The sequence below is a fragment of the Pristiophorus japonicus genome, chromosome 1 (genome assembly GCF_044704955.1).
Source record: "Pristiophorus japonicus isolate sPriJap1 chromosome 1, sPriJap1.hap1, whole genome shotgun sequence".
In the NCBI taxonomy this organism is placed as follows: domain Eukaryota; kingdom Metazoa; phylum Chordata; class Chondrichthyes; family Pristiophoridae; genus Pristiophorus; species Pristiophorus japonicus.
The window spans coordinates 95,116,414-95,404,771 of NC_091977.1; the positions used below are offsets into that span (position 1 = coordinate 95,116,414).

The 288,358-nt window shown below is 45.4% G+C and overlaps 1 protein-coding gene and 1 pseudogene across 2 annotated transcripts; both read right to left on the reverse strand.

Moving 5' to 3' along the window:
* Positions 1 to 4,693: 4,693 nt before the first annotated feature.
* Positions 4,694 to 234,745, reverse strand: syk (spleen tyrosine kinase). 2 transcript variants are annotated; one of them, XM_070881762.1, is made up of 14 exons: positions 234,486 to 234,745; positions 135,064 to 135,530; positions 108,146 to 108,306; positions 87,503 to 87,641; positions 61,096 to 61,177; positions 59,774 to 59,823; positions 43,935 to 44,003; positions 33,027 to 33,117; positions 27,691 to 27,868; positions 22,430 to 22,633; positions 19,962 to 20,151; positions 19,312 to 19,452; positions 8,527 to 8,639; positions 4,694 to 5,922 (listed from the first exon to the last, which is right to left on the reverse strand). In XM_070881762.1, exons 2-14 carry the CDS (start codon positions 135,463 to 135,465, stop codon positions 5,847 to 5,849), a joined length of 1,896 nt encoding a protein of 631 aa, XP_070737863.1. In that variant the 5' UTR covers positions 135,466 to 135,530; positions 234,486 to 234,745; the 3' UTR covers positions 4,694 to 5,846. The 2 variants fall into 2 exon arrangements, with proteins under 2 accessions (XP_070737863.1, XP_070737873.1); XM_070881772.1 differs by lacking the exon at positions 43,935 to 44,003.
* A 43,836-nt stretch (positions 234,746 to 278,581) lies between these two features.
* On the reverse strand, positions 278,582 to 278,820 carry LOC139279370 (U2 spliceosomal RNA; annotated as a pseudogene).
* Positions 278,821 to 288,358: the final 9,538 nt, after the last annotated feature.

Genomic DNA, 288,358 nt, shown 5'->3' on the forward strand with positions numbered 1-288,358 from the left:
CCCTTGATACCTTTACCTAACAAAAATCGATCGATCTCAGTCTTGAAAATTTCAATTAACCCAGCCGTCACCACCAGATGAAATAGCTTCCCTGTATCTACTCTTATCAAATCCTGACTTCATTTTAAACATCTCAATTAGATCATACCGCAACCTTCTAAACAAAAGCAAAATACTGTGGATGCTGGAATCCGGAATAAAAACAGAAAATGCTGGAAATCTCAGCAGGTCAGGCAGCATCTGTGGAGAGGAAGCAGAGTTAACATTTCGGGTCGATGACCCTTCGACAGAACTGGAGAGTGTTCGAAAAGAACAGATTCTTAACAAGCACTGAAAGGGGGCGGGGAAGAAAGAACAAAAGGGAAGGTCTGTGATGGGTTGGAAGATAGGAGAGATTAGAGAGACAAAAGGGATGACGGCCCAAATTCAAATGGTAATGCCAGGAGTTAGAAAAACATTAGTCGAGATAGGGTGTGAATGGCGGGATAATGACCAGCTGCCATTAGAGACAAGGAGAAAAAAAGAAACAGGCTGGGGTGGGGCAGGGGTTCACCAAACCGTCTTCCTCTTTGCTCACTATTTGCCTCTATATTTTACTCACTATCTTTTTGTATTTCTTCTCATTGTCCCTTTCTTTATAGATGTTTGACATCAATCATTGTTCTCTCTATTTTGCTTCACTGTGTCTTCTCTATGGTTTAGGCTTTCCACACCACCCCCCCACCCAATAGATTTTTTGGAGTAACTGGGGTGGACAGAAGTGGAGAGGTAATTGGGGATATCGCCTTGCATTCCCCCACCCCACCATATATTTCCCGATGCCTCGGCCTGATAGTAGAGTATATATCCATTCATAATTGGGTGGATATATGCCAATGTTTTACAAATTTCAGAAATATGTCCTTCATCAATGCGTTTCCCATGATTTGTGTTCTTAGAATGTTAGATGGAGGGTCCACCTGTTAGTCCGAGGTATCCAGCATTCACCTAAAGCTGGTATGGCTCTGAGATTTCTTTTTGGAATTTGGGCCTAAATGTTCGGAGATTGTCCATACCCATTTTTGCATATGTTGGATTTTTCATTCTGAATAGAAGCATTAATAGGATGCAATATTGACTGAGTGATATTATAAGTCACATTTTTCATCATAATCCCCCTAGTGGTACCGGACGTTAGAAATGGCAGAACCTCACAGGCATTCAGGATTGTTAGGCAAGACACAGTGCATAGGCCAAGAGGCAGCTCCATAATTATGTTTAAAATGCATGTTGTGGAAGGTAGCAAAGGGAGTGCCTGCATCCCCATACCATCCATATTGGCAGGACTCCATGGCTAAAGGCTTACTTTTTCCTCTCTATCTCTTTCTGCCTCTTTTATTCTCATCAACTCTGTTTTTTCTCATCTTTTTTTCTTTCCATTTTACCCTAGCTAACTGCTTGATCTGGTATCTTCACGTTAAAATGTCTGTCGATCCCTGAGAACACACGAGGCAGGATTTTTCTGGTCTGTTTCTCTGTATTTTCTGGTGGAGCTAGGGCACAAACGGCTGAAAATGGGATAGAGGTGCATTATACTGGATCCATACCCATTTTTGCATATGTTGGATTTTTCATTCTGAATAGAAGCATTAATAGGATGCAATATTGACTGAGTGATATTATAAGTCACATTTTTCATCATAATCCCCCTAAGCGGCACTGGACGTTAGAAATTACAGAACCTCACAGGCATTCAGAATTATTAGGCAAGACACAATGGGTACAAAAATGTAAATGCCCACAGCAATCAGTGCAATCAATGCAGAGGCAAATGCTTCCATCTTAATCAGAGGATTTGGATTCCCTCTCGTCTTCGGGGCTCCCTGTCCCTTTAAGCCGCTGGAGACATTAGAATCCTGCAGCTGTGGCCATTTTCCTCCATTGCTGAGTTCCCAATCGCAAGCAGAAATCCTGCTGGGATCACGCCCAAAAATTTAAATATGGCTGACCCTGGGAACATTGCTGCAGACCAGTGTCAGGTTAGCTGGGTGGGGGTCAAGTGATTTGGCACTGAAGCACACACCACTACTCTAATGCTGCAGATCATGCTGCAGAGGAAAACCCTACCCTTAAGAAAAATTATTTGAGAATCTGGGTGGGCTTTTTAAAACTGATTACAAACTTTTTGAAACTGGCAATGGAAAGTGCAGTTTGTTTTTTTATTTCCCTCCCATCTATAGGGCCGTTGTGGACCTGATTTTTCCATTGCCTTTGGCAGTGCTACAAAATTTGTAATTCCAGCCTTAAAAAGGCACAACCTTAATGAAAAATGCTCCGTAAACCTTTTCAATTTGTTTAGAGGCACACATCACAAAGACATAGGCCTGCATTTTAATCGGGAGGCGAGTTGGGAGCGGGGGAGGTGTGGGGGGGGGGGGGTCTTGGAAGTTGCCAGGAAACCCAGGAGAACAGGTTTCCCGCAGGCCCTGTTTAATTGAATGGCAGAGAGGGAAGCAGGGGAGGGAGAGAATCATCGCCGGCCTGGAGGTGGTGTGAGGTGGAGGGAGAGAATCATTGGGGGCCGGGGTGATCAGTGGGGGTGGAAGGGATGGAACGGGGCCAGCCAAGAAAACAATCAGGTGGGCGGAGGGGGCTAGGAAGGCGATCGAGGGCCTCGGGAATGGGGTGGGGGGGGGAACGGAGGCTTGGGGAGGGGGTATCGTGGGGGTCTCCGATCGCAGTGGGTGGGTTAAGAAAGGACGTTGGATCCAGAAGGTAAGTGTAAAGGCACTTACCTCCTGGATCCAGCAGTTCTCGCCTTCCATTAGCTGCTGGGTTTCCCGAGGCCTGTGAAACCCGATCAGCCAGGATTAAATTTAAAATGCAGAGAAAGCCTGAGGCATGCCAGCCTCATTGCAATATTTAAATGTGGGACCAGCCATCTACTGGGAGCGGGTTGGCTGCCCGCCTCCCCCCCACCCACCATCCCGCCTCTGTTAAATCCAGAAGTGGGCAAGTTGGAGGCGGATTCTGGTCGGGATTCAGATTTTTAACACTTTAACTTCCCTCCTGACGCCAACCCACCTGTTTTTTGGGTTAAAAGTCCCCCCGTAAATTGTATGGAGGTGCACAATTGGGTTACTTTCACATAACATCATTGCAATTAAATATTTCAGCGACTGAATCTGGACCGATTCCTGACAGCGGCAGAGGTTGCATCATATAGAAGGTAAGAGTCTTTATAACTAACACTTGATCCATGTGATCTCCTGGACTGCTTTCGATCACCTGAGATGGTTGGAGATGAATTTTCAAGTGTATGCTTTCATTTATTGAACCTTGAGTTTTTTTCTCAGCTTTTTTTGTCGCTCCTGTGAGATTACATGGCTGCGGATAGCGGGGAGAATTTGTTTAGTCATGATGCTTTGGCCATCATGAGGGGGGCAGGCTTGTTGGACCAGCTGCTCCTTTCCTGCCCATCAATATTGTCTGTTCGTATGACTCAGCGATTAACCAAATACTAAGAAGACAGTCCCTCTTTGAGAAAGTAAAATAAACAATGAAAAACAAATGTTATAAAAAGAATAATTTTTGAAGGGCTATGTAAAGTCTTGAAAATTGCACATAACTCAATTTGGAACTAAAAACCACAATTAGATGGCCCTCAGTGAAGTATACTTTAGAACTGCCCACAAGTAAAAACAAATATTCATCAACGATTCCTTGCAAAAGTACTTTAAGTTTTAAATATTTCCTGCCATTTCATCTTAAAATGTTTGATCAACATTTACGGTACTGAAAGCATAATCTCAGCAACTGAATTGGTGAATTAATGGCTCCCATCAGATATTTAAAAAAATTCTCAGTGCTTCAAACAATACAAATTAATAAATGATATCAAAATATCACAAGACAATGATAGCCACATGCAATATGCCAGGAGGCTGCAGGAAGAATCTTAGGCTCTGTTGTCATTTTGCTGTAGTCAGACGAATTGGATCTTCCAGTTAAACATCAACTAAACATCTGGAAGTTAAAAAGATGATCAGTGTGTTTGCTTTGTCTATTATGAGCACATTTTGTGTGTATCCCAGCCAATATTGCTAGATTATGTGTCTACTCTAGATGAAACATCTAGCCCAAAAATAACCAGACAAAATGCTAAAATATAACTTTTTGAATATTAATGCCTGAACATTTGACCAACATTTGACTGCCAATGTAACTGCTTGTAATTTTCTTTCAATCAAAAAGTCGTATTTTTTTCAATTAAGCACTACTTTGTAGTATTTGGGAGGAATTTTAATCCCCAAAACAGGCGGGTTTGGGTCGGGTGGGAGCTTAAAGTGGTAGAAATCTGAATCCCGAACACAACCTGCTTTAACGGAGGCAGAATGGGGGGGGGGGGGGGCGGGTGGCGAACCCATGCCCGGGAGAGGGGTTGGCACTTTAAATATTATAATGAGGCTGCGTGCCTCATTTTGAAACTCTACCTTAAATTTAACTCTGGGAGGCTGGGTTTCACAGGCCTCAGAGAACCCGGTATCTAAAGGAAGGCGAGGACAGCTGGATCCAGGAAGTAAGTGCCTTTCCACTTACCTGCTGGATCAGCGTCCCTGCCTTGCCAGCCCCTCACGATCGTACCTCCCCCCAAGACCTCCAATCTGCCCCCACAAGGCCTCCCATGCACCCCCCACCCCCAATAGGCCTCCAATCTTGCCTCAGATCGTCCGATCTCCGGCCCTCGACCCCCCTGATTAACAGAAAAAAAATGTTAATCAGGTCCTGCTGTTAAATTTGACAGGGCCTGAGGCCCGACTGCAATCCGACCCTCCCGCTCCCTAGCTGCCTCCAAGTTAAAATCCTGCCCAAAAACTCCAGTCGCATAGCTCTTGACCACGTCTCTCAGAAAGATCTCAAAGCACTTTATATACAATGAATTACTTTGAGCTGTAATGGCTGCTGTTATGTAGGAAAAGTAGCAATCAATTTGCACATAGCAAGATCCCACAAACAACAATGAGATTAATCTATTTTTGCCAGTGTTAATCAAGGAAAGAGTGTTAGCCAACACACTGGGAAAACTCCCTCCTTCTCTTCAAATGGTGCCATGGAATTTTTAATGTCCATCTGAACCACTGGTACCAACAGCAGAGCTTCAGTTTAACAATTGACCCAAAAGACGGCATCTCCAATAATAAAGGATTCTCTCACTACTGTAATGGCGTATCAAACTAGATTACCTGTTCAAGTCCTGGAGTGGGACTTGAACACACAGCCTTCTGACTCAGAAATGAAGGTGCTTTTGGATGCTTTGTACCATGATAAATTAAAATATAAAGACCATCCCACTAAAGATAATAGCATCCTGGGGGTCACTTAGCCAGCACAAGTGCGGCAGAATGGAACCACCCTAGTCCCAAGCCGGAGACCCTGTCCCAAATCCCACTTTTCTTTCCCTAGCAAAGGTTTTGACCTCAAGATCCGAAGCTGGCAGGAGATCCACGGAGGACATAAAGGGCCAAATTCCCTCAATAATGTGAAAACTACCCAACCCCAGATACATTGCCTCAAGTTGGATGGAAGATCACTATCCCACCTACTGGAATTAAAAGGACAACAGCAAATAGGCAAAATCCTGGAATAATCAGTTTGCACCCCAAATTCCTGGTCTCCCAGGTGTAAACAGGGCTTTTCACTCTTTCCAGGCCCTACAATTTTTGGCATTTTTTTTAATATATATATATATAATGTAATGAGGCAGCTTCATGTTGATCAATGAGTATAACTTGTATATCAATAGCGTGAAAAATCTGAATCTTTTTAAGTACTGTCTAAAAGTATCTGAGAGATTATTATTAAGCATCCTATTCCTTTGAAACAGTGTAGTAGTAGTCACGCAGTCTGTGTTCCACTGTGACAAATCCTGGCCGTTCATTAGCTCTGGAGAGACAAAAGAGAAAATGCACAATAACTATACTTTGCAGTAAGTTAACCTAACAGCAGATTTGTCACTTCATTTACACAAAGTCTTCCCCAACTGCAGGTTCTGTCTCCTGCTATTGGCAGATTGAACAGATGACATCAAATTACAATAGCGCTAGATTTTTGGACCGATGGTAGTAAGTAGTCACTCACGGCGATTTTCTTCACTCCATCATTGGGGGCCATGCCTTCAACTGCCTAGGCCCTAAGCTCTGGAATTCCCTCCCAAAACCTCCCTGCCTCTCCATTTCTCTCTTCTCCTTTAAGAAGCTCCATAAAACCTACTTCTTTGACCAAGCTTTTGGTCAAATTTTGTCTGCTAATTGTTCCTGTGTCGCGCCTTGGGACGTATTAAAGGTGCTGTATAAATGCAAGTTGTTGTTGCTGTAAGACATATGGTATGTGTCCAATTGGCCCTGAATTTGCGGTCGGAAGCTTCTCGGAGAGGGAGTGGGGAGGGGGAGAAAATGCCTCCAATCCACAAATAAAATGCTCGCATACCTTGTGGTCCAGGAGATATGGAGATTAAATGTCCTCGGCCTCTCCGAGTACCCAAGGGTAGAAGCCCTCATATGCCAGGAGCGTATGTGGTTCACAAGTTCCCCATGGGCCAAAAGAAGGGGACCCTCATTCATGCTTATGGGGATTCCGTATGTACTAAAAACCCCATAAGCATGAATGCGAAAACTCCCAAAAATACATCTACACATAAAATTAAAAAAAAACATTACATATTTAAAATTAATTAAAATGCTATGTAAATATTTAAAACAAAAATGTATTTTTTGAAAAATAAATGTAAATGTTTTAAAGGGGCTAAAAATAAACTTACCATATTGTACAGGTTTGATAAAAATGTATTTTTATGTTTTTTTAAACTCTTACGCTATATGCCTGCTTTCACCAGGCAGGCGTAAGAATTTCACCGGCATTCGCTGGGCAGATGTTGGGCAAATAGCCCAACTCTCCTCCTGCGAATGTCCTTTTCCTGGGGATGCGTTAGATCTTTCAAGAAAATTCTTGATTGATCGCAAGTTCCGGGTTCTCACGCATGCACTTCACGCGTGAAAACCCAGAACTTGCGTGGCCCTACAGGCGCATGCGTACCTCATATGCACCCATCGGGGCTGCAAATTATCACCCATTATTTATGTGCTTTATTACCTGTGAAAATTGTCATGGATAATGCTTGCCAGAGGATCTTCACTGCAACTGCTGTAACAGCAGTTGATGCTTAAACAGCTGACTCAAAACTCCCCTGCAACCCACTTGCGACTGCAGCTGTTGGACCCAAAAGACATGGCCAAATAGCTCTCCCAATTACAACAAGATACCAAGTTGAAAATTACCCCATCGAGTTTGAGGTGAAGTTTTGTGGAAACCCCGGAAAGGCAACTTAAACAGCATCTACAATGAATTTCCGGTCTTTTCCACCTGAGTTAAAGTCTGATGAGCGGGAAAGCCCCTGAGGAAATTCATCCCTTCAAAGTCTTCAAAAGAATCCTTAAAGTCTACTTCTTTGTACCTATAGTTTGTTCATCTAACATCTTTCCTATGTCCACTGCTCTCCCTGTAAAGTGGCTTAGGCTGCTTTGTTACAGAAAAGGTGCCTTGCAAAGGTGTTGAATGGAACCTTGGTTGATGCAGGATTACGAGAGATGGGTTCATGCTGCCTTACTTCTGTGCTTGTGGACTGGCAGGGGAGCATTTGTGACTGACTCTCTTAGGACTAGTGTCGGCAGCCATGGGTGGGCACACCAGGAAACTTCGAGCTGATACAACAGTTAATCTATTAGTGGTCTAACAGCAGCTGATCTAGTTGGCAGGAGCTGAGTAACCCAGTAGAGCCCTACTAAGCCATCTTAATTATCCACCAATTTCACTGTGTACTATGGATCCGCGCCCACTAGGAACTAGTTTGAGATTTCACGAAGAAATTTACAGCCAACAAAGGAAACTTTCCATCCATTTTTTCCATGGAAAAATCCCAGTGGCAGCTAAGTGTACAATTTCTTCATTTTCCTGGGTTTTTTTTTTAAGTGAGTTTTGTTTCCTGTGCATTGGAGGCCTAAGATTAGGCTAGACTTGACTTTCGATACCCAGTGGGATAGAGATTCCTCTCTTCATAATTAACACATTCAGGTGAAACTTGTCTTTTTTAAAAAGTCAGCAACTTGTTTATTTCAAATGCATTATTGACTTTATAACAGCAGAGGACTTTCACTGAAAACCTTAACCATTGTTCCAAATATCTAACAGAAGAAAATGTGTAACTATTAGTAAACCCTTTGAGTGATTAACTTCCTCTGTAACCCTCAGAATATGCTTAAGTTTTGTACCATGCAACTACTGTAGAAACAATAATTTCCTATAAATTAAATCAGAGGATAATGGAGAACCACTTCATACTTCGTAATCAGCAATATCTAGAATAACCTAAAAAAGCAGAGAATAATAACCCACCAAAGGTCTATATAACATTGCTTAAAAAAAGTCACCCGTACACAGCTTATGATTTACGTTACATTAAAAATGTAACTGAAAGAAGGGGAAAGGACTCACTTGAACGTCCAACATTCTCGCATCAATTCATACATTTCAGCAGGACATTGGGCTGGAGCATCCAGTCGTCCACCCAATTCGATCATTTGTAATACTTCTTGGCCTTTCATTCCCTATACAGACAAATCAAAAACATGCACAAGCTCTTAAGACATGTTGCAAACAAATATAATGAACAACTGGATAGGAGTTATAGGACTAAAAATTGGATATAGCCATGAAATATGGGCAGTGTTAAGACGAAATGAGGTTAAGCTGTGTTTCCTGAAAATGGTCTAGGTAGTAAGAAGAAAGACTTGCATTTATTTAGCACCTTTCACGGCCACCAGACATCTCAAAGCGCTTTATAGCTAATGAAGTACTTTTGGAGTGTAGTCACTGTTGTAATGTGGGAAACATGACAGCCAATTTGCATACACCAAGCTCCCATAACAGCAATGTGATAATGGTCAGATAATCTTTTTTTTTGTTATGTTGATTGAGGGATATGTATTGGCCTGGTGCAACCGTACACTTTTGTGCAGGGCTCATCAGTGTTTGCAGCACCTCAATGCTGCAGAACACTGACAGCACAACTGTCAAAATGATGTAGGTATGGAGTGCAGCAGCATTGAGTGGCATTCATGAGTTTGGTAAGTGGGTGAGTTCGGGCAAGTGGGGGTGGCAGGTGCTGTTTTGTCTTGTTTTTCCTACCAGTGCTGACACTAGAGCAGCTGATAAGGAGTGCGAGAGTAGGAGACGGAGGCCCAGAGACCAGCCCAACCAGCTGCAGACAAAGATAGAGGGGTGCGAAATCAAGAGGTGACGTCACAGCCAAGCTGGTAAGTGGTTGGCTATTCAACTGGTAAGTATAACTCTCTTTTAGACTGACTTTTAGATTGGTTTAATTGGCAGCGAACTACTAAGTAGCTGATTGGTGTTTAAGTAAATTTTAGTAAGTAAATTAATTTAAGGGTTAAGTCATGACAGGAGAGCTCGGACCTGTGTCATGCTCCTCCTGTGCTATGTGGGAAATCAGGGACACTTCCAGTGTCCCTGACTACTATGTGTGCGGGAAGTGTATCCAGCTGCAGCTCCTGACAGACCGCATGATGGCACTGGAGCTGTGGATGGACTCACTCTGGAGCATGCACGATGCTGAGAATGTTGTGGATAGCACATTTAGTGAGTTGGTCACACCGTAGGTAAAGGTTAGGACAGATAGTGAATGGGTGACCAAGAGACAAGGCAAGAGCAGGAAGGTAGTGCAGGAGTCCCTTGCGGTCATCTCCCTCCAAAACAGATATACCATTTTGGATACTGTTGCAGGAGATGACTTAACAGGGGAAGGAACCAGCAGCCAGGTTCATGGCACCATGGGTGGCTCTGCTGCACAGAAGGGTGGGAAAAAGAGTGGGAGAGCTATAGTGATAGGGGACTCTATTGTAAGGGGAATAGATAGGAGTTTCTGCGGCTGCAACCGAGACTCCAGGATGGTATGTTGCCTCCCTGGTGCAAGGGTCAAGGATGTCTCGGAGCAGCTGCAGAGCATTCTGGAGAGGGAGGGTGAACAGTCAGTTGTCGTGGTACATATAGGTACCAACGATATAGGTAAGAAGCGGGAAGAGGTCCTACAAGCTGCTTTTAGGGAGCTAGGAGTTAAATTAAAAAGTAGGACCTCAAAGGTAGTAATCTCTGGATTGCTACCAGTGCCACGTGCTAATCAGAGTAGAGGGAGCAGGATAGTTAGAATAAATACGTGGCTTGAGCAGTGGTGCAAGAGGGAGGGATTCAAATTCCTGGGACATTGAAACTAGTTCTGGGGAAAGTGGGACCTATACAAAAGGGACGGTTTGCACTTGGGCAGGACTGGAACTCATGTCCTGGGGGTAACATTTGCTAATGCATTTCGGGAATGTTTAAACTAATATGGCAGAGGGATGGGAACCTATGCAGCGAGACAGGGAGAAGTAATATGGAGTCAGAAACAGATAGTAGAAAGGTAAAAAGCAATAGTAGAAGGCCGAGTAAACAAAGGCAAGAAACAAAAAGGGCCACACTACATCATAATTCTAAAAGGACAAAGGGTGTTAAAAAAACAAGCCTGAAGGCTTTGTGTCTTAATGTAAGGCGTATCCGTAATAAAGTGGATGAATTAACTGTGCAAATAGATGTTAACAGATATGATGTGATTGAGATTACAGAGACAAAGCTCCAGGATGATCAGAGTTGGGAACTCAACATCCAAGGGTATTCGACATTCAGGAAGGATAGAATAAAAGGAAAAGGAGGTGGGGTAGCATTGCTGGTTAAAGAGGAGATTAATGGAATAGTTAGGAAGGACATTAGCTTGGATGATGTGGAATCTATATCGGTAGAGCTGCAGAACACCAAAAGGTAAAAAACGTTAGTGGGAGTTGTGTACAGACCTCCAAACAGTAGTAGTGATGTTGGGGAGGGCATCAAACAGGAAATTATGGGTGCATGCAATAAAGGTGCAGCAGTTACCATGGGTGACTTTAATATGCATATAGATTGGGCTGACCAAACTGGAAGCAATACGGTGGAGGAGGATTTCCTGGAGTGCATAAGGGATGGTTTTCTAGACCAATATGTCAAGGAACCAACTGGCGGGGAGGACATCTTAGACTGGGTGTTGTGTAATGAGAGAGGATTAATTAGCAATCTCATTGTGCAAGACCCCTTGGGGAAGAGTGACCATAATATGGTGGAATTCTACATTAGGATGGAGAATAAAACAGTTAATTCAGAGACCATGGTCCAGAACTTAAAGAAGGGTAACTTTGAAGTTATGAGGCGTGAATTGGCTAGGATAGATTGGCGAATGATACTTAAGGGGTTGACAGTGGATGGGCAATGGCAGACATTTAGAGACCACATGGATGAACTACAACAATTGTACATCCCTGTCTGGCGTAAAAATAAAAAACACAAGTGGCTCAACTGTGGCAATGAAAGGAAATCACGGATATTATTAAAGCCAAGGAAGTGGCATACAAATTGGCCAGAAATAGCAGCGAACCCGGGGACTGGGAGAAATTTAGAACTCAGCAGAGGAGGACAAAGGGTTTGATTAGGGCAGGGAAAATAGAGTGTGAGAGGAAGCTTGCAGGGAACATTAAGACAGACTGCAAAAGCTTCTATAGATATGTAAAGAGAAAAAGGTTAGTAAAGACAAACATAGGTCCCCTGCAGTCAGAATCAGGGGAAGTCATAACGGGGAACAAAGAAATGGCAGACCAATTGAACAAGTACTTTGGTTCGGTATTCACTAAGGAGGACAGAAACAACCTTCCGGCTATAAAAGGGGTCAGAGGGTCGAGTAAGAAGGAGGAACTGATGGAAATTCTTATTAGTCGGGAAATTGTGTTGGGGAAATTGATGGGATTGAAGGCCGATAAATCCCCAGGGCCTGATGGACTGCATCCCAGAGTACTTAAGGAGGTGGCCTTGGAAATAGCGGATGCATTGACAGTCATTTTCCAACATTCTATAGAATCTGGATCAGTTCCTATGGAGTGGAGGGTAGCCAATGTAACCACACTTTTTAAAAATGGAGGGAGAGAAAACAGGGAATTATAGACCGGTCAGCCTGACATCAGTAGTGGGTAAAATGATGGAATCAATTATTAAGGATTTCATAGCAGCGCATTTGGAAAGAGGTGACATGATAGGTCCAAGTCAAAATGGATTTGTGAAAGGGAAATCATGCTTGACAAATCTTCTGGAATTTTTTGAGGATGTTTCCAGTAGAGTGGACAAGGGAGAACCAGTTGATGTGGTGAATTTGGACTTTCAGAAGGCTTTCGACAAGGTCCCACACAAGAGATTAATGTGCAAAGTTAAAGCACATGGGATTGGGGGTAGTGTGCTGACGTGGATTGAGAACTGGTTGTCAGACAGGAAGCAAAGAGTAGGAGTGAATGGGTACTTTTCAGAATGGCAGGCAGTGACTACTGGTGTACCGCAAGGTTCTGTGCTGGGGCCCCAGCTGTTTATATTGCACATTAATGATTTAGACGAGGGGATTAAATGTAGTATCTCCAAATTTGAGGATGACACTAAGTTGGGTGGCAGTGTGAGCTGCGAGGAGGATGCTTTGAGGCTGCAGAGTGACTTGGATAGGTTAGGTGAGTGGGCAAATGCATGGCAGATGAAGTATAATGTGGATAAATGTGAGGTTATCCACTTTGGTGGTAAAACAGAGAGACAGACTATTATCTGAATGGTGACAGATTCAGAAATGGGGAGGTGCATCGAGACCTGGGTGTCATGGTACATCAGGCATTGAAGGTTAGCATGCAGGTACAGCAGGCGGTTAAGAAAGCAAATGGCATGTTGGCCTTCATAGCGAGGGGATTTGAGTACAGGGGCAGGGAGGTGTTACTACAGTTGTACAGGGCCTTGGTGAGGCCACACCTTGAGTATTGTGTACAGTTTTGGTCTCCTTACTTGAGGAAGGACATTCTTGCCATTGAGGAAGTGCAGCGAAGGTTCACCAGACTGATTCCCGGGATGGCGGGACTGACATATCAAGAAAGACTGGATCAATTGGGCTTGTATTCACTGGAGTTCAGAAGAATGAGAGGGGATCTCATAGAAATGTTTAAAATTCTGATGGGTTTATACAGATTAGATGCAGGAAGAATGTTCCCAATGTTGGGGAAGTCCAGAACCAGGGGTCACAGTCTAAGGATAAGGGGTAAGCCATTTAGGACTGAGATGAGGAGAAACCTCTTCACCCAGAGAGTGGTGAACCTGTGGAATTCTCTACCACAGGAAGTTGTTGAGGCCAATTCACTAAATATATTCAAAAAGGAGTTAGATGTAATCTTTACTACCAGGGGGAATCAAGGGGTATGGCGAGAAAGCAGGAATGGGGTACTGAAGTTGCATGTTCAGCCATGAACTCATTGAATGGCGGTGCAGGCTCGAAGGGCCGAATGGCCTACTCGTGCACTTATTTTCTATGTTTCTATGTTTCTATGATCCCTTTCAGGAAACCGGCTGATGATGTGTCATCAGATGACACCATCAGACCTACTTCCTTTTAATTGACCAGGATCCTCACAGGGCAGCTTAACAAACCCATCATCATAAAATCATGTCGGAGGCCCGAATCAACACAGCTGTGGGGTCAGGACTCGCCAAGGACGTCGCCCGCCCCAGGCCGGCCGAGGTTGTTAAAATCCAGCCCTAAGTTTCACCCTCCATCTGAGTTGCACATCAAAAGCGCCAGCACAGTATTTTGCAGCCTCCTGGGGTAAGCAGACATCCAAGAAGCATTGCTAATGATGCGAGCTGCTGAGTGATCCGTTATGAAACCTACCACTAAAACAAGTTATTTATCAATTCTGCTCGAGGCATTGCTAACAGATTATTTATAAAACAACATTTCCGTGTTTTCACTATTTATATTTTTACTACAGTCTTGCATTGTGTGGAAAAGAAACGCAACAGAACAATCTTAAGAAAAGGAAGTATATCATTAATACTTTGACATCATCTGATGCTTAATATTTTATATATTTTGACAGAAAGTAAATGTCAGTTGGGTTTATGTGAAAATGATGCCAATCCGTTTTCTAAAGAAGTGCTTTTTACTTTTATCAGTGCCAACAGGCAACTTTGTCTAAACTATAGCATCAGAAGACGACTATGTTGGAGACTGTGCAGTGAATATGACAAAACAAACATTTTGACAAAAATGCTCGGCTTTTCAGGTACATTTCTGCCATGAGAGTATGGCAAAAGAGCCTCAAACAAGGCCCAGGAATTTCCTTTGGCTTATGTTTGGGATGTGGGTGGAAACTCCATTCACCCAAATAAGGCCATTGATGTAGAGGTTGTGGCCTTGTAGCCTCAGCCTGGCAAACGCTGGTCAGGGGATTGGTGACTGATATGCCCAGAAGGATGAAACGTACTGGTTTCAGGAGTGATGGGCCCACATAGGATAGCTGGACCCTGCAGACGTGAATAAAATTTTTTTTGGGGGGGGCCCTCTTGGCAAAGGAACATAGGAGGCACAGCCTGAAGATTTCTGAGTTGAAAGGGCCAAACACCACCCCACCTCAGCCCAGCCACCAACACCATATTTTGTGGCCCGCTCGGGCAGGACAGCACCCAAAATGTATTCCTTGTGGTGTGGGTGCCCACTGGTCATTTTTAAGTTGGATGAACTCTCCCTGGCCCAGGATACTTTGAGGAGAGTCAGTGGCAGAGGTCACTGGCGGGACTGTTGGAATCACTGGCCCATCTGTAAATGAGAGGAAAAGGTGAATCGTCCTAATTATTTCATATAAAACATATAATTTACTGAAGTCATGGAAAATAGCCTGTAATTTAGGAGAATGTATGTATTCTCATTTTCACATGTAAAAGTTGACAATTTATTGAATATAACAGATATTAGCAATGAATTGCAGGCACATAATAGATCCTCATCACAGGGAGACTGCAGTATGATGGAGAATGCTTAAATTGATGTCTTGTGCCTTTGGCTAATGGCCTTTTACAGTTGCATTCATAACTTATTGTCAACATATCCTTCTACAAAAGCAAAATACTGCGGATGCTGGAATCTGGAATAAAAACAGAAAATGCTGGAAATCTCAGCAGGTCAGGCAGCATCTGTGGAGAGGAAGCAGAGTTAACATTTTGGGTCGATGACCCTCTTCTATTCCTTTGTGTGGTTTAACAAAATTTGCAGATGACACAAAGATTAGTGGGAAAGCAGGTTGTGTGGAGGACACAGGGAGGCTGCAAAGAGATTTAGATAGGTTAAGCGAATGGGCTAAGGTTTGGCAGATGGAATATAATGTCGGAAAATGTGAGGTCATCCACCTTGGAAAAAAAAACAGTAAAAGGGAATATTATTTGAATGGGGAGAAATTACAACATGCTGCGGTGCAGAGGGACCTGGGGGTCCTTGTGCATGAATCCCAAAAAGTTAGTTTGCAGGTGCAGCAGGTAATCAGGAAGGCGAATGGAATGTTGGCCTTCATTGCGAGAGGGATGGAGTACAAAAGCAGGGAGGTCCTGCTGCAACTGTACAGGGTATTGGTGAGGCCGCACCTGGAGTACTGCGTGCAGTTTTGGTCACCTTACTTAAGGAAGGATATACTAGCTTTGGAGGGGGTACAGAGAAGATTCACTAGGCTGATTCCGGAGATGAGGGGGTTACCTTATGATGATAGATTGAGTAGACTGGGTCTTTACTCGTTAGAGTTCAGAAGGATGAGGAGTGACCTTATAGAAACATTTACAATAATGAAAGGGATAGACAAGATAGAGGCAGAGAGGTTGTTTCCACTGGTCGGGGAGACTAGAAATAGGGGGCACAGCCTCAAAATACAGGGGAGCCAATTTAAAACTGAGTTGAGAAGGAATTTCTTCTCCCAGAGGGTTGTGAATCTGTGGAATTCTCTGCCCAAGGAAGCAGTTGAGGCTAGCTCATTGAATGTATTCAAATCACAGATAGTTAAATTTTTAACCAATAAGGGAATTAAAGGTTACGGGGAGCAGGCGGGTAAGTGGAGCTGAGTCCACGGCCAGATCAGCCATGATCTTGTTGAATGGCGGAGCAGGCTCGAGGGGCTAGATGGCCTACTCATGTTCCTAATTCTTATGTTCTTATGTTCTTTATCCCTCATGTGATAATCTAGCTTCTCCTTAAATGCATCTATGTTAGTCGCCTCAAATATTCCCTATGGTAGCGTATTCCACATTCTAACCACTTTCTGGGTAAAATAATTTCTCCTGAATTGACTTTTTGATTTATTAGTGACTATCTTATATTAATGACCCCTAGTTCTGGTCTTGTCCACAAGTAGAAACATCTTCTCCACGTCTATCCTATGAAACCCTTTCCTAATCTTAAAGACCTCTATCAGGTCACCTCTCAGTCTTTTCTTTTCTTGGGAGAAAAGAGGCCCAACCTGTTAAAATTTTTCCTGATAGGTATAACTCTCAGTTCTGGCATAATTCTAGTAAATAATTTTTCCATCCAGACCGGATTTTTAAAAAATTGAATTCAAATTCTCAAACAGGCACAGTGGGATTTGAACTTGCGTTCTCTGGATTACTCGTCTAGTAACAGAACCACTACATATATTGAAGGAATAAAAACAGAAAATGCTGGAGACACTCAGCAGGTCAGACAGCATCTGTGGACAGACACAGGTCAGTTGATGTTTCAAGTACAATCCGTTCCTCACAGTTGGAAGATATTACAGACCAACAGCATTTCAGAAGGAAATAAACAAGGGAATGGGGGAACAAATTTGAAGAAGTTCGTGGCTTACATTTCTATGTAAGGCATGCTGACTGCCGCAAACACAGGCCATTCCCAGAGAACTAGTTCCTGTACAGGAACCGGTGACCCGGGTCAATTTCAGTTCCCAGATCCTTACGTTTTTCTTTTTTTTCCTGACATCAGTGATTAAAATTATGCAAGAGTGAAAGGCAGATGCTGAGTTCACCAACATAAACTCACAGAAATTTGCAGCAAGGAAGGAGGCCATTTTGGCCCATCGTGTCTGTGCCGGTCGAAAAAGAGCTATCCAGCCTAATCCCACTTTCCAGCTCTTGGTCCGCAGCCCTGTAAGTTACGGCATTTCAAGTGCATACCCAAGTACTTTTTAAATGTGGTGAGGGTTTCGGCCTCTACCACCCTTTCAGGCACTGGGTGAAGAAATGTTTCCTCATCTCCCCTCTAATCCTTCCACCAATTACTTTAAATTTATGTCCCCTGGTTATTGACCCTTCTGCTAAGGGAAATAGGTCCTTTTTATCCACTCTATCTTGGCCCCTCATAATTTTATACACCTCAATTCAATCTCCCCTCAGCGTCCTCTGTTCCAAGAAAAACAACCTCAGCCTATCCAATCTTTCATCATAGCTAAAGTTTTCCAGTCCTGGCAACATCCTCATAAATCTCCTCTGCACCCTCTCCAGTGCAATTACATTCTTCCTGTAATGTGGTGACCAGAACTGTACGCAGTACTCAAGCTGTGGCCTAACTAGTGTTGTATACTGTTCAGTCACCCTTTTCACAGCCGTTGCTCTCCAGCACGTGCTGTACATTAAAGTGGTGTGCTCCTTTGAAGACCGGATTGGACGTCACCAAAATCCAGGTCGCTGATTGGAGCGTGGGCAGGTACAGCAGGAGTGGCGATGTTGAGGTGCTGGAGTAGCGAGTGATCGTGGAGCGATGTGATCGGGATCCAGGAGAGGTGTGAGTTCGGGGCCCAGAAGACGCGGGGGCCAGGGGCAGCACGGGCCAGCCCACACTGCACTATGTGTGCGCACTAGGTCCGTGCAGCACAGTTGGTCTCCAGTCGTCTTGGTTAATCCTTGCCACTGGACCAAGACCGAGCTCTGTCAAGCCCGTGTGGTGGCTGGTGTGCAACGGCCACCACACATTCAAAAAATCCATGCATAGGCATCTTCCACCCTTGAATATGTAGTTCTGGACCTGGAATATTAGGTCCTTCATTGAAACATCTGTGAACTCATCCCTTTTTGGCGTGGAAGCAAGTCATCCTTGATAGGGTCCGCCTATGATGTGATCTTTTTTATAATATGGAGATCAGAACTGTCCATAGTACTCCAAGTGTGGTGTAGCCAAAGTTCTATACAAGTTTAGCATAACTTCTCTGCTTTTCAGTTCTATCCCTCTCGAAATGAACATCAGTGCTATGTTTGCTTTTTTATGGCCTTATTAACCTGTGTTGCTACTTTTACTGATTTGTGCATCTGTACCCCCAGATCCCTCTGCTCCTGTATACCATTTCGATGCTTATTTTCCAAGGAGTACGTGGCCTCCTTATTTACCACCTCTATATTGAAGTTTGTTTGCCAATTACATGCCCATTCTGCAAGCTTATTAATATCTTCCTGTATTTTTTCGTAGTCCTCCTTTGTATTAACTACACCTCCAAATTTGGTCCTGTCTGCAAATTTTGAAATTGTATGACAATTCCCGAGTCCAAATCGTTTATGTAAATAGTGAACAATAGTGTTCATTGCTGGGCACCGCACCGCAGCTTGGAAAGGACATTCTGTCCTTGGAAGAAGTGAAGTGCAGATTCACCAGACTTTAACCAGAGCTCCAAGGGTTAGATAATGAGGAGAGCTTATATAAACTAGGATTTTATTTCCTCGAATATAGAAGGTTAATGGGTTGATTGAGGTTTTTATGATTTTGAAAGGAATTGGTAGGGTAGATAGGGAGAAACTTTTTCTGCTGGTGGGGGTGGGGGGGTGGGGGCGTGGGGAGGTCTAGGACAAGGGAACATAACCTTAAAATCAGAGCCAGGCCATTCAGGAGAGAAGTTAGGAAACACTTCTTCACCCAAAGTGTGCAACTCTCTCCCACAAAAAGCAGTAGATTTTAGCTCAATTAATAAATTTAAGTCCGAGATTGACAGATTTTTGCTCGACAAGGGCATTAAGGGATATGGAGCCAAGACGGGTGAATGGAGTTAAGATACAGATCAGCATGATGCATGATACAGATCAGCATTGGATGGTGGAACAGGCTCGAGGGGTTGAATGACCTACTCCTGTTCCTATGTTCCTACACTGTTCATGTTTTTGGGCCTCACAAAAAAAGGCTAAATAGTACAACACAGTCTCAATTTGTTACATTATTCATTATAAATTGCAGCATTGATTTCAATAGCACTGTGACAACCCAGTAATCTATGATACATTTGATTTCAGGACAACACTGTAGTTGGGGCAGGGGCCCGTAACAAAAGCAACATTATTAAGAAAACTTACTTTGTATGGCTTCAGACCATAGGAAAATGCTTCCCACATCATCACACCAAAGCTCCAGACATCACTTTTGTTGGAAAACTTGTAGAAGTTAATGGATTCTGGTGCATACCACTTTATTGGCCATTTGCCTGTACTTCTGGCCTAAAATAAATTTAAAAGAAAAAAAAACTATTGATTTTGTAACATTCAGCATCCTTACAAAAAATAGGATGTAGTGTCATAATATTCATTATTTGTGCATGCTGCATTTCAGCACTAACATTTATCCCGAGTTCTAGTTATTTTGAACAGGATGTAATTAAAGCTGCTGTTTAACCTGAGAAATGAAGATGATGGCAGTGAATGCTGAGACTGGGCCGATTTGGAATAAAATTATCATTAACCCATATGAGGCATGTTAGTGACCAGATGAATTCTTAATCCAATGTGACTTCATCAGAAACTCAAGAGAGCACTCGCCTTATGCACTACACTAAAATGAGTAATTTTATTTTCTATATTGGCTTTTCTTGTGGCCTCTCTCAATCTCGTGTCCATTAGTGCCCATTTTTACACTCTGAAGAGATTTGAGCTTGAAATCAATGAAATGAGGAATCATCAATGATACTTAGGAATGGCTGAAATTATAAAAGGACTTGCTTACAACTTACTTTGTAATAATTCTCCTCGGAGTTTATGGCCTTTGACAGGCCAAAGTCGCTGATTTTAGCATAATGCTGAGTTACGAGGAGAACATTCCTTGCAGCCAAATCCCTGTGAACATAGTTTTTCTCTTCCAAGTACTTCATGCCCATGGACACTTGATGTACTAATTCAACTACATTGTTTATGCTAACATCTCTGAAAATGTAAGACATTTTTATTAAAATATTGTTTGAGGAGAAGCAAAAGCAAAATAGCTTCATTATCAATGAATTACATATATTACAAAGAATTGCAGCATGCAGATCCTAATGGCAGATTTTTCCTACTCATACTCCTCAGATTTTGTATTTTTATATCTAGTTTCTTGATGTATTACTTTGCTTTTGTGCAGGACAATAAGGACTGGGATGATAGGTGAGCAGAGTTTTGGATATGGTGATGTTTTATGAAAAATATGAGGCTGGAGAGCAGAGCTTTGGAATAGTCGAGTAGGGAGGTGACAAAGGCAGGGATGAGGCAAAGGCAGGGACCGAGGTGAACGATGTTACAAAAGCGGAGTGGGCACAGTATATGGGGTCAGGCGCTCAGCTCTGAGTTGAATAGGATGCCGAGACTACAAAGTATTTTTTAGCCTGAGACAATAACCAGGCCAGGCGATGGAATCGGTGGCTAGGGAACAGAGTTTGTAGCGGGGTCCAAAGATTATGGCTTACGTCTTCCCAATGTTTAATTGGAGGAATCTGCGGCTCAACCAAGACTGCATATTGGACAAAACAGTGCCAAATATCACAGTAAAAGGATAATTGTTAATCATGTGACTCGCTACTCCCAATCAAGGCACACATAAGGATGCAGGTTCCAAATTGTGGCAGGTGCAGGTTTGCCTATGGAAACTGCCATTTGCTTTGAACACAAATGAGGAGAGTTGGGAGAGAGTCTGAACTTGTTTTTAAAAACGCAGGGTCTGAGCCCACAATGTAGTCTTGCAACAGTTAATCAAAGTGTTGGTAAGCGGGACCTGCATTAATGAATGTAAAAACAAAAACAAAAACGTGTATTTATATAGTACCTTTAACGTAGTAAAACGTATGAAGATGCTTCACAGGAGCATTATAAAACAAAATTTGATACCAAGCCACATAAGGAGATATTAGGGCAAAGAGGTCGGTTTTAAGGAACGTCTTAAAGGAGGAAAGAGACGTGGAGAGGCGGAGGGGTTTAGGGAGGGAATTCCAGAGCTTAAGGCCATGGTACCTGAAGGCACAGCCACCAATGGTGGAGCGACTGAAATCTGGGATGCTCAAGAGGCCAGAATTAGAGGAGTGTAGACAACTGAGGGTTGTGGGACAGGAGAAGATTACAGAGATAGGGAGGAGAGAGACCGTGGAAGGATTTGAAAACAAGGATGCAAATTTTTAAATCGATGCATTGCTTAACTGGGAACCAATGTAGGTCAGCGAGTACAGGGATCTTGGTGCGAGTTAGGACACGGGCAGCAGAGTTTTGTATGACCTCAAGTTTACAGAGGGTAGAAAGTGGGAAGCCGGCCAGGAGTGCATTGGAATAGTTAAGTCTAGAGGTAACAAAGACACGGATGAGGGTTTCAGCAGCAGATGAGCTGAGTTAGGAATGGAGTCGGGTGATGTTACGGAGGTGGAAATGGGCGGTCTTCGTGATGGCGAGGATATGTGGTTGGAAGCTCAACTCGCAGTCAAACAGCCTTAGACAGTTGCCAGGAAGAGGGATGGAGTTGGTGGTTTGGGAACGGAGTTGGTGGTGGGGACCAAAGACAAACCAGTTACTGTGATCTGTTCTTGTATGTTCTTCTGCTTGGCACTTTAAACAGCTGAGCAGTGCATTAGGAGGAAACTGCAGAGAGGACTTGTGAAAATGCCTGATTTTTCAAACATATCAGTTTAGCATAGTGCTTGATGCTATTTCTAATTCAGACAGTAGTCTGCTGGGTCAGTAATTGTCCAGTTTACTGTTACCTGGTTATTAAATAGCAACATTCCTATAAGGAACACATACAATGGAGTTTGGAACTTATTTTATTCAGATTCAGAAGCAAAGTAATCCAAATTAACAATATAAAAATAACTACAGTTTAGGTTTGTAATATAAAATCACAACAGAAAATGCTGGAAATACTCAGCAGGTTAGGCAGCATCTGTGGAGAGAGAAACAGAGTTAGCGTTTCAGTTCAATGACCTTTCATCAGAACTCATCAGTGCCTGACCTGCTGAGTATTTCCAGCATTTTCTGTTTTTATTTCAGATTTCCAGCATCCACAGTATTTTGCTTGTTATTAGGTTCATAATATGTTACAGATACCCAGGCATACAGATCAACTGACCTAATTATACTTGAATATGTGATTGAAACCTTTCATACTGACAAACCTACAGGCAACTATTTGAGTGATTTGTTATAAACTGCAACATCAAAACATGCAAAGAAAAATTGGACTCACTTGTGAGCCGATAGAAATTTGTTCATCTGGCCTTGCTCTGCGAGTTCCATCACCAGCATCAAACACTCCCGCTCACAGATGCCAATCATGCGGACAATGTAAGGATTATCAAGCTGATGCATGAATTGCGCCTCCTTCATCAGCTCATCTTTTACTGCAGGATCATTACTCTTCAACACTTTTACTGCTACACTAATATCTTTCCTGTTAAAAAAAAATCCAACAACAATGAATCTGAGCGTTGATCCATTCTTAAAAAAAGGGCACATCAAAAAAGTATCAAGTGATAACTTCGGTTTTTTCCTCCCAATGCAAGATGCAAATTTGAAACCTTGATCTTTGGACCAAGTGTTTGTGTAAAGATTTATCAGTATCTTCCTGGTTAAAATTCTAGGTAAATTGATTATCAATGTCTTTATTGTTGATTATGTTGTTTTGACAAGTTATTATATGAACACATCCCCCGCCAGCATCCCTGTTTAAAATGGTTCTGTGTTTTTTAATTATTATTGGACAATAACCTGCTCGCGTTCGAGTTTACAATGATGTGCCGTCAGATTATAATAGGGGTACATGATCTGTTTATGATGGCATGCTGTCAGGTTATTGTAGAGCTGGCCCACGGCAGGATCTGGTTCTGTAATGTTTAGGGTTCCTCATTTTCAGCCATTATTTTTTTCTAAAACAAATCCAGGTGAAAATAAGTTAACATTTATAATCTGATTTTATTTTATTTAAAATATATTATAATTATTACGTGTGTGATCCAGGTGCTTTGCTGCCAATGTTCTTCCCTTTTCTGGAAATACTCAGCAGGTCAGGCATCAACTGTGGAGAGAGAAACGGAGTTAACTCTGTTTCTCTCTCCACAGATGCTGCCTGACCTGCTGAGTATTTCCAGCATTTTCTGTTTTTCTTTCAGATTTCCAGCATCTGCAGTAATTTTGCTTTTGTTCTTCCCTTTTCTTCCTGATCACCTGAAGATACTGACCCCGCCTGGGGTACGTCCAAGTTTGGAGCCAAGTCCACCAGGAGTGCATATTGGGAAATTGTGCACCTGCAATCCATGATTTTCCGGTGTGGTCTGTGATACTTTTTCTCATCTGCCCACTAGTATACCATCAAAAGCTAAGTTATTTTAAGGTAGGTTAGCCTTATATCCTATTCTTAATCACTATCTACTGACACCTCCTGGAAAATACTCATATACAAAGGTCGGCTGAGACAAGATTGAGCCCACTGGTGATGCTTTCCATAGCTAAATAGCCTGCTGATCCTTACCGTCAAAAGTTGATGTTTCAAGATTGACCACTTGAATGAGATACTAAAGTGCTGCTGGTACACAGAAAATCATGGGCTGTGGCTGCACAAATTTCGAATATACATTCCCAGCTGACACAATTCTAAACTGAGAGCACTAAAACAGTAAATTATCCCTACTGCCCCTACGTGCAGCCGAGGGAGATGTGCAGAGCCAAATGACGTTGAACACAAAAACAGTGAGAATTTATGGGATATGTTTTGGGAAGTGCACAATTTTTGGGGGTGCAATTAAGTTAATTCTATCAGTATAAGCTGAAAACAAATATATTTATTAATGATCAAGGCCAACAGTTTGCGATGCTCACAGTAAAATGAATGAAATTGTTTACATGCAATCCCCAAAACAACCGTAAAATCCTGGAAAACAATGACAATGGATTTTGCCCTATTGATCATCATAAACCAGTGCCCTTAATAATGACATATAATCAGGTTAGCTGACATAGTTAACGGTTTGCTCTCCTTGGGTACTGTCCCCCTCTCCCTCAAATCTGCTGTCATCACCCCCTCCTCAAAAAAACAACCCGATCCCTCCATCCTTGCAAACTACCGTCCCATCTCCAACCTCCCTTTCCTCTCCAAAGCCCTTGAATGTGCTATCACCTCCCAAATCCATGCCCATCTTTGCCACAATTCCACGTTTGAATCCCTCCAATCAAGTTTCCACACCTGCCACAGTACCGAAACAGCTCTCATCACTGTCACAAATGACATCCTTTGTGATTGTGACAAAGGCAAACTATCCCTCCTCGTCCTCTTGACTTGTCTTCAGCCTTTGACACAGTTGACCACTCTATCCAGTTATAAAAGGGGTCAGAGGGTCTAGTAAGAAGGAGGAACTGAGGGAAATTCTTATTAGTCGGGAAATTGTGTTGGGGAAATTGATGGGATTGAAGGCCGATAAATCCCCAGGGCCTGATGGACTGCATCCCAAAGTACTTAAGGAGGTGGCCTTGGAAATAGTGGATGCATTGACAGTCATTTTCCAACATTCCATAGACTCTGGATCAGTTCCTATCGAGTGGAGGGTAGCCAATGTAATTCCACTTTTTAAAAAAGGAGGGAGAGAGAAAACAGGGAATTATAGACCGGTCAGCCTGACATCAATAGTGGGTAAAATGATGGAATCAATTATTAAGGATGTCATAGCAGCGCATTTGGAAAGAGGTGACATGATAGGTCCAAGTCAGCATGGATTTGTGAAAGGGAAATCATGCTTGACAATTCTTCTGGAATTTTTTGAGGATGTTTCCAGTCAAGTGGACAAGAGAGAACCAGTTGATGTGGTATATTTGGACTTTCAGAAGGCTTTCGACAAGGTCCCACACAAGAGATTAATGTGCAAAGTTAAAGCACATGGGATTGGGGGTAGTGTGCTGACGTGGATTGAGAACTGGTTGTCAGACAGGAAGCAAAGAGTAGGAGTAAATGGGGACTTTTCAGAATGGCAGGCAGTGACTAGTGGGGTACCGCAAGGTTCTGTGCTGGGGCCCCAGCTGTTTACATTGTACATTAATGATTTGGACGAGGGGATTAAATGTAGTATCTCCAAATTTGCGGATGACACTAAGTTGGGTGGCAGTGTGAGCTGCGAGGAGGATGCTATGAGGCTGCAGAGTGACTTGGATAGGTTAGGTGAGTGGGCAAATGCATGGCAGATGAAGTATAATGTGGATAAATGTGAGGTTATCCACTTTGGTAGTAAAAACAGAGAGTCAGACTATTTTCTGAATGGTGGCAGATTAGGAAAAGGGGAGGTGCAACGAGACCTGGGTGTCATGGTACATCAGTCATTGAAGGTTGGCATGCAGGTACAGCAGGTGGTTAAGAAAGCAAATGGCATGTTGGCCTTCATAGCGAGGGGATTTGAGTACAGGGGCAGGGAGGTATTGCTACAGTTGTACAGGGCCTTGGTGAGGCCACATCTGGAGTATTGTCTACAGTTTTGGTCTCTTAACTTGAGGAAGGACATTCTTGCTATTGAGGGAGTGCAGCGAAAGTTCACCAGACTGATTCCCGGGATGGCAGGATTGACATATCAAGAAAGACTGGATCAACTGGGCTTGTATTCACTGGAGTTCAGAAGAATGAGAGGGGATCTCATAGAAACATTTAAAATTCTGACGGGTTTAGACAGGTTAGATGCAGGAAGGATGTTCCCAATGTTGGGAAAGTCCAGAACCAGGGGTCACAGTCTAAGGATAAGGGGTCAGCCATTTAGGACTGAGATGAGGAGAAACTTCTTCACCCAGAGAGTGGTGAACCTGTGGAATTCTCTACCACAGAAAGTTGTTGAGGCCAATTCACTAAATATATTCAAAAAGGAGTAAGATATAGTCCTTACTACTAGGGGGATCAAGGGGTATGGCGAGAAAGCAGGAATGGGGTACTGAAGTTGCATGTTCAGCCATGAACTCATTGAATGGCGGTGCAGGCTCGAAGGGCCGAATGGCCTACTCCTGCACCTATTTTCTATGTTTCTATCCTTCTCCAAAGCTGCTCCACTGTTGTCCAGCTGGGTGGGACTGCACGTGCCTGGTTCCTTTCTTATCTATCTAATTGTAGTCAGAGAATCACCTTTAACGGCTTCTCTTCCCATCCCCGCATCGTTACCTCTGGTGTCCCCCAAGGATCTATCTTTGGCCCCCTCCTATTTCTCATCTACATGTTGCCCTTTGGCGACATCATCCAGAAACACAGTGCCAATTTCCACATGTATGCTGATGACACTCAGCTGTACTTCACTACCACTTCTCTCAACCCCCTCCACGGTCTCTAAATTGTTAGACTGCTTGTCCGACGAGCAGAAACTTTCTCCAACTGAATAGTGAGAAGACTGAAGCCATTGTTTTCGGTCCCCGCCACAAACTCCGTTCCCTAGAAATTGGCTCCGTCCCTCTCTCCAACTCCTGTCTGAGGCTGAACCAGACTGTTCGCAACCTTGGTGTCATTTTTGACCCTGAAATTAGCTTTCGACCACATATCTGCAGCATAACTAAGACTGCCTATTTCCACCTCCATAACATCACCCATCTCGGCCCTTGCCTCAGCTCATCCGCTGCTGAAGCCCTCATCCATCCTTTGTTATCTCTAGACTTTACTATTCCATCGCACTCCTGGCTGGTCTCCCACATTATACCCTACGTAAACTAGAGGTGATCCAAAACTCGGCTTCCTGTGTCCTAACTCACACCAAGTCCCACTCACCCATCACCCCTGTGCTTGCTGACCTACATTGGCTTCCAGTTAAGCAAAGCCTCGATTTCAAAATTCTCATTCTTATTTTCAAATCCTCCATGACCTCGCCCCTCCCTATCTCTGTAATCTCCTCCAGCCCCACAACCACCTCCGCCCGCCCCCCCCCGCCACTGAGATGTCTGTACTCTTCTAATTCTGCCCTCCTGAGCATCCCTGGTTATAATCGCTCAGCCATTGGTGGCCGTGCCTTCTGTTGTCTCGATCCCAAGTTCTGGAACTCCCTGCCTAAACCTCTCCACTCGTGGCTCGGTGCCAAATTTTTATCTCATAATACTTCTGTGAAGCGCCTTGGTACGTTTCACTATGTTAAAGGCGCTACATAAATACAAGTTGTTGTTGTTGTTAATATAATGCTTCTATTTTCCTCACCCCATAACTTGGCCAGAAGAGATAGAATTGAAGCAATGCTGAATTTTCCTTCACAATTATGAAAATATAATATAAAATAGTTCATTACCTATTGTAATAAATTGTTGGATTAAACTCTAGTTATTGCTTATTCGCTTTATTGGTTAGTTTAATTTAGAGAGGAGGCATCTGACAGACCTTTGAGGATGAAGTTGGTCTAGTGATGGTCCTTGAACTATCTAAAACATAACCATTAAGGAGCTGGAGATACTGTTTATATTGTCTTCTTTGCATTTTGTGTCATGTCAGTTTGTTCCATCTAATACACTTACTTCCTCATTTTGTAGACTCCCTTCTTTACTGTACCAAAGTTACCAGACCCAAGTTCTTTTTCTTCCAATGTGAGGCAATCATTTTTCAAGTAGAGAGTCTTATCCTGCAGCTCATCAGGGTCGGCATATGGACTTTCATAGACGTTGGTATCCATGGGCATGGCATCTCTTTGAGTATCTGCAGTATGGCAGAGAAGTGTTCAGTGATGACCTTAATTATGTTAACCCAGTCCCTTTATACTTCAGTTATTGGTTTGGCACTAACAGCATCTTTACAGTATGGTAATTTGGCAGCACCAAGTTATACTGATCATGCCTTTGCGTATGCACGTGCCATGCTTTACTTACTGTTTTTTTTGACAACAAGTGGAATTTCTAACATTAGAAAAGGGCTAACTAGATAGTTGGCTGTGAGAGATAATTTCTGCAGGGGTTCTCCAAGTTGTCTGCCGTGACTTCAGTAGAGAAACCGGGCCTCCGTGGGTCTTCTGCTGAAGCTGTGACAGACAATCGAGGGAACTGCATGGAAATTCAGCCATGTTTAATGTTAGATATTTAATGCTGGCTCGAGCTTTACATCTGCTTGAACCACAATTTTTGAGGGTAAAACAGAAACCTTACTAGCTGATAACTGTACCTTCTTCTCCCTTACTTAATTTTAAACTATTTAGCTGGTGAGCATAAAATGATGGCATGGAGTGCAGGGTGTCATTTATGCTCATAATTATCCATTCAGCAAATGCTTAATATCAGGCAGCCCAGTTAGTAGAGGCACAGACTAGAGAAGAGGCCCTCCCCATGGTTGCGTGGGGGGTGGGGGGTGGGGGGGGGGCGGGGGGTGGGGGGGGGGCGGGGGGCAGGGGTGCAGGGGGAAGAAAAAACAATGGGTGTTTCACTCAAACTAATGAGTGGTACTGACAGAGCATGTCTCCAATTCCCCTTCTGTTCATGTGCTACAGAGAGACAAAGAAAGGAGAGAGCTTTACATTTAAATTAGAATGATTTTGTAAATCAAAAAAGTACATTATATGTTCCCTGTGTTGCCAAGAATGGTGATATAATCCATGCAATAGAACACTGGAATCAAGTCGATATCATGTAGCAGACACAGTAATCTGACACCTGAGTCCAGCAGGATACAAGATTCTAGGACACGACTATGATTGACCAGCCAACCCGGCTCATTCATAGGATCTGTATAGGGCCCAAGTTTCGGGTGGAGGTGCTCCAATTTTTTTTGAGCAACTAATTTAGTTTGGAGTATCTTAGAAATTGCAATTCTTGGCACTTAGTTTGCTCCAGTTCTAGTGAGTTAGTTTAGGTTCGTTTTAGTTCAGGTATTTTTTTTCAAAAGGGGGTGTGTCCAGCCACTTAGGCCTGTTTAGCAAGTTTCGGCAGTGAAAATTTACTCCAAACTAACTTAGAATGGAGCAAGTGTCCACTTTTGTAAGTTCTGAAAAACCTTACCTAGAGTTAAGTTCAGTGCAGGCACAGCCAGAGATGGGGGGTGGGAAGCATTAAACACAAAGGACTAAAGCATTAAACACATCACTTAAAATGGCCTAAAAGCTCTTGCGATGATATTTTGCCTTTTATCTGCTGAATGAGGACAGTTGTTTCTTTTTTTTATAAATAAGCAAGTGTCGGCTCCTGGCTGAGGCAGACACATCAACACTTAATTATGGCTAATTTGATCCTTTGGAAATCATCATACCCCATTAGTCCAATCTATTACTTGAATGACTTACCTCGGACTAGATTATCTCTCATTTGTTTGGCATTGTGCCTCTGTCAGGGACTGACTGTTGGAGTAACGTGTTGTAACCCACCCTAACCCACCACTGTCTCCCACACCCCCAACAGCACTCTTCCCCCATCACCCACCTCCCAACCCTTCGCTCCGTGTGTCCCTCCTCACTCCTACACTCCCAACACCACTCTTTCCCCCCCGCCCCCCCCACCGCCCCCAACCCAACCCCTCGCAGCCAGCAGCAGATCTGTGCATCTCAGATACTGTAGGGCAATCAGTCGCTGGCTTCCTCGGCTCACGAACACCCATCCCACTGCAGCAGGAGAGATCTCCGAGCCACGACATGCCACACCAGCACGCCCCTCGGTCATGGCTAGGTGCGGGAGGCAGGCATGACATTTTGGGTGAGACATGTCTAACATTTGCAGGTGTTCCTAAATGTTGTGTGTTGATATGATAATGGACCATGATTCAGTTTTAATGTTAAATAATAAACTTTATTGAAATGTTTGCAATGTACTTTACTTTAGCGCAATAATAAAAAGCATTCTTGTCATGATTCAGTTTCAGTGTATAATATATTTCATTGAAATCTTTACAATGTACTTTACTTTAGTGCAATAAAATCATTCTTGTATCAAATTTGATATGACTCTTTCTGATCACTTAAAAACTCCAAATACTTATAAAGTTTTAAATTTAGAAAACTTAGCAAACAATTTCAATTTGTGAACAAGATCACTGAAAAACCTTAAGATAACTTTTAACGCTGTCAATTTAAACAACTTATTAAATGTGAGAACATTTACACTTTAAGATCACTTAAAAACTCTAAGATCACTCATATACTTGTAAAGTTACAAAACTTAGTACACAATTTCAATTTGAAAACAGTTACAACAGTGGCACAACAACACCAGCAGCAAAGAAAGGCTGCACCCAGCTCTCATCCACATCTCAGTGCATGTGCACTGCCTTATGGGGGTGGATGGGGTGGAGAGGGGTGGGGTAGAAGAGAGCGGGTTGGGGGGAGAGAGAGCGGGGGGGCCAGCTTGGGTCTCTACAGAGGCTGATACTCGGATTGCAGTGGGATTGGCATTTGATTGGCCGGGAGGTGTGCGCTTATTACAGCAGCTAACTGCCTGATGGCCTCTGCCAGCACTTGCGCTGCTCCAGAGATTCCCACACTCAGTTCACGTGACATAACTGCTATTTGTCCAGACAGTGCTGTTAACTCATCACCAACCCCTCTGATGGTGCCCTCGAGTGAACGGGTAAGGTCACTGCCCTCCACACCCAATGCAATAATGTCAAGTGCATTTGTTGAACACTGCATCTCAGGAGAGTATACTCGGGTTCTCCTTCCTCTTGCCCCGGCTCTGCCTCGCGGCACCCCTCCAGTGCGAGGCGAGGGTGGGAGGGTGGGGCCCTGGGTGTTCCACACTGCATTCCACCACCACCACTGGGATCCTCTACCTCTGACAGTGGGGCCCTGGATGTTACAAGCTGCATTCCACCACCACCAACACTGAGACCCTCTAACCTCGGAAGATGTGAAACCATGGAACGTCTTACCAGAACTTACATCACTAAGCGCGGATGGGTACATGAGGAGACGATGGCATGCCGCATCAGAACTTAACACCACGCAAGAATGCGGGGTGGATGAAAGAGTGGAATGTTGGACAAGAACTCATGGTATTGTCTGGGAGAGTGAGGCCCTGCACTATGGACTGATCCATATTACGATCAACATTCTCCCCTGAACACATATCCATGCCCCCCTCCTCCCCCCCACCGCCTTGGTCTTGATTGCACACATCTGAATCTTCTTCTGAATCTTCTGGATTGGCATCATGTTCTGCAAAATATAACCGAACAGTCAAATGGTTAGCAGCACAGGCGTGGGCAGGATGGGTGACATGAGTAGTCTCGCACATAGCAGGCTAGGCAGCAGGTTGATTTGAAGGGTCTCGATGCATTTTCAGGACTTACCCTCTCCCAAGAGTGTGGGCCCAGCTTGTGCATCACTGATTGCCCTTCTCTAGGCATGACTCATCAGGGCAGCGACCCTCTGTTCCAAGGATGTCAGTGGGTGCAGATTTGGCGGGCCTCCTCCTGTTCGTGTTCTTTCCCTTTTGTTGTGAGCCAATTTCTTCTGCAAAGATAAAAATATAACTTTTTAGAGAGGGTGTCTTTCTGCTGGGTGGGACATATACAGTTGGTCACATTTACAATTGCAATTCCATTGAGAAAAGGAAGACATTACTTACACTAACGACTTGACCAAGGTCCTGTCATTTCTTTTTACACTGGGTCCCAGATCTCCTGGTATTCACTCCGCAGTCTTCGGCAGCAATTAGGTCCCAGCGTTTCTTGATTTCTTTGGGTGCCACTTTTGTGCGGCCTCTGTTGCTGGTGTCCAGCTCCTGCCATCTCCCCTCAATGACATTAACTAGTGTCTTCACTTCATGCAAGAAGTTCTTCATTCTTGCTGCATGTTCTTGCATTGCTGTACTGGATTTGCACTCAGGTGATTTTTAAAAACACAGTCCTTTCCTTGCATGCACGTGTGCAGCACTCCTTTGCACTCCAAGAATCACTTAAAGACTTTTCACTCCTTCCCTTCCTACACCCAAAAATCACACAGCTCGCTTCAATAGAGTGCCATGTTCTCCCTTTAAATGACCTTGCATGCACCTATGCAGCACCTTTGAAACACTCCTTTGCACTCCAAGAATCAGTTAAATACTTTAAATTCCTTTTCCTACCTACAACCAAAAGTTCCAGCTCGCTTTAAATGAGTGCCTGCCATGTACTCCCTTTAAATGGCTGATTGCCAAGGTTGAAGACCCATTGCACATGCGCGCATGCTGTAATGCGCGTGCGCAAGGATGCCAACAGAGAAAAAGATGCAGGACCCTAACCTCACCTCCCCTACTGGTTGCAAAATGACTTGATCTGCCCCCTCAGACTCCGCTGTGCCACGCCACGTTCCAGGACGACCCAAGAATTCCCAGGTAGGATTTGGGCGCACTTTTTATCCCAAACAGCTTACTTAAGTCACGGAGGTGCGCCGAAAAGAGCAGCATTCGAAACTTGGGCCCTATGTTCTCTGGGTTGAGGTTAGTGAGCCATGGTCCCTACAGGAGAAAATATGTTCTCCATATCAGGCAAATATTCTCTTGTATGGATTTCTCAGTACTGCAGTTTGGTGACTCTTAAGCAGAGTGATGGGTTTCCACATATGTTTGACCAAAAAATAATAGGATTTATACAAACAGTTTTCTGCTTCTGATTAGATAAAAGAGCCATTGATAGGTCACCCAGTACATAGTTACAAGAACAAATATTGGATTACTTGTCCCTTCTGATTCGATATATGCACTGCTGCAGCCTGGGACATCTTTTCTGAATACCTTTGATGATAGGCACTGTCGGACCAGCCAAGGAGATAAAAATAGTTTAGCCACATTCATATCTTTTGCAATTGTAACATTTGTATTTTTGTTTCACAGTGAAGATTTCAATCATTTACTTTTTACTGTAGCAAATTCAATAGTTGTAACTGTTAATAATGGCTCACCTGAGTCTGCTCCTCCATGCGGTCTATTGGGCCTGGACATGTATGGATTAAGAGTTACAGCACTAACAGAGCGATCGGCCATAGATGACTTCTAAACAAATATAAATCAACATTAATAAGGAGGGCATATTTTAATTTCTTTATTTGTTTGGGAGAGCTTTATTTTTGTATACTGTTAAAACAGAGGAAAGAAAAATGTTAATTCTCAAAAGACCATTCCACTCTAAGGATGTAAATAAAGCATGTACCACAATTCTTGTCAGTGCCTGATATGCCAGCTCAGTGTAGCGAAGTGGATGAAAGCAGTGAAGAGGAATAACTAGAGGTGTAGGAGCCATTGATAGGTCATCCAGCACATAGTTAAAAGATCAAAGTTAAAAGAACAAATATTAGATTACTTGTCTCTGTGAGAAGAGTTTGAGTATAATATAGTTTATTTCTATTTTGATCTACTGGTCTGATATGTAAAATCAGAAAATCAGGTTCAAAATAATATAAATAGAGAAGTCTTGACAGTCTAGTGAGCACCAAGGTTGCACCTGAATTCATTGGTGGACTACTGAAGGTTGGTGGGGATATAGAATCATAGAATGGTTACAGAACGGAAGGCAGCCATTCGGCCCGGCGAGATCGCGCCGACTCTCAGTCGCACTCCCCTGCCCTTTCCCTGTAGCCCGGCAATTTCTTTCCTTCAGATACTTATCCAACTCCCTTTTGAAAGGTAAAATTGAGTCTGGCTCCACCGCCCTCTCAGGCAGTACATTCCAGATCTTAACCACTTGCTGCTGAAAAAAGTTTTTTCTCACATCACCTTTGGTTCTTTTGACAATCACCTTAAATCTGTGACCTCTGGTTCTCAACCCTTCTGCCAATGGAAATAGTTTCTCCCTATCTACTCTGTACAGACCTCTCATGATTTTGAACACCTCTATCAAATCTCCTCACAATCTTCACTGCTCCATAGAAGCACTCTTCATCCTAATAAAGAATTCTACCATGTTATGGTCATTCTTCCCCAAGGGGTCTCGCACAACAAGATTGCTAATTAGTCCTTTCTCATTACACATCACCCAGTCTAGGGTGGCCAGCTCCCTGGTTGGTTCCTCAACATATTGGTCTAGAAAACCATCCCTAATACACTCCAGAAAATCCTCCTCCACCGCATTGCTACCAGTTTGGTTAGCCCAATCAATATGTGGATTAAAGTCACCCATGATAACTGCTGTACCTTTATTGCACGCATCCCTAATTTCTTGTTTGATGCTGTCCCCAACCTTACTACTACTGTTTGGTGGTCTGTACACAACTCCCACTAGCGTTTTCTGCCCCTTGGTAGTCTGCAGCTCCACTCATATCGATTGCACATCATCCAGGCTAATGTCCCTCCTTACTATTGCATTAATTTCCTCTTTAACCAGCAATGCCACCCCGCCTCCTTTTCCTTTCTGTCTATCCTCCCTGAATGATCAATACCCCTGGATGTTGAGTTCCCAGCCTTGGTCACCCTGGAGCCATGTCTCCGTGATGCCAATTACATCATACCTGTTAACTGCTCCCTGTGCAGTTAATTCGTCCACCTTATTCCGAATACTCCTCGCATTGAGGCACAGAGCCTTCAGGCTTGTCTTTCTAACACACTGTGCCCCTTTAGAATTTTGCTGTAATGTGGCCTCTTTTTGCTTTTTGCCTTAGGTTTCTCTGCCCTCCACTTTTACTTTTCTTCTTTCTATCTTTTGCTTCTGCCCCCATTCTACTTCCCTCTGTCTCCCTGCATAGGTTCCCATCCCCCTGCCATATTAGTTTAACTCCTCCCCAACAGCACTAGCAAACACTCCCCCTAGGACATTGGTTCTGGTCCTGCCCAGGTGCAGACCGTCCGGTTTGTACTGGTCCCACCTCCCCCAGAACCAGTTCCAATGTCCCAGGAATTTGAATCCCTCCCTGCTGCACCACTCCTCAAGCCATGTATTCATCTGAGCTAGCTTGCGATTCCTACTCTGCCAAGCACGTGGCACTGGTAGCAATCCTGAGATTACTACTTTTGAGGTCTTCCTTTTTAAGTTAGCTCCTAGCTCCCTCAATTCGTCTTGTAGGACCTCATCCCTTTTTTTTTACCTATATCGTTGGTACCTATAAGCACCACGACAACTGGCTGTTCACCCTCCCCTTTCAGAATGCCCTGCACCCGCTCCGAGACATCCTTGACCCTTGTACCAGGGAGGCAACATGCCATCCTGGAGTCTCGGTTGCGGCCGCAAAAACGTCTCTCTATTCCCCTTACAATTGAATCCCCTATCACTATAGCTCTCCCACTCTTTTTCCTGTCCTCCTGTGCAGCAGAGCCACCCACGGTGCCATGAACTTGGCTGCTGCTGCCCTCCCTTGGTGAGTCATCCCCCCCAACAGTACCCAAAATGGTGTATCTGTTTTGCAGGGGGATGACCGCAGGGGACCCCTTCCTTGCACTGCTATTCTTGTTGGTCATCCATTCCCTATCTGGCTGCGTACCCTTTTTCTGCGGTAAGACCAACTCATTAAACGTGAACAACTCCAGCTTCTCCAGTCTATCAACGTAACAGAAGTCCCTCATTCCTGGAATCATTCTTGTAAATCTTTTCTGCACCCTCCTTGCTGAGTTTCGATGCCCAGAATTGGACACAATACTCCAGTTGAGGCCGAACCAGTGTTTTACACAGGTTCATCATAATTTCCACACTTTTGTACTCTATACTTCTATTTATGAAGCCCAGGGTCCCGTAAGCCTTTTTAACTGCTTTCTCAACCTGCCCTGCCACCTCCAATGATTTATGCACACATACCTCCAGGTCTCTCTGTTCATGCACACCCTTTAGGATTGTACCATTTAGTTTATATTTCTTCTCTTCTTTCTTTCTACCAAAATGCATCACTTCACAATTTTCTGCATTAAATTTCATTTGCCACATGTCCACCCATTTCACCAGCAGTCTACGTCTTCCTGAAGTCTATCATTATCCTCCTCACTATTCACTATACTTACAAGTTTTGTGTCATCTGCAAATTTTGAAATTGTGCTTTATACACCCATGTCCAAGTCATTAATATATATAAAAAAAAAGCAGTGATTCTAGAACTGACCCCTGGGGAACACCACGGTATACCTTCCTCCAGTTCGAAAAACAACCGTTCAACATTACTCTCTGCTTCCTGTCACTTAGACAATTCCATATCCAGGCTGCCGCTGTCCCTTTTATTCGATGGGATTCAATTTTGCTGGCTCATCTATTATGTGGCACTCTGTCGAATGCCTTTTAGAAATCCATGTACACTACATCAACCACATTACCTTCATCAACCCTCTCTGTTACCTCATCAAAAAACTCGATCAAGTTGGTTAAACACGATTTGCCTTTAACAAATCTGTGTTGGCTTTCCTTAATTAATTCACCCCTATCCAAGTGACTGTTAATTTTGTCCCTGATTACTGTTTCTAAAAGCTTCCCCACTACCGAGGTTAAACTGACTGGCCTGTAGTTGCTGGCTTTATCCTTACACTCTTTTTTCAACAATGGTGTAACATTTGCAATTCTCCAGTCCTCTGACACCATCCCCGTATCTATGGAGGATTGGACTATTATGGTCAGTACCTCTGCAATTTCTGCCCTCAATTCCCTCAGCATCCTAGGACGCATCCCATCTGCTCCTGGTGATTTAGCTACTTTATATACAGCCAGCCTTTCTAATACCTCTTCTTTATCAATGTTTATCCTAGCAAGTGCCTCCACTACCCCCTGCTTCACTATGTCTATGGCAGCATCCACTTCCTTGGTGAAGACAGATGCAAAGTATTCATTTACCCTCTGCCTCCATGCATAGGTCTCCTTTTTGGTCCCTAATTGACCCCATCCCTCCTTATACTACCTGTTTACTATTTATATGCCTATTGAAGACTTTTGGATTACCTTTTAAGTTGGATGTCATTCTATTCTCATACCCTCTGTTTGCCCTCTTATTTTCTTTTTCACTTCTTCTCTGACCTATAGCTTGATTTGCAGATGTATTCTCAACCTGACATCTGTCATACGCACTCTTTTTCTGCTTCATCATATTCTCTATTTGTTTTGTCATCCAGGGAGCTCTGACTTTCGTTGCCCTAACTTACCCCCTCGTGGGAATGCACCTCGAATGTAGCCAAACTATTTCCACAACAGTTTTGCCTGCCAATCTTTGATTCCAGTTTACCCGGGCCAGATCCATTCTCATCCCACTGAAATTGGCCTTCCCCCAGTTAAACATTTTTATTCTAGATTGCTCCCTATTCTTTTCCATATATAATCTAAACCTTATGATACTATGATCACTGTTCCCTAAATGTTCACCTACTGACACTTCTCCACTTGACTACCTCATTCCCCAGCACCAGATCCAGCAATGCCTCCTCCCTCGTTGGGCCGGAAACATACTGATCAAGAAAGTTCTGCTGAACACACCTCAGAAATTTGTCCCGTTCTCTGCCCTTTACACTATTACAGTCCCAGTCTATATTAGAATAGCTGAAGTCCCCCATTTTTATGACTCTATAGTTCTTGCACCTCCCTGTAATTTCTCTGCAAATTTGCTCCTCCATATCTTTACCACTATTTGGTGGTCCATAGAATACACCTAGTAGTGTAATGACACCTCTATTAACTCTAGCCATATAGATTCTGTTCTTGACCCCTCTCCTTCATTAATACTGCCACACCACCTCCTATCTTTCCTTCCTTATCTTTCATGAACACCTTATAACCAGGAATATTTAATACCCAACCCTGCCCTTTTTTGAGTTAGGTCTCAGTTATTGCTGCAACATCATATTCCCATGTGGCTATTTGTGCCTGCAGTTCACTTACCTTGTTTACTGTGCTTCATGTGTTCATATTCATACACTTTGAACCCATCTTGGGCCTCTTAGGTAATATCTTTTAGTATTCTTAATAATCTTAAGTATTCTCTCCAAGTTGGACCCCACTTAATAACTTACTATTTCTTACTTTCGTGCTCTCTGCCTCTCCCAATCCCTTGAGCACCTTATTTTCCCTTTCTAATGTTATATCCTGGTGCTTACCCCCCTGCCAAATTAGTTTAAACCCTCCCCAACAAAACTAGCAAACCTCCACGCGAGGATATTGGTTCCGGTCCTGTTGAGGTGCAACCTGTTCGGCCTGTACAGGTCCCACCTCCCCAGAACTGGTCCAATGCCCCAGGAATCTGAAACCCTCCCTCCTGCACCATCTCTCCAGCCACGCAGTCATCTGCTCTCTCTTTCTATTTCTATACTGGGAGTAATTCGGAGATTACTTCCTTCGAGGTCCTGCTTTTTAATTTCTTTCTTAGCACACTTAAATTTGCCTGGAGGACCTCATTCCTCTTTCTACCTATGTGGTTGGTACCAATATAGACCATGACCTCTGACTCCAGGGTGACTAAGGCTGGGAACTCAACATCCAGGTGTATTCAACATTCAGGAAGAATAGTGATAAAGAAAAAGGAGCTGGGGTAGTGTTGCTGGTTAAAGAGGAAATTAACGCAATAGTAAGGAAGGACATTAGCTTGGATGATGTGGAATCTGTATGGGTGGAGCTGCGGAATACCAAAGGGCAGAAAACGCTAGTGGGAGTTGTGTACAGACCACCAAACAGTAGTAGTGAGGTTGGGGACAGCATCAAACAAGAAATTAGGGATGCGTGCAATAAAGGTACAGCAGTTATCATGGGTGACTTTAATCTACATATAGATTGGACTAACCAAACTGGTAGCAAAAGGTGGAGGAGGATTTCCTGGAGTGTATAAGGAATGGTTTTCTAGACCAATATGGGAACCAACATTGAAGAAGGCAAATGGTATGTTGGCCTTCATAGCTAGGGGATTTGAGTATAAGAGCAGGGAGATCTTACTGCAATTGTACAATGCCTTGGTGAGGCCTCACCTGAAATATTGTGTTCAGTTTTGTTCTCCTAATCTGAGGAAGGACATTCTTGCTACTGAGGGAGTACAGCAAAGGTTCACCAGACTGATTCCCGGGATGGCAGGACTGACATATGAGGAGAGACTGGATCGACTGGGCCTGTATTCACTGGAATTTAGAAGGATGTGAGGGGATCTCATAGAAACATATAAAATTCTGACAGGACTGGACAGGTTAGATGCAGGAAGAATGTTCCCAATGTTGGGGAAGTCCAGAACCAGAGGACACAGGGGGGTACTGAAGTTGCATGTTCAGCCATGAACTCATTGAATGGCGGTGCAGGCTAGAAGGGCTGAATGGCCTACTCCTGCACCTATTTTCTATGTTTCTATTTTCTATGTAAGGATAAGGGGTAAGCCATTTAGGACTGAGATGAGGAGAAACTTCTTCACTCAGAGAGTTGTTAACATGTGGAATTCCCTACCAAAGAGAGTTGTTGATGCCAATTCATTGGATATTTTCAAGAGGGAGTTAGATATGGCCCTTACAGCTAAAGGGATCAAGGGGTATGGAGAGAAAGCAGGAAAGGGGTACTGAGGTGAATGATCAGCCATTATCTGATTGAATGGTGGTGCAGGCTCAAAGGGCCGAATGGCCTACTCCTGCACCTTTTTTCTATCTTTCTATGTTCACCCTCCCCCCTCAGAATGTTCTGTAGCCGCTCAGTGACATCCTTGACCCTGGCACCAGGGAAGTAACATACCATCCTGGAGTCATGTCTGCGGCCACAGAAATGTTTGTCTGCTCCCCTAACTATTGAATCCTCTGTTGCTCTCCCACCTTTCCTCCTCCCCCCCGTACAGCTGAGTCACCCAAGGGTGCTGTGGTCTTGGCTCTGGCTGTACTCCCCAGAGGAACCATCGTCTTCACCAGTACTCAGAACCGAATACTGGTTAGAGAGCGAGATGCACTCAGGGGTCTCCTGCACTACCTGCACTCCTTTTCTGTCTGGCAGCCACCCATTCCCTCTCTGCTTGTGCACTCCCTATCTGTGGGGTGACCACCTCCTGAAACGTGCTATCCACAAAACTCTCAACCTCGCGGATGTACTGCGGTGACCCCAGTTGCTGCTCAAGCTCGAGCTTCTCCAGCTGACAACACTTCCTGCACATGTTTTTGTCCAGGACACGAGAAGCGTGCTGGATTTCTCACATGGCACAGGATGTGCATTCTATGGGACTGAGCTGCCCTGCCATGCTTTTATTTATTCAACAATTAACTACTTTACAGAAACTTAAGACTAGGATGTATCTAATTCATGTTATTAATATATATTATTAACAGTTACAATTTAATATAATATTAACTGTCACTACTCTTCTAGCTCCTGCTTTTTCCCTAATCAGCTATTTAACCCTGGCCTCTAACATGAATAGAAAAAAAACATTGTGACCTTTACTAACTGATCAGTTACCAACAATCCTGTGATGTCACGCCTGGAATTTTTTTTCTCTCGACGCTGCTCTGTTTATATTCTGCTGCCTCCTCGCCATCTCCTCCTCCTGTAGCGCTCGACCTCCATTATATCACAGCAAGGAATGGATCTTCCTAGCCTTCTTCTCAACTCACCCCCACCCTGTGTACTCTGCAGTTTTGGATTCGTTGAAATTTCCTACACCTTAATATTGGCAAAACTATCTTGTTCGGCTCCCAACAACACGTGTGTGTTTCAGCCACCAAATTCATAACTCTTCTGGGTACTCGCTCAGCTTGCAACATGTGGTGTACAACCTCAATTCTCTTGTACTCAGAGCTGAGATTCCTAACCCACATCTGGGTCATCACCACGATTGCTTTCTTCCACCTCCAGAAAATTGCCACTCACTTCTTTACCTCACATTTTTGCTGCTGAAATCTTCATCCATGTGATCATCATCCACAGGGTTAATTTCTCAAATGTTTTAGTCAGCAGTTTCCCCACCTTCACCCGTCACAACATTCAGCTAATCCAGAACACTACAGTCCCAGTACTCTCCCCCCATACCCATTGCTTCTGCCTGTGACTAACTCCACTTGCTCCCCAGTAAACCAACATCAAGATCCTTGTCTTTATTTTCAAACCCTTCGCAGTCTTGCCCCACTCTATTTGGGAAATTGTCTCTAGGCATGCATCATAGTACACATTTGCTATTCTTCTGCTTGTCTTCCTCATTCCACATTGGAGGCTGATAGTTTATAGCCTTTGTACCTATTTTTTCTCATTGAGGGCTCAGACATTCTTCTACATGAGGATTGTTGTTCAAATGCAAGCTCTTGTTCTCTATTAGGCTTGTGGAACTCATCTTGTTTTCTCAGTAATTTGGAATTAGACCATGTGAATTTTAATGTAGGGGAACTGTTTGAATCTGGATCTTATCTAAATTCATCCTTAGCACCATGTTTATCATATTAGAGTTGGTAGCAAAGTAACTTCTTCCCTCTCCCAATGGTCATTTCTTTCCTCATCTATCTTATTTTCACGAGACAAAAAGTGCAAGTGAATTACTTGTGGCAGGTCAGGATATATCATAGAATAGGATTTTACTGACTTTCAGCTTTCTGTTCAATGCCCAAGCAAGTCCAGTAGTCCCGCATTGTGCTGTAACACTTTGCAATTGTGCATGGAATGAGTATAATAGCATCACTTATGTTGATAAGCAGAAAGACTGTTTTTGGATTAAAAAGATAAATATCCAAACCAGATGAGTTTAATGCAGTATCTTTAACATCTGCAACAACAGAGGGCAGTACACAACCAGTTTCTTTTGAGTCGTCCTTTTTATCTAACCACCAGGGAGCTCCCTCTTCTTACTAATGACTACACTGAAGGCTGCACCTATCTCAGAGGTGTCTCTGCATAATTTTCATGCTTATCAAATAAAAGTAGATTGAGATGAGTGTTATTAACCAAAAGTGCTGTCAAAAATCAATCAGTAATAAAATAAACAAACAGTGCTGCCATTTCTCTCAGCAGCGGCCCACATAGCTATGTTGGTGCCTCCTACTCCTAGCAGTGCTCCCCTCCTCCTCAAATTGCACTGCTCAGCCTGATTACAGCAGCAATAATCTCTGCTAAAGAAGCCCTGAGAGGTTCACATTGGATTGCCGAGTCTAAGTGCGCTAGCATTCCTGCTCTGCCCAACCCACAGACTGCATCCCCATAGAAGGCTACCAGCCAGGAGTAATCATATCCTTTCCCACAAAAACATTAAAGCAATTTGAGGGAGGTAAGGGACAAGTAGAGAGTAAACGATCCAAGGAAAAGATTAAAACAGTTGACTGTGCACTTTGCACTCCCATTAGGTGATGCTTCATGTTGGAATGTAAGCTTGTAATATTACGCCTATTGTGTACTCCATTAAATTCTCCCTCCTTATATTTCTGGGTGTTTTGATTCTATGTTCATCACTTACCAGTTTTAGTGAAATTGTTAGCGACTGTTCACGATTATTACTGTGATTCCATGGCTTGGAAATTTCTAGTCTCACCCCTACCACACCCACCAAAATTTACCATAACAAAATCACGGTCCTAAATACACTTTACAGCTGTCTATAGCTAACTTTCCATCTGCAACGTCCCATAGTTGTTGCAACTAACAGTCTTTCTTTCATAAATGTTGTCACTAAACAAATCTACTTGCCCCCAGGGATCTCCCAACACTGTTCTCAATGAGCCAAGAATTAGGAGCAGTCTATGCAGGACTGTCAACACTGGAGAAAGGTTCGCAGTGAGATTTATCATCAAAAAGAATGAAGCCGATTGCAAACCCATTTAAACAAATGAACTGGCTATTTTTATGAGAGTGACATGTCAAATTAATCACAGTTTAAAAACAAACATAGTGAGCCTCACTCCAAAAAAGAGTTAATAGTTCTGGATCGGTGGGGGTAATTTTAACTTTTGCTGGTGACTATACTGGACATAAATAACAAGGACCAGAAAACCTGTGGGCCAGCGAACCTGGCATCTGTGTGGAGATCCCGCCCACCGGTAACCTCATCGCTGACCCGATAGCTGTCAGACACTATTAGCATACCATGGGCTGTTGAGAATAAGTGTATCAACTGGCAAATGGTGGAAGCAGGGCACACCTGAGGGTTCAGGCCACAATACAGGTCTGGATCCACAAACAGGAAAAAAGATTTGGGCAATGTTTAGTGACCTCATTATAACTAGATAAGTACTTTCTCTGGGTGGCGTTGGACCGGCAGCTTTTGCCAGCTTTCTCAGTAGCTTGGGGCGGGCAGGTGCCTGAGATGTGCCTCTAGTAGCATAGGTTACTCTAATGTTATAATCTGGCTCCTCAATGCTTTGATCTCTTTCAATTGTTATAACGTTGTTGCTTACCTCGACAAATGGTCTTTAGCAACAAAAAAAGACACTGCATAAAAGAGCATTTTAGCAACTCATTGACAACTTTCTAAATTTGTATTTTATAGCTTGTTTCTTTGGACGTAAGACCACAGTAAGGTCCAGACGTTTGTCACAGAAATACACATCACTGACCTAAAATGGTAACCCGAGTGGCATTTATCGCTCCACTGCATTGGTTGTCGAGCTGATAGTGAACACAGGAATATTTCACACTAGCTCAGCAAGCTCTCCATCATTAAATACCCAGGCACTTGATTTCTTTTTAAAAATGAGACTAAAATCAGTAAGTATAAGAGCAAATAGTAATGCTTAAAAGGAATGAAGGTCACATGATCATGCTTATTAATTATGCTTATTAATTCATAGCAGAGAGGAATGTGTTTGCATGCTTTAATTTCTGCACGTTCTTAAAAATGGTTAGTATTGAGTGCAGAGAGAAAGCGACCTCCAAGATTTTATTAGTAGCTGTAACCAAACATTAGTTGAGGTCATGCACAAATCATGTTAGGGTTCAACAGCCTACCAAATCTTTGGAAAATTGTGCAATAGTTACACGAGTCAAGCACCTTTTTGGAACCGGACTTTGGAAAGGATGAGGATTTGATCCTTGAGAATATTCCACCTCCGCGCTCTTGCTGGAAACCACAATTTCAAAGAGGAAAGTTTAATTTCTGTTCAAATTACCAGAGTTAACCTTTCTATATTATAAAATATTCTTCAAAGAAGGACTTTAATGTCCAATGTTGCAGCTCTTAGGCCATTCCAAAAACTTCATCTGCCACAATTCTTCTTTAAATGGAAGTAAAACTGATGGAGAATTGCCAATGAGTAGAGTGGCACAGCATGACAAGGTATATCATAGAGAGAGATCCTAACTAGTCAGTCATGGGGTGAAATTCCAGGAATGCACATCACCTTAGTTCTCCTTCTACGTTTGGAATGGTAACATTGATGAACCTGGTTTGATGTGTAAGGAATGTATACACTGCTCAGTCCAAAGAACGTAAGAACATAAGAATTAGGAGCAGGAGTAGGACATTTGTCCCCTCAAGCCTGCTCCGCCATTCAATGAGATCATGGCTGATCTTCTACCTCAACTCCAATTTCATGCACTATCCCCATATCCCTTGATTCCCTTAATATGCAACACAGCTTACTTCCTTAGCAAAGATTTTATGAAGGTGCAAACAGTAGATATAGAACCTAGTAATGTGTGTGCCTGTGCACAAATGAACAGATCTCACTGGATGGTCGGCTATTGCATAATTTTGTGGTGCTTCAGGCATGTCCCTCATGATGTGCTTGGGATACCAAAGCCACAGTACTGGGTAGCAGCAGCCAGCGAAGAGCTGCTCGCTGTCTGCGGCGCACTGGGTAACTGTCGGGCAAAAAGGAAGAGCAGCAGCCAAATTGTGGGGGAAGGGGAGCTACTAGAGGGGGCTGTGGTGGCAAGGGACAGCGGTGTCCACAGTTTGTTTTGCGTTTTTTAAAGGCTGGCTTCATTTTGGTGCTAGTTCCAAACAGTGCTGTGTAGCTGGAGCACTGCTCAGGTACACTAGCCAAATTATCAGTGGCTGCCTAATTTAAATGGAACTCGAGAGCCTAATGACCTTAGGCACCCAGACCTCTTTACACTTATCAGCTGCACGGAGGTGCACTGGATCTCAGACCTCTGTGTCTTATTTTCAGCTATAGTATTATTGGTTCATGTTAAAACAGAAAATATAAGGCCACAAGTTATCTTTAACTTTACTGCAGCCTTTAGATGTTTCACCATTATCTCCATGTATCACCTCCTGTAATCTCTACATTGGTGGTCTAAACTGCTTTTATAAAATTGTTGATAAAAGGAGGAAGTTGCGTTCATTTTTTCTTTCACTTTCTTTCTGTTTCTCCGTGTTCAAATATTCCAAGAGGTGCTCAACACAGCATTCTTACCATAAGCAGAGAGAAGTCATCTCAACTTTATAAGGAGGACTAAAGTGACAAGATACCCCTGGCATTCAATTCCATGACCGGCTGTTATAACAAGCCAGTTTTTACCTTATTGTCATTTTCCATTAGCTTCACTTACATTTAAAGGAGAATTGTTGTAATTTGGAGGAAGCTTAGGGCAGAATTTGTTCCTGAGACAGTCCAAGCTATTACATTAGGCATCTGAGAAAATTTGCATTGCAGAAGATACATCTGCCACAAAATCAATGGTTGCTTTCAACAAGCTTTTACATTTTTTTTTTCAATTAACTAACAAATATAAGTATTAGTAGTAAACGTGATTATGTCGCTACATTAACAATTCTCCCATTATGCTTACAGACTTGTTAAAACAACAGACAAGTCTCTTTACCAAGACACCAATAACACTTTAATTGTACCTTCAAGGTGTTTGTAGATACATCAATTAAAATACTCTAAGAATTTTTGTGAGAATAATGATTAGCTGTCTATAGATGTTTTTCTGATTAATATTTACTTATGCTACATACAACAACCATAAGAACATAAGAACATAAGAAATAGGAACAGGAGTAGGCCAGACGGCCCCTCGAGCCTGCTCCACCATTTAATATGATCATGACTGATCCAATTATGGACTCAGGTCCACTTCCCTGCCCGTTCCCCATAACCCCTTAATCCCTTATCGGTTAAGAAGCTGTCTATCTCTGTCTTAAATTTATTCAATGTCCCGGCTTCCACAGCTCTCCGAGGCAGCGAATTCCACAGATTTACAACCCTCTGAGAGAAAAAAATTCCTCCTCATCTCAGTTTTAAATGGGCGGCCCCTTACTCTAAGATTATGCCCCCTAGTTCTAGTCTCCCCTATCAGTGGAAACATTCTCTCTGCATCCCCCTTGTCAAGCCCCCTCATAATCTTGGAACTGCAGTTATGAACTCAAACTAAACTGATTGTCATACTGAGCAGCATGCGACTTCATTCATAGTTTCACAGCATGGTTTGTGAGGTAGTGGAAGTACTTTTATACAGGAGAAATGCCTAAGTTTAAAAACAGGTTCTAAATTCTTAAACAGGTCACAAGAAAGCTGAGCAAACAGTATCCTATTATTTCAATGTTTCTAGCTATAAACAGAAAGAAGAACAAAAGTTACATTTAGAAATGAGAAAACCTCCATCTTAATGAGAAAAGGAGAACCAATTTTGTTTGCAAAAATCAAGCAACAAAATGGATGAAATAGTTATTTAGCTAATGATCAGAAAAGGGATGGGGGTGGGTGGGGTGAAGAGTTATTGTGAAAAAATATCTTTGAAACTGTCATCCAAGTGGATGTCTGCAAAATAATTGTATAAGAAGAGTAGAATGGAATATAAATAAAACGGATGATATTGTTGTTATAGAATTGAGACCTCATCTGGAATATCATGTGCAATTCTGGTCACTGTACCATAAAATACACAGGTGGGCCACCCCAACCTGTGTGAGAACACCACCGCAGGTCGGGGCTATAAATAGAGCTGGAGCGTCGGGCCCTGGAACATGGTGGGCGAATGAGGATACGGGGCCCAGAACAGCTGAGGGCCCAGAGGCAGCACGGGCCTGCCCACACTGCGTTATGTGTGCGCACCAAGGTCCGTGCAGCAGAGCAGGTCTCCAGTCGTCCTGGTTCAACCCTTGCCACTGGATAATGGCCTAGCTCTGTTAAGCCCGTGTGGTGGCTGATGTGCAACGGTCACCACACGTTAAAAAAATCCACGCATAGGCATTTTCCACCCCTTCAATTGGAGTTCAGGACCGGAACATCGGTTCCTTCATTGAAACATCTGTGAACTCTTGTGGAAACAAGTCATCCTCATTCGAGGGACCGCCTATGATGATGATGACCATAAAAGTGGTCCTTGCTGGGTTCAGCAACCAGGATGGGACTATGTCTGAGGACTTTAAGCTATGAAGATAAGTTAAAGAAGTTGGGCTTATTCTTATTGGAAAAGATGAAAACTTTAATTATGTCACCTCAAGGATTCCTAGTTATGAAGAGAATTGATAAAATTAATCAAGGAAAATTGTCCACACTGGCAAAGGCTTCAGAAATGAGGGAACATGATTAAAATGCAGAAATTAGGAGTAAATAAGGATTTCAAGCAGAAAAATTTAGTATAGAAGATAAAAGGCTAGATTTTGCTGGAAAAATAATGATGAGGCTCTCAGTGCTCCCCGTAATTTATTGTGTAAGTCGGAGAGGTACTTCTGATGACCACACATGTACAGTTACACGCGGAAATCAGGAAGTTGCTGTCGCAGATGCAACATTCCTTCAAAAGCTTCCAAAAATGGCATCTCGCCATCTGATTCACCATTCAAATATATTGAAAAGCGTGAAGTTCCTGTACTTATCTCATAGATACAGACTAAAGTTGCCACAGAAAGTTAGGGCGTTTAGCACCCTTTTAACAGCGTGGTATATCTTAATTAGTGCCAAACAACCTCTCTGATACTGAAAATTAATGTTTACAACATTACATTACATTACAACAATGACTAGACTTCAAAAAGTACTTTGTTGGCTATAAAACACTTTGGGACATCCGGTGGTCATGAAAGGCGCTCTATGAATGCAAGTCTTTCTTTTCTATTTTGGAATCTCATTCCTCAAGCTTTTAATTATTGTTGGAGATTTTAAAAAAATATACTTTTTAAAAACTTTTTCATTGTCTTTTTTTCTCTCTCTCTTAATCCCATCTTTCTGTCCATCACTTTATTTTGCTTTCTATACCTGATTTGATATTTAATTGAATATTCTAACTGATACTTCCTGATTCAGACTGTGCGCTGCTTATGAACAACTCTTCAATCTGATTGGTTTAGGAGATACACAGTTGCTTGCCTTGTTTACACAGGTCCCAGATACCTGTAGAGGGCGCTGCGTTTTTTTGATGTTTGTCTGTCAGGAGCTTGCCGTGCAAAACCCCATGGAAAGTCTGTGGGCAAGTGCAAGTCCAATGAATGACTGGTGCCATTTGTTTGCAACTCAGAGCAAAATACAGCCCTATACACATATGGAATGAGTTACTAGGGAAGGTCATTTAAACAAATAGTGAAATGCTTTCAAAAGAAAATTAAAACTGTTTCTTTACAAATCATAGAAATCATAGAAATTTACAGCACAGAAGGAGGCCAGTTGGCTCATCGTGTCCGTGCCGGCCGACAAAGAGCTATCTAGCTTAATCTCACTTTCCAGCTCTTGTTCCGTAGCCTTGTAGGTTACGGCGCTTCAAGTGCATATCCAAGTACTTTTTAAATGCTATGAGGGTTTCTATCTCTACCTCACCCTTTCAGGCAGTGAGTTCCAGTCCCCCACCATACTCTGGGTGAATAGATTTTTCTTCAAAACTCCTCTAAACCTCCTACCGCTTACTTTAAATCTATGCTCCCTGGTTATTGATCCCTCTGTTAAATGGAATAGGTCCTTCCTATCCAGTCTAACTAAGCCCCTCATAATTTTATACACCTCAGTTAGGTCTCCCCTCAGCCTCCTCTGTTCCAAAGAAAATAACCCCAGCCTATTCAATCTTTCCTCATAGCTAAAATTATCCAGTCCGGCCAACATCCTTGTAAATCTCCTCTGTACCCTCTCTAGTGCAATCACATCCTTCCTGTAATGTGGTGACTGTATGCAATACTCTAACTGTGGCCTAACGAGTGTTCTACACAGTTCAAATATAACCTCAAAAAAGAGGGGATGTGGGAATATGGTGAGAATAAGAATGAGAACAGGTGGGATTAAAGATGGCAGGATAAATGGCATTTTGTTTTTCCGAGAATGTTCTGTTTCCTGTGATTTTGGTAGAAATCTTCGCCGATGGTTAGAAATCCCTTTTGAATTGTGTCCATAACAGCTGAAAGAGCTTCAGATTGTATTTCATTCCTATTGCTTAGTTAGCTTACTTAGAAAACGCTATAGTATATGAGTGAGTGAGTTACTGGCCAGAGTTTTAAAGCCCAATGGACCGAAATTGCCCCTCTCCTTAAGGCCCATTACCATCTCGAAGAGGCGGTAATGGAGCAGAAAAGGCTTCATCAACCAGGGACAGACACATGGGCCGACGCAGCTGAAAGTACCCCCGGGCCGCGAGTGGCAGGAACGGGTTTCCATGCTGCCCATCGGGCATGCGTAGACCTCCTTCCGACAGACTGTGACCCCTTTCCGCCCCGCGCGGGAAATTGCACCACAGGAGTGAAGCTGCCGCTGGTCGGTCTCACTGACAGCCTCTCCCAGTCGGGAAGCTGTGTGTGGCAGAGTGGCACGTCCACCCTTAAAGGGGAGGATGCGCTGTCGTGGTCGCCATGTTATTTACATTGTCAGCCAACTGCGAGGTTGGCCCGACAATGGTGACCACGGGTTCGACTGGGCCACCAACAGGCAGCCCGGCACCCCCTCTTGGATACTGGGTTGCTGGCCCGGCCGAAACCCTCCCTGGTGGCCCAACTAAACTAATTGCAGAGTTCGCAATTTACCCTTTTAACTGAAGGAGAGGGACGTTGTGATGCATCAGCGCGACTCATGTCCGCGGCGCTGATGACTCACAGCGACGGCCGACCCGCTCCAAGGACACTGCCGCCCCTCAACACCACCCCGACTGGAAATAAAAGCCAAAGAGCTGAATATCGGTCCAATCTCCGCCCCATGGATTGGGTGGAGAAAACACTACTGAATCAGTAAGTGCGTCTACATTTTGGTCGGGGGGCAATTTCGGCCCCCAAAATTTCAGTTCGTTTTAAAGTGCAGAGGGGTGGGACTACCGTCTGAGAAAAGAGAAAAAGGTTAGTAAAGCCAAACGTAGGTCCCCTGCAGTCAGAATCAGGGGAAGTCATAACGGGGAACAAAGAAATGGCGAACCAATTGAACAAGTACTTTGGTTCGGTATTCACTAAGGAGGACACAAACAACCTTCCGGATATAAAAGGGGTCAGAGGGTCTAGTAAGGAGGAGGAACTGAGGAAAATCCTTATTAGTCGGGAAATTGTGTTGGGGAAATTGATGGGATTGAAGGCCGATAAATCCCCAGGGCCTGATGAACTGCATCCCAGAGTACTTAAGGAGGTGGCCTTGGAAATAGCGGATGCATTGACAGTCATTTTCCAACATTCCATTGACTCTGGATCAGTTCCTATCGAGTGGAGGATAGCCAATGTAACTCCACTTTTTAAAAAAGGAGGGAGAGAGAAAACAGGGAATTATAGACCAGTCAGCCTGACATCGGTAGTGGGTAAAATGATGGAATCAATTATTAAGGATTTCATAGCAGCGCATTTGGAAAGAGGTGACATGATAGGTCCAAGTCAGCATGGATTTGTGAAAGGGAAATCATGCTTGACAAATCTTCTGGAATTTTTTGAGGATGTTTCCAGTAGAGTGGACAAGGGAGAACCAGTTGATGTGGTATATTTGGACTTTCAGAAGGCTTTCGACAAGGTCCCACACAAGAGATTAATGTGCAAAGTTAAAGCACATGGGAATGGGGGTAGTGTGCTGACATGGATTGAGAACTGGTTGTCAAGACAGGAAGCAAAGAGTAGGAGTAAATGGGGACTTTTCAAAATGGCAGGCAGTGACTAGTGGGGTACCGCAAGGTTCTGTGCTGGGGCCCCAGCTGTTTACACTGTACATCAATGATTTAGACGAGGGGATTAAATGTAGTATCTCCAAATTTGCGGATGACACTAAGTTGGGTGGCAGTGTGAGCTGCGAGGAGGATGCTATGAGGCTGCAGAGTGAATTGGATAGGTTAGGTGAGTGGGCAAATGCATGGCAGATGAAGTATAATGTGGATACATGTGAGGTTATCCACTTTGGTGGTAAAAACAGAGAGACAGACTATTATCTGAATGGTGACAGATTAGGAAAAGGGGAGGTGCAACGAGACCTGGGTGTCATGGTACATCAGTCATTGAAGGTTGGCATGCAGGTACAGCAGGCGGTTAAGAAAGCAATGGCATGTTGGCCTTCATAGCGCGGGGATTTGAGTACTGCGGCAGGGAGGTGTTGCTACAGTTGTACAGGGCCTTGGTGAGGCCACACCTGGAGTATTGTGTACAGTTTTGGTCTCCTAACCTGAGGAAGGACATTCTTGCTATCGAGGGAGTGCAGCGAAGGTTCATCAGACTGATTTCCGGGATGGCAGGGCTGACCTATCAAGAAAGACTGGATCAACTGGGCTTGTATTCACTGGAGTTCAGAAGAATGAGAGGGGACCTCATAGAAACGTTTAAAATTCTGATGGGTTTAGACAGGTTAGATGCAGGAAGAATGTTCCCAATGCTGGGGAAGTGCAGAACTAGGGGTCACAGTCTAAGGATAAGGGGTAAGCCATTTAGGACCGAGATGAGGAGAAACTTCTTCACCCAGAGAGTGGTGAACCTGTGGAATTCTCTACCACAGAAAGTTGTTGAGGCCAATTCACTAAATATATTCAAAAAGGAGTTAGATGAAGTCCTTACTACTAGGGGGATCAAGGGGTATGGCGAGAAAGCAGGAATGGGGTACTGAAGTTGCATGTTCAGCCATGATCTCATTGAATGGCGGTGCAGGCTAGAAGGGCCGAATGGCCTACTCCTGCACCTATTTTCTATGTTTCTATGTTTCTATGTCTGCTGCTCTGCACAACTGTTGACCCTATCACCAATTTCAGGCAAAGTGTCATTTACATAGGATGGGGCTGCTGGCCCATGCCTGAATGGCACAACAGAGGTGTCTACTCTGGTGGTGCCAGAACTTGGAGTGGTTCCCCTTATCTCCTTATCGGATCACAGACTTAATCAGGTATATATTACTTTATTCCCTTCGAGGAACATCTGGACAGCAGGCCTAAAGCGATAAATCATTCAGGAATCAATTATCTTTGATTTCATTATTGTTAGGGACTTCAGGAGGCCCAAAATGGAATTCATGCCGGCTGAGCTGGTCATGTGGCGAATTGGGTAGAATTCACTGGATAGTCAAAGAACACTTTCCACACATGATCCCAAAGTGCTCCATGGGTTTAATGGGGAGGTCCTAAGAAGTAATTGGCATGAGCAGGCAGCCCTTAAATTTTGTGAGATGAGGCAAAAGAGGATGTTGACCAGAGAGAGCAGGATGGTAGCCTAACAAAGCAAGAGTCCTTTTTAACTTCTTTTTGGTTTCCCCATTTAAACTAATTTATTAACATGCAGGCACATCTACTCACTACCAACATGGCACCCAATGTATTGGCATTGGTATGGTGTGCCCAATTATTTCATGCAGCCTCCATGGTAACATATGTTGCTTTTTGATTTGCATGGGGACCTCCTAAGATGACGCACCTGCCACCAGAGAGGAGCAGGAAGCTGTCCAAAGTCTTGGGCCTGCTTACATTCCTGAGCATGGTGGCACCAGCTCAGATACATCCAAATCAGGGAAAATTAGGTAGGGAGGGTAAGAAGAAAAATCCAGCACAAGTAAAAATTCAGTACGAGGAATAACAAGTGGAAGTGGCTGCAGAGAAGTAGAAAAAACTGAACTAATGGCTTAGCGCAGCTTGCTACAGGCCTGAGAGATTCTTATCTTTTGGTGAGAGCTCATTAGTAGAAGCACTTCATACAGCCCTTTGAGAATATTCAGTGCCTGGTGTGTTTAAACCTCTGCAGAAATCCTGTTTTGACATCCATGCAGGCATGAGAGAGAGAATGGGAAACCTGCAGTCCACCATGAAGCCAACATGAATTCTTGGGGCATCTGCAGGTGAACCACTGTGTGGCCCTATGTGCAAATGGTTAGTTGATAGGCATGTATGGTAGTAGAGGCAGTGTTGATGAGTGGACCACCATATTGTGCTCAAGACAATAGGACTGGTCATGCACCAGTATGTTGACACAGCTAAATTAAAAGTCCTGTCAATCAATGATTGATGTGCCTGTCTTCTTGACTGCAAGTTGCCCTCAAGCATATTTTTTCTCCTCCTCTTCTGCCAAATCTTCAAACTGCTTCTGAATCTTGCATGGTTACCCCTACTTGATGGTGAAGTTATGCAATGTACAGCTGATGTTTATTTGATGGTTATTTGTCAGGGCGACAGAGCAGGATCCCTGCTACACCTTCAAATAGGCAGAGTGGACTGGCAAAGTATGAAGGCACTGTAGCTGTGCCCAGATGTGTTCTACCAATGAGGCCCGAGGTTTGTGGAAAGCCTGCCACCTGGGAAAAGCATTGCACCCTCTCATGTTACTACATCCCTGCCATGGAGAATGATAAAAGTGCTGGCAGGCAAACAAGGCTATTATTGCTTGCTTTATGTATTGGTAGGTTGAAGACTGACTGATGTGGCAAATGGTACCAGTTGTGGCTCGGCAGAATCCAGTTACATAATCTTCACAGCCACAGACAGATGGGAGATCTTTGGGTGGAATCTCCGCAGCAGTTCTCTGGCGCAACCTCCGGAGGAATGGTGTCAATTATGACAGTATGACCAGGAGAACCTTGTTGAGATTCAGGGCTTTTTTCTGCAGATTTTGGTCAAGGAGACAACAAAACTCCATGATTCTGTCTGTTATGAAGCTTGGACGATGAAAGCAGGTTGCTTCAGACATCCCAAGTAGGTATGCCCAGGTCTGAAGATTTGGTTCCTAAGAGAAACCATTTTGCAGCTGTCTTTCCACCCACTGCATGAACTCCTCTTCTTCCTCCAAATCCACCATTGGGACACCAAATGGAATTCACATAGTGAACATTGTGGTTGCTGTTAATGAAGCAGCAACCATCAGGAACAGTGCTGTGGAAGGGAAAAGGAGTCCTGCATTTCATAACTGCAGCAGTAAACACCACCAGAAAGAAATGCATCAAGAATAATGCAGGTACACCTCGGTGAAAAGAAAAGAAAATCCCAGGAATATAACTAAACTGTTAATCACATCTTTAAGAATCAAACTTCTAAAGACCATAGCAGGAAATCCCAGCAGTGCATGTTTTCTCAGTGTGAGCAGTGCTGAAAGAGTGAACAGGTGAAAAAGGTTACTGAATTTGGGATGGGTCTAATTTACGTAGGATTGCCTAAAATTATTATGTGTAAATGGACTGGAGGGTAGCTAATGTAACACCACTTTTTAAAACGGGAGCAGAGAGAAAGCGGGTAATTATAGACCGGTTAGCCTGACATTGGTGGTGGGGAAAATGTTGGAATCAATTATTAAGGATGAAATAGCAGCGCATTTGGAAAGCAGTGATAGGATCGGTCCAACTCAGCATGGATTTATGAAAGGGAAATCATGTTTGACAAATCTTCTGGAATTTTTTGAGGATGTAACTAGTAGAGTGGACGAGGGAGAACCAGTGGATGTGGTGTATTTGGACTTTCAAAAGGCTTTTGACAAGGTCCCGCACAAGAGATTGGTGTGCAAAATCAAAGCACATGGTATTGGGGGTAATATACTGACGTGGATAGAGAATTGATTGGCAGACAGAAAGCAGAGAGTCGGTATAAACGGGTCCTTTTCAGAATGGCAGGCAGTGACTCGTGGAGTGCCGCAGGGCTCAGTGCTGGGATCCTAGCTCTTTATAATATACATCAATGATTTGGATGAAGGAATTGAGTGTAATATCTCCAAGTTTGCAGATGACACTAAACTGAGTGGCGGTGTGAGCTGTGAGGGGGATGCTAAGAGGCTGCAGGGTGACTTAAGACAGGTTAGGTGAGTGGGCAAATGCATGGCAGATGCAGTATAATGTGGATAAATGTGATATTATCCACTTTGGGGGCAAAAACGTGAAGACAGAATATTATCTGAATGGTGGCAGATTAAGAAAAGGGAGGTGCAATGAGACCTGGGTGTCATGGTTCATCAGTCATTGAAAGTTGGCATACAGGTGCAGCAGGCGGTAAAGAAGGCAAATGGTATGTTGGCCTTCGTAGCTAGGGGATTTGAGTATAGGAGCAGGGAGGTCTTACTGCAGTTGTACAGAGCCTTGGTGAGGCCTCACCTGGAATATTGTGTTCAATTTTGTACTCCTAATCTGAGGAAGGACGTTCTTGCTATTGAGGGAGTGCAACGAAGGCTCACCAGACTGATTCCCGGGATGGCCGGACTGACATATGAGGAGAGACTGGATCAACTGGGCCTTTCTACATTGGAGTTTAGAAGGATGTGAGGGGATCTCATAGGAACATACAAGATTCTGACGGGACGGGACAGGTTAGATGCGGGGGTAGATTATTCCCGATGTTGGAGAAGTCCAGAACCAGGGGACACAGTCTTTAGATAAGGGGTGGGCCATTTAGGACTGAGATGAGGAGAAACTTCTTCACTCAGAGAGTTGTTAACCTGTGGAATTCTCTGTCACAAAGAGTTGTTGATGCCAGTTCATTGGATATATTCAAGAGGGAGTTCGATATGGCCCTTACGGCTAAGGGGATCAAGGGGTATGGAGAGAAAGTAGGAAAGGGGTACTGAGGGAATGATCTTATTGAATGGTGGTGCAGGCTTGAAGGGCCGAATGGCCTACTCCTGCACCTATTTTCTATGTTTGTATGTTTCTATGTTAATAAGGCTCCCACAAAATTTGTGCAAAGCCCGCAAAAATTAGCAGTTCACTGAAATGATCTCCCAGTAAAGAATTTGGACAGGTTTCCCAGATTCAGTGAGGCAAGCTTCCCGAATGCCCTTAGATGTTGAGTAATTAAACTTTTTGAAACAGTAGGTTTTATCTCAACAGTTTTTAAAAACTGTGAAAAGTACCGGAATTCAACTGAGATGTTGCTGCAAGCTGTGAAACTCTTGCACACAAAGGGTTGGTAACAGTCTAGATGATGTGTGTTTTAAAATCTGTAGCAACAGGGCAGTGCGTCCTAAACAAAACAATATTTTTTTTTTTTTTTTTGTTCAATATAATTATCCATTTATCATTTTAAACATTATGCTGTGGCATGCCGTAATTAAAATAGAAAACTCAAAATGGACAAGTGTATAATATCTATTTATATTTCACTGAGAGACAGCCAGCCATTCACGACTTCCCATAAATTTTTTGAAGTACTTAACACTATATATGCAAAGTAAGCTCTATTGACTTTCTAAGATCTTATGTCCTCTATAACTGCTTATGTTTAAAATGTCTTTCTCCACACTCCAACCATTGAAAATAATTGAGCTGCTAAGATCTGGATGGAGTATAAGAAAGTGTGAGGACTGTGCAGTAAAAGAGTATAGAATGGATCAGAGAAATACCAGTCTACATTCAGTTTTGTTCAGTTTAATAGCAAATTCTTCTGTAATTCAGTAGCCAAAACAATCTGATGTATTGAAAAATCATGCAACATGGGGCCTGCTCTTAAATCCGAATGTGTTTTGGCTGGGTGGGTGCAGAGGCGAGGTGGAATTCACTCACTGCAGAAATCAGGCTATTTACTGGGCCTCGCTAATATCCTGCCAATCCAGATGTGGAGAAATGGGTCTGGGAGGGATTCATGAGTAGGAATATGGGACGGGAAGGGGAGATCTCTGTGACAGGGAAGCCCTAAACTTTGTTAGTTGGGCCCATAGGAGCTCTCATTTTCCTCCTGGTCCCAGAAAAGGAAAGTAAAAAAGTAACCTGTTTGGGTCTCTTCATCTTCCCGGCAAGTTCTGACCAATGTTCCCTCTAAGCTGTGCGGCCATGCAGCTCTCTGCCGATTCCGTGCTGCCTGGGATTGGTTTTTCAATGTTAAATTTCGCGCATGCACGAAACTGTGACTGGGCCGTGCACCCAAAAAAAAGATTAGAAGGAACATTAGTCCTGACTCTGTTCAGCCTGATGTAAATCCACAATGGGTACCCCACTCAGACTGAGTTAACATTGCATCAAGGCTTGATGATGTCATTGGACTCTGATCTGCATATTTAAAGAAAGGCTTTGAGCTAGAAATTGCCCCTCGCCCTGATTGGGGGCGGTAACCTTCTGCGGCCGGGTCTTCCTGCAAACTGGGAGATGTTGGAGATGTCTCCTGTTGCACACTAGAAGGATCCACTGGCATAGAAATTGAGCATGACAGTGACCTTGACTGCCACTGAGAGAGCCGTCCTCACCCTGGTCTGAGGCTCGAGATCTGGTTGCAGGAAATGGAAGAGTTCTGTGACCGCACCCTTGCTGAAGCGCAGTCATCGAACACACTGCTCCTCAGTGAAACTGATGTAGGAGAACTGCTGTCAGAATACCCTGGGAGGGTAAGGCCTCCTGTTGCCAGCCCTGTTGCACCTTCTCCCTCTGGCCACATCTTGCTGATGTTGTACCTGTCTTTCTCCCTCTCTTTCCCTTTGTCTTTCTCTCTCTCTGCGCCTTACTCCCTGCCTTTCTCTGTCTTTCTCCCTCTCTCCCTCTGTGCCTTTCTCTCTCTCTCTGCCTTTCTCCCTCTCTCTCTGTGCCTTTCTCCCAGTCTTTCTCGAGAGTGAGGTGCTACAGGCAGGAGCAGAGCGGTACCTGGTAGCGCCTCCAAAAAAAAACCCGAGGCCAATTTTCCTGGAGCGATCGCATGGGCGAAAACGGATTTGTGCCCCATTAGTTCCCCCTGGAGGCACTAGCAGAAGGCACAGATGAGGACAATTTTGCCCCCACCCCCTCCCCCCTCGCCCCCAAGATTTTACTGCACATTCTAAAAATAAACTATCCAAACTCAACAAGGCAAATTTCTTTCAAACGAGTTACTTCTATGAATTGTTCTCCACCCATTATTGTTCTTGTTGCAAACAAATATTGTTACTTACAACACCTATTAATGGAAAGAAAGGAAAGTCTTGCATTTATATCGCATCTTTCATGACCACTGGACATCTCAAAGCGCTTTACAGCCAATGAAGTACTTTTGGAGTGTAGTCACTGTTGTAATGTGAGAAACACGGCAGCCAATTTGCACACAGCAAGCTCCCTCAAACAGCAATGTGATAATGACCAGATAATCTGTTTTTTTTTATGCTGATTGAGGGATAAGTATTGCTCAGGATACCGGGGATAATTCCCCTGCCCTTCTCCAAAATAGTGCCATGGGATCTTTTATGTCCAACTGAGAGAGTAGACAGGGCCTCAGTTTAAATCTCATCCCAATGACGACACCTCTGACAGTGCAGCACTCCCTCAGCACTTCACTGGAGTGTCAATCTAGACTTATGTGTTCAAGACCCTGGAGTGGGACTCGAACCCACAACCTTCTGAATCAGAGCTGATGTGTGCTACCCACTGAGCCATAGCTGAAAAAGAGAAAGGCACAGAGAGAAAGTTTGCAGGTGCAGGGTAAGGAATCTGTTGTGAAAACCCAAACTGAAGCTGAATCCGTGAAAGCAGTAGTTGGACTAGCTTAATAGATCAGGAAAATCTAAGTGCTATGGAATTATAGTGCTCTGATAGCCCAGCACATTTAGCCCAGTAATGCACCCTGCAGTTCCCCATGCAGTAAATTTCAGGTGTCATCAAGATATTTGTGGGAAGAGGCAAGAAAAGACGAGACTCTTCCCCAGAGAGAGGGTAAAAAAAAATCAGTAGGCAAGTGACCCTGCACAACATCAACAACTTATATTTCTAAAAACGTAGCAAAACGTCTCAAGGCGCTTAATAAGAGCGATATCAATAAAAACATTTTTGGCACCGAGCCACAGAAAGAAATATCAGGACAGTTGGTCAAAGAGGTAGGTTTAAAGGAGCACTTTAAAGGAGGATAGGGAGAGAGGCGGATAGGTTTAGGGAGGGAATTTCAGAGCTTAGGGCCTAAGCAGCCGAAGGCATGGTCACCAATCGTGAAGCGATTAAAATCGGGGATGCACAAGAGGTCAGAATTGGAGGAGCGCAGAGATCTCGAAGGCTTGCAGGGCTGGAGGAGGTTATAGAGATAGGGAGGGACAAGACCATGGAGAGATTTGAAAACAAGGATGAGGATTTTAAAATAGAGGTGTTGTCGGAGCAGGAGTCAGTGAAGATCGACGAGCACAGGGGTGATGGGTAAACGAGAGTTGGAGTGAGTTAAGATACAGGCAACAGAGTTTTGGATGAGCACAAGTTTATGCAGGGGGGAAGATGGGAAGCTGGCCAAGAGAGTATTGGAATAGTTAACTCTAGAGGTAACAAAGACATGGATGAGGCTTTCAACAGAAGGTAAGCTGAGGCATAAAATAAAATAAAATGTTTTTGTTGCACCATTGTATCACCAAAGGAGCTGTGAAAAGCAGAAAATAACTTGGAAATATTAGAGATTTGAATAACATGCATGTTAAACTAAAATTTTAATTTACACAGGTATGTACCGCTGCTTTGTACTGCATATTATTTTACTGGGAATTTTATTTCCAGTAATCCTAATGAGTTAATACAACATCTTTCAAGGTTTATCAGGGTCAGGTATGTTCTGGTAACTTAATGAGAACTGGAGTTGTTTTAATTGAGTCTGTAAGCAACTCAGCCCTTAGCACATTCTTACCCGAGGATGGTTACTTGGAACTGATGGCGCTGGGGTTAATCCAAAGGAATCTAGAAAACAAAACCGCAGTAAGAATATCTATGGGACACAATTACAAATCATAAAACCTGTACATTAAGTAGTTTTTTTATGTTGAATTTCAACACTTTTGAATAAAGGCTACTAATAATTCAAATAGAGTGCAATATTGCTTTATTTGAAATGATGGGCTTGATTTTCAAAATGGTTCACACTTACGGCATTACTTTCGAATGAACAGTTGCAGGCATGTTATTTTCAGCAAACTTGTGACGTAAATGTGTAAATGACAGGCTGAAAGTTTACTGCATAACTTGCAAATGTCACAGGAATTAACAGTTTTGCCAGTGCCACAGCACACTGCAAAATTCAGAAGGAAGGAGGGTAGGTGAAAGAGTGCTCAATATACCAGGACTGAAGAAATCCTTTCCTCCTCTAAATTCTTGCAGCCCCCCTTGTAACAGCATTCACAAATGGTTTGAAAATAGTCTGAATGTAATATTGTTGCAATTGACCCTGTACACAATTAAATCCCACTTATCAATCCAAAATGCAAAATTCCATATAGCTCTTCAAAAGACATATATTTTTACCTTTACTTCAAGTGGCTATTGAGGGGTTGGAAACTATTCATATATTGTAAAAAGTGCTGCCAATTATGTTCATTGACATCATATCAGCCTTGCAGCACTATTACTATTATCAGCATCATGTCAAAGGCTGTGCAGTGATGGCAGTACAAGCATTCTTAAAAACTAGCCTGTGTGGTATTAGGTCAAACAAATCAGAATATCCCAGATGTAATTCCAGTCTACGCTGAGTTAATGGATCTGTCAGTCCCTTTGAACTATGAGCGGACAAAAAAAACAGCCAGGCTTCCTTCTCCTGATGGATATCAAGTGGCTTTCGCTGAAAATTGCACGTCTGCATCTATCAGGTGGGTACAGGAACAGGCTAAGCTGTGATGTCCCTCATACCTCATAGATCAATAGCATGCTGAAATCATTGTCTGAGCTATACACATGAAGAAAGACCATGTGGTGTCCATAAGTTTGTACCCCAAGAGGAGTCAACACTTTCAGGTGAGATGTGGAAATACTGGGAATAGAAAGAAAATTTTTAAACCCTATTAAGGCAACTTTCTTGGTAAATTTCCTCGAGAAGAACATTTCGTGTATGTTGAAATTTGAACTCTCATGGTTCATTGCATGCTTTGTTTGTGTCATCCCTAATGTTAGCTCCCCTGCTGCCTCCTCCTCCTGCCCTCTACAATAATGAGTAGCAGCACAAGAGTGGTAACGTACCAACTGGGTGATCAGGATTTGGGCACGGTTCAGTGAGAACGCGAAGAAGTCCGTCTGACTTGTAACAGTAATGGTCGACCATCTAGAGAGAACATTTTCCATAAAATTAATAATACACGCAACAGTTTTAGATCGAAACATTTGTCAGATTTCATCTCAACATCTCGTTACTCCATTTCTAAGACATAACCACTTATTGCTGAAAAGTTCTTTATCTGTTATAAGTAATGAACTATCATTTGAGTTTAATTTCCTCTGCTTTATTTCAATCTGTAAATGAGTTGACAAGTGCACAGAGCAATTTTAAGTAAACAAGTTAATCAGTGTGCTACGAAAAGAAATGAAATCCTTTTCATCTCTTTTTCTATAATGATGTTGTTGTGTGTGCGATAACTGTTAGACTGAGTACTGTTTAACTCCAAGAGGTATGACCTTGTCTCTGCTTTATTAAGGCCCAAAGTGACTAATATACAAAATGGCTGGCCCTTTATACTTGGGCTGCACACATGTGCATGCAGCCCAATGGCCTCCAATAATGACGGCATCTAGTGACTAGTGATCCCAAAAGTACATACATGACAGATGTCTTTGCTTGCCTCCTGCTGTCTACGTTTTTCTGATTTCCTTTCCCTTTCTGCTGCTATGCTGGAGATGCTGGCTGGCTGTGGGCAGGTAGGCTTGTGGCACTAGGCCACACAGAAGAGGGAGAGGGTTATCAGGTGGGTGCTGCAGCTAGCCTCCGGAGGACTGGGAGAGGTGGGTGGTGGAGGTGAAGGTGATCGTGGCCGTCGAGGGATCAGGGCGGGGAGGTGAGGACAATTGCAGTCGTGCCACCAGAGGATCCTAGCCGGCCATTATTGCTGAAAAGTTCTTTATCTGTTATAAGTAATGAACTATCATTTGAGTTTAATTTCCTCTGCTTTATTTCAATCTGTAAATGAGTTGACAAGTGCACAGAGCAATTTTAAGTAAACAAGTTAATCAGTGTGCTACGAAAAGAAATGAAATCCTTTTCATCTCTTTTTCTATAATGATGTTGTTGTGTGTGCGATAACTGTTAGACTGAGTACCTCTCCCAGTCCTCCGGAGGCTAGCTGCAGCACCCACCTGATAACCCTCTCCCTCTTCTGTGTGGCCTAGTGCCACAAGCCTACCTGCCCACAGCCAGCCAGCATCTCCAGCATAGCAGCAGAAAGGGAAAGGAAATCAGAAAAACGTAGACAGCAGGAGGCAAGCAAAGACATCTGTCATGTATGTACTTTTGGGATCACTAGTCACTAGATGCCGTCATTGGGGGGTTGGGAGGAGCATCAGATCGGGGCCGGCCAGCAGAGGATCGTAGCCTGCTATCATCTGGGGGGGGGGGGTGGGGGGTGGGAGGAAACGGACAGAATATCAGATTGGGGCTGGCCACCAGAGGATCGTGGCCAGCCTCAGGGTAATCATCGATGGGGATGTGGGAAGGTTCTGGAAGTCTCGTGGGGGCTCTCCAATAGTGGGGAATGGGCTCGGCAGTGACCCTGGATCCAGGAGGTAAGTGTAATGGCACTTACCTCCTGGATGCAGCAGCCCTTGCCTTGCTGTAACTGCCGGGTTTTATGAAGTGTGTAAAACCAGACCGATAGAGTTATAAACAAAATGGTGGTTAAGGTAGCGGCTTCCAGCCTTATTATAATATTTAACTTGACGTCCCACCTCCTGGCAGCGGGTTGGCTGCCCAGAGTCGTCCTAACCCCGTCCCATCTCCGTTAAAACCGGAAGTGGAAAAGTTAGAGGCGAGTTCAGGCCGGGATTCTGATTTTTAACAATTTAACTACCCATGCTCCAAACGTACCTGTTTTTTCAGGTAAAAATTTCCCCCAGACGCACACACAGATAAACGCACACAAACACGATTGCACTCATACTGAGGGCTAAACTTTCCTTTCATTTTCACCGGGTTCTCGGCGATTTTCTCGGCTGTACAGCTGTTTTCTACCCGGCGAAAGTTTCCTCCTTCGTTTTTTTTAATGGTATTGCCCAAATCTGAAAACGCATGCCGGGGCCAAATCGCCGATGTGCACCGCCGAGAAAATCGCCAGGGCGTAAGCTTGGCCTCAAAGGAAGCCCGTCCAGATCGCCGAGGCAACCGCTCTGTGAAAGCTGCTTAAACAGGGCGGTAGGTGAGTACTCGGCAAAGAAAGGTAAGTTAAAGGTTTTTTATATTTTTTTATTTTAAAATGGTGATTATGTGTAAAAGTGTCTTGGGAATGTTTCTTAACTTTTTATTTTTTTTAGTGACTATTTTTTTAAGGATTTCCCGCCTTCCTAGGTCCAACCACAGCCTCGGACTAAATTTTTTTTAAAAACGCCCATTTTACTTAGTTTCACCTTAACCGGCGAGAAAAACGCCGAGAATAATGGTGTAAGATCCATTTTCTCGCCGGGCGATTCGTTTTGATTAGTTTTAACTTAAAACTGGAAATTTCCGCCAGCGTTACTTACCAAATGTTAGTGTTTTTTTCTGGGCGGGCAATTGGGCGTTGAGGGGCTCTCGGGAAAGTCTAGCGCTTGAGGTTTTTTCAAGATTTTGGAGTAGAGTTTCTGCTTTGGGCATAATCGACAATCCGGGCGCATATTGTGCTCAAAATTGTGCTAGTTTTCTGAATTGAATTTGTGCTTAAGTTTCTGCTCAAATGCATTTGCATATCATCGAACATAAAATCTTCCATGAACCAGCACAATTGGGCAGCGCTTTAGAATGTAATTGTTTATTTTTGTTACCTTAAATTTAAAAATATTCCTCTATATATTTAAGAGTGATAACCTGATGGCATTTTATTAATACAGCTGAAAATGGGTTTATCACAGAAAATAAGCATGTGTAGTTCACCATCTGTGAGTAATCTGATTTTCAATAACTGAAAATGGCTTTAAAAAATTACACAGAACCATTTACTCCTTTCATTGGTGTAGAGTAGTCAGTTTCTTTTTAATATCTAAATAGTTTTAAAAGGTACCTATCAGTGTCATTGCGGCAAAATAAAACATCTTAATTTTAAGACTCTCCTCGAATGGCCCAAATGGGCGCAGTTAGTGAAAACTCGCTGTGTTGATTAATTCGATCTGGGGGCATGGCCGGTTTTGTGGGCGGGGTTGGCTTCCAGCTCAATGTTTTTTATACCAACATAAAACCTCGCAGAAATTTGATTTGCGCTGGACTTAAAATTCTGCGATCTTTTGCACTGGTTTGGCCAATTTTGGGCGAATTACACTGAAAAAAACAGCGCAACCAAACAGGAACTCTGACCAGTGTGCCAATCGATCTTGGTTTGATTAGACAGGACGGATTGGGTGGAGTTGGACAGGGCAGAGAGGTGGGCATAGGGTCAGTTCCGGTCAAGTAGAGAAGTTTGGTTGTATGTAGATGTTGAGCATGCAGTCAGAAAGGAGGGAAGATTTGGGTCAAGCAGAGCAGAGAGGCAGAGTAGGTGATTACCTGACCTCAAGGGAGAAAAAAAAATGTAAAAAGGGAAGCTAAAAGATAATTAAAAACTGAAAGCTAAAATTCAAGGACATTTCATTAAAAAAAATTACTGCCTTATGTGCTCCTGTGGTGATCTGACTGGTTTGTGATGCCATGTGGTTAGTGGAGATAACGGTATTGATCTGACTGGTGTCATTTAGCTATCATACATGAAACAACAACAGTTTTAATATTACATTCTTACAATATCATAGACATACAATATTACATTACAAACATGAAACTTTTAATGTAGAGATAAATAGGTGGATAAAAGAGCAACTGGCCAGGCCATTGCCGCTGTTCAAAAATTCAATAAAGCACTGAACAACAGATGAAATCTGAGAATACATGGAATTTTCTGATAATTGATCATAAAGAACATAAGAACATAACAATTAGGAACAGGAGGAGGCCATCTAGCCCCTCGAGCCTGCTCCGCCATTCAACAAGATCATGGCTGATCTGGCCGTGGACTCAGCTCCACTTACCCGCCCGCTCCCCATAACTCTTAATTCCCTTATTGGTTAAAAATCTATCTATCTGTGATTTGAATACATTCAATGAGCTTGCCTCAACTGCTTCCTTGGGCAGAGAATTCCACAGATTCACAACCCTCTGGGAGAAGAAATTCCTTCTCAACTCGGTTTTAAATTGGCTCCCCCATATTTTGAGGCTGTGCCCCTTAGTTCTAGTCTCCCCGACCAGTGGAAACAACCTCTCTGCCTCTATCTTGTCTATCCCTTTCATTATTTTTAATGTTTCTATAAGATCACCCCCCATCCTTCTGAACTCCAACGAGTAAGGACCCAGTCTACTCAATCTATCATCATAAGGTAAACCCCTCATCTCCGGAATCAGCCTAGTGAATCGTCTCTGTACCCCCTCCAAAGCCAGTATATCCTTCCTTAAGTAAGGTGACCAAAACTGCACGCAGTACTCCAGGTGCTCACCAATACCCTGTACATTTGCAGCAGGGCCTCCCTACTTTTGTATTGCATCCCTCTCGCAATGAAGGCCAACATTCCATTCGCCTTCCTGATTACCTGCTGCATCTGCATACTAACTTTTTGGGATTCATGCACAAGGACCCCCAGGTCCCTCTGCACCGCAGCATGTTGTAATTTCTTCCCATTCAAATAATATTCCCTTTTCCTGTTTTTCTTTCCAAGGTGGATGACCTCACATTTTCCGACATTGTATTCCATCTGCCAAACCTTAGCCCATTCGCTTAACCTATCTAAATCTCTTTACAGCTTCTCTGTGTCCTCTGCACAACCCGCTTTCCCACTAATCTTTGTGTCATCTGCAAATTTTGTTACACTACACTCTGTCCCCTCTTCCAGGTCATCTATGTATATTGTAAACAGTTGTGGTCCCAACACTGATCCCTGTGGCACACCACTAACCACCAATTTCCAACCCGAAAAGGACCCATTTATCCCGACTCTCTGCTTTCTGTTCGGCAGCCAATTCTCTATCCATGCTAATACATTTCCTCTGACTCCACGTACCTTTATCTTCTGCAGTAACCTTTTGTGTGGCACCTTATCGAATGCCTTTTGGAAATCCAAATACAGCACATCCATCGGTGGGGAATGAACTAGAGCAGATAAGATATGGCCCTTTTGACTAAGGGGATCAAGGGGTATGGAGAGAAAGCAGGAAAGGGGTACTGAGGGAATGATCAGCCATGATCTTATTGAATGGCGATGCAGGCTCGAAGGACCAAATGGCCTACTCCTGCACCTATTTTCTATGTTTCTATGTAAGAGAAGTAAAAGCAGGGAAACATCTAGGCAATAGTGACCATAATATAATATGCTTTACAAAAGCAACTTGTATTTATGTAGCGCCTTTAACGTAGTAAAACATCCCAAGCCGCTTCGCATGAGTGTTGTAAGACAAAAATTTGACACCGAGACACATAAGAAATTAAGGCAGATGATAGTAGGTTTTAAGGAGTGTCTTAAAGGAGGAAAGAGAGGTCGAGAGGCAGAGAGGTTTAGGGAGGGAGTTCCAGAGTTTAGGACCAATGCAGCTGAAGGCACGGCCGCCAATGGTTGAACGATTATAATCAGGGATGCTCAAGAGGGCAAATTTGAGGAGCACAGACATCTCAGGGGGTTGTGAGGCTGAAAGAGATTACAGAAATAGGGAGGGGTGAGGCCATGGAGGGGTTTGTAAACAAGGATGAAATCGAGGCATTGCTTAACTGGGAGCCAATGTAGGTCAGCGAGCACAGGGGTGATGGGTGAATGAGACTTTGTGCGAGTTAGAACACGGGCTGCCATGTTTTGGATGTCCTCAAGTTTACGTAGGGTAGAATATGGGAGGACAGCCAAGAGTGCGTTGGAGTAGTCAAGTCTAGAGGTAACAAAGGCATGGATGAGGGTTTCAGCAGCAGATCAGCTGAGGTGGGGTGGAGACTTGCAAAGAGGTGGAAATTAGCAGTTTTATTTATGCCACGGATATGTGATTGGAACCTCATTTCAGGGTCAAATATGACAGCAAGGTTGCGAACAGTCTGGTTCAGCCTCAGACAGATGCTAAGGAGAGGGATGCAGTTGGTGGCTAGAGAACAGAGCATGTGGCGAGGATCAAAGACAATGGCATCCGTCTTCCCAATATTTAATTTGAGAAAATTTCTGCTCATCCAGTACTGGATATCAGACAAGCAGTCTGAGGGTGGAGACTTCGAAGCTCTCCATGGTCTTTAAGATAATAATTGAGGTGGTCATAAGTATGATGAAGACAACAACAACTTGTATTTATATAGTGCTTTTAATGTAGTAAAACATCCCAAGATGCTCACAGGAGTAATATAAAACAAAACATTTGACACTAAGCCACATAAGGAGAAATTAGGGCAGGTGACCAAAAGCTTGGTCAAAGAGGTACGTTTTAAGGAGCGTCTTAAAGGAGGATAGAGAGGTAGAGAGTTGGAGTGGTTTAGGAAGGGAATTCCAGAGCTTAGGGCCTAGGTAACAGAAGACCAGGATAATATATTGAAGAAAAGCTAATTTTAAGGGACTGAGAATAGAACTTAGAAAAATAAAATTGGCAACAATATTGACGATCAATAATGCAGAACAGCAATGAAAAACATTTAAAACGGTGATCAACAGAGTCCAGGAAAAATATATTCCGCTTAAAAAAAAGGAACAAACTAAACACTAACAAGACACCATGGATGAATAAAGCCATAAGAGAGAAATTGAGGATAAGGAAATAGGCATACAATAAGTACATGGACAGCACGGGAGAGCATGATAAGGGAGACTACGAAGAGAAGTCAAAAAAACAATTAGGAAGGCAAAAAGGAACTATGAAATTAAATTATCAAGGAACATAAAACAAAGTAGTAAAATATTTTACAGGTACATAAATTTTTAAAAGAGTCCGGGACGGCAATATGGTCACTTAACGGATGGACAGGATAGTATCACAGGCAGTGATCGAGAGATGGCAGAAATATTAAATAATTATTTTGCTTCAGCATTTACCAGGGAGGCAGAACAGGTGGACATGACACTGGATGATGAGATTAGTGATGAGATAACTGCATTTAAAATAAAATGAGGAGAAATATTAAATAAACGAATCAAACTCAAAGAGGATAAAACCCACGGTCGGGATGGATTACATCCGTGCATTTTAAAAGAATCCAGGGAAGAGATAGCAGAGGCATTACTATACATATTTAATAGAAAAAGGTGTGGTGCCAGAGGACTGGCGGATAGATAATGAAATACCTATATTTAAGAAGGGAGATAGAACATGTCCAGGGAACTATGAACCAGTCAGCTTAACATCAGTGGTAGGAAAAATAATGGAGTTCCTACTAAAGAAGAAAATAGAAGAATATCTAGAACCTAAAAATATAATAATGAATAGTCAGCGTGGATTTCAAATTGAATTTTGAATTTTTTGCTGAGGTAACAGAGAGAATAGATAAGGATAATGCAGTAGATGTAAGTTAACCAATTATAGGAGGACAGTAATAAACTTGCAGATGGGTTTATAATTGTCAAATGAATTTCGACACAGATAAATGTGAGGTATTACATTTTGGTTGGAAGAATAGGGAGGTCACTTATTACTTATGAGTCTGGGTGGGGTAGAGGAGCAAAGGGATCTCGGTGTACAAATATCCAAATCACTAAAAGTAGCAACACAGGTTAACAAGGCCATAAAAAAAGCAAACCAAGCACTAGGGTTTATTTCTAGAGGGCTAGAATTGAAATGTTTAGAAGTTATGCTAAGCTTGTACTGTACCTTGGTTCGACCACACTGGAGTACTGTGTAAAATTCTGGTTGCCATATTATAAATCGGATATAGAGGCACTGCAGAGAATATTTACAAAGATGATACCAGAAATATGAGGGTATACCTATCAGGAAGGCTGAGGGTGATCTAATAGTAGATACAGAGATAGTGTTTCCACTTATGGGGAAGAGCACAAATAGATGACATCAATATAAGATAGTCACCAAGAAATCAAATAGGGAATTCAAAAGAATCTTCTTTACCCAAAGAGTGATGAGAATGTGGAACTCACTACCACAGGGAGTGGTTGAAATGAATAGTAGATGTGATGTATGTAGCACTCAAATCACTGACTCCACACAGTCTGGTGTTGTAGTAACTGCTGTGACCTTGGTCCTTTATTGTGTAACTCCAGAGTGACCCTCAGGTGTGATGGGCAGCCTTTTATACTCTGTCTCGCAGGTACTTTCGGGTCTCCCACCACAGTGCCCCTTGTGGCGCACCATTGTAACTTTACATTTAATGTACATGGACAATACATAACATCTCACTTCCCCCCCCGCAGTTCCAAAAGCAAATTGCTGGTAACCTCAGCCTTGTTCGTCCTGGTTGATTTGTGAGTGTGAGTCCATGACCATCCACTTCCCTCTTCCCCCCCATGTAGAGATTATGCTTGCGATCCGCTGCAAGCAAGTGGTATTTGCAGTCCTTACATGGGTGATATAAGTACACATAATCTCCAGTAGAAAGCAGGTACACATAGACAGTACATTTGTATGATACATATAGATGCGTTGAAGAGTTATATCAAAAGATTGCAAGTACACTGAACAGTTATTAAATCCCAGCTCCACTGGGTGAGGTGTGGTGGCAGCATACCCCCTTTTTGCCCGAGGTAATGGGCTGCGCTGAGACAGGATATGGCAACTAGTGCGTTGCCTCTGTTCTCAGAAAATAGTTGCCTTTGTGGCTTGTCTGCAGCCGCCGAACAATTTCATAAATCACATAAAATCAGAAATTGCATTAATCCATTCGTCATGTTAGTCACAGATCCATTAATCCTTTTAACTGTGCATTGTGATACTAACTCTTTTCACTAATCATATCAATCATTTTAATCACAGTAATCATTTTAGCATCAAAATATTAACTCATCATAAATCACGTCATCATACAAATCACAGTAATCATTTTGACTCACTCTTGCCCTTACAAAAGTCTCTTTGTGGGGACCGCCAATGGTGTAAGGTCCCTTTAAGACTCCCGGGTACATTTACCTTTTAAGACACCATTTTGTTTTTCCCACGAGGTTTCTACTGGGCATCGCCATTTTAGGTGCTCTGCTGGTGCCTGCCTGCCTCTCTCTGCAGAACTCTGCTGCCATGAGGCTCGCTGCCATTTTGAACTCGCTGTGCTGCTGCCTCTCTCTCTCTCTCTCTCTCTCTCTCTCGAGAGAGAGAGAGAGAGAGAGAGAGAGCCGCCACATCTGAACGCACCCGGGAGCCGCAAGGCACCGGCCCCTGCACCGCCGCATCCTCCGGAGCACCCCATGCAGCTGACCTTTTTGCCCGGGAGCCACCACACACACACACGTCCTCCGGAGCCGACCTCCTCACTGCCGCAGCCGATCCTGGATGAGCCCCGCTCCTCGGAGCACCGGCCCTCACGACGTCGCCGAGCGAGTCCCGCTCCCAAAACTGCCGATTCACTGCTTCTCCCGCTGCAAGCCCCACGAACGGCCGCCTCTGCCTGCGGGCCGACAGTACCTGCTGGAGTAGCCCATTGAAGCCCTCCAGCTCGGTCGGCGCTGCTGCTGGTTCCAGCGCCTCTTTCTCACTCTCAGACTTTGTAGGGGAGAGTTGACGGCAGCCACTGCTCTGCCCAACCCCACACACGCTTCCTTCGCTGCCATCCGACCCGCAGGTGGAGGCCTGCTCTGCCTGTGAACATGGGGGACAGCGGTCTGTGGAGGAATGAAGTCTTCCCAGCTCCCATGGACCTTCCCCATCCATCTCCTGCTGAGTAGCGTCGGCCCATCGCCTGCAATGACCCACAAAGGTAAACCGTGCATCTCGCCCCCGTGAGATACCTGCACACCCGCTCTGCCAAGAACAGGTATCAGTTCCTTGGTGTAGGTGCGCAGCTTCGCCGTGACCGGGACCAGCTTGGGTCGTGCAGCTGGGTTGATCCACAGTTTATCAAAAGTTTCCTGACTCATGAACGACTGACCCGACCCCGTGTCCACTTCCATACTCACTGGGACTCCGTTAATCTTGACTTCCATAATCACTGGGGCTGAATCGTCAGTACACGTATACAGTCCAAACGCCTCATCTTCTTCTACCTGGGGCTGGGATGCCCGTCGAGCCAAACCGCAATGCTTCTCGCTGGATAGCAGATCATCTACCATCTCCTCAGCCACACAGTGAGTCGTGTTTCTTTTGCACGTACGCTGAAGATGGCCTTTCGTGTGGCAGGTATTGCACGTATACTCCGCAAACCTGCACCGGTGAGCCCCATGGCTTCCGCCGCAGAGCCAGCATGGTGCTACTCGATTAGCCCCCCTCGGCGGACTCTGAGTTCCAGGACCCTGAGGTCCGTGCTCTCTGCCCTGGGCAGTGTCAAGTTCTGCAGTTTTGTCCGTGATGGGCGTTATCCTGTGAATATTACCTGCTGGGTTCGAGACCGTGTGGATCATCTGCTTGGTGCTGCAAGTCGAGGTCATAAATGCCCAGCTGATGTTGATGGCTTGCTAAAGGCTGACTGTAGGTTCAGTAGATAGCAGCTTGTGAAGGAGCCCCCCATGGCCAATCCTCATAACAAAGATGTCTCGCAACGCCTCGTCAAGGTGTGTGCCAAAATCGCACGACGCCGCAAGTCTCCTGATGTCCGCAGCATATTTTGTGACATCCTGGCCCTCAGGTCTGCAGTGGTGGTAGAATTTGTGCCTGGGCGTGAGGATGCTCTCCTTCAGTTTCAATTGGATACGAATGAGTTCAATCAGCTGCTCATATGACTTGTCCTTGGCGCTCGCGGGTGCCAGCAAATCCCTGACGAGACAGTAAACCTCATCACCACAACTGGACAGCAATATCGCCTTACGCTTCTCTATCAGTTCGTTTGTGTTCCCTGTCAGGTTGTTTGCTATAAAATAGTACTTGAGGCATTCCAGTCATTACCCTCTGTGAAATCCTTTAGCGTGCCCGAAGTAGCCATGGTTGCGTGAAGAGCTCGTCCGTGTCCTCGTCGCCAATTTGTGATGTATGTAACATTCAAATCACTGACTCCACACAGTCTGGTGTTGTAGTAACTGCTGTGACCTTGGTCCTTTATTGTGTAACTCCAGAGTGCCCCTCAGGTGTGGTGGGCAGCCTTTTATACTCTGTCTCGCAGGTACTTTCGGGTCTCCCACCACAGTGCCCCTTGTGGCACACCATTGTAACTATACATTTAATGTACATGGGCAATACATAACAGTAGAGATGCATTTAATGGGTGGCTTAATAAGCATATGAGGGAGAAGGGAATATGCTGATAGAGTTAGATGAGGAAAGACGGAAGGAGGCTCGAGTGGAGCATAAACGCTGGCATATACTGCTTGGGCTGAATGGCCTGTTTCTGTGCTATATATCCTATGTAATCCTAATAACATTGAGATGATTCTGAGGGATGTCACAAGGCTCGAAATAAATGAAGGTCTTTCTGTCTCAAACTAGAATTCCTGGCATCACCAAATTTCATGCAATTCCAATGTTTGCTGATATTCCAACATCTTTGTTGGAATTTGGCGAAACATAAGTTGGGAATTTACTCGGAGGTTCTCCTAATCGGCCGCTGTAAATTCTCCGGAAGCCCTGTTCGCATATCCAGAGTTTCTGATGAAGTTACGGTGGTGGATTCAGAGAACTCCCCAGGACATTCTCGATCACAGTACGTGTCTTATGGCATCTCTCGGAATCATCTCGAAGCGCTTTTCATTCAATCAATTACTTTGAAGTTATTGATGGGCAAGATATTACAGGAAGAAAAGAATTACAGCATCCATCATGTTGAAATGAAGTGGAAATGAATTGTCTACAGCAAAGATGTTACGTGTATTTCTGCTTCTCCTGTGCAGTCAATCAGTCATATCTCATCCACTGCACATCTGTTACACTGAGCAGTCTTGTTTTTTTAATAATATTAGCGACATAGCCAACATTTTGTGCCTCAGGGCCATCTCACTTTTAAAATAGTGCCTGTACTCTGAAAGCTAAATGGCATGTCACACCCTATCAGCAATATTGTATTTCTCATACATTTGAAATGTGAGTATTTTAAAATTTTATTTTTATCTTTTCACCTACCACATCCCATTGACAGTGTGCCAGCCAGCAGAATCAAGGACCTAAATTCAATCAAGCATCAAACCTATTGAGAATTACACAAGTCTCTGTTTAATGCTGAGAAGCCAACCTCTTTCCAATCATTTTGTTGTCTCTAAAGTGAAATTCTGAAGAGGCACAATGTTGAGTATATGAAGGGAAGTTTAAGCCTAAATTTGTGAATGTGGCATTGAAAGGGCATGTTCCAATCTTCAAATGGTGAATTCCCTTTTTCCAATTCCCACAACAACCGACCTCATGACTTCTTTGAATAAATTGCCAATTTAGTAACAACTTGTGCTGAATTAAAGACAGTTCAGTGTTGTAACCTGTACCTACTAGAAACTAATTTCAGACTACCCAAAACAAATTCCCTATGGACGCGTACAACTAACAGAATTAGAAGACTCATTCCATCAGCTTGAGTTAGACTTGGCTCACCCATAATACCATTATTTTATTTTATCCCCAATTCCCTTTTTCTTGGTCTACCTGTGTAATATGTCAAATTCGAGATTAGGATGTCCGTGTGAAGGGAATGTTGGCAATATGTAATGTCCTGTAATTACATTTTTAAAAGAAGTAATCTTTTTTCAAATGTTTTTGCATTTAAAAGTGTAATATTTACTATCCTAAAGTTGCACTACTTTGATGGAATTTGGTATCTTAAAGGGCTGCATTTATTTGCACCACAAGTGTGTTGTACCAGATTTCTGATTGGTGCCCTTGGAGGACAAGGCAACCCCAACAGTTTGTCTGGAATGTTTAATTTGATCCTGCCTGCTAGAAAGTAATTCAAAGTCTCTGCGATGTGTAATTTGATCCAGTCATTGTCAGGGGCAGGCTCCCCAAGCCAAGCTCCTCCAATGTAGCCAGCATTATCAACCTCCTTCCAGTCATCAGTTGCGTGATATAACATAAAATGCTGGAAATGCTCAGCAAGTCAGGCAGCATCCGTGGAGAGAGAAGCAGAGTTAACGTTTCAGGCCAATGATCTTTCATCAGAACGTGAAACGTTAACTCTGTTTCTCTTTCCATAAATGCTGCCTGATTTGCTGAGTGCTTCCAGCAATTTATATTAGATTTCCAAAATCTGCAGTATTTTGTTGTTGAATCAGCAAGGTGATTGTAGGAATTAGCAATGGCGCCATCAGGCAACACCTGCACACCGCTGAGCTGGTCATCAATGCTCAGTTCGAGTTGACTTGTGGGCCCCTTCAAAAATGGGACCACATGAACGGGCGATGCAAGATCATGCGAGATGTTGTAAGCTGTTTTTCTGAGGTTGAATTTGACAAATCCACAGCATTGACTATTTTACATATATTTTGAGCTGCAAGGTTGGTTTTGTGAGGCAGATTTAATTCAATGAGAACAGGTGAACACTAGCAGAACTGTAGATTTTTTAGCATGTGCTGAGAATGACATCATCAAGTGGTCCAGCTCATGCACAGGATGACATTATGGGTCAACCAAAAACCGAAGTACCCACACTGTCGTGAATCACTCCATCAAACTAAACATTCTGGGTGAGAGCTGTGGTGACTGATGGGGCATTGTGTGTGGGTCACAGATTGTTAACAGGTTTATTGGGTACAAATTGAATACTGACAATGTCATGACTTCCAGATTTCGTCCAGTCCAACTGCTCCTGGGCACGGCCAAGGGTGCCATCAGCCGGTCCAGGCAGCGGGCGGTCGAGGGGGTCGTTCAACCTGACTGCCTGCCTCTCTTCCGCTCTTACATCCGGTCCAGGGTGTCCTTGGAGATGGAGCACGCGGTGTCCACCGGTACGCTCGCGGCCTTCCGCGAGAGGTGGGCACCAGAGGGACTGGAGTACATCATCAGGCCCGGCAACCAAATTTTAATTTGATTTTACGTTTTAAAGTTTAATTTGTTTTAAATGCCAGTGCTTTTAGTGTCCCCTTCCCTTTTATAGGGGGCACTGGAAAATTGTGATTTTAGTGCCCAAAAAAAAAACAAAAAAAAAACAAAAACTCAAAAAAAAAGGAAAAAAAGGGCCTTGTAAATGTCTGGTGTGTCACCCAGGTCGGGTGGCACGATTTAATGTTTTATGTTTTTGCAGGTAGACTCTAAAAGAGTTTCGTCCAGTCCAATGATGCCACTTGCCGCATGCACATTTCCGACAAATAAATTCACTGTCGTTCATGGTCAAGGTGTGATCAGGGAGGAGAAGGAGAACGTGGTGCTGGCATAAACGGAATGGGGTTGAAAAAATGTGATCCACGTCTAACAGAGGAGGGAGAAGGTGACCCGTCTTCGCATCTGGAAAATGTTCTCGCTCACATTTACCCCCCTTTAGACCTGAATCACGTTCTTGCCCCATCCCCACTGTACTCTCCATGCTTTGTCCATGAGTTTCTGACCTCTTTCCCCCGAGCTCCTGACCTTCTCTCCCCAACGAGCTCCTGACCTTCTCTCCCCCTGAGCTCCTGACCTTCTCTCCCCTCGAGCTCCTGACCTTCTGTCCCCCCGAGATACTGACCTTCTTTCCCCCCGAGCTCCTGACCTTCTCTCCCCCTGAGCTCCAGACCTTCTCTCCCCTCGAGATACTGACCTTCTTTCCCCCGAGCTCCTGACCTTCTCTCCCCCCGAGCTCCTGACCTTCTCTCCCCCCTGAGCTCCTGACCTTCTCTCCCCCCGAGCTCCTGACCTTCTCTCCCCCCGAGCTCCTGACCTTCTCTCGCCTCGAGCTCCTAACCTTCTCTCCCCCCGAGCTCCTGCCCTTCTCTCCCCCCGAGCTCCTGACCTTCTTTCCCCTCGAGCTCCTGACCTTCTCTCCCCCCGAGCTCCTGACCTTCTCTCCCCCCGAGCTCCTGACCTTCTCTACCCCTGAGCTCGTGACCTTCTCTCCCCCCGAGCTCCTGACCTTCTCTCCCCTCGAGCTCCTGACCTTCTCTCCCCCCGAGCTCCTGACCTTCACTCCTCCCCAAGCTCCTGACCTTCTCTCCCCTTGAGCTCCTGACCTTCTCTCCCCTCGAGCTCCTGACCTTCTCTCCCCCGGAGTTCTGACCTTCTCTCCCCCCCGAGCTCCTGACATTCTCTCCCCCCGAGCTCCTGACCTTCTCTCCCCCTGAGCTCCTGACCTTCTCTCCCCTCGACCTCCTGACCTTCTCTCCCCCCCGAGCTCCTGACCTTCTCTCCCCCCGAGCTCCTGACCTTCTCTCCCCCCGAGCTCCTGACCTTCTCTCCCCGCCAAGCTCCTGACCTTCTGTTCCCCCCCGAGATACTGACCTTCTCTCCCCCCGAGCTCCTGACCTTCTCTCCCCCCGAGCTCCTGACCTTCTCTCCCCCCGAGCTCCTGACCTTCTCTCCCCCCGAGCTCCTGACCTTCTCTCCCCCCGAGCTCCTGACCTTCTCTCCCCCCGAGCTCCTGACCTTCTCTCCCCCGAGCTCCTGACCTTCTCTCCCCTCGAGATACTGACCTTCTTTCCCCTCGAGCTCCTGACCTCTCCCCCCTAGCTCCTGACCTTCTCTCCCCCCCGAGCTCCTGACCTTCTCTCCCCCTGAGCTCCTGACCTTCTCTCCCTCTGAGCTCCTGACCTTCTCTCCCCCTGAGCTCCTGACCTTCTCTCCCCCCGAGCTCCTGACCTTCTCTCCCCTCGAGCTCCTAACCTTCTCTCCCACCGAGCTCCTGACCTTCTCTCCCCCGAGCTCCTGACCTTCTCTCCCCTCGAGATACTGACCTTCTTTCCCCTCGAGCTCCTGACCTTCTCTCCCCCCGAGCTCCTGACCTTCTCTCCCCCCCGAGCTCCTGACCTTCTCTCCCCCTGAGCTCCTGACCTTCTCTCCCCCTGAGCTCCTGACCTTCTCTCCCCCTGAGCTCCTGACCTTCTCTCCCCCCGAGCTCCTGACCTTCTCTCCCCCCGAGCTCCTGACTTTCTCTCCCCTCGAGCTCCTGACCTTCTCTCCCCGTGAGCTCCTGACCTTCTCTCCCCCCGAGCTCCTGACCTTCTCTCCCCCTGAGCTCCTGACCTTCTCTCCCCCCGAGCTCCTGACCTTCTCTCCCCCTGAGCTCCTGACCTTCTCTCCCCCCGAGCTCCTGACCTTCTCTCCCCTCGAGATACTGACCTTCTCTCCCCTCGAGCTCCTAACCTTCTCTCCCCCCGAGCCCCTGACATTCTCTCCCCTCGAGATACTGACCTTCTTTCCCCTCGAGCTCCTGACCTTCTCTTCCCCCGAGCTCCTGACCTTCTCTCCCCCCCGAGCTCCTGACATTCTCTCCCCCCGAGCTCCTGACCTTCTCTACCCCCGAGCTCCTGACCTTCTGTCCCCCCGAGATAATGACCTTCTTTCCCCCCGAGCTCCTGACCTTCTCTTCCCCCGAGCTCCTGACCTTCTCTCCCCCCCTAGCTCCTGACCTTCTCTACCCCCGAGCTCCTGACCTTCTCTCCCCTCGAGATACTGACCTTCTTTCCCCTCGAGCTCCTGACCTTCTCTCCCCCCGAGCTCCTGACCTTCTCTCCCCCCCGAGCTCCTGACCTTCTCTCCCCCTGAGCTCCTGACCTTCTTTCCCCCTGAGCTCCTGACCTTCTCTCCCCCTGAGCTCCTGACCTTCTCTCCCCCCGAGCTCCTGACCTTCTCTCCCCTCGAGCTCCTAACCTTCTCTCCCCCCGAGCTCCTGACCTTCTCTCCCCCGAGCTCCTGACCTTCTCTCCCCTCGAGATACTGACCTTCTTTCCCCTCGAGCTCCTGACCTTCTCTCCCCCGAGCTCCTGACCTTCTCTCCCCCCGAGCTCCTGACCTTCTCTCCCCTCGAGATACTGACCTTCTTTCCCCTCGAGCTCCTGACCTTCTCTCCCCCCTAGCTCCTGACCTTCTCTCCCCCCCGAGCTCCTGACCTTCTCTCCCCCTGAGCTCCTGATCTTCTCTCCCCCTGAGCTCCTGACCTTCTCTCCCCCTGAGCTCCTGACCTTCTCTCCCCCCGAGCTCCTGACCTTCTCTCCCCTCGAGCTCCTAACCTTCTCTCCCCCCGAGCTCCTGACCTTCTCTCCCCCCGAGCTCCTGAACTTCTTTCCCCTCGAGCTCCTGACCTTCTCTCCCGCCGAGCTCCTGACCTTCTCTCCCCCCGAGTTCCTGACCTTCTCTCCCCCCGAGCTCCTGACCTTCTTTCCCCTCGAGCTCCTGACCTTCTCTCCCGCCGAGCTCCTGACCTTCTCTCCCCCCGAGCTCCTGACCTTCTTTCCCCTCGAGCTCCTGACCTTCTCTCCCCCCGAGCTCCAGACCTTCTCTCCCCTCGAGCTCCTGACCTTCTCTCCCCCCCGAGCTCCTGACCTTCTCTCCCCCCGAGCTCCTGACCTTCTCTCCCCCCGAGCTCCTGACCTTCTCTCCCCCTGAGCTCCTGACCTTCTCTCCCCCCGAGCTCCTGACCTTCTCTCCCCTCGAGCTCCTAACCTTCTCTCCCCCCGAGCTCCTGACCTTCTCTCCCCCCGAGCTCCTGACCTTCTTTCCCCTCGAGCTCCTGACCTTCTCTCCCGCCGAGCTCCTGACCTTCTCTCCCCCCGAGCTCCTGACCTTCTCTCCCCTCGAGCTCCTGACCTTCTGTCCCCCCCGAGCTCCTGACCTTCTGTCCCCCCCGAGCTCCTGACCTTCTCTCCCCCCGAGCTCTTGACCTTCTCTCCCCCAGAGCTCCTGACCTTCTCTCCCCCCGAGCTCCTGACCTTCTATCCCCCCGAGCTCCTGACCTTCTCTCCCCCCCAAGCTCCTGACCTTCTCTCCCCTCGAGCTCCTGACCTTCTGTCCCCCCCCAAGCTCCTGCCCTTCTCTCCCCGCTGTGCTCCTGACCTTCTCTCCACCCTGAGCTCCTGACCTTCTTTCCCCCCAAGCTCCTGATCTTCTCTCCCCCCCAAGATCCTGACCTTCTCTCCCCCCGAGCTCCTCACCTTCTCTCCCCCCCAAGCTCCTGACCTTCTCTCCCCCCGAGATCCTGACCTTCTGTCCCCCCTGAGCTCCTGACCTTCTCTCCCCCCGAGCTCCTGACCTTCTCTCCCCCCGAGCTCCTGACCTTCTCTCGCCTCGAGCTCCTAACCTTCTCTCCCCCCGAGCTCCTGCCCTTCTCTCCCCCCGAGCTCCTGACCTTCTTTCCCCTCGAGCTCCTGACCTTCTCTCCCCCCGAGCTCCTGACCTTCTCTCCCCCCGAGCTCCTGACCTTCTCTACCCCTGAGCTCGTGACCTTCTCTCCCCCCGAGCTCCTGACCTTCTCTCCCCTCGAGCTCCTGACCTTCTCTCCCCCCGAGCTCCTGACCTTCACTCCTCCCCAAGCTCCTGACCTTCTCTCCCCTTGAGCTCCTGACCTTCTCTCCCCTCGAGCTCCTGACCTTCTCTCCCCCGGAGTTCTGACCTTCTCTCCCCCCCGAGCTCCTGACATTCTCTCCCCCCGAGCTCCTGACCTTCTCTCCCCCTGAGCTCCTGACCTTCTCTCCCCTCGACCTCCTGACCTTCTCTCCCCCCCGAGCTCCTGACCTTCTCTCCCCCCGAGCTCCTGACCTTCTCTCCCCCCGAGCTCCTGACCTTCTCTCCCCGCCAAGCTCCTGACCTTCTGTTCCCCCCCGAGATACTGACCTTCTCTCCCCCCGAGCTCCTGACCTTCTCTCCCCCCGAGCTCCTGACCTTCTCTCCCCCCGAGCTCCTGACCTTCTCTCCCCCCGAGCTCCTGACCTTCTCTCCCCCCGAGCTCCTGACCTTCTCTCCCCCCGAGCTCCTGACCTTCTCTCCCCCGAGCTCCTGACCTTCTCTCCCCTCGAGATACTGACCTTCTTTCCCCTCGAGCTCCTGACCTCTCCCCCCTAGCTCCTGACCTTCTCTCCCCCCCGAGCTCCTGACCTTCTCTCCCCCTGAGCTCCTGACCTTCTCTCCCTCTGAGCTCCTGACCTTCTCTCCCCCTGAGCTCCTGACCTTCTCTCCCCCCGAGCTCCTGACCTTCTCTCCCCTCGAGCTCCTAACCTTCTCTCCCACCGAGCTCCTGACCTTCTCTCCCCCGAGCTCCTGACCTTCTCTCCCCTCGAGATACTGACCTTCTTTCCCCTCGAGCTCCTGACCTTCTCTCCCCCCGAGCTCCTGACCTTCTCTCCCCCCCGAGCTCCTGACCTTCTCTCCCCCTGAGCTCCTGACCTTCTCTCCCCCTGAGCTCCTGACCTTCTCTCCCCCTGAGCTCCTGACCTTCTCTCCCCCCGAGCTCCTGACCTTCTCTCCCCCCGAGCTCCTGACTTTCTCTCCCCTCGAGCTCCTGACCTTCTCTCCCCGTGAGCTCCTGACCTTCTCTCCCCCCGAGCTCCTGACCTTCTCTCCCCCTGAGCTCCTGACCTTCTCTCCCCCCGAGCTCCTGACCTTCTCTCCCCCTGAGCTCCTGACCTTCTCTCCCCCCGAGCTCCTGACCTTCTCTCCCCTCGAGATACTGACCTTCTCTCCCCTCGAGCTCCTAACCTTCTCTCCCCCCGAGCCCCTGACATTCTCTCCCCTCGAGATACTGACCTTCTTTCCCCTCGAGCTCCTGACCTTCTCTTCCCCCGAGCTCCTGACCTTCTCTCCCCCCCGAGCTCCTGACATTCTCTCCCCCCGAGCTCCTGACCTTCTCTACCCCCGAGCTCCTGACCTTCTGTCCCCCCGAGATAATGACCTTCTTTCCCCCCGAGCTCCTGACCTTCTCTTCCCCCGAGCTCCTGACCTTCTCTCCCCCCCTAGCTCCTGACCTTCTCTACCCCCGAGCTCCTGACCTTCTCTCCCCTCGAGATACTGACCTTCTTTCCCCTCGAGCTCCTGACCTTCTCTCCCCCCGAGCTCCTGACCTTCTCTCCCCCCCGAGCTCCTGACCTTCTCTCCCCCTGAGCTCCTGACCTTCTTTCCCCCTGAGCTCCTGACCTTCTCTCCCCCTGAGCTCCTGACCTTCTCTCCCCCCGAGCTCCTGACCTTCTCTCCCCTCGAGCTCCTAACCTTCTCTCCCCCCGAGCTCCTGACCTTCTCTCCCCCGAGCTCCTGACCTTCTCTCCCCTCGAGATACTGACCTTCTTTCCCCTCGAGCTCCTGACCTTCTCTCCCCCGAGCTCCTGACCTTCTCTCCCCCCGAGCTCCTGACCTTCTCTCCCCTCGAGATACTGACCTTCTTTCCCCTCGAGCTCCTGACCTTCTCTCCCCCCTAGCTCCTGACCTTCTCTCCCCCCCGAGCTCCTGACCTTCTCTCCCCCTGAGCTCCTGATCTTCTCTCCCCCTGAGCTCCTGACCTTCTCTCCCCCTGAGCTCCTGACCTTCTCTCCCCCCGAGCTCCTGACCTTCTCTCCCCTCGAGCTCCTAACCTTCTCTCCCCCCGAGCTCCTGACCTTCTCTCCCCCCGAGCTCCTGAACTTCTTTCCCCTCGAGCTCCTGACCTTCTCTCCCGCCGAGCTCCTGACCTTCTCTCCCCCCGAGTTCCTGACCTTCTCTCCCCCCGAGCTCCTGACCTTCTTTCCCCTCGAGCTCCTGACCTTCTCTCCCGCCGAGCTCCTGACCTTCTCTCCCCCCGAGCTCCTGACCTTCTTTCCCCTCGAGCTCCTGACCTTCTCTCCCCCCGAGCTCCAGACCTTCTCTCCCCTCGAGCTCCTGACCTTCTCTCCCCCCCGAGCTCCTGACCTTCTCTCCCCCCGAGCTCCTGACCTTCTCTCCCCCCGAGCTCCTGACCTTCTCTCCCCCTGAGCTCCTGACCTTCTCTCCCCCCGAGCTCCTGACCTTCTCTCCCCTCGAGCTCCTAACCTTCTCTCCCCCCGAGCTCCTGACCTTCTCTCCCCCCGAGCTCCTGACCTTCTTTCCCCTCGAGCTCCTGACCTTCTCTCCCGCCGAGCTCCTGACCTTCTCTCCCCCCGAGCTCCTGACCTTCTCTCCCCTCGAGCTCCTGACCTTCTGTCCCCCCCGAGCTCCTGACCTTCTGTCCCCCCCGAGCTCCTGACCTTCTCTCCCCCCGAGCTCTTGACCTTCTCTCCCCCAGAGCTCCTGACCTTCTCTCCCCCCGAGCTCCTGACCTTCTATCCCCCCGAGCTCCTGACCTTCTCTCCCCCCCAAGCTCCTGACCTTCTCTCCCCTCGAGCTCCTGACCTTCTGTCCCCCCCCAAGCTCCTGCCCTTCTCTCCCCGCTGTGCTCCTGACCTTCTCTCCACCCTGAGCTCCTGACCTTCTTTCCCCCCAAGCTCCTGATCTTCTCTCCCCCCCAAGATCCTGACCTTCTCTCCCCCCGAGCTCCTCACCTTCTCTCCCCCCCAAGCTCCTGACCTTCTCTCCCCCCGAGCTCCTGACCTTCTGTCCCCCCGAGCTCCTGACCTTCTCTCCCCCCGGAGCTCCTGACCTTCTCTCCCCCCCGGAGCTCCTGACCTTCTCTCCCCCCGAGCTCCTGACCTTCTCTCCCCCTGAGCTCCTGACCTTCTCTCCCCCCGAGCTCCTCACCTTCTCTCCCCCCCAAGCACCTGACCATCTCTCCCTTCGAGCTCCTGACCTTCTCTCCCCCCGAGCTCCTGACCTTCTCTCCCCCCAGAGTTCCTGACCTTCTCTCCCCCCGAACTCCTGACCTTCTCTCCCCCCCAAGCTCCTGACCTTCTCTCCCTCCCAAGCTCCTGACCTTCTCTCCCCTCGAGCTCCTGACCTTCTTTCCCCTCGAGCTCCTGACCTTCTCTCCCGCCGAGCTCCTGACCTTCTCTCCCCCCGAGCTCCTGACCTTCTCTCCCCTCGAGCTCCTGACCTTCTCTCCCCTCGAGCTCCTGACCTTCTGTCCCCACCGAGCTCCTGACCTTCTCTCCCCCCGAGCTCCTGACCTTCTCTCCCCCCGAGCTCTTGACGTTCTCTCCCCCCCGAGCTCCTGACCTTCTCTCCCCTCGAGCTCCTGACCTTCTGTCCCCACCGAGCTCCTGACCTTCTCTCCCCCCGAGCTCCTGACCTTCTCTCCCCTCGAGCTCCTGACCTTCTGCCCCCACCAAGCTCCTGACCTTCTCTCCCCCCGAGCTCCTGACCTTCTCTCCCCCCGAGCTCCTGACCTTCTCTCCCCCCCGAGCTCCTGACCTTCTCTCCCCCCGAGCTCGTGACCTTCTCTCCCCCCGAGCTCGTGACCTTCTCTCCCCGCAAGCTCCTGACCTTCTCTCCCCCCGAGCTCCTGACCTTCTCTCCCCCCAGAGTTCCTGACCTTCTCTCCCCCCAGAGTTCCTGACCTTCTCTCCCCCCAGAGTTCCTGACCTTCTCTACCTCCGAGCTGCTGACCTTCTCTCCCCTCGGAGCTCCTGACCTTCTCTCCCCTCGAGCTCCTAACCTTCTCTCCCCCCGAGCTCCTGACCTTCTCTCCCCCGAGCTCCTGACCTTCTCTCCCCTCGAGATACTGACCTTCTTTCCCCTCGAGCTCCTGACCTTCTCTCCCCCGAGCTCCTGACCTTCTCTCCCCCCGAGCTCCTGACCTTCTCTCCCCTCGAGATACTGACCTTCTTTCCCCTCGAGCTCCTGACCTTCTCTCCCCCCTAGCTCCTGACCTTCTCTCCCCCCCGAGCTCCTGACCTTCTCTCCCCCTGAGCTCCTGATCTTCTCTCCCCCTGAGCTCCTGACCTTCTCTCCCCCTGAGCTCCTGACCTTCTCTCCCCCCGAGCTCCTGACCTTCTCTCCCCTCGAGCTCCTAACCTTCTCTCCCCCCGAGCTCCTGACCTTCTTTCCCCTCGAGCTCCTGACCTTCTCTCCCCCCGAGCTCCTGACCTTCTCTCCCCTCGAGCTCCTGACCTTCTCTCCCCCCCGAGCTCCTGACCTTCTCTCCCCCCGAGCTCCTGACCTTCTCTCCCCCCGAGCTCCTGACCTTCTCTCCCCCTGAGCTCCTGACCTTCTCTCCCCCCGAGCTCCTGACCTTCTCTCCCCTCGAGCTCCTAACCTTCTCTCCCCCCGAGCTCCTGACCTTCTCTCCCCCCGAGCTCCTGACCTTCTTTCCCCTCGAGCTCCTGACCTTCTCTCCCGCCGAGCTCCTGACCTTCTCTCCCCCCGAGCTCCTGACCTTCTCTCCCCTCGAGCTCCTGACCTTCTGTCCCCCCCGAGCTCCTGACCTTCTGTCCCCCCCGAGCTCCTGACCTTCTCTCCCCCCGAGCTCTTGACCTTCTCTCCCCCAGAGCTCCTGACCTTCTCTCCCCCCGAGCTCCTGACCTTCTATCCCCCCGAGCTCCTGACCTTCTCTCCCCCCCAAGCTCCTGACCTTCTCTCCCCTCGAGCTCCTGACCTTCTGTCCCCCCCCAAGCTCCTGCCCTTCTCTCCCCGCTGTGCTCCTGACCTTCTCTCCACCCTGAGCTCCTGACCTTCTTTCCCCCCAAGCTCCTGACCTTCTCTCCCCTCCAAGATCCTGACCTTCTCTCCCCCCGAGCTCCTCACCTTCTCTCCCCCCCAAGCTCCTGACCTTCTCTCCCCCCGAGCTCCTGACCTTCTGTCCCCCCGAGCTCCTGACCTTCTCTCCCCCCGGAGCTCCTGACCTTCTCTCCCCCCCGGAGCTCCTGACCTTCTCTCCCCCCGAGCTCCTGACCTTCTCTCCCCCTGAGCTCCTGACCTTCTCTCCCCCCGAGCTCCTCACCTTCTCTCCCCCCCAAGCACCTGACCATCTCTCCCTTCGAGCTCCTGACCTTCTCTCCCCCCGAGCTCCTGACCTTCTCTCCCCCCAGAGTTCCTGACCTTCTCTCCCCCCGAACTCCTGACCTTCTCTCCCCCCCAAGCTCCTGACCTTCTCTCCCCCCCAAGCTCCTGACCTTCTCTCCCCTCGAGCTCCTGACCTTCTTTCCCCTCGAGCTCCTGACCTTCTCTCCCGCCGAGCTCCTGACCTTCTCTCCCCCCGAGCTCCTGACCTTCTCTCCCCTCGAGCTCCTGACCTTCTCTCCCCTCGAGCTCCTGACCTTCTGTCCCCACCGAGCTCCTGACCTTCTCTCCCCCCGAGCTCCTGACCTTCTCTCCCCCCGAGCTCTTGACGTTCTCTCCCCCCCGAGCTCCTGACCTTCTCTCCCCTCGAGCTCCTGACCTTCTGTCCCCACCGAGCTCCTGACCTTCTCTCCCCCCGAGCTCCTGACCTTCTCTCCCCTCGAGCTCCTGACCTTCTGTCCCCACCAAGCTCCTGACCTTCTCTCCCCCCGAGCTCCTGACCTTCTCTCCCCCCGAGCTCCTGACCTTCTCTCCCCCCCGAGCTCCTGACCTTCTCTCCCCCCGAGCTCGTGACCTTCTCTCCCCCCGAGCTCGTGACCTTCTCTCCCCGCAAGCTCCTGACCTTCTCTCCCCCCGAGCTCCTGACCTTCTCTCCCCCCAGAGTTCCTGACCTTCTCTCCCCCCAGAGTTCCTGACCTTCTCTCCCCCCAGAGTTCCTGACCTTCTCTACCTCCGAGCTGCTGACCTTCTCTCCCCTCGGAGCTCCTGACCTTCTCTCCCCCCGAGCTCCTGACCTTCTCTCCCCCCGAGCTCCTGACCTTCTCTCCCCCCGAGCTCCTGACCTTCTCTCCCCCCCGAGCTCCTGACCTTCTCTCCCCTTGAGCTCCTGACCTTCTCTCCCCCCTGAGCTCCTGACCTTCTCTTCCCGCCGAGCTCCTGACCTTCTCTCCCCCCGATCTCCTGACCTTCTCTCCCCCCGGAGCTCCTGACCTTCTCTCCCCCCGAGCTCCTGACCTTCTATCCCCCCGAGCTCCTGACCTTCTCTCCCCCCCAAGCTCCTGACCTTCTCTCCCCTCGAGCTCCTGACCTTCTGTCCCCCCCCAAGCTCCTGACCTTCTCTCCCCGCTGTGCTCCTGACCTTCTCTCCACCCTGAGCTCCTGACCTTCTTTCCCCCCGAGCTCCTGACCTTCTCTCCCCCCCAAGATCCTGACCTTCTCTCCCCCCGAGCTCCTGACCTTCTTTCCCCTCGAGCTCCTGACCTTCTCTCCCCCCCAAGATCCTGACCTTCTCTCCCCCCCGGAGCTCCTGACCTTCTCTCCCCCCGAGCTCCTGACCTTCTCTCCCCCTGAGCTCCTGACCTTCTCTCCCCCTGAGCTCCTCACCTTCTCTCCCCCCCAAGCACCTGACCATCTCTCCCTTCGAGCTCCTGACCTTCTCTCCCCCAGAGCTCCTGACCTTCTCTCCCCCCAGAGTTCCTGACCTTCTCTCCCCCCAGAGTTCCTGACCTTTTCTCCCCCCGAACTCCTGACCTTCTCTCCCCCCAGAGTTCCTGACCTTCTCTCCCCCCAAGCTCCTGACCTTCTCTCCCCCCCGAGCTCCTGACCTTCTCTCCCCCCAGAGCTCCTGACCTTCTGTCCCCCCCAAGCTCCTGACCTTCTCTTATAGAGCGAGTGGACCTATTAATAGAATCCAGATGCAGGTCATATTCTTGCCCTATTAACCAAGTAATAGTGTGTAACATAAAATGATAGGGAAGGTTAATTTAAATTTAAGCATAATGGCGTAGCTGGCAAACACACCTCCTGGTCTGATACTGAGCTATATAGACCAGGAAATGCTAAAGTTAATCCCTAACAGGGGATGTGAGCTGTCAGAATAGTGGTAGAGATTCATGAATGGCTTCAGACTCCCTAGACTTGACAAGATTAAAATTAGCTGCAGTTCCAATCCCAATCACTAGCTATAATCGTTGCTGAAAAGTGTACAATGTGAATATTGTATAAGGACATGATAGAGTTCATCTGGGAAACTCCCCATGGTCACATAATCTGATCACATCCAATGCCTAAGATCATAGAAAAAGAAAGGCTCCTGCTGCTGGTACCTGTGGAACTGTGTCCTGACATAAATCACTGTCTTCAGGATAGGAGGATGGAAAATTAGAAGAGAAGAAAAATGTAATTAAAAAATGAACAATGTAGTCAGTGAGAGTTAAGCTATGTTTAGGCATTAAATTATGACAAAGCATGGCTATCTAATACTTTAACCAAGAGAACTGTGGCATGCCGAAGGATTGAATTTTGTCTATCTGCTTTTTTTAGTACACTGGTTGACACATTCATGTTAACTTGCGATGTTAATTTAAATAGGTTATTACATTAAAACAGGACAGATAGAAATTTAGTGCAAATGTGTTAACCACTGTGTTAAAAATAGAGCCCAGAGGAAATTATATCCCTTTGTAAATAAAACAGGACAAAACCTGATACTAAGGCTTAAGTATAGCAAGTATAAAATTCTGTAAAATAAGCAATTTTATTAGCCAAATCAATTAAAAGGACATTTTATATATTTTGGGTAAAAAAGCAGCATCGTGAAATATATTCAACTGATCAAGAAACCCTTTGATCAGTGGATTACTTTACCTGCCAAAGCGTGTCAAACTTTTTTCCATCTGGAATGGACAGCTTGCCTGTTTTGTCTCTGTCAACTCGATAATGATATATTTTACCCTCGTGCATCAAGCAGAGAGCATACGATCCCTTGTTATCCCGCTCTCTTATTCTGTAAAGAAGAAGAATTGCAGTGATTATTTATGTAAAGTCACTATATCTATATGCTATGGCTTTTTCTCAGGCTGGTTCCATTAACAACTTCAATTACATCAGTTCTCTGTTGGACCCTAGTGGACTCAGAAGCAGCAGTGTCATCCAAAACTATTTATGGGATAACTATTTTGAGATCGTGGTCCAGGTATGTTATTTGATATACCATGCAATGCGACAAGTCTGATACGGCCACTGCCCGAAATAGCTGGCCACTTAATGTGTTATAATCGGTGCCTTTGTAATTGACGAGGGTTCTAAAAGAGGTGGCTGCAGAAATAGTGGATGCATTGGTTGCAATGTTCCAAAATTTCCTAGATTCTAGAAAGATCCCAGTGGATTGGAAGGTAGAAAATGTAACCCCGTTATACAAGAAAGGAGGGAGAGAAAAAACAGGGAACTAGAGACCAATTAACCTAACATCAGTCTTCGGGAAAATGCTGGAAACCAGTATTAAAGAAGTGGTATCAGAGCACTTAGGAAATCATAAAGAAAGAAAGACTTGCATTTATATTGCGCTTTTCACAACCACTGGACATCTCAAAGCACTTTACTGCCAATAAAGTACTTTTGGAGTGTAGTCATTGTTGTAATGTGGGAAACGCGGCAGCTAATTTGTGAACAGCAAACTCCCACAAACAGCAATGTGATGACGACCAGATAATCTGTTTTTGTTATGTTGATTGAGGGATAAATATTGGCTCGGACACCAGGGATAACTCCCCTGTTCTTCTTCGAAATAGTGCCATGGGATCTTTACGCCCACCTGAGAGGACAGACAGGGCCTCGGTTTAACGTCTCATCCAAAAGACAGTACTACCAACAGTGCAGCACTCTTTCAGCACTGCATGGAGTGTCAGCCTAAATTTAAGTGCTCAAGTCCCTGGATTGGGACTCAAACCCACAACCTTCTGACTCAGAGGCAAGTGTGCTACCCACTGAGCCACAACTGACACATAATATCATTAGGCAGAGTCAAAATGCTTTTATGAAGGGGAAATCATGTTTAACAAATTTATGAGAGTTTTTTGAGGATATAACTAGCAGGGTAGATAAAGGGGAACCAGTGGATTTCCAAATGGCATTTGAGAAGGTGCCACATAAAAGGTTGCTACGAAAGATAAGGGCTCATGGTGTTGGGGATAATATATTAGCATGGATAGAGGATTGGTTAATGTACAAAAAACAGAGACTATTTTCAGGTTGGCAGGCTGTAAATAGTGGGATGCCGCAAGGATCAGTGCTTGGGCCTCAGCTATTTACAATCAATATTAATGATTTAGATAAAGGGACCGAGTGCAACGTATCCAGGTTTGCTGATGATATAAAACTAGGTGGGAAAGTAAACTGAGGAGGGCACAAAAGGATTTAGACAGGTTAAGTGAATGGGCGGGCACTAGGAGTCAGGTGGAGTATAATGTGGGGAAATGTGAGGTTATTCACTTTGGTGGGAAGAATAGAAAAACAGAATATTTTTTAAATGGTGAGAAATTATACAACATTATGTGAGAAACTATTCCTACATTACAACAGTGACTGCACTCCAAAAGTACTTAATTGGCTGTAAGGCACATTGAAATGTCCAGTGGTTCTGAAAGGCGCGATATAAATCCAAGTATTTCTCTCTTTCTTTAAATGTAGGTGTTCAGAGAGATTTAGGTGGCCTCATACAGGAAACACAAAGTTAGTATGCAGATACAGTTAGCAATTAGGAAGGCAAATGGCATGTTGGCCTTTATTGCAAGGCTGTTAGAGTTCAAGAGTAAGGAAGTCTTGCTACAATTGTACAGGGCTTTGGTGAGACCATACCTGGCGTACTTTGCACAGTTTTGGTCTCTTTATCTGATGGACATAGAAAAATAGAAATATAGAAAATAGGTGAAGGAGTAGGCCATTTGGCCCTTCGAGCCTGCACCACCATTCAATGAGTTCATGGCTGAACATGCAACTTCAGTAACCCATTCCTGCTTTCTCGCCATGCCCCTTGATCCCCCTAGTAGTAAGGACTTCATCTAACTCCTTTTTGAATATATTTAGTGAATTGGCCTCAACAACTTTCTGTGGTAGAGAATTCCACAGGTTCACCACTCTCTGGGTGAAGAAGTTTCTCCTCATCTCTGTCCTAAATGGCTTACCCCTTATCCTTACACTGTGACCCCTGGTTCTGGACTTCCCCAACATTGGGAACATTCTTCCTGCATCTAACCTGTCTAAACCCGTCAGAATTTTAAACGTTTCTATGCGATCCCCTCTCATTCTTCTGAACTCCAGTGAAAACAAGCCCAGTTGATCCAGTCTTTCTTGATATGTCAGTCCCGCCATCCCAGGAATCAGTCTGCACTCCCTCAATAGCAAGAACGTCCTTCCTCAAGTAAGGAGACCAAAACTGTACACAATACTCCAGGTGTGGCCTCACCAAGGCCCTGTACAACTGTAGCAACACCTCCCTGCTCCTGTACTCAAATCCCCTCGCTATGAAGGCCAACATGCCATTTGCTTTCTTAACCGCCTGCTGTACCTGCATGCCAACCTTCAATGACTGATGTACCATGACACCCAGGTCTCGTTGCACCTCCCCTTTTCCTAATCTGTCACCATTCAGATAATAGTCTGTCTCTCTGTTTTTACCACCAAAGTGGATAACCTCACATGTATCCACATTATACTTCATCTGCCATGCATTTGCCCACTCACCTAACCTATCCAAGTCACTCTGCAGCTCATAGCATCCTCCTCGCAGCTCACACTGCCACCCAACTTAGTGTCATCCGCAAATTTGGAGATATGCTCAATGACTCAGCATTCACAGCCCTTTCGGGAAGAGAATTCCAAAGATTCACAACTCTCTGAGTGAAGAAATTCTTCCTCATCTCAGTCGTAAATGGCCGACCCCTTATCCTGAGACTATGACCGCAAATTCTAGACTCTCCAGCCAGGGGAAACAACCTCTCCGCATCTACCCTGTCAATCCTCCTCAAAATCTTATATGTTTCAATGAGATCACCTCTCCTTCTTCTAAATTCCAGAGAGTATAGGCCCATTCTACACAATCTTTCCTCAGAGGACAATCCTCTCATCCGAGGGATCAATCTAGTGAAACTTTGTTGCACAGCCCCTAAGGCATGTCGAGGAGGAGGCGACAGTCCGGGGTCGGAGGCCTATAAAAAGGCCGCGAGTGCAGGAGTTCGGGCAGCGTCGGCGAGAGGCTTGTGCAGCTTTATTGCCAATTTAAAAATTCTAATATAGTTCTGTGTAGGTTGTTGACTATTAGCATATATGATAGTTTGTATTAGATGGGCAAAACCAATGCCCAATAATTCCTAGGTTTCTGTTCATGCCACCTACACTGAGTGCAACCTCAATAGTCACAGAGGTACACAAATGTTCAAGGCTTTGGGCCCAAGTTTGCCCCACCCTCCTGCTTAGAATGGTGCACCTCCGTGAGGTGCGCCGACTTTGTAGAAGAAAAATTGCACCTCAAACTTACCTCGGTATTCTCCCCGCTGCGGGAAGATTGCAGGCCATTGGTGTAATGCAGCAGAAGCAGTGGGGGGGGGGCGCGGGGGGGGGGCGAGGCTAGGGCCAGCGTGTTTGTGAGTGCCAGCAGCGTTGCGCATGTGCGTTGGAGCGTGCGCACATGCGCATTGGGTCAGAAACATCCCAGCCCCACTTTAAATTACGTCCTGCAGCCTAGCCTGCTGCTTCTTGTGTGCTTCCTGGCTGAAGAGATTGCCGGTGCGGCGTGTCGTGCCCCGAAGGGTTCTCCTCCTCCTGCTGCTGCTTGCCTGCCTCCTGCCCGCCCCTAGCCCTGGCCGAAGAGCTTGCCTACCGGTGCGGCGTGTCGTCCCCGAATGGCTCTCCTCCTGCTGCATTTGCCTGCTTCCCACCCACCCCTAGCCCTGGCCGAAGGGCTTTCCTGCCAATGAGGCATGTCGTCCCCGAAGGGCTCTCCTGCTGCTTCTTGTGCGTGCTGCAATCGGCGAAGTAGGACTTTTTATTTTTTAGAAATGTATTTATTTTTCATTTATTATTGATGATGGTTTTTATGCTTCTTTAATGTTGTTATGAAGGTGTTTAGTGCTTTGCAAGGTCCTCTGACTTCCCTTTCCCCCCTCCCCCCCCACCCCCCCCCCATCTCTGGCTATCTGCGCTGATTTCTTAGCGCACTGCAAGGTTTTTCTGTGTGGACACAAGTGGCCACATACGCTGGCCTAAATTAGTTTGGAGTAACTTTTAGCTGTCCAGACTTGCTTAAATGGCCAAACAGTAAGTCGCTGGTAATGCCCCCTTTTGAAAAAAAAACTAAACTAAAAAAAAAACCTAACTAACTCACTTACACTGGAGCAAATTAAATGGGCAGAATTGCGATATTTAAGATACTCCAAAAAAATCTAGTTGCTCCAAAAAAAATGGAGCAACTCCTGGGCAAACTTGGGCCCAAAATCTCCTCATGTCATATGATTGATTAATGATGTATATAGGAATCTTGAGTGGCTCAATGCCCCTCAAGACAGTAATAGGTTTTTCATTAATATAATTAATTGGTAACCAAACAAAAAGGTTTCACACTTCCCTGCAGATCAAAACCTGTTTTCATACACAATATCACAATACCATATGGCTGACAAGCAGACAAATTGAAACATGCCAAAGAGGCTTCATGCACCCATTAACTCATTTAAATTAAATCATAACATGTTTCTAACAGCGGAACTGTAATGGGGTATAATGGGGGGGAAATTGCCCTCCGGGGATAAATTAACGCCCGGCAGGAGTCAGAGGGAAGAGATGGAGAATTCGGCTCTTTAACACTGACACCGCCTCCCAGTGCTTTGGGACGCTGTTTGAGGTAGTGTAGGGGCAGGTTTGTGAGGGAGCGGGGCGGTGTCCATCAGTTAATGGGGAAGGATGCTACGAGGCTTAGTGAGGCTCTGTGGCACCAAGGAACTGGGTCAACAAGGAAAGGTTTGGCCGAACCCACGGCTGTCATTGCCGGCTGAAAGTAGAGTCGGCCGACAATGAAAAGAAAATGCTGGCTAAGGCGGTGCGCCCTCCCCTTTAAGGGCCCAAATTTCCCCAGCCGCCTAGAGCGGCGTAGTTAGGGATGGTACGCCGACTTTGTGAGCCAAAAAAAGCGCCAAAAACTTGCCTTCCACTTTGGCCGCTCCCTTGTTGTCCGGATCCATTTGCGTGGCGCTGCAGAGCCTGGGGGGTGCAGAGCTACGGCCGCGCTTGCTCAGCACGGCCAGCAGGGGGGCGGGGCTTGGGCCCAGCATCTTGTGGAGTGCCGGCAGGGGGACGCATGACCGTTTGAGTGTGCGCGCATGTGCAATGGGCGGTTCAGCTTGCGCACATGCGCAGTGCAACAGGAAGCTTGGCAATCGGCCAATTAAAGCGTCCTCAGTATCATTGGTAATGGAACATATATAAAGGTAAGGTTTAAATATTGATTTTTGTGTGGAAGAGGGAGTGGAAAGGAGTGCTGGATAGATGGAAGAAAAGTGAGAAGTGTGATTTTTGAACATCACCTGAGTGTGAGTCCAATAGACGAATGGTGCAAGAGCGTGCAAGATGAACAAAGAATTTCCTCCATGAGGAAGTGGAGAAACTAGTGACTGTAATTGAGGAGAAATGGCTGGAGCTGGATATCAGCAAGAGTGGTCCGTCAAAAGTTTCACCCAAGGAAATGAGAAAAAGATGGAACCTAGTTGCAGAAGAATACTCCGCAAGGGTCAATACCGCAAGATCTGGAAGCCAGTGCGAGAAGAAATGGCAGGACTTTGGTCAAGTAGTGAGTATAAGTAATATCTTCATCTTTAAATTGAATTGCAATGGAAAATGTGACCATCTGTATGTGTCCCACCCATCAGAAGCGCACCATGTCTGAAAATTAATATTTTCATCTTTGCAGAAGAAATTGGCCCATAACAAAAGGGAAAGACTTAGACTAGGAGGAGGTCCACCAAATCTGCACCAACTGTCACTCCTGGAACAGAGGGTTGCTGCCTTGCTGAGTCGCACCGGCAGAAAAAGAATCAGCTCTGCACAAGCTGGACCCACACGCGAAGGTGAGGGTGAGTCATTAAAATACATAGTCGCCCTTCAAATCAACCTGCTGACTGGCCTGCTACACATCAGACTACTCATGTCACCCATCCTGCCCCCTCCTGTGTTGCTAATCATTTGACTGTTCTGTTGTATTTTGCAGAAGAAGAAGACACTCCTCAACATCCTGAAGATCTACCAGAGGATCCAGATGCGCGCGCTCCAGACCAAGGCGGGTGGGGGGAGGAGGGGTCCATGGAAATGTGTGCACGGGAGAATGCTGACTGTGATATGGATCAGGCCATAGTACAGGGCATCACACTGCCAGAAACCTCCATGAGCTCCTCGGCAACATTCCATAGGTTCACACCTTCCGAGGTCGCGGGTCCCAGTGGCGGTTGTGAAATGCATCTTGGGACACTCAGTCCCCCACTGTCCCAGCCTGCACCTCACACTGTAGGGGTGCCACGAGGCAGACTCACGGCGAGGGGAAGGAGAAGCCGACCAGTCTCTCCTGAGATGCAGCCCTCAGCAGAGGTTAATCAGGTTGAGGAGACCAATGCCCTCACAAGGTCACTCGTGGCGACCATCCTGTGTGTGATGAGGTAGCGACACTGTTGGGTGAAATCTCAGCACTGAGACGGGAAGTGAGGGCGGACATTTCAGAGGGTGTGCAAACAATGGCAGATGCCATGAGCTTCTGCAATAAGGGCAAAAAGGTCGGATACTCAAATGCCACTCCCACTTTAATCCACCCACCAGCCACCGGTCAGACGCAAGCCGGGCCCCCAACCCCCTCTCCCCATCACCGACCCTATGAGGAAGTGCACTTTTCCTGAGATGTGGGTGAGGGATGGGTGCAGCCTTTCTTTGCTGTTGTTGCTGTTGTTGTTGAAGTGCACTGTAAAATATCCAATAAAAGATATTTTGCATTAATACTGAATCATGCTCCATTAGGACCATGCAACATTTAGCGACAACTGTAAAAAGTAAAAATCCCTTAACCCTGCCGCCCCTAGCCTTGGCGGGAGGGCTAGCCGATGCACTGTGCAGTCGACAACGTAGGACTGCACTATTTTCAGTAGCTGATTTATCTTTCATTTATTTTTCTTGATGTTGTGCAGCTGTTGTGCTGATGTTATGAAGGTCTTTAGTGCTTTAGAATCCTCTAACTCACCCACCCCACCCCCCCCCCCCCCACCCAACCCCATTTTCTATGGAACCATTGATTGGCACAATAGTTTTTAATATTAGCCAGCCAAACACTTCCCCCACAATGAAAAATGTTGACATATAGGAAAGAGCCCAAGATAATAACCTGTTAAAACAACCCCTTCCTGCTCTATTTATTCTAAAGATAATTAAGATTTTTCCACTTGGGTCAATTTTTGAAGCCTATATTTTGTCTACTGATGTTACTGACATCTGTTTTTCACCCGAGTTCCTGCCGACCACAGAACCAGAAGCCAGGTGCAAAAGGCGAAAGCGAGAGATGTAAATACACAAACCGCAGGTTGTTGAAATTGTTCTCCACTTTAAAAAAGTGAAGTACCTTCATTGAGAGTAAGTAGCACTAGAAGAAAAATTGCTGACAGGTATGCAGTTTATCTCTTATGTGACAATGTTCCCAGTATTGGAGGACAACTCACATCAACCAAAAAAGTGAAGGGACAGAACTATAAGGCAAGATGTGCAACTCAAATAAGGATTTCAATTATCCTTAATTGCATATAATGAGGCAAACTAACCACCCTGTACATATTAATCAAATGTGGCCCAAGCTACCACAATAAGTTGGTGTTGATATAGCCAGTTCCATATCTAGTTACTCCACTATTGCTTCCCCAGTACTAAAAACTCTAGAGCAAACTGTAAAAATACATTGATATCCTTTATGTAAAATATGATATTAATGCAAGTGAGCCATACCCGAAACGGGCTGCCAGACTGTCAAATGCAGCTGTGGTAACCCTTCTCACACACATTCTATATTGTATTGTCTACAATTCATTTTTGCTTGTTATATATGTAAACCTGTAAATACCATGTTTAACCACCAGAGGGCTCATCCCCTGAAGTCCCAAGGAATCCCACAATCCCTTGGGAGCACCTGTACATAAGGAGGCCTCACAGACTGGAGAGACACTCTGAGACCTGTAATACTTTGAGTTTGCAGTATCTGGTCTGACTCTTTATTCAAGACATAATAACTGGCGACGAGATACAAATGAGGAATCCCACCGCAACAATGCAGAGAACCATGAGCATCCTGGAGAAATTTTCAGAGAGAGCTGATTGGGAAACTTTCGTGGAGCGACTCGACCAATACTTCTTGGCCAACGAGTTGGAAGGAGAAGCGAACGCTGCTAAACGAAGGGCGAACCTCCTCACCATTTGCGGGGCACCAACGTACGGCCTCATGAAAAATCTGCTCGCTCCAGCGAAACCCACAGAGAAGTCGTACGATGATTTGTGCACACTGGTCCGGGAGCATCTAAACCTGAAGGAAAGCATTCTGATGGCGAGGTATCGGTTCTACACGTACAAGAGGTCTGAGGCCAGGAAGTGGCGAGCTACGTCGCCGAGCTAAGGTGCCTTGCAGGACATTGCGAATTTGAAGGAAACTTGGAGCACATGCTCAAGGACTTCTTTGTACTTGGCATTGGCCATGAAGTAGTACTTCGCAAACTTTTGACCGTAGAGACCCCAACCCTGAGTAAAGCCATATCGATAGCCCAGGCGTTTATCGCCGCCATGACAATACCAAACAAATCTCTCAGCACACGAGTGCTGCTGCAAGTACTGTGAACAAAGTATGTTGTTTTCGAATCGTAATGTACAGGGCAGAACTTACATGCCTGCAGCTGCACGTCCGTAGGTGACTCAGAGCCCACCATCAAGGGTAGTGAATGCAAGGCCATTAAAACCTTGTTGGCGCTGCGAGGATGATCATCGTTTCCATTCATGCCGCTTCAAAGGATACATTTGCAAGGGCTGTGGAACAATGGGACATCTCCAAGTATGTGTTGGCGAGCTGCTAATCCTGCTAATCCTGCAAACCACCATGTTGCAGAGGAGAACAGATCCATGGTGGATCACGACGAACTAGATCCTCAGATCGAGGAGGCAGAGGTATAAGGGGTGCACACATTTACCACAAAGTGTTCCCGATAATGCTGAAGGTTTTATTAAATGGATTCCCAGTGTCAATGGAGCTGGACATGGGTGCGAGCCAGTCCATAATGAGCAAAAAGACTTTCGATAAATTGTGATGCAGCAAGGCTTCAAGGCCAGTCCTGACCCCTATTCGTGCTAAACTGAGAACGTACACAAAGGAACTGATACCCATAATCGGCAGTGCTACCGTAAAGGTCTCCTACGATGGAGCGGTGCACAATTTACCACTCTGGGTGGTACCGGGCGATGGCCCCACGCTGTTTGGCAGGAGCTGGCTGGGAAAGATACGCTGAAACTGTGACAACATCCGAGCACTCTTGTCTGTCGACGACACTTCATGTGCCCAGGTCCTGTACAAGTTCCCCTCACTGTTCGAACCGGGCATCGGGAAGTTCCAAGGAGCAAGAGTGCAGATCCACTTCATTCCGGGGGCGTGATCCATCCATCACAACACGAGAGCGGTACCGTACATGATGAGAGAGAGGGTGGAGATCGAGCCGGACAGGTTGCAATGAGAGGGCATCATTTCGCCGATCGAATTCAACAAGTGGGCCAGTCCGATTGTTCCAGTCCTCAAGGAAGACAGCACCGTCAGAATCTGTGGTGATTACAAAGTAACTATCAATCATTTCTCCCTGCAGGATCAATACGCGCTACCAAAGGCAGACGACCTATTTGCGATGCTGGCGGGAGGAAAAATGTTCACGAAGCTGGACTTGACCTCGGCTTACATGATGCAGGAGCTGGAGGAATCATCGAAGGGCCTCATCTGCATCAACATGCACAAAGGTCTCTTCACTTACAACAGATGCCCGTTTGGGATTCGATCGACCGCGGCGATATTCCAGAGGAACATGGAAAGCTTGCTGAAGTCGCTCCCACGCACCGTGGTCTTCCAGGACGACATCTTGGTTACAGGTCGGGACACCGTCAAGCACCTGCAGAACCTGGAGGAGGTTCTTAGTCGGCTTCATCGTGTGGGGCTCAGGTTAAAACGCTCGAAGTGCGTTTTCCTGACGCCTGAAGTGGAGTTCCTGGGGAGACGAATCGCAGCGGACGGCATCAGGCCCACCGATTCGAAGACAGAGGCAATCAAGAACAGACCGAGACCACAGAACGTGACGGAGCTGCGGTCGTTTCTCGGACTCCTGAACTACTTTGGTAACGTCTTACTGGGTCTTAGCACATTGTTAGAACCACTGCACTCTTTACAGCATAAAGGAGATGAATGGGTATGGAGTAAAAGCCAAGTAAATGCCTTTGAGAAAGCTAGGAAACTGTTATGCTCAAACAAATTGCTTGTGCTGTACGATCCATGTAAGTGTTTGGTACTAGCATGTGATGCGTCGTCATATGGTGTCGGGTGGGTATTGCAACAAGCTAATGAATTTTGGAAATTGCAACCTGTTCCTTATGCATCCAGAAGTCTGTCTAAGGCTGAGAGGGTCTACAGCATAATCAAAAAAGAAGCGTTAGCGTGTGTTTATGGGGTAAAGAAAATGCATCAATATCTGTTTGGGCTCAAATTTGAATTGGAAACTGACCATAAGCCTCGTTTCTGAAAGTAAGGATAAATACAAATGCATCGGCCCACATCCAGAGATGGGCGCTCACGTTGTCCACACACAACTAAGCTATCCGCTACAGGCCAGGCACAGAAAACTGTGCCGATTCTCTCAGTAGGCTGCCATTGCCCACCACAGGGGTTGAGATGGCACAGCCCGCAGATTTAGTTTTGGTAATGGAAGCATTCGAGAATGAGCAATCACCTGTTACCGCCCGACAGATTAGAACCTGGACGAGCCAGGACCCCTTACTGTCTTTCGTAAAAAACTGTGTGCTCCACGAGAGTTGGTCCAGTGTCCCGTAAGAAATGCAGGAAGAAATAAAGCCGTACCAGAGGCGCAGAGATGAAATGTCTATACAGGCAGACTACCTCCTCTGGGGTAATCGGGTACTGGTGCCAAAAAAGGACAGGGACACCTTCATTATTGGCCTCCACAGTACCCACCCAGGCATCGTAATGATGAAAGCGATAGTCAGATCCCACGTGTGGTGGCCCGGTATTGATGCAGACTTAGAGTCCTGCGTGCACAAATGTAATACATGTTCACGGTTAAGCAATGCACCCAGGGAGGCGCCACTACGTTTATGATCCTGGCCCTCCAAACCGTGGTCCAGGGTCCATGTCGACTATGCAGGCCCATTCTTGGGAAAAATGTTCCTAGTGGTTGTAGATGTGTGCTCCAAATGGATTGAACGTGTGATAATGTCGGCAAGCACGTCCGCTGTCACCATTGAAAGCCTGCGGGCCATGTTTGCCATGCACGGCCTGCCTGTCGTCCTTGTGAGTGACAATGGGTCGTGCTTCACCAGTGCCGAGTTCTGAGAGTTCATGACCCACAACGGGATCAAACATGTCACATCTGCCCCGTTTAAGCCAGCGTCCAATGGTCAGGCAGAGCGAGCAGTGCAAACAATCAAGCAGAGCTTGAAGAGGCTAACTGAAGGCTCACTGCAGACTCGCCTATCCCAAGTCCTGCTTAGTTGCCGCACAAGACCCCACTCGCTCACTGGGGTTCCCCCCGCTGAACTGCTCATGAAAAGGGCACTTAAGACAAGGATCTCATTAGTCCACCCTGATCTGCACGAACAGGTAAAGAGCAGGCGGCTTGAATAGAATACATATCATGATCGTGCAAATGCGTCACGCGAAATTGAGATTAATGGTCCTATATTTGTGTTGAACTATGGACAAGGTCCCAAGTGGCTTTCCGGCACTGTCGTGGCCAAAGAGGGGAGTAGGGTGTTTCAGGTTAAACTTTCAAATGGACTCACCTGCAGGAAACACTTGGACCAACCAAACTCAGATTTACCGACTATCCAGAACAACCCACAATAGACTCTCTCTTTTTCTTTTTCGACCCTCCAACACATACACAAGTGGCGACCGACCCAGCGGTTGACCACGAAGCAGAACCCATCACCTGCAGCAGCCCAGCAGGACTCACCACACCCAGCAGCCCAGCAAGGCCAGCTGCGCAGCAGCCCAGCGAGGGCCCAACAAATGACTCACCAAAACCAGCATTTGCACCGAGACGATCAACCAGGAAAAGGAAGGCCCCAGATCGACTCACTTTGTAAATAGTTACACTATTGACTTTGGGGGGGAGAGTTGTATTATATGTAAACTTGTAAATACCATGTTTAACCACCAGAGGGCTCATCCCCTGGGTCCCAAGGGATTCCACAATCTCTTGGGAGCACCTATACATAAGGAGGCCTCACAGGCTGGAGAGGCACTCTGAGATCTGTAATAAAGGACTACGGTCACACCTTACTTTGAGCTTGCAGTATCTGGTCTGACTCTTTTTTCAAGACATAACAAAAACAACCAAAACAACCAAAGTCTAATCAAATGTCCCTACATTGTCGTTAGGGTCCAGGTAGCATTCCTGTTGCAGCCCCTTGATAGGGAACTGGTTCTACTATGACTGCTATTTTAGAAAACGTGCTTATTATTTTGCAATCAAAGTTCATCTGTTAATCACTGAATATCTGCTGTCCTTATTTATGCAGGAGAGTTGTGAAAAGTGGGGGTAATTATGCACAGCTTTGGAATTATGTGATATTGGGGGAGAAATTTGACTTCGCCCAAAGCGTGCAGCAAGTTGGCAGAGCAATTGATCTCCATGTTGGTCTGTACAACCAAACGGGCACCCTGATGCAGCCTGCCAGCAAGGGCCTGACAAATTCCAGTCGGCTCCAATTTCAAGCCGGTGATATCTTCACAGAGTACAGCACACACAGCTTCCTAAAATGCAGGCTGCTCTCTCGGAACTCTCTGGAAAGCTGCCTGTTGTTTAATGATTAACTATGCAGCTGCAGTACACAATACGTCCACATCCACAGTGTGGAGCTACAAGCATTACAAGCTTATCTTACTTCAATCCAGCTTCAGTGAGCTCAACCAATTTCTTCCTAGTAAAGCAGTCTTGTCTCCTTTCACTTTTATCAGAGGCAAGTTCTGAAATTGATCTTTATATTTCACCGGTACGGTGTTATAGCCTACTACAGGAATTTTCTCTCCTGAGTAGCCTCGCAGCTCTATCTTGGATTTCTCCAGTTGATAATCACGCAATTTGTCGCGGTACAGTGACTCCGGTACTACACTCACGGAGGCACCCGTGTCAATTTCCATTGGTATCTTGAATCCCGCAACATCTATGTGGATTTTGATGCTTTCCGAATCACTGTCCGCTAACCTCGTGCTCCTGATGACGTGTAATTCTAACATCTCCTCGTCCTGTTGTTGTTTTTCCATGCTATGAAGTCTCTTTGGATTTCGACTCATAGCTTTAAAAACTGGTTTACCCTTCAGTCGGCATGCCTTCGCAAGATGCCCAGTCTTCCTGCAGACGAAACACTCTGCCGTCACATATGGACAACTTTGAGCAATGTGTTGTCCCAGGCACCTATAGCATGACTTTGACGCTCTGGTAGAATTTCCAGTTTCTGAGACTTTCGGCCTTGGCCGTCTTTTACTTTGAACCTGCAGATGATTTACCTCGGTTGACTGACGACCGTAATCATTATTTAATTCTCGGGAATATTGTTCAGCCATGCTCATCGACCTCGCTGTCTGACAAGCAATCTCAAAAGTTAAGTCATCTGTCGTCAACAACTTCCTTCTGATCGCATCATTTTTCACCCCACAAACAAAATGATCCCGTAATGCTCGGTTTTTAAAGTTTCCAAAATTACAGTGCATCGATAGCTTTTTTAATGCTATGATGTAATCAGCGATACTTTCATCCGCCTTTTGATTCCGAATCCCGAAACAATAGCTTTCAGCAATTTCTAACAGTTTGGGGTTATAGTGCTGCTCCAGCTTCATTAAAATCTCTTTAAGTGTTGTGTCCTTTGGCTCGTCAGGCACAAGCAGATTTACAAGGGTTTCGTACAATGCCGGACCTGCCACTGATAAGAAAATCAGTTTCTTACGTTCCAAAACAGCCTGGTTCTGGCCTGCATTTTCTGGAACTTCGATTATGTTATTTGCAGTGAAATACATTTCTAGTCGATCCACATACGCTTTAAAACGTTCCTGGTCGTGTCTATATTCACCCAAATATCCGATTACACTTGCCATTTTTAATCTCTAGCTGTTCACACCGTGTGCTGTTTTTTTTTTACCTCGGATTTTGTAGCTTTTTTTTTCAAAGACAGAAACTTTCAAAGTCTTCTGTTGGCTGGCTGAATCCTTCACCAGCAAAATTTAAGCTTTAAACATCCGAAAAATCTCATCCTCGGTTGCCAAATGTGATATCGTCACAGAGCACAGCATACACAGCTTCCTAACATGCAGGCTGCTCTCTTGCAACTCTCGGGAAAGCTGCCTGTTGGTTAATGATTAACTATACAGCTGCAGTACACAATATGTCCACATCCACAGTGTGGAGCTATATGCATTACAAGCTTACAGACATTACAAAGCCGACATGAAGGTAGGTTCAAGTAGGGGCAGGCAAAGCCAAGGGGGCGAGCCTGGGCCATCAGCGGCTGCAGTATTTTTGTGGAGCCAAGAGTGTTCTTTCTAGCACCCCAAAAATATAACTTGGAAAAAGTTTTGTGACTGTTTTGAAGCAATCTCTAGTGGTTCCTTTAAGTACCACTGGTTAGGCCACTCAAGACCTGGGAGAACTAGGTGATGCAAGCTTCACCGATTTGTATCTGAATTTTGCATTGGGGTCCAACAACTAGCGAAGGACCCAATCTGCATAGTAAAACTTTAGGTGGACGGGCAGGCTGCTTCTTCATTTACAGGCCTGCCTCAATATGGCAACATGCACGACTTGGGCACCAATGGAGGGGCTGAGATGTGTCTCCACTCCCCAGCCCTCACCCCGATTTTTAATTCCTGTCCACCCATTTCACATCACCCATCCTCCGCCTCTTCCACGACGACGTGCAGGCTGTGATCTTTACCAAGGGATCCATTACAGAACCAATCCACGTCCGGACCGGGGTCAAACAGGGCTGCGTCATCGCCCCAACCCTCTTCTCAATCTTCCTCGCTGCCATGCTCCACCTCACAGTCGAAAAGCTCTCCGCTGGAGTGGAATGAAACTTCAGAACCAGTGGGAAACTGTTCAACCTACGCTGTCTCCAGGCCACGTCCAAGACCACCCCAACCTCTGTCGTCGAGCTATAATACGAGGACGACGCCTGCGTCTGCGCACATACAGAGGCTGAACTCCAGGACATAGTCGATTATTTACTGAGGCATTCGAAAGCATGGGCTTTACGCTAAACATCAGCAAGACAAAGGTCCTCCACCAGCCTGTCCTTATCGCACAGCACTGTCCTGCAGTCATCAAGATCCATGGCGGAGCCCTGGACAACGTGGACCACTTCCCATATCTCGGGAGCCTGCTATCAACAAGAGCGGGCATTGACCATGAGATCCAACACTGCCTCCAGTGCGCCAGTGCAGCCTTCGGCCGCCTGAGGAAAGGAGTGTTTGAAGACCAGGCCCTCAAAACTGCCACCAAGCTCATGGTCTACAGGACTGTAGAAATACCCGCCCCCTGTATGGCTCAGAAACATGGACCATTTACAGTAGACACCTCAAGTCACTGGAGAAATACCACCAACGATGTCTTCGCAAGATCCTTCAAATCCCCTGGGAGGACAGACACACCAACATTTGCGTCCTCGACCAGGCCAACAGGCCCAGCATCGAAGCACTGACCACACTTGATCAGCTCCGCTGGGCAGGCCACATAGTTTGCATGCCAGACACGAGACTCCCAGAGCAAGCGCTCTACTCGGAACTCCTTCACGGCAAACGAGCCAAAGGTGTGCAGTGGAAACGTTACAAGGACACCCTCAAAGCCTCCCTGATAAAGTGCAACATCCCCACTGACACCTGGGAGACTCTGGCCAAAGACCGCCCTAAGTGGTGGAAGCGCAACCGGGAGGGTGCTGAGCATCTCAAGTCTCGTTGCCGAGAGTGTGCAGAAATCAAGCGCAGGCAGCGGAAACATAGAAACATAGAAACATAGAAAATATGTGCAGGAGGAAGCCATTCGGCCCTTCGAGCCTGCACCACCATTCAATAAAATCATGGCTGATCATCACCTCAGTACCCCTTTCCTGCTTTCTCTCCATACCCCTTGATCCTTTTAGCCGTAACTCCCTCTTGAATATATCCAATGAACTGGCATCAACAACTCTCTGCGGTAGGGAATTCCACAGGTTAACAACTCTCTGAGTGAAGAAGTTTCTCCTCATCTCGGTCCTAAATAGCTTACCCCTTATTCTTAGACTGTGTCCCCTGGTTCTGGACTTCCCCAACATCGCGAACATTCTTCCTGCATCTAACCTGTCCAGTCCCGTCAGTATTTCATATGTTTCTTTGAGATCCCCTCTCATTCTTCTACACTCCAGTCGATCCAGTCTCTCCTCATATGTCAGTCCTGCCAACCCGGAAATCAGTCTGGTGAACCTTCACTGCACTCCCTCAATAGCAAGAATGTCCTTCTTCAAATTAGGAGACCAAAACTGAACACAATATTCCAGGTGAGGCCTCACCAAGGCCCTGTACAACTGCAGTAAGACCTCCCTGCTTCTATACTCAAATCCCCTAGCTATGAAGGCCAACATGCCATTTGCCTTCTTCACCGCCTGCTGTACCTGCATGCCAACTTTCAATGACTGATGTCCCATGACACCCAGGTCTCGTTGCACCTCCCCTTTACCTAATCTGTCGCCATTCAGATAATATTCTGCCCTCGTGTTTTTGCCACCAAAGTGGATAACCTCACATTTATCCACATTATACTGCATCTGCCATGCATTTGCCCACTCATCTAACCTGTCCAAGTCACCCTGCAGCCTCTTAGCATCCTCCTCACAGCTCACACCGCCACCTAACTTAGTGTTATCTGCAAACTTGGTGATATTACACTCAATTCTTTCATCTAAATCATTGATGTATATTGTAAATAGCTTGGGTCCCAGCACTGAGCCCTGCGGCACCCCACTAGTCACTGCTTGCCCTTCTGAAAAAGACCCGTTTATTCCGACTCTCAGCTTCCTGTCTGCCAACCAGTTCTCTATCCACGTCAATACATTACCCCCAATACCATGTGCTTTAATTTTGCACACCAATCTCTTGTGTGGGACCTTTTCAAAAGCCTTTTGAAAGTCCAAATACACCACATTCACTGGTTGTCCCCTGTCCACCCTACTAGTTACATCCTCAAAAAATTCTAGAAGATTTATCAAGCATGATTTCCCTTTCATAAATCTATGCTGACTTGGACCGATCCTGTCACTGCTTTCCAAATGCGCTGTGATTTCATCTTTAATAATTGATTCCAACATTTTCCCCCCAGCTGATGTCAGGCTAACTGGTCTATAATTTCCTGTTTTCTCTCTCCCTCCTTTCTTAAAAAGTGGTGTTACATTAACTACCCTCCAGTCCATAGGAACTGATCCAGAGTCGATAGACTGCTGGAAAATGATCAGCAATGCATCCACTATTTCTAGGTCCACTTCCTTAGGTACGCTGGGATGCAGACTATCAGGCCCCGGGGATTTATCGGCCTTCAATCCCATCAATTTCCCTAACACAATTTCCTGACTAATAAGGATTTCCTTCGGTTCCTCCTTCTCACTAGACCCTCTGTCCGCTAGTAGTTCCGGAAGGTTATTTCCGGAAAGAGCGTGCGGCAAACCAGTTCTGCCCAACCCTTCCCTCAACGACTATCTGCCCCACCTGTGACAGAGACTGTGGTTCTCGTATTGGACTGTACAGCCACCTAAGAACTCATGTTAAGAGTGGAAGCAAGTCTTCCTCGATTCCGAGGCACTGCCTATGATGATGACTCATTTCACAAGTGCAAATTTCTCCCCCATATGGGCAGAGATTCATTTGGGCAGAGGGTTTAATGGATGGCCGTAAAAGATCAAGGAGGCTTAGGCATATTGTAGCATTGTGGGTAACTCACTTACGCCAAAATTCAGCAATCTTTTAAGTGCGTAATTGGTTTGAGCTCAGCTTACATGTGTATTTGGGTGCAAATGCAGAGGAAACTCCAGGGCAGCATCTTTTTAAGGCTACACTTGGGAAAATGAGTGAACCCAGACCTGATTGATAGAATTTACCTTATAAACTTAAGAACAGCTTCGTTCTGTTTAGTGGTATAGGGTATCGTTTCATTGTTCATAGAATCATAGAATAGTACAGCATAGAAGGAGACCATTTGGCCCAACGAGTCTGCACTGGCTCTTTTGAATAGCAATCCCGTTAGTCCCACTCCACTGATCTCTCCCCATGTTCCTTCAATTTTTTCTCTTTCAAGTATTATCCAATTCCCTTTTGAAAGCTACTATTTAACCTATATCCACCACTCTATCAGACAGTGCATTCCAAATCCTGACCACTTGTTGTGTTTTTCCTCATGTCGCCTCTGGTTCTTTTGCTAATCACTTTAAATCTATGCCCTATGGTTATCAAACCTTCAGCCATTGGAAACAGTTCCTTTTTACTTGCTCTATCTAAACCCTTTGTGATTTTAAACCATTAATGGTTAATTATTAATTTGTTTGGAAATCTGGTCCCAGTATGTGTAAAGCCTTCCAAGTCGTCCCATGCAAATCTGTATCTAATTCACCAGAGGTTTAATGTCAATCAGGATCTGATTCCTTAATGTTTGGTGACAGTCTGATGTCTGGTATTGGTGGAGTGGGGGTGGAAGTAGGCCTCTAACCAAAGGGGTCGAGGAAGGCTTTCTCTTGCAATTTTTTTTCACATGTGAGTTCATATAAAGTGAACTCACGTGAGGCTCTGCAAGAACTCCTTTGAGAACCATTGCTACACTGTTATTGTCAGCATCTGCCTGCCACTTAACCACAGGTCAGTGCAGGAAGTACATGCACACATTTTTTTTCATTCAGCTATGAAACCACAAGCTTCCAGTAAATATCTTGACAACAATTTGAGTGCAACTGAAGTTTTTTTTAAAAAGCTACTTGCGTCTTTTTTAATCTTCTCTCCACCATTGGGCTGAAACTCAGTATCATTTGTAGGGACTGACCCAGTGACCGTTTCTTTCGTTTTCTGACCAACAGACAGCTAAGCATTAGAAATGTTTACTACCGGAGACTGTAGGGTAGATTTTACAAATTCATGTTCTCAGTGCAGAACTTTGCACTCCAGGAGCACATGTTGGAAGTTCACGTGCAGAAGTCAGTGAGCTCCCCATTAAATTAAAATTAATGCGTAGGAGATTTTACACGGCTGGCTGATCTCGTTGTTCGATTGTCCAATATGCATTCTCAAGGGTGCAAACTTCTGCACCAGGAGATAGATTTATAAAATCTACCCTTATAAATCATTTGAGAAGGCTAAAATGTGGCACACCTGTCTGAAACTGTACCAGTAACAGTCAAGCTATTGCTTCAAACTTGCATGACTACAGGACTCTCAGGCTGCACTTCGCTTCGATCTAGGGCACCCACATATTCCCTGCCTGTTTCTGTGACTACATGAAGGTCAAGGCATGCTAATTAACTGGATCTCGCCTTCCCCGGCACTCATCACGCCCCCCACCCCTTCCTCACAGAGAAACCTGAACATGGAATGGATGGTTTCCCTGGGGGGGAGAATATCAGGGAAACCTGTCCCAATATTCATACTTTTTATGACCTATGGCCGGTGTTTTACCTTTTAAATCAGCCCCTCATCAAGTAATCCAGTTTAATATACCTCTTAACAATGCAATGTATAGTAGATCACAACTAACATTTTTCTTTAAATTTGCATAATTGAATTAAGATGGTTTCCACAAATGAAAATCTAGTAACTACCTAGCCCTCACATTGCACCCCATACTCAAAAGATACAAGGTAATTTATCAGGGTTCCAGCATTTTGAAAGTGCTCTTTTGGGAAGCTTCAAATCTAAACTGAGTCACAATATAACACTATCAAAACATTTGGAGCAGTAACTGAAATTTATTATGGATCTTTCCATTGATCAAGTATGACATGATTCCGAAATACTGAGCTCCTGTTGGCTAACATCACTTGAAAAATCAATTTGAATGGAATTAATTAATTTACTTCAAAACATTGGTAAAAGGTTAGTGAACATTTAGAGAAACTGATTGAAATTGCCAACAGATGAGATTGAGAATAGCATTTTTTTTTAAAGTGCACTTTGTTACTCACAAAAATTTGCCATTATTCCGTGAGCCTCTGAGAATGCACCGCTCAGCATCATCTCGAGATTTGTTCCCATGGAACCAAGGCATTCGCTCATGGGCTGTTGTTGCAATTAATTTCTCCAGCTGTGGCTTTTGACTAATGATCGCCTGTTCAAGAGCATCCCCCTACACACAAAAATGAGAATAGGGATAAAAAGAGGAACATAGAAACATAGAAGCATAGAAAATAGGTGCAGGAGTAGGCCATTCGGCCCTTCGAGCCTGCACCGCCATTCAATGAGTTCATGGCTGATGCGGTAATGTATTTTTATCTAAGCTGATACCACACGGTATTTTTGTGCCCTTTGCAATATATAACAAAATGGAGTCCTGGTCCTTCCAGAAATTTCTGCATAAAGCAGTTGGCTTGCATAAACAGCTAAACCTGGCTTGAAATGGCTGATAGCCACCAGACAGCTAGGAGGCAAGTCCTGCTGAGACAAGTACCCCCACCCCCCCATGGTGCTCCCCTATTGTCTATACGACACCAGTTCCACTCCACCCCACCCTTTTCGAAGTACTCAAACCACCAGCCATTATCTCTTGTAGAGACCTCATCCATTTGATGTAAAAAGATAACTGACTAGGAAACTGGACAATCCTAACACAATGCAAGGCAGGTAATAGCTCATTACCACACTCTCATCGAGTAATGGCCGGCTGGCCAACTAATAACCCTGACAAAAGGAAATATCTGGAAACCACTTCAGGACAAGGATGTAATAATTAACTCTTTATCTGTATTCACTGACTGCGAGACAGAGACAGGGAGAAGCCATAACTTGGGTTTTACTGTATAAATATCTCGTGAAACCAGCATTTCGGAGGTGTTCACTTAGCCATTGACTGAGTGTGACCTTTCCCTTGCTAGCAAGTAAATTAAAGAAACTTCTGCCGGAGCTGAAGGTGTCTGAGTCATTTATCGGAGGGCGCGATTTCGACACTGAACATGCAACTTCAGTACCCCATTCCTGCTTTCTCGCCATACCCCTTGATCCCCCTTGTAGTAAGGACTTCATCTAACTCCCTTTTGAATATATTTAGTGAATTGGCCTCAACTACTTTCTGTGGTAGAGAATTCCACAGGTTCACCACTCTCTGGGTGAAGAAGTTTCTCCTCATCTCGGTCCTAAATGGCTTATCCCTTATCCTTAGACTGTGACCCCTGTTTCTGGACTTCCCTAATATTGGGAACATTCTTCCTGCATCTAACCTGTCTAAACCCGTCAGAATTCTAAACGTTTCTATGAGATCCCCTCTCATTCTTCTGAACTCCAGTGAATACAAGCCCAGTTGATCCAATCTTTCTTGATATGTCAGTCCCGCCATTCCGGGAATCAGTCTGGTGAACCTTCGCTGTACTCCCTCAATAGCAAAAATGTCCTTCCTCAAGTTAGGAGACCAAAACTGTACACAATATTCCAGGTGTGGCCTCACCAAGGTCCTGTACAACTGTAGTAACACCTCCCTGCCCCTGTACTCAAATCCCCTCGCTATGAAGGCCAACATACCATTTGCTTTCTTAACCGCCTGCTGTACCTGCATGCCAACCTTCAATGACTGATGAACCATGACACCCAGGTCTCGTTGCACCTCCCCTTTTCCTAATCTGTCACCATTCAGATAATAGTCTATCTCTCTGTTTTTACCACCAAAGTGGATAACCACACATTTATCCACATTATACTTCATCTGCCATGCATTTGCCCACTCACCTAACCTATCCAAGTCACTCTGCAGCCTCATAGCATCCTCCTCGCAGCTCACACTGCCACCCAACTTAGTGTCATCCGCAAATTTGGAGATACTACATTTAATCCCCTCATCTAAATCATTAATGTACAATGTAAACTGTTGGGGCCCCAGCACAGAACCTTGCGGTACCCCACTAGTCACTGCCTGCCATTCTGAAAAGTACCCATTTACTCCTACTCTTTGCTTCCTGTCTGCCAACCATTTCTCAATCCACATCAGCACACTACCCCCAATCCCATGTGCTTTAACTTTGCACATTAATCTCTTGTGTGGGACCTTGTCGAAAGCCTTCTGAAAGTCCAAATACACCACATCAACTGGTTCTCCCTTGTCCACTCTACCGGAAACATCCTCAAAAAATTCCAGAAGATTTGTCAAGCATGATTTCCCTTTCACAAATCCATGCTGACTTGGACCTATCATGTCACCTCTTTCCAAATGCGCTGCTATGACATCCTTAATAATTGATTCCATCGTTTTACCCACGACTGATGTCAGGCTGACCGGTCTCCCTCCTTTCTCTCTCCCTCCTTTTTTAAAAAAGTGGGGTTACATTGGCTACCTTCCACTCCATAGGAACAGATCCAGAGTCTATGGAATGTTGGAAAATGACTGTCAATGCATCAGCTATTTCCAAGGCCACCTCCTTAAGTACTCTGGGATGCAGTCCATCAGGCCCTGGGGATTTATCGTCCTTCAATCCCATTCATTTCCCCAACACAATTTCCCGACTAATAAGGATTTTTCTCAGTTCCTTCTTCTTACTAGACCCTCTGACCCCTTTAGATCCGGAAGGTTGTTTGTGTCCTCCTTAGTGAATACCGAACCAAAGTACTTGTTCAATTGGTCTGCCATTTCTTTAATCCCCATTATGACTTCCCCTGATTCTGACTGCCGGGGACCTACGTTTGTCTTTACTAATCTTTTTCTCTTTACATATCAATAGAAACTTTTGCAGTCCGTCTTAATGTTCCCTGCAAGCTTACTCTCGTACTCTATTTTCCCTGCCCTAATTAAACCCTTTGTCCTCCTCTGCTGAGTTCTAAATTTCTCCCAGTCCCAGGGTTTGCTGCTATTTCTGGCCAATTTGTATGCCACTTCCTTGGCTTTAATACTATCCCTGATTTCCTTTGAATGCACATCAGATCCATCAGCATCAGTCCAAAGAAAAGCCAGCTTAATATTTTGGGTACAAGAACCTTCATTGGAAACTTAAAGATATGTCAGCTCCTAAATGGAACTGAAGAAAATAATAAAACATCAATAACAAAAGAAAAATCAGGATAGAGATACACAAAATAGCTCACAGGTAATGACAGCGAAATGGCAGAAATATTAAATAATTATTTTTCCTCGGAATTTACCAGGGAAACTAACATGGTGGACATGACATGAGACAAAGAGATCAAAAAAGATCTAAAGGGGGTGAATTCCATAGTCCACACCCATTGAAAGGACCTCAGGCAGCACATCAAATTCATGCTGCCTGCTAATGATCATGAATGTAGCACGCACCCCATCGCTGAACACGCTATTAACAGGCAGGGGGCTCAAGTTCTCGTTTTTTGCGTGAGGCTAGCTTTACTTAATTACTTTACTTAAAGCTAGCCTTTACTGAAAGTTAGCCTGTGTCTCTTAAAGCTAGTCTGCACCTCTTAAAGATGAGCTGTTTCTGCTGATCAAAAATGTTAAAAGCGCTTCAGCACAAATCCAAATGGCTCGACAGGCCCAGGGAAAGGGAACTCAGAGTTTGATAGGATAGACGTAGAGAAGATGTTTTCACTTGTGGCAGACTCCAAAATTAGGGGCTAGATAGTCACTAATAAATCCAATAAGGAATTCAGGAGAAACTTTTTTACCCAGAATGGTTAGAATGTGGAACTTGCAAGAAGTAGTTGAGGTAACTTGTATAGATGCATTTAAGGGGAAGCTAGATAAACACATGAGGGAAAAGGGGATAGAAGGCTATGTTGATGGGGTTAGATGAAGAAGGGAGGAGGCTTGTGGAGAGCATAGACACTAGCATGGACCTGATAGGCCGAATACCCTGTTTCTGTGCTGTAAATACTATGTAATATTTTATAAAATGAAAAAGGAGTAGATGGGAGGGAACAAGTAGATGTGGAGATACATGATCTTCCAACAGTGCAGAAATATGATGCCGTGCCCAAGCAAGCAAAATAGTTCATTTTCTCATCAACTTTTGAGAAAATGACTTTCAATTAGAAATAGGTTGTGTAATAATAAATATAAAAACAAATGTGAAACTAGGCAGCAATGTCTCAGAGTATTGATACTCTAACACACTGCACTGATACAGGACCCTCTTCCACAGTTCCCTGCATGGCAAGCTTCTGATCTTGACCATGCACCAAAGGGGAGAGACCAAGGCAACGAGCAGCAACGAGATGCTTACCCCTCAAACTCTCTTTGCTTCAGTCACTCTTCTATACTTTCTGGCAGCTGGTTTAAGATCAGGGTTGCAAAAAGCTTTTAGAAAGTTGTGGTGCATTTCTGATGGGGGAGGAAGGGAGCAGTTTGGGGACATGCATCCTGGAAAAGTTTAACATTTTGCATTAAAAATGGTGTAAACTGGTTAATTTTTATTTCACAATTGGTAGATTTTTAATTTAAAAAAAAGGAAAACAAAGTGAGACCACAAATTTGAGACCAACTAGAACATCACTTCCCCAAATGTTAGCTCTACACTCACCCTCCTATGTCCAATCTCCTCCTTCCCCCACAACCCCAGCTCAGAGGCTTTGCCTCCTCTGGAACCAGTTCCTCCATCATCCTAAAGCACCACTCCCAGCTTCTTCCCTCTAAAGCACTGCTTTCAGTTTATTCCTTCTCCCCTCCCAAAGAGCCACTCCTGGCTTCTTACTTAAGGAAGGATATACTAGCTTTGGAGGGGGTACAGAGACGATTCACTGGGCTGATTCCGGAGATGAGGGGGTTACCTTATGATGATAGATTGAGTAGACTGGGTCTTTACTCGTTGGAGTTCAGAAGGATGAGGGGTGATCTTATAGAAACATTTAAAATAATGAAAGGGATAGACAAGATAGAGGAAGAGAGGTTGTTTCCACTGGTCGGGGAGACTAGAACGCGGGGGCACAGCCTCAAAATACGGGGGAGCCAATTTAAAACCAGTTGAGAAGGAATTTCTTCTCCCAGAGGGTTGTGAATCTGTGGAATTCTCTGCCCAGGAAAGCAGTTGAGGCTAGCTCATTGAATGTATTCAAATCACAGATAGATAGATTTTTAACCAATAAGGGAATTAAGGGTTACGGGGAGCGGGCGGGTAAGTGGAGCTGAGTCCACGGCCAGATCAGCCATGATCTTGTTGAATGGCGGAGCAGGCTCGAGGGGCTAGATGGCCTACTCCTGTTCCTAATTCTTATGTTCTCAATGCCTCCCGCCCCAAATTACTTCCTTCTTCTTCCTTTTCCCCCTTCAATTTAATTGCTTCACTTTCTTCCCCTCCCCTCCTGGAACATTACGTCAAATTAAATCATGACAACAGTACAAGGCGACATGGGTTTAAACTAATATAAGGCAAACGTATGACTGTCAGCAGGAAGCTCTTCTTCGCACAATGAGTGGTCGATACATTGAATGAGCTTTCAGAGTGTGTCGGATCGTGAAGGTAAAAACAAGGATCACTTAAGGAAACAGCTGGATGCCATGATCGGGCAACCATGTCCGTCTGTACCTCTGTCCATCCATCTATCTATCCATCTATAAAACAGCAGTTAAATTGGCTGCCTGTAATGGCTAGTAGCTATCTTAGCACCTTTTCTTTGTGTTGGCTTTTTGCTATTCCAACCTACGAACCAGCTGCCTGATATAGGCCAGCAGCTTTTCAATCACATCATCTACAGAAGTTTATAAAATAGTTCTCAATTGAAATGCTGAGGATGATGGGGCTATCTAAATGCAGGAAGCATTCGCACAGTCACACAGCTGGCAGTCACACAGCTACATCAATAAAAATAGAATCCCATGGGGAGTTAAGTAACATTATTTTTCTTCTGACAAGTGAACTGAATCATTTATGACTGATGTATGACTAGCTTTTTAGAATGACTTTTAACCCCAATTATTCCCCTTCTGTCATGAAGGCACTGAGTTATCCTCACTCCACTAGTGGCAGCCACCCCCTGGTACTGTGGTATAATTTGATTGACTGAGTAGTAAGTCACAGTTCTCGTACACAGTGATGGTGAGTGATAAAATTTACATTCCATTGACATGTGCAGGGCAGTCAGCACCATAAGTTTGATACAGATGATAAGCTATAGCTCATCATGTATTCTCTTCATATCATAGTTCATACGTAAATAAGATTACCGTCTTCTCAGAGCAGACATCTATGTTTGATTCATATCCAAATGGATGAGATCAAAGTCTCCCCTCTCTGCTGGTCTTGTGGATCACATGTGAAGTAAATTGGGGAATTTTTAAATCAATTCTTATGCCTGTTTATATGTATGGGGATTCTGCCAATGGGAAGAGCTTCATTATCAGCAACCTTGTAGTATAAACAACCATCAGACGCAGCAACAACATCCTAGAATTCGCTGCCTTTGACCCAAACTGGCACCAGTGGTAAATACAAACCGTGCACACCAGCAGCATGTAGATCGCATCTGCCAATTTGGGGTCGGTCAGACCTGAATCGGCATCGCAGGCTTTTACAATCCTTATCCAACATTGGGAAAAGTCCACTATCCCCAGTACAACGTTGCACATATCCAAGATTCACCCTTTGGAACAAGGTCTGTTAGATTGATAATGTAACCAAAAAAACGACGTTTCAAATTTATTACTGGGCATTACAAAGAAATAGAAAGTCTTTTTTTATTCATTCTTGGGTTGTGGTCATCACTGGCAAGTTCACCATCTATTGCCCATCCTGAGTTGCCCCGAGAAGGTGCTGGTAACTGAGTGGCTTGTTCGGCCATTTCAGAGGGCAATTAAGAGTTAACAATATTTGGTAAGGACAACAGATTTCTTTCCCTAAAAGGACATTAGTGAACCCATTGTGTTTTTATGACAATCTGATAACTTGGTACAGGTTGAACCTCCTTTATCCGGCACCCTCGGGACCTGCCTGTGCCGAATAAGGGATTTTGCTGGATGGGGGAGGTCAGCGGCCCGAGCTCAGGGAGGGGTGGGGGTGGGGGGGTGGTGGGAAGTGGAGGATGTCGGCGCCCCGGACAGTCCCGAAGACTCGGTGGGCCCTCGTCAGGCCGCGAAGTGTCAGCGGGCTGTGAAGGAAGTATCGGCAGGCCGGGTGTCGGAGCGGCCCCAGTGGGCCGGGTGTCGGCGTGACCCCAACGAGTGTTGGCACGGCCCCATCGGGCCGAGTGTCCGAAGAGCCCCAGTGGGCTGAGTGTTGGCACGGCCATATAGTCGGGGTGGAGGTCGGCTGCATTCTGCGCATGGCCCCTGGCCGCCAGAATCATGTCGGACAAGGGGTGGTGCCGGATAAGGGAGTCACAGATAAGTGACCTGTAGTCACTTTTATTAATACCAGCTTTTTAAAACTGAATTCAAATTCTCAAATTCTCATGATGGACATGCCATATTAGTCCAGTCCTCTATTTACTAGTCCAGAAAATTAACCACTACCTGAACCTGAAGAAGTAGTGTGAATAGCTTATATCCTGGCCAACATTTATCCCTCAACCAACACATAAAAGGTTACTGCACGTTAAAAGTTCACGGGGTTGGGGGTAATATATTAGCATGGATAGAGGATTGGCTAACTAACTGAAAACAGAGAGTCGGGATAAATAGTTCATTCTCAGGTTGGCAATCAGTAACTAGTGGGGTACCGCAGGGATCACCCCAACTATTTGCAATCTATATTAACGACTTGGAAGAAGGGACTGAGTGTAACGTAGTCAAGTTTGCTGACGATACAAAGATGGGAGGAAAAGCAATGTGTGAAGAGGACCACAAAAACTCTGCAAAAGGACATAGACAGGCTAAGTGAGTGGGCAAAAATTTGGCATGGAGTATAATGTTGGAAAGTGAAGTGAGGTCATGCACTTTGGCAGAAAAAAAATCAAAGAGCAAGTTATTATTTAAATGGAGAAAGATTGCAAAGTGCTGCAGTACAGCGGGACCTGGGGGTACTTGTGCATGAAACACAAAAGGATAGTATGCAGGTACATCAAGTGATCAGGAAGGCCAATGGAATCTTGGCCTTTATTGCAAAGGGGATGGAGTATAAAAGCAGGGAAGTCTTGCTACAGCTATACAAGGAATACTGCGTGCAGTTTTGGTTTCCATATTTATGAAAGGATATACTTGCTTTGGAGTCAGTTCAAAGAAGGTTCACTAGGTTGATTCCGGAGATGAGGGGGTTGACTTATGAGGAAAGGTTGAGTAGGTTGGGCCTCTACTCATTGGAATTCAGAAGAATGAGAGGTGATCTTATCGAAACGTATAAGATTATGAGGGGGCTTGACAGGGTGGATGCAGAGAGGATGTTTCCACTGATAGGGGAGACAAGAACTAGAGGGCATGATCTTAGAATAAGGGGCCGCCCATTTAAAACAGAGATGAGGAGAAATTTCTTCTCTCAGAGGGTTGTAAATCTGTGGAATTCTCTGCCTCAGAGAGCTGTGGAAGCTGGGACATTGAATAAATTTAAGACAGAAATAGACAGTTTCTTAAATGATAAGGGGATAAGGGGTTATGGGGAGCGGGCAGGGAAGTGGAGCTGAGTCCATGATCAGATCAGTGATGATCTTATTAAATGGCGGAGCAGGCTCGAGGGGCCGTGTGGCCTACTCCTGCTCCTATGTTCTTATGCTCTAACACCTAAAACAGATGATCTGAGCATTTAAGCATTGCTGTTTGTGGGAGCTTGTTGTGTGCAAATTGGTTGCCGCGTTGCAAACATTACAAAGTACCTACACGTCAGAAGTACTTAATTGCTTTTAAAGCTCTTTGGGACATCCTGAGATCATGAAAGGAGCTATATAAATGCAAGTCTTTCTTTATTTTCTTTAACTGTATGTAATTCATGGCATGACATAAGTGTAGAAATTATCCCATCAAAAATGTAGAAAATACCAGTCTTAAAATGTTGTACATAGAGGCAATGAGCCCTCTAATTTTTGGGGGTTGTGTGGCCCTTTTAACTGGCTGACTGGCCCATTCAAATTTTTGCCCATGCATGTTTTTTTCCATTAAAAGCCGAGGAGTGGCCTGCATGGGACCTCCAGACTGCTGCATAGCCGCGCAGCTTAACTGAAACATTGCATAGAGGATACATCATTTCAGTATATCCACAAATAAGGACAACTGGATAAACCTGGTCCTCATGTGAAAATATCTATTTAACTCTCATTGCTAATCATGATATTTATGGAACTTCTGCAGGACTTCTTCCAATGTGCCACTGTAACTTTGGTGGAAGATTGGTGCAAACCCTGGAGAAATGGCGTAAATGGCCTTTCACATCGCTTCTGCAGGTTTTCTGCCAATCTTCCACTGATGTTATGTCAGGAGTTTGGGACACCTCTGGGGGAATTTCACCCCTTTATTTCTAATTTTGAACATTTCCTGTATGTTCTCACTGGAAAACAAAATGTATTGAGCCCAGATTTTGCTGGAGCAAGTCATCTCACAGCATGCCCTGTTGGTTAGAATTGTGCATTTAGGTTTTAAAAAATTTTCAAAGTTGAAGGAAGTGCGAGCGGAGTGAGAGCGGGAGAGACTGACAGTTCAAGAGAGTCTGAGAGCGGGAGAGTCCATAAGTTCGGAATGTCAGGAGTCCGAGGAGCAGGAGGACTGGAGGTCGGCGAGGAGTTCACTCGGGCTGGCAGGACTGACATATGAGGAGAGACTGGATCAACTGGGCCTTTATATATTGGAATTTAGAAGGATGAGGGAGGATCCCATAGAAAAATATTAAGATTCTGACGGGACGGGACAGGTTAGATGCGGGTAGAATGTTCCCGATGTTGGGGAAGTACAGAACCAGGGCACAGTCTTAGGATAAGGGGTAGGCCATTTAGGACTGAGATGAGGAGAAACTTCTTCACTCAGAGAGTTGTTAACCTGTGGAATTCCCTGCCGTAGAGAGTTGTTGATGCCAGTTCATTGGATATATTCAAGAGAGAGTTAGATATGGCCCTTACGGCTAAGGGGATCAAGGGGTATGGAGAGAAAGTAGGAAAGGGGTACTGAGGGAATGATCAACCATGATCTTATTGAATGGTGGTGCAGGCTCGAAGGGCTGAATGACCTACTCCTGCACCTATTTTCTATGTTTCTATGTTTCTGAGGAGGCTCTCACAGCCCTTCGTCTGGACAGGTAAGAGGTTGGCTGTTTGATTGGTAATTATCTCTCTTTTTCTCTTTAATTCATTTTTAATTAGATAAGTCTAATTAGAGGGATGGCAGAGGAGTTCAGTTCTGTGGATTACACATCCTGCAGCAAGTGCTAGTCCTGGACTCTTTGGGCGGCCTAGACAACCATGTGTGCAGGAGGTGTCTCCAGCTTCAACTACTCGAGCTCTGCATTTCAGAGCGTGAGCAGCGGTTGGAGTCAATACGGTGCATCTGCGAGGCTGAGAGCTGCATGGATAGCATGTTTCAAGAGGTGGTCATCCTGCAGCTTAAAAGTGTGCAGGCAGAGGGGAAGTGGGTGACCACCAGACATAGTAAGAATGCTAGACAGGTAGTGCAGGAATCCCCCCATGAGTCCATCTCACTTTCAAACCGATATTCACTTCTGAGCATTGGTGAGGGCAATGGTGCCTCTGGGGAATGCAGCCAGAGCCAATTCCAAGACACCACTGGTGGCTCAGCTGCACAAGGGGGAGGGACGAAGAATAAAAGAGCTCTAGTGATAGGGGATTCTGTATTTAGGGGAACAGTGAGGCGTTTCTGCGGCTGCAGACGTGACTCCAGAATAGTATGGTGCCTCCCTGGTACCAGGGTCAAGGATGTCACGAGCGGACGCAGGGCACTCTGGGAAGAGACAGCTGGAGGTCGCGGTCCATATCGGGACCAACGACATGGGTAGAAAAAGGGATGAGGTCCTACAGGCAGAATTTAGGGAGCTAGGAAGAAAATTAAAGGGTAGGACCTCAAAAGGTAGTACTACTGGCGCAACGTGCTAACGAGTACAAGAATAGAAGGATAGAGAGGAAGAACACGTGACTGGAGAGTTGGTATATGAGGGAGGGCTTTAAATTCTTGGGGCATTGGGACTGCTTCTGGGGGAGATGGGACCTGTACAAACCAGACGGGTTGCACCTCAACAGCGCCAGGACCAATATCCTCGTGGGGAGTTTTGCTAGTGCTGTTGGGGAGAGTTTAAACTGGCTTGGCAGGGGGAAGGGAACTTGAGAACAAATTCAATAGGGAAGGAAGTAAAGCAGAAATTGGATAGCAAGAATTTAGAAAGCAAATCTGTAAGTCCAAGGAAACAAGGGTTAGTAAGTAGTAATCAAGGAGGACTTCCTGTGTTAAATGGTATATACATTAATGCAAGGAGTATAGCGAATAAGGTGGATCAGCTAAGAGCACAGGTAGATACTTGGGAGTATGACGTTATAGCCATTACAGAGACATGGCTGAAAAAGAGGCAGGTTTGGCAGCTCAATATTCCTGCTTCCAGGATTTTTAGGCAAGACAGAGAGGGGGGTAAAAAGAAGCAGGGGGGGGTTTGCGGTATTGATTAAAGAAACTATTACAGCGGTGAGGAGGGATGATATGTTAGAGAGATCATCAAATGAGGCCATTTGGGTCGAATTGAAAAATAAAAATTGGACAATCACACTTCTGGGCGTGTATTATAGACCGCCAAACAGTGGGAGGGAGATAGAGGAGCAAATATGTAGGCAAATTGCTGTGAAGTCCAAAAACCATAGGGTAGTAAGAGTAGAGGATTTTAACTATCCAAATATTGATTGGGACAAATTTAGTGTGAAGGGTATAGAGGGTGCGGAATTCTTAAAATGCATTCAAGAAGAACTTTTTTAGTCAGTATGTAGCAAGCCCAACACGAGAGGGGGCGGTCTTGGATTTAGTTTTGGGGAATGAAGCTGGGCAGGTTGAAGGGGTATTAGTGGGAGAGCACTTGGGTGCCAGTGACCATAATTCAGTCAGATTCAAGTTAGTTATGGATAACGACAAGGATAGGCCTGGAATAAAAGCCCTCAATTCGGGAAAAGCTAACTTTGCTCAGTTGAGGAGTGATTTGGCTACAGTGGACTGGAAACAGCTACTTGTAGGTAAATCAGTAACGGAACAATGGGAGGCATTCAAGGCAGAGTTCCGGAAAGCTCAGGCCAAACATGTGCCCTTAAAGAAAAAGGGTGGTAATAAAAATTCTAGAGCCCCCTGGATGTCTAGGGACTTACAGGAGAGGATAAAGAAAAAAAGGGAAGCTTATGACATATACCAACGGCTAAATACTATAGAATCTTTGGAGGAATATAGAAAGTTAAGAGATAAAATTAAAAAGGATATGAGGAATGCTAAGTGAGAGCATGAAAAATCCTTGGCTAATAAAATTAAGGAAAACCTAAAGATGTTCTACAAATATATTAAGAGCAAGAGCATAACTAAAGAAAGGGTAGGGCCTATTAGAGACCATGAGGGTAATCTATGTGGAGGCGGAAGATGTTTGTATGGTTTTTAATGAATACTTTGCATCTGTTTTCACAAAGGAAAGCGGCAATGCAGATATTGCTATCGAGGAGGAGTGTGGAATTCTGGATGAAATAAACATAGTGAGAGAGGAGGTATTAATGGGTTTAACAGCTTTGAAACTAGATAAGTCCCCAGGCCCGGATGAAATCATCCAGGCTGTTGAGTGAAGTAAAAGAGGAAATAGCAGAGACCTTGACCATCATTTTCCCATTCTCTTTGTATTTGGGCATGGTGCCGGAGGACTGGAGAACTGCTAATGTGGTACACTTGTTTAAGAAGGGAGAAAGGGATAGGCCGAGTAATTACAGGTCTGTCAGCCTAACCTCAGTGGTGGGAAAAAAACCTGAAAGACTGGATAAATCTACATTTGGAAAGGCAAGGATTAATCAGGGACAGTCAGCACGGATTTGTTAAGGGAAGATCGTGTTTGACTAACCGGATTGAATTTTTTGAGGAGGTAACCAAGAGGGCCGATGAAGCTAGTGTGTACTATGCAGTGTATATGGACTTTAGCAAAGCTTTTGATAAGATCCCACAAGATAAACTGGTCACGAAGGTTAAAGCCCATGGGATCCAGGGCAAAGGAGCTAGTTGGATCCAAAATTGGCTAAGAGGTAGTAAGCAAAGGGTAATGGTTGATGGATGTTTTTCTGACTGGAAGGTTGTTTCCAGTGGGGTTCCACAGGGCTCAGTACTGGGTCCCTTGCTTTCTGTGATACATATCAATAATTTAGATTTGAATATAGGGAGTATGATTAAGAAGTTTGCAGATGACATTAAAATTGACTATGTGGTTGAAAATGAAGAGGAAAGTCAGGGACGGCAGGAGGATATCAATCTACTGGTCAGGTGGGCAGAGCAGTGGCAAATGGAATTTATTTCAGAGAAGTGTGAGGTAACGCACTTTGGGACGGCTAATAAGGAAAGGGTATACACATTAAGCGGAAGGTCACTTAATAATGTAGATGAACAAAGGGACCTTGGAGTGTTTGTCCACAGATCCATGAAAGTAGCAGGCTAGGTGGATAAGGTGGTTAGGAAGACATACAGAATGCTTCCCTTTATTGGCCAAGGCATAGAATACAAGAGTAGGGAGGTAATGCTTAAATTGGTTAGGTCACAGCTGGAGTACTGCGTGCAGTTCTGGTCACTGTATTATAGGAAGGACGTGCTTGCACTGGACAGAATGCAGAGGAGATTTACTAGGATGCTGCCTGGAATGGAGAATCTTAGCTATGAGGACAGATTGGATAGGCTGGATTTGTTCTCATTGGAACAGAAGAGGAGACATAGAAACATAGAAAATAGGTGAAGGAGTAGGCTATTCGGCCCTTCGAGTCTGCACCGCCATTCAATAAGATCATGGCTGATCATTCCCTCAGTACCCCTTTCCTGCTTTCTCTCCATACCCCTTGATCCCCTTAGCCATAAGGGCCATATCTAACTCCCTCTTGAATATATCCAATGAACTGGCATCAACAACTCTCTGCGGCAGGGAATTCCATAGGTTAACAACTCTCTGAGTGAAGAAGCTTCTCTTCATCTCAGTCCAAAATGTCCTACTCCTTATCCTAAGACTATGTCCCCTGGTTCTGGACTTCCCCAACATTGGGAACATTCTTCCCGCATCTAACCTGTCCAGTCCCTTCAGAATCTTATACGTTTCTATGAGATCCTCTCTCATCCTTCTAAACTCCAGTGAATAAAGGCCCAGTTGATCCAGTCTCTCCTCATGACAGTCCAGCCATCCCTGGAATCAGTCTGGTGAACCTTCGCTGCACTCCCTCAATAGCAAGAACGTCCTCCCTCAGATTAGGAGACCAAAACTGAACATAATATTCCAGATGAGACTTCACTAAGGCTCTGTACAACTGCAGTAAGACCTCCCTGCTGCTATACTCAAATCCTCTAGCTATGAAGGCCAACATACCATTTGCCTTCTTCACCGCCTGCTGTACCTGCATGCCCACTTTCAGTGACTGATGAACCATGACACCCAGGTCTCGTTGCACCTCCCCTTTTCCTAATCTGTCGCCATTCAGATAATATTCTGCCTTCGTGTTTTTGCCCCCACAATGGATAATCTCACATTTATCCACATTATACTGCATCTGCCATGCATTTGCCCAATCACCTAACCTGTCCAAGTCACCCTGCAGCCTCTTAGCGTCCCTCTCACAGCTCACACCGCCACCCAGTTTAGTGCCATCTGCAAACTTGGAGATATTACACTCAATTCCTTCGTCTAAATCGTTAATGTATATTGTAAAGAGCTGGGGTCCCAGCACTGAGCCCTGCGGCACTCCACTAGTCACTGCCTGCCATTCTGAAAAGGACCCGTTTATCCCGACACTCTGCTTCCTGTCTGCCAAACAGTTCTCTATCCACGTCAGTACATTACCCCCAATACCATGCGCTTTGATTTTGCACACCAACCGCTTGTGCGGGACCTTGTCAAAAGCCTTTTGAAAGTCTAAATACACCACATCACTGGTTCTCCCTTGTCCACTCTGCTAGTTACATCCTCAAAAAGTTCCAGAAGATTTGTCAAGCATGATTTCCCTTTCATAAATCCATGCTGACTTGGTCCAATCCTGTCACTGCTTTCCAAATGCGCTGCTATTATATCTTTAATAATTGATGACAAAATTTTCCCCACTAATGATGTCAGACTAACCAGTCTATAATTACCCGTTTTCTCTCTCCCTCATTTTTTAAACAGTGGTGTTACATTAGCTACCCTCCAGTCCACAGGAACTGATCCAGAGTCGATAGACTGTTGGAAAATGATCACCAATGCATCCACTATTTCAAGGGCCGCTTCCTTAAGTACTCTGGGATGCAGACTATCAGGCCCCGGGGATTTATCGGCCTTCAATCCCATCAATTTCCCTAATACAATTTCCTGCCTAATAAGGATATCCTTCAGTTCCTCCTTTCGGAAGGTTATTTGTGTCTTCCTTCGTGAAGACAGAACCGAAGTATTTGTTCAATTGATCTGCCATTTCTTTGTTCCCCATTATAAATTTACCTGAATCCGACTGCAAGGTACCTATGTTTGTCTTCACTAATCTTTTTCTCCTCACATATTTATAGAAGCTTTTGCAGTCAGTTTTTATGTTCCCTGCAAGCTTCCTCTCGCACTCTATTTTCCCCCTCTTAATTAAACCCTTAGTCCTCCTCTGTTGATTTCTAAATTTCTCCCAGTCCTCAGGTTTGTTGCTTTTTCTAGCCAATTTATATGCCTCTTCCTTGGATTTAACACTATCCTTCAGTTCCTTTGTTAGCCATGGTTGAGCCACCTTCCCCGTTTTATTTTTACTCCAGACAGGGATGTACAATTGTTGAAGTTCATCCATGTGATCTTTAAATGTTTGCCATTGCTTATCCACCGTCAACCCTTTAAGTATTATTTGCCAGTCTATTCCAGCTAATTCACACCTCATACCGTCGAAGTTACCTTTCCTTAAGTTCAGGACTCTAGTTTCTGAATAAACTGTGTCACCCTCCATCTTTATAAAGAATTCTACCATATTATGGTCACTCTTCCCCAAGGGGCCTCGCACAACAAGATTGCTAATTAGTCCCTTCTCATTCCACATCACCCAGTCTAGGATGGCCAGCTCTCTCGTTGGTTCCTCGACATATTGGTCTGGAAAACCATCCCTAATACACTCCAGGAAATCCTCCTCCACCGCATTGTTAATCAGTTTGGTTAGCCCAATCAATATGTAGATTAAAGTCGCCCATGATAACTGCTGTACCTTTATTGCACACATCCCTTTTTTCTTGTTTGATGTTGTCCCCAACCTCACTGCTACTGTTTGGTGGTCTGTACACAACTTCCACTAACGTTTTCTGCCCTTTGGAATTCCGCAGCTCCACCTATACTGATTCCACATCATCCAGGCTAATGTCCCTCCTTACTATTGCATTCATTTCCTCTTTAACCAGCAACGCCACCCCACCTCCTTTTCCTCTCTGCCTATCCTTCCTAAATGTTGAATACCCCTGGATGTTGAGTTCCCAGCCTTGGTCATTCTGGAGCCATGTCTCCATGATGCGAATTACATCATATTCGTTAATAGCTGCCTGCGCAGTTAATTCATCCACCTTATTACGAATACTCCTCGCATTGAGGCACAGAGCCTTCAGGCTTGTCTTTTTAACACACTTTGCCCCGTTAGAATTTTTCTGTAATGTGGCCCTTTTTGTTTTTTGCCTTGGATTTCTCTGCCCTCCGCTTTTACTATTCCCCTTTCTATCTTTTGCCTCAGCCTCCATTTTATTTCCCTCTGTCTCCCTGCATAGGTTCCCATCCCCCTGCCATGTTAGTTTAACTCCTCCCCAACAGCACTAGCAAACACTCCCCCTTGGACATTGGTTCCGGTCCTGCCCAGATGCAGACCGTCTGGTTTGTACTGGTCCCACCTCTCCCAGAACCAGTTCCAATGTCCCAGGAATTTGAATCCCTCCCTCTTGCACCACCCCTGAAGCCACGTATTCATCCGAGCTATCCTGTGATTCCTACTCTAACTAGCACATGGCACTGGTAGCAATCCTGAGATTACTACCTTTGAGGTCCTACTTTTTAGTTTAGCTCCTAGCTCCCTAAATTCATCTCATAGGACCTCATCCCGTTTTTCACCGATATCGTTGGTACCTATATGCACCACGACAACTGGCTGTTCACCCTCCCTTTTCAGAATGTCCTGCACCTGCTCCGAGACATCCTTGACCCTTGCACCAGGTAGGCAATATACCATCCTGGAGTCTCGGTTGCGACCGCAGAAACGTCTATCTATTTCCCTTACAATCGAATCTCCTATCACTATAGTTCTCCCACTTTTTTTCCTGCCCTCATGTGCAGCAGAGCCACCCACGGTGCCATGAACTTGGCTGCTGATGCTCCCCGCTGATGAGTCATCCCCCTCAACAGTACCCAAAGCGGCGTATTTGTTTTGCAGGGGGATGACCACAGGGGACCCCTGCACTACCTTCCTTGCACTGCTCTTCCTGTTGGTCACCCATTTGCTATCTGGCTGTGTACCCTTTACCTGCGGTGAGACCAACTCGCTAAACGTGCTATTCACGTCATTCTCAGCATCGTGGATGCTCCAGAGTGAATCCACCTGCAGCTTCAGTGCCGCAATGCAGTCCGTCAGGAGCTGGAGGGGGATACACTTCCTGCACACGTAGTTGTCAGGGACACCGGAAGTGTCCCTGACTTCCCACATAGTACAGGAGGAGCATAACATGTCCTGCCATGACTTAACCCTTAGATAAACTTAATTTGGCAACAACAATGCTAAAGGTTACTTACTGATAGAGAAAAGAAAAAAGAAAAAAGAAAAGCTACTTACCAATCACCAGCCAATCACTTACCCCCTTGGCTGTGATGTCACCTTTCGATGTCCCTCTACTTCTTTTTTGCCTTCTCTCCCTGCTGCAGCTGCACAAGCATGCCTCTCGCCGAACTCACCACACTGGGCCTTTTTATAGGCCTCCCCACGCTGCCTCACCGATGCTGCTCGATCTCCCGCTGCCTCTCGCCGAGCTCACCAAGCTGAGCCTTTTTATAGGCCTCCCCACGCTGCCTCACCGATGCTGCTCGATCTCCCGCTGCCTCTCGCCGAGCTCACCAAGCTGAGCCTTTTTATAGGCCTCCCCACGCTGCCTCACCAACGCTGCTCGATCTCCCGCTGCCTCTCCTCGTTGAGGTGTACAAAATTTTGAGGGGCCTGGATATAGTTGATAGCAAGTGCCTATTTCGAGTTTTAAGGTGGTTGGTGGAAGGTACAGAGAGGATTTGAGGGGGTCTTCTTCACGCAAAGGGATGTGGGGGTCTGGAACTCACTGCCTGGAAGGCTAGTGGCTGCTGAAAGCCTCACCACATTTAAAAGGTGCTTGAATGGGCACTTTGTTATATATGTGGACTTGTATTTATTCTGTACAACCACCAGAGGGCTCATCCCCTGGAGTCCCAAGGGATCCCATAATCCCTTGGGAGCACAGGTATTTAAAGAGGCTTCACAGGTTTAAGAGGCACTCTGGAGACCTGCAATAAAAGACTACGGTCACACTTTACTTTGAGCTCACAGTGTTCAGTCTGACTCTTTTTCCATACACAACACACTTGAAGTGCCGTAACCTGCAGGGTTACGGACCTAGAGCTGGTAATTGGGATTAGACTGGATAACCTCTTGTTGGCTGGCGCAGACATGATGGGCCGAAATGGCCTCCTTCTGCGCTATAAATTTCTATGTTTCTATAATGGTGCAGCGAGGGCAACAGGGCATCTGGGACCTTGGTGAACAACAGGACAAACAGTGCATCTCGCTAACGAACAAAGTCTCCCTGAAAAAGTGCAACATCCTCACTGACACCTGGGAATCCCTGACCAAAGACTGCCCTAAGTAGAGGAAGTGCATCTGGGAGGGCGCTGAGCTCTTCGAGTTTCATCGCCGAGAGCATGCAGAAATCATGCGCAGGCAGCGGAAAAAGCGTGCGGAAAACCAGTCCCACCCACCCCTTCCCTCAACGACTATCTGTCCCACCTGTGACAGGGACTGAGGTTCTCGTATTGGAATGTACAGCCACCTAAGGACTCATTTTAAGAGTGGAAGCAAGTCTTCCTCGATTCTGATGGACTGCCTATGATGATTGAGAAATAAACAGAGGAAGGACTGAGAAGGAGGGTGAATAGAGTGTGTGAATTCAATGTCAAATCAGGTACAGAAAGAGAAATAAAGAGAGGAAAAGAAGGATTGGATTCAGAGAAAAAAAGGCAGAAAGGAAAAGAATACATTCAAATATTTAAAATTTGACATTTTTGAAATCTCTAACAACAAGCACTGAGGGAGTGCTGCACTGTCAGAGGTGCCATCTTTTGGATGAGATGTAAAATCAAGGCCCCCCTCTGCCCTCTTAGTTGGATGTAATGGTGAAGTGTCAGCCTAGATTTTGTGCTCAAATCCTTGGAATAGAACTTGAACCCACAATCTACTGTCTCAGAGGTGAGAATGCTATCACTGAGCCATGGCTGTACATTTCAAATGATCACAACGAAAACTGTCTAAAATAATTGACATATAGTTAGCCAATGACAAGTGTAGCAAAGGAAGTGTGATCCTCACATGGCAGGAAGTGCAAGCAGACATACCATTTTTAATATTGCTCCAGGTACTAGCTTACTACCCATGGCAATGCCCAGGTAGTCTGGGTCAGAGTGTGCTAACAACAATGAGAAGAAAGCTAATCATTATGGATCCCTAGCCCATGTTGAGAGATTTCATATCCAACATGGTAGGTCTTCAGTGGGGTCCAAAAATTTTCTTTTTAACTGCAAGGAATATATGATCAACCCCACATATAACAAACATAATTCATTATATGTATGCCTAATAATTCAGAGAATGTAATTTCTAATCGAATCATTTTATGAATTTGAATTCAATTTTAAGCTGCTGTTGGAGTGTATCAAACCGCGAAGAAGGCCCCTCTCAGAACAATTAGAGACGTGCAATAAATATGCCCGCAATACCCACATCCTGAGAATGAATTAAAGTAAAAAACAGCACAGCTCCATGGCGAGTGTGGTCTCCATTCTAAACCCAGAACATGCTTCTCATCAACTCCATCAGCCCTGTTTAAAGATGCCATTTTGATGAGGTTTGTGGGGGAAGCAGAAGGCGATGGTGACAATCTACAAATAGTGAGCCAGAATGATCCAGATCATGTAGTGCAAAGTATTACAAAGTATTTACAGCACAGAAACAGGCCAATTGGCCCAACAGATCTATGCCGGTGTTTATGCTCCACACGAGCCTCCTCTCACCCCTCGTCATCTAACCCCATCATCATATCCTTCTATTCCTTTCTCCCTCATGTGCTTATCCAGCTTCCCCTTGAAAGCAACTATGCTATTCACCTCAACTACTCCCTGTGGTAGCGAGTTCCATATTCTAACCACTCTCTGGGTAAAGAAGTTTCTCCTGAATTCCCTATTAGATTTATTAGTACAGGTTGAACCTCGCTTATCCGGGCTCCCTTAAACCGGCAACACCCCTCGTCCGGGACCATTCCATTGGTGCATGCGCAGAATCCTACTCACCAATATAATCTTTCTCCTCAATCGGCTCCCTCCTCCTTGTAGCCCTGCTGTAACTCCTGCAGCCACAGTCCTCGGGCCGGCCGCTCCTTCCCACAGCACTCCCTGCGGGGGGTCGGGCCGACTCTTCTGGGCCCGCCAGCTCTTCGGGGCCCGCTGCACACTGATTGATTGGACCGACTGTCAGTCAGTCAGCCAATCAGCGCACACACATACTTACCCCAACAACAGCACTTAAATCCCTCGTTCGGGACAGGCCAGGTCCCGAGGGTGCCGGATAAGGGAGGTTCAACCTGAAACTATCTTATATTTATGGCCTCTCGTTCTGGTCTCGCCCAAAAGTGGAAACATCTTTTCTACGTCTATCCTATCAAACCCTTTCATAATCTTGAAGGCCTCTATCAGGTCACCCCTCAGTCTCCTCTTTTATAGAGAAAAGAGACCCAGCTTGTTCAATATTTCAATATTTATCCCTCAATCAACACAACAAAAAAGATTATCTGGTCATTATCACATTACTGTTTGTGGGAGTTTGCTGTGTGCAAATTGGCTACCGCATTTCCCTCATTACAACTGTGACGACACTGCAAAAGTACTTCGTTAGCTGTAAAGCGCTTTGCGACGTCCAATGGTCATGAAAGAAGCTATATAAATGCAAGTCATTCTTTTCTTTCTTTATAGGTATAAGCACTCAGTTCTGGCATCATTTTAGTAAATGTTTTCTCCCCCCCTTTACTAGTGCCTTGATATTCTTTTTATAATATGGAGACCAGGGGCCCAAAATTCAGTACTGTAGGAAAGCTGGTGCTCCCCCCACCTTTTTGGGGCCACGAGCGCTGAAATTTCTTTGTGGCTGGGCCACCCCATATTCAGCTCCAAAAGTGGAAAAATGGGTTCCAGTACTAATGAACCCTTCCAAAGTAGATTTTTCAGTGGTGTGGCTGACTTAATTTGAGCATTATCACCACTGAGCAATTCATCATGCAGGTAAGGGTTTCTAATGAGCCAGCTGCTCCCTGTTTGCAGCAAGGCCCTGATGGGCGGGATGGGGCAGGGAGGAAAGAGATTGGAAGGATGGCTGGTGTAAGAGGTGCAAGGAGAGCCAACAGGTTCACTGATATGGAGCTGGAGACACTGATGGACAGTGTGGAGGACAGAAGAAGAATGAGAGGGGACCTCATAGAAACATATAAAATTCTGACGGGGTTAGACAGGTTAGATGCAGGAAGAATGTTCCCAATGTTGGGGAAGTCCAGAACCAGGGGTCACAGTCTAAGGATAAGGGGTAAGCCATTTAGGACCGAGATGCGGAGGAACTTCTTCACCCAGAGAGTGGTGAACCTGTGGAATTCTCTACCACAGAAAGTTGTTGAGGCCAATTCACTAAATATATTCAAAAAGGAGTTAGATGAGGTCCTTACTGCTAGGGGGATCAAGGGGTATGGCGAGAAAGCAGGAATGGGGTACTGAAGTTGAATGTTCAGCCATGAACTCATTGAATGGCGGTGCAGGCTAGAAGGGCCGAATGGCCTACTCCTGCACCTATTTTCTATGTTTCTATGTTTCTACTGTTTCCTGACGTGGGGAGACCTGGCAGACAGGCAGTACATAATGCATGGAGGGAGATTGCAGGGGAGGTGTTAGGCACCTCCATATATGTGAGGACGCGGCCTCCCAGGAGGGTGCTGGCTATTCTGTACGCGGCCCTTCCAGGGTGGCGATGGGTCAATGCCTCCTAGCTCTGGGGCGACGGGGATCCTCCTCCTCCTTCTCCTCTTCCTCCTTCTGCTGCGCCTCCTCCTCCCTCCTGTGGTTCTGCTGGCTTGACCTCCAGCAGTTGTCCCCTCATGATAGCCAGTTTGTGCAGCATGCAGCAGACCATGACGATTATGGAGACCCGTGAGGTGAGTACTGCAAGGTATCACCAGAGCGGTCCGAGCGTCAGTGTATGCATGCTCTGGCACTGTCCTGGGTTCCACATTGGAGTGACCAGCCAAGTGGACAGGGGATATCCCTTGTCCCCAAGCAGCCAACAGCAATCCTGATTCGGGCCGGTGAAGACGGTGGGCACACTGGTCTGGTGCAGAATGAACGAATCATGGCTGCTGCCTCCCTTGCCTGCTGCCTCTCTGCACGGTGCTGATGGTGATGCCTTTTCCTACATGTCGCCCTGCTTCTGACCAGGTGTACCAGGTGTCGCCCTCCCAATACTCCTCCCATCCTCAGGGTGGACCCCACCAAGCAGGTCTCTGCAGCCCACAGGCCTCCACTAAAGAGTCAGACCCGAAAGTTCGGTGAAGTGCGCACCGTTCAAATTCCCCCTGCCCCCACCAAGCTGAATATGGCTCGGGGAGGGAAAAACACCTGACCGCGACGTCCGATCGATTTTTTTGATCAGCCGCTCAAACCCCACGTTAGCTGTCCCTTCGGGGACGGTGAATTTCGGCCCTCAGAACTGTTCACAATACTCCAAGTCTGGTCTAACTATACATGTTTAACATAACATCTCTGCTTTTCAGTGCTGCCCTTTTAGAATTGAACCTCAGTGCTTTTTTATGGCCTTATTACCCTACATCACTAATTTTAGTGATCTGTGTATCTCTACCCTCAGATCTCTCTGTTTCTCTACCTCATTTAGACATGTCTAAGGGGTATGTGGCCTCCTTATTCTGCCTACCAGAATATATTACCCCACACTTATCTATATTGAAGTTTTTTTTGCCAATTTATTAATATCTTCCTCTATTTTGTCACAGGCCTCCTCTGTATTAACCACACCCCCCATTTCGGTGTCATCTGCAAATTTTGAAATTGTACTTCTGATTCACAAGTCCAAATCGTCTAAGTAAATTGTGAACAACAGTGGTCCCAGCATCAATCCTTGTGGAATACCACTTATCACCATTTGCCAATCTGAATAACTGCTTTTAACCCATACAATCCTCCAGCTTGGTTTTCTTTTATTTGTCTTTGACCTCTTTCCTTTATATGTAAAAAAAAATTGCTGGGTCAATTGAAATTTTCAAGACTGTGATCGAGGCAAGTGTTTGCAGGTGTGGATATCTGAACGGAATATATGGAATTAAGGACAGTAAAGTAAACGGGATATATGAAAATGTATAAGCCATGGAAGAATAGCTGGGAGAATGTCAGATTGCAAATAGTGCAACATCAGCATAGCTAACAGTTTGTCTCAAGGTTTCAAGTCACTACTCCTGCCAATGACATCTAATTGTAACATGAAATAAATCTGCAGAATTGCAAGGTCTCAGTTAATAGTCACACCATTAGATTGAAACATTTAGAGGCAATGCTTGAGCTTTCAAGAAGAACATCTCATATAGATTGACTAATGAGTGGCTGAGTTAGACTGTCAATCCATTTGTATTTTGTTATCTGATTTCAAAACTGTATAACTGTTGACGTTTTACGATGTAACTTCACCTATCCGTAGGGAGTGTGTACGCTCTATCCAGAGAGTATATCTTCTGTCTGATAGGTCTTACTGGCCGGTAATAAAGACTGCTTTGTTCAAAGCACAAGAGGTATTCGACTCAGTAATTTTACTGAACCAGATTGAGGTAAAAGAATCCAGGAATTTACACAGGTATATAGTGCAACGGTGGATAAATGGAGTTGAGGTACAGATAAGCCATGAATGAATTGAATGGCAGCACAGACTCAAGGAGCTGAATGACCTACTCCTGTGCCTGTGTTCTTTCTTATTTTCTTTATTTTTCTTTCCTTGCGAGTCACTTAACTATTCTTCATCCAGATGGGAGGGTGGGATGAACTGAACATTACCCTCTCACTGTAAATGCTGTAATATGATTGGCCTATGGAAATTACAGGTCAAGTGTAGCAGATCAGATGATGCCAGCTTATTAATTGATCTCCATAGCTTACACTCCATCTATGTAACTTGTGAGTAACTCAGGAGACTCACACAGCCAATGAATTGTGCTGGGATTCCTACTTCTGTACATAACATAGAAACATAGAAAACTGAAAATAGGTGCTGGAGTAGGCCATTCGGCCCTTCGAGCCTGCACCACCATTCAATATGATCATGGCTGATCATGCAACTTCAGTACCCCATTCCTGCTTTCTCTCCACACCCCTTGATCCCTTTAGCCGTAAGGTCCACATCTAACTCCCTTTTGAATATATCTAATGAACTGGCCTCAACAACTTTCTGTGGTAGAGAATTCCACAGGTTCACAATTCTCTGAGTGAAGAAGTTTCTCCTCATCTCGATCCTAAATGGCTTACCCCTTATCGTTAGACTGTGACCCCTGGTTCTGGACTTCCCCAACATTGGGAACATTCTTCCTGCATCTAACCTGTCCAAACCCATCAGAATTTTATGTTTCTATGAGATCCCCTCTCATTCTGCTAAATTCCAGTGAATATAAGACGACTCGATCCAGTCTTTCTTCGTATGTCAGTCCTGCCATCCCGGGAATCAGTCTGGTGAACCTTCGCTGCACTCCCTCAATAGCAAGAACCTCCTTCCTCAGATTAGGAGACCCAAACTTACACAATATTCAAGGTGTGGCCTCATCAAGACCCTGTACAACTGTAGTAAGAACTCCCTGCTCCTATACTCAAATCCCCTTGCTATGAAGGCCAACATGCCATTTGCCTTCTTCACCGCCTGCTGTACGTGCATGCCAACTTTCAATGACTGATGTCTCATGACACCCAGGTATCATTGCACCTCCCCTTTTCCTAATCTGTCACCATTCAGATAATATTCTGCCTCCCAGTTTTTGCCACCAAAGTGGATAACCTCACATTTATCTACATTATACTGCATCTGCCATGCATTTTCCCACTCACCTAACCTGTCCAAGTCACCCTGCAGCCTCTTAGCATCCTCCTCACAGCTCACTGCCACCCAGCTTCGTATCATCTGCAAACTTGGAGATATCACATTCAATTCCTTCGTCCAAATCATTAATGTATATTGTAAATAGCTGGGGGCCCAGCACTGAACCTTGCGGTCCCCACTAGTCACTGCCTGCCATTCTGAAAAGGACTCTTTTATTCCTACTCTTTGCTTCCTGTCTGCCAACCAAATCTCTGTTCACATCAATACATTACCCCCAATACCTGTGCTTTAATTTTGCACACTAATCTCTTGTGTGGGACCTTGTCAAAAGCCTTTTGAAAGTTCAAATACACCACATCCACTGGTTCTCCCTTGTCCACTCTACTAGTTACATCCTCAAAAAATTCTAGAAGACCTGTGAAGCATGATTTCCCTTTCATAAATTCATGCTGACTGGACCGATCCTGTCACTGCTTTCCAAATGCGCTGCTATTATATCTTTAATAATTGATTACAACATTTTCCCCACTACCAATGTCGGGCTAACCGGTCTATAATTCCCTGTTTTCTCGCTCCCTCCTTTTTTAAAAAGTGGGGTTACATTAGCTACCCTCCAATCCATAGGAACCGATCTAGAGTCTATAGAATGTTGAAAAATTACCACCAATGTGTCCACTATTTCTCGGGCCACTTCCTTAAGTACTCTGGGATGCAGACTATCAGGCCCTGGGGATTTATCGGCCTTCAATCCCATCAATTTCCCGAACACAATTTCCTGACCAATAAGGATTTCCTTCAGTTCCTCCTTTTCGCAAGACGCTTGGTCCCCTAGTATTTCCGGAAGGTTATTTGTGTCTGCCTCAGTGAAGACAGAAACAAAGTATTTGTTCAATTGGTCTGCCATTTCTTTGGTCCCCATTATAAATTAACCTGATTCTGACTGCAAGGGACCTACGTTTGTCTTCACTAATCTTTTTCTCTTCACATATCTATAGAAGCTTTAGCCGTCAGTTTTAATGTTCCCTGCAAGCTTACTCTCATACTCTATTTTTCCCCTCCTAATTAAACCCTTTGTCCTCCTCTGCTGAATTCTAAATTTCTCCCAGTCCTCAGGTTTGCTGATTTTTCTGGCCAATTTATATGCCTTTTTGCTTGGATTTATCTCTAATTTCCCTTGTTAGCCACGGTTGAGCCACCTTCCCTATTTTATTTTTATGCCAGACAGAGATGTACAATTGTTGAAGTTCATCCATGTGATCTTTAAATGTCTGCCATTGCCGATCCACCGTCAACCCTTTAAGTCTATCCTAGCCAATTCACGTCTCATACCATCGAAGTTACCTTTCTTTTAGTTCAGGACCCTAGTCTCTGAATTAACTGTGTCACTCTCCATCTTAATGAAGAATTCTACCATATTATGGTCACTCTTACCCAAGGGGCCTCGCACAACACATATACATCTGTTTATAAAAAGAAGCCAACAAAAAGTTTTTGCTACCTGTAAGTTCCATGTCTGTCGAACATATTCCCTGATCAGGTGGTCCTTCAGATCTTCAAACGGCCCAATTTTTGGTTCGATTCCCTTTGGTCGGCTGCATGGTTTTTTCAGTAGACATACAAGACCATCAGTCTCTTCAGTATGGTACTCGCAAACATCTACAGGACTCTGGTGGGACTTTCCTCCGGCTATGACATAACTTCCACTTAATACTCTTTCAATTGTATAGTGATAACATCTTTTACCATATGCCACTGACAAAGCAAAGCTCCCAAGATAGTTACGACTCTGGCGTAAAAGGTAGAGGCCATCAGCCATTCCAGCCTGCTTCAGAAAGTCCTCCGCTTCATCTCGTGTGATGCTGCCATAGAAGTAGGGTAGATGATTTACCCGGTCAACCATTTTATTTCTTGAAATTTATATCTGGCACAAGTGTTCCTTTGGTCTTCTCAACTTCTGACTTTTTCCTTGAAAGAAGAGCAAGAATAGCTAATTATGATTAGTGGTCATTGTCATCTTAAAAACTGAAGCACTGAAACTTTTATGTTTAAATTCCAATGATCCCATTCCTTGAAAAATATTTTGATGTAAAAAAAGACAGAAATAATTAAACCACGTATATAATGAAATGTTTTGTTCAAGATGTTTTGCTTAGAATGTGCAGCACGTTGTTTTATATACAATCAGTTAGGATGGTCAAAAATGTTGCTTACTATTTTGCAACTAACTACACTGGTTGTACCAGTAATTAGGGGCCAAAATTTGCTTTATAAAGCTGCCCATTAGCACTGGTGCTAGGCGACTAATGGGCAGCAAAGGCCTACCTTCGACGGTAAGCGGCGTCGATGCTTCGTCCTAAATTGAGTCGGCTCTTTGGCAGAGGCGCCAAGAGGCAATGCTGCGCCAGCTAACTCCACCCACGTGGTAATGACATCCAGCGTACAATGCCTCTTTGATGATCTTGTCGCGATATTTGCTTTGTACAGCTGCCGTACAGCTTGGAAAATGTGATCGTAAAAGAACGGATCTCAGGCGGAATCGCCCAGAAAGGTAGATAAGTTTTTCTCTTTATTTATTTCTGCATGTTTTCATTAGTTTTAAGAGAGGGGAAGTGTGTGTGTGGAACGGAGAAGTTTTTTTTCTAGCATGGAGGCAGCCTCCCGATGGAAATTCAGTAGGTCTCCTGAGGTGCTGCCCGAGGATGAGTGTGCAATGCCACGTTTTAACGCTGCTCTTTCATCTTTGGGTGTGAAAACTGAATTTAGGACTTTGAGGCTGCATCTGACATCCAGCACTAAAGTCAGCTCTCAGGCTGTGACACCGCCTAAAAAACAGCCATAGTGAATTTCTCCCCCTTAATATATAAGGAGTAAAACTGTTGGCATTGTAACATAACAGGGTGTTGCTACAAATACATACATCAGGCCCAAATTTCAGGTATGCATGACATTGAAATATCTGCTGCCATTTTGAGTTGCATTCCAAAAATCATTTGATGCCTCACTACTTTGAGCCCACTGGGTACCTCCTACACCTCAAGACATCTCACACACCTATCACTACTGTCAGCTCAGTTTCCACCTTTACTGGTAGGCTGTCAAGGATTGAACAGAAACTAGCACAAGATTGCATTCCCTTCTAGAACACAAGGTATTAAACATGTTCCTTACCAGGTGCTGAAGGTCTATACTAATCCATTGTCATGTACACATATGGGCAGTTTGTGCTTTTAGTATGCATTCACATCATCATTTAATACAGTTTATTCCTGTTAATTCAATGTTGCTTAATTGAATTACCTGTTCATTTGATTTTTTTACGTGCATTAAAAGTCTCCTTATTTAAATTATTAATTCGAATTACTGGATACTTCAATTTCTTTCAGACCCAAATGATTTCAAATTAACAGGAGTACATTGTATGGAGCTGAAATTCCATGACAGGTCTGCGGAATATCGGCCCCATTATGTGTCTCGCTTCATTGTAAGGACATAAGAGAAGTCAGGCATGAGAACAGTGCATTTGGCCCATCAACGGTAATCCCTCGAGTATTCTAGTTTTCTCATTAAAACATGAGATTAAACTATCAGTTGAACTCTTGATTCATGACTAACCATATATACTTTAGGAGCAATTATTTTTTACTGAACATATGCCCAGCTAGTGTTCAAACAGCAAAATTGTGCAAGTTCCAATGAGCAAATTCCACTGCAGATGGCCAAGCATCTGACTGCAAACCCTGTAGCTTGTAAGCATATAATGTATGCAAGCAGCACATAAGCTTTGAGCAGAGATGAAAGAAACGGCTGTAAAAATCTCCTCGGTCTCACGCTGCAGAGGATCGGATGGATTGCCACGGCTCCCACTTGCATGTGACCCAGCTGGGTGTTAAAATTGGGGCTAAGGTACTGAACAGAAAGTTCTAGGAGATAAAGAAAAATTTACCTACTAGAAAGAAATAAAGACTTGCACTTTCAAGACCTCAGGAAGTCCAAAAGCACTTTACAGCCAATGAAGTACTTTTGACGTGTAGTCGCTGTTGTAATATAGGAATATAGGTAACATAGCAGCAAATTTGCGAACAGCAAGGTACCATAAGCAGCAGTGGGATAAATGACCAGATAATCTGTTTTAGTGATGTTGGTTAAGCAATAAATATTGATCAGGACACCGGGGAGAATGCCACTGCTCTTCTTTGAATAGTTTCATGGGATCTTTTACATCCACTTGAGATCCGAAAGATGGTACGTCAGACAGTGCAATACTTCCTCAGTACAACGACGCACTTTAATTTAGATTTAAAAAATTTTGTTTTTCTTTTTATCACTAATCAGCATGGATAGTTTCAGAACAATATGCAATAGTGCTCCCCCCGCCCACTGATTGGATGAGCATTCATATTGGAATTCCTCTTGTCCTCTGGGAGCTAGAGGTGTAAGATAGCCAAAACACCTATACATGCTTCAGGACAATGAGACAGTTGAGCGACAAATCCAACAAGGAGGAAACACTCATGATGGAAGACAGTGTATAATGCAGGCCAGCATCTGGGGGACTGCTTGTTTCCTGAATCTTTAATTGTCGCTCAGATTGTGGTACAGCTTCAACAGATTTCACAGCTAACATAGTCCTATGAGTGAACTGGCAATTTCTCTTTGCAATTACTAATGTTAGATATTTGCATTGATCAAAACATGCATGAAAATGGATTAAAAAAAATATATTTAAAACTGCATCTCTAAATCACCCAGCCTGAATATGGGAAAGATTGAAAGAAAAACACCATCAGTGAAAATGGTGATTAAAAACCTTTACCTACCCATAGAACAAATTAAAAGATGCAAAGAACATCTTAAAATTATGCACAGCAGCTCGAATGTCATTATTTCAGTCCAGTTTCTAATCCATAAATAACTGTTAGATATCCTCGTTAACAATTAGGTGATAAAAGATTACTGCACAAGATAAAAGTTCATGGGGTTGGGGATAATATATTAGCATGGATAGAGGATTGGCTAACTAACAGAAAACAGAGAGTTGGGATAAATGGTTCATTCTCTGGTTGGCAATCAGCAACTAGTGGGGTGCTGCAGGGATCAGTGCTGGGACCCCAACTATTTACAATCTCTATTAACTTGGATGAAGGGACTGAGTGTAACGTAGCCAAGTTTTCTGACAATACAAAGATGGGAGGAAAAGCAATGTGTGAGGAGGACCACAAAAAATCTGCAAAAGGACATAGACAGGCTAAGTGAGTGGGCAAAAATTTGGCAGATGGAGTATAATGTTGGAAAGTGTGAGGTCATGCACTTTGGCAGGAAAAAAAATCAAAGAGCAAGTTATTATTTAAATGGAGAAAAATTGCAAAGTGCTGCAGTAAAGCGGGACCTGGGGGTACGTGCATGAAACACAAAAGGTAATTATGCAGGTACAGCAAGTGATCAAGAAGGCCAATAGAATCTTCGACTTTATTGCAAAGGGGAGAGTATAAAAGCAGGGAAGTCTTGCGACAGTTGACAGGGTATTGATGAGGCCACACCTGAAATACTGCGTGCAGTTTTGGTTTCCATATTTAAGAAAGGATATGCTTGCTTTGGAGTCAGTTCAGAGAAGGTTCACCAGGTTGATTCTGGAGATGAGGGGGTTGATTTATGAGGAAAGCTTGAGTAGGTTGGGCCTCTACTCATTGGAATTCAGAAGAATGAGAGGTGATCTTATCTGTCATGTATTCAACCAGCATTGTAACCCATGTATAAACTGACCTAAGTTGTACACTGTGAGAACACTGACCACTAGGTGGGAGACACTCCTAACCTGGACCTTCAGGTATAAAAGGGGAAGCTCCACCCACCTTCATCACTTGAGTGCTAAGGAATAAAGGACAGGTCACAGACTGACCTTCTCTCAAGCATGGGCCTCGTGTGCATTTATACTGTGTAGTAAGGACGTATCAATAGCGACAAGAAACTGGGATTTAAACCACGCGAGCATGGCCACTAGCAGAACAGACGAGAGGTACTATGTTAAGGAATGGTTGGGACAGAGATTCAACATTGTTAAAGCAGCACACAGTTTTCCAGGCAGACAAGGGCAGTCAGGCATGCCCCAACATGTAGTCGAACCCAGAGGGGGAGTTCGACAGAGACAATGGCAAGCTGAACAGCGATTCACGCCATTGCAAGGGACAATGCGGCCAGTAATGGGGCCATCAACACCTGTTAATGGTGCACTCAAGGACAATAACAGGGGCAGTCAGGGACGATCGACTGGCAAGGGACCTTTTGTTTCAAACCGCAACTCATGCTGGAGGCGTGGAGGCATACATTCAGCCGGAGTTTGCAGAGATGAGCAAAATATCTGCAGAAATGGACACTGGGGGACATGCTCCTACGCAAAGGTTGCGAATGGGTCTGGGGGGGACAGCCAGGAAAGGGCTTTTAATAGAGCACACAATTTGTTATGTTCCAACAATCTGTTGACGCTATATGACCCATGTAAGAAACTTGTGTTAATGTGCGATGCGTCGTCCTATGGTGTCGGGTGTGTGTTGCAGCATGTCAATGCCAAGGGTCAGTTACAGCCAGTAGCTTATGCCTCCAGAAGTCTGTCCCAGGCAGAAAGGGGCTACGGGATGGTAGAAAAGGAGGCGCTCGCATGTGTATATGCGGTAAAGAAAATGCACCAGTAGCTGTTTGGCAGGAAATTTGAGCTGGAGACAGATCACAAACCCCTAACGTCCCTTTTGGCCGACAACAAGGCCATAAATGCAAACGCATCGGCCTGCATACAGAGGTGGGCACTCACGTTAGCTGTCTATGACTACACAATTCGGCACAGACCGGGCACCGAAAACTGCGCCGTTGCACTCAGCAGGCTCCCACTAGCCACCACTGAGGGGGCTACCGAGCATGGTGCTGAGATGGTCATGGCTGTTGAAGCTTTCGGAAGCGAAGGCTCACCCGTGACAGCCCGTCAGATTAAAGTCTGGACAAATACAGACCCGCTATTATCTCTAGTCAAGAAATGTGTCCTGAATGGGGACTGGGCAGCCACGTACAGGGCATGCCCTGAGAAATTTAAACCATTTCACAGGCGCAAGGATGAACTCTCGATTCAGGCTGATTGCCTACTGTGGGGAAACCGCGTAGTCATGCCCCAGATGGGCAGAGAGGTGTTCATCAGAGAACTCCACAATGGGCACCCGGGCATTGTCACAATGAAGGCAATTGCCAGGTCACACGTTTGGTGGCCAGGGATAGATGCAGATCTGGAACTTTGTGTTCGCAGGTGCAACACGTGTGCCCAGCTGGGCCATGCGCCCAGGGAAGCCCCCCTTAGCCCCTGGCCATGGCCCGCCAAGCCTTGGTCACGCATCCATGTGGACTACGCAGGTCCTTTCATGGGGAAAATGTTTTTGGTTGTAGTAGACACCTATTCCAAATGGATCGAATGTGACATTTTAAATTCAAGCACATCCTCTGCCACGGTAGAAAGTCGACGGGAATGTTCACCGCCCACAGTCTACCGGACAGCTTGGTCAGCGACAATGGCCCGTGCTTCACAAGCACTGAATTCCAGGACTTCATGGCAGGCAATGGACAAATCTGCCGCAAACATGTGGATCAAACAAAAAGGAGGTTCAGCAACCCCATAGAAGAAGCAGAGGAAGAACACGATATAGAGTTCACTCCACCACAGGTGACCGAACACCAGAACCAAAGGGAGGAGAGCTCAGTCACTGTGGGCAGTCTGGACAGGCCTGAGGCACTGCAAACAGCAGACACTCAGGCCAGCGCTCAACAACCAGAGTCCCAACTCAGGCGCTCTACAAGGGAGCGTAAACCACCAGAGAGACTCAACCTATGATCCCAATAAGACTTTGAGGGGGGAGGTGATGTCATGTATTCAACCAGCATTGTAACCCATGTATAAACTGACCTAAGTTGTACACCGTGAGAACACTGACCACTAGGTGGGAGACACTCCTAACCTGGACCTTCAGGTATAAAAGAGGAAGCTCCACCTACCTTCATCACTTGAGTGCTAAGGAATAAAGGACAGGTCACAGACTGACCTTCTCTCAAGCATGGGCCTCGTGTGCATTTATACTGTGTAGTAAGGACGTATCATTATCGAAACGTATAAGATTATGAGGGGGCTTGACAAGGTGGATGCAGAGAGGATGTTTCCACTGATAGGAGAGACTAGAACTAGGGGGCATAATCTTAGAACAAGGGGCCGCCCATTTTAAACTGAGATGAGGAGGAATTTCTTCTCTCAGAGTGTTGTAAATCTGTGGAATTCGCTGCCTCAGAGAGCTGTAGAAGCTAGGGCATTGAATAAATTTAAGACAGACAGTTTCTTAACCATTAAGGGAATAAGGGATTATGGGGAGCGGGTGGGGAAGTGGACCTGAGTCCATGATCGGATCAGCCATGATCGTATTAAATGGCGGAGCAGGCTCGAGGGGCCTTATGGCCTACTCCTGCTCCTATTTCTTATGTTCTTATTGAAGCTATACAGTGGAGCCAATCAGGATGTATATGATACCTCGTTAAGTGTCCGATGGCCTTAACTGTTAGATGGCCTTAACTTCATTAACTGTTCTTCTTAAGCAGTCCCTCGGAGTTGAGGGTGACTTTCTTCCACACTAAAAATGAGTTCTTTGGTGATTGAAGAATCTGATGCGGGACCTACAGGCGGACGTTGGTTGAAGGAACGGGGTGCTTGGGTTGTCGAGTGCTCCTTTTGCTGTTTGCGCTTGGCATCCACTTGCTCCCAGCGAAGAAACACGAGATGTTTGGCATCTTTCCAGATGCTTATCTTCCACTTTGAACGGTCTTGGGCCAGGGATTCCCAGACGTCAGTAGGGATGTTGCACTTTTTCAAGGAAGCTTTGAGAGTGTCCTTGAAGCGTTTCCTCTGCCCACCTAGGGCTCACTTGCCGTGTCAGAGCTCAGAGTACAGTGCTTGTTTTAGGAGTCTCGTATCGGGCATGCGGATGATGTGGCCCATCGGAGCTGATTGAGCGTTGTCAACACTTCGATGCTGGGGATGTTGGTCTGAGCGAAAACACTGATGTTGGTGCGTCTGTCCTGTCAATGGATTTGCAGGATCTTGCGGAGGCAGCGCTGGTGGTACTTCTCCAGTGCTTTGAGGTGCCTGCTGTACATAGTCCATGTCTCTGAAGCATTGAGGAGGGCAGGTATCACTACTGCTCTGTAGACCAGGAGCTTGGTGCTGGGTTTGAGGTCCTGGTCTTCAAACACTCTCTTCCTCAGACGACCAAAGGCTGCACTGGCACACTGAAGGTGGTGTTGGACTTCATCACCGACAATAGACTCTCGAGGTACGGTCATCAGTGCATGCGCCCCAACACTGGAAGTTACAGACGAGGCCAAAGAGAAATTCTACTCCAGCCTCGAACATTCCCTGTCCCGAGTACCAACCGGCGACAAGCTGACCCTCCTTGGCGACTTCAATGCCAGAGTCGGAAAGGACACAGATCTCTAGGGAGATGTAATTGGCAGAGAGGGGGTAGGGAAAACCAACTCCAACGATACCCTCCTCCTGACAAAATACTTAGAACATGGCCTTGTTCCGTCAGAGACAAGTACAAGGCATCATGGCAACACCTGCGCTCCAAGCAGTGGCATCTGCTCGACTACGTCATTAACTGTTAACAACTTATTAATTGAACGCTTTGACAGTTGACTAGAGGGAAAGTCACTCCTAATTCTGCACAAACAAGGACACAGTAGTCTGTGTAAGGTAATGGCTGGCTGAAGCTAGACAGATTGGAGCCAATTAGGATGTATATGATACTTCATTAACTGTTAGATGACCTTAACCTCATTAACTGTTAACAATTGCTATAAATGTATGCTTTGGCAGTTGATTGGAGGGAGGTCACAGTAGTCTGTCTAAGATAATGGCTGGTTGAAACTAGACAGAGTGGAGCCAATGCGTTTTGGTTGATGGAAGGGCATGTGCACACAACAAAGCCAATAAGGCAAGGGGTATAAATAAAAGAGCATGAACAGAATGAAACAGAGCAGATTTGAACAAGAACTACAATGCTGCGCTACTGTCCAGACTTGAACCCAGTAATAACAACCTTGATTCTGTTAATTATTGTTTGAATACCATGTGTATGACTGATTCTGCTAATGCCTTGTGAACTAATCAATCCAATTGAGATTGCCAAACTGAATCATTGACAGGATAACCTAGGGCCGAGCACACTTGACATGATGGGACCCTGCAACAGAGGACAAAGAGTATTTACAGAGGAATTGTCTACTTCTAGCTGAACGGGGTTACCCGGACTCACCATTACCCATGTAGGGAAGTCCAACAACAACTTTCATTTATATAGCATCTTTAATGTAGTAAAATGTCCCAAGGCACTTCACAGGAGCTTTATCAAACAAAATTTGACATCAAGCCACATAAGGAGATACTAGGACAGATGGAGGTAGGTTTTAAGGCGTGTCTAAAAAAAGGAGAGAGGTTTAGAGAGGGAATTCTAGAGATTAGGGCCTCTAACTGAAAACACGGCCACCAATGATGAAGCTATTAAAATCAAAGATGCACAACAGGCCAGAATTGGAGGAGCGCAGATATCTCGGAGAGTTGTCCAGAAGCACAACAGAGTTCCTTGGGCATCTATGCTTAACGAGGGATGCTTTTTCTGCAGGTTGTATTTGTGACCTCAAGCTGCCATCTGGTTGCAGCAGCAGAAAAATCATCTTGAGAAATTAGAAGTTGAAAGAGCACATGCACAGTGACAAACATATACGTAATCTGTATGTTAATCTGGGTGTTAATGAGACATATACACAATCTATGACAAAAGGTCATCGACCCAAAACGTTAACTCGGCTTCCTCGCCACAGATGCTGCTTGACCTGCTGAGATTTTCAGTATTTTCTGTTTTTATTCCGGATTCTAGCATATGCAGTATTTTGCTTTTATATACACAATCTATGTCAATCTGGGTGTTCGTTAGTGACTATGCATAATGCAGCTAGGTTATTTTAAAATAAATTGAGGTGTTATGGCTTTGAAAGGTGCAACAATGGCAAAGCCTTTGATTCTACATTACATCTTGGAGGTGTGCCCTCATAAGTATGCATGAGGTGCTAAGAATATGGGCCAATTTTAAGGGCGCCTACCTAGTGGAAACATGGCAATAGCAACCTGAAAATGGTGTCTGGTCACTTATTGCCCCATTTACACTGTCTGTCCTCCAGCTGCCATCTTGAGTTGGGTTTTGAGATAGGCGGCCAGACCACTCCCCTGTTTTAGGAGGCAGGCCACTTGTAATATGCAAATTGGGGTTCAGATGGGCAGAGCGTGGGCTGAGCATACTCCACCCATTTGTATCAACATTGAGTGGCCTAACCAGAGGTCCTTAAAGCCACCTCCCGCCAAGGATCGCCTGGTTCCTTCCCAAACTTTGACTGGGAGTTGGCCGATTTCCCACCTTCCCAAACCGGCGAGCTGCCTCGGAGCACCCATAGCTCACCGGCTGCATGTAAAGCCTAAGCTTCACAGTGATAACAACAGATGGATGGTGGGTGCACTTTGCCCGCCCATTGTGCTCCTCAAGTTAAAATCGCCCCCAATGAGTTGTAAATTTGTGTGAGGTTTTGACATTGATGTGGAGTACATCTGGAAAAGCTAACACTTTGCAGCGAGCAATCTTTGGGCCATCATGAGATACATAGTCCAACTGTATACTGTTGCCTTGCCAGATTCCTTTAAGTCTACTGCCTTCTTCTCCGTCTGCTCCCAGGTCCTGCAGATAGTGAATACAACTTTGAACCTGCTTATCACCTGCTGTCATGAATAGTGAACTATTGTCCTCTGTGGAGGGTACCCTGAAGGGATAAAGTGAGCTACAATTCTTGCACCTGCATGACTATTTAGCCATGCACCAAGCAGGGGTCAGTGCTGTACCACCACATTACTTGCCCACAGAATCAGTTTGTTGCCTCAAAATTGGGTTTTCTTTCTATTCATTTATGTCTGCCACTTCGCTTCAGTCTTACTCAAGATTGACAAATATATGAAGTAGATTTTAAAAGGTTATTAAGGCGGAAATAAATATTTGTCCCCATTAGCAGGAGTATGCCCATTCCTTTAATTTGGACATGCTGGCCAAAATTTCTACTTCAGGCATTTCTTTGCCCATTGAGAGTGTCTGGTGATTTTCCCTTTAAATACAAAATGCCTCAATACACTCTGTTCACAACTTTGTGATTTATCACCCTTTAATGTAGGTAAAATTGTGCACTCGTATTCTTTGTTTATGCAACTATACAGATTTATTCCCTACTAATTAAAGCTTAAACACTTCTTGATAAGAGAAACAGGTTTACATATAAATTCTTGTCTGTGCTGTAAATACATCCATCTAAGTCAAAATGACACACCATTTCTCTGCCCTATAACAATCAGTAAGCCAAATTATTTAGTTGCCTTTTACTTCCATTTAGAATACAAAAATCCAATCAGTATTTGTTCCCCAGCTGTTAAACTTCAACATCTATTGTGTTAACTGGCAGCACAGAATGAGGGGGATGGGAAATAAAAAATAGTTTTCACTTTTCTGCTGCAGCTCTTTAACATAGAAACATAGAAACATAGAAACATAGAAAATAGGTGCAGGAGCAGGCCATTCAGCCCTTCTAGCCTGCACTGCCATTCAATGAGTTCATGGCTGAACATGAAACTTCAGTACCCCCTTCCTGCTTTCTCGCCATAACCCTTGATCCCCCGAGTAGTAAAGACTTCATCTAACTCCCTTTTGAATATATTTAGTGAATTGGCCTCAACTACTTTCTGTGGTAGAGAATTCCACAGGTTCACCACTCTCTGGGTGAAGAAGTTTCTCCTCATCTCGGTCCTAAATGGCTTACCCCTTATCCTCAGACTGTGACCCCTGGTTCTGGACTTCCCCAACATTGGGAACATTCTTTCTGCATCTAACCTGTCTAAACCCGTCAGAATCTTAAACGTTTCTATGAGGTCCCCTCTCATTCTTCTGAACTCCAGTGAATACAAGCCCAGTTGATCCAATCTTTCTTGATAGGTCAGTCCCGCCATCCCGGGAATCAGTCTGGTGAACCTTCGCTGCACTCCCTCAATAGCAAGAATGTCCTTCCTCAAGTTAGGAGACCAAAACTGTACACAATACTCCAGGTGTGGCCTCACCAAGGCCCTGTACAACTGTAGCAACACCTCCCTGCCCCTGTATTCAAATCCCCTCGCTATGAAGGCCAACATGCCATTTGCTTTCTTAACCGCCTGCTGTACCTGCATGCTAACCTTCAATGACTGATGTACCATGACACCCAGGTCTCGTTGCACCTTCCCTTTTCCTAATCTGTCACCATTCAGATAATAGTCTGTCTCTCTGTTTTTACCACCAAAGTGGATAACCTCACATTTATCCACATTATACTTCATCTGCCATGCATTTGCCCACTCACCTAACCTATCCAAGTCACTCTGCAGCCTAATAGCATCCTCCTCGCAGCTCACACTGCCACCCAACTTAGTATCATCCGCAAATTTGGAGATACTGCATTTAATCCCCTCGTCTAAATCATTAATGTACAATGTAAACAGCTGGGGCCCCAGCACAGAACCTTGCGGCACTCCACTAGTCACTGCCTGCCATTCTGAAAAGTACCCGTTTACTCCTACTCTTTGCTTCCTGTCTGACAACCAGTTCTCAATCCACGTCAGCACACTACCCCCAATCCCATGTGCTTTAACTTTGCACATTAATCTCTTGTGTGGGACCTTGTCGAAAGCCTTCTGAAAGTCCAAATATACCACATCAACTGGTTCTCCTTTGTCCACTTTACTGGAAACATCCTCAAAAAATTCCAGAAGATTTGTCAAGCATGATTTCCCTTTCACAAATCCATGCTGACTTGGACCTATCATGTCACCATTTTCCAGATGCACTGCTATGACATCCTTAATAATTGATTCCATCATTTTACCCACTACTGAGGTCAGGCTGACCGGTCTATAATTCCCTGTTTTCTCTCTCCCTCCTTTTTTAAAAAGTGGGGTTACATTGGCTACCCTCCACTCCATAGGAACTGATCCAGAGTCAATGGAATGTTGGAAAATGACTGTCAATGCATCCGCTATTTCCAAGGCCACCTCCTTAAGTACTCTAGGATGCAGTCCATCAGGCTCTGGGGATTTATCGGCCTTCAATCCCATCAATTTCCCCAACACAATTTCCCGACTAATAAAGATTTCCCTCAGTTCCCCCTCCTTACTAGACCCTCTGACCCCTTTTATATCCGGAAGGTTGTTTGTATCCTCCTCAGTGAATACCGAACCAAAGTACTTGTTCAATTGGTCTGCCATTTCTTTGTTCCCCGTTATGACTTCCCCTGATTCTGACTTCAGGGGACCTACGTTTGTCTTCACCAACCTTTTTCTCTTTACATACCTATAGAAACTTTTGCAATCCGCCTTAATGTTCCCTGCAAGCTTCTTCTCGTACTCCATTTTCCCTGCCCTAATCAAACCCTTTGTCCTCCTCTGCTGAGTTCTAAATTTCTCCCAGTCCCCAGGTTCGCTGCTATTTCTGGCCAATTTGTATGCCACTTCCTTGGCTTTAATACTATCCCTGATTTCCCTAGATAGCCACGGTTGAGCCACCTTCCCTTTTTTATTTTTACGCCAGACAGGAATGTACAATTGTTGTAATTCATCCATGCGGTCTCTAAATGTCTGCCATTGCCCATCCACAGTCAACCCCCTAAGTATCATTCGCCAATCTATCCTAGCCAATTCACGCCTCATACCTTCAAAGTTACCCTTCTTTAAGTTCTGGACCATGGTCTCTGAAATTGCTGCAGCTGCATCAGAAATCTTGCCTCCCTGTTGCATAGCAGAGCTCTGCCCTGTTGCAGAGCTATGAAAGGCAGCCTGCTGCACAGGCAGAAGCATGAACAGAATTCCATATTGGACAAAACCTAGAAATACAGTTGGAACAACCATGTGCAATACAATGAGCTTTTCGCACATTATTCCTATCCTATGTTCATCCATTTCAAAAATTCTATCCATTTCTCTGGCCGTAGAATTTTCTTCCCTGCAGTGTTGCTGCCTGGGACCCTGTTGCTTGTGCACAGTGGTTGAAATGCAGTTATTTAGCATTTGTATGCCAGCACGCCACCAAATCATCATCATCATCATCATCATCAAGCTGCAAGGCGGCCTCACCCCATTAGCCTTATTTCATGCACAAGACTGGTGTTTGTATGAACACATCATCACAATGAAGCAACAAACCCCCACCAGCATAGAGCACCAGGAGTCAGCTCGTCATTCTCAGTATGACTAAATGGATTCAAAGAAGGTAGATGCATTCTCTAATCCAACATTATCACTGCGGACCAGGCGCTATTCTGTTAATGTGCAATGAATTGGATGAGACCCTATATCTCAGCCAAATGAATAACTTGCTTCTTCTACAGACAGGGAAAAGAGATCTTCTCGTTTCTGCTGTGTTCATAACATGTATTCTCTCAACAAGTACTACCAAGGTGAGAAAAATGCTGCGACATTGGTAAATTTATTACGATACTGGCATTTTTAAAGTGACAGACAAAAATTAACTTTTCAAATTCAGGAATTCATCAAACTAATAAAGCAGCTGAATTTGTGTCATACCTGGTTCTAATTTTTATTTGCTGCTTTACTCTATATCATACCAATTAAACATGGTGCATTAGGGAAAACACAAATTTGCACCTCCTGCAAATGATACAATAACATTGCCAGTTAACACTTTCAGCATTTCCAAACAAGTACTAAGATGACATCTCTTGAATGGAAGAAAGGAAATTGGCATTTATTAGAGGTGTGGAAATCCTGGGTCTGACATTCCACGACTAGTGCAATTGAGATTGTTGTGCTGCATTGTTGACTCAATGCCAGTGGACAGTCAACTGCTTTGAATATTCTGCTTCAATTCATTTGAATAATTATTCATAGCTGTCACTACAGCTTTGCCTCTGTTTTTCTACTCCCATAATACTTTTCCTTTGAACTATCTGGGCTAATTTACAAAAATCTTGGCGAATACTTGAACGCCCTCAGCTTTGTCCGAAGAGTGCCTTCTGCAGATGCTCGCTCATGTGCCAGAAATGAGCCAGATCTATTCTCACTGATGGGGGAGCGATCAAATAAATCATGGCTTACTTGCTTTGATTTTTTAATTTTGGTGCCAGTCTTTCACGATATAAGTGAAACATCAAATGACAATCCTGTAGGTTTTGTACAAATCAACAACCTAGGGGTTTAATATCTTCTGCACGCTATTTATAGAGTACTGATTGGTGTTAAATTCCTGTCTGGGGTATTTCTATGCAGTTGTTATTCTGTTTACAATAAATGGGTTAACTATTGTTTTAAATTGCACAGACATAATTTTAATGTAACACTTAAAACAGTGCACTAAAAATAGAACATAGAAGAAGAACATAGAAATTTACAGCGCAGAAGGAGGCCATTTTGGCCCATCGTGTCCACGCCAGCTAACAAAGAGTCGCATGGCCCTCAGTCAGCAGCCCTGAAGGTTACATATAAACCTATGAACAATGAACAATGGCGGAAAGGTAAAGAGCACCCAGCCCAACCAGTCTGCCTCACACAACTGTGACACCCTTTACACTGAAACATTCTACACTCTACTTAAAACAAATATTAAACCTGCTTAAATCAATCACGGGCTGCTGAAATTTGCATTTGTTTGCAAAATATCAAAGGAAACACAAAATTAATTGCGGATACAGACAGCATTTGAAAGAATAATCCAATCGGGAAAGAGAGCAGCAAACACATGGTCACATAAACATATTTTGCTGGAGAGGAAAACCACGGGGTCAATTTTAATCTGCCAAGATTGGTGTTAACAAGGCGGTAACAGACTCAAAGTGGGGGCAGTAGACTTAGCCCAGAGGATCGGCCTGTTGCAACTTTCAGAGGCCTACTGCTAGGCGACTGAAGCAGCTGCCTTTTTCAAATTGGGTCCTATGACACAGGATCCCAATTGCCATTTTAGAATAGAACTGGTTAGAGCATGCGCTGTGCCAGCTTCGACTAGCTTCACTGGCATTAGAACCAAAGATGCCCTGGAAAGGCAAGTGTTAAGTTATTTTTGTGGGGCCAGAATGAGCAGGACAGCTCCAGAAAAATACTGCGGCCTCTGCCGACCCGGGCTTACGCCACACACTCGCCTTTCTTTTCCCCTTCCCCTGCTTCCCCCCACCCCCAGACCCAGGATCTAGCTGGCCGACATCCCTGTGGCACAAAACAGGCGAGCTGCTTCAGGATATTCGTTTGGTGCTTGCAGGATTCAAATTAAGCCCAGGCCTCAAAATCATGGCGGCCTCTCCATCGCCGGAGCGGTCAACTAATTGGCGCGCTCTGCAGGTCGGCCGTTCAAAAGTCAAAGTCTGTGCCAAAAGTCTAAATTCAGTCCACAATCATTTCAGCTAATTCTGGTAGAATTCCCTTTCACATTTTACTGAGTTTGATCACACGATCAGAAACTCAAACATTTCTTGTTTCTTTTAAAGCATCATATACCGACGTAAAAATTGGCGTCGTTGTGGACTTTGTATTTATAGAGGTGTACATTGATACAAGAATGTCAATTAAATACAAACTTCATTCCATTATTCCAATTAAGACAACAGGGTAGATTTTGAAATGGTCACCTGGGCATAACACTTGTGTTGCCGTCAGCCCAGGTATGTCCTGTCCACAAAAATCCAATCCGGCCAATTACCGCCCCATCAAGCTACTCTTAGTCATCAGCAAAGTGTTGGAAGGGGTTGTCAACAGTGCTATCAAGCGGCACTTAAAAGTTACTATTGTTTCAAATTTTAGTTCATAATTTTATGGGTGCTTTTTGACACTAAGGTAAGCAAATGCAGGAAATACCCAGCATATCACAACTTAACACAAAATATTGGCCTGGATTTTGTGGTCAGCGGTAAAGTGACATGCGCGACGCTGATCTCAAAGAAAGCTGCCCATGAAGGTCTAGCAATCTCTGTGGCTTAGATTTCAATTTTCCCGATGTTAATTTCATTTTGGTGTCACTTGTAGTGGATCTCCAGCGTCCAGCAACAGTGATGTCATCAAGTAGACTTAGCAGTCATCACATTCTCACAGACTGCAAACCGGGAAGGAAAATGCACTGATTACCTTTCCCTGTTTAGTCATTTTACAGAGAGCAAAATAGAGACTGGGACATACACTTGGGATTACGATACAAGCTGAAATATCAAACAAAATTTTTAATAAATTATATTAAAAACTTATTGAATTTTTAATCATGATGTAGGAATTTGGCATTCCACAAATATAAAATTAGCTTTTCAGGGCCGGAGAGGTTGTTCAGCAGCAGTCATCACGTAATAAGCCGTTAAATTGTGGCCAATTATCACCCAATCAGTCTAGTCTCAAATCGTCAGAAAAGTGATGGAAGGTATCATTGACACTGCTATCATAAGAACATAAGAACATAAGAATTAGGAACAGGAGTAGGCCATTTAGCCCCTCGAGCCAGCTCTGCTATTCAACAAGATCATGGCTGATCTGGCTGTGGATTCAGCTCCACTTACCCGCCCGCTCCCCATAACCCTTAATTCCCTTATTGGTTAAAAATCTATCTATCTGTGATTTGAATACATTCAATGAGCTAGCCTCAACTGCTTCCTTGGGCAGAGGGATTCACAACCCTCTGGGAGAAGAAATTCCTTCTCAACTCGGTTTTAAATTGGCTCCCCCGTATTTTGAGGCTGTGCCCCCTAGTTCTAGTCTCCCCGACCAGTGGAAACAACCTCTCTGCCTCTATCTTGTCTATCCCTTTTATTATCTTAAATGTTTCTATAAGATCACCCCTCATCCTTCTGAACTCCAACGAGTAAAGACCCAGTCTACTCAATCTATCATCATAAGGTAACCCCCTCATCTCCGGAATCAGCCTAGTGAATTGTCTCTGTACCCCCTCCAAAGCTAGTATATCCTTCCTTAAGTAAGGTGACCAAAACTGCACACAGTACTCCAGGTGCGACCTCACCAATACCCTGTACAGTTGCAGCAGGACCTCCCTGCTTTTGTACTCCATCCCTCTCGCAATGAAGGCCAACATTCCATTTGCCTTCCTGATTACCTGCTGCACCTGCAAACTAACTTTTTGGGATTCATGCACAAGGACCCCCAGGTCCCTCTGCACCGCAGCATGTTGTAATTTCTCTCCATTTAAATAATATTCCCTTTTTTTTTCTAAGGTGGAATTCGCTTAACCTATCTCAATCTCTTTGCAGCCTCTCTGTGCCCTCTACACAACCCGCTTTCCCACTAATCTTTGTGTCATCTGCAAATTTTGTTACACTACATTCTGTCCCCTCTTCCAGGTCATCTATGTATATTGTAAACAGTTGTGGTCCCAGCACCGATCCCTGTGGCACACCACCAACCACCGATTTCCAAGCCGAAAAGGACCCATTTATCCCGACTCTCTGCTTTCTGTTCGCCAGCCAATTCTCTATCCATGCTAATACATTTCCTCTGACTCCGCGTACCTTTATCTTCTGCAGTAACCTTTTGTGTGGCACCTTATAGAATGCCTTTTGGAAATCTAAATACACCACATCCATCGGTACACCTCTATCCACCATGCTCGTTATATCGTCAAAGAATTCCAGTAAATTATTTAAACATGATTTCTCCTTCATGAATCCATGTTGCGTCTGCTTGATTGCACTATTCCTATCCAAATGTCCCGCTATTTCTTCCTTAATGATAGCTTCAAGCATTTTCCCCACTACAGATGTTAAACTAACTGGCCTATCAAGTGACACACTCACCACAAACCTGCTCACCTATTCTCAGTTTGGGTTCTGCCACTCAGCTTCAGACTTCATTACAACCTTGGACCAAACATGGACAAAGCAGCTGAATTCTAGCGGTTAGGTGTCTGCCCATGACATCAAGGCAGCATTTGACCGAGTGTGTCATCAAGGAGCCCTAGCAAAATTAAAGTCAATGGGAATCAGGGGGAAACCTCTCCACTGGCTGGAGTCATAACTAGCACAAAGGGAAGATGGTTGTATTGTTGGGAGGCCAATCATTTCAGCCCCAGGACATTGCTGCAGGAGTTCCTCAAGGCAGTGTCCTAGGCCCAACCACCTTCAGCTGCTTCATCAATGACTTTCCTTCCATAATAAGGTCAGAAGTGGGGATGTTCGCTGATGAGTGTTCAGTTCCATTTGCAACTCCTCAGATACTGAAGCAGTCCATGCCCGCATGCAGCAAGACCTGGATAACATTCAGGTTTGAGCTGTTAAGTGGCAAGTAACATTCGCATCACACAAGTGCCAGGCATGACCATCTCTAACAAGAGAAAGTCTAACTATCACCCCTTGACATTCAATGGCATTACCATCATCGAAACCCGCACCATCAACATCCTGGGGATCATCGTTGACCAGAAACTTAACTGGACGAACAAAAATACTGTGGCTATAAGAACACGTCAGAGGCTGGTTATTCTGCGGCGAGTGACTCACCTGCTGACTCCCCAAAGCCATTCCACCATATACAAGGCACAAGTCCAGTGGGCTTCTGCACGGCTCAATACTATGTCCTTTGCTTTTTGTGGTAAATATCAATCATTTAGACTTCAATGTAGGGGGCACGATTAAGAAGTTTACAGATGATACAAAAATTGGCCGTGTGGTTGATAGGAAGAAAGCGGTAGACTGCAGGAAGATATCAATGGACTGATCAGGTGGGCAGAAAAACAGCAAATGGAATTCAATCTGGAGAAGTGTGAGGTAATGCATTTGAGAAGGGCTAACAAGACAAGGGAGTAGACAATAAATGGTAGGATACTGAGAGGATAGAGGAACAGAGGGACCTTGGAGTGCATGTCCACAGATCCCCGAAAGTTGCATGGCAGGTAGATAAGGTGGTTAAGAAGGCATAGGGGATACTTTCCTTTATTAGTCGAGGCAGAGCACAGAGGTTGTGCTTGTACATAAGAAATAAGAGCAGGAGTAGGCCATTTGGCCCCTCGACACTGCTCTGCCATTCAATAAATTCATGGCTGACCTGATCTTAGCCTCAACTCCACTTCCCTGCCTGCTCCCCATAACCTTTGACTCCCTTATCATTCAAAAATCTGTCTATCTCCACCTTAAATATATTCAATTAATTGAACGGTATAAAGTACTAGTTCGGCCACAGCCAGAGTACTGTATACAGTTCTGGTCACATTACAGGAGAGATGTGATTGCACTAGAGAGGGCACAGAGGAGATTTACGAGGATGTTGCCTGGACTGGAGAATTTTAACTATGAGGAAAGATTGGATAGACTGGGGTTGTTTTCTTTGGAACAGAGGTGTATAAAGTTATTGAGAGGACCAAGATAGAACGGATAGGAAGGGCCTATTTCCCCTTACCAGAGAGGTCAACAACCAGGGGGCACAGATTTAAAGTAATTGGTAGAAGGATTAGAGGGGAGTCGAGGAGAACTTTTTTCACTCAGAGGGTGGTGGGGGTCTGGAACTCACTGCTGAAAGGGTGGTAGAGGCAGAAACCCTCATCGCATTTAAAAGGTACTTGGATATGTACTTGAAGTGCCGTAACCTACAGAGCTACAGACCAAGAGATGGAAAGTGGGATTAGGTTGGATAGCTCTTTTTCAGCCGGCACAGTCACAATGGGCCGAATTGCCTCCTTCTGTGCTGTAAATTTCTATGATGCTATGATTCTAAGTCAGGAGTGTGATAGAATATTCTCCACTTGCCTCAATGAGTACAGCTCCAACAACAATCATGAAGCTCAACACCATCCAGAACAAAGCTGTTCGCATGATTGGCATCCCATTCGTCAATTTAAGCAGTCACTCCCTCCACCGCCGGTGCAACGTAGCTGCAGTGTGTACCATCTACAAGCTGTACTGCAGCAATTCACCAAGGTTTCTTCGATAGCACCTCCCAAAACCGTGATCTTTACCAACTAGAAGGACAAGGGCAGTAGGTGCAGGGGAAAACCACCACCTCCAAATTCTCCTCCAAGGTACACACCATCCTGACTGATATATCTTGCTATTCCTTCATCGTCAATATCCTGGAACTCCCTACCTAACAGAACTGTGGGAGTACCTTTACTCCATAGACTGCAGCATTTCAAGGAAGTGGCTCACCACCATGAAGGGCAATTAATGCTGACTTTGCCGGCGATGCCCACATCCTGTGAATGAATTTATTTTTAAAGTTACACCTCATTCAACAAGACTTAACTTTTTGGGGGGGTTTTACAATCAGATTAGAGTGTAAAAAATGGAAGTTTACATCAATTAAACTGATTTCTAAAGATATCTGTCTGCGGGGATTCAACAGAGCACCCTGTGGAGGAGCAGGGAATCATTGACAGCAACATTTGGATTTTCACATTTAACTATGCATGTGCAGACTCCAGAAGTTGCTGTCAGTTTCACAGAATAATGACAGTGAATGCTGACAGTTTTGCTGTGATTACAACTGTGATATATTCGTTACAAAATGGCTCCAATACATAATGTGACTTTTATTATATTTACAGCAGCAGTTGCATTATCACAGTAGTCCACTAGCTGGAGCTATATTATAATTACTTCTTCATTAAGGAGGGATAAGTGTAACAAAATAATTAGACATTACTTGCATAGTTATACACAAAAGATATGGACTTATTTTGCCATATTTACAAATCAAATATAACCATTGGTTTTCTGTTTCGAAGAAGATATCCGCTCTTAAACAGAACTCTCCAAAATTAGTGTCGAACTTACTCATTCTAGGCCAAGCCTGAGGAGAGTTTTGCTCCAAGGGTAACCCTTGATCTACATTTTGACTCTCTACAACTTCAGACTGTTTGTCTGCCCGACTTGGACTCAGACTTAAATTCTGACTTTCTCTTGGACTTGTTTCTAGTACATCTGACGTCGGATTGGCTACTGGTAATCTACTTGAAACAAGACAATCTGTCACATTAGAAATAATAATCATTCCAACTTTCAATTCCTTCCACATCTATAGGTAAAATATGATCAATGTGAACAAACCTAACCTGTCCATGATCAAACATCTTGACCAAATATGTGCGAGGGCCACATATCTTTACTACTCTTCCTGGTAACCACTTTAACCAGTTATGATGATGGTTCTTCACTCTAACCTTCTGATTTAATTTCACACTTCTCTCTTACTCTACCTCTATCATGATTCTCTTTCTGTCTTAAGTATTTCTCTTGTACTGACTGTGCCAAGTTTGGCTTTAGCAACGAGAACCTGGTTCGTGGCAGTCATTTGGGAAACAACTCTGGTGATGTTCTTCCAGTAGTTCCATAAGGAATATTACGATAAGTAATCAGAAAATTTGTCAATTTGTGGTCCAACGACAACTGTCGTTTCTTTGGATTTAGATCTGACATATTACAACAACCGCAACGTCTGGGCCAATATCTTGCTAATAAAATGGCAAGCCTAACATTAATTTGAGAAGCTGTCAGCACTTTTATTATCTGTGAACTTTTGTGATTAAGGTGAGTGATGTCAATAATTTGTACAGTAGAACACATTTTGTGACTCAATGTCAACATCAACCACTTCCAGGTCAGGCATTACACAGTGCTGGGACCCCAACTATTTACAATCTGTATTAACGACTTGGAAGAAGGGACTGAGTGTAACGTAGCCAAGTTTGCTGTCGACACAAAGATGGGGGAAAAGCAATGTGTGAGGAGGACGCAAAAAATCTGCCAAAGGACATAGACAGGCTAAGTGAGTGGGCAAGAATTTGGCAGATGGAGTATAATGTTGGAAAATGTGAGGTCATGCACTTTGGCAGAAAAAATTAAAGAGCAAGTTATTATTTAAATGGATAAAGATTGCAAAGTGCCGCAGTACAGCGGGACCTGGGGGTACTTGTGCATGAAACACAAAAGGATAGTATGCAGATACAGCAAGTGATCAGGAAGGCCAATGGTATCTTGGTCTTTATTGCAAAGGGGATGGAGTATAAAAGCAAGGAAGTCTTACTACAGTTATACAGGGTATTGGTGAGGCCACACCTGGAATACTGCATGCAGTTTTGGTTTCCATATTTACAAAATGATATGCTTGCTTTGGAGGCAGCGCAGAGAAGGTGCACTAGGTTGATTCCGGGGATGAGGGGGTTGACTTATGAGGAAAGATTGAGTAGGTTGGGCCTCTGCTCATTAGAATTCAGAAGAATGAGAGGTGATCTTATCTAAACATATAAGATTATGAGAGGGCTTGACAAGGTGGATGCAGATAGGATGGTTCCATTGATGGGGGAGACTAGAACTAGAGGGCATGATCTTAGAATAAGGGGCCGGCCATTTAAAACTGAGATGAAGAGAAATTTCTTCTGAGGGTTGTAAATCTGTGGAATTCGCTGCCTCAGAAAGCTATGGAAACTGGGACATTGAATAAATTAAGACAGAAATAGACAGTTTGTTAAACAATAAGGGGATAAGGGGTTATGGGGAGCAGGTGGGGAAGTGGAGCTGAGTCCATGATCAGATCAGCCATGATCTTATTGAATGGCGGAGCAGGCTCGAGGGGGCGTATGGCCTACTCCTGCTCCTATTTCTTACGTTCTTATGTTATCAGATGCAAAACAAAGCACCGTTTACCTTAATACAAAAATAACCCCACTTTCAGCAGACCACTTCCTACTGCACCAATGTGATACCTTTTATTCTCCACATGAGCAATCCTCTCTCGCGTGAGATAGCCAATTTAATGATCAGTTTTGCGAGGCTGCACTCCTGGCATGAAGTCGCAATTAGCAGGGACATGGATCTCTCTGGATGGATGGTAGAGGCACATAATGACCCAAAGAAGAAATAGAAAAAATTTGCAACAGCTATACAAAGCATTCTGCGAGGTATAGCTAGAAGTGTGGTGAGATTCCCTCGGCACATCTGTACAGTCATGTTTGAAGGCCTCTCTGACCTGCTGCCTACCATGGACCATGTGACAACTCAAGAGTATTTGCAGCAACAGAAATTGTAAATTCAGCCTATTTCCCGTGAATCTTCCCACTGCTTCTCCATATGCCTTGGGCATGAATAAAAATCTACAAGCAGCTACTTTGTCTAGCATCAATTTGCTGAGGGATTGGATGAAGAAAGCCAACATAAGAACAAAAGAACATAAAAAATAGGAGCAGAAGTAGGCCATATGGGCCTTCATGCCTGCGTCGCCATTCTATAAGATCCAATCTCAACTTTACCTTCCTGTACTATCCCCATATCCCTTGGTTCCCTTTGTATCCAAAATTCACTGATCTCTGTCTTGAATATACTGAACAACTGAGCATACACAGCTCTCTGGGGTAGAAAATTCCAAAGATTCACAACCCTTTGAGTGAAGAAATTTCTCCTCATCTCAGTCCTAAATGGCCGTCCCCTTATTATCAAACTCTGACCTCTATTTCTAGACTCCCCAGCCAGGGGAAAACAGCTTCTGAGCATCTATTCTGTCAAGCCCCTTAAGAATTTTATGGGCTAAAAATTGGAGAGTGCTAAAAACCTGCCGGTGCCACTGTGGGCTGGAGTTAATGGCCGCCGAAATTAATAGCGCTGGCAAGATCAGGATATTGGTCCTGGTTGCTAATTAACATTAGCCCAGCACTAAACACAACACAGTGCAAGACCGTTTTCATGGCAGTAGTCCCAGCAGGAAGCCCAGTGTAACATGGCCATAGCGTCATTGCAGCAGAAACAGCCTTCTCTTAAAGCCAGTCTGTATTTTTAGAAAGCAGTGTGGTCCCTTAAAGGGAACTGCCTTCTAAAATAAAAAAATAAAAATGATTTAAAAATAAGCAGCTTTCAGTCCTTACAGCTTAACTGCCTTCTGAAAAAAATTAACATTAAAAAGAATTCCCAAATGGGAGTCTGCAGCTCCTAAAGCTGAATTGCCTTCCGCATCTCAAAAAATAGGAAAAGTGCTTCAGCATTAACACAAATTACTCAGCAAGCCAGGGAAAGGACACCCAGGGTCCCAAATGCAGCACTCCAGCTTTGTGCAAGGTGTCAACACTGCAAGAGAGGTCCTCTACACATAGGACTCTCCAGAAAGAAGGATGTGCGGCATCACCAACACTGCCAGCAGTATCACCCCCCCCCACCACCTGGCTCCAGTGCCCAAAGAAGCTTCATGACCTCAGACCAGAGGTCAAGGTCAGTGAATGCATCTTCAAAAGCCGTCTCCTACCAACTGCACCATTGGCCTCACACACTTCTCAATGCACAACTCCCCACCCCGAAATCACTCACCTATCAACAATCTGTACCAAACACGAGGCACACCTCCCATATCTAGCCTCATGTTGACTCCTTGGAGGTGACGGTGCTGGCCATTCTTGGCAGGGACATTGTTAAGCCCTTGGCCAATGGTGGTACTGAAAGGATACAAGATGCTGGTATGTTCATATTTATCCTCCTTCTCACATGCACCTCTTGCTTTCCCGCCGTTCCCTCACCACAACTCCACCCTCGAGCCTTCCTCATTTGTGCCAGTTGTGGCTCAGTGTGTATCACACTCGCCTCAGTCAGAAGGTTGTGGGTTCAAGTCCCCTCCAGGAACTTGAGCACATAAATCCAGATTGACACTCCAGTGCAATGCTGAGAGAGTGCTGCACTGTTAGAGGTGCCGTCTTTCAGATGAGACGTTAAACCAAGTCTACTCTCTCAGGTGGACGTAAAAGATTCCATGGCACTATTTTGAAGAAGAGCAGGGGGTTTATCTCCGGTATCTTGGCCAATATTTATACTTCAAACATCATAGGAAAAACAGATTATCTGGTCATTATCACATTGTTGTTTGTGGGAGCTACTGCCTTTCCCACATTGCAATAGTGACCACACTCCAAAAGTACTTCTGATAGAGAATTCAAACAGGCCGCATTTAGACAGGTTGAGAAAACACAGACGCCCATGTCTACATGCAGTTCAGCATGTTGCATTAAGTCATCAATCAACTTGACATTTTAGGACTTTGGGTAGCGAGCCAATTAAAAGGTTAAAAGACTATTAATTGAGCCAATAAGGTCAAAGAAGGCGAGTTCTTTTCTATAAATTGATCCAGGTATAAGTACAGCCATTTTGACCATGTGGTCTCAGAAGGACAAAGACCTGGCTTAAAGCCAAGAGCTTGTTGCTGTCTGCCAAAATAAAGTGACATTAAAACTACAATCGGAGTTCGTATTTCATTGGAAATTAAGAGATCTAACAACTTCATTGGCTGTAAAGCGCTTTGAGACGTACAGTGGTCTTATAAATGCAAGTCTTTCTTTTTTTCATTTCACACACCCAAGAAATGCAGCCTGCTCAGCTAGTGATTGACCAAGAAGAGGGAGAGGAGAGTGAAGAAAAAGAAAAAATAGTCAATCGATTTCACACTCTCAGCCACCAGCTTCTCAAAATCGACCAGCAAGTCCCATCTGCAGTGTCTCCCACTGAAAGTAAGCAGCCTGCCACTAGCCATTCTGCAGCCATTGCGGTAGCACTGCGTGACATCAGTAGGATAGGTAAAGGTACCCACAAGGCAGTCACTATAGCAATGCATAAGGGTGATTAGTTGATTTCTTGATGTCATATTAGATGTATAAAGTTGGATTGGAAAGTTTGCCTTATGGTGGCTTTTATTTCAGCATCATGGCCAAGAGGATGCTGTGATAGTCAATGATAGAGAGAAGATAAGGTGTGGGACAAATGTTGAAAGGGGAATTGGGGTTGTAGTCACTGGTACCAGAGGCAGATCATTGCACCCAACATATCCCGGAAGAAACGGAATGTCTGGGTTGCATCCTTCCTTCTGCTTACTCCTCTTCTGCATCTTCCTCTTCTGTATCTTCCCTTTCTGTTTCCCCTTCCCTTTAGAAACATAGAAACATAGAAAATAAGTGCAGGAGTAGGCCATTCGGCCATTCGAGCCTGCACCGCCATTCAATGAGTTCATGGCTGAACATGCAACTTCAGTACCCCATTCCTGATTTCTTGCCATACCCCTTGATCCCCCTAGTAGTAAGGACTATATCTAACTCCTTTTTGAATATATTTAGTGAATTGGCCTCAACAACTTTGTGAGTGGATGCTGTAAATCTGAAATTACAGCGTAAAATGCTGGAAATACTCAACAGGTCAGGCAGCATCTTAAGCTGAGATATGAACTGTTTCTATCTCCACGGATGCTTCCATGAAGGGGAAAGCAAAAAAAAACTGTAATCATTTACGCATAGCATAAAGGAGGAAATTAAATTGGTTGCACTTTTACGACCTTTTTCCTGAGGCTTTTTTGTGATGATGCAGAATAAGATAGCAGCTCAGTAACCAATTGGCATAGATATTAGTTGAGGGACTGCTAAGCATAACATTGGGGATAGTATATTGGGTCACTTGGCTGAGACCATATGGACAGGAGGGTTGCTATCGGGTGGCTCAGTTACTAAGCTGAATGCGTCCTGTATGGTGTAGTAGTCATCCTGTCTGCAAAGGTGTTTCTGCGGTGACAGTTTTTGTCTCCTGGATTGGCCATGACTGTAGCTGGGCCTCCTGCTCCTCCTCCTCCACCTCCATATGATTATGTATTGGAAGTATAATGCAGCAGATGTCAATTATCTTGAAGATTCTGCTCGAAACATAGAAAATGGAGGGCTGCACAGCAATACTCTCAGTTACATCCATTGGGAATGAATGATGAAGTTCTTGCACATTCTAAGAGCTGTAAATGGAAACTGGAATGGTTTGGTGTGAATTACGAGTGGGGACCTTGCGAATTTCAGTAAATTATAATTATCCAGTCCCTGCTCGCATGATTAACTATCTGCAGAACCAGTTCTGCCTAATAGGATTTTTGCTCATGCAGTGAAATGCTTGTGTCATAAGCGTGAAGATCTTTGAGGCCAAAGATTTCCATTCAGTTTGGCCTTTTGTGAGCTATTTTTGTGAGCTATATTTTATCAGTGCGATACCTTAAGGGCAGACTGCCCAAATTAAGGAACACTTTATGATGGTGATACCCTTAGACGAAGGTGCAATCAAATTGGTTGGGGAGTTAAGTCCCTAGGAGTTCTGCATTGTCACAAATCCTTAATTTATTCTGTTTGATACAACACATAACAGTAAACTAAACAAACCAATAAGTATGCTAATATTAAGTACTGTTCCATAACGAAGCCACTGGCTTTGATATAAGGGTGAGTTGGAAGTTCTGTACAAGTACCACATCTTTACTGTACTTTATTAGGGTGTTCGCTTCCTGCCTGCAGGTTCTGCAATTTTTAAGCACAGTACGTTCACAAGGGAACAGCTGGTAAATCCACATGATTTCCTGTACTGTGGTTTCTCTACAGTCAGAACTGTCAAGTACAGATGCATTAAGTTTCAACACTATGGGCCCAAGTTTCCACACGATAAAAAACTAGCGCCCTTCCAAGCTGGGCGCCCGTTTTTTGCGCCAAAAACGGCGCCGGAAAAAAAACGCGCGATTCTGGAGCGCCCTGCAACTCCATGTCTGCTTGGTGCGGCGCCCAGGGGGGCGGAGCCTACCACTCGCGCCAATTTTGTAAGTGGGAGGGGGCGGGTACCATTTAAATTAGTTTGTTTCCTGCCGGCAACGCTGCGCATGCGCGTTGGAGCGTTCGCGCACGCGCAGTGTGAAGGAAACATTGGCACTCGGCCATTTTTGTAGTTCTTTGTAGCTGTTTACTTTTTGAAAATGTTTTAATAAAAGCACATTGCCATCAGCACATCAGCACTGAGGCTTCTTGCAGCAGTGAGAAGGCTGCAGGAAGCCTCAGAAAGTTGAGGCAGCCATTTCCCTCCTCCCCCCCCGCGGGAACGAACGGCTTCCTCCTCACCCCTCCCCCCCCGCGGGAACGAATGGCTTCCTCCTCCCCCCCCGCGGGAACGAATGGCTTCCTCCTCCCCCCCCCCGCGGGAACGAACGGCTGCCTCCTTCCCCCCCCCCCCCCCCCCGCGGGAACGAACGGCTGCTTCCCCCCCCGCGGGAACGAATGGCTTCCTCCTCCCCCCCCCGCGGGAACGAACGGCTTCCTCCTCACCCCTCCCCCCCCCGCGGGAACGAATGGCTTCCTCCCCCCCCCCGCGGGAACGAACGGCTGCCTCCTTCCCCCCCCCCCCCCGCGGGAACGAACGGCTGCTTCCCCCCCCGCGGGAACGAATGGCTTCCTCCTCCCCCCCCCGCGGGAACGAACGGCTTCCTCCTCACCCCTCCCCCCCCCGCGGGAACGAATGGCTTCCTCCTCCCCCCCCCGCGGGAACGAACGGCTGCCTCAACTTGTGAGGCTTCCTGCAGCATTCTTCCTGGGTGAAGCACTGTCACACAGGTAGGAAGATGGTTTATTTAATCTTTTCTTTGCTTATAAATGTTTATTCAGGTTGGATTTATTTGTATAAGTATAAATAAGGATTTATTATAGAATTTAATGACTTCCCTTCCCTCCCCCCCCCCCCCCCCACCTCGTTCTGGACGCCTAATTTGTAACCTGCACCTGATTTTTTAATGTGTAGACAAGGTTTTTTCAGTTCTACAAAAATCTTCACTTGCTCCATTCTAAGTTAGTTTGGAGTACGTTTTCACTGTGGAAACTTTTAAATCAGGCGTCAGTGGCCGGACACGCCCCTTTTGAAGAAAAAATTCTGTTCCAAAGTGAAACTGTTCTAACTGACTAGAACTGCAGAAAAAAAAATGTGGAGAATTGCGATTTCTAAGATAGTCCATTCTCCACCAGTTGCTCCTAAAAATCAGGCGCAAATCATGTGGAAACTTGGGCCCAATAAACTACTGCTTTTTGCAGATCTATTTAAACCTTCTAGCATGCCAGTGGTTATTCTGAGTTTAGTTTCAAGATATAAAGAGTCACTGATATTATGCTTAGTAACTGAAACATCTTGTTTTGCTTTATTTATTAATGGGGATTACTGTCTTACACCCTGCTGATACAGGCTATTGAAGGCAGCAGCATCACTTATGCCTGCCTCTATACAATCTTATATTCCCAGTGTGAACAAAATAACTACTTTGTGCTGAATTTGTCCCAGTTCATTGCTGGGTGGGGTTTATTCTGGGAAAATTAGACGGCAGCACAATATAAACTTTTGGCAGATTTAACATAACAATATCTATGTTCCTCCCGCTGTATTGATTCTGTGCTATCCACAGAATATTTAAGTTGAAACTTTATTCTGTTTCCCCTTCCTGCAAAATATAACTAGGTCTCAACAGACACAAGCTAGTGGGCTAGGAAAATAGATTGTTTTTTAAATCACATAACCAAACATTCCCTTCAAGCCATGAGCATCAGATGGCAAAATTTGAAGAAGTATAAACTTTTATTATAGCTTCCAAAGCATTCCAAATCTGAATGGTCTGAACTGAGGCCAGTTTTTGTTTATAATTTTCCAGATATCTAAATTGTTTTGGGATGCCAGTAAAATGCTGGTGTGACTGACATTTAACATTGGAGTAGACGTCAGCCTCATGGTGATGCAACTATTTGCCAAACTCTTTTGTAAAGAGTACCTAAATTAAACAGTTGGTGCTGCACAAGCCTGAATTGTAGCATTTGGTTTGGACATCTCGAAGACCAAGGTGGCTCACATGTATTGCACAGATCATTCCGTCACACTGAAGAGATGTCATCATAGAGCTGTTGAGAAAACTTTGAGGCTTGAGAGATCTGGGACCTAATTATGCAGACGTACCATTATACATCCAGGATTTGGTGCTTATATTGATTGGGTTGCAGAGACAGGCAATTGCTGCTGAAGCACTGCCCCTTCAGATAGTGAAATCAGTATTCCGTGGTGTATGGGCCTTCCATGCTTAGTCAGGAGGATAGTGACAATGCATTCACACATTTTGTGATGACAACTGCAAGAGACATGCAGGGAACAGCACCAACCCTTGTACATGGCCTTCTTTGACCTCACAAAAGGCCTTTGACACGGTTAACCGCGAGGGACTATGGAGTGTCCTCCTCCGTTTTGGCTGCCCCCAAAAGTTTATCACCAGCTTCCACCTGTTCCTCAACGATATGCAAGCCATGACCCTGAACAATGGAGCCACCACAGACCCAATCAATGTCCAGACCAGGGTCAGGCAGGGCTGCGTCATCGCGCCAACCCTCTTAGAAACATAGAAAATAGGTGCAGGAGTAGGCCATTCGGCCCTTCGAGCCTGCACCACCATTCAATAAGATCATGGCTGATCATTCCCTCAGTACCCCTTTCCTGCTTTCTCTCCATACCCCTTGATCCCTTTAGCCGTAAAGGCCATATCTAACTCCCTCTTGAATATATTCAATGAACTGGCATCAACAACTCTCTGCGGTAGGGAATTCCACAGGTTAACAACTCTCTGAGTGAAGACGTTTCTCCTCATCTCAGTCCTAAATGGCCTACCCCTTATCCTAAGATTGTGTCCCCTGGTTCTAGATACAGAGTAAAGCTCCCTCTACACTTTCCCATCAAACACTCCCAGGGCAGGTACAGCATGGGGTTGGATACAGAGTAAAGCTCCCTCGACACTATCTTCCTCGCTACAATGCTCCATCTCACGCTCAACAAGCTCCCCGCTGGAATGGAACTGAACTATAGAACCAGTGGTAACCTGTTCAACCTTCATCGCCTCCAGGCTAGATCCAAGACCGTCCCATCCTCTGTCGTCGAACTACAGTACGCAGATGACGCTTGCGTCTGCGCACAAAGGCTGAACTCTAAGCCATCGTCAACATCTTCACCGAAGCGAATGAAAGCATGGAACTTACACTAAACATCCGTAAGGCCTTCATCAACCTGACCCCGCCACACAGCACTGACACCTGGTCATCAAAATCCACGGCGCGGCCTTGGACAACGTGGACCACTTTCTATATCTCGGGAGCTTATTATCAGCAAGGGCAAATATCAACGACGAGGTCCAACACTGCCTCCAGTGTGCCAGCACAGCCTTCAGTCACCTGAGGAAGACTGTGTTCGAGGATCAGGCCCTCAAAACTGGCACCAAGCTTATGGCCTATAGGGCTGTAGTGATACCTACCCTCCTGTATGGCTCAGAGACATGGGCCATGTACAGCAGACACCTCAAATCGCTGGAGAAATACCAACGATGTCTACGCAAGATCCTGCAAATCCCCTGAAAGGATAGATGCACCAATGTCAGTGTTTTCAATCAGGCCAACATCCCAAGCATCAAAGCACTGACCATACTCGACCAGTTCCATTGTGCGGGCCATATTGTTCGCATGCCCGACACAAGACTCCCAAAGCAAACGCTCTACTCGGAATTCCTACACAGCAAATGAGCCCCAGGTGGGCAGAGGAAACATTTCAAGGACACCCTCAAAGTCTCCTTGATAAAGTGCAACATCCCCACCGACATCTGGGAATCCCTGGCCAAAGACCACCCGAAGTGAAGGAAGAGCATCCATCCGGGAGGGCACTGAGCATCTCAAGACTTGTCGCTGAGAGCATGCAGAAAACAAGCGCAGGCAACGGAAGGAGCGTGCGGCAAGCCAGTCTCCCCACCCACCCTTTCCTTCAACGACTGCCAGTCCCACCTGTGACAGAGACTGTAATTCCCATTGGACTGTTCAGTCACCTGAGAATTTACTTTTAGAGTGGAAGTAAGTGTTCCTCGATTTCGAGGGACTGCCAATGATGATGATGATGGTGTACTATGCCACTTGGAAGGGGTTCTTAGTACGTCCTGTCCACCGAGCAAAGGCCCAAACTCCTATTTGGCAGTTGCATAGCAACCAACTAATGACTATCCTCCTTTGGGAGAGGTAAGCAGCATCTCTTTGGGCTCCAAGATAACATCTCTGATGATTAGAACCAAATCAATTAAGTGTGGCAGTCTGGGTACCCAATACCTGAGCCTCCCCAGTATGCAGTACTTCAGGGTGATGTTGATGATTGTCCAGTCTGGCAGTTTATTTATGAAACCTAAACCTGGGATTCTTCTCATGCAGCTCTAGTAACCCTGCAAATCTAAGCCCTAAGGTTCCAGCTGGACAAACACCAGTAAGCATACTAGTGTTTTTCACTGCTAAGTTGTGTCATTTTAGCTAGTTAAACAAATTTGTGGTTCCCTAAGCCTTTGCTTTGGGCTTGGGTCGGTGGGGCATCTACACTCCGCATCAACAGGATCTATACTAATGTGGATTTCATCGTAGGTTCATTTGGAACATGGTGACGGTCTCTGTGTATTCCAGACACTCAGCAGACCCCAGAAAAATATCAAGGAGTCAGAAGGCAAGGAAGAAACCCTCTTCCAGTCTGAGACCAGCTGCTGGAAGATTCACCTGATTGGCTCGGGGATGACTTTATTGTTATGATTCCTCTCCAATCTTGTGCAGAAGCAAATGGCTCTGCTTGGCTTGATTCTTCACCATTGGGATAGGGCTGCGACTGATAACTTAGTATGTAGAGGATTGCAGTTACAAGCCCATGCCCTGCCAGTTTACACACAGCACATCAATGCTCTACAGTGTTTCAAATACACAGTTTTCTAACATGGACAAGAAAATAATTGGTCAGGTGGATATGTGCAACACTTAACCTGAAGATGGCAGTATAACTCCCACTGAAGACCTCAGCCAAGATTAAAGCCTTTAATAGGTAAGTGCTTGGCCCAACCTGGAGGGACAGGAGGCTACTATACAGCTCTTACCCTCCACGGGGGGAACTCAGATACTTTACAACTTCTTCCTGGGGCCTACCTCCACCTTCCAATCAGGAGGGAAATCATGGGACATGGGCCCTGATCCCAGCCTCTATTTGCATGTGGCAGTCAAGGAAGGAATGGTCAGCACTACTCCTCGCAGGGGTGGAGGGAGGAAAATCCCAATCGGGGCAGTGAGACAGCAGTCGGCCTCATTGTCCTCATTTTCCATCATTCATAGCCATAATACTGCCCAAAAACTGCAGATGAGCATTACCAACCACAATTTTACCTGCTTTCCTCCAAATTTCCCATTTCCCACTACCTCCCACTGGTGTGTCTGCCCAGGAGTTGTACAGCATCCTTCTTATGCCTACTTAAGCACCTGATAGTTGCCCTTCATGGCACTTTGTTGCTGCTGATAATAAGAACATAAGAAATAGGAACAGGAGTAGGCCATACAGCCCCTCGAGCATGCTCCCCCATTCAAGAAGATCATCGCTGATCTGACCATGGACTCAGCTCCACTTCCCTGCCTGCTCCCCATAACCCCTTATTGTTTAAGAAACTGTCTATTTCTGTCTTAAATTTATTCAATGTCCCAGCTTCCACAGCTCTCTGAGGCAGCGAATTCCACAGATTTACAACCCACTGAGAGAAGAAATTTCTCCTCATCTCAGTTTTAAATGGGCAGCCCCTTATTCTAAGATCATGCCCTCTAGTTTTAGTCTCGCCCATCAGTGGAAACATTCTCTCTGCATCCACCTTCTCAAGCCACCTCATAATCTTATACGTTTCGATAAGATCACCTCTCATTCTTCTGAATTCCAATGAGCAGAGGCCCAACCCACTCAACCTTTACTCATAAGTCAACCCCCTCAGAAACATTGAAACATAGAAAATAGGTGCAGGAATAGGCCATTCGGCCCTTCGAGCCTGCACCACCATTCAATAAGATCATGGCTGATCATTCACCTCAGTACCCCTTTCCTGCTTTCTCTCCATATACCTTGATCCCTTTAGCCGCAAGGGCCATATCTAACTCCCTCTTGAATATATCTAATGAACTGGCCTCAACAAATTTCTGCGGTAGAAAATTCCACAGGTTAACAACTCTGAGTGAAGAAGTTTCTCCTCATCTTGGTCCCAAAATGGCCTACCCCTTATTCTTAGACTGTGCCCTGGTTCAGGACTTCCCCAGTATCGGGAACATTCTTCCCGCATCTAACCTGTCCAATCCCGTCAGAATTTTATATGTTTCTATGAAATCCCCTCTCATTCTCTAAGAACTCCAGTGAATACAGGCCCAGTCGATCCTGTCTTTCCTCATATATCAGTCCTGCCATCCCAGGAATCAGTCAGGTGAACCTTCGCTGCACTCCCTCAATAGCAAGAAGATCCTTCCTCAGATTAGGAGACCAAAACTGAACACAATATTCCAGGTGAGGCCTCACCAAGGCCCTGTACAACTGCAGTAAGACCTCCCTGCTCCTATACTCAAATCCCCTAGCTAGAAAGGCCAACATGCCATTTGCTTTCTTCACCGCCTGCTGTGCCTGCATGCCAACTTTCAATGACTGATGTACCATGACACTCAGGTCTCATTGCACCTCCCCTTTTCCTAATCTGTCGCCATTCAAATAATATTCTGCCTTCCTGTTTTTGCCACCAAAGTGGATAATCTCACATTTATCCACATTATATTGCATCTGCCATGCATTTGCCCACTCACCTAACCTGTCCAAGTCACCCTGCAGCCTCTTGGCTCACACCACCACCCAGCTTAGTGTCATCTGCAAACTTGGAGATATTACACTCAATTCCTTCATCTAAATCATTGATGTATATTGTAAAGAGCTGGCGTCCCAGCACTGAGCCCTGCGGCACTCCACTAGTCACTGCCTGCCCTTCTGAAAAGTACCCGTTTATCCCAAATCTCTGCTTACTGTCTGCCAACCAGTTCTCTATCCACGTCAATACATTACCCCCAATACCGTGTGCTTTAATTTTGCACACTAATCTCTTGTGTGGGACCTTGTTAAAAGTCTTTTGAAAGTCTGAATACACCACATCCACTGGTTCTCCCTTATCCACTCTACTGGTTACATCCTCAAAAAATTCTAGAAGATTTGTCAAGCATGGTTTCCCTTTCATAAATCCACGCTGACTTGGAACGATCTTGTCACTGCTTTCCAAATGCGCTGCTATTTCATCTTTAATAATTGATTCCAATATTTTCCCCACTACCGTTGTCAGGCTAACCAGTCGTTAATTTCCGGTTTTCTCTCTCCCTCATTTTTAAAAAGTGGTGTTACATTAGCTACCCTCCAGTCCATAAGAACTGATCCAGAGTCTATACACTGTTGGAAAATAATCACCAATGCATCCACTATTTCTAGGGTCACTTCCTTAAGTACTCTGGGATGCAGACTATCAGGCCCTGTGGATTTATTGGCCTTCAATCCCATCAATATCCCTAACACATTTTCCTGACTAATAAGGATTTCCTTCAGTTCCTCCTTCTTGCTAGATCCTCGGTCCCCTAGTGAACCTTCTCTGAACTGCCTCCAAAGCAAGTATATCCTTTCTAAAATATGGAAACCAAAACTGTATGCAGTATTCCAGGTGTGGCCTCACCAATACCCTGTATAACTGTAGCAAGGTTTCCCTGCTTTTATACTCCATCCCCTTTGCAATAAAGGCCAAGATTCCATTGGCCTTCCTGATCACTTGCTGTACCTGCATACTAACTGTTGTGTATTTGTAAAGCATTCACTCCCATGTTCTGCCACCAGGGAGCTCATCCCCTGAAGTCCCAAGGGATCCCAGCATCCCTTGGGAGCACTGTATATAAGCCGGCCCCTAAGGCCTGTTACTCACTCTGGAGTGTCTTCATAAAGACTGAGGTCACTGTTACTTTAACCTCCCTTTGTGCAGTCTCATCTGTGTTAGGAACACAACAACTGGCAACGATTATATGAATCCAACGCAAAGATGCAGCAAACTGTGGGCATCCTGGAAAAGTTCTCGGAGGGTGAGGACTGGGAAACCTATGTTGAACGGCTAGATCAGTACTTTGTAGCCAATGAGCTGGACGGAGAAGGAAGCGCTGCAAAAAGGAGAGTGGTCCTCCTCATGGTCTGCGGGGCATCGACCTACAGCCTCATGAAGAATCTTCTGGCTCCGGTGAAACCCACAGATAAGTCATATGAGGAGCTGTGTACACTGGTTCGGGAGCATCTTGACCCAAGGGAGAGCGTGCTGATGACGAGATATTGGGTCTACATGTGCCAGCGATCTGATGGTCAGGAAGTGGCGAGCTATGTCGCTGAGCTAAGGCGACTTACAGGACAATGAGTTTGATGGCTTCCTGGAGCAGATGCTCAGAGAATCTTTTGTACTGGGCATTGGCCATGGGACCATCCTTCGAAAACTTGCGGCTGTAGAGACACCGGCCCTCAGTGAGGCCATTGCGATAGCACAGGCGTTTATGTCCACCAGTGATAACACCAAACAAATCTCTCAGCACACAAGTGCTAGCAATGTTCATAAATTAACTGGAACTGCGTTTGCGAGCAGAAATGTACAGGGCAGAAACCACGAGTGTGCAACTGCCAGCAGGCCTCAGGTGACCCAGATGACTCAGAATCTGCAACAAAGGATGAATGCAAGGCAATTCACACCTTGTTGGTGTTGTGGAGGCTTCCATTCAGCCTATTCATGCCGCTTCAAAGGGTATGTTTGCAAGAGCTGTGGAACAATGGGGCACCTCCAACGAGCTTGCAAACAAGCTGCAAGCTCTGCAAAACCTGCTAACCACCACATGGCAGAGGAAGATCAGTCCATGGTGGACCAAAGTAATTTCGAGCCTCAGAGAGAGGGGGCAGATGCTGAAGTACACTGGGTGCACACATTTGAGATGAAATGTCTATCTATAATGCTAAATGTAAAATTAAATGGCTTACCCGTAGCCATGGAACTGGACACTGGCACTAGCCAATCCATCATGAGTAAAAAGATGTTTGAGAGACTGTGGTGCAACAAGGCACTCAGTCCAGCCCTGAGCCCCATCCACACGAAACTGAGAACGTACACCAAAGATCTCATCACTGTCCTGGGCAGCGCCATGGGCAAGGTCACCTACGAGGGCACGGTGCATGAACTGCCACTCTGGATTGTCCCAGGCAATAGCCCCACACTGCTTGGAAGGAGCTGGCTGGGCAAAATCCGCTGGAACTGGGATGACATCCAAGCGCTATCACATGTCGATGAGGCCTCATGTACCCAGGTTCTTAATAAATTTCCTTCCCTTTTTGAGCCAGACATTGGAAACTTGTCCGGGGCGAAGGTGCGGATCCACTTGGTTCCAGAGGCACGACTCATTCACCACAAGGCGCGAACGGTACCTCATATGATGAGGGAGAGAGTGGAAATCGAGCTGGACAGGCTGCAACGCGAGGGCTTCATCTCCCCAGTGGAATTCAGCGAGTGGGCCAGCCCGATTGTTTCAGTACTCAAAAGTGATGGCACAGTCAGGATTTGCAGTGATTATAAAGTAACTATTAATCGTTTCTCGTTACAGGACCAAGACCCGCTACCTAAGGCAGATGACCTATTTGTGACGCTGGCAGGAGGCAAGACGTTCACCAAGCTCGACCTGACTTCGGCTTACATGACGCAGGAGCTGGAGGAGTCTTCGAAGGGCCTCACCTGCATCAACACGCACAAGGGACTGTTCATCTACAACAGATGCCTGTTTGGAATTCGGTCGGCTACAGCAATCTTCCAGAGAAACATGGAGAGCCTACTCAAGTCAGTCCCATGCACAGTGGTTTTTCAGGACGACATATTGGTCACGGGTCGGGACACCATCGAGCACCTACAAAACCTGGAGGAGGTCCTCCAGTGACTGGATCACGTAGGGCTGCGGCTGAAGAGGTCGAAATGCGTCTTCATGGCAACAGAAGTGGAGTTTTTGGGGAGAAAGATCATGACGGACGGCATTCGGCCCACAGACGCCAAGACAGAGGCTATCAGGAACGCACCCAGGCTGCAGAACATCACAGAGCTGTGGTCGCTCCTGGGACTCCTCAACTATTTTGGTAACTTCCTACCGGGGTTAAGTACCCTCTTAGAGCCCCTACATGTGTATTGCGCAAAGGTGAGAACTGGGTATGGGGGAAAAAAACAAGTAATTGCTTTTGAGAAAGCCAGAAACATTTTATGCTCCAACAAGCTGCTTGTATTGTATAACCCATATAAAAGACTTGTGCTAGCATGTGATGCGTCGTCATACAGAGTCGGGTGTGTATTACAACAAGCTAACGTTGTGGGGAAGTTGCAACCTGTCGCCTATGCCTCCAGGAGCTTGTCTCAGGCCGAGAGGGCCTACAGCATGATTGAGAAAGAGGCATTAGCGTGTGTGTGTTCGGGGTAAAGAAAATGCATCAGTACCTGTTTGGCCTCAAATTTGAGCTGGAAACCGATCACATATCCCTGTTCGCTGAAAACAAGGGGATAAATACTAATGCCTCAGCCCGCATACAAAGGTGGGCACTCGCGCTATCAGCGTATAACTATACCATCCGCCACAGGCCAGGCACCGAGAACTGTGCGGATGCTCTCAGTCGGCTACCATTGCCCACCACGGGGGTGAAAATGGCGCAGCATGCAAACTTGTTGATGGTGGCGCAGCCCGCAGACTTGTTGATGGTCATGGAAGCATTTGAAAATGATAAATCACCTGTCACGGCCCATCAGATTATTCCTTGGACCAGCCAAGATCCTCTGCTGTCCCTAGTAAAAAACTGTGTACTGCATGGGAGCTGGGCCAGCATCCCCGTTGAAATGCAAGAGCTAATTACTCGTTCCAGCAGCGAAAGGACGAGCTGTCCATTCAGGCAGACTGCCTGTTGTGGGGTAACCGAATAGTGCTACCAAAAAAGGGCAGGGAGATGTTCATCTCGGATTTCCACAGCACACACCCTGGTATAGTAATGATGAAAGCGATAGCCAGATCCCACGTGTGGTGGCCCGGTATCGACTCTGACTTAGAGTCCTGTGTACGGCAATGCAGTGTGTGTGTTCAGTTGAGCAATGCGCCCAGAGAGGCACCACTAAGTTTGTGCTCCTGGCCCTCCAGACCATGGTCGAGGATCCATGTCGACTATGCGGGTCCCTTTCTCGGTAAAGTGTTCCTGGTGGTGGTGGATGCTTTTTCAAAATGGATTGAATGTGAAATAATGTCGGGAAGCACCGCCACCGCCACCATTGAAAGCCTGAGGGCCATGTTTACCACCCACGGCCTGCCTGACATACTGGTCAGTGACAATGGGCCATGTTTCACCAGTGCCGAATTTAAAGAATTCATGACCCGCAATGGGAACAAGCATGTCACCTCGGCCCCGTTTAAACCAGCCTCCAATGGGCAGGCAGAGCGGGCAGTACAAACAATCAAACAGAGCCTTAAACGAGTCACAGAAGGCTCACTCCAAACCCGCCTGTCCCGAGTACTGCTCAGCTACCGCACGAGACCCCGTGCCCCCGGCTGAGCTACTCATGAAAAGGACACTTAAAACCAGACTCTCGCTGGTTCACCCCTACCTGCATGATCAGGTAGAGAGCAGGCGGCAGCAACAAAATGTAAACGATGGTTGCGTCACTGTGTCACGGGAAATTGATCTGAATGACCCTGTGTATTTGCTAAACTATGTACATGGTTCCAAGTGGATCGCGGGCACGGTGATAGCTAAAGAAGGAAGTCGGGTGTTTGTAGTCAAAATAGACAATGGACAAATTTTCAGAAAGCACCTGGACCAAACGAGGCTGCGGTTCACAGACTGCCCTGAACAACCCACAGCAGACACCACCTTTTTCGAGCCCACAACACACACCCAAAGGATCAACACCACCCCAGACCAGGAAACTGAACTCATCATGCCCAACAGCGCAGCAAGGCCAGGCTCGCTCAGCAGCCCTGCAGGGCCAACAACACGCCAGCCCAACGAGGGCACTGTCAACACACCAGAACAGACATTTGTACCGAGGCGGTCCACCAGGGAAAGAAAGGCTTCCGACCGCCTCACCTTGTAAATAGTTTTCACTTTGTCTTTGGGGGTGGGAGTGATGTTGTGTATCTGTAAAGCATGCACTCCCATGTTCCGTCACCAGGGAACGCATCCCCTTAAGTCCCAAGGGATCCCAGCATCCCTTGGGAGCACTGTACATAAGCCGGCCCCTAAGGCCTATTCCTCACTCTGGAGTGTCTTAATAAAGACTGAGGTCACTGTTACTTTAACCTCCCTGTGTGCAGTCTCATCTGTGTTAGGAACACAACACTAACCTTTTGTGTTTCATGCATAAGTACCCCCAGGTCCTGCTGCACTGCAACACTTTGTAATCTTTCTCCATTTAAATAATAACTTGCTCTTTGATTTTTTTCTGCCAAATTGCATGACCTCACACTTTCCAACATTATAATCCATCCTGCCAAACTTTTGTCCACTCACTTAACCTGTCTATGTCCTTTTGCAGATTTTGTGTGTCCTCCTCACATATTGCTTTTCCTCCTATCTTTGTATCATCAGCAAACTTGGCTATGTTACACTCAGTCCCTTCTTCCAAGTCATTAATATAGATTGTAAATAGTTGGGGACCCAGCACTAATCCCTGCAGCACCCCACTAGTTAGCGGTTGCCAACCAGAGAATGAACCATTTATCCTGACTCTCTGTTTTCTGTTAGCCAATCCTCTATCCATGCTAATATATTACCCCCAACCCCATGAACTTTAACTTGTACAGTAACCTTTTATGGGTGACTTCTTTTTTTTATTCGTTCGCGGCATGTGGCCCATCCTTAGTTGTCTTTGAGAAGTTAATGGTGAGCCGCCTTCTTGAGCCGCTGCAGTTTTTGTCGCAGCTTGTCACTTGGCCTGCTCGGCCATTTCAGAGGATAGTTAAGAATCAACCACATTGCTGTGGGTCTGGAGTGACATAGGTAAGGATGGCAGATTTCCTTCCCTAAAGGACATTAGTGAACGTAGGTTAACAAGGCCATAAAAAAGCAAACCAAGCACTAGGGTTTATTTTTAGAGGTATAGAATTGAAAAGTAGGGAAGTTATACAAACCTGTATCGAACCTTGGTTAGGCCACAGAGTACTGAGTACAGTTCTGGTCATCATATCATAAAAAGGATATAGAGGCACTGGGTAAGGTTCTGAGAAGATTTACAAAGATGACACCAGAAATGTGAGGAAATATGTGTCAGGAAAGGATGAACAGGCTGGGTCTCCATCTCTCTTGAAAAAAGAAGGCTGAGAGGTGACCTAGTTGAGGTCTTTCAATTATGAAAAGCTTTGATAGAGTAAACTGATGGAATATTTCCACTTGTGTGGACGAGCATCAATATAAGATAGTCACCAAGAAATCCAATAGGGATTTCAGAAGAAAATTCTTTACCCAGAGTGGTGAGAACATGAAACTCACTATCACAGGGAGTGATTGAAACGAATAGTATAGTTGAATTTAAGGGGAGGCTCGACAAGCAAGGGAGAAGGGAATAGAGGATTATGCTGATAGGTTTAGATGAGGAAACACAGGAGGAGGCTCGAGTGAAGCATAAACACTGCTATGGACTGGTTGGGCCGAATGGCCTGATTCTGTGTTATATATCCGACGTAGATGGGTTTTTACAACAATCTGTTCGATTCGTGGTCACCATTACTGATACTAGCTTTTTATTTGGATTTATTTAATCATCTGAATTCAAATTCCCCAGCTGTGATTTGAACTCACATCTCTGAATCATTAGTCGATGCCTCTGGCTTCCTCGTCCAGTAACATAACCACTACTCTACCTATTCTGTTGCAAAGTACAAGAATATACAGAAAGGCTGAAAGAGTGATTAACTTAAATTTGAATGTCACCAAGGTTTCTGCAGGCAATCCATTGTGATTATGCTTTCAGGTTCAGGCTACGTGGCAATCATTTCACTGAAAACACACCACCCTTGCTCTTACAAAATAGCATAAAGAATAGTGGAAGGGTGGGAGAGGGATGTGTGGCTGTGGAGGGCGGGCGCATTTAGTGTTTTAGAAGTGTTTGGTCATAAAAACTGTCTCATTCACCTATTCATTTACATTGTATAGATACGGATGGTTTTGGAAGTGAGTGATTATTTAAAATGTGCATGGATACTTGTGCCTCTGCTTACTTTGGCCAACATAGTGCAACCATTAAAACATTTTCGGCACTGAGATGATTGAGGTTGCATTAACTTGCCAGCACCACTTCTCTCCATTTTGTCAGCATCATCCTTTTCTGGGGCTTCCTGTCTTGGATCCCAAATAGACTTGCCCTCCTAACCGTTATCTCTGCCAATGTCCCCTCCCTGGAAGTTTCCGAGAATATAAGAACATAAGAAATAGGAGCAGGAGTAGGCCATACAGCCCCTCAAGCCTGCTCTGCCATTTAATAAGATTATGGCTGATCTGATCATGGACTCAGGTCCATTTCCCTGCCCGCTCCCCATAACTCCTTATTCCCTTATCATTCAAGAAACTCTATTTCTGTCTTAAATTTATTCAATGTCCCAGTTTCCACAGCTCTCTGAGGCAGCGAATTCCAGAGATTTACAACCCTCAGTTTTAAATGGGTGGCCTCTTATTCTAAGATTATGCCCTCTAGTTCTAGTCTCCCCTATCAGTGGAAACATCCTCTCTGCATCTATCTCGTCATGCCCCCTCAATCTTATACATTCTTCTGAATTCCAATGAGTAGAGGCCTAACCTACTCAACCTTTCATCAGAAGCCAACCCCCTCATCTCCAGAATCAGCCTAGTGAACTTTCTCTGAACTGCATCCACAGCAACTATATCCTTTCATAAATATGGAAACCAAAACTGCACACAGTATTCCAGGTGTGGCCTCACCAATACCCTGTATAACTGTAGCAAGACCTCCCTGCTTTTATACTCCATCCCCTTTGCAATCAAGGCCAAGATTCCATTGGCCTTGCTGATCACTTGCTGTACCTGCATGCTAACCTTTTGTGTTTCATGCACAAGTACCCACCGGTCCCGCTGCACTGCAGCATTTTGTAATCTTTCTCCATTTAAATAATAACTTGCTCTTTGATTTTTTTCTGCCAAAGTGCATGACCTCACACTTTCCAACATTATAATCCATCTGCCAAATTTTTGTCCACTCACTTAGCCTGTCTGTGTCCTTTTGCAGATTTTTTGTGTCCTCCTCACACATTGCTTTTCGTCTCATCTTTGTATCATCAGCAAACTTGGCTACATTACACTCAGTCCCTTCTTCCAAGTCGTTAATATAGATTGTAAATAGTTGGGGTCCCAGCACATATCCCTGCGGCACCCCACTAGTTACTGATTGCCAACCAGAGAATGAACCATTTATTCCGACTCTCTGTTTTCTGTTCGTTAGCCAATCCTTTATCCATGCTAATATATTACCCCCAACCCTGTGATCTTTTATCTTGTGCAGTAATCTTTTATGTGGCACCTTGTCAAATGTCTTCTGGAAGTCCAAATACACCACATCGAGAATCTTGCAGCCTTGACCGCAGCAGACTCTCAATGCTGATCCAGCTTCTGCCATTCACCTCTCACTGTCCTCTTGCTCTATCTTCTTGCCTTCAAGCCCTTTAATCTGCATTAGCCTTTTAATTGCTGCAGTTGACCCTGATTTCCCACCTTTCCTCACAGCTGTGGAAAACCTTCATCGGGCAGATTCTGGCCTTTAACCTGCCCTGCATATTTAATAATGGGCTCCCAGGAAAAGGCAGTCAGTTGCTGATGGGACCACATGGATGGTTTGAAGTGCCACTCTGCCTGCCATAGTTCCAACGAGCCTACGAAAATCCATGCCTCATGGTCTAGTTTCCCAATGAAGGATGGCTACTTGGATGAGGTACTGCAGGCTGGGTGCGGAACTTTATCCCATCAATAGTCAGCCCTTTAGAAAAGAACAGCAGAAAACTGAAAAAAAGAACAGAACTAAGTATAACTTTTGCAATTAAAAAAAAAATTATTTGATCGTTGTCTCACAGTGACTGAGGCAGTCCTTATCAACCCATGACAGCAGAAAGATATCTCTGTCAAGCAAATTATGGTTTTACAAAACAAAAACATTATGATAAAATCTTCAAAATGTATAATTACCCACGTGGCTGCAAAAGGCAACCAGAGTTCACCTCCTCCACAGAACTGAAAATGACTCTATAACTGAAAAAACATGTAGGTCAACAGTTTCAGTTCTCTTCAAAGTTGCATGATTGAAAAATTTGCATAAAATTACAATGTTGCATTTAAAGACGGAACCTGGTACCTGTTGTTAATAAGGGACACAGGCCATGATCCTATTTAAAACAATTCCGATATATTGCACATCTGTTTATTGTACAGGTACAATGTCTCAAATCTGGCAACCTCGGGACTGAGACCATGCCGGTTTTCGGACAGGAACATCTACGGGCCGGATGGACCCAGCGAGGCCTTGCAAAAGCCGGTTTTCGGGGCGCGATGCGCATGCGCTAAAAAAGCGGCTTTTCCAATCTGTCAAGATTTCTCTGAAGAGCCGGGTCGAGGGTCATTCGGCAAGGCTCGAACCAATCACATGCCATTTAAAACATAGCAGCGAAGCCGATAACTAGTCCGGCCCGCTGGTTTTTGGACAATAATTTCAGATTACTGAATATTAAATGGGATTTTCTCAAAAATTTCCGTTTTTCGGACAATTCCAATTTTCGGAGAGCCGGATTTGAGACGTTGTATTGTACCCTATTTTACAGCCATGTGCTCATAAGATAGGAAAGACTACTGAATAGATTAACACCAAGCTGACTTATCACATGGAACTAAAATGCATTAGCTAAAGCCAAGGGAATGGTTGTGTCTACACAAGGTATGGAATGGAATACATCTCATTATGCTACAGTAGGTAAGATAGACATAGGTGTGATGACGGCCATTAAGAATTGTAATAATCAGCCCAGAGGGTAATTTAGATATTGCTCAACTGAACGTGGTCACTGAAGAAATTATTATTTTTTCGGCACTTGAAATTCAGTGGTCCTTTTTTTTTAAAAAAAAACCTCTGCACACCTTTCATTTGTGCCACGTTTTCACTTCATTTAAGCACAGTGGCCCCAAAAATCCCGGTGTAAGTGCACAGATGCACCTGATAGAATCTCTGTCGCATGGGTCTAAGTAGTTCGCTTAACTTTCAATAACAGGCACCTACATCACTAGAGGCATATCTAGAATGCCCAACATTGAAAACATACTGGAAAGTTGGGCTGATGTTGTTGAGGGGCAGAATTTCCAGGAAACAAGAGAGAGAGCTATCCTATTACAAAGGGGGACACCAAATGTCAAGGATACAATCCCGGTTCTGGACCCCCATGTGGTCCCAACATCCACTGATTGTCTGGGAGCTATGCCTGGGCTGATTAGAGTTAGTCAGTTAGTCCACTTGAGGCCCTGCGTTGTGCCCTGGATTGCCCCCTTTATGGCCTTGTTTAGGGCTGGGAGAAGCTCCACCTCACAAGGTATTCTGGATACTTCAGCTGAAAGCCAGGACCCTTGGGTATCAGCCGAGATACTGGATGTTCTGGGGGACTCCAGCTGAAGTTACAGCAGCAATCCAATGGAACAGCCACAGATTTTCAGGGTCATTGCGTTTGTTATGTATGTTAACAAGGTTTTACCTGCCACTGGAGGGCGCGACTGTCGGAGTCCAAATGCTCACTGGCAGACACGTGCAAGCCGTGTATATAATGTTTGCAGCCATGTTGAATCCTCATTTTGAGAGTAAATAAATTGGAGTAAGGTCATGCCTGTACTAACTCATTGTACTTTGTCTCGTGGAGTTATTCGATACTTAACAATTGGTGACGAGCTAAAAATACCAACTTTCACACAATCATGTCTGTTGGAATTTTGGAGAGATTCGTGGAAGGGGAAGACTGGGAGGATTTCACTGATTGCCTCAACCAGTACTTCGTAGCCAACAGATTGGAAGGAACCGATAACGCAATTAAGCCCAGGGCGGTTCTCCTCACCGTTTGTGGGTCAAAAATGTATGGCCTTATCAAGAATCTACTCTCACCAACTCGACCAATGGATAAGACTTGTGATGAATTATGAAAAAACAGGAAGACAGAACATTATCTAAATGATGATAGATTAGGAAACAGGGAGGTGCAACGAAACCTGGGTGTCATGGTACATCAGTCATTGAAGTTTGGCATGCAGGTACAGCAGGCAGTGAAGAAGGCAAATGGCATGTTGGCCTTCATAGCTAGAGGATTTGAGTATAGGAGCAAGGAGGTCTTACTGCAGTTGTACAGAGCCTTGGTGAGGCCACACCTGGAATATTGGGCCCAAGTTTCCACAGGATAAAAAACGGGCGCCCCTCCGAGCTGGGCGCCCGTTTTTCACGCCTAAAACGGCGCCAGAAAAAAAACGCGCTATTCTCGAGCGCTTTGCAGCTCCTTGTCTGTTTGGCGTGGCGCCCAGGGGGGCGGAGCCTACACTCGCGCCGATTTTGTAAGTGGGAGGGGGCGGGTACTATTTAAATTAGTTTTTTTCCTGCCGGCAACGCTGCGCGTGCGCGTTGGAGCGTTCGCGCATGCTCAGTGTGAAAAGAAACATTGGCACTCGCCCATTTTTGTAGTTCTTTGTAGCTGTTTAATTTTTGAACATTTTTTAATAAAATCACGTTGCCATCAGCACATCAGCACTGAGGCTACCCTTCTCACTGTCTCCTTCCCCTCCCTCCCCTCCGCGGCAACAAACCGCTGTCTCCTTCCCCTCCCTCCCCTCCACAACAACAAACCGCTTTCTCCTCCTCCCCCCCTCCTGCTCAGCGGCACGAACGGCTTTCTCTCCCCCACCTCCCGCTCAGCGGCACGAACGGCTTTCTCTCCCCCCACCCACTCCCGCTCAGCGGCACGAACGGCTTTCTCTCCCCCACCTCCCGCTCAGCGGCACGAACGGCTTTCTCTCCCCGCACCCACTCCCGCTCAGCGGCACAAACGGCTTTCTCTCCCCCCCGCCCCACCTCCCGCTCAGCGGCAACGAACGGCTGCAGAATTCTCCCTGGCTGAAGCACTTTCACACAGGTAGGAAGATGGTTTATTTAATCTTTTCTTTGTTTATAAATGTTTATTCAGGTTGGATTTATTTGTATAATATTTGTAGAAGTACAAATAAGGATTTATTGTAGAATTTAATGAGTTCCCTTCCCCCCCTCCCCCCCACCTCGTTCTGGACGCCTAATGTGTAACCTGCGCCTGATTTTTTAATATGTAGAACAGGTTTTTTCAGTTCTACAAAAATCTTCACTTGCTCCATTCTACTTTAGTTTGGAGTATGTTTTCACTGTGGAAACTTTCAAATCAGGCGTCAGTGGCCGGACACGCCCCCTTTTGAAGAAAAAATTCTGTTCCAAAGTAGAACTGTTCTACCTGACTAGAACTGCAGAAAAAAAAATGTGGAGAATTGCGATTTCTAAGATAGTCCGTTCTCACCAGTTGCTCCTAAAAATCAGGCGCAAATCATGTGGAAACTTGGGCCTATTGCATTGAGTTTTGGTCTCCTGATCTGAGGAAGTACTTTCTTGCTATTGAGGAAGTACAGCAAAGGTTCACCAGATTGATTCCCGGGATGGCAGGATTGACATATGAGGAGAGACTGGATCAACTGGGCTTGTATCCACTGGAGTTTAGCAGAATGAGAGGGGATCTCATAGAAACATATAAAATCCTGATGGGATTGGACAGGTTAGAGGCAGGAAGAATGTTCCCATTGCTGGGGAGTTCCAAAACCAGGGGTCACAGTCTAAGAATAAAGGGGTAAGCCATTTAGGACCGAGATGAGGAGAAACTTCTTCACTCAAAGAGTGGTTAACCTGTGGAATTCTCTACCGCAGAAAGTTGTTGAGGCCAGTTCATTAGATATATTCAAAAGGGAGTTAGATATGGCCCTCACAGCCAAAGGGATCGAGGGGTATGGAGAGAAAGCAGGAAAGGGGTACTGAGGTTGAAGGATCAGCCGTGATCTTATTGAATGGCGGTGCAGGCTTAAAGGGCTGAATGGCCTGCTCCTGCACCTAATTGCTATGTTTCTATGTACGCTGATTCGGAACCACTTTAAACCGAAGGAAAGCATCATTCTGGCGAGGTATCGTTTCTATATGCACAATCGCTCCGAGGGCCAGTACGTGGCGGAATTTTTCGCTGACCTGAGACGTCTCACTCTGCCATGCAACTTCGGAGCTGCATTGGAGGAAATGCTGCGGGACTTTTTCGTGCTTGGCATTGGCCACGAGGTCATCCTTCGAAAGCTGCTGGCTGCTGAATCTCTAGACCTGAGCAGGGCCATCACGATCGCCCAGGCATGCATGTCCATGGACAAAAACTCGAAACGGATATCTTCCCAGCATCAAAACTCATTGGCAAGCACTGTGCATAAAATATCGTTGGCAGGCAGAGCTGCACATGGCAGGGTCTACTCGTCCGTGTTCGTACCACCTGTAACTGCTCAAAGTCCGCCATCGGGGGTGAATCAAATCTTGCCTTGATGGCGTTGCAGGGACCATCATCAGGTCCATCAATGCTGATTCAAGCAATACGTATGCAAAGGATGTGCAACAATGGGGCATCTTCAGCCAATGTGTCCGCAACCGAGCAAGCGTGCTGCGACACACCACGTGGCTGAGGATGATCGATCCAGCGTGGATCAAGCTGCACAGGCAACTCAACCCTAGGTACAGGATGAAGAAGTGTATGGGGTACATTCTTTGACCAAAAGTCCTCCGATAATGCTGGTAATTAAATTAAATGAGGTTGAAGTATCCATGGAATTGGATACGGGTGTGAGTCAGTCAATAATGAGCCAGAGGGCTTTCGAAAAGCTGTGGGAACTAAGGCAAAATGACCCAAACTGAGCCCAATCAATGCAAAGCTGCGTACCTACACCAAAGAGCTCATACCAGTCATTGGCAGCGCAGCACTAAAGGTATCGTACAATGGAGCTGTGCATGATTTATCGTTGTGGATCATTCCAGGCAATGGCCCAACGCTGTTCGGCAGGAGTTGGCCTGAGAAAATTAAATGGAACTGGAACGATATTAAAGCCTTATCATCAGTGGATGACGCTTTGTGTGGTCAAGTGGTGAGCAAACTTTCCTCGATGTTTGAAACAGGCATCGGCAACTTCATGGGAGCCAAGGTGTAGATCCACCTAGGCCCGGATACAAGACCCGTCCATCACAAGGCTCGGGCGGTTCCGTACATGATGAGGGAGAAGGTCGAGATCGAACTGGACAGACTTCAATGGGAAGAAATCATATCACCAGTCGAGTTCAGCGAATGGTCAGTCCAATTGTCCCGGTGTTGAAAAGTGATGGCACGGTCAGGATCTGCAGCGACTACAAGGTAATGATCAACCAAGTCTCAATACAGGATCAGTAACCGTTACCCAAGGCTGACGACCTGTTTGCAACCCTAGCGGGGCAAAGTCGTTCACCAAATTGGACCTGACCTCCGCTTACATGACACAGGAGCTGGTCAAATCTTCGAAAAAACTGACGTGCATCAACACGCACAAAGGACTGTTGAGATACCACAGATGCCCTTTCGGAATTCACTCAGCGGCAGCCATATTTCAGAGAAACATGGTTAGTTTGCTGAAGTCCGTCCTGAGAACCGTCATGTTCCAAGATGACATCCTGATCACCGGTCGCGATGCCACCGAACACCTACACAACCTGGAAGAGGTTCTACGTCGTCTGGACAGAGTGGGACTCAGGCTAAAATGCTCCAAGTGCATTTTCGTGGCACCAGAAGTCGAATTCCTGGGGAGAAAGATTGCAGCAGACGGCATCAGGCCTACAGACTTGAAGACAGAGGCCATCAAGAATGCACCCAGACCCCAGAGTGTGACGGAGCTGCATTCGTTCCTGGGTCTTCTCAACTATTTCGGTAACTTTCTACCTAGTTTGAGCACATTGCTAGAGCCCTTGCACATGTTGCTGAGAAAGGGTAACAACTGGGTTTGGGGCAAATCTCAAGGCCTGGCATTGACTCGGACTTGGAGTCATGCATGCATCAGTGCAACACTTACATGCAACTGAGTAATGCACCTGTGGAGGCTCCGCTGAGTCTGTGGTCATGGTCATCCAAACCGTGGTCAAAGATCCACATAGACTTTGCTGGCCCCTTTCTCGGCAAAATGTTTTTAGTGGTAGTGGACGCTTACTCCAAATGGATTGAATGCGTAATCATGTAATCCAGCACATCCACAGCCACTATTGAACGCCTCCAGGCCATGTTTGCCACCCATGGCCTGCCTGACGTCCTTGTCAGCAACAACGGACCGTGTTTCACCAGTTCGGAGTTCCACGAGTTTATGACCCATAATGGCATCAAGCATGTCAGGTCTGCCCCTTTCAAACTCGCGTCCAACGGTCAGGCGGAGCGGGCTGTCCAAACCATTAAGCAGAGCCTAAAATGCGTGACTCACGGCTCCCTACAGACCCGCTTGTCCCGCATTCTGCTCAGTTACCGGACGAGGCCTCACTCGCTCACCAGGGTCCCTCCTGCCGAGCTGTTAATGAAGAGTGGCCTCAAAACCAGGCTCTCCCTTGTACACTCGGATCTCAATGATCATGTCGAAACCAGAAGGCAACAGCAGCAATGGTACCATGATCGCGCAGCCGTATCATGTGACATTGCTGTTCATGACCCTGTGTTTGTCCTGAATTATGGTCATGGTCCAAAGTGGGTTGCTGGCACGGTTTTGGCCAAGGAGACGAACAGGGTGTTTGTAGTCAAACTGTTAAATGGCCAAACGTGCAAGAGGCACATCGACCAAACCAAACTGCGATTCACAGACAACCCAGAACAAATTGAAGATGACATCATCATCGACCTCCAACACACATCCAACCATCAGTTGACCCTGGTGTCATTCACGAAGACGAACCTATCATCCCCGACAGTCCTGTCAGACCGACTGCTCCGCAATGCAGCTATGGTCCTACTAACTCACCCAAGCTTGGGTTTGAACTGAGAAGATCAATTAGGGAGCAGAAGGCCCTGGACTGTCTCAACTTGTAAATACAACCTGTACCAAGGACTTTGGGGGAAATGATGTTATATTTGTTAACTGCCATGCTGCAGCCACTGGGTTAGCACTTCATAAGACCACTAGGACCGGCAAAGGCACACGCAAGACATACACTAAGGGAATGCACAAGGGTGATTAGTTGACTTTGTTATGTACTATGCATGGATTGATGTATAAAGTTGGATTGAAATGTTTCTGTTATGTATGTTAACTGGGTTTTGCCTGCCACCTGAGGGTGTGACTGCCGGAGTCCAAATGGTCACTGGCAGACACGTGCAAGCCGTGTATATAATGTTGGCAGCCATGTTGAATCCTCACTTTGAGAGTAAATAAACTGGAGTAAGGTCATGCCTGAACTAGCTCACCGTACTTAGCCTCATGGAGTTATTCGATACTTACAGCGTTAATGGCTGTTGTTGCAGTGCAAAAAAAACAGGTCGGGGAGTCCAACCGCAAAGATCGACAGTCAGTGAAACAGCTCTAACCAGTAGGACACCATTGCAATGTCACAAAAGATTCAATGATCTGACAAGAGCATCAAAGGTAGTTGGTAGCGCAGCTATGTGTCAAGACTAATTAATTTCATGGAACCACAGAAACAAGTGGGCACTGCATACTATAAATGTTTCAGTATTATCCTAGTGGGGTGCCACAGTGAGTAAGGAATTAACAGCTGTAGCTACTCACATGCATCCGTGCAGCATATCTTGTAAAATGCCTCTTTTCAAGTTACAATTCTCACCCGGTCTTTAATATTTTCTTTGTCAATTTGGAAGTAAATAACAGTGTACAGGAAAAGGTGCAGAGTCTCTTACAGACCATGAAAACTATCCCCTCTTCCAGCAGGAGTAAACATCTCATAATGCCAGAGCATTCCAGACAACAGGTGGAAGGCCACCAGAGATTAGGGTGTTAACACCTCATGAAGCAGAGGACATGGAGATCCTAGGGAGCAACACCTCAAAAGCAGAAAAAGACAGAAGTTGGAGGGCCTGCAGCCCAAGTGAGTTTGTACAGGCCAGCTGAATGCTTAGGAATTTAAAGAAACTTTACATACATCATTTAAAAACATAAGAACATAAGAAATAGGAGCAGGAGGCCATACGGCCCCTCGAGCCTGCTCCGCCATTTAATACGATCTTGGCTGATCTGATCATGGACTCAGGTCCACCTCCCTGCCCGCTCCCCATAACCCCTTATTCTCTTATCGGTTTAGAAACTGTCCATCTCTGTCTTAACTTTATTCAATGTCCCAGCTTCCACAGCTCTCTGAGGCAGTGAATTCCACAGATCCACAACACTGAGAAAATAAATTTCTCCTCATCTCAGTTTTAAATGGGCAGCCCCTTATTCTAAGATTATGCCCCCTAGTTCCAGTCTCCCCTATCAGTGGAAACATCCTCTCTGCATCCAACTTGTCAAGCCCCCTCATAACCTTATACGTTTCGATAAGATCACCTCTCATTCTTCTGAATTCCAATGAGTAGAGGCCCAACCTACTCAACCTTTCCTCATACGTCAACCCCCTCATCTCCGGAATCAACCTAGTGAACCTTCTCTAAACTGCCTCCAAAGCAAGTATATCCTTTCGTAAATATGGAAACCAAAACAGCACGCAGTATTCCAGTACCTCACCAATACCCTGTATAACTGTAGCAAGACTTTCCTGCTTTTATACTCCATCCCCTTTGCAATAAAGGCCAAGATTCCATTGGCCTTCCTGATCACTTGCTGTACCTGCATACTAACCTTTTGTGTTTCATGCACAAGTACCCCCAGGCCCCGCTGTACTGCGGCACTTTGCAATCTTTCTCCATTCAAATAATAACTTGCTCTTTGATTTTTTTTCTGCCAAAGTGCATGACCTCACATTTTCCAACATTATACTCCACCTGCCAAATTTTTGCCCACTCACTTAGCCTGTCTATGTCCTCCTGCAGCCTCTTTATGTCCTCCTCACACATTGCCCTTCCTCCCATTTTTGTATCGTCAGCAAACTTGGCTACGTTACACTCAGTCCCCGCTTCCAAGTCGTTAATGTAGATTGTAACTAGTTGGGGTCCCAGCACTGATCCTTGCGGCACCCCACTAGTTACAGATTGCCAACCCGAGAATGAACCGTTTATCCCGACTCTCTGTTTTCTGTTCATTAGCCAATCCTATATCCATGCCCTCAGAGGGTGTCTGATTTCCTTGTGCAGTGTGACTCACCCAGTGACAACTCATTATCGACATTATTCATTTGTCCCGAGTGTCTCTTTCTGGGCGGGTGAGTGATACTCATGGGATGGATGAAGAAAGGGGTGATTTCTGATGACGATCCCAGGGATGATGGTCCTGGAATTTTTTCTTCTGGGCCGTCTTCTGTTAATTTTATGTTAAGTGAAATCTGATGTTCCACAGCTTTAATGTAGTAAAACGTCCCAAGGCACTTCACAGGAATGTTATCAAACAAAATTTAACACTGAGCTGCATAAGGAGATATTAGGGCAGATGATTGTTCAAAGAGGTAGGTTTTAAGGAGCAGCTTCAAGGAGAATAGAGAGATCGAGAGTCTTACAGTCTTAGGGAGGGAATTTCAGAGCTTAGGGCCTTGGCAGCTAAAGGCACGGCCACCAATGGTGGAGCAGTTAAAATCAGGGATGAGCAAGAGGCCAGAACTGGAGGACCACAGATACCCCGGAGGGTTGTAGGGCTGGAAATTACAGAGATAGAGAGTGGCAAGGCCACGGAGGGATTTGAAAGTAAGAATGAGAGTTTTAGAATCGAGGCATTGCTTAACCGGGAGCCAATGTAGGTCAGCAATCACAAGGGTCATGGGTGAATAGGACTTGGTATCTCAGGGGTCCTGCCATAAACAGAAATATAAAGGATTTCATCCAAACGGAGTTACAATTTTAAAATCTTATTCCTACATCCAGAAAATGAAATCCGGCTTGAAATCTGAATTTTGCATCCTATCTTAAAATGTTAATTTACAGAAAAGGAAACTGTGGAGCTTACTTACCCTGGAGGTCTACCCGTTCCAGGTTTTAAGTGGACCTCGATTTAGGTGGCCAGCGATCTTGCTGGTGTCCTAATTAAAACATTCAAATAGGGGTCAACTGACATTGTCAGGAACCCCAATGCAACTTTCATGTCAATTAGCGCTGCCACCACTACTCATGGACAGTACAGGTTGGGAGACGCCTATTCACAGCTCTATGTAAATAAATCATTAGCTGCAGTACAGGAAAGCTGGAAGCAGGTCTGGCACTTATATTTCCTTTAATCTTTTGGGAGTTTTGAACTTTAAAACCTTCCCTAAGTTCATCTCCTTGCTGTTTGATGTGCCCATTAAATTTCCCGGAGGTGAAATGTGTATCCCTTGATGCTTCCAGCTTTTTGCTTTAAGGTGCTGCTGCCCACGATCAGCACCTGCCCCTCTGGGTTTGCCGCCCTGCCAAATAGCAAGCTCCCTATGAGCAGCATGATTACTGCTGGCTGCTCGACTCTTACATGCAAATGAAGCTCGGCCACCAAATCGATTGGGTCTCCAGCTGATGACATCGGGCGGCAATGCAGTTGCCCCGCCCACCGTCAATGTGATCTCAGCATGAAAATCGGCCCCTATATATCCCATGTATGCTCCCTCAGGAAATGGAACGCATCCTGAATCCTTTCATCAAAATTACATTGCAGTTAAATATAAACAAACTGGGCTTTGTATTATAGAAATTTGTGCATTGGTTTGTTAATTGAAAAAAGTCAATTTGAAGTCCAAGTCCAACACAAATTCACAGCAACCAGAATGTTCTACTGTAATAAATCTTTAGGGATCAATAAGGGTTGAAAAGAGGAAATTAGTCAAATTAATTGCGAAAAACATTAGATTATGAAGAACAAATAGAGATTCCAAATACGGAGAAATGCAAATTAGTGGTGGTAAATGCAGATGCAACTGATATTTAAGTAAGCTCTCCTCGGTGTTTGCAACAGAGGATTGCAGCAATATTTCTACCATTGCAATCATTGTGTAGTTCTTGATGAAAGTAAATAACGAATATTAGGAAGGAAATGGTTGTTAGGAAATTAAACCAGTTGAAGTCAAATAAAAAAATAGAATAATAAATGTTAGAGAAGAAAATATGAAGTACACTTGTATCAATCCAAACTTTAAAAATGTATTTTAAAAAGTGTCTCCCATTAAATGTGGAAAAGTTTGCGATGGAGTCAAGGGGAGGTATGAATTGAACAAAAACTTGTCTTGGTGATAGAGAACTGCTGCAAATGGTTAAAATGGATATTATGACCAGAAGGGCCCCTGACTTGATACTCTGTGATAAATTAGCTAATCTCATCTGGGGAAGTTGCTGGATTGGTACAACTGGCCTCAGCATCCTCAGATTAGGCAAAGAAAATAAAAAATTAGCCAAAGTATCTGCTCCTACCCAGAGATCCCTATTAGTAAGTCCTGAAAATAATAAAAAACTTTTATTTACTTAACACCTTTGACATCCTCAAGACCTCCCAAAGTACTTTACAACCAATGTACAGATTATGTGCTCAAATCCATAGAGCCTTGAACCCATGAACTTTTAAGTGCTACCAAAAGAGCCAAGCTGACCACTTTTTTTTAAATCCTAAAAGGAACTGCAATTTCCATTATATAATAGAGAGAGAAAGAAAGAACTGATTAATAAAAGGGAAAGTTTTGTCCAAATTATCAGAGAGAGATTTTCTGATAGATGCTTTTCCTGACAACACTCAAGGAGAGAAACATCAGAGCTGGCAAAACCCTGGAACTGAAAGAATTATTCAACAAAAAGAGGACTAATTTTAAAGTACACAATTCTTCAGAGCCTTCTAAAAAGGAAATGTCATTAATTTATGTTCACTGAACAACATGTTTAGCTGTCCTTTAAATTCAGACTGTTTGCAAAATGCAACCTATAAATTATGTTTATTTAAAGTAACCAAGTCATCCAGAGTTTTTAATCAGAGAGAAAACTCAAGCAAGTGAACCTACATATGGAGCTTATTTGGTGATGGTGGGTTAACTGAAATGATGGGAAGACAATCCATCTGCACAATGTGACCAAGGCTAGATTTCAGACATTCATATTTAATCGGTACAAAACCTTATTCACATTTTCTATTGTAATTAGCTAAAGCTCCTGGGTTCGTTGCTCCTTTAAAATGAACTTCAAAGCCAGCAAGAAAACAGTTCGGAGTTGGGACTGAATTTTATTCTTTCACTCTGAAGCAACAAATACATGAGTTTGAATGCAAAACATACCAATTTCTCAGGTATGCACAATACCCTGTATTGCATTTTTGCCTTTCGGTTCTGGGAAAAATAACTAAGAATTGAGATAATAGCTCACCAGCAAGGTATTTAATACTTAAGTTGTTTTCTCTCTTACATTTCCTGCATTATTTTTCCACGATCATATAATATTACTTCAATTATTATCATCATGCTGTGTAAAACAATTTTCCTCATTGCTTTTACCAAGGTATCTTAATAAGATTGCTTCAATTAAAGTGCAAGAAATGAATCCATGAATGGACAGTTCAGATGTAGAATAGAAAATAGGCCTCAGTAACCAACCGAAAATGAATTCATACGTGATATTAGACTGTAGAACTCATCAGCCCAAAGGTATTGGCTTACGTCGGTATACAAAATTGCATTGTGTTTCTTACTTATGCAGTGCATCAGTGGTTTTGGGGATAAGAGAGTGTGAACATATGTACAATTTTACATCTACTTTTATTCTAATTATGTTTTATTCTGGCTATTTATTTGCCCCATAATCAAACCATACGGAGAAGAGATAATTGTCTGTGGCAAATAATGTATATCACTATTGTATTCAGGAAGCCCTAGGCATTTACTCATAATATATATTTCCCAGTTCACTAAAGCTTAAATAAACAGTTAATTTTTCAAGTTATTTATTCATTTAAGGCTTTACTAATTTCCACAGTGAAGTGCTGCATCTTCTTTGTCCTTTGATCAAATTTAATGATTAATCGTGATCATTTGTAATTGGGTCATGCAGCGGATTAGGACGCTGTTTCAACTGTTACGGTTCTATATGAAACTTTTTTGGACCGTCTCAAATTAATTTCTATAAGTCATTGGATCACAACGCAAAACTGACCAAAATTACTCAGAGAGGACATAAGGACAGCTGGCGGAAGAAATGGAAAACTCACTGTAGAGGATATTTTCTCATGTTGAAGACACATTGTTGGGGTAGAGGAGAATAAACTTTTCTCTATATCTAACAATGCTACATCTCACTAAGACTGGTCACACAAAAACAAAAGTGTTCTATTCTTCACCTAAAACAAAACACGAAAAAAAAATAATATAATCATGATTTTTTTTCAGTTTGATTTCGTTCATAAGGAAAGGAATTTTTTAAAAAACAATCTTAAACAATGTGTTGAACATTTCAGTTATCAGCATGAAGAAGCATCATTAAGGATCTCAGCAGAGCTTTAGATGTTGTTGTAAACTGACCCAATAATTCCCAATAAAAGCAGAATTGACCCTTTGTTAGCAACTAAATGAATGTTGGCCTGCAGTTCTGAGGATCCAAATTCAAACCAAGTCATGATCATAATTTACACAATTCCTAGAACTTGACTAGTCTACAAGATAGAATCATAGAAATTTACAGCACTGAAGGAGGCTATTTCGGCCCATCGTGTCCGCGCCGGTCAACCAAGAGCAATCCAGCCTAATCCCACTTTCCAGCTCTTGGTCCGTAGCCCTGTAGGTTACCGCACTAAGTGCACATCCAAGTATCTTTTAAATGTGGTGAGGGTTCCTGCCTCTACCACCCTTTCAGGCAGTGAGTTCCACACCCCCACTACCCTTTGGGTGAAGAAATTTCCCCTCATATCTCCTCTAAACCTCCCCCCAATTACTTTAAATCTAAGCCTCCTGGTTGTTGACCCCTCTGCCAAGGGAAACAGGTCCTTCCAACCACTCTATCCAGGCCTCTCATAATTCTATACACCTCAATCAGGTCTCCCCTCAGCCTCCTCTGTTCCAAAGCAAAAAGACCCAGCATCTCCAATCTTTCCTCATAGCCAAAATTCTCCAGACCAGGCAACAGTCTTGTAAATCTCCTCTGCACACTTTCCAGTGCAATCACATCTTTCCTGTAATGTGGTGACCAGAATTGCACACAGTATTCCAGCTGCGGCCTAACCAGTGTTTTATACAGTTCAAGCGTAACCTTCCTGCTCTTGTATTCTATGGCTCGACTAATAAAGGCAAGTATTCCATATGCCGTCTTAACCATCTTATCTACCTGGCCTGCTACCCTCAGGGATGTGTGGATCTGCACTCCAAGTTCCCTTTGTTCCTCGACACTTTTCAGTGTCGTACCATTTAATGTGTATTCCCCAAATGCAGTACCTCACATTTATCCGGATGGAATCATTCAATGGGGTACTTGGGTTATTCATGTCTTATTGTGTGTGGGCGGGGGTGGGGGCGCGGCAGGGAGGGGGGCAGTGAAAGGAAGGGTAACCCAAAAGCTAGCAGAATCAGTCCACAAGCAATGTCCCTAATCTTTGCCAAACATGGAGAAACATTGGCTGCATTGTAACCATGTAGGCAGCCACAGCCCAGAATGTCTATCCTTACAAAAAAGAAAATCAGCAGACAGCTGAAGAGGGATTCTAATTGAAAAAAATATATTAATTTAGAAAAATCGGTATTTAGAATGGTTAGACCCATTGGGGGCAATATTCGGCAGCGCCACGTTTGGGGCAGTAACTTTTTACTTTTAGAAAATATAGCGCACAGCAAAATTTCTTGCCAAATTGCGTGAAATTCGGCGTTTTCGCCCCAGGAGTGAATGAGGCATTAATGGGCGCTATTCACAGACAGTTACCCAATTTCAGCTGAGTTCCATTCCGTAATCAGCCTTCAATCCTTGACTCCAGCTCGATTTGGCTCTTAATGGGGAGGTCATTTGAACCTGCTGCTGCTCATTTTCAGCATTGCTGCACTTGAGTTTGTCATCTGTGCGCCTCAGCAACATTCTAAAATGGCTGCTGCGAATCCCCCTTCAAGGGAGAGGGCCACACGGTTTAATGATGTGGTGCTGGAGACAATGGTTGGGGCACTGGAGACAATGGTTGGGGCACTGGAGATAACGAGGGAGTCGCTGTTCCCTCCATCGGGAGCAGGTTTTCAGGGCCATGTGGCAAGAGGTGTCGGCTAGCACTGTGGTGCAGAGAAGCCTCACCCAGTGCAGGAAAAAAATTCAACGACCTCTGTCGGGTGGTGAAAGTGAGTACATGTTTCCAGGCTTCCATACCAGGCTCTCAACCTTTGTCAGTGCTCACTGTGCAAACCACCACTTCCACCAAGCATCTGCAGACACTCACACTCAAATCCTCATCTCATGCCTTGCCGATGTTCACAGCCATTCAACCACAGCAGGCAAGAGGCTTGACAAGATGTTTCCACTGATGGGGGAGACTAGAACTAGAGGACATGATCTTAGAATAAGGAGCCGCCCATTTAAAACAGAGATGAAAAATTTCTTCTCTCAGAGGGTTGTAAATCTGTGGAATTCGCTGCCTCAGAGAGCTGTGGAAGCTGGGACATTGAATAAATTTAAGACAGAAATAGACAGTTTCCTAAACGATAAGAGGATAAGGGGTTATGGGGAGCGGGCAGGGAAGTGGAGCTGAGTCTATGATCAGATCAGCCATGATCTTATTGAATGGCGGAGCAGGCTCGAAACACCGTGTGGCCTACTCCTGTTCCTATTTCTTATGTTCTTATCTTCCATATTCATAGCTGGACTGTTACTCACACAAGTTCCTTTCTTTTGCCTGCCAGGATGGCACATAACAAAAGGGAGCAACAGCGGACAGGAGGAAGGGGACCTGACTGCACGAACTGAGCGACCTTGAGGAGCGAGTGCTGTGGCTCATTGGCACACAGGTGGTGGGCGCCATGGCTGGCAGAGATGTCAACCCCGCTGGGGGAAACAGTGGTATCTTTATCCCCTCTCCCTTTCTCATACCACTTCCCCCCCACACCAGAAGACTTTATCACTTACCAGCCCCTGATACTGTGTACAAGGACCCCCAAATCCCTCTGAATACTCTCACCTTTTAAAACATATTTTGCTTTTCCATTCTTCCTGCCAAAGGTGATAATTTCACACTTCCCCACATTAACCTTCTCTGCTCCAGTGAAAAAAGGCCCAATTTTTCAAGCTTTTTTTCCCATAACTACAACCTTTAATTCCTAGTATCATTCTAATAAATATTTTCTGTACTGTTTTCATGGCTTTAATTTTCTTGCTAGAATGGCATGCCAGAACTGTACACAATACTCTTACTATGGTCTAACCAGTGTCCCATGCAAACTCCACATCACTTCCTTGCTTCAATGTCCCTATATATAAACTGAAAATACCATGTAAGCATTTTGTATGAATCTTTTCACTACACTCTCAGCCATAAAGTGTTTGCTAGTGCTGTTGATGAGGATTTAAACTAATATGGCAGGGGGATGGGAACCAATGCAGGGAGACAGAGGGAAACAAAAAGGAGGCAAAAGCAAAAGACAGAAAGGAGATGAGGAAAATTGGAGGGCAGAGAAACCCAAGGCAAAGAACAAAAAGGGCCACTGTACAGCAAAATTCTAAAAGGACAAAGGGTGTTAAAAGAACAAGCCTGAAGGCTTTGTGTCTTAATGCAAGGAGTATCCGCAATAAGGTGGATGAATTAACTGTGCAAATAGATGTTAACAGATATGATGTGATTGGGATTACGGAGACGTGGCTCCAGGATGATCAGGGCTGGGAACTCAACATCCAGGGGTATTCAACATTCAGGAAAGATAGAATAAAAGGAAAAGGAGGTGGGGTAGCATTGCTGGTTAAGGAGCAAATTAAGGCAATAGTTCGGAAGGACATTAGCTTGGATGATGTGGAATCTATATGGATAGAGCTGCAGAATACCAAAGGGCAAAAAACGTTAGTGGGAGTTGTGTACAGACCTCCAAACAGAAGTAGTGATGTTGGGGAGGGCATCAAACATGAAATTAGGGGTGCGTGCAATAAAGGTGCAGCAGTTATAATGGGTGACTTTAATATGCACATAGATTGGGTTAACCAAACTGGAAGCAATACGGTGGAGGAGGATTTCCTGGAGTGCATAAGGGATGGTTTTCTAGACCAATATGTCGAGGAACCAACTAGGGGGGAGGCCATCTTAGACTGGGTGTTGTGTAATGAGAGAGGATTAATTAGCAATCTCGTTGGGGAAGAGTGACCATAATATGGTGGAATTCTGCATTAGGATGGAGAATGAAACAGTTAATTCAGAGACCATGGTCCAGAACTTAAAGAAGGGTAACTTTGAAGGTATGAGGCGTGAATTGGCTAGGATAGATTGGCGAATGATACTGAAGGGGTTGACTGTGGATGGGCAATGGCAGACATTTAGAGACCGCATGGATGAACTACAACAATTGTACATTCCTGTATGGCATAAAAATAAAAAAGGGAAGGTGGCTCAACCGTGGCTATCAAGGGAAATCAGGGATAGCATTAAAGCCAAGGAAGTGGCATACAAATTGGTCAGAAATAGCAGCGAACCCGGGGACTGGGAGAAATTTAGAACTCAGCAGAGGAGGACAAAGGGTTTGATTAGGGCAGGGAAAATGGAGTACGAGAAGAAGCTTGCAGGGAACATTAAGACGGATTGCAAAAGTTTCTATAGATATGTAAAGAGAAAAAGGTTAGTAAAGACAAACGTAGGTCCCCTGCAGTCAGAATCAGGGGAAGTCATAACAGGGAACAAAGAAATGGTGGACCAATTGAACAAGTACTTTGGTTCGGTATTCACTGAGGAGGACACAAACAACCTTCCGGATATAAAAGGGGTCGGAGGGTCTAGTAAGGAGGAGGAACTGAGGGAAATCCTTATTAGTCGGGAAATTGTGTTGGGGAAATTGATGGGATTGAAGGCCGATAAATCCCCAGGGCCTGATGGACTGCATCCCAGAGTACTTAAGGAGGTGGCCTTGGAAATAGTGGATGCATTGACAGTCATTTTCCAACATTCCATTGACTCTGGATCAGTTCCTATGGAGTGGAGGGTAGCCAATGTAACCCCACTTTTTAAAAAAGGAGGGAGAGAGAAAACAGGGAATTATAGACCGGTCAGCCTGACATCGGTAGTGGGTAAAATGATGGAATCAATTATTAAGGATGTCATAGCAGCGCATTTGGAAAGAGGTAATATGATAGGTCCAAGTCAGCATGGATTTGTGAAAAGGAAATCATGCTTGACAAATCTTCTGGAATTTTTTGAGGATGTTTCCAGTAGAGTGGACAAGGGAGAACCAATTGATGTGGTATATTTGGATTTTCAGAAGGCTTTCGACAAGGTCCCACACAAGAGATTAATGTGCAAAGTTAAAGCACATGGGATTGTGGGTAGTGTGCTGACATGGATTGAGAACTGGTTGTCAGACAGGAAGCAAAGAGTAGGAGTAAATGGGTACTTTTCAGAATGGCAGGCAGTGACTAGTGGGGTATCGCAAGGTTCTGTGCTGGGGCCCCAGCTGTTTACACTGTACATTAATGATTTAGACGAGGGGATTAAATGTAGTATCTCCAAATTTGCGGATGACACTAAGTTGGGTGGCAGTGTGAGCTGCGAGGAGGATGCTATGAGGCTGCAGAGCGACTTGGATAGGTTAGGTGAGTGGGCAAATGCATGGCAGATGAAGTATAATGTGGATAAATGTGAGGTTATCCACTTTGGTGGTAAAAACAGAGAGACAGACTATTATCTGAATGGTGACAGATTAGGAAAAGGGGAGGTGCAAAGAGACCTGGATGTCATGGTACATCAGTCATTGAAGGTTGGCATGCAGATACAGCAGGCGGTTAAGAAAGCAAATGGCATGTTGGCCTTCATAGCGAGGGGATTTGAGTACAGGGGCAGGGAGGTGTTGCTACAATTGTACAGGGCCTTGGTGAGGCCACACCTGGAGTATTGTGTACAGTTTTGGTCTCCTAACCTGAGGAAGGACATTCTTGCTATTGAGGGAGTGCAGCGAAGGTTCACCAGACTGATTCCCGGGATGGCGGGACTGACCTATCAAGAAAGACTGGATCAACTGGGCTTGTATTCACTGGAGTTCAGAAGAATGAGAGGGGACCTCATAGAAACGTTTAAAATTATGACGGGGTTAGACAGGTTAGATGCAGGAAGAATGTTCCCAATGTTGGGGAAGTCCAGAACCAGGGGACACAGTCTAAGGATAAGGGGGAAGCCATTTAGGACCGAGATGAGGAGGAATTTCTTCACCCAGAGAGTGGTGAACCTGTGGAATTCTGTACCACAGAAAGTTGTTGAGGCAAATTCGCTAAATATATTCAAAAAGGAGTTAGATGAAGTCCTTACTACTAGGGGAATCAAGGGGTATGGTGAGAAAGCAGGAATAGGGTACTGAAGTTGCATGTTCTGCCATGAACTCATTGAATGGCGGTGCAGGCTAGAAGGGCCGAATGGCCTACTCCTGCACCTATTTTCTATGTTTCTATGTTTCTATAAAGATCCATTAACTATACCCCTAGCTCTCTCTTCCCTTTTAGGGTATATTTCCTTTCACTAGTCTTCATAGAATCTTCATAGAAATTTACAGCATGGAAGAACGCCATTTCGGCCCATCGTGTCTGCGCCGGCCGACAAAGAGGGATCCAGCCTAATCCCACGTTCCAGCTCTTGGTCCGTAGCCCTGTAGGTTATGGCACTTCAAGTGCACATCCAAGCACTTTTTAAATGTGGTGAGGGTTTCTGCCTCTACCACCGTTTCAGGCAGTGAGTTCCAGACCCCCACCACCTTCTTCCCAAAATCTACCATTTCACATTTTTCTGCACTGTACTGCATCTGCCATCTATCTATTTACTTTGCTAACCTGTCTATGTCCGATCTTCTTCATTCTTCCTCATGGTTTGCCATGACACTTTGGGGTCATCAGCAAACTTCAATATCATTATACAAACGAGGTCCCATCACACATCTCTGGATCATACCACTATTCACACCTTGCCAATGCCAAAACATCCATTTAGCCCTATTCTCTAATTGCTGATCCCTAGCCATCTTTTTCTTTAATGAAAAGGAAAACTAGCATGTAGATATTGCATATGTATCCTCAAGACTGCTCGATTCCTAGCCAATGAAGTACTTTTTAATTGAATTAATATCCAGTGGAGGTAGTTGCCTCCGATGAGTGCAGATGCCCATCGGAGGCGACTACCTTGTGGCTTGAATCCACAAACTTCTGACGTAGAGGTGAGAATGCTACCACTGAGCCAAGGCTGACTTAGTTTTCACAAAAGGGCCGGAATGTTACCGGTGCTAAGAGGACGGGATCGGAGGCGGGTCAGCTGTGAAATTTGAAATGATTGACAGCGGGTCGGGACACCGCTGTCAACCTGCCTCCACGCGAGTCTCCCAGGTGCCGGGTCTGTCTGTGCTGAACAGACCTGACAGCAAGCGGCAGGGAAGGTAATTTAGATTATTAAGAGCTTGTTAACAGGCACTTAAAAACTATTTTAAGCTCACCTTTAGATTTTAAGCGTTTGCCAATGGCTTCCCCGCTGCTCAGGGATCACGTCAGGTAAGGAGGTCGGGTGTTGTGTCAGCATGGGATGATTACTTAACTTGACAGCTGTAACTGATATATAAAAGCTGCCATTTCATAGGTATTCACTTTTCAAGGTTAGAAGCTGTTGCTGACTGCATTTGGAAGACAGATTGAGCTTGATGCAGCTAGCAAGTGTTTGGAGTAAACTCGCTACCCACTCTCACCTCATTGGAACAACATTTCTCACCATTGACAGATCGCTTCTGTCATCTCAACCTCACCTGCCATCTATTCCATCAGCTTTGGTACCATTGATAAAATCTCACCTTGGTCCTCAGAATCTCAACACAATCAGCACCAACAACCTTCTCCACAAGCAACGGAAGCTGCGCAGGACACAGGGCATCAGCACCCGCCACATTTCTGTCTTGGACGCCAGGGATGGCCTCACCATGGCCAGAGTTACTTCACTTGATACTGTACATCCTGGCTGCCACATGATGCGCCAGGTTGGCACCACCCTACACCAACACCATAAAGCATTCCTACAATGACCAAGCCATTTCTTTCACACTCATCAGTATTGCGGGGGGTACAGTTATTTCTCACTTTTCATTGCAACTCACTAAGCCACTTCCAAAGTTGCACACAAAGCTGTCCATAAACGCAAAGTGTTAAAAATAAAGATTTCAATGTTTGACAACACATTAACAGAAACTTTATATGAACAGTGGCAAAACACCCAAGTGGATACCCTTGTGCGTTGTTAGTTGATATGATTGCACTAGGATGAGGGCGAGTGAGAGGGGTGGCTAGGTGAAATGGGGATGTGATAAGGTAGATAGAGAGAGATGGGTGGTGGTGCAAAGTAAGTTGGTGTGAGTAAAACAATGCAGGAGTAAGGAGGAAAGGCAGTGTGATGAAATGTGATGAGTGGCACAGCAGGATGAGATTGAGTGTGGATTTGCAATAAGGTGTCGTGATCTACTGAGATCACAAAGGTTTTCACCACTCCAGCCAGGTCTTCCTGACGACATCCTTGCTTGTGTCCTCCTGTGCAATATGCAACCAGGCTGTGTTGGTCTCCTGGGGAGGTCTCTTCCACTCATTGGAAGGGAAGAGAACCTCTCTGCGTGCATATGGAGGGAGTCACAGGAGAGCCTGGGTGCAACCGTGCTTGTCAGTGTTTGCAGCAGCTCAATGCTGTAGAACACTGACAGCACAACTATCAAAATCAGTTTGGACATGGTCTCTTTAAGGAAACTGGCTTATGACGCTTGATCAAATGATGTCATCAGATCTGCTTCCTTTTACATAGGATTAAATAGCATAAATGACAAAGAAACAGGCCATTCAGCCCACCCAGTCCATGCTGATGTTTATGCTCCACTCGAGCTTCCTCCCGTCTTTCCTCAACTAAATCTATCAGCATAACCCTTTATTCCCCTCTCCCTCATATGCTTGTCTAGCCTCCCCTTAAATGCATCTATACTTTTCGCTTCAATCATGCCACGTGGTCGCGAGTCTACATTCTCACCACTCTTTGGGTAAAGAATTTTCTTCTGAATTCCCTATTGGATTTCAAAACCTTTCATAATTTTAAATATCTCTGTTAGGTCATCCCACAGGGATCAGTGCTTGGGCCCCAGCTATTCACAATATATATAAAAATGACTTGGATGAGGGAACCAAATGTAATATTTCCAAGTTTGCTGATGACACAAAACAAGGTGGGATTGTGAATTGTGAGGAGGATGCAAAGGCACCGCAAGGCGATTTAGATAGGTTGAGTGATTGGGCAAACACATGGCAGATGCAGTATAACGTGGATAAATGTGAAGTTATCCACTTTGGTAGGAAAAACATAAGGACAAAGTATTATTTTAAATGGTGATGGCTTGGGAAATGTCGATGTACAGAGGGACATGGATGTCCTTGTACACCAGTCATTGAAAGCAAACATGCAGGTGCAGCAAGCAGTTAGGAAGGCAAATGGTATGTTGGCCTTCATTGCAAGAGGATTTCAGTACAGGAGCAAGGATATCTTACTACAGTTATACAGGGCCTAGGTGAGACCGCACCTTGAGTATTGTGTGCAGTTTTGGTCTCCTTACCTAAGAAAGGATATACTTGCCAGAGAGGGAGTGCAGCGAAGGTTCACCAGTCTGATTCCTGGGATGGCAGGACTGTCGTATGAGGAGAGATTGGGTCAACTAGGTCTGTATTCACTAGAGTTTAGAAGAATGAGGGGGGATCTCATTGAAATGTATAAAATTCTAACTGGGTTGTATAGACTGGATGCAGGGAGGATGTTTACCCTGGCTGGGAAGTCTAGAACAAGGGGTCACATTGTCACAGTCTCAGGATACGGGGTAGGAAATTTAGGACCAAGATGAGGAGAAATATTTTCACTCAGAGGGTGGTGAACCTGTGGAATTCTCTACCACAGAGGGCTGTGGAGGCCAAGTCACTGAATATATTTAAGAGGGAGATAGATAGATTTATAGAAACAAAGGGCATCAAGGGGTATGGGGAAAGGCAGGAATTTGGTGTTGAGATAGAGGATCAGCCATGATCATATTGAATGGCGGTGCAGACACGAAGGGCCAAATGGCCTACTGCTGCTCCTATTTTCTATGTTTCTATGTTTTTTTTCCCCCAAGAGAAAAGAGACTCAGCCTGTTCATCCTTTCCCGATTTGTATACCCTCGCATTTCTGCTATCATCCTTGTAAATTTTCTCTGCACCCTCTCCAGTGCCTCTATATCTTTTTTATAATATGGCGACCAGAACTGTTTGCAGTGCACTAAGTGTGGTCTAACCAAGGTATGATACAGGTTTAGCATAACTTTCCTACTTTTCAATTCTATACCTCTAGAAATAAACCCTAGTGTTTGGTTTGCTTTTTTTATGGCCTTGCTAAGGTGCAACTTTTTTTATGTGTGAGTGGAACCATAATTTCTTTGTTTGTTCTTCTGTCTAAAGATAATGTGATTTTGTACCTCTGAAGAAGCCTTCGCTGAGCCTTTGACTTAGCAAGGCTTTTCCTTGCAGCAAGTAAAACTATTAAAGGGTTGTTTGTGTCAGAGTTTCATATTTTTTAGTTAAATTGAGAGTTGAGATTTCGACAGTGTGGTGTGTACTTGTTTGACTGTTGTGCGAGGCAAGAGATTCACCTGCAGCAAAAAGTCTACTAAGCACAAAGAAGGTAGTTGGCACCAAGTTTTTGTCGAAAAAAATAATATATAACATGGAAGGGATGGTGGAGGCGACCCAGCACACTGTGGAGACAAACGCTGGCAAAAGCAGTGAGGTGGGAGAGGAACAACTGGGAGAACGAAAAAGAGCGAGGAGGTTCTCGGACCAGGCAAATGCCTCCCTCATGCAGGAGGTCGAGTCACGCTGGGGTCAATTGACCCAGGGAGGGCGTGGGAAGCCCACCCCAAAGGCCTACCAGAAGATATGGGCTGAGATAGCCGAGGTGGTCTTGTCGGCGACCAACGAGGTACGTGAGGGCAACCAATGCCGCAAGCGATGGAACGACCTTGTCGGATCTGCCAAAGTAAATATTACATTTATTTACATGTACTTATATATTTATATAATTTGAATTGTAAGTGTAATGAGTGATTAAAATCAGATGTGATGTCTTGCACTTATATGGGGAATGTTGTACTCAAAGCCTGCAGTCATGGTGTACGTCTTTAGGTGAAGAATTATAATTTTCATTATAATCATTACTACATCTGTCGGTAATGTGTTGTATCAGTGTCTGTGACAGTACCTAGCAATGATATCACGCAATGATCTCATGCCATGTCATGCTGTTGTTACCTTTTACAGAAGAAGCTTTCCAAGAATAGGGCCGAGCAGAGGCGAACGGGTGGCGGGCCACCAGTCATCATCGAGCTCACCGACATCAAGGAGTGGGTGTTGGCACTAGTGGAGAGCCATCCCCAGTCGGTCACGCATGCAGCTGCAGAACCTGATGTGATGCCACGTGAGTAAAGTATACACTATTGCGTGATGTAAAATCAATAGATGCCACACCCTCTCATATCGACCAATATTATATGATAGATGAATCATAAAATTCTTCTCTAAATAATGATGCCCTCATGAGAATCATTACAATGCAGAATTTGGTGATGGTCATGAAATGTGATGTCTGTGATGATCTTGGTAGCAGTGTTGCTTTTGTCGTGCATGTGCTGTGTGTAGCGCTGGAATCACCTTGTGACCCTAGCACCCCTTTTTCCTCTAATACTCTCATTTATGTTTTGTAGCTCAGCCAGCAGTGCGGCCCCAGGCAAGAACACCGAGCCCAGAAGGTGGGGGCGCGGGGACAGACTCGCCGGACAATCCTCCATCTGGTGCTGAGGAGCACCGATTCTCGCCCGTGCATCTGCTGGGTCCCTTCTCAATGGATGACAGTGCCGACTTCGAGAAGCCTGCATCCCCAACCTCCATAATCCATTCGACACTGATGACATCTAGTGTTCCTGTGGCCATTCCCACATCCACCGTGGAGGTACCGGACTCAAGCACCTTGTCACAGGGCACCACTGTTGCCTCTAGGATGGCACCGACCAAGCAGAGGTTGGTTCGACGTGGTAGGTCTGCTCCACGAGTGGCAGATCTGAGCAAGGACATGGTACACTTGTCCAGGAAGAGTGTTGACATAGGTCAGCAGATCCAACAGACAATGGGGGGCATATCCCTCCAGCTGGCCAGCATGTCCGCCACCATGATGGAGTACGTGCCATAGATGGCGGAGGCCCTGGAGCTGATAGCCAGGAACACTGGTGGCAGAGGGCTCCCAATGGTCCCAGAATGTGGCACTTCACCCCAAGGTGCCGCATCCCCATTGCCAACGACACGAGAGCCAAAAGGAAGATCTTGCTTCTGGCCCGGAGGACGTTCCCACCTCGGGAGCGTCCTCTCCCGTATCTGTCCAAGCAGCAGTTCTGCCGTCATTCCTCCAATGAAGCAGTGTCTGAGGAGCTCCTTGGCCAGGCGGCTTGGAGTCAGGAGGAGAAGGGGAAGGGGTAGAAGTGGGGAGGAGAAACGGGGGGTGGGGGGAGGAAAGTGAGGTGCATGGCCGCAGGTGTTGTCTTGGGCATTTTTTTAAGTTGTTCATTATTTTGGTGGGAGGGTCGGGGGAAGGGCCAAGGGGGCTACCTTGTTAGTTTGCATTTGTGTTCTGTGTTGCTGGAAATGGTGACCATTGCAATGATGTAAATATGATAAATTTGTTGTGGGGTGGGGCAGGGGTGGGGTGGTGAGTTTTTTACATGAAAGGGTATAATTACACTTAACTTGAATCAACTTAAACTTTAATGGTCACCAAGGTGATGCACATCATTGATGTATGACCTGCACACCCAGCAGTGTTGCAGCTTTATAAATAACAACAACGTTCTTTCGAGCAAAGCGCTCATTTATGAGCTGCTGACGTAAGAGTCTTGCAGCTATGTAGCCACCTCGGGCCCTTCCCTGCAGTCTCGAGGGGAGCGGGGACATGGTTTCATCATCAGCCTGACTGTCTGGGCCGAGGTCCGCGTCCACCTCTTCGTCCTCCTCTTCCTCTCTCTCCTGAGGTGGACCGTCAGTCCCTTCTGGCAATTCTTGTCCCCTCCTGATAGCCAAGTTGTGCAGCATGGAGCACACCACCACAAATTGAGCTACCTGCTCATGGTGGTATTGGAGCTCTCCTCCTGAATGGTCCAGGCTTCTAAAGAACTGCTTAAGCACTCCAATGGTTTTCTTGACGATATTGCGAGTGGCTCTGTGGCTCTCGTTATATCGCTGCCCAACTTCGGTGTGGGTGTCACGCAGGAGGGTCATCAGCCAGGTGGCGAGGCCATATCCTTCGCACCAAGCATCCAGCGTTGACCTTGTGGCTGTCATGTCAGATATAGTGCTCTCACGCAGGATGCTGCCTGGAAAGTTAGCATTACTGCCATAATTATTTGCTGGTGGTCGACAACGAGTTGCACATTCAAGGAGTCGAATCCCTTGCAGTTCCTAAAAATCTCTGCATCCTGAAAAGTTGCCCGCATTGCGATGTGCGTACAGTCTATTGCTCCCTGCACCTTGGGGAAGTTAGCAATTCGGTAGAATCTTAAAGCCCTCTCAGTCTAATGCCTCCCTAGTCATAGGGAAGCTAATAAAGTCCATTCTGCATGCGAAAAGTGATCTGCCGAATGCAGCAATGTGTGGCGTGCTGAGATATACCGCAGATGTCGCCAGCTGATGCCTGAAAGGAACCTGACGCGTAGAACGAAAGTGCCGCGGTGACCTTGACCTCAACGGACAGTGAGGTCGTGATGGTGCTGGCAGGCTGCACATCTCCCCTGATGAGCTGGCATGTCTCATTGATAACTTCCTTGTAGAAGCGCAGTCTCCTAAGGCAGGTGTTATCGGACAAGTTGAGGTAAGACTGCTTCTCCCTGTAAGTGCGGGGGGTGTAAGGTCTGGTCCTGCTCATCAGTCTGGCATGTCTTAGATTGGGCACGTAATGCTGTCGAATGTATCTTCTGTCATCTCTAGTCTGCAGCATGTGCGTACTCATCAGGACAGGCTAAGAAATGACAGGCCCCATTCCAATAACTATCAATATTACACCGATTGTTCACAAACGATAAATGTCCCCACTAAGACACCTAAAGTAAATTCCAATCATCCACAATATGATAAGATGTTTGTTCAGATGTTCACATCACCTTAAAAGAACTCCAGAAAACATCCAAACTCCCCCAAAGTTGAAGCAGTCTTTCAAATGATGCGAACTCCGATTTAGAAAATGGCGTCCATACCACTGTGATTAGTTCAGGTGAGAGCAACTTTTTCACAGCGTTTTTTTCGGTGAGCGATATTGTTGGCAAGATGTGTGCGAGGTGATGAAAGTAACGCTGGCTGATTTTCCGGGCGTTGGTTTCACCCATTCTGATCTTTCCGCCCAAAAGAAAGTAGGCACGCTGTATGATTTTTTATCGCCGTTAAGTACATGCCGAAAGTAACGCTCGCCGATAAGTGATGAGAAATGGGCGTTACTTTCCATTTTGTGGATAAATGGACGATATATGGGCGCTATACCTCATTTCATCATTAAAATGGGCGTTAAGTGGGCGCTATGCATGCAAAAATAATGGAAAGTCTAGCCTTAGGGGTAATTTCCTCTTTGAGTTTGATTAGTTTATTTAATATATCCACTCCTTTTATTTTAAATGTACTTAAATCTCAGCCTCCAATGTCATGCCCAGTTGTTCTATCTCTCTGGAAATGCTAAAGCAAAATAATTAATTAATATTTCTAACATCTCTCTATCATTATCTGTCGTTTTATCCTATCTATGCCTTAATGGCCCTATTCCCATCCCAACCGTTCCGTTTTTTATTGATATGCCTCTAAAATATTTACTATTTTGATTTATGTTCCTTGATAATTTAATTTCATAGTTCCTCTTTGCCTTCCTAATTGTTTTTTTTACTTCTTGCCTAATCTTTTTGGATTCTCCCTTATCATGCACTGAGGAGGACTAAGGGTTTAATTAACAGGGGGAAAGTAGAGTACGAGAGGAAGTTTGCAGGGAACATAAAAACTGACTGCAAAAGCTTCTATAAATATGTGAAGAGAAAAAGATTAGTGAAGACAAACGTAGGTCCCTTGCAGTCGGATTCAGGTGAATTTATAATGGGGAGCAAAGAAATGGCAGACCAATTGAACAAATACTTCAGTTCTGTCTTCATGAAGGAAGACATAAATAACCTTCCGAATGTACTAGGGGACAGTGGGTCGAGTGAGAAAGAGGAACTGAAGGATATCCTTATTTGGCGGTAAATTGTGTTAGGGAAATTGATGGGATTGAAGGCCGATAAATCCCCGGGGCCTGATAGTCTGCATCCCAGAGTGCTTAAGGAAGTGGCCCTAGAAATAGTGGATGCATTGGTGATCATTTTCCAACAGTCTATCGACTCTGGATCAGTTCCTATGGACTGGAGGGTAGCTAATGTAACAACACTTTTTTAAAAAGGAGGGAGAGAGAAAACGGGTAATTATAGACCGGTTAGCCTGACATCAGTAGTAGGGAAAATGTTGGAATCAATCATTAAGGATGAAATAGCAGTGCATTTGGAAAGCAGTGACAGGATCGGACCAAGTCAGCATGGATTTATGAAAGAGAAATCATGCTTGACGAATCTTCTGGAATTTTTTGAGGATGTAACTAGCAGAGTGGACAAGGGAGAACCAGTGGATGTGGTGTATTTGGACTTTCAAAAGGCTTTTGACAAGGTTCCGCACAAGAGATTGGTGTGCAAAATCAAAGCACATGATATTGGGGGTAATGTACTGACGTGGATAGAGAACTGGTTGGCAGACACGAAGCAGAGAGTCTGGATAAATGGGTCCTTTTCAGAATGGCAGGCAGTGACTAGTGGAGTGCCGCAGGGCTCAGTGCTGGGACCCCAGCTCTTTACAATATACATTAACGATTTGGATGAAGGAATTGAGTGTAACATCTCCAAGTTTGCAGATAGCACTAAACTGGATGGCGATGTGAGCTGTGAGGAGGACGCTAAGAGGCTGCAGGGTGACTTGGACAGAATAGGTGAGTGGGCAAATGCATGGCAGATGCAGTATAATGTGGATAAATGTGAGGTTATCCATTTTGGGGGCAAAAACACGAAGGCAGAATATTATTTGAATGGCGGCAGATTAGGAAAAGGGGAGGTTCAACGAGACCTGGGTGTCATGGTTCATCAGTCACTGAAGGTTGGAATGCAGGTACAGCAGGCGGTGAAGAAGGTAAATGGTATGTTGGCCTTCATAGCTAGGGGATTTGAGTGTAGGAGCAGGGAGGTCTTACTGCAGTTGTACAGGGCCTTAGTGAGGCCTCACCTGGAGTAATGTGTTCAGTTTTGGTCTCCTAATCTGAGGAAGGACGTTCTTGCTATTGAGGTAGTGCAGCAAAGGTTCACCAGACTAATTCCAGGGATGGCTGGACTGTGATATGAGGAGAGACTGGATCAACTGGGCCTTTATTCACTGGAGTTTAGAAGGATGAGAAGGGATCTCATAGAAATGTATAAGATTCTGACGGGACGGGAGAAGTTAGATGCAGGAAGAATGTTCCCGATGCTGGGGAAGTCCAGAACCAGGAGACATAGTCTTTGAATAAGGGGTAGGCCATTTAGGACTGAGATGAGGAGAAACTTCTTCACTCAGAGAGTTGTTAACCTGTGGAATTCACTGCCGCAGAGAGTTGTTGATGCCAATTCATTGGATATATTCAAGAGGGAGTTAGATATGGCTCTTACGGCTAAGAGGATCAAGGGGTATGGAGAGAAAGCAGGAAAGGGGTACTGAGGGAATGATCAGCCATGATCTTTTTGAATGGCGGTGCAGGCTCGGAGGGCTGAATGGCCTACTCCTGCACCTATTTTCTATGTTTCTATGTTTCTATCTATGTACTTAATGTATGCCTCTTTCCTTATGGCTTTATTCCTCCATGGAGACTCATCAGTAATGAGTTTGTTCTTTCCTTATAATGGTATATATCTTTCCTGCACTCTGTTGAACACAGTTTAAAATTTTTCCGATTGTTGTTCTACGTTGTTTTTTGCCAATATTTTTGCCCATTTTATTTTCCCAAATTCTAATCCCAGCCCCTCAAAATTGGCTTTTCTCCAAGCTTTTACCCTGCTTTTCGTCCTTTTAATTGGCCAGGAACCTCACTGGGCGTGTTTACCAAGGGCAAACAATGTAAATTTACGTCTACAGAGTAGGACGGAGCCACTGGCGCATTGGACCCCGCTACAGACGGTGCTCGCCTCAGTAGGCGAATTTACAGCCTACAGTTGTTATCTGGCATCATATCAGCCACCTTTTGAAATTCAATATATATATATATATATACTAACTACATTCCCTTGATTTATGGGATACTGTTGTATAGTGGTTAGTGGTTATGTTGTGGTTATGTAACTGGATTAGCAGAGGTCACGACTAATAAACTAGAGAATGTGAGTTCAAATCCCACAATGGCAGTTTGAGAATTTAAATTCAGTTTAAAAAATATGGAATTAAAAGTTTGGTATCTGTGACCATGAAGCTAATCTTCTTTGGTGAAAGAAGCTTGCTGCGTTTATGTGTTCTGGCCAATATGTGATTCCAGTCTCACCCCAATTTGGTCGACTCTGAACTGCCTTCTGAAATGTCCTTGCAAGCCACTCAGTTGTATCAAACTACTATCAGCGGTTCAAGGAGAAGACCCATCACCGCCTTGTCAGGCAATTGAGATGGGCAACAAATGCGGACCTTGCCATTGACACCCAGATCCTGAACATGAATGAAAACAAATCATCCGATTTCCTCAAAATTTCAAAATCCATTCTAACTGGTGTTGATCAGTCTATTTCTAATTGTTAATTAATTTAACTGATGCCCTGGGGGTAACATTTGCTAATGAAGTTCGGGAGTATTTAAACTAATATGGCAGGGGGATGGGAACCTATGCAGCGAGACAGGGCAAAGTAATATGGAGTCAGAAACAGATGGTAGAAAGGTAAAAAACAATAGTGGAAGGCTGAGTCAACAAAGGCAAGAAACAAAAGGGGCCACACTAGATCATAATTCTAAAAGGACAAAGGGTGTTAAAAAAAACAAGCCTGAAGGCTTTGTGTCTTAATGCAAGGAGTATCCGTAATAAGGTGGATGAATTAACTGTGCAAATAGATGTTAACAGATATGATGTGATTGGGATTACAGAGACATGGCTCCATGATGATCAGGGCTGGGAACTCAACATCCAAGGTTATTCAACATTCAGGAAGGATAGAATAAAAGGAAAAGGAGGTGGGGTAGCATTGCTGGTTAAAGAGGAGATTAATGCAATAGTTAGGAAGGACATTAGCTTGGATGATGTGGAATCTATATGGGTAGAGTTGCAGAACACCAAAGGGCAAAAAACATTAGTGGGAGTTGTGTACAGACCTCCAATCAATAGTAGTGATGTTGGGGAGGGCATCAAACAGGAAATTAGGTGTGCATGCAATAAAGGTGCAGCAGTTATCATAGGTGACTTTAATATGCATATAGATTGGGCTAACCAAACTGGAAGCAATACAGTGGAGGAGGATTTCCTGGAGTGCATAAGGGATGGTTTTCTAGACCAATATGTCGAGGAACCAACTAGGGGGAGGCCATCTTAGACTGGGTGTTGTGCAATGAGAGAGGATTAATTAGCAATCTCGTTGTGCGAGGCCCCTTGGGGAAGAGTGACCATAATATGGTGGAATTCTACATTAGGATAGAGAATGAAACAGTTAATTCAGAGACCATGGTCCAGAACTTAAAGAAGGGTAACTTTGAAGGTATGAGGCGTGAATTGGCTAGGATAGATTGGCGAATGATACTTAAGGGGTTGACTGTGGATGGGCAATGGCAGACATTTAGAGACCGCATGGATGAACTACAACAATTGTACATCCCTGTCTGGTGTAAAAATAAAAAAGGGAAGGTGGCTCAACCGTGGCTATCAAGGGAAATCAGGGATAGTATTAAAGCCAAGGAAGTGGCATACAAATTGGCCAGAAATAGCAACGGACCCAGGGACTGGGAGATATTTAGAACTCAGCAGAGGAGGACAAAGGGTTTGATTAGGGCAGGGAAAATGGAGTACGAGAAGAAGCTTGCAGGGAACATTAGGATGAAAAAGGTTAGTAAAGACAAACGTAGGTCCCCTGGAGTCAGAATCAGGGGAAGTCATAACGGGGAACAAAGAAATGGCAGACCAATTGAACAAGTACTTTGGTTCGGTATTCACTGAGGAGGACACAAACAACCTTCCGGATATAAAAGGGGTCAGAGAATCTAGTAAGAAGGAGGAACTGAGGGAAATCCTTATTAGTCGGGAAATTTTGTTGGGGAAATTGATGGGATTGAAGGCCGATAAATCCCCAGGGACTGCTGGTCTGCGTCCCAGAGTACTTAAGGAGGTGGCCTTGGAAATAGCGGATGCATTGACAGTCATTTTCCAACATTCCATAGACTCTGGATCAGTTCCTATGGAGTGCAGGATAGCTAATGTAACCCCACTTTTTAAAAAAGGAGGGAGAGAAAACAGGGAACTATAGACCGGTCAGCCTGACATCGGTAGTGGGTAAAATGATGGAATCAATTATTAAGGATGTCATAGCAGCGCAGTTTGAAAGAGGTGACATGCTAGGTCCAAGTCAGCATGGATTTGTGAAAGGGAAATCATGCTTGACAAATCTTCTGGAATTTTTTGAGGATGTTTCCAGTAGAGTGGACAAGGGAGAACCAGTTGATGTGGTGAATTTGGACTTTCAGAAGGCTTTCGACAAGGTCCCACACAAGAGATTAATGTGCAAAGTTAAAGCACATGGGATTGGGGGTAGTGTGCTGACGTGGATTGAGAACTGGTTGGCAGACAGGAAGCAAAGAGTAGGAGTAAATGGGTACGTTTCAGAATGGCAGGCAGTGACTAGTGGGGTACCGCAAGGCTCTGTGCTGGGGCCCCAGCTGTTTACATTGTACATTAATGATTTAGACAAGAGGATTAAATGTAGTAACTCCAAATTTGCGGATGACACTAAGTTGGGTGGCAGTGTGAGCTACGAGGAGGATGTTATGAGGCTGCAGAGTGACTTGGATAGGTTCGGTGAGTGGGCAAATGCATGGCAGATGAAGTATAATGTGGATAAATGTGAGGTTATCCACTTTGGTGGTAAAAACAGAGAGACAGGCTATTATCTGAATGGTGACAGATTAGGAAAAGGGGAGGTGCAACGAGACCTGGGTGTAATGGTACATCAGTCATTGAAGGTTGGCATGCAGATACAGCAGGCGGTTAAGAAAGCAAATGGCATGTTGGCCTTCATAGCGAGGGGATTTGAGTACAGGGGCAGGGAGGTGTCACTACAGTTGTATAAGGCCTTGGTGAGGCCACATCTGGAGTATTGTGTACAGTTTTGGTCTTCTAACTTGAGGAAGGACATTCTTGCTATTGAGGGAGTGCAGCGAAGGTTCACCAGACTGATTCCCGGGATGGCGGGACTGACATATCAAGAAAGACTTGATCAACTGGGCATCTATTCACTGGAGTTCAGAAGAATGAGAGGGGATCTCATAGAAACGTTTGAAATTCTGACGGGTTTAGACAGGTTAGATGCAGGAAGAATGTTCCCAATGTTGGGGATGTCCAGAACCAGTGGTCACAGTCTAAGGATAAGAGGTAAGCCATTTAGGACTGCGATGAGGAGAAACTTCTTCACCCAGAGAGTGGTGAACCTGTGGAATTTTCTACCACAGAAAGTTGTTGAGGCCAATTCATTAAATATATTCAAAAAGGAATTTGATGTAGTCCTTACTACTAGGGGATCAAGGGGTATGGTGAGAAAGCAGGAATGGGGTACTGAAGTTGCATGTTCAGCCATGAACTCATTGAATGGTGGTACAGGCTCGAAGGGCCGAATGGCCTACACCTGCACCTATTTTCTATGTTTCTATGTTTCTATAATCGTGTATTATGGAGTCTGGAAATTTACCCACAATCAAGACAAGACTAACTGACCATAATTTCTTTTCTTATCCTTTCTTGATCATGGGTATAACATTTTCCACTGATCACAATTCCTATTTTTGGAAAATGATGATTTGTGCCTCTGTTAGCAATTCCCAAATCTCCTGCAGTATTCCTGGATGCATATCATCTGGACTGGTGAATTTTTACTTTCAGTCTCTCATAGTTGTCCAATACAACTTTCTTTTGAATATATATATCCAATAGGGCTCTTCCATATCCTTCTTAGGTACTCGTACAGTTACACTTTCATCTACTTCTGTAAAAATGGAGGTAAAATCCTTATTAAGTCTTTCTGCTACTTCTTCACTTTTAAATACAAGATGGCTTCCTTCATTTCTATATAATCCCCACCTTCTTTGACTATCTATTATTTCTAATCTATCCTTTTTGAAAACGAATGCTTACAGTCTCTACCTTACCCGAGAGGAGCCTTCTGAAAAGAACAATGGGGTAATTTTCACTTTCAGCGGCAGCAGCGGGGGCATAAAACGGATGGTAGCAGATCGGCTGCCCATTAAACACCCTGCATAATTTTCTTTACCATTGATATATGCATGTCTAATACATCCGCATTTTGTTGGTCTAACATGAATTTTATTTCTAATAATTATGGGTCAGCGTTTTGTATATGTTATGATTTAGTTTACCTGCAAAGAAAAATCACAGGAAGTAAGGCAGAGTTTGGAGACCAGCAGTTGTCAGGTTTGGGTCAGGAAGCCAGGAGGAGTCAAGTTGGGAAACCAGCTTGGTCCCAAGGATTGGTGACAAAGGGACATTGGTGAGAAAGAAAAGTTCCTAAAATTTGACAGTGAAAGAGAACCAAAGTGCATGCAAAAAACTGGGTCTAGGTAATCCAAATAGTGTAGTTGAACCTCAATTATCTGCCATTTTCCATTATCTGCAGGAGAGGGTAGGCGTTATCCATTATTGTGGATAATCAAGTTCCACTGTATTTCTGTTTCAAACAAATAGTAATTATTCAAGTGAAATCATGTTATAAGCAATGACATTAGTGATATATAAGAAAATATAGAAATTGTACCGAATTTATAGAATAATTCTGCATTAAATTATGAAAAGGAAAACAATTACCAGGTTTATTCTTAAATTATTGAGTAATAGGACAGTGATCCTGGTATTTAAAAATTCATCTGTGAATAGGATGGGGTGATACATTGGTTGAACAGTTGTCCATCAACGTCAGGACCTCGATTAAAATCTAACCCAGATTAATGGGATGATTTTTTAAAAAATTTGTGCTAGCTGTAAAAGATTTGGAAACTCTCAATCTAGTACCCAGGTCATCCGCTCCCCAACGAGCCCCTCTTTCCCCAGTCTCCATCTTGCCCACCCCCCTGAAACCCCATTCCCCAAGAAACAAAGGGCTCGGAAATCGGTGGGGTCTCTGAAATTGGGGGGGCGGGGGGGGAGGGCGGGCGGGGAGATATTTCATCAGGTGGTCTCTGAAATTTCAAGTGATTTACAAGCCTCCCAACACTAGGTGCCATTGCTGTCACTCCGAAGTCCAGCTCCCAGATCTGTTCATCTAGGTGGCATTAAATTTTATTATATTCATTAGCTTCTTATTGGGCATCTTCCACTGTCTCCTGCCACAAGACCTACTCTCTTAAACCGATAGCCTCTTCACCCAATTCCCTGGCCTACAACCTCTTGCCCCCATGTTTGGTTCCTTGCTGGGTCTATGGTCTCCTGCCACCATGTCCGCTGCCTAAACTTTGCAGATTGCAAAAGCAGCTTGGGCCACTGACTCCTGTCTAATCTACACTAGTTTCACATACCAGAACTTTTTTTTTCAAAGGTCGATGAGCAGTCATTATGTATTTACCATTCTCCAAACTGTTAATGTCACTGGGGCCTCCACATTTGAATCAGAATTATTCAGGGCTCACAGCTCAGCACTCTGATACTGCATTGCAAGCAGGCTGTCAGTCATTATTGAATCCAGTGCCAGATTTCAACTCAGTCTGATCATTCTGACTTGAATAACTCTGAAAGGCTCAGGTGAACTGAGATAATACAGCTTCGAGCAAGCAAAACAATAATGACAATCAAATGACTGAGGAGGCAAATGAATGAGTGCTAATTTCTAAATACTTTTATTTTATTTTGGATGAAGATTTAGAAAGCACATAATTCCTTTGCATAATTCACGGATAGTTTGCAAATGTATGAAAAATTGGCAATATTGTCTACTTAGTGGTTACTAATCCAAAATCTCAGCAACAGAAGTAGCTCACTATTCTGTTTGCATGTGGGACAGTGAAACAGATTGCAATTGTAAGAACTGCTCTTTCATCCAGTAGCACTAAGTTTAGATGAAAACTTAACATGAAACTGGCAAATACATCAATTCAGACAACGTAACATTCATCTGATAAGTCATAAGGCTATAGTTGATTCATTCTTAAACTGAGCTGAGAAGAGTGTCACTGCTGGCAAAAATAAACAGATCATGGTCCAAATTTCACTGATTGAAACAAGGAAGTAGATTTAAATGTGCATTTAACTTTTGTTCTGGGATCTTGTAGTACGAGGAAGTAGTCATATTAGCCTCGAAGAATGTTTGTCACTAGCTGAGATCATCTATGGATGAATATCAACATCACTCAAACTTTCTGAACAAATGTTTTTAAATTATAGGTGCCAGCGTTATTGGTGAAAATTCCTTTTACATATTGTTCTCAGGTTATCTTCCACAGGTATTAAAACAAGTTGGCTGGGAGTGTTCTATGCAGTAAAATAACTACACATTTAGCTTGTTGTTGTTGTTAAAGCAGAAAGGTTATGATGATAAACTCAGTATTCACAGTTAATTTATCACAATACTAATGGATTGTCACACAGTGATTAAAACACCAATTAAGTTAATTGTTATGGGATGATCTGACTAAAATAAACCAAGTTGCGAATTTCTTGTATACTGAAGCTCTAAGTTGCATTTGATGTTGGATTTAATACCTGTTAGACAAATTCTGTGACCCTTGATCCAGATTCAGCTTAATTGATATTCTGATTTCAGAAGGCAAAGAGTAGAGTGGGAGAAACATATCTTACGATAAATCCTTAACATGTTGAATTGAAAATAAAAATACAAACACAGCTGTGAGTTTTTGCTTTGCTCAAATAAAATATTCAAATCAAAAAAAATGTTAGACTAGGTCTTTGAATTGTGGAAAAGGGAACATGACTGTTTAGACATTATCGTCTCCACCTAGGCCGGAAAATTCAATAAGGCCCGAAAACAGACACAGGCACTGCAATGCGAGATATGTCCGCGCCTGTTTACAAATCGCAGGCAACATGTCAATTTGGAGCTGCCTGCTAATTTAAATGATTTTAGCACACAGCCCAGCGACTATTGTGTTGCTGACAGGCTGTGTGCTCAGTAGGAGGTTCAACGTCATGTCGCTGGAGGGACACTGTCTTTCCTTAAAGCTAGCCTGTTAATTTTCAAGGCAGTTTCTCGCACTTAAAGCTGAACTGCCTTCTGAAAAAAAATTAAAAACCATTCAAAACTAGGCAGTTTGCACCTCTCAAAGGTGAACTGCCTTCTGCACGTAAAAAACTTTAAAAGTGTTTCAGCACTAACACAAATGGCTCAACATGCCAGGGAAAGGGCACCCAGGGTCTCAGACACAGCACTTGAGCTTTGTGCAGGGTGTCAACATTGGAAGGGAGGTCCTCTACCCAAAGGGGCTTGGAGGCCTTCCAGAAAGAAGGATATGGGACTACATCATCAAAGCTGTCACTACCAGCAGTGTCGACCGCAGGATCTGGCTCCAGTGCTCAAAGATGAGTGGTCAAGGTCAGTGAATGCATCTTCAAAAGTAGTCTCCTACTAACTGCACCACTAGCCTCACACACTGCTCAATGCACGATCCCCGCCCCATCACTCACGTACCAACAATCTCTACCAAATGTACCATTCACACATGGTACATTCTCTACCATGTGTGAATGTAAGGAACACCCCATATTCCTAGCTTCACCTCACCCCCTTGGAGGAAATAGTGCTGACCATTCTTGGCAGGGGCATGGCTGAGCTCTTGGCCAGTGGTGGGGCTGAAAGGTGCCAGTATCCTCATACGTTACCCTCCTACTCACACTGCACTTCCCCTTCATCCCACAATCTATTCTTATTTACAAGCTGCACATGGAGTAAGCATGCACCATGTGCTTTCCTTGGTTTTCCACCCTCCCCTCACCACAACCTTACACTTGTGCCTTCCTCATTTTAGACACCCAAGAAATCCAGCCTGCCTAGCCAGTGGTTGATCAAGAAGAGGGAGAGTGGAGAAGAGGAGTTAGTGGCTGAGAGTGTGAAATCAAGAGACACCATCACTTGATTTCACACTCCCAGCCACCAACTCCTCGAGGTTATCCTGCAAGGCCATCTGCAGTGTCCCTCACTGGGACGTGGGACCTCTCGATCGGTATGTGGCTGCACACCTTAGAGGGAACATCGCTCCCTGCACACTTCAACAACTTTTTAAATATATTGCACCAAGCCATTACTCCGATATAATGTAAAAAAACAGTACAAAAGCTCAAATTGAAACTTACCTGAAATATGTGTGTGTCCCTTTAAGAAGTGCTGGCAGCATCTCTGCAGTACTGCTGCATGCATGTTCTTCCATGTGTGGTTTAGAGAGGGTTAATGCAGAATGGTGATGTCCAAAACCACAGTCATGCAAAAATTTAGGTGTTGCACGCCGATTGACATCATGATCTGCATATTTACATGTGGGAGACGAGCGCAGGCAATGGCAGCGCAAACTACCTCCCCAAAATGGTGACCACCAGGAGCGGGCGGAAGTGAGTCGGTTGCCATTTTCTTAGCAAAACTGACCTTGATGGCCAAGCTACAACTCCATGTTTTGCGGCCCTAAAATTTAAAGGTGTCTTGATAGTTCCCAAGCTTACATGCTATTAGGGTAATTCTGATGTAATTAAGCTGTGCAGATCAAATCTCTGAAACCAGAGCCACTGTATATTTGCTACTTGTATCCCCATAATGTTAATATTTAATACATTGACTCCGTATTACTATCTACAATCCAAACACCAATGATCCACAGAACCAATATGATTGCATAAATCCTAAGCCACAAAACTCAGCAAACCTGACAATTTCAAAAAAGCTGACAGTTCCCAAAAATCTACCAACTCAAAAAAGTGTACAACTGAAAAACGGCTGTGATTAAAGGCCTCTGACCAAGTCCATTGATTCAAGGCGACAAAGTTAAACTCCTTTATATTACTTTGAATTTCATGGTTTTTATTAGTGTTTTGGCATCACGTTCCACAATTCAGTTTTTTATACAGTAGAAATAGTATGGTAATATCAAAATTACTATTTACTGCAGTTAGTAATGTTTGCACTGGTGGGAATGTAAATGTGCAAAGTTTAACTGTATATGTCAGCTGTGGCTCAGTGGGTCACACTCTCACCTCTAAGTCAGAAGGTTGTGGGTTCAAGTGCCACACCAGGGACTTGAGCACGTAAATGTAGGCTGACACTCCAGTGCAGGGCTGAGGGAGTTCTGCACTGTTAGAGGTGTCGTCTTTCAGATGAGACGGTAGACCGAAGCCCCATCTGCTCTCACAGGTGGACATAAAAGAGCCCATGGCATTATTTCGAAGAGCAGGGGAGTTACCTGGCGTCCTGGCCAATATTTATTCGTCAATCAACATATCAAAAACAGATTATCTGGTCATTATCACATTGCTATTTGTGGGAACTTGTTGTACGCAGATCAGCTGCTGCATTTCCCACATAACAACAGTGACTACATTCCAAAACTACTTTATTAAGAACATAAGAAATAGGAGCAGGAGTAGGCCATTTGGCCCCTCGAGCCTGCTCCGCCATTCAATAAGATCATAGCTGATCTGATCATGGACTCAGCCCCACTTCCCTGCCTGCACCCCATAACCCTTTACTCCCGTATCGCTCAAAAATCTGTCTCTCTCTGCCTTAAATATATTCAATGACCCAGCCTCCACAGCTGTCTGAGGCAGAGAATTCCATAGATTTACAACCCTCTGAGAAAAAATTTCTCTTCATCTCAGTTTTAAATGGGCAGCCCCTTATTCTAAGACTATGTCCTCTCTGCATACACCTTGTCGAGCCCCCTCATTATCTTATATGTTTCAATAAGATCACCTCTCATTCTTCTGAACTCCAATGTGTATAGGCCCAACCGACTCAACCTATCTTCATAGGTCAACCCCCTCATCTCCAGAATCAACCTAGTGAACCTTCTGTGAGCAGCCTCCAATGCAAGTATATCCTTCCTTAAATACGGAGACCAAAACTGTATGCAGTACTCCAGGTGTGGCCTCAGCAATACCCTGTACAGTTGTAGCAGGACTTCTCTGTTTTTATACTCTGTCCCCCTTGCAATAAAGGCCAACATTCCATTTGTCTTCCTGATTACATGCATACTACAATACCCGCATACTAACTTTTTGTGTTTCATGCACAAGAATCCCCAGGTCTCTCTGTACTGCAGCACTTAGTAATTTTTCTCCATTTAAATTATAATTTGCTTTTCTATTATTTCTGCCAAAGTGAATAACCTTACATTTTCCCACATTATACTCCATCTGCCAAATTTTTGCCCACTCACTTAGCCTGTCTATATCCCTTTGCAGATGTTTTGTGTCATTGGCTGTAAAGTGCTTTGAGATGTCCGGTGGTCGTGAAAGGCTCTATATAAAATGCAAGTCTTTCTTTCTTTCGCGAAAACTGAAGCCCTGATGTAGGTTCAAATTTGCTAGCGAGTTTCAAAGCTCCTGAAGACAGAACAAAAGGCCTTTGACGTGAGTGCATCTGTACTGCGAACTATTGATAACAGACTGCTCAAAAAGGCAGAAACAAGTTACCCAGATATAATAAAACTGCATTGAATATATTACATCCACAATGCTAAATGTGCTATTCACATCACTGTAAAGACATCATTTTAGGTAACCAAACTTAGACAAATCTCACAATGAAGTCAAAATGGAATGTTGAAACATACAGTTAAACTTTGCACATTTACATCCCACCAGTGCAAACATACTCACTGCAGTAAATAGTAATTTTGTTATACTACTTTTACTTTATAAAATGTTGAAAACTCAAAAGACATCATTTCAACACAAAAGATACTATGATTCTTACTATGTTAAGCCTGGTTTTCATTGTAAAAAGAATGGAACAACTTTAGCTACATTCCAATTTGGAATTGATTAGACAATGGTAATACTGAAGTGTTGATCTTCAGAGGCAATACATTACCTTATTAGTATCCACCATATAAATTTTACAACAAATTTGCAAATTGCTATCGTTGCAAATCTTACAATGCTTGTGTTCTTCATAAGCAAATAAATAAGCACATTGAAATAAGCTACAGCTATCTCTCGTTTGAGTGCCCCTATTTTCAGATCTTGCAAATGTTGTGAAAGTTCCACATTACTCATGCTTTGGCAGATCTGTTGCATCAGTCAGCCTGCATTAACCATTACATTAATCTTTACTTGTGTGTGAGGCATACCAGATTCACATGCGCCGTTCCATTAGTGAAGATGCAATAAACCACATTCCCAGTATTAATATACAATCTCAACAACACTGTGATCCAACATATACTGCCTGTTCTAGTTTCCTCTAAAACTTAGAGCATCACTCAACATGTGCTTCCTTACAACTGTGATGATCTATTTTGTGCTTGTGTCCAACTTTCAGAGGGAACCAGAGCAGCTAGGTTATGTGTGCCTTGTTTCATAGGGGTCAAGTTTCAGCCTGAGTTGCTCCTATTTTTTTGGAGCAACTAGTTTAGAATGGAGTATCTTAGAAATTGCAATTCTCGGCATTTAGTTTGCTTCAGTTCCACAAATTTTTTTTTTTCAAAAGGGGGCGTGTCCAGCCACTTTTGCCTGTTTTGCAAGTTTAGGCAGTGAAAATTTACTCCAAACTAACTTGCAATGGAGTAAGTGTAGATTTTTGTACGCTCAGAAAAACATTGCTTACACTTAGAAATCAGGCGTAGGTTACAAATCAGGCGTAGGGAATGAGAGGCGGGGGGAGGGGGCCTGCCGAGGATTTCAGGCAGGGCCCACCGCAGCCGATGCCGGGCTGCCGCGCCAATGATTCTTCAGGCGGGGCCCGCCCCCAGCGAGAGGCCGGGCGGGCGGGCCTCGCTGCCGCCACCAAAGCCAGACCCCGCCGAGGACTTCGGGTGGGGCCCGCACGCAGAAGACGCCGGCCGCCGCCACCGAAGCCGGGCCCCACCGAGGACTTCGGGTGGGGCCCGCACGCAGAAGACGCCGGCCGCCGCCACCGAAGCCGGGCCCCGCCGAGGACTTCGGGTGGGGCCTGCACGCAGAAGACGCAGACGGGCGGGCCCCGCCGATGAGGTAAGATGCGTCAGGCCACTCGGCCGGGGATAGGGGCTTCGTCCCTTCAGCCTGGGATAGGGTCGTCGCCCGGAGATGGGACGCGCTGGGAGGGCCGGGAGCTACTGTGCACGCGTGTAGCCTCCACTGCGCACGCGCGCAGCTCCCAGCACTGTTTTTTGCGCAGTGCTGTAGCTCCGCCCCCATGCTGCTCCTGCTGTGCCGCGCTGAGCTAGAAACGGGCCTACAGCTAACAGAGAATCGCGAGGTAAGTATTCGGCGCAATTTTTATTCTACAAATTAGGCGGGCCTCTCCGATGTGCGCCGTTATAGCGGGAGTCCAAAACTTGAGCCCATAGAATCATAGAAATTTACAGCACGGAAAGACGCCATTTCAGCCCATCGTGTCTGCGCTGGCCGACAAAGAGCTATCCAGCCTAATCCTACTTTCCAGCTCTTGGTCTGTAGCCCTGTAGGATAAGGCACTTCAAGTGTACATCCAAGCACCTTTTTTTTTTAAGGGTTTCTGACTCTACCATCCTTTCAGGCATGAGTTCCAGACCCTCACCACCCTCTCGGTGAAGAAATTTCCTCTCAGATCCTCTCTGGACCTTCGACCAATTACTTTAAATCTATGTCCCCTGGTTGTTGACCCCTCTGCAAAGGGAAATAGATCCTTTCTAGTCACTCTATCTCGGCCCCTCATAATTTTATACACCTCAATAAAGGTCTCCCCTCAGCCTCCTCTGTTCCAAAGAAAACAAAACCCAGCCTATCCAATCTTTCCTCATAGCTAAAATTCTCCAGTCCAGGCAACACCCTCGTAAATCTCCTCTGTCTCTGTACCCTCTCAGGTGCAATAACATCTTTCCTGTTATGTGGTGACCAGAACTATACGCAGTACTCTAGCTGTGGTCTAACTAGTATTCAAGCATAACCTAGCCCTGCTCTTGTATTCTATGCCTCGGTTATAAAAGGAAAGTATTCCATATGTCTTCTTAACCACCTCATTTACCTACCATTATGAGTCTTCCGAGTCATAACATGGGCTCAGCTTTATATTGGTACAAAGAAAAGAAAGTTTGAATATCTCTGGGTTTATGGTGGTATTTTAGTTCCAGCTACAAGACTGAAGTTGGTATATTCAGAGGGTTTCAGTGAAAGCAAAGCAACTGACTTAGAGTGCAATTTTGGTGTCTGCTATTATTTTGAGTTGACTATACACTGGTAGCATGGTTTATTTCCCCAAATGCATGGCAGATGAAGTATAATGTGGATAAATGTGGATAAATGTGAGGTTATCCACTTTGGTGGTAAAAACAGAGAGACAGACTATTATCTGAATGATGACAGATTAGGAAAAGGGGAAGTACAACGAGACCTGGGTGTCATGGTACACCAGTCATTGAAGATTGGCATGCAGGTACAGCAGGCGGTTAAGAAAGCAAATGGCATGTTGGCCTTCAAGCGAGGGGATTTGAGTACAGGGGCAGGGAGGTGTTACTACAGTTGTACAGGGCCTTGGTGAGGCCACACCTGGAGTAATGTGTACAGTTTTGGTCTCCTAACTTGAGGAAGGACATTCTTGCTATTGAGGGAGTGCAGCGAAGGTTCACCAGACTGATTCCCGGGATGGCGGGACTGACATGTCAAGAAAGACTGGATCAACTGGGCTTATATTCACTGGAGTTCGGAAGAATGAGAGGGGATCACATAGAAACGTTTAAAATTCTGACGGGTTTAGACAGGTTAGATGCAGGAAGAATGTTCCCAATGTTGGGGAAGTCCAGAACCAGGGGTCACAATCTAAGGATAAGGGGTAAGCCATTTAGGACTGGGATGAGGAGAAACTTCTTCACCCAGAGAGTGGTGAACCTGTGGAATTCTCTACCACAGAAAGTTGTTGAGGCTAATTCACTAAATATATTCAAAAAGGAGTTAGATGTAGTCCTTACTACTAGGGGGATCAAGGGGTATGGCGAGAAAGCAGGAATGGGGTACTGAAGTTGCATGTTCAGCCATGAACTCATTGAATGGCGGTGCAGACTTGAAGGGCAGAATGGCTTACTCCTGCACCTATTTTCTTTGTTTCTAAATCAAGCTCTCCTGGGGAGTATACACAAAATCTACTACAGGCTTGAAAACGATTATATATGCATCTAAAATTCAAAACCTCAGTTTGACCCATGTAAATATAAATCAATGAAGACATCAATTTAATTTTCTGCAATTATAGTGGTTTTGTTTTCAAGGTGGGTGGGGGGGGGGGGGATAGTGCCACTGTGATTGGGAAGAGCCAATGGCTGTGTTTGTGAATGGGGGAAAGGGAATAAGTGCATCTTTGAATGGGGAAAAGAAGTGCCTTTGTAAATGGGGGAGAGATAAGGAAAACCTCTGAATGTGAGAGAATGTCTATGAATGAGGGAAGAGGCAAGGAATGACTGAGAATAGGGAAAATTAATATCTTTGCAAATAGGAGAGAGGGAAGGAATATCTCATGAAGAGTGGGAAGAGAGAAGGGAGTGCTTCTCTGAATGGAGGAAAAGGAGTACTTCTGAAAATGGGGGAGGGAGGAGTGCTATTAGATTTTTTTTTAATCAATTATAAAATAAAAAAGGTGTTCTAAAATTAACCAGAATGCAAATATAAAATTCAAACTTGAGGGCACCATATGTTCCAGACTCCCTGAAAATGCAAATGGCAATGTATGCAAGAAGGGTGGGACAACATTTGAAAAAGTGTGTCAAATTCTCCATTTGCGGCTCCACTTTGATATCAAAGGTTGTTCCTCAGTGCACCGTATTGACTGAGTAACTGTCTCCTTTGAAACACTTTGGCCCATAATTTGCTGCTAAAATCATCATCATCATAGGCAGTCCCTCAAAATCGAGGAAGACTTGCTTCCACTCTAAAAGTTCTTAGGTGACTGAACAGTCCAATATGGGAATTACAGTCTCTGTCACAGGTGGGACAGACAGTCATTGAAGGAAAGGGTGGGTAGGGAGTCTGGTTTGCCGCACGCTCCTTCCGCTGTCTGCGACTGTTTTCTGCATGTTCTCGGCAACGAGACTCAAGGTGCTCAGCGCCCTCCCGGATGCACCTCCTCCACTTAGGGCAGTCTTTGGCCAGGGACTCGCAGGTGTTGGGGGCTTTGCATATTATCAAGGAGGCTTTGAGGGTGTCTTTGAAATGTTTCCTCTGCCCACCTTGGCTTGTTTGCCGTGTAGGAGTTCCGAGTAGAGCGCTTGCTTTGGGAGTCTTGTGTCAGGCATGCGAACAATGTGGCCCGCAAATGGAGCTGGTCAAATTTGGTCAGTGCTTTGATGCTGGGGATGTTGGCCTGATTGAGGACGCTAATGTTGGTGCATCTGTCCTGCCAGGGGATTTGCAGGATCTTGCAGAGACATCGTGGTGGTATTTCTCCAGCGATTTGAGGTGTCTACTGTATATGGTCCACGTCTCTGAGCCATACAGGAGGGCAGGTATCACTACAGCCCTGTAGACCATGAGCTTGGTGACAGATTTGAGGGCCTGATCTTCAAACACTCTTTTTCTCAAGCGGCCGAAGGCTGCGCTGGTGCACTGGAGGCAGTGTTGAAACTTGTCGGCGATGTCTGCCCTTGCTGAGAATAGGCTCCCGAGGTATGGAAACTGGTCCACGTTGTCCAAGGCTGCGCCGTGGATCTTGATGACTGAGGGGCAGTGCTGTGTGGCGGGGTCAGGTTGGTGGAGGACCTTTGTCTTACGGATGTTTAGTGTAAGGCCTATGCTCTCGTACGCTTCAGTGAAGAGGTTGACTATGACTTGAAGTTCAGACTCTGAATGTGCGCAGATGCAAGCGGTGTCCACGTATTGTAGTTCGACAGAGGTTGGGACGGTCTTGGATCTGGCCTAGAGACGTCAAAGGTTGTACAGGTTCCCACTGGTTCTGTAATGAGCACAATGGCTGTGAGCTCTCTGTTAAAATATTGGCAAGGCTAATGGTGTTTTCCGTTATTTATGGGCAAATACCACAGCACCTTCAGGCAAGAGCAAATGTACGGTTAAATGTGGAAATCAAAAAATTGCTGTCCAAGTTGCGCCGCTCCACTGTTATCTTCACGAAAACAGGATCTCGTTGTTTGGCGCACCATTGAAATGCATGGAATAGCGTGAAGTTGCTGTATTTGCGGGATAGATATGAACTAAACTCAACTCAAAAAGTTAAGTCTTGTCCATTTCAGTCTAAGTACCCTTTTAACAAAGTGATAATTGTTAATTAATGTCAAACAGTGTCTCTGGCACTGAAAATTAACTATTAAAAGTCTGGCGTCTCATTCCTTCAGGTTTTAGTTGTTGGAGATTTAAAAAGTATAAAATTTAACATTTAAAAAAAAAATTATTTGTCTATTTTCTTCTCCCTCTTTTAATCCAGTCTTTCTTTCCCCCTTTTCATTTCTCTTTCTGCACCCGATTTGACATTGAATTCACCCACTCTAATTTATACTTCCTTCTCAGTCCTTGTGCTTGAATTTCACAATCCTTCAATCTGATTGGAGCTACACAGTTACTGGCTCTGTTCACTCAGGACCCAGATTCCTCACTGCCCCATTATCATCTTATCACGCAAACAATTTAAAAACCTAAACATGCACGGGCAAGTCTACCTTACAGCAGACACCATTAGAGGCCCTGCCACAACAAATTATGGCCCTTTATTTTTAACTGTAATATTTTTATATTTTCCATTTTGCTATATACAACTGCAGACATCAAATGATTAAGATAATCAGCATTCAGAAATCTGCTCTAAGTGCCACCAAAGCCAACATGGCTCACTCACCTCAGCTCTAAGCGTACCTGCACATAGGACTTACACATACTTTCTTATCATCAGTATCGATCAAATCAGCTACATGTCCAGCATGAACTTGCAATCAAGAATGGACACAGGTGCTTTCAGCTTTAACAACTTCCTTTGTACTTTTTGCAGAAAGACATACTATATTTGATCAAGAGTATCTGTCTCCTTCGAAACAGTTTGGCCCATAATTTGCTGTTAAAATAATGGCGAGGCCAATGGTATTTTCCGTTATTTATGGGCAAATGTTACAGCAACTTCAGTCGATGGCCTAAAAGTAATCTTGTGCCCTTTTTTTCATTTTAAGTTAACGTATTTGGACCACAATGAATTTCCCTTGTGTACCTAAGAAAGTAGAAAAAAACAAAGTGCAAAACCCAAAAGCCATTTCCTGTCAATGTCCACACACATACATATTCTTCATTTTAAAAAGCTCAGGTTTTATGATTAAATATGTACTAACACAATGAAGGTTGCAAAGTCTTGCTCCACATTTTCCCCAAAGTAATTGAATTTTGGGCATGGCTGGTATTATGTACTCATTTCATTACCATTAGTGGATGTGAACCTAATGCACGAAGAGCTTTATACAAAAAACATATATACATTCAACACAAATAACATTTAATTAAGCTTCAGTAAAATTATATAATTGTACAATAAATTTAAGGACATCCCAGGTTTTTTAGTCATTTTACAATATCAAACATATAATTTTCTCTGGTAGCATTAACATTTTTAGATTGTTTAATTGTGCAAGTATTTGATCATTGAATTAAATCCAGTTGTTTTTAATTCAAAATCATTTTAACTTTTTAGAATGTTTAACAGATATATATTCTAGTTCAAGTAACATACTCATTTTCATTAGTCATGTAATGTGACTGAAAATAAAATAAATTATCAGCAAAGCTGAATGTCACAGAGCTCAATGCTCATCCAGGTGTCTGACATGCATGGAAATCCAACTCTATATTTATTTCAGCAAACAAAACACTTGAGATTTTATTGGTCGTTATATTTTCTTAAAAATCTTTTTTTTGTAGTAAAGGCAAAAAAAAATGTAATTGAGAATGCTCACAGTAAAATATTATTTTTATAACAAAATATACTTCAAGAATGCAATTATTAATTGTAAGCATAAACGTACACAGTATGATTGTCAATGATCCATCAGCAATTGATATTGATGGGTGACAGGTCATACTGGTACTAAAATTGTAGTTATTAAGATCACATACATTCCAGGAGATTCCAGGGATGTCCGGGAGATCTCAGAGATGCAGTGATCATGACCATCTTTAAAGGGGACAAGTCCGACAGCAGCAACTACAGAGGAATCTCCCTGATATCAGCCACTGGGAAAGTCGTCGCTAGAGGCCTCCTCAATTGTCTTCTTTCTTTGGCCGAGGAGCTCCTCCCGGAGTCACAGTGTGGATTTTGTTCCTTACGGGGCACAACAACGGACATGATTTTTGAAGCGTGACAGCTACAGGAAAAATGCAGCGCCAGCCCTTACACCTAGCCTTCTTCGACCTTACAAAGACCTTTGACACTGCCAACAGCGAGGGTCTATGGAGCATCCTCCTCCGTTTCGGATGCCCCCAAAAGTTCGTCACCATCCTCCGCCTGCTCCGATGACAACAGGCAGGCCATGATCCTTACCAACGGATCCATCATAGACACAATCCGCATACGGATCGGGGTCAAACAGTGCTGCGTCATTGCCTCAACCCTCTTCGCAATCTTCCTTGCCGCCATGCTCTACCTCACAGTCAACAAGCTCCCCGCTGGAGTGGACCTAAACTACAGAACCAGTGGGAACCTGTTCAACCTTCGTCGTCTCCAAGCCAGGTCCAAGACCACCTCAAACTCTGTCGTCGACCTACGGTACGCGGACGACGCCTGCATCTGCGCACATACAGAGGCTGAATTCCAGGACATAGTCGACATATTTACTGAGGCGTACGAAAGCATGGGCCTTATGCTAAACATCCATAAGACAAAGGTCCTCCACCAGCCTGTCCTCGGCACACAGCACTGCCCTCCAGTCATCAAGATCCACGGCGCGGCCCTGGACAACGTGGACCACTTCCCATATCTCGGGAGCTTCCTATCAACAAGAGCAGGAATTGACGATGAGATCCAACACCACCTCCAGTGCGCCAGTGCAGCCTTCGGCTGCCTGAGGAAAAGTGTTTGAAGACCAGGCCCTCAAATCTGCCGCCAAGCTCATGGTCTACAGGGCTGTAGTAATACCCACCCTCCTGTATGGCTCAGAGACATGGACCATGTACAGTAGACACCTCAAGTCACTGGAGAAATACCACTAACGATGTCTCCGCAAAATCCTACAAATCCACTGGGAGGACAAGCGCACCAACATTAACGTCCTCGTTCAGGCCAACATCCCCAGCATTGAAGCACTAACCACACGATCAGCTCCGCTGGGCAGGTCACATAGTTCGCATGCCAGACACGAGACTCCCAAAGCAAATACTCTACTCGGAACTCCTTCACGGCAAACAAGCCAAAGGTAGGCAGCGGAAACGTTACAAGGACACCCTCAAAGCCTCCCTGATAAATTGCGACATCCCCACAGACACCTGGGAGTTCCTGGCCAAAGACAGTTCTAAGTGCAGGAAGCACCTCCAGGAGGGCGCTGAGCATCTCGAGTCTCATCGGCGAGAGCTTGCAGAAATCAAGCGTAGGCAGTGGAAAGAGTGTGTGGCAAACCAATCCCACCCACCCCTTCCCTCAACGACTATCTGTCCCACCTGTGACAGAGTCTGTGGCTCTCCTATGGGACTGTTCAGCCACCAAAGAACTCACTTTAAGAGTGGAAGCAAGTCTTCCTCGATCCCGAGGGACTACTTATGATGATGATGATAGATTCCAAACTGCTATTTTAAGGTGAGCCATACCAATATAAGTCTTGAGCTTTCTGTTTTGACTATCAAGTGCCCTTAGTCATTCCCAATTGTAATTGTAAGAATAATTTAATATGTTTCGTAGTCTGCAAATCAAATGTAATGAATGTGTAATTAACTTAATAAATTGTGTAGTATTGGTACCCATGATGCTCCCCTGCATTTGTATTTTCAATTGAGAACTTAGCCAATCTACTCCAACCATAACAGCAATAACCATATGGTGATGTTAATTATTAACGGCTGAAAATTAAACGTAAAGAAAAACAAATTGTGATATTTCTAAACTAGCCTTTTTAAAAGATTTGCTCATGGGATTTGGGCGTCACTGGCAAGGCTAGCATTTATCGCCCATCCCTTGAGAAGGTGGTAGTGAGTTGCCTTCTTGAATTGCTGCAATCTGTGTGGTGAAGGTACTCCCACAGTGCTGTTAAGGAGTGAGTTCCAGGATTTTGACCCAGCGACAATGAAGGAACATCGATATATTTCCAAGTCAGGATGGTGTGTGACTTGGAGGGGAACTTGGAAGTGGTGGTGTTCCCATAAGCCTGCTGCCTTTGTCCTTCTAGGTGGAAGAAATTGTAGGTTTGGGACCTATTGTAGTATCTCATGGAAGACTGCCTCACCATATGGTTTATTAAATAATTTGTCAGTCCATAATGTGCTCTTGTATATTGCTCTCTTACAATATATCTAAATAAACAAAGCCTATTCCACCAGTAGCAAACACAACTAAATCAAAAACTGATTATATTGCCGTAACTCATAAAAGGCTCAGTGCTGTGCATTTTCCCCAAGAACCAGTTACAAAAATTAATAATTATATATGGATAGCTTAGTGATACGTTTTCCTCTTTCCTATTCTAATTTTCCATTACCGGTTATGTCACTTATAGGGTGGAAATTCTACAATGTACACACAGCATCCTGGGATTTTTTTCTAACGTAATATACCATCAAATAAGTGAAGGAAAATGCTGACTTATTGAGTGATTAGTGAATGAATCTATAGTACTTGATGTATTGCAAACAGATTTTGGTATCATGGTTTCTATTCATTGAGAAGAACTATTAGCTTGCAATTTTATCATGCAAATATATTTTCTATGCAAATTGTAAAACAGGGATTACATCCGTCAAACTAGTACACAGGATTACATAGGATATTCGACACAGAAGTTTGCCATTTGTCCCAACCACTCCATGCCGGCATTTATGCTCCACTCGAGCCTCCTCCCGTCTTTCCTCATCTAAATCTATCCGCATAACCCTCTATTCTCTTCTCCCTCATATGCTTGTCTAGCCTCTCCTTAAATGCATCTATACTATTCATTTCAACCACTCCCTGTGGTAGTGAGTTCTGCATTCTCACCATTCTTTGGGTAAAGAATTTTCTTCTGAATTCGCTATTAGATTTCTTGGTGACTATCTTATATTGATGGCCTCTAGTTATGCTCTTCCCCACAAGTGGAAATATTCTCTCTCTAGCCACTCTGTCAAAATCTTTCATAATTTTAAAGACCTCTATTAGGTCACCCTTCAGCCTTCTTTTTTCAAGCGAAAAGAGACCCAGCCTGTTCAACCTTTCCTGATATGTATACACTCGCATTTCTGCTATCATCCTTATAAATGTTCTCTGCACCCTCTCCGGTGCCTCTATATCCTTTTTATAATATGGGGATCACTAAGTGTGGTCTAACCAAGGTTCGATACAGGTTTAGCATAACTTCCCTAATTTTCAATTCCACACCTCTAGAAATAAACCCTAGTGCTTGGTTTGTTTTTTTATGGCCTTGCTAACTTGTGTCGCAACTTTAGCAATTTGTGTATTTGTACTCCGAGATCCTTTTGTCCCTCTACCCCACCTCGACTCTCACCCGCCAAGTAATGTGACCTCCGTATTCTTCCTACCAAAATATAATACCTCACATTTATCTGTGTTGATCTTAATTTGCCAATTATATACACATTTTGCAAGTTTATTAATGTCCTCCTGTAATTTGTTGCAGTGCTCCTCAGTATTGACTATCGCCCCCAATTTTGTGTCATCTGCAAATTTAGAAATGGTGTTTTTGATTCCAAAGTCTAAATCGTTAATATAAATTGTGAACAACAGCAGTGCCAGCACTGATCCTTGTGGAACACTACTACCCACCTTCTGGCACTGTGAATATATATATAATTTGATATATTAATTTCTACTCACTGAATACTTATACTGCACATGCTCCTTTTAATGAATGTTACCAAATACTATGGACTTTATTTTCTATTTTAATGCTGTCACTCAATTGTAACTGTAGCAGACAAATTAAGCTTCTTATAGGGGAGGGAACGGTAAAGACGACTGCCACATAATAGGCGTGCCCCTTTTTTCCCCCTTTGGCAGCTGTTGATGATTCTGCCATTTCCATTTAAACCTCATCTAGACTCATCTTTTGTTTCTTAACATGCCTCATTACCATCTCCTTTTGCCTTGCACCATCATCCCTTTTGTCTCTTAATATCTTCTGCCTTCCACCCTATCACACACCTTCTCCTTTGTTCTTTCCCCTCTTTCCCTGCCCCTACACTTGCTTAAAAATGTTACATCTCTAACTTTTTCCAGTTCTGACGAAGGGTCATCGACATGAACCATTAATTCGATTTCTCTCTCCACAGAGGCTACCTGACCTGCTGACTATTCCCAGCATTTTCTGTGTTTTTTTTAGATTTTAATCTGTTAAGTACTGTGTCTGACATGACTAATTGAAGGAAATAACTTGCATTTACATAGTACCTTTCACATCTCAGGGCATCCCAATGTGTTTCATAGCCAATGAAGTGCTTTTAAAGTATAGTCACTGTTGTAATGTAGCAGCCAACTTGCATACTGCAGTCCCACAAACAACAATGTGATAATTGATCAGATAATATGTTTTTGGTGGTGTTGGTTGGGGGTTAACTGTTGGCAAGCACAACTCCCCTGCACTTCTTTAAAAAATGCCATGGGATAGTTCAAATCCGCCTGATAAAAGGATTTCAGGTTAACATCTCATCTGAAGACAGCACCTCTGACAGGGCAGTATACTCAGTACTGTACTGGAGTGCCAGCCTAGGTCAGAGTGTTGGATGGGGCTTGAACCCACAATATTTTGAATTTGAGGTGAAAGAGCTGCCATTGGGCCAAGTCTGTCACCGAAATAAGAGACATTGGTCTGTTGAGTTTTCTTTCGCTTCCATGGGTTTCATCACAAATTGCTTCGGGGGCGATGCGAACTATATGTGCACGTGCTTAAAAATGCCTTTACATATATATATATATATATATGTATGTAAGACCCAATCGCTCACAACCTGTCTGCAGTTAAAGTCTCTCTTTCCGCATTCGGTTGTGGCTGGTTACAACGTCGGACAACAGGTTTTACAACCGCACACTGGGAGAAAACAAACTCAAATATTATTCAAGTAAATGAAATGCAAATACTTTATTTAACCCCATGCGTCTGCATTGCCAGCGTACGATGACTTTCAAATTAGTTCCGATTAAACACGCTGAGTTTTGCATCTTCTTGTTCTGTATATGGATTTTATTTTCCAAATATTCTTAAATCATTAAAATAAGTTCGGAATGGAAGGAATTCCCCCACTTTGGTTTCTCACAAATGTGTTTAACTATTAAGGAACAACGTTTTCATTGAATGAGATTAACCTTTGTGTAAAGCAACTAACTAAAGAAAATGAAAACAGAGTTGAGTCCTGGAGAGCGGGTCCTGCTTCAGGTGACCAGGGACCCGCAGCCTGAAAGGCCAATTTGCCTTTTCTCTCTGCAGATACTGTCTGCCTTTTGTTTTCATTTCAGATTTCCACGTTGTTTTTAAAAAGAAAATGAAGATAATAACAGAACAAAGGCATTTCAATGCTAAAGGAGTTGCGAGAACATAAAAGTACAAGTATTTACGTGTGTGCGTCAATAAGATCATGTTCAGTCCAAACTGATTGATCCAGTGTCATTTCCAGACCTGTACTCAGTGCATTTATGTCCGGGCTGGACTGGCAACGCTCCTGCTAACTGTTCACTGGATCACAGTCCCCTCGGGCACTGCACTAAACTGGCCGTTGATTGCATCATACAAACAACTTCAGAATTCGTTCGTTGTCAAAAAAGTACAATTTAATCTAGGCCATGGAAACAATATCCGGGATAAACCAACTTCCTCATTTCCCACCGCTGCAGAAATGCCTGGAGGAACTGTGGTCTAAATTGGTATGTTGTAAAACATGACCTAACTCCATTCCAAGCCCATACCCTGTGAAATATACACTAAACAAGATCCAATTTTAAAACCGGGAAAAGGACAACATAAACCAGTTTTATTAGAATAAAAGAAACACGATTTCATTTTTAAATTCTAATTTGCTTCCTCTGAGTTGCATTACTATATATGATGTGGCGATAATACACCACAAGTCAGTCCGTAAATTACATTCCACACTTTCCATTTATCTAATCCTTAATGCCAACGTGCTTACCTTTGTGACCTTGCCTTTTCTCGCTGAATCTACTTCTCAGTCTCCAGCCGATCCGCTCATGTTAAAAAATAATTAAGGAAGGTTCCGTTGTTGATATAAATACAATTTACAGAATAACGGTGCGAACCTCAGCAATAAAAGGGCCTTGGGAAAGAACACTACGCATTCAACGGCACTGCAGTGGGTATCTATTAAAAAAATAGTCCACACTATTATTATTTGATCCCCGAATGAGTGTTGAAGATTTAGCTGCTTTGGACACTCGATGCTCGTCGAAAGAGAGTGAGCTGTAGAAAAGGGCAGTTACTTCCTCTTTCTGTCTAGAGTCCAGTCCTTATTCTTACTTCCTCGAGTCAATTTATTCTGAAAACTTCTTCTTTTCGCAAGTCAGCAACTTGACAATGCAAATATTAGCATAGAATGTTTCTACTTATTAACTCAAAATTGCAATGTTATCCCAAGGGGGTAGTTTAAAAATAAATTGTAAACATGGTTGTCACTTAATCCAACTGATTTAATTAAATAAATAAAATCTCTTTCATCAGCATATTTATCTCAATACATCATACTCATGAACATGGCCTACTGGGCAGATCCTCCCAAAGCAGCAATCTTTAAGTGGTACAAAAGCAAAATACTGCAGATGCTGGAATATATTAACTCTTTTTTCTCTCCACAGATGCTGCCTGACCCACTGAGATTTCCAGCATTCTCTGTTTTTATACCTTTAAGTCGTATTGTTTAGGTTTGAAGGGATTTATATCATGCAGTGTTAATTGCTTTGTCTGTTACTAAGCATATAACTTTAACTGTAAACTGCTCATTGCAAGAATGATAATGTTCAATAATCTCATTTTTGTATCTGCCATAAAGTGGGCTTTTTAAAAATTGTTTTCAGGATCTGGGTGATGCTGGCAAGGCCGCATTTTACTGTCCATCCCTAGTTGTGTTGAGAAGGTGGTGGTAGGCAATAGTTTAAATTGCCCTTAACACATCAATATAGTTACAAGTTTTGCATCTAGTGCATGCCCCGAGTGTGTGGGAAAGTTATTTCACACATCAAAAAATCACACTGGAAACTTACCAAATTTGAAAACCTTACACTTGAAAGTGTCACGTGTTAAAAGTGTATGGCACACTTGTATCTAATTGGCTCAATAACTACTATCTGATTAACCATATTGTTTTGTCCAAATATAGACAGATAGGAAACCGACAAAGGTTCACAGTACATAGGTACGAAAAATAACTAATCATGAACTCTATCATCCAATGCAAGATCAACCAATCAAATGGGGCAATGTTTCTGAAAGCTACTAAATAAGAACCAGCAAGTACCACAAAAACAGCAAATCAAATTGCCAAAGATTTCAAAGTTGTTGCAGTAGCCATTTTTTCTGACCCCCTGCACTATATATAGATAAAAATTACATTTATAGCATAATAAATATATTAAAATTACATAATTCTTAAAAATCTCAATAAATGTAACTATAAAGATGACTTAAACAACGCTCTCCCCCATCCACCAATCTCATGATGCATACCATCAGGCCTTTCAACATCCTGGGCCAAATATTTTCCATCTCCAGCCAGCTTTCTCTTCATATACTGTACCTCAATCTAATGGGGGAGAAATCCCTCCAACCCTCAAATAAATTATGAAAGTACTTGCTGGCACCCAGGCTGCGAAAACTTGCAGTCTCAGGCCTCGAGGTGGAGAGCAGCGCAATGGCCCACGGGTCCCAGGGACACAGGCGGTGGGTGCGGAAGTGTACCTGGGATCATGTGGGCCTCCAAGCAATAAGCAGAATTCCATTTTAATCATTACAAAGGGAATCCGCTAATGAGCTTCAATGGAATCCCGAAACTAATAATTATACGGTTTACAGAATTGGAAGTTTATTCGTACCTTCATTCCACCAACCTCACTAAAAATTTAATTTTTTGATAATTTTATACATCATTAAAACTGTAAACCGGGCCAATATTTGTATAAAATAATTTCATACAGCATATGGGCATAATTTAGGATATGAAAATGTTTAATTAATGGCTTAGATATCCCCTTATGCTGATGCAAACAGTCCCTGTGCCCGATAGCTAACATAATACCTATATTTCAGAAAGGGGATAGAACATGTCTAGGAAATTGCAAACCAGTCACCTTAACATCAGTGGTAGGAAAAATAATGGAATCCCTACTAAAGGAGAAAAGAGAAGAACATCTAGAAAACAAAAACATAATAATCAATAGTCAGCATGGATTTCAAAAGGGAACGTCTTGCCTGACCAATTTCATTGACTTTTTTGAAGAGGTCACAGAGAGAGTAGACAATGATAATGCAGTAAATGAAATTTATCTAGATTTTCAAAAGACCTTCAAAAGGTACCCCATAACTGACTGATGAACAAGGTCAGAGAATGTGGAGTTAGGGGACAAGTAGCAGAATGGATAGCTAGCTGGCTTCAAGACAGAAAGGAGAGAGTAGGGGGACAGTGGCAGTAGGTGGATGGTGGTGTTCCACAAGGATCAGTGCTGGGACCACTGTTGTCACAATTAATCAAAAACACAATTTCTAAATTTGCGGATGACACCAAATTGCGGGGGATAGTTAAAACTGAGGAAGCTTGTAACAAATTACAGGAGGACATTAATAAACTTGCAGAATGAGCATATAATTGGCAAATGAAGTTCAACACAGATAAATGTGAGGTATTACATTTTGGTAGGAAGAATAGGGAGATCACTTATTACTTGGATGGTGTGAGTCGAGGTGGGGTAGAGGAACAAAGGGATCGCGGAGAACAAGTACACAAATCACTAAAAGTTGCAACACAGGCTAGTAATTCCATAAAAAAGCAATTTTTGAAAAATTATTTGTTGCGGGATGTCAGCATCACTGGCAAGACCAGCATTTATTGCCCATCCCTAATTGCCCTTGAGAAGGTGGTGGTGAGCCGCCTTTTTGAACCGCTGCAATCCTTGTGGTGAAGGAACTCCCACAGTGTTGTTAGGGAGAGAGTTCCAGGGTTTTGATCCAGCAACGATGAAGGAATGCCGCTATATGTCCAAGTCAGAATGGTGTGGATCAGTTCCTATGGAGTGGAGGGTAGCCAATGTAACCTCACTTTTTAAAAAAGGAGGGAGAGAGAAAACAGGGAATTATAGACCGGTCAGCCTGACATCGGTAGTGGGTAAAATGATGGAATCAATTATTAAGGATGTCATAGCAGCGCATTTGGAAAGAGGTGACATGCTAGGTCCAAGTCAGCATGGATTTGTGAAAGGGAAATCATGCTTGACAAATCTTCTGGAATTTTTTGAGGATGTTTCCAGTAGAGTGGACAAGGGAGAACCAGTTGATGTGGTGTATTTGGACTTTTAGAAGGCTTTCGACAAGGTCCCACACAAAATATTAATGTGCAAAGTTAAAGCACATGGGACTGACGTGGATTGAGAACTGGTTGGCAGACAGGAAGCAAAGAGTAGGAGTAAATGGGTACTTTTCAGAATGGCAGGCAGTGACTAGTGAGGTACCGTAAGGTTCTGTGCTGGGGCCCCAGCTGTTTACATTGTACATTAATGATTTAGACGAGGGGATTAAATGTAATATCTCCAAATTTGCGGATGACACTAAGTTCGTGGCAGTGTGAGCTGCGATGAGGATGCTATGAAGCTGCAGAGTGACTTGGATAGGGTTAGGTGAGTGGGCAAATGCATGGCAGATGAAGTATAATGTGGATAAATGTGAGGTTATCCACTTTAGTGGTAAAAACAGAGAGACAGACTATTATCTGAAAGGTGACAGATTAGGAAAAGGGGAGGTGCAACGAGACCTGGGTGTCATGGTGCACCAGTCATTGAAGGTTGGCATGCAGGTACAGCAGGCGGTTAAGAAAGCAAATGGCATGTTGGCCTTCATAGCGAGGGGATTTGAGTACAGGGACAGGGAGGTGTTACTATAGTTGTACAGGGCCTTGGTGAGGCCACATCTGGAGTATTGTGTACAGTTTTGGTCTCCTAACTTGAGGAAGGACATTTTTGCTATTGAGGGAGTGCAGCGAAGGTTCACCAGACTGATTCCCGGGATGGCGGGACTGACATAACAAGAAAGACTGGATCAACTGGGCTTGTATTCACTGGAGTTCAGAAGAATGAGAGGGGATCTCATAGAAACGTGTAAAATTCTGACGGGTTTAGACAGGTTAGATGCAGGAAGAATGTTCCCAATGTTGGGGAAGTCCAGAACCAGGGGTCACAGTTTAAGGATAAGGGGTAAGCCATTTAGGACCGAGATGAGGAGAAACTTCTTCACCCAGAGAGTGGTGAACCTATGGAATTCTCTACCACAGAAAGTTGTTGAGGCCAATTCACTAAATATATTCAAAAAGGAGTTAGATGTAGCCCTTACTACTAGGGGGAATCAAGGGGTATGGCGAGAACGCAGGAATGGTGTACTGAAGTTGCATGTTCAGCCATGAACTCATTGAATGGCGGTGCAGGCTCGAAGGGCCAAATGGCCTACTCCTGCACCTATTTTCTATGTTTCTATGTGTGTAACTTCGAGGGAAACTTGCAGGTGATGGTTCTCCCATGCGCCAGAAGTGGGGATGTTTGCTGATGATGGCACAGTGTTCAGTTCCATTCGTAACTCCTCAGAAAATGAAGCTGTTCATACCAGCTGCAGCAAGACCTGGACGACATTCAGGCTTGGGCTGATAAGTGGCAAATAACATTTGCGCCACACAAGTGCCAGGCAATGACCATAACCAACAAGCGAGAGTCTAACCACCGCCCCTTGATATTCAATGACAGTACCATTGCTGAATCCCCCTCTATCAACATTCTGGGGATCACCAATGACCAGAAACTTAACTGGACCAGCCACATAAATACCATAGCAACAAGAACAGGTCAGAGTCTAACCACTGTCTCTTGTATTCAACGGCATTACCATCACTGCACGGCAGCAACTCGCCAAGACTTCTTCGGCAACACCTCCCAAACCCACAACGTCTACCACCTAGAAGGACAAGGGCAGCAGGCACATGGGAACACCATCACTTTACACACCAACCTGACTTGGAAGTATATCGCCATTCCATCATCGTCGCTGGGTCAAAATCATGGAACCTCTAACAGCACTGTTCATCACATGGACTGCAGCAGTTCAAGAAGGTGGCTCACCACAACCTTCTCAGTGGCAATTAGGGATAGGCAATAAATGCTGGCCTTACCAGCGATGCCCACATCGCAGGAATGAATAACAAAAAAGACATAAAATGATAAATTTACTCATGTGAAACGTGCAATTTTTGGAATTATCCATTTTGATTGAACCCTTATTTTGGACATTAGAAATTTTAGTTGCTGAGAGAGAAAATACAATGAAAATAAATGCTGAAAGCATTTGGTTGATTTTTGGAAAGCTGGTGGCCAGGGTGACATATTCTAACTGTAATAGCAGCCATTGTGTGTCATATGGTGTGGCATCGATAATGTTGAAACCAGCTATCACAGTGCCACCTACAGGAGTAAGAAATACTGCAGATATTTAGGCTGGAATTTTCCTGGTGCCGAACGTGTGGGTTTGGGGGCAGGTTGGCAGTTAAATTCGCGGAAATTAACAGTGCATCGGGAATCCGTCGTCATCCCACCAACCTCTGCATTTAACTCGGGCACGTTTTGAGACGTGCCATGAATCCACTTGGGAAAAAAAGGCAATCTCATTGAGGTCATTAACTGCTTGTTGAGAGACCCTTAACTACCTATTTAACATCAGATTTTCACTTTACCTTCTTACGCACAGAATTCATGCCATCTCGGGAATCTCAGCTGTGAAACATAGAAACATAGGAACAGAGAAATTAGGTGCAGGAGCAGGCCATTCGGCCCTTCAAGCTTGCACCGCTATTCAATAAGATCATTCAATCTCAGTACCCCTTTCCTGCTTTCTCTCCATACCCCTTGATCCCTTTGGCCGCAAGGGCCATATCTAACTCCCTTTTGAATATATCTAACGAACTGGCCTCAACAACTTTCTGCGGTAGAGAATTCCACTGGTTAACCACTCTCTGAGTGAAGAAGTTTTTTCACTTCTCGGTCCTAAATGGCTTACCTCTTATTCTTAGACTGTGACCCCTGGTTCTGGAACTCCCCAGCAACGGGAACATTCTTCCTGCCTCTAACCTGTCCAATCCCATCAGAATTTTATATGTTTCTATGAGATCCCCTTTCATTCTTCTAAACTCCAGTGGATACAAGCCCAGTTGATCCAGTCTCTCCTCATATGTCAGTCCTGCCATCCTGGGAATCAATCTGGTGAACCTTCGCTCTACTCCCTCAATAGCAAGAATGTCCTTTCTCAAATTAGGAGACCAAAACTCAACACAATATTCCAGGTGTGGCCTCACCAAGGCTCTGTACAACTGCAGTAAGACCTCCCTGCTCTTGTACTCAAATCCTCTAACTATGAAGGCCGACATGCCATTCTTCACTGCCTGCTGTACCTGCATGCCAAATTTCAATGACTGATGTACCATGACACCCAGGTCCTGTTGCACCTCCCCTTTTCCTAATCTGTCACCATTCAGATAATATTCTGTCTTCCTGTTTTTGCCACCAAAGTGGATAACCTCACATTTATCCACATTATACTGCATCTGCCATGCATTTGCCCACTCACCTAACCTGTCCAAGTCACCCTGCAGCCTCTTAGCATCCTCCACACAGCTCACACCGCCACCCAGCTTAGAGTCATCTGCAAACTTGGAGATATTGCATTCAATTCCTTCATCTAAATCACTGATGTACATTGTAAATAGCAAATAGCTGGGGTCCCAGCAATGAACCCTGCGGCATCACACTGGTCACTGTCTGCCATTCTGAAAAGCACGTGTTTATTCTGACTCTCTGCTTCCTGTCTGCCAACTAGTTCTCTATCCACGTCAGTACATTACCCCCAATACCATGTGCTTTAATTTTGCACACCAATCTCTTGTGTGGGACCTTGTCAAAAGCCTTTTGAAAGTCCAAATACACCACATCCACTGGTTCTCCCTTGTCCACTCTATTAATTACATCCTCAAAAAATTCTAGAAGATTAGTCAAGCATGATTTCCCTTTCATAAATCCATGCTGACTTGGACCGATCCTGTCACTGCTTTCCAAATGCGCTGCTATTTCATCTTTAATAATTGATTCCAACATTTTCCCAATGTCAAGCTAACCGGTCCATAGTTCCCTGTTTTCTCTCTCCCTCCTTTTTTAAAAAGTGGTGTTACATTAGCTACCCTCCAGTCCATAGGAACTGATCCAGAGTCAATAGAATGTTGGAAAATGATCACCAATGCATCCACTATTTCTAGGGCCACTTCCTTAAGTATTCTGGGTTGCAGCCTATGAGACCCTGGGGATTTTTTGGCCTTCAATCCTATCAATTTCCCTAACACAATTTCCTGACAAATAAGGATTTCTTTCAGATCCTCCTTTTCACGAGATGCTTGAACCACTAGTATTTCCGGAAGGTTATTTGTGTTTTCCTTCGTGAAGACAGATCCAAAGTATTTGTTCAATTGGTCTGCCATTTCTTTGTTCCCCATTATAAATTCACCTGATTCTGACTGCAAAGGATCTACGTTGGTCTTCACTAATCTTTTTCTCTTCACATATCTATCGGAGCTTTTGCAGTCAGTTTTTATGTTCCCTGCAAGTTTCCTCTCATACTCTATTTTCCCCCTTCTAATTAAACCCTTTGTCCTCCTCTGCTGAATTCTAAATTTCTCCCAGTCCTCAGGTTTGCTGCTTTTTCTGGCCAATTTATAAGTCTATCCTTGGATTTAACACTATCCCTAATTTCCCTTGTTAGCCACGGTTGAGCTACCTTCCCCTTTTTATTTTTACTCCAGCCAGGGATGTACAATTGTTGAAGTTCATCCATGTAATCTATAAATGTCTGGAATTGCCTATACACTGTCAATTCTTTGATATCATTTTCCATTCTATCCTAGCCAATTCACGTCACATATCATCAAAGTTACCTTTCCTTAAGTTCAGGACTCTATTCTCTGAATTAACACTGTCACTCCCCATCTTAATAAAGAATTCTACCATATCATGGTCACTCTTCCCCAGGGGGCCTCGCACAACAAGATTGCGAATTAGTCCTCTCTCATTACATAACACCCAGTCTTGGATGGCCAGCTCTCTTGTTGATTCCTCGATATATTGGTCTCGAAAACCATCCCTAATACACTCCAAGAAATCTTCCTCCACTGCATTGCTACCAGCTTGGTTAGTCCAATCTATATGTAGATTAAAGTCTCCCATGATAACTGCTATACCTTTATTGCACGCATCTCTAATTTCCTGTTTGATACCATCCCTAACCTCACCACTACTGTTGGATGGTCTGTACACAACTCCCACTAGCGTTTTCTGCCTTTTGGTATTCCGCAGCTCTAACTATACAGATTCCACATCATCCAAGCTAATGTCCATTCTTACTATTGCGTTAATTTCCTCTATAAGCAGTAACGCTAACCCACCTCGTTTTCCTTTCTGTCTATCCTTCCTGAATGTTGAATACCCCTGGATGGTGAGTTCCCAGCCTTGGTCATCCTGGAGCCATGTCTCCGTAATCCCAATTATATCACAATCGTTAATAGCTGCCTGCGCAGTTAATTCATCCACCTTATTATGAATACTCCTCGCATTGAGGCACAGAGCCTTCAGGCTTGTTTTTTTTTAGCACTCTTTGTCCCTTTGGAATTTTGCTGTAATGTGGCCCTTTTTGATTTTTGCCTTCGGTTTGTCTGCCCTCCACTTTTACTATTCTCCTTTCTATCTTTTGCTTCTGCCCCCATTTTATTTCCCACTGTCTCCCTGCATAGGTTCTGTTGTGCATCTGTAAAGCATGCACTCCCATGTTCCGCCACCAGGGAGCTCATCTTCTGAAGTCCCAAGGGATCCCAGCATCCCTTGGGAGCACTGTATATAAGCTGGTCCCGAAGGCCTGTTCCTCACTCTGGAGTGTCTTATTAAAGACTGAGGTCACTGTTACTTTAACCTCTCTGTGTGCAGCCTCATCTGTGTCAGGAACACAATAACTGGCGACGAGAATACGAATCCAACGCAAAGATGCAGCATGCTAGAGAAGTTCTCAGAGAGTGAGGACTGGGAAGCCTATGTCAAACGGCTAGACCAGTACTTTGTAGCCAATGAGCTGGATGGAGAAGGAAGTGCTGCAAAAAGGAGAGCGGTCCTCCTCACAGTCTGCGTGGCACCGACCTACAGCCTCATGAAGAATCGTCTGGCTCTGGTGAGACACACAGATAAGTTGTATGAGGAGCTGTGTACACTGGTTCGGGAGCATCTTAACCCGAGGGAGAGCGTGCTGATGGTGAGGTATCGGTTCTGCACGTGCCAGCGATCTGAAGGTCAGGAAGTGGTGAGCTACGTCGCTGAGCTAAAGCGACTTGCAGGACAATGTGAGTTCGATGGCTACCTGGAGCAAATACTCAGAGACTTTTTTGTACTGGACATTGGCCACGAGACCATCCTACGAAAACTTTTGACTGTAGAGACACCGACCCTCAGTAAGGCCATTGCGATAGCACAGGTATTTATGTCCACCAGTGATAACACCAAACAAATCTCTGAGCACACAAGTGCTAGCAATGTTCATAAATTAACTGGAACTGTGTTTGCGAGCAGAAATGTACAGGGCAGAACCCACGATTCTGCAACTGCCAGCAGGCCTCAGGTGACCCAGATGAGTCCCCAACAAAGGATGAATGCAAGGCAATTCACACCTTGTTGGTGTTGTGGAGGCTTCCATTCAGCCTATTCATGCCGCTTCAAAGGGTATGTTTGCAAGAGCAATGGAACAATGGGGCACCTCCAACGAGCTTGCAGACGAGCTGCAAGCTCTTCAAAACCTGCAAACCACCACGTGGCAGAGGAAGATCAGTCCACAGTGGATCAAAGCAATTTTGAGCCTCAGAGAGAGGAGGCAGATGCTGAAGTACACAGGGTGCACACATTTTCGACAAAATGTCCACCTATAATGCTAAACGTAAAATTGAATGGCTTACCTGTAGCCATGGAACTGGACACTGGCGCTAGCCAATCCATCATGAGTAAAAAGATGTTTGAGAAACTGTGGTGCAACAAGGCATTCAGAGCAGCCCTGATCCCCATCCACACGAAATTGAGAACGTACACCAAAGAGCTTATCACTGTCCTGGGCAGCGCCATGGTCAAGGTCACCTACGAGGACACAGTGCACGAACTGCCACTCTGGGTTGTCCCGGGCGATGGCCCCACACTGCTTGGAAGGAGCTGGCTGGGCAAAATCCACTGGAACTGGGATGACATCACATGTCGATGAGGCCTCATGTACCCAGGTTCTTAAAAATTTCCTTCCCTTTTTGAGCCAGGCATTGGAAACTTTTCCGGGTAGTAGGTGCCGATCCACTTGGTCCCAGAGGCACGACTCATTCACCACAAGGCGCGAACCATATCTCATATGATGAGGGAGAGAGTGGAAATCGAGCTGGACAGGCTGCAACGCGAGGGCATCATCTCCCCAGTGGAATTCAGCGAGTGGGCCAGCCCGATTGTTCCAGTACTCAAAAATGATGGCACAGTCAGGATTTGCGGCGATTATAAAGTAACTATTAATTGTTTCTTGCTACAGAACCCATACCCGCTACCTAAGGCAGACGACCTATTTGCGACGCTGGCAGGAGGCAAGACGTTCACCAAGCTTGACCTGACTTCGGCCTACATGACGCAGGAGCTGGAGGAGTCTTCGAAGGGCCTCACCTGCATCAACACACACAAGCGACTATTCATCTACAACAGATGCCCGTTTGGAATTCGGTCGGCTGCAGCGATTTTCCAGAGAAACATGGAGAGCCTACTCACGTCGTTACCACAGACGGTGGTCGTTCAGGACGACATATTGGTCACGGGTTGGGACACCACCAAGCACCTACAAAACCTAGAAGAGGTCTTCCAGCGATTGGATCGCGTAGGGCTGCGGCTGCGTCGAAATGCGTCTTCATGGCAACAGAAGTGGAGTTTTTGTGGAAAAAGATCGCGGCGGACGGCATTCGGCCCACAGACGCCAAGACAGAGGCTATCAGGAATGCAGCCAGGCCACAGAATGTCATGGAGTTGCGGTCGTTCCTTAGACTCCTCAACTATTTTGGTAACTTCCTACCGGGGGTAAGCACCCTTTTAGAACCCCTACATGTCTTATTGCGTAAAGGTGAGAACTGGGTGTGGGGAAAAAAACAAGTAATTGCTTTTGAGAAAGCCAGAAACATTTTATGCTCCAACAAGGTGCTTGTATTGTATAACCTGTGTAAAAGACTTGTGCTAGCATGTGACGCATTGTCGTACGGAGCCGCGTGTGTATTACAACAAGCTAACGTTGCGGGGAAGTTGCAACCTGTCGCCTATGCTTCCAGGAGCTTGTCTAAGGCCGAGACGGCCGACAGCATGATTGAGAAAGAGACATTAGCATGTGTGTTCGGGGTAAAGAAAATGCATCAATACCTGTTTGGCCTCAAATTTGAGCTGGAAACCGATCACAAGCCCCTCACATCCCTATTCGCTGAAAACAAGGGGATAAATACTAATGCCTCAGCCCGCATACAAAGGTGGGCACTCGCGCTATCAGCGTATACCATCCGCCACAGGCCAGGCACCGAGAACTGTGCGGATGCTCTCAGTCGGCTACCATTGCCCACCACGGGGGTGAAAATGGCGCAGCCTGCAAACTTGTTGATGGTGGTGCAGCCCGCAGACTTGTTGATGGTCATGGAAGCATTTGAAAATGATAAATCACCTGTCACGGCCCGCCAGATTAGGACTTGGACCTGCCAAGATCCTCTGTTATCCCCAGTAAAAAACTGTGAACTGCATGGGAGCTGGGCCAGCATCCCCGTTGAAATGCAAGAGCCAATCAAGCCGTTCCAGCAGCGAAAGGACGAGCTGTCCATTCAGGCAGACTGTCTGTTGTGGGGTAACCACGTAGTGCTACCAAAAAAGAGCAGGGAGACGTTCATCTCGGATCTCCACAGCACACATCCGGGTATAGTAATGATGAAAGCGATAGCCAGATCCCACGTGTGGTGACCCGGTATTGGCTCTGACTTAGAGTTCTGTGTATGGCAATGCAGCGTATGTGCTCAGTTGAGCAACGCGCCCAGAGAGGCACCATTAAGTTTGTGGTCCTGGCCCTACAGACCATGGTCGAGGATCCATGTCGACTATGCGGGCCCGTTTCTCGGTAAAATGTTCCTGGTGGTAGTGGATGCTTTTTCAAAATGGATTGAATGTGAAATAATGTCAGGAAGCACCGCCACTGCCACCATTGAAAGCCTGAGGGCCATGTTTGCCACCCATGGCCTGCCTGACATCCTGGTCAGTGACAACGGGCCATGTTTCACCAGTGCCGAATTTAAAGAATTCATGACCCGCAATGGGATTAAACATGTCACCTCGGCCCCGTTTAAACCAGCCTCCAATGGGCAGGCAGAGCGGGCAGTACAAACCATCAAACAGAGCCTTAAACAAGTCACAGAAGGCTCACTCCAAACCCGCTTGTCCCGAGTACTGCTCAGCTACCGCACAAGACCCCACTCGCTCACAGGGGTGCCCCCGGCTGAGCTACTCATGAAAAGGACACTTGAAACCAGACTCTCGCTGGTTGACCCCAACCTGCATGATCAGGTCGAAAGCAAGCCACAGCAACAAACTGTAAACGATGGTCGCGCCACTGTGTCACGGGTAATTGATCTGAATGACCCTGTGTATGTGCTAAATTTTGGACATGGTCCCAAATGGATTGCAGGCACGGTGATAGCTAAAGAAGGGAATAGGGGGTTTGTCGTCAAACTAGACAGTGGACAAATTTAGCAGAAAGCACCTGGACCAAATGAGGCTTTGGTTCACAGACTGCCCTGAACAACCCACAGCAGACACCACCTTTTTTGAGCCCACAATACACACCCAAAGGATCAACGACACCACGCTGGACCATGAAATCGATCCCATCACGCCCAACAGCACAGCAAAGCCAGGCTCACCTCGCAGCCCTGCAGGGCGAACAATACGCCAGCCCAGTGAGGGCATAGCCAACACACCAGAACAGACATTTGTACCGAGGCGGTCCACCAGGGAAAGAAAGGCTCCCGACTGCCTCACCTTGTAAAAGTTTTCACTTTGACTTTGCGGGGGAGTGATGTTGTGTATCTGTAAAGCATGCACTCCCATGTTCCGCCACCAGGGAGCTCATCAACTGAAGTCCCAAGGGATCCCAGCATCCCTTGGGACCACTGTATATAAGCTGGCGCCTCAGGACTGTTCCTCACTCTGGAGTGTCTTATTAAAGACTGAGGTCACTGTTACTTTAACCTCCTTGTGTGCAGCCTCATCTGTGTTAGGAACACAATAGGTTCCCATCCCCCTGCCATATTAGTTTAACCCCTCCCCAACAGCACTAGGAAACACTCCCCCTAGGACATTGGTTGCAGTCCTGCCCAGGTGGAAACCGTCTGGTTTGCACTGGTCCCACCTCCCCAGAACCGGTTCCAGGAATTTGAATCCCTCCCTCTTGCACCACTCCTCAAGCCACGTATTCATCTTAGCTATCCTGCAATTCCTACTCTGACTAGCACGTGGCACTGGTAGCAATCCTGAGATTACTACCTTTGAGGTCCTACTTTTTAATTTAACTCCTAGCTCCCTAAATTCAGGACCTCATCCCGTTTTTTACCTATATCGTTGGTACCTATCTGCACTACGATAACTGGCTGTTCACCCTCCTGATCCAAAATGCCCTGCAGCCGCTCCGAGACATCCTTGACCCTTGCACCAGGGAGGCAACATACCATCCTGGAGTCTCGGTTGTGACCGCAGAAATGCCTATCTATCCCCCTTAAATTAGAGTCCCCCACCACTATAGCTCTCCCACTCTTTTTCCTGCCCTCCTGTGCAGCAGAGCCACCCACAGTGCCATGAACTTGGCTGCTGCTGCCTTCCCCTGGTGAGCCATCTCCCCCAAAGTGGTATATCTGTTTTGGAGGGAGATGACCGCAGGGGGCTCCTACGCCTGCTCTGCCTGGTGGTCACCCATCCCCTATCTGCCTTTGTAACCTTTACCTGTGGTGTGACCAATTTACTGAACGTGCTATTCACGACACCCTCAGCATCGCGCACGCTCAAGAGTGAATCCATCCGCAGCTCCTGTGCCGTCATGCGGTCTAACAAGAGCTGCAGCTGGGTACACTTGCTGCACACATAGTTGTCAGGGACACTGTAAGCGTCCCTGATTTCTCACATGGCACAGGAGGAGCATGACACGGGTCTGGGCTCTCCTGCCATGATTCAACCCATAAAATAACCTAATTTGGCAACAATGCCAAAGCTTTCTTACTGACAAGCTAAGGAAAAAAGAAAAACTACTCACCAATCAACCAGCCAATCACTTACCCTCTTGGCTGTGACATCACACTTCATTTTTTTTCCCTCTCAGGTCGAGGCAGAAGCTCAGTGGTCATTGTCTGAGTCCTTACTGTGACAGCTGTAAAAAACACATAATTACATACACCTTACACCTGCATCCTTGCCTAAAGGAAAGGCTCTTGCTGACTCTATTTTGTGCAGAGATTTAGCTGTCAGGAATTTACAGGCAATTTCTGCAACCTCAGAAACCACCCACACCATTATCATCATAGGCAGTCCCTCGGAATTGAGGAAGACTTGCATCCACTCTTAGCATTAGTTCTTAGGTGGCTGTACAGTCCAATACGAGAACCACAGTCTCTGTCACAGATGGGACAGACAGTCGTTGAAGGAAAGGGTGGGTGGGGAGACTGGTTTGCCGCATGCTCCTTCCGCTGCTTGCGCTATATTTCTGCATGCTCTCGGCAATGAGACTCGAGGAGCTCAGCGCCCTCCCGGATGCATTTCCTCCACTTAGGGCAGTCTTTGGCCAGGGACTCTCAGGTGTCAGTGGGGATGTCGCACTTTATCAGGGAGGCTTTGAGGGTGTCCTAGTAATGTTTCCGCTGCCCACCTTTGGCTTGTTTGCCGTGAAGGAGTTCCGAGTAGAGCGCTTGCTTTGGAAGTCTCATGTCTGGCATGCGAACTATGTGACCTGCCCAGTGGAACTGAACAAGTGTGGTCAGTTCTTCAATGCTGAGGATGTTGGCCTGGACGAGGACACTAATGTTGGTGCGTCTGTCCTCCCAGGGGATTTGTAGGATCTTGCGGAGACATCGTTGGTGGTATTTCTCCTGCGACTTGAGATGTCTACTGTACGTGGTCCACATATCTGAGCCATACAGGAGAGCGGGTATTACTACGGCCCTGTAGACCATGAGCTTGGTGACAGTTCTGAGGGCCTGGTCTTCTACACTCTTTTCCTCAGGCATCCAAAGGCTACACTAGTGCACTAAAGGCAGTGTTGGATCTCGTTCGTCAATGCCTGCTCTTGTTGTTAGGAGGCTCCCGAGATAAGGGAAGTGGTCCACTTTGTCCAGGGCCGCGCCGTGTATCATGATGTCTGGGGGGCAGTGCTGTGCGGCGAGGACAGGCTGGTGGAGGACCTTTGTCTTACTGATGTTTAGTGTAAGGCCCATGCTTTCATACGCCTCAGTAAATACGTCGACTATGTCCTGGAATTCAGCGTCTGTGTGTGCACAGACGCAGGCGTCATCCGCGTACTGTAGCTCAAAGACAGAGGTTGGGTGGTCTGGGACCTGGCCTGGAGATGGCAAACTTTGAACAGCTTCCCACTGGTTCTGTAGTTTAGTTCCACTCCAGCGGGGAGCTTGTCAACTGTGAGGTGGAGCATGGCAGTGAGGAAGATTGAGAAGCGGGTTGGGGTGATGACACAGCCTTGCTTGACCCCGGTCTGGACGTGGATTGGGTCTGTGATGGATCCATTGGTAAGGATCACAGCCTGCATGTCGTTGTGGAGCAGGCAGAGGATGGTGACGTACATTTGGGGACATCCGAAACGGAGGAGGATGCTGTATAAACCCTCGCGGTTAACAGTGTCAAAGGCCTTTGTAAGGTCGAAGAAGGCCATGTATAAGGGCTGGCGCTGTTCCCTGCATTTTTCCTGCAGCTGTCGTGCAGCAAAAATCACGCCTGTTGTGCCCCGGAGGGGACGAAATCCGCACTGCGACTCCCGGAGAAGCTCCTCGGCCACGGGGAGAAGACGGTTGAGGAGGACTCTAGCGACGACTTTCCCAGTGGCTGACAACAGGGAGATTCCTCTGTAGTTGCCGCAGTCGGACTTGTCCCCTTTTTTAAAGATGGTCATAATCACTACATCTGCCACTCACACCAGATGCCAGTCACTATCCGAACATTGAAGGATTGGTCCTCTGATCTCCTCTTTACCGAGCATCTATTAGATCTGCATGACTGCCGCATTGGCTGTCTCACCTTGGAGTTCATAATTGGACCAAGAAGAGCACCAGCCACACCAGCAGCAACAGCTACAACACCAGCAGCAGCGACCACAACAGCAGCCTTCTCCTCTGTCATGTATTCAACTGTTGTTGTAACCCATGGATAAACTGACCTAAGTTGTACACCGTGAGAACACTGACCACTAGGTGGTGAACTTGGGGAGACATTCCTAACCTGGACTTTCGGGGAGACACTCCTAACCTGGACTTTCAGGTATAAAAGGGGAAGCTCCACCCACCTTATTCACTTCAGTGCTGGCGAATAAAGGTTACTGGTCACAGAATGAGCTTCTCTCAAATATGGGCCTCATGTGCATTTATACTGTATAGTAAGGACATATTATTGGCGATGAGAAACTGGGATTTAAACCACGCGAGCATGGCCACTAGCAGCACAGCAGAGAGGTACTGTGTTGGTGATGATTGAGACGATTTTATTGAGAGACTACAGCAAAGTTTCGTCACTAAGGAATGGCTGGGACAGGATTCGGCCGACAAACACAGGGCTCATCTCCTGACGGTTTGTGGATCCAGGACGTACTCCCTGATGAAGGACCTTCTAGCGCCAGCAAAGCCGGCGGACAAGACTTTTGAAGAGCTCAGTAAGTTGATCGGGCAACACCTTAAACTGGCGAGCAGCATGCACACGGCGAGACACCGGTTTTACACGCACCGGTGGCGAGAAGGGCAAAGTGTTCCTGACTTCGTGGCAGACCTCCGTTGACTGGCGAGCCTATGTAAGTTCCCAGATGCATACAGAGCGGATGGTAGAAAAGGAAGCGCTTGCATGTGTACATGCAGTAAAAAAATGCACCAGTATCTGTTTGGCAGGAAATTTGAGCTGGAGAAAGATCACAAATCCTTAACGTCCCTTTTGGCCGACAACAAGGCCATAAATGCAAATGCGTCGGTCCACATACAGAGGTGGGCACTCACGTTAGCCGCCTATGACTACACAATTCGGCACAGACCAGGCACCGAAAACTGCGCCGATGCACTCAGCAGGCTCCCACTAGCCACCACCGGGGGGACAACCGAGCATGCTGCTGAGATGGTCATGGTTGTTGATGCTTTCGAAAGTGAAGGCTCACCCGTGACAGCCCGTCAAATTAAAGTCTGGACAAATAGAGACCTGCTACTGTCTTTAGTCAAGAAATGTGTCCTGAATGGGGACTGGGCAGCCACGTACTGGGCATGCCCTGAGGAATTTAAACCATTTCACAGGCGCAAGGATGAACTCTCGATTCAGGCCGATTGCCTACTATGGGGAAACCGAGTAGTCATGCCCCAGATGGGCAGGGAGATGTTCATCAGAGAACTCCACAATGAGCACCCGGGCATTGTCATGATAAAGGCAATTGCCAGGTCACAAGTTTGGTGGCCAGGGATAGATGCAGACCTGGAACTTTGTGTTCGCAGGTGCAACACGTGTGCCCAGCTGGGCAATGCGCCCAGGGAAGCCCCCCTTAGCCCCTGGTCCTGGCCTGCCAAGCTATGGTCACGCATCCATGTGGACTACGCAGGTCCTTTCATGGGAAAAATGTTTTTGGTTGAAGTAGATACCTACTCCAAATGGATCGAGTGTGACATTCTTATTTCAAGCACATCCTCTGCCACGGTAGAAAGTCTATGGGCAATGTTCGCCGCCCATAGTCTACCTGACGTCTTGGTCAGCGACAATGGCCCGTGCTTCACAAGCATTGAATTCCAGGACTTCATGGCAGGAAATGGTATCAACCATGTCAGAACGGCACCGTTCAAGCCGGCCTCAGATGGCCAGGCAGAACGAGCAGTGCAGATAATCAAACAGGGGATGCTCAGAATCCAAGGGGGCTCCCTGCAAAGCCGCTATCACGCCTCCTGTTGGCCAATAGAGCCCGACCACACTCGCTCATAGGGGTTCCACCCGCAGAGCTGCTAATGAAAAGGACGCTCAAAACCAGGTTATCCCTCATACACTCCACCATGAAATAAATTGTTTGAGAGCAGGCGCCGATCACAATGTGACTACCATGACAGGAATGCGAGGGCACGATGTATTGATGTCAATGACCCTGTCTTTGTCCTCAACTACGCTGCAGGGCCCAAATGGCTCGCAGACACTCTGATTGCCAAAGAATGGAATAGGATTCTGGTAGTTAAACTTACCAATGGACAAATCTGCTGCAAACACGTGGATCAAACAAAAAGGTTCAGCAATCCTATAGAAGAAGCAGAGGAAGAACACAACGTAGAGTTTACTCCACCACAGGTGGCCGAACACTAGAACCAAGTGGAGGAGAGCCCAGTCACTGTGGGCAGTCCGGACAGGCCTGAGGCACCGCAAACAGCAGACACTCAGGCCAGCACCCAACAACCGGAGCCGCAACTCAGGCGCTCTACAAGGGAGCGTAAACCACCAGAGAGACTTAACCTGATCCCAATAAGACTTTGGGGGGAGGTGATGTCATGTATTCAACTGTCATTATAACCCATGTATAAACCGACCTTAATTGTACACTGTGAGAACACTGACCACTAGGTGGTGAACTTGTGGGAGACACTCCTAACCTGGACTTTCAGGTATAAAAGGGGAAGCTCCACCCACCGTCTTCACTTCAGTGCTGACTCATAAAGGTTACTGGTCACAGAGTGACCTTCTCTCAAGTATGGGCTTCATGTAACGGGGAACAAAAAAATGGCAGACAAATTGAACAAGTACTTTGGTTCGGTATTCGCTAAGGAGGACACAAACAACCTTCCGGATATAAAAGGGGTCAGAGGGTCGAGTAAGGAGGAACTGAGGGAAATCCTTATTAGTCAGGAAATTGTGTTGGGGAAATTGATGGGATTGAAGGCCGATAAATCCCCAGGGTCTGATGGTCTGCATCACAGAGTACTTAGGGAGATAGCCTTGGAAATAGCGGATGCATTGACAGTCATTTTCCAACCTTCCATAGACTCTGGATCAGTTCCTATGGAGTGGAGGGTAGCCAATGTAACCCCACTTTTTAAAAAAGGAGGGAGAGAAAACAGGGAATTATAGACTGGTCAGTCTGACATCGGTAGTGGGTAAAATGATGGAATCAATTATTAAGGATGTCGTAGCAGCGCATTTGGAAAGAGGTGACATGCTAGGTCCAAGTCAGCATGGATTTGTGAAAGGGAAATCATGCTTGACAAATCTTCTGGAATTTTTTGAGGATGTTTCCAGTAGAGTGGACAAGGGAGAACCAGTTGATGTGGTGTATTTGGACTTTCAGAAGGCTTTCAACAAGGTCCCACACAAGAGATTAATGTGCAAAGTTAAAGCACATGGGATTGGGGGTAGTGTGCTGACGTGGATTGAGAACTGGTTGGCAGACAGGAAGCAAAGAGTAGGAGTAAATGGGTACTTTTCAGAATGGCAGGCAGTGGCTAGTGGGGTACCGCAAGATTCTGTGCTGGGGCCCCAGCTGTTTACATTGTACATTAATGATTTAGACGAGGGGATTAAATGTAGTATCTCCAAATTTGCAGATGACACTAAGTTGGGTGGCAGTGTGAGCTGCGAGGAGGAAGCTATGAAGCTGCAGAGTGACTTGGATAGGTTAGGTGAGTGGGCAAATGCATGGCAGATGAAGTATAATGTGGATAAATGTGAGGTTATCCACTTTGGTGGTAAAAACAGAGAGACAGACTATTATCCGAATGGTGACAGATTAGGAAAAGGGGAGGTGCAACGAGACCTGGGTGTCATGATACATCAGTCATTGAAGGTTGGCATGCAGGTACAGCAGGCGGTTAAGAAAGCAAATGGCATGTTGGTCTTCATAGCGAGGGGATTTGAGTACAGGGGCAGGGAGGTGTTACTACAGTTGAACAGCGCCTTGGTGAGGCCACACCTGGAGTATTGTGTACAGTTTTGGTCTCCTAACTTGAGGAAGGACATTCTTGCTATTGAGGGAGTGCAGCGAAGGTTCACCAGACTGATTCCCGGGATGGCGGGACTGACATATCAAGAAAGATTGGATCAACTGGGCTTGTATTCACTGGAGTTCAGAAGAATGAGCGGGGATCTCATAGAAACGTTTAAAATTCTGACGGGTTTAGACAGGTTAGATGCAGGAAGAATGTTTCCAATGTTGGGGAAGTCCAGAACCAGGGGTCACAGTCTAAGGATAAGAGGTAAGCCATTTAGGACTGAGATGAGGAGAAACTTCTTCACCCAGAGAGTGGTGAACCTGTGGAATTCTCTACCACAGAAAGTTGTTGAGGCCAATTCACTAAATATATTCAAAAAGGAGTTAGATGTAGTCCTTACTACTGGGGGGATCAAGGGGTATGGTGAGAAAGTAGGAATGGGGTACTGAAGTTGCATGTTCAGCCATGAACTCATTGAATGGCGGTGCAGGCTCGAAGGTTCGAATGGCTTACTCCTGCACCTATTTTCTATGTTTCTATGTGTTCATTTATACTGTATAGTAAGGACATATTATCTTCAATGATCTGATGCTTCATAGGAGAGGATCAGCATCGGGCTGCACGCACCGGAGGCGATAATCCCAACACAACCCAACAAGGTATACAGGCAGAAATCAGCTTCCTTGACATGACTGAACAACAGTGGTTCAGGAGTCTCAGGCAATTCTGCCAGGTCGAACACCTGCTGCCCAGACCAGAGGACCTGGTGGACATTACCAGTAGCTATCAAAGTCACGACCACCCTCAACATCTTCTCCTCAGGCTTTTTCCAGGCATTTTCAGAAGACACTTGCGGGATCTCACAGTTGACCACCCACAGATGCATCACCCAGGTGACAGATGCCATGTTTCACACGTTAGGCATTTGTGTGATCTTTGCCACTGATGGCACCAGTGTGACTGAGCGGATTCTCGGCTTTGTGGCTCTGGCTGGCTTCCCACAGGCGCAGGGCATCACCGACTGCACACATGCGGCCATCAAGGCACCCCATCATCACCATGAAGTCTTTGTGCACCGCAAGGGCTTCCACTCCCTCAGTGTGCAGCTCGTCTGCAACCATAGTAAGATCATCATGCATGTGTATGTCAGATTCCCTGGCAGCTGTCATGACTCTTTCATGCTGCGCCAGTCCACCCTCCCTCAGCTCTTCGCCCCTCCAAACAGACTTACCTGCTGTTTGCTGGGAGACAAGGGCTATCGACTGAAGACATGGCTCACAAGGTGGCCAGGTAATAAGGCCAAGGAGCAGTATAATGACAATCGCATGTCCACCAGATGTTTCATAGAGCAAGCAATTGGTATGCTGAAGATGCGCTTCAGATGGCTTGACAGATCTGGAGGAACTCTTCAGTACACATCATCCAGGGTCTCCAGAATTATTGTCGTTTGCTGCATGCTGCACAACATAGCATAGCAGTGAGGATTGGAGCTGCAGAAGGAGCAAGGTACAGAGGAGATTGAGGAACAGGTGGAACACGAGGAGGAGAAGGAGGAGGAACCTGAGGTGGAGGTGGCACCAGCAGCAGCGTACATTGTTGCCCGGGATGGCCTCATAATGGCCAGATGTACTTAACTTGCACCAGTGCACTCATATGGCTCACAGATGCTTTAGCAACATCTCTCCCCCCCACGGGGAAATTGTACAAAGAAATAAATTTATGTGCATCAGAAATTTAACTGAAACTTAACATTAACATTTTTTCATATTTCCATGTGCATACCCTTGTGCATCTAGGATTGTATTTTTTTTCTTTTCCGAGTGCCTCGACGAAGTGCACCCCCAGTGGCTTCAGCACAGGTAGAGACAGGCTGCTGCGACCGCTTAGACATTTTTGGCAGACATCCTCTAATGTTTGGAGCATTTGAGGGCTCCTCCTGCAACCGTGCCATCGAGATCCAAGGCAGCATGTGGGGCTCTGACTGAGGGAAAGGCAATAGAGGAGAAGTGGGAGTGCTTTGAGAAGAGCCCCACTTCCATGTCCCCTCTCACCATTTTCTCTCTCATGGACCACCTGTACCTCCTTGCTAGCAAGGAGCTGGAGAGCACCTTGCTACACATCAGTGAGGTGATGAAGACCCACGTCTACGTTAATATCCCTCCTCGAGATGAGGTCAATGACGTCTGCAATCTGTTGTTCACAGCAAGCATGATCTTGTTGGACTGGAGCGTTTGCTGCTCCATGCAGTTGACTATCCTTTCGATGGAACAGCACATCGTCGCCATCGTCTGTGAGATGGTGGTGTTCATGTTGGAGATGGACTTTTCCATTCTCTGCACATTTGCACACATCACGTCTGCAAAAGTTGCCAGAGCCTCATGCAATTGTTGCTGCCCCTCCAAGATTACCCTCTTTCTCGATTGCCCCTTGAGGTTCAGTATCTGCATGCAGCTCATCAGAGCTTGAAGCATTCTGCACACTCCAACGAGGAGTCTTCACTGCTGTCCCTGTCAACACCAGCTGCTCTTGTCACTTGTGAAGTTTGTGACAACAGGCGACAACACTACTCTATCTTGCACAGGACCCACCAATGTGCATGTATCTGCGCTGGCGCTGGATGCGCATGGGTCTGGTGATGGTGCACCCTCAGAGACTGGAGCTTCCTCTGAGGAGTCATCTTCCTCCTGTGGCTGGACAATGTGGGGGGGGGGGGGCGGTACTTGATGGACCTGTGGGAGAGTACAGAGATGAATTAGAAGTGTTATGATAAGAATGGGTAACAATACCATTATGCACATGATGAACCTTCATTGGCTGCTGACATCCATCACCATATGGGTGAATGTTGTATGCCATGTGTCTGTATGAGATCTAATTTTGTCACCAGGTTGCTGGGAGGTCCCCCTTCCTCCATCTCCCATTACCAGCAGCTCCGCAACTCCAGAGATTTCAAGTGCCTCCTCCTCTGCTGGAGTCAGATTTGTTAAGAAATTAGGGCCACCTCCGGTTCTCTGCCTCTCCCTGTTGTTGTGGGCTCTCTTCTCCTGCAAGGAGGGAAGGAAGAGAACTTTGAGTGAGAGTGATGGAATGAGTGTAAGGAATGGATGGGCTACTTTTTTTTATAGAGGGTGACTATGAGGGAGTGGCATGGCATTGCCAAATGGCCTCCTTCTGTGGTGTTATTTTCTATGATTGCATTAGGATGAAGGTGGTTCGTCATAGAAACATAGAAACATAGAAAATAGGTGCAGGAGTAGGCCATTCGACTCTTTGAGCCTGCACCGCCATTCAGTGAGTTCATGGCTGAACATGCAACTTCAATACCCCATTCCTGCTTTCTCATCAGATGGGGATGTGTGCATAGACAAAGAAGGATGGGTGAACCTGCAAGCTAGGTTGGTGTGAGGACTGATGCACAGGAGTAGGCTTGGGAAGGCAGAGCGATGGGGTTGGGGTGACAGGTACATCAGGATGTAGCAGAGTGTAGCATTGTGCTCACCTTTCCTACCCTCATGAGATCATTGAATCTCCTGTGGCACTGGATCCACTTTCTCTTCGTGACATCCCTGCTGCTGACCTCCTCTGTGATGTCGAGCCAGGTCCTCTTTGTCTCTTTTGCTGGTCTTTTTCTGCCATCCGCAGCAACTAATCTGAGTGCTACGGTAGCCTGAAGAACCAGCTTAGCCGTCACTGATATCAGTGAAGTGCTTCACCAGATTCTGGGACCATTGGGAATCCCCCTTTTTGTGGACAGAAACACTGCTCTATGAAACATTGCAGACCTCAAACAGAATCGAATTGAGTCAGAATGGCAGCTGCAAGGCAGGTTGATGGATCCTGGCACTGTTCTTGAAGATCATTGCTATTCCCCCCACCTCAATGGAGCAGCAATTAAGTGCTGGTTGGCATCTATTCATCATCTCGCTAATTGTACATTTTGCATTACTCTCTTCACTATATTCTAAATCAGTCTATGCTGCATATTACCCCCAGATACATTTGGTACAATTTAATGTCTCTGCAGTCTATCTATCTCCACCCCCGAAGGTTTGAAGTACTTACACACCAACTGGTGTCATTTAATATCACAAATCAGTATGGGAGCCATGTGCATTTGGAGCCGCGAATTGCATCTGTGTTGAGCTCAGAGGAGGGATGGGAAATACTGATTTTTTTTTCAGCAAACCATTACATACGGATACAAATCTGCAAATGCTGACTCTCAGCTTGAAATGTTGACAGTTGCCATGGCGTACAGCACAAGCAATTATTTCTGATTTTTCATACATGCCGCTAAGTGACTGACTGTGTACCACAGCGGAATCACATGTACATAACACAAAAGCAAAATACTGCGGATGCTGGAATCTGAAATAAAACAGAAAATGCTGGAAATCGCAGCAGGTCAGGCAGCATCTGTGGAGCGAAAAACAGAGTTAATGTTCCAGGTCGATGACCCTTTGTCAGAACTGATGAAGCGTCATCAACCTAAAACGTTAACTCTGTTTTTCTTTCCACAGATGCTGCCTGACCCGCTGAGATTTCCCACATTCCACAAGCTCCCGGCATGTGCATAAGAGGAGAGGCCAGAGGCAGCATGGGAAGCAGTGATCGTTGTCAATAACAACTGGCGTGCATTAACAATTCTGTAAATGTTGATTCTTAGCACAAAATGCTTAAGAGCAAGTTGTCTGTCTGCCCCCTCAGCTGAGGATGACACAAGGTGCGGGCAAACCTCAGATAAGTAAGGGGAGAAATTAATAAAAAACATAATTAAGGACAACTTATGTGACCTCTTTGTGAAATCTAGCTCAAGAAAAAGTGATCAATTTGAACCAACAGTAGAAACAACTCAAAAATGTAATATATCATTTTCTTAATACTGCAAGGGTGCTTGACAGGGTGCAATGGGCCACTCGTAACAGATTCCGTCTTGGGAAATATTCAGTAAATGGACTGACATTTGGCACTCTTGTCCAGGAGCGTCACTTCACTCATGACACTAAGTGCCCCTGCTTCAATCTTCAACCAAGATATCAGACAGGGTTGCCCTACTCCACTCATCACTATTATTCGCCATGGTAACCGAGTCAATTGGCAGTGAAGAGCTGACTTACACCTGACATCAAGGGCGCTGCTTGAATGATAGCATAGAGGATAACATTTCCCTGTGTAAATGTCCTGTACTTCTCAAACCTATTGACTTCACTATTCTCTGCCTTCAAAGAAATAAACACATTTATTTGGTGGTTATAAGAACAACAAAATACATTTTACTGAGACTTAAAAGGGCAGTGCCTACATGAAAAAATGATTCACGTTCTTTATTTATTTGGTAATGTTTCTTGTATGTGGCACAATGATGCATTTTGATAGGATTTATATTTTTGCATTGCGTGAAATCAGTGCACCTTTTGCCTCAATAATGTGCAGTAACATCCATGGGGCACCCATTTCCAGATCAGAGGGTCAGAGGGAGTCAGGTACCAAGCAGACGAAGATTAATAAGGTAAGTGACCTACCTTTTTTCAGGATCTCAGCCTTCTAACTGCTGTTCTCCAGAAGACCCAAAGGCCAGCAGCTGCAGGTCTCTCATCCGGCGCCAGACCTGTGTCAATGGTGGGCCGCAGACATGCTAATGGCCTATTCTACCACTATAATGCACCTAGAGATCTTAACAGGCAAAGGGTACTTTAGAAGTACTGTGCCTAACCAGTGCTAAGGCAGGGTGGGCAAGGAAAATTGGCCCCACCAATGGTTTGATTGATGAAGGACTTTATGCTCATGTAACCAAAGAAATAAAGGGAAAGGTGTATTCTTTATGAAGGGATGTTTTATTTATTTATTTTTACAATTCTAGAGCATTGTACTAGGATTCTACATTTGAATGTTCAGGTATTTTGTCATCTATGATATGTTGCTTTCTTTTCATAAACAATAGGAGTTCAACTGCACATGTGAAAGTTATATCATCTGTTTGCTATGTGGTTTCTTTGCTCTGCATGTAGTTTCTTTGCTTTCAGTGGAATATAATATTACAAGTTTGCTATTTTTTGTTTCTGTGGTCATAAGCAACCTTCAGAAACTTCAATGTATATGTTGTCTGGAACTATGTTGTAGATTTGAGACCAAACCAAACTGAGAACTATGAATGATCCAAATTGAACTATTTTAGATCTATATAAAAAACTGTAAATCAATTTGAAATACTTTGGGGTGTAAATTTGTTACCACCAATCCAGGGGGAGCGGTAAGTATAGAGCCTTGAAAAGGTTTGTGCCTCCCACCGAGAAATTTGTTGGAATCAGGCCAAGAGTTAACAGGGGCACTAAATCAACCATTACACACTTGACCTGGGGGACACTAACGAAACTGCTCGCGGTAAATTCTGAAATCCATTGAGCATGCTCCGAAGTCCGATTTGAAATCCTGGGAATAGCCGAGCCTTAAAGGTAATTCACCCATTGAAGTTTTCAAAATCACTAATTTTCAACCTGTACTGTTATCTCTGCAAACTAAGAGGTTCACGCATCGTGCTCTGTGCAAACATTGCACTGACTGTGACCTCCGAGGGAAAAGCTTCCTCATCCCTTTAAGAAGCCACCAGTTAATGACTGTGGAAGGCTGTACCGACTATTCTTTCAGACGTGATTATTGGCGGTCGCTAAATGAGGCGGCCGAACCAAATTTAGCAAGCGGGGTGCTAGCGCGGTCGTTGCACCAACTGAAGTCATGATCAGACTGATAGTCAGCATCCAGGCGCTAACATTTCACGCCCCAGTTAGCCCTCAACTGAATTTTCTGGCGGGGAGCTAAAAGCTGTGTGCCCGGTCGCTAAGCTATTATGCACGCTTTAATGTCTGTTCTGGCCACTAACTGAGGCGCAAAACAACTGAATTTCCACCCCTTCATGTTTGGATATCTTCAGAAAATGACAGAGTGGTAACATAATCCTCTGTGAATATGTGGACCTAGAAATTCATGGTCCCTTGGACCATGTGAAATTGGTACTGCCATCTAATTATAATGAGCCAGACATGCAACCAGCACTACCTGTACTATTCATTGGTTGCACACTTGTTTCGGGGGCGGGGGGGGGGGCAGAAAACCAGGCTTCACTGACACCACTTGAAGGCAGCTGGCATCTTTTAAAGGGGCTGCAGACAGGAAGGAAAGTTTCTGAAGAAACAAATGGCTGCAAGAGCTGAAAATCAGGGCCCCAGTTTTCTGATGCTGCATTACAGGCCTTAGTCCAGGTAGTGGAGAAACATAGAAACATAGAAACATAGAAAATAGGTGCAGGAGTAGGCCATTCAGCCCTTCTAGCCTGCACCGCCATTCAATGAGTTCATGGCTGAACATGCAACTTCAGTACCCCATTCCTGCTTTCTCACCATACCCCTTGATTCCCCTAGTAGTAAGGACTTCATCTAACTCCTTTTTGAATATATTTAGTGAATTAGCCTCAACAACTTTCTGTGGTAGAGAATTCCACAGGTTCACCACTCTCTGGGTGAAGAAATTCCTCCTCATCTCGGTCCTAAATGGCTTCCCCCTTATCCTTAGACTGTGTCCCCTGGTTCTGGACTTCCCCAACATTGGGAACATTCTTCCTGCATCTAACCTGTCTAACCCCGTCAGAATTTTAAACGTTTCTATGAGGTCCCCTCTCATTCTTCTGAGCTCCAGTGAATACAAGCCCAGTTGATCCAATCTTTCTTGATAGGTCAGTCCCGCCATCCCGGGAATCAGTCTGGTGAACCTTCGCTGCACTCCCTCAATAGCAAGAATGTCCTTCCTCAGGTTAGGAGACCAAAACTGTACACAATACTCCAGGTGTGGCCTCACCAAGGCCCTGTACAATTGTAGCAACACCTCCCTGCCCTTGTACTCAAATCCCCTCGCTATGAAGGCCAACATGCCATTTGCTTTCTTAACCGCCTGCTGTACCTGCATGCCAACCTTCAATGACTGATGTACCATGACACCCAGGTCTCTTTGCACCTCCCCTTTTCCTAATCTGTCACCATTCAGATAATAGTCTGTCTCTCTGTTTTTACCACCAAAGTGGATAACCTCACATTTATCCACATTATACTTCATCTGCCATGCATTTGCCCACTCACCTAACCTATCCAAGTCGCTCTGCAGCCTCATAGAATCCTCCTTGCAGCTCACACTGCCACCCAACTTAGTGTCATCCGCAAATTTGGAGATACTACATTTAATCCCCTCGTCTAAATAATTAATGTACAGTGTAAACAGCTGGGGCCCCAGCACAGAACCTTGCGGTACCCCACTAGTCACTGCCTGCCATTCTGAAAAGTCCCCATTTACTCCTACTCTTTGCTTCCTGTCTGACAACCAGTTCTCAATCCATGTCAGCACACTACCCCCAATCCCATGTGCTTTAACTTTGCACATTAATCTCTTGTGTGGGACCTTGTCGAAAGCCTTCTGAAAGTCCAAATATACCACATCAACTGGTTCTCCCTTGTCCACTCTACTGGAAAAATCCTCAAAAAATTCCAGAAGATTTGTCAAGCATGATTTCCCTTTCACAAATCCATGCTGACTTGGACCTATCATATTACCTCTTTCCAAATGCACTGCGATGACATCCTTAATAATTGATTCCATCATTTTACCCACTACCGATGTCAGGCTGACCGGTCTGTAATTCCCTGTTTTCTCTCTCCCTCCTTTTTTAAAAAGTGGGGTTACATTGGCTACCCTCCACTCCATAGGAACTGATCCAGAGTCAATGGAATGTTGGAAAATGACTGTCAATGCATCCACTATTTCCAAGGCCACCTCCTTAAGTACTCTGGGATGCAGTCCATCAGGCCCTGGGGATTTATCAGCCTTCAATCCCATCAATTTCCCCAACACAATTTCCCGACTAATAAGGATTTCCCTCAGTTCCTCCTCGTTACTAGACCCTCCGACCCCTTTTATATCCGGAAGATTGTTTGTGTCCTCCTCAGTGAATACCGAACCAAAGTACTTGTTCAATTGGTCCGCCATTTCTTTGTTCCCCGTTATGACTTCCCCTGATTCTGACTGCAGGGGACCTACGTTTGTCTTTACTAACCTTTTTCTCTTTACATATCTATAGAAACTTTTGCAATCCGTCTTAATGTTCCCTGCAAGCTTCTTCTCGTACTCCATTTTCCCTGCCCTAATCAAACCCTTTGTCCTCCTCTGCTGAGTTCTAAATTTCTCCCAGTCCCCGGGTTCTCTGCTATTTCTGGCCAATTTGTATGCCACTTCCTTGGCTTTAATGCTATCCCTGATTTCCCTTGATAGCCACGGTTGAGCCACCTTCCCTTTTTTATTTTTACGACAGACAGGAATGTACAATTGTTGTAGTTCATCCATGCGGTCTCTAAATGTCTGCCATTGCCCATCCACAGTCAACCCCTTCAGTATCATTCGCCAATCTATCCTAGCCAATTCACGCCTCATACCTTCAAAGTTACCCTTCTTTAAGTTCTGGACCATGGTCTCTGAATTAACTGTTTCATTCTCCATCCTAATGCAGAATTCCACCATATTATGGTCACTCTTCCCCAAGGGGCCTCGCACAACGAGATTGCTAATTAATCCTCTCTCATTACACAACACCCAGTCTAAGATGGCCTCCCCCCTAGTTGGTTCTGGACCATGGAGAAGGAGAATGGAGATTGTGTTTCCTCCCATGGTGGGGGGGGGGTCGGGGGTGGGCAGGAAACCTTCCAGACAACACCTCTGTCATCAGTGGGAAGATGTTTCAGAAGAGGTTTGTTATGTCTGTAAAGTACTTATGAATGACTCCACGAGGCAGTGTGTTGTACTCAAACTGTAGCGACCTTGGTCCTTTAAGCGTAACTCCAGAGTGAGGCAGCCACATGGTGGCTACCCTTTTATCCAGCCCCTGCCACCAGGGCAGGAAACCCCGGTCTCCACCAGTTGCACTCTCTTGTGGTGCTAGCATGGTATATACACAGTGTAAACCTTATTGAAAGTACATCAGGTAAACAAGTCTCCATCTTATGAAACTATACAGTGTCTACACAGAGCGTATATCTATAGTCTGCATATATAACATCACTCTCCCCCAAGTCCTATGGGCCAATTACCTTTGCACTATGTGCTCTGACTTAGCTCTCCCCAGACTTAAGTGCCAATAGCCCTTGCACCTTGGCTGTGCTTTGGCTTGGCTCTCTCCCGCTGTTAACCACCAAGTCCTTTTGCCACAACGTTGGGTAGTGGTTACCAGTTTGGATGGTTCGATGATGCAGTGGAGGCTCCAGTGGGTTCTGGGTGTGATCCATGTGTGTGTCTATGGCTAAATACATCCATTACCCGCGCTCCCCCACAGCGATATCATGCAGCTGGCCCGTTACATTAACATATATGATCAGACACAGTGGTTCAGTGACTTACATTCATTACGTTTTACGGCCGTGCGCCGGGATTGGGTAGATTGCATTCATGGTTCAGTCATGGTCAGTACTGAGGTAGCAGTACAGGTATGCAAGGGCGGTAGTTCCAGAGCAGCCGGACAGGGTCCTAGTCATCTGATGGCAGTGCTGCGCCCCCTGCTAGCGGGGTGGGCTTGGTTCACTCACCTTGCCAGGACTCAGGGCCTTTGCAGTTGCCTAGTGGTGGGCAGAGCCACAGATGTGTGTGGCCTCCCTGTCCTCCTTTGAGGGCTGCAGAATCTTCTGCCTGCTCTCTAATGGTGTTGGGAACCTGGTTGTTCCAGGTCCCTTTTGGGGAACTCGTTGGTTCTGACCTTTCACTCTCGGACATGGCCGAGCTAGTGACTGGGTCTGGGGGCTGCACCGTCTCCACCTGGGTGGTGAGCAACGGCGGCCGACTGCGCGTATTGGTGCCGTTTTTGTTTCCAGGTCCGTGGCAAATAGTGCCATCGGGTGCCTGCAGCGTTGGATAGACCTGGGGCAGGGTATCAGGATCAGTGCCTTCACCCTCCTGAGGTTGCTGGCCTATAACTTGTGGGGACACCTGGGGCAGGGCATCAGGATCAGCGCCTTTACCCTCCCTATTTCGCTCCTTTGCTATTCTATTCCCGACATCTCGCAACAACATTTTGTTCTTTACATTCGGAATAGTCCCGACATCTCGCAACAACATTTTGTTCACAATCTTAATCGGTTTGTTACATTGATTGCCATGCATACAATGTCTCTTTAAGTTCAGTTGGTTGCAGGTCTCCTTTAAGAGAACCCTGCTGGCTTTACCCCAATCAAATCCTTTGTTAGACGTGTTGGTCCCTTAGCGTTGCACATCGTGGTTGAAACATAGAAACATAGAAAAAAGGTGCAGGAGTAGGCCATTTGGCCCTTCGAGCCTGCATCGCCATTCAATGAGTTCATGACTGAACGTGCAACTTCAGTACCCCATTCCTGCTTTCTCGCCATACCTCTTGATCCTCCAAGTAGTAAGGACTACATCTAACTCCTTTTTGAATATATTTAGTGAATTGGCCTCTGTGGTAGAGAATTCCACAGGTTCACCACTCTCTGGGTGAAGAAGTTTCTCCTCATCTCAGTCCTAAATGGCTTACCCCTTATCCTTAGACTGTGACCCCTGGTTCTGGACTTCCCCAACATTGGGAACATTCTTCCTGCATCTAATCTGTCTAAACCCGGCAGAATTTTAAACGTTTCTATGAGGTCCCCTCTCATTCTTCTGAGCTCCAGTGAATACAAGCCCAGTTGATCCAGTCTTTCTTGATATGTCAGTCCCGCCATCCCGGGAATCAGTCTGGTAAACCTTTGCTGCACTCCCTCAATAGCAAGAATGCCCTTCCTCAAGTTAGGAGACCAAAACTGTACACAATACTCCAGGTGTGGTCTACCAAGGCCCTGTACAACTGTAGTAACACCTCGCTGCCCCTGTACTCAAATCCCCTCGCTATGAAGGCCAACATGCCATTTGCTTTCTTAACCGCCTGCTGTACCTGCATGCCAACCTTCAATGACTGATGTACCATGACACCAAGGTCTCGTTGCATCTCCCCTTTTCCTAATCTGTCACCATTCAGATAATAGTCTGTCTCTCTGTTTTTACCAGCAAAGTGGATAACCTCACATTTATCCACATTATACTTCATCTGCCATGCATTTGCCCACTCACCTAACCTATCCAAGTCACTCTGCAGCCTCATAGCATCCTCCTCACAGCTCACACTGCCACCCAACTTAGTGTCATCCGCAAATTTGGAGATACTACATTTAATCCCCTCGTCTAAATCATTAATGTACAATGTAAACAGCTGGGGCCCCAGCACAGAACCTTGGGGTACCCCACTAGTCACTGCCTGTCATTCTGAAAAGTACCCATTTACTCCTACTCTTTGCTTCCTGTCTGCCAACCAGTTCTCAATCCACGTCAGCACACTACCCCCAATCCCATGTGCTTTAACTTTGCACATTAATCTCTTGTGTGGGACCTTGTTGAAAGCCTTCTGAAAGTCCAAATACACCACATCAACTGGAGCCGGGAAGGTACTTTTAGGTCGTTCCAGTCGGATCATTGCCACGCAGTCATGATAACATAATAAGAACATAAGAATTAGGAACAGGAGTAGGCCATCTAGCCCCTCGGGCCTGCTCCGCCATTCAATAAGATTATGGCTGATCTGGCCGTGGACTCAGCTCCACTTACCCGCCCTCTCCCCGTAACCCTTAATTCCCTTATTGGTTAAAAATCTATCTATCTGTGACTTGAAGACATTCAATGAGCTAGCCTCAACTGCTTCCTTGGGCAGAGAATTCCACAGATTCACAACCCTCTGGGAGAAGAAATTCCTTCTCAACTCGGTTTTAAATTGGCACCCCCGTATTTTGAGGCTGTGCCCCCTAGTTCTAGTCTCCCCGACCAGTGGAAACAACCTCTCTGCCTCTATCTTGTCTATCCCTTTCATGATTTTAAATGTTTCTATACGATCACCCCTCACCTTCTGAACTCCAAGTAAAGACCCAGTCTACTCAATCTATCATCATAAGGTAACCCCCTTATCTCCGGAATCAGCCAAGTGAATCGTCTGTGTACCCCCTCCAAAGCCAGTATATCCTTCCTTCAGTAAGGTGACCAAAACTGCACGCAGTACTCCAGGTGCGGCCTTACCAATACCCTATACAGTTGCAGCAGGACCTCCCTGCTTTTGTACTTCATCCCTCTCGCAATGATCGACAGTCTGTGCCTCAGGTGCTGCGCTGGTCTGTTCTCTGGTGCCTGGCCCAAGCAAAGGTGAGGTTTTGCTCTGCCTCTGAGCACGGGGTCATCGATTGCTGGAGTGAAGAGGTCTTCCCATTTCCACTGAATCTTCCCCATCCACCTTCTTCCGAGTAGCGTTGGACCATCACCTGCAACAATCCACAGAGGTAACTTGTGCACCACGCCAGTGTGGATTACACTTACATCCGCAGTAACAAGAACTGGGATCAGCTTCTTGGTGTAGGTGCGCAACTTTTCCTGGACTGGAACCAGCTCGGGTCGTTTCTCATTCCATAGCCTCTCAAAGGCATCCTGGCTCATCACTGACTGGCTCGCTCCCATGTACACTTCCATGAAGACTGGAATGCCATTTATCTCGACATCCACCTTCACTGGAGGACAATCGGCAGTGCAGGTATACATTCCATACACTTCTTGGGGCTGAGCTGCCTCTCTGGCCAAATCGTCATACTCCCCGCTGGATTCAAAGTCATCTATCAACTCCTCTGCTCGATGGTGAGTCATATTTCTTTTACACATATGCTGGAGGTGGCCCTTCATGTTACAGGCTTTGCATACGTATTCAGCAAACCGACACTGGTGAGCCCTATGGTTTCCTCCGCAACACCGGCATGGTGCTACTCAATTAGCACCCCTCGGCGGACTCTGAGTTCTAGAACCCTGAGGTCTGTGCTCTCTGCCTGGGCAGAGCCACGTTCTACAGTCTTGCCTGTGAAAGGCACCATGCTGTGTACAGTACTTGCCGGGTTTGAATCCACAGGATGAATAATTTACTTGGTGCTGCAGGTCGAGGTCATGAATACCTGACTGATGCTGACAATCTTCTGCAGGTTGACTATTATCGTCGGCAGATAATAGCTTGTGAAGGAGGCCCTCGTGGCCAATTCCCATAATGAAGATGTCTCACAATGCTTTGTTGAGGTGCGTGCCAAAATCACACGGTGCCACAAGTCTCCTGAGGTTGGCAGCATATTTTGCAATCTCCTGGCCCTCAGTTCTGCGGTGAGTGTAGAATCTGTGCCTGGCCGTGAGGATGCTCTCTTTTGGTTTTAGTTGGTCGCGAATTAGTTCAGTCAGCTGATCGTAAGACTTATCCTCGGCCTTCGTGGGTGCCAGCAAATCCCTGACTAGGCGGTAGACCTCGGGCCCACAACTGGTCAGCAGTATAGCCTTGCGCTTCTCCGCCAATGCGTCCATCTCCCCTGCCAGGTCGTTTGCCATGAAATGTTGCTCGAGCCTTTCCATGAAGGCATCCCAATCATCACCCTCTGCAAAGTCATTTAGTGTGCCAAAGGTAGCCATGATCGCGTGAAAGTCCATATACTCGTCACCAGTTGTTATGTCTGTAATGTACTTATGAATGACTTCACGAGGCAATGTGTTGTACTTAAACTGTATTGACCTTGGTGCTTTATTTGTAACTCCAGAATGAGGCAGCCGCATGATGGCTACCTTTTTATACAGCCTCTGCTACCAGGGCAGGAAACCCAGGTCTCTACCAGTTGTACCCTCTAGTGGTGCCAGCATAGTATATACACAGTGTAAACCTTATTGATAATACATCAGGTAAACAAGTCTCCATCTTATGCAACTATACAGTGTCGACACAGAGAGTATATCTATAGTCTGCATATATAACAAGGTTAATGCCAGAATCATAGCTCCCAGGACATGGCTGCAATGTAGAATTCAATACCCTCACCAGACTTGTCAATGTAAGAATCCTAACTCTCAGCTCTCTTACACTCCGCTCACACCGCCCCCGCCTGAAGCCTCACTATTCACAATACTCACCTCTGCCACTTCCCTTCGCTCTTCTACAATCAATGCACCACACTTCTCTCCACCTCTTTCTCCTCATATTCACTCACTCTTCTCATTTCTGTTTCATCCTACACACTCTGCATGACAAACTTCAGCTGCACACACATACCAATTTCTACCCCTTTGGGTCATATTTTGGCTCTCCACTAATTCCAGTAAAGAAAACTAACAGGCTATTCTTTCATGCTTAGCAACAATCTGAAGATTTGTATGCCTCCAAAATGGATAATTAAGCATTTGGGAAAAAGTGAGAAAACAAGCAGATTTTTGCTTGTGAAGGTCATTAATGAGGTTCTCAAGCAATTTACTTTAGCAGCAGTGTGAAATTGAAAAATTAATATTATCACACTGGGACTGACCAGATAGACAGCACTGGTCTTTTCAAGTACTGCACATGAAGTATATTTTCCTATAATCCTTGCATTAGTGAGTCTAGTAAACAGAAGACTTCAGCATTGGGAGAAGTAAACATCAATCATGTTCAACGGCAGGAACTCATTTCTTCCTCATTTAAAATTAATTAAAGCTCTGTTATTGGAGGCAATAGTTACATGACTGGGAGATGATGATAAGTCCTATTACAGAAACATCAAGAAACAGGCCCCCAAATATCAACGGAAAAAAATTACAAATACAAAGAGGAAGGTTATCACAGACTGAAGTTTGGACAACAGCATGAAACTGAGTTCAGGCTTTGTTTAGAAGGAACAACACCAAACTTGCAGACAAATAAATAATGATTTTTAACTATAGCACCCACTTGTTATATAAAGGATTTGACTAACTCTCAGGTACTATATGATAATGTTGTGTGCTACTACAGGCCTGATTACACACAGGGCCTTGTGGGTCAATTGGAATCTTCCCAATTTTGTTGAACCATTTAAGCATAAAAATTACACTATTGGATTTATGAAATTTTGGCACTTCTGATGACCCTTGAGGCATTGGTGTTCATCTCTGTTATGTAAATTACATGACCTCCCTTGACCCTCACGAATGTTGTTAGAGTCACCATCAGCACCAGAGGTAACAGGCAGGCATATCCAGCTAATCAGGCTTTAATTGCCCTCATAAGCAAACATTTACCTTTAACTGTGCTCATCCCTTTAAATTTGTGCTACTGGCCTAATTTTATGCAACTATCATTTTGCTATTTTCTGGCATAAGGCCAAGGCCGTACAGGTCAAATACACTAGGACTAATTCCACACTCCAAACCGGGAACAGCACTATCAGGAAGCATACAATTCTGGTCTTCATACCTAAGGAAAGACATACTTGCCTTGGAGGAAATGCAACAGAGGTTCACTAGACTGATTCCTGGGATGAGGGGATTGCCCTCTGAGGAGAGATTGAGTAGACTAGGCCTATATTCCCCAGAGTTTAGAAGAATGAGAGGTGATCTAATTGAAACAAATAAAATTTCTAATGGGCTTGACAGGATTAATGCTGAGAAGATGTTTCCCCTGGCCGGGGAATCTGGAACATTGGATCACAGTCTCAAAATAAAGAGTCAGCCATTTAGGACTGAGAGGTGGAGAAATTTCTTCACTCAAAGAGTTGTGAATCTTTGGAATTCTCTACCCCAGAGAGCCGTGGATGCTCAGTTGTTGAGTATATTCAAGACTGAGGTCGATAAATTTTTGGGAACAAAGGGAATTAGAGGATTTGGGGATAGTACGGGAAAGTGGAGTTGAGCTAGAAGATCAGCCATGATCTTGTTGAATGGCAGAGCAGGCTCGAAGGACCAAATGTCCTTCTCCAGCTCCTATTTCTTATGTTCGATGTTCTATTGTGGGAAATCATGTGTGCAGAGCCAATGATTTTTCATAAAGGCCATTCACCACTGAGAGTATTAGAGCACAGACATCACCTTGCTAACTATTCAAATGAGCTGACCCTGTAACTGTGACTCATTCCCCTCACTGCACCTTAGACTAGCTTGGACCAAGCAACCAGCCACTTTTGGCACAGATTTTGCCAATATGCCAGATCTGGGACTTTATGTGTCAGTACTCATTAGCAATTTAGAGAGATGTATACACTGCCTTATTTGTCAACATGTTGGATTGGCTATAGCATTGAAAATATTCAAGTATTTTGTCTCTTGAAAACAAAACCCTGAAAGCTGATCCCTGCACATTGCTGAGTTTATCAAAGCCTGTGGAGAAGTGCTAAATGATGGCAGGATGTTCTTCATAGGGAGCAAGAAAAACTCAGGGGAAGGCTAATTCTCACACTGTGTCTGGTTTCAGAGTGAGATTAGCAGAGGCACTGACAGCAGGCTGCCTAACTTCTCATGCATGGATGATGAGTGGCATGAGAAGGCCTAACTGGGGAAGCAGAGTAAAAGATAAAAAAATGAATGTTTCCCTCAGGGAAGACAAGTACAGAACTCTATCACAAAGCTGCAGTTCTGCACAAGAAATTTGATTGTTTCCATATTTCTATTATCTTTCTGATAATGTTGGTATTCACAACTAGCTTTAAACTAGCTAGGTGAATGGAAAACTATGTAGATTCAGAAGGGAGAGAAGCAAAGTTGGAAATGGAAGGCAGAAAATTAGTAAGTGAGTTTGGAAGGCAGAGGAAACAAAGACTAGAAAATAGACAATAAAGGAGTTTGACAGTGCTTAATGGTATTTACTTTAATGCAAGGAGTCTAGTGTCTATCTGTGCCCCCAGCTCATCTGCCAGAACGTGGCCAGCTTTGTCGCCGACCTAAGACGCCTTGCGGGACAGTGCGAATTTGCCGGATCTTTGGGGGAAATGTTGCGGGAGTTTTTCGTGCTTGGAATTGGCTATGGGGTCTTTCTTCGCAAACTGCTGTCTGCCAAATCCCTAGATCTGAGCAAGGCCATCACGATAGCCCAAGCTTTCATATCCATGAGCGACGAAACAGATATCTTCACAGCATCGAAGCTCACTGGCAAGTACTGTGCATAAAATAATGCCTTCAGCAGGCAGAACAGTACATGACAGGGCCTACACGACTGCAGGGGCCAGACCTAGGGTGACTCAGAGGCCGCTGTGGGGTGTGAATGTGTATCCATTAACACCATGTTGGTGCTGCGGGGGCAGTCATAGAGCCATCAATGTTGATTCAAGCACTATGTGGAACAATGGGGCACCTCTAGCAAATGTGCAAACGACCACTGACTCACCACGTGGCAGAGACAGCAGAGGACGACTGATCTAATGCAGATCACGCTGAATGAGCAGGAGAGGCAACTCAATCTGAGGGTGAAGAGGAAGTATATGGTGTACACACCTTCACCACCAAAAGCCCTCCAATAGTGTTAAAAGTTAAACTTAACGGCATTCCAGTCTCCATGGAATTGGACATGGGGGTGAGTTAATCATGAGCCAGAAGGCTTTTGAGAGACTGTAGGGCAACAAGGCACAGAGGCGAAAACTGAGCCCGATTCACACAACGCTGTGCACTTACACCAAAGAACTCATACCTGTTATCGGCAGTGCGGCACTGAAAGTATCGTACGACGGAATGATGCATAATTTACTACTATGGATTGTACCAGGTGATGGCCCAACGCTGTTCGGCAGAAGCTGGCTAGGAAAGATCCGATGGAACTGGGACAACATCAAAGCACTGTCTTCGGTGGATGATGCCTCGTGTGCCCAGGTGCTAAACAAATTCCCGGCGTTATTTGAGCCAGGCATTGGCAACTTCACAGGCGCCAAGGTGCAGATCCATCCTGTTCCTGGGGCACGGCCCGTTCATCACAAGACCCGAGCAGTCCCATATATGATGCGAGAGAAAGTCGAGATCGAGCTGGACAGACTTCAACGAGAGGGAATGATATCGTCAGTCCAGTTCAAGGAGTGGGCCAGTCCAATCGTGCCAGTGCTAAAGAGCGATGGGATGGTCAGAATCTGCAGGGACTACAAGATAACGATCAACCGAGTCTCGTTACAGGACCAGTACCCACTACCTAAAGTGGAGGACCTTATTTTCAACGCTAGCATTGAGAAAGTCATTCACCAAGCTAGACCTAACCTCTACTTACATGACACAGGAGTTGGCTGAACTGTCAAAGAAATTGACATGCATCAACACGCACAAAGGACTGTTCATGTACCACAGATGCCCCTTTGGGATTCGCTCGGCTGCTGCCATCTTCCAAAGGAACGTGGAGAGTCTGCTGAAATCGGTTCCATGCACCGTGGTGTTCCAAGACGACATCTTGATCACTGGTCACAACACCACCAAACACTTGCACAACCAGGAAGAGGTTCTAAAGCGCCTGGACAGAGTGGGACTCAGGCTGAAACGCTCCAAGTGTGTTTTCCTGGCGCCAGAGTTTGAATTTCTGGGGAGAAAGATTGCGGCAGACGGCATCAGACCCACGGACTCCAAGATGGAGGTCATCAAGAATGCACCCAGACCACAGAATGTGATGGAGCTGCGTTCGTTCTTGGGACTCCTCAACTATTATGCTAACTTTCAACCTGGGTTAAGCACTTTGCTGGAACCCTTGCATTTATTACTATGCAAGGGTGACGACTGGGTTTGGGATAAATCTCAAGAGACAGCCTTTAATAAGGCCAGAAACCTGCTATGCTCTAACAAGTTACTTGTATTGTATGACCCATGTAATCGTTTAGTACTAGCTTGTGATGCGTCATCATACGGGGTCGGTTGTGTGTTACAGCAAGCAAATGTGTCAGGCAAACTGCAACCGGTTGCATATGCGTCCAGAAGTTTATCCAAGGCTGAAAGAGCCTACAGTATGGTTGAGAAAGAAGTGTTAGCATGTGTATACGGGGTTAAGAAAATGCACCAATACCTATTTGGTCTCCGGTTTGAGCTCAAAACTGACCACAAGCCGCTTACTTCACTGCTCTCAGAAAGCAAAGGTATTAACACTAATACTTCGCCCGCATCCAAAGATGGGCACTAACGTTATCTGCGTATGACTATGTAATCCGCCACAGACCAAGCACTGAGAACTGCGCTGATGCCCTCAGTCGGCTATCATTGCCCACCACAGACATGCTTCTGGTAATGGATGCTTTTGAGAGCGAGGGGTCACCCATCACGGCTCGCCAGATTAGGACCTGGACTAGCCAAGACCCTGTGAAGTAAAAAGCTACATTCTTAATGGGAGCTGGTCGGCGGTTCCTGGGGAAATGCAAGATGAAATTAAGCCATTCCACCGAAGTACGGATGAATTGTCCATCCCATCGGATGGTCTCCTATGGGGGAATCGTGTGGTTTTGCCAAAGAAAGGCAGGAAAATGTTTATACGCGACCTACACAGTACCCATGCAGGCTATCACCAGGTCGCATGTTTGGTGGCCCAGCATTGACTCCCAATTGGAGTCATGCATACACCAATGCAACACTTGCTCACAGTTGAGCAACACACCCAGGGAGGCCCCACTGAGCCTGTGGTCATGACCCTCCAAACTGTGGTCCAGGGTCCACGTAGATTTTGCTGACCCTTTTTTAGGAAAGATGTTTCTAGTAGCAGTGGACGCTTACTCTAAATGGATTGAATGTATAATAATGTCATCATGTACGTCCACTGCCACCATTGAAAGCCTCCGGGCTATGTTCGCCACCCATGGTTTGCCCGATGTCCTTGTTAGTGACAATGGACCGTGTTTCACTAGCTCAGAATTCAACGAGTTCATGACCCACAATGGCATTAAGTATGTCAGGTCTGCCCCATTTAAGCCTGCATCCAATGGTCAAGCGGAACGGGCAGTCCAAACCATCAAGCAGAACTTGAAATGCGTAACGGACGGCTCCTTGCAGACCTGGTTATCTCGGGTCCTGCTCAGCTACCGGACGCGCCCCCACTCGCTCACCGGGGTTCCCCCTGCAGAATTTTTAATGAAGAGAGCACTCAAAACTAGGCTCTCCTTAGTCCACCCGGATCTCAATGATCATGTAGAAATCCGGCATCACTGGCATAATGTGCACCACGATCGCACGGCTGTATCATGTGACATTGAGGTTAATGATCCTGTGTTTGTTCTCAATTCTGGTCATGGTCCCAAATAGATTGCTAGCACTGTTTTAGCCAAGGAGGCGAATAGAATGTTTGTTGTTAAACTGTTGAATGGGCAAACATGCAGAAAGCACTTGGATCATCTATGATCCACCAACGCACACCCAACCAGCAATCGACCTCGTTGTCAACCACAAGGATGAACCCACCATGCCCGAAAGTCCGATCAGACCAGCCGCGCTGCCGTGCAGCAATGATCCAACCAACTCACCCATGCCAGGACTTCAACTCAGGCGATCGACCAGGGAGCGCAGAGCGCCAGATCGCCTAAACCTGTAAATAACTCATACACAAGACTTTGGGGGGGAGTGATGTTATGTATGCAAACCTCACCAATGAGCAAGATTTGCCACCAGGGGGCACTCCTGTGGGAGACCTAAGGGTCACCTGTGCACCCTGGGCAAGCAGGTATAAAAGGCAATCCACCATGCTGCTTCCTTACTTTGGAGTTACATTAAAGAGACCAAGGTCACAATGGTTTGAGCTTACAACACAGTCTTGTGGAGTTATTCTGAAATTAACAGTAGCTATTACTGAAACATGGCTTAAAGGACAGGAATGGCAGCTTAATATTCTGGTTACAGGGTTTTCAGACAAAATAGAGAGGGGGATTAAAAAGGACAGGGTGGGGGCAGGGGGGGGTGGGGGTGTTGCAACATTGATCAAATAAACAATTACAGTTGTGAGGAGAGATGATATGTTAGAAGGATCATCAAATGAGGCCATATGGGTTGAACTGAAGAACAGAAAAGGGACAATCACACTGTTGGGAGTGTTCTATAGACCCCCAAACAGTCAGAGGGAGATAGAAGAGAAAATAGGTAGGCACATTTCTGAGAAGTGCAAAAAACAATAGGCAGTGTAGAATCATTGAATCATAGAATAGTACAGCAAAGAAGGAAACCAGTCAGCCCATCGTATCTGTGCTGGCTCTTTTGAAGAGCAATCCAGTTACTCCCACTTCCCCGCTCTTGCCTCATATCCCTGCAATAATAAGGGATTTCAACTACTCTAATATTTATAGAGATAGAAAAGTGTAAAAGATATAGGGCTAGACTTTCCACTTTTTTTCCATTGATACCGCCCACTTAACATCCATTTTAATGCTGAGATGAGGTATAACGCCCAGATACCGCCCATTTAGCAACAAAATGGAAACTAACACCCATGTATCGCTCACTTATCACCCAGCATTACTTTCAGCATCTACTTAATGCCGAGAAATAATGATACCATCAGCCCACTTTTTTTTCCGTAAAGATCATAATAGGCGAAACTAACGCCCATAATATCGCTGAGCATTACTTTCGGCACCTCGCCCACATATCGCTGAAAATATCGCTTGCCAAAAAACCCGCTGAGAAAAAGTTGCTCTCACCTGAACTAAACCCAGCGGTACGGATGCCATTTTGTAAATCGGAAGTCGGTTCATATAAAAGGCTGCTTCAACTTCTGGGGAGTTTTGATGTACTCTGGATGTCTTTTAAGGTGATTTGAACATCTGAACAACTGTAGATGATTTGAATTTATTATAAGTGTTTTAGTAGGTAAATTTATTGTTTGTGAACAATAGATATAATACTGATTGTGATTGTAATGGGATCTGCAATTTCTCAGCCTGTCTTGATGACTACACAAATGCTGCAGAATAAAGATGGCAGAAGGTATATTCAAGAGCATTATGTGCCCAATCAAAGAGGTGTAAGACTGCTGAGGAGGACGAGAACTTACACCCCACGCACTTACAGGGGTGAACTTGTCTGATAACATGTGCCTTAGGAGACTGTGCTTCCGGAAAAAGATTATCAGTGAGATATGCCAGCTCATCAGGGGAGATGTGCAGCCTGCCAGCACCATCAGGGCTGCACTGTCCCTGAGATTCAGGTCACTGCGGCACTTGCCTTCTATGCATCGGGTTCCTTTCAGGCCTCAGCTGGCGACATTTGCGCTATATCTCAGCATGCCACACATTGCTGCATTCGACAGGTCACTGAAGCCCTTTATGCATGCAGGATGGACTTTATCAGCTTCCCTATGACCAGGGAGGCACAGACTGAGAGGGCTCTGGATTCTCCAGAATTGCAAACTTCCCCAAGGTGCAGGGAGCAATAGACTGTACGCACATCCGCATTGGGGCACCTTTTCAGGATGCAGAGGTTTTTCGGAACAGAAAGGGATTCCACTCCCTGAATGTGCAACTCGTTGGTGATCACAAGCAAATTATAATGGCAGTAAATGTTAAATTTCCAGGCAGCATCAATGATGCTCACATCATGCGTGAGAGCGCTGTATCTGATATGTTTACCAGTCAGCCACAGGGTCAATGCTGGATGCTTGGTGACAAAGGATATGGCCTTGAAACCTGGCTGATGAACCCCCTGCATAAGACCCAGACAGAAGCCGAGAAACGATACAACGAGAGCCACAGAGCTACATGCAATATTGTCGAGAATACCATTGGCATGCTTAAGCAGCACTTTAGATTTTTTTTTAAAAATTCGTAGCCAATCGTTCCAATTCTTTGTCAAATCACAAACGCCAGAGGTCACCTTGCACACATCAAGGATCACTCTGCGCCAATGCTCTTAGCCAAAAGGCCTAGAGCCACTGCACCATTCCTGGAAGTACTGCAATACCAGGTTCGTGCCATGGAGGTGGATGGGTCAGGTCCCCCACACACCTCCGTGGAGGTGGATGGGTCAAGCCACCCCACCCACCTCCTATTTCCAAAAAAGCAAGCATATACCTTCCTGATCCAGGGAGAACCACCTTGGGGTTATGGTGGTTACTCCCCTGTCAGGTCAGTTACGCATGATCTTAGCCAAAAGGCCGAGAAGCGGCACTTTTTTTTTTTGAAATTCGTAGCCAATCGTTCCAATTCTTTGTCAAATCACAAACGCCAGAGGTCACCTTGGGCCCATTCAAGGATCACTCTGTGCCAATGCTCTTAGCCAAAAGGCCTAGAGCCACTGCACCGTTCCTGGAAGTACTGCAATACCAGGTTCGTGCCATGGAGGTGGATGGGTCAGGTCCCCCACACACCTCCGTGGAGGTGGATGGGTCAAGCCACCCCACCCACCCGAGAAGCGGCACTTTAGATGCCTGGACCACTCAGGAGGCGAGCTACAATACCACCCTGAGCAGGTAGCTCAATTCGTGGTGGTGTGCTGTATTCTGCACGACTTGGTTATCAGGAGGGGATAAGAATTACCAGAAGGGACTGCCGGTCCACCTCAGGAGAGAGAGGAAGAGGAGGACGAGGAGGTGGACACTGACCTCGGGCCAGACAATCAGACTGACAATGAAACCATGCCCCCACCCCCTTCTAGATCGCAGGAAAGGGCCCGGGGTGGCTACATAGCTGCAAGACTCTTCCATCAGCAGCTCATAAATGAGCATTTTGCTTGAAATAACATTGATGGTATTTACAAAGCTGCAAGACTGCTGTGTCTGCAGCTCATACATGAATGGTGTGCATTACCTTAGTGACAGTTAAAGTTTAAGTTGATTCAAGTGACGTTGAATTATCCCCTTTAAAGTTAAGGAATCACCAGTGTGTAATGGTGCAGCTATCTGAGACAATGTGCACTAAGGTTATGTTAAATAAAAAACATTTAATGAGAACATTTGTCTAAAATCATAATTATAACTGTAAAAACACCCCATCCCACCCACCCCACAACAAATTTATAACATTTATATCATTCATTAAATGTTTAACATTTCCAACAACACTTCATAAACATAGAACACAAATGCAAAAAAACCAAGGTAAGCCCCTCCTCTTATCCCCAAACCTCGCAACAAAACAGCAGCAACAACATAAAAATACTGTGACTAAGACAACACCTGCGGCTATGCACCTCACTTTCCTTTCGCCAACCCGCAACCCCCCACCCCCGCTTCTTCTCCCCATCTCTACCGCTTCCCCTACCCCTCCTTACTCCAAGTCGCCTGGCTGAGGAACTCCTCAGGCGCTGCTTCATTGGGGGGGGATGATGGCAGAACCGCTGGTTGGACGGATACGGGAGAGGACGGTCCTGAGGTGGGAACTGTTATGTCTGGAGAAAGAGTCAGACTGAAAACTGTGAGCTCAAAGTAAAGTGTGACCTTAGTCTTTTATTGCAGGTCTCCAGAGTGTCTCTCCAACCTGTGAAGCCTCCTTAAATACCTGTGCTACCAAGGGATTATGGGATCCCTTGGGACTCCAGGGGATGAGCCCTCTGGTGGCTGTACAGAGTAAATACAAGTTTACATATATAACAACACTCCCCCCAAAAGTCAATAGTGTAACTATTTACAATGTGAGTCGATCTGGAGCCCTTTTTACCCTGGTTGATCGTCTCGATGTGAAAGCTGGTATTGTTGGGTCATTTTTTGGGCCCTCGCTGAGCTGCTATGCAGCTGGCCTTGCTGGGCTGCCTGGTGTGTTGGGCCCTGCTGGGCTGCTGTGGATGATGGGTTCTGCTTCGTGGTCAACCGTGGTGCCGGTTGCCACTGGTGTGTACGTTGGGGGATCAAAAAAGGTAGGGTCCAAGGTGGGTTGCTCAGGATAGACCATGAATCTGAGTTTGATTTGGTCCAAGTGTTTCTGGTGAATGAGTCCATTTGAAAGTTTGACCCGAAAAACCCTGCTCCCTTCTTTGGCCACGATAGTGCCGGGAAGCCACTTGGGACCTTGTCCATAATTCAATACAAATACAGGATCATTGATTTCAATCTCGCGTGACACATTTGCGCTATCATGGTATGTACTTTGTTGAAGCCGTCTGCTCTCTACCTGTTCATGTAGATCAGGGTAAACTAACGAAAGCCTTGTCTTGAGTGCTCTTTTCATGAGCAGTTCAGCAGGTGGGATCCCAGTTAGCGAGTGGGATCTCATGCGGTAGCTAAGCAGGACTCGGGATAAGCGAGTCTGCAGTGAGCCTTCAGTTACCCTCTTCAAGCTCTGCTTGATGGTTTGCATTACTCTCTCTGCCTGACCATTGGACGCTGGTTTGAACGGGGCAGATGTGACATGTTTGATCCCATTGCAGGTCATGAATTCTTTGAACTCAGCACTGGTAAAACATGGCCCGTTATTGCACACCAGGACATCAGGAAGGCCGTGTGTGGCAAACATGGCCCGCAGGCTTTCAGTAGTGGCAGCGGACGTGCTAGACGACATTATCTCACATTCAATCCACTTGGAGTACGCATCGACAACCACAAGGAACATTTTACCCAAGAACGGGCCTGCATAGTCGACGTGTACCATAGACCACGGTTTGGAGGGCCAAGACCATAAACTTAGTGGCGCCTCCCTGGGTACATTGCTTGACTGCGAGCATGTATTACATCTGTGAATGCAGGATTCTAAGTCCGCATTGATACCGGGCTACCACACGTGGGATCTGGCTATCGCTTTCATCATTACGATGCCTGGGTGGGTACTGTGGAGGTCATTGATGAAGGTGTCTCTGCCCTTCTTGGGGACCACTACTCAATTGTCCCACAGAAGACAGTCTGCCTGTATAGACATTTCATCTTTGCGCCCTGGAACGGCTTTATCTCTTCCTGCATTTCCACTTGGACACTGGACCAGCTCCCGTGAAGCACACAGCTTTTGACTAAGGATAATAAGGGGTCCTGGTTCATCCAGGTTTTGATCTGCTGGGCAGTGACGGATGATCGCTCACTCTCAAATGCTTCCATAACCATGGCTAGATCTGCGGGCTGCACCATTTCCATCCCCGTGGTGGGCAATGACAGCCTACTGAGAGCATCGGCGCAGTTTTCTGTGCCTGGCCCGTGGCGGATGGCATAGTTGTATGCGGACAACGTGAGCGCCCATCTCTGGATGCGGGCCGATGCGTTGGTATTTATCCCTTTACTCTCAGAAAACAGGGATATGAGTGGCTTATGGTCAGTTTCCAATTCGAATTTTAGCCCAAACAGGTATTGTTGCATTTTCTTTACCCCATAGACACAAGCTAACGCTTCTTTCTTAATCGTGCTGTGGGCTCTCTCAGCCCTTGACAGACTCCTGGATGCATAAGCAACCGGTTGCAGTTTCCCGAAATAATTAGCTTGTTGCAATACACACCTGACACATCACATGTTAGTACCAAACGCTTACAAGGATCATACAACACAAGCAATTTGTTTGAGCATAACAATTTTCTCGCTTTTACAAAGGCATTTTCTTGGCTTTTGCCCCAAACCCATTTGTCCCCTTTCCATAGTAAGACATGCAGTGGTTCTAGCAGTGTGCTGAGACCCAGTAAGAAGTTACCAAAGTAGTTCAGAAGTCCCAGAAACGACCGCAGTTCAGTCACGTTCTGTGGCCTTGGTGCGTTCTCGATTGCCTCCATCTTCGCGTTGGTGGGTCTGATGCCGTCCGCCGCAATCCTCCTTCCTAAGAACTCCACTTCAGGCACTAGGAAAATGCACTTCGAGCATTTTACCCTGAGCCCCACACGGTTGAGTCAACTAAGAACCTCCTCCAGATTCTGCAGATGCTCGACTGTGTTCCGTCCTGTGACCAAGATGTCGTCCTGGAAGACCACAGTGTGCGGGACCGACTTCATTAAGCTTTCCATATTTCTCTGGAATATCGCCGCCGCTGATCGAATTCCAAACGGGCATCTGTTATAAATAAAAAGACCTTTGTGCGTATTGATGCAGGTGAGGCCCTTCGATGATTCCTCCAGTTCCTGCGTCATGGAGGCTGAAGTCAGATCCAGCTTTGTAAACGTCTTTCCTCCCACCAGCGTTGCAAAGAAGTCGTCGGTCTTTGGTAGTGGGTATTGGTCCTGCAAGGAGAAACGATTGATAGTTGCTTTGTAATCGCCACAGATTCTGATGGTGCTGTCTCCCTTGAGGACAGGAACAATCGGGCTGGCCCACTCGTTGAACTTGATTGGTGAAATGATGCCCTCTCGTTGCAGCCTGTCTAGCTCGATCTCTACCCTTTCTCTCATCATGTACGATACTGGTCTCGCCTTGTGATGGATGGGTCACATCCCCGAAATTAGATGGGTCTTCACTTTTGCTCCTTGGAATTTCCCGATGCCTGGTTCGAACAGCGAAGGGAACTTGTTTAAGACCTGGGCACACGAAGTGTCGTCAGCGGGCTATAGCGCTCGGACATCGTCCCAGTTCCAGCGTATCGTTCCCAGCCAGCTCCTACCGAGCAGCGTGGGACCATCGCCTGGTACCACTCAGAGTGGTAGCTTGTGCACTGCTCCATCGTAGGAGACCTTTACAGGTAGCACTGCCGATTACAGGAATCAGTTCTTTTGTGTAATTTCTTAGTTTCGTACGAATTGGAGTTAAGACTGGCCTTGAGGCCTTGTTGTACCGCAATCTTTCAAAAGTCTTTTTGCCCATGATGGACTGGATCGCGCCTGTGTCCAGTTCCACTGAAACCAGGAGTCCATTTCGTTCAACATTCAGCATTATCGGAGGACAATTTGTGGTGAATGTGTGCACCCCATGTACCTCTGCCTCCCTGGTCTGAGGCTTTGGTACATCGTGATCCTCCGTGGATCTGTCCTCCTCTGCAACATGGTGGTTTGCAGGTTTAACAGGATTAGCAGCTCGCCTGAACATACGTTGGAGATGTCCCATTGTTCCACAGCCCTTGAAAACATACCCTTTGAATCGGCATGAGTGGAAACGATGATCACCCCCACAGCGCCAACAAGGTGTTAATGTCCTTGCATTTATCACCCTTGATGGTGGACTCTGAGACATCTGCAGACGTGCAGCTGCAGGCATGTGTGACCTGCCCTGTACGTTGCAATTTAAAAACATCACTTTGTTCACAGTACTTGTAGCAGCACTTGTGTGCTGAGAGATTTGCTTCGTATTGTCACTGGTGGCAATGAACGCCTGGGCTATCGCTATGGCCTTCCTCAAGGTTGGGGTCTCTACAATCAAAAGTTTGCGAAGTATGGTTTTGTGTCCAATGCCAAGTACGAAAAAGTTTCTGAGCATGTGCTCCAAATGTCCTTCAAATTCGCAATGTCCTGCAAGGCGTCTTAGCTCGGCGACATAACTCGGCACTTCCTGGCCTTCAGACCTTTTGTGGGTGTAGAACCGGTACCTTGCCATCAGAATGCTTTCCTTCGGGTTCAAATGCTCTCTGACTAGTGTGCACAAATCATCGTACGATTTCTCCGTGGGTTTCGCTGGAGTGAGCAGATTCTTCATGAGGCCATATGTTCATGCCCCACAGATGGTGAGGAGGATCGCCCTTCGTTTGGCAGCGTTCTCTTCCCCATCTAGCTCGTTGGCCACGAAGTATTGGTCGAGTCGTTCCACAAAAGTTTCCCAATTATCTCCCTCCGAGAATTTCTCCAGGATGCCCACTGTTCCCTGCATCTTAGGTTTCGCTATCTGTATCTCGTCACCAGTTGTTATGTATGGAGAAAGATTCAGACTGAACACTGTGAGCTCAAAGTAAAGTGTGACCTTGGTCTTTTATTGCAGGTCTCCAGAGTGCCTCTCCAACCTGTGAGGCCTCCTTAAATACCTGTGCTCCCAAGGGATTATGGGATCCCTTGGGGCTCCAGGGGATGAGTCCTCTGGTGGCTGTACAGAGAAAATACAAGTTTACATATATAACAGGAACGTGTTCCGAGCCAGAAGCAAGATCTTCCTCCTGGCTCTCATGTGTCATTGGCAGTGGGGTGCAGCAGCTTGGGGTGCAGTGCTGCACTTCAAAACCACTGGGAACAATCTGTCACCAGTGTTCCTGGCCATCACCTCCAGGACCTCTTGCCATCCGCTCATGTACTCGCTCATGGTGGCAGACATGCTGGCCAGCTGGTGGGATATGCCCCCATTATCTGTAGGATCTGCTGACCTATGTCAACACTCCTCCTGGACAAGTGTCCCATGTCCACACTCAGATCTGTTGCTCGTGGAACAGACCTGCTGCGTCGAACCAACCTCCGCCTGGTCTGCGACATCCTGGAGACACCTCGGGTGCTCTGTGGCAAGCTGCTTTGGCCCGGCACCTCCACAGTGGAGGAGGGAATGGCTGCAAGCGCACTTGATGTCATGGGTGTCAACTGCATTACGGAGCTTGGCGATACAGGCTCCTCGAAATCCGCACTCTCATCCATAGAGAAGGCACCCAGCAGCTCCCCAGGTGAGAATCGGGGTTCCTCAACACCAGATATCTGATCGTCCATTGCGTCCTGCCCTGCATCGCTACCATCTGGGCTCGGTGGTGTTGCATGGCGCTGCGCTGCTGGCTGAGCTACAAAACATAAATGAGGTTATTAAGGGAGAAGGGGGTGCTCGGGTCACAAGGTGATTCCAATGCTACACACAGCATATACATGACAAAAGCACCACCACTGTCAAAATCATCACAGACATCACATTTCATGACCATCACCAAATTCTGCATTGCAATGATTCTCATGAGACCATCATTGTTTATATAACACTTTTATCAATCATCTATCGTATATTATTAGTCGGATATGAGTGGGTGTGGCATCTATTACTTTACATCATGCAATGGTGTGTACTTTATTCACGTGGCATCCCATCAGGTTCTGCAGCTGCATGCGTGGCCGACCTGGGGGTGGCTCCCTACTAGTGCCAGCACCTGCTCCTCGATATCGGTGAGCTCGATGATGACTGGTGACCTGCCATCCGTTTGCCTCTGCTCGGCCCTATTCTTGGAAAGATTCTTCTGTAAAAGGTAACACCAGCACGACATGGCATGAGATCATTGCGTGAGATCATTGCTAGGTACTGTCACAGAGACTGATACAACACATTACCGACAGATGTAATCATGATTATTATGATAATTATTATTCTTTACCTCAAGACGTACACTGTAAACGCAGTCTTTGAGTAAAACATTTCTGGTATCAGTGCAAGACATCACATCTGATTTTAATCAATCATTACACTTACAATTCAGATTATATGAATATATAAGTACATGTAAATAAATGTAATACTTACTCTGGCGGATCCGACAAGGTCATTCCAGCGATTGCGGCACTGGTTGCCCTCGTGCACCTCGTTGGTCGCCGACGAGACCACCTTGGCTATGTCGGCCCATATCATTTGGTAGGCTTTTGGGGTGGGCTTCCCATGGACAACCCGGATCAATTGACCCCAGTATGATTCCACCTCCTGCAGGAGGGAGGCATTTGCATCATCGGAGAATCTCCTCGCTCGTTTGCGTCCTCCTAATTGTTCCTCTCCCACCTCACTGCTTTTGCCAGCGTCCTTAGTCTCCACAGCATGCTGTGCCGCCTCCTCCATCCCTTCCATTTTAAATGTATTTTTTTCGCCAAAAACTCCATGGGAACAACATTCTTTGTGCTCACAAATCTTTTTGCTGCTGGTAAATCTCCCTCCTACCTCTCACAATAGCCAAACAAGCACACAACACAACCACACACGCTTTCAGTTCCTCTCCTTTCCCTATCTCTCTCTCTCCACTTTTGCGCAAGTATTGATGACCCCTGACCTCCTGAAAGACGGGAAACGACCGTTGCCATACCTTTGCAATGGATGCCGACATCAGCAGGTCAAAAACTTAATGTTAACGCCCATTTCAGATCGCTCGCGGTATCGCCCATTTTAGAAAATGGAAAGTTGGAATTTTGAAAATGGCCGATAATCCAGCGATCTCAAAATCCATATTTACCGCCATGCTGGAAATAATGCCTATTTTTGGGATCTGCACAAAAGTGGAAAGTCTAGCCCATGGTGGGTACAGAATTGTTAAAATACTTTCAGGAGAACCTTCTCAGCCAGCACGTAGCAAGTCCAACAAGAATGGGGCAGTTCTGGTCTTATTTTTAGGGAATGAAGCTGTGCAGGTGGAAGTTGTAACATTAGAAGAGCATTTTGGTGGTAGTGATCAAAATTCAGTTAGATTTAGCGTAGTTATTCAAAACAACAAAAATAGACCAGGAGTAAAAGTTCTCAACTAGGGAAAGGACAATTTTACTAAGCTGGGATGTGATTTAGCAAAAGTGGACTGGAAACAGATAAATCAGAGCTATAGCAGTGGGATTCATCTAAGGAGGAGATAGTGAGGGTTCAGAGCAAATATGTTCCCACAAAGAAAAAGAGTGGGACTCCAAAATCTAGAGCCCCCGGATGTCCAAGAGCATACAGGGTAGGATAAGGAAAAAAAGGGCAGCTTTTGTCAGAAATCAATACTACAGAAAGTCAAAAGGAGTACAGAAAGTGCAGGGGTGAAATTAAAAAGGAAATTAGGAAAGCAAAGAGAGGGCATAAAAAATACTGGCAAGTAAAATCAAGGAAATTTTAAAGATGTTTTATAAATACATAAAGAGCAAGAAGATAACTAAATAAAGTGTAGAGTCTATTAGAGACCAAATAGGTAACCTGTGTGTGGAGGTGGAAGACATGGGTATGTTTCTGAATAAATACTTTGGGTCTGTCTTCACAAAAATGATGGACGATGCAGACATTATAGTTAAGGTGGAGGAGGAGTGTGAAATATAAACAGAGTGAGAGAGGAAATATTAAGGAGTTTAGCATCTGTAAAGGTAGATAAATCACCAGGCCTGGATGAAATTTATTCCAGGTTGTTAAGAGAAGCAAATGAGGTCTGACCATCATTTTCCAATCCTCTCTGGTTACAGGTGTGGTGCTGGAGGACTGGAGGGCTGCTAATGTTGTATCATTGTTTAAAAAGGGAGAAAGGGATGGACCAAGTAATTACAGACCAGTCAGCCTAACCTCAGTGGTGGGCAAATTATTGGAAAAAATTCAGATGGACAATATTAATCGTCATTTAGAAAAGCATGGATTAATCAAGGACAGTCAGCATGGAGTTGTTAAAGGGTCATGTCTAACAAATGATTGAATTTTTTGATGAGGTAACAAAGAGGGTCAATGAGGGTAGCATATTTGATGTAGTCTATATGGATTTTAGCAAGGCTTTAGTCAGAAAAGTAAAAGCCTACAGGATTCAAAGGAAAGTGGGAAGTTGAGTCCAAAATTGGCTCAGTGGCAGGAAGCAAAGGGTAATAGTTTATGGGTGTTTTTGAGACTGGAAGGCTGTTTCCAGTGGGATTCTGCACGACTTATTACTAGTCCCTTGTTTTTATGGAGAAAAAATTCTCCTATATCTTTAATATGAATACATTTTCCAATTCAGCTCCATATGCAAATATTGTAAAATTGGGTACAAACTGTCCCAATTTTTTGATCCATTAAAAATAAAATAAGCAAAATCATGGGTAGCATGCACCACTTTCCTGCATACAAAGATCTGACAGAATGAAAATTTACCTCGTGTATGTAATACAAAACTTATAAGAATGGGTTTAAGAATACATTGCACATAGCACACAGAGGCAGCATTTCCCCTATGTGATTT

Excerpts from the sequence above, each read along its gene's own strand:
- syk (XM_070881762.1), bottom strand. The coding sequence starts at position 135,465 with ATGGTTGACCGGGTAAATCATCTACCCTACTTCTATGGCAGCATCACA. Across the intron at positions 61,178-87,502 it reads AGTTTGACACGCTTTGGCAG|ATGGTCGACCATTACTGTTA; the intron begins GTAAAGTAATCC and ends TGTTCTCTCTAG. Across the intron at positions 27,869-33,026 it reads GCATGGAGGAGCAGACTCAG|ATACTCAAAGAGATGCCATG; the intron begins GTGAGCCATTAT and ends GCCATACTGCAG.